At 43.3% G+C, this 230166-nt stretch overlaps 1 protein-coding gene, 1 long non-coding RNA gene and 1 other non-coding gene across 4 annotated transcripts; 1 reads left to right on the forward strand and 2 right to left on the reverse strand.

The window, feature by feature from the left end:
• Window positions 1-2259: 2259 nt before the first annotated feature.
• On the reverse strand, window positions 2260-129572 carry PIK3AP1 (phosphoinositide-3-kinase adaptor protein 1). 2 transcript variants are annotated; one of them, XM_024254222.3, is made up of 17 exons: window positions 129403-129572; window positions 118581-118997; window positions 66149-66285; window positions 62044-62188; window positions 60848-60990; window positions 60587-60719; window positions 58000-58196; window positions 54845-55034; window positions 37568-37663; window positions 35886-36083; window positions 32647-32712; window positions 29533-29738; window positions 25793-25865; window positions 18903-19058; window positions 13155-13225; window positions 11093-11211; window positions 2260-4581 (listed from the first exon to the last, which is right to left on the reverse strand). In XM_024254222.3, the coding sequence occupies exons 1-17, from the start codon at window positions 129413-129415 to the stop codon at window positions 4524-4526; spliced, it is 2418 nt and encodes an 805-aa protein (XP_024109990.1). In that variant the 5' UTR covers window positions 129416-129572; the 3' UTR covers window positions 2260-4523. The 2 variants fall into 2 exon arrangements, with proteins under 2 accessions (XP_024109990.1, XP_054378688.2); XM_054522713.2 differs by lacking the exons at window positions 2260-4581; window positions 11093-11211; window positions 13155-13225; window positions 18903-19058 and adding an exon at window positions 22491-24083 and having other exon boundaries at window positions 129403-129556.
• An 18557-nt stretch (window positions 129573-148129) lies between these two features.
• LOC112135305 (U6 spliceosomal RNA) lies at window positions 148130-148236 on the forward strand. The gene has a single exon (XR_008510907.1). It is a non-coding gene; the product is annotated as a U6 spliceosomal RNA (small nuclear RNA).
• Window positions 148237-151006: 2770 nt separating this feature from the next.
• LOC129048331 (uncharacterized) lies at window positions 151007-159346 on the reverse strand. The gene is made up of 4 exons (XR_008510575.2): window positions 159282-159346; window positions 158213-158330; window positions 152556-152652; window positions 151007-151120 (listed from the first exon to the last, which is right to left on the reverse strand). It is a non-coding gene; the product is annotated as an uncharacterized LOC129048331 (long non-coding RNA).
• Window positions 159347-230166: the final 70820 nt, after the last annotated feature.

The following is a 230166-nucleotide window of genomic DNA, read 5'->3' on the forward strand; positions in this document are numbered from 1 at the left end:
AGTCAAGTTATGTGAGCTCGTCAAGTAAGTAGCACACCAAAATAAAAGACCAGGTTTCCTGGCTTCCAAAACAATCTCTTCCCTATACCATGCTAACTCTTACTGCAGAGACAGCAAAGACATTTTATCCTAAATGGGCTTTGGCGACTAGCCTAAATATTAAATTTGAACTCAATTGAACATGGACACAAACAATGGTCACCAAGTCCCAGAACAGACTGTGTGAGCCCTTTGAGGCATTCATCCAGCGTTGTTTTGGAGAAATCTCTATTTCAATCTATTCCTATACGTTAGTTACTGAAAAACAATAGACAACTGCAAAAACAAGTTGACCTTTTTGTGTTCCTTGAGCCTGGTCACAAAGGGCCCTCGTGACTGGACCTCATGCCAAACAACTAGTTACAAAAAGAGCTAGGGTTCCAGACTGCGCCAAAGCTTCATGAGACCTCTCCTTGTCTGCATGGACGAGTGGCTGACTCTGGAGCCCAGGCTGTTGCTTCCCAGTCTGGTGGTGAATCCTCTATAGTCTGGTGAGTGTAAATACATATATATATCTTTTCCCTTCTCCCTTCCCGTTGCAATTTGCTTATTATATCATTTGCTTATTGTATCATTTGCTTATGTCTGCATTGCCATTTGGGATAAAGCTTGTTTACCCTTAAAGGTATTGTGTGTGTGTCTCCTCCCCACGTGCATTTCCCACACAGAACACCTAAGAACCTATTTTTTATTATTTTTACGAGAAATGAATTCCAAGTTGTGCCTCAGAATTCAGAATATATCTTTCAACCTCCTACTCATCCCCTCACCACCCTGGTGAACACACTGTCTGGCCAGCAGGAATGAATGAAGAAGACTATTTTATGTTCTTAATAACTTGCTTGGAAATGAACAGAGCACAATTTATCAAACCAAAGCAAATATTTATACAGGCAGATCCCTTAAAATTGAGGATTAATGTTTAGGAAGAATTTTTTAGAATTTTCCAAATTAACCACTTGTCTTTCTCAGAAATAAATCTGTTACTAATGCTTCCTCCACCAACCAGCTGCAAAACCACACGCTATTCTTTGAAGGAGGAACACAGAAAACCAGCTTACTTCCTGGGGCATTTGGGAGAGGGATCTAAAAATCCTAGTGATATGGGAATGACTAGAACCTTTTTTTTTGTGTGTAACAACAAAGCTAAAAGGGGGTGTGTAACTTAGCTTGACTTGTAAAAATATTCGTAGAAGTCATCTATATTTTACCACTTTGTGTAACTAAGGCAGAGCATTAGAGATTATTCACATCATTAAATATGTCCAGTTAAATTATTAAATTACAACACCAAGCTCTTGTTCATAGTCTCTCAGTCTTCAGCTGGGCACGGTGGCTCATGCCTGTAATGCCACCACTTTGGGATGCCGAGACGGGCGGATCACTTGAGGTCAGGAGTTTGAGACCAACCTGGCCAACATGGTGAAACCCCATCTCTACTAAAAATTAGCTAGGCGTGGTGGCAGGTGCCTATAATCCCAGCTACTCGGGAGGCTGAGGCGGGAGAATCACTGGAACCCGAGAGGTGGAAATTGCAGTAAGCCAAGATGGCACCACTGCACTCCAGCCTGGGTGACAAGAGCAAAACTCTGTCTCAAAAAAAAAAATAGTCTCTCAGTCTTCATACTTTGTTGCTTAGTTGGATTATCTGCTCCTAGGTTTTAATATAAGATGAAATAAAAGTGCTGGCCTAGGAATTGGAGGCCAATTTACCTTAGGGGCAAAGGCAATGGTGGTGAATATACCCAACAGCTTCACTTTCTATGGAGCCAGCTTGTAAAATCTTGGGCAAGGATGGTGGCAGCAGAGCTGTCTGCCTAAGCATCATGTAGAAAACTTTTTAATGGTTTCTTTGGACCCTAGCTTGCAGTGTCATTTCTGATCCTCATTGTATTGGAAATCCATGGTTTTGTTACATAATGTATTCCTAAAAATGTGTACACATGTGTTGAATATGTGGAAGTTGAATATATTTATGTTATAAATGAGCAGTTCTCTTTCTGGAAAATGAAAATTTTCACCTCATCACTACAGACATTCTTTGATAACACAGTCCCAGTGTTTCATCCAAATTCTTTCATTTTCTTCTTTTACATATAACCAACCATTTTGGATGTTAAAGGAACAACCAGTGAGGGCTTAAGATCTGCCGCTTTTGACTTGGCACTCCTGATCAGTTCCATCCGTGTCTCAAGTGTATCACATTCATGAGACACAGGCTTGTCATCAGCAACTTCAATTTTATGTTTTCTACTTAGTTTTATATGAGAATACAATGCAACAAAATATTCATATATTGCACAAACAGTGATGTGCATACAAAGATGCTAACAACATTGGCTGGTAATAGGCTTTACCATGTTACGATCTAAATGCTTGTTCATCAGAGAATGTACAAAATTCTAAATTTGGCATCCAAAAGGGGGCTTACAGTTATTGAATATTCTTCCCAGCCCTATTTTTAATCAAATTCAAGTTTGCCTATGATGAAGACTGTCTATAAGTAACAGGGCAAGCATACCAACATCAAAATTCTTCTTCTTATCTCACGTGCCCCTATTTCTCCCAAATAAGTGACAAGGAGAGTAAAAGGATCACTGAGGGAACATCTGAAGAATGCTACTAAGTGCCAGGCCCTGTACAAGGTAATTAATTACTACAAACACTCTCGTGATGGACATGGCCAATAGTGTATTTTATGTCAAAAAACAAAAACAAAACCCAAGATTCCAGAAGCTGTTAAGAGTCCTTGTTTCAGTACTCTTCAGTATGAGTCCTTATTTGCAGGACTGAGGAATGAAATTGAGAAAGAACCTTTAATCATTAGAAAAGGACCCAATAAAACTGTACTTAAATGGATCATTAATGTGGATTTTTTACATTCGTGTGGGATAGAGAATAATCCCATGGGAAGCAAACACATTTTGAATATTTTTTAAAGAAATAGTTCTGATTCTAATTTTACTGTATGTTTAGGCATCGTTAAGGACCTCTGATTTGAAGGTAGATTTATGTGCCAGGGACTCCAAATTCATGACATATTTTAAGGCTCCATATTCCATGCAAAAATGGACTTACTGAGCATGGTGGTAATAATAAGTATGTAAAAAATAGATAACTACAGTCGTACTTTGGTATCCATGGGGGATTGGTTCCAGGATCCCCCAATATCAAAATCCACAAATGCTCAAGTCCCATATATAAAATGGCATAGTATTTGCATATAACCTATGCACATCTTCCTGTATGCTTTAAATCATTTCTAGATTTCTTATAATATCTAATACAATGCCTACACATCACTATATTTACATGAATTCAGCATAGTTCTTGACATGCAGCAAATTCAAGTTTTGCTTTTTGAAACTTTGTAGATTTTTTTTCAAATATTTTTGATCCAAGGTTGGTTGAATCCACAGACACAGAACCCATGGATTTGAAAGGCTGACTGTATTTCTATTTGAGGTTTGTTTTTCCTCCTCAGAACCCTCAAGGAAGAAAAAGTCAAAGGTCCTCCTCTCTCTATGACCAGAAATAAAACCTATAAAGGAAATAGAGCACTAAGTGGGGTCCCTGGAATCCCCAGCTTCTGGTTTCCAATGACTTCTAGATGTTCTCTGGAAACATAACTGCGTTGAAACCATACTGAAGTATAAATTCCCAAACTGAAAAGAAAACAAACAAACTTGGTAGTCTCATGCCTGGGAGATATGGAAGATGGAAAATTCTGGAAGACCAATAGGCACTGATGAATTTCTACATCTGGGCATTTCTTGAGGGAGAGAGGGCCTGGCTATTTGGAGATGGAAAATGTGGTGACCTAGAATGAGCAGGCCCAGTCTAGACTAACCTCTTTATTTAACCAACTGAATTCAGTCTTGGTTCCAGACTTCCGTGGAACCTCAGATTTGCCTTCTGTATAAGAGGAGTTTATACTAATCCCTCTCTAGTCTTTTTCAGTTTGTTGTGTGTGACCAGCCCTAGCACTTAAATACCCTGCTGAATATACAGAAAAAGTAGAAGAATTATTTTAAAATTAGGTCACTTATCTTCTTACTTGAATACTACAAGTCTTACACTATAACCTCTTCTAGAAATGAGGCTGAACTAGCAAATACATAAAGACTAATATAAGTGCATTTCAGTAAAATCACTGGTGAAGTACATTTATGATCATTCTTTTTAGCCTTCTGATATGGCAAATTAGAGGTAAGTATTTCGATTAAGTCTTCATCCTTTTGGCAAACAAGTATATGGTTCGATACACTTGGTGATGGTGAATAAAGCCCTTAGTTTTTCACTTCTTCGTGCCTTAATAAAATCTTCGAGGCAAGCCCAAACCAGCAGGGCTGCAGCATTATCAGCAATGAGAATGGATCTTAAGGTCAACAGTCGTGCTGTAAAACTCAACATGAAGACATCATTAACAGGCTGAAGACTGTGAGTCTTAAAGTCCTGAAGTAGGCAGGTTTTAGGAGGTGGAATCAGCGTCCTCTGGGTGGAACAGGTGGAGGAGGATGGAAGGTCTCCCTGGTCGGAGGCCTAAAATGAAAGATAAGGCAGCTCTATTTAAAAACTAATTTGATTAAATAGTTCTTAGGAATGCACAATTTGTTGCAAACTTGGTATACTATGCAAAGGACACAATCCTCAATGAGACAGGACACACATATGAATGTATGAGTGACACGCATGCTAGCTGTGGCTTGCAATCCTGGCGGCACATTAGAAACACCAGTGGAGCTTTTAAAAATACCAATTCAAAGGATCCATCCCAGACCCATTGCATTCTAAGCTCTAGAGGATAGGACTCAAGCCACAAAGCTTTTGAATAGTTTCCCTCCCCAAACAGCTGTCCTCACCAACCCTTTCATTATCTGATGTTTTGCCATCTTGGGGCCTTGCTGACCCTAGAGAGACTGCCCCTCCCAGGATAAGCTAATTCCTAGAAACAGCAAACAAGCTACCTGCCTTCCAGTGCTAAATATACCTTTTGTATGCAAACCAACCAGTCCAGATGCATGCCCCAACCACCTCCTCTATGGGGCTTTCACACTCCACTTTATGGGGCCACCATCCACTTGCCCTTATCACCCAAGGCCAGGTACCAGACAACTAGAGTCAGCCCTTATGCCTCATAGCCAGTGAAATTATTCAAACCAGCCAATTCTAAATCTCACCCAGGCTCACCTGTTTTGTCCCATGGAAACCACAATAAAAGCTCTTGTCCACATTTTCCCCTGCTCCTCTGCCTCCTCAGTGGCCCTCATGCTTCCCCATGTAGCCCCCTATGGGTTGATGTACCCCTGTTTTGGGATCTGTGAGTATAACAAACTATCTTTTCAATGGCAGTTGTCTCCTGAGCTGTTGACTTTGCCATACCTAAATAATAGTAAAACCTAGGTTTTAAAACACCAGCAATTCTAATAGCCACTTGGGAGACACACTGTAGTAGGGAGATCTGTTGAGAGAGGAATTGGAATTTCTAAAGCCTGCTTCTCATGACTGCTTCCTCATGAGATAACTGTTATCCCAACTGTTACCCCAACTCTGCATCTGCCTTCCTAGAAACTTCCCTCCATGTTATTCTGTATGGTTTTTGAACAGTCTTAAATGACATTCCAGGTAGACTAGGGTGAGTCTATTTACAGACAGGTTCAAGGATTACAGATGGCATTTCCACGTGTGTACTGTAAAACCAATATTTAATTCCCTTGGAAGAAAGTCAATAAGTCAAGAAAAAGAGCTTTGTTAGGTGCTATAATTGAACTGTGCCACCCTGGAGTTGCATACTTGAGGATTGATTGAATCAATGAGTAAATATGTACTAAATGTGTCTTGAATGCAAGGTTTGTGTAAGTCAAGGAAATGACAACTGAGTTGGGAAAAGAGGGGCTGCCTCAGGAGCAAGAGAGGGAGGCAGGAGCAGAAAATAAGAATCACAGACAACCTTGGGAGGTCCCGCCCTAGTCCCAGGATTAGATGGCTTTGTATGGTTGTCACTGAGTGAGTGAGCTTTATACCATGAAAACAAAAGGATGGCCTCCTTCTATCTCTTCAGCCTGCCCTGTGAGTTTGGGGTTATAGGAGAAAGCCAAAGGGCATGATACCACTTTTACCTAAGCAAATTTAGCCTGCCCACCTCTCTGCCACCTTTCTTTCACTCTTTCTTTCTTTCAACAAACACTAATTTACTTTATATCCACTCCTGGGTATGGAATATAACAGCAAGTAAAGTGGTCATGGAGTAGGCCCTCAAGATGATGCAAGTGTGTGGATGAGACGGACAATAGGCAAAAATCAGTAAACTCTACGGAGCATTTTGATAGGGGAGGTTCAGAACCTACAGGAACATATAGCATAGACATTTATGCATATATCTCTGTGTGTGCAAGTTCAACACCTCTGCAGTTGTTTTCTCATCTGCCAAACAGAGGTAAAGATCCCTACGTGGGAGTACCATGTGAGGCTTGGAGATGACAGTAGGAAAGTAGGTAGCAGTTTCTGGCTTGGAGTAGGCACACAACAAGTAAAGCTAATAATATGATAATGATGATTAAAGATCTATTTTGAAATCTGTTCCCCAGGTATGCCCCATGAGCCTTACATTTTATCTTCTACCACAAAGACAACCATGATTTCCTCCCGGCCCCTCTTCGTCTTTCTGCTGCCACACTGTGCAGTTGGGGTGGGCCCATGGGCATACCCTCTCTAGGTTTCATTCTGAGGAACAACTCCACCTAAAGATTGGAAGCTACATCTCAAGGAAACTTATTTATAATTTCAGACCTATAATTATAGTGGGTTTTGTTTGTTTTGTTTTTTGTGTTTTTTTGAGACACGGTCTCACTCTGTCATCTAGGCTGGAATGCAATGGCGCAATCACAGCTTACTACAACCTCAACCTCCCAGGCTCAAGCAATTCGCCCACCTCAGCCTCTCAAGTACCTGAGACTACAGGCACACACCACCACACCTGGCTAATTTTTTTTTTTTTTTTTTGGTAGAGATGCGGTTTTGCCAAGTTGCCCAGGCTGGTCTCAAACTCCTGAGCTCAAGGAATCCCTCCTCCCTGCCTCGGCCTCCCAAAGTGCTGGGATTACAGGCATGAGCCACTGTGCCTGGCCAAGAGTGTGAAGTTTCTTTCACTCATCTATAACCCCCCTGCATATTGTGGTAGATGACTTGATGGCTACTTTTTTAAGAGCTCCGGAAGTCCAACCCAAACAGTACCAATCTATCCTTCCATCCATTCACTTAATACAGTGAGTATCTTTTAAGTTCCTAGTATGTGCCAGTTACTCTGCCAGGCACTAGGGATAGAAGGAAAAAAATTAAAAATCAAAAATGGTGTCTCACAGGTTCGCCATTCATTGAGGAGACACATCTACACAAGGGTTGCAACACGGAGTGTATTATCAGAGTACAGAATATAATAGAAGTGCTTGGGAAACCAAAAGAAGATTCACTCTGCATGGGAACATTAGGGAGGGCTTCACAGAGGAGGTGATGTTTGAACTGAGTCCTAAAGGATGTATAGGAATTTTCAAAGCAGAGAGTAGAAGGGAGTAGGAAGACAGCATTCCAGGCAAAAGGAACAGATTGGGCAAAGAAACAGTACAGAGTGGCAGAGCTCACTGGGAATGCTGAAGTGGCAGATCATCGGTGAATACAGGAGAGGGGTAGGACTTGAGCTAGGCAGAGCCAAAGAATGCTGAAATACACAGAATTAAACGTGAAGGCTTTTATGCCAGGCAATGGCATCATCAGCTATTCCTGTTCTAGAAAGGACACTCTGGCTGCAATGTGGAGGAGGGAGTGACTGGAGGAAGGGAGGTAAGTGTGGGCCTTCAAGAATGAACTTAGGCACTGGCAGATGGAAAGGAGGGTGGATCTGACAGCTGAAAGAGCAGCAGAACGGACAGAGCCTGAAGACACTGGATATGAGAGCTGTGAGTGGGGCAGGTATCGAGGATGACTCCCAGGTTTGGGGCTTGGGGAAGGGAGAGAATGGTCCCACTGTCTCAGGCTGGGAACTCATGAGAAGAAGGCAGTTTGGCGTAGAGAATGGTAGGTGGGCTGATGAGTTCAGTTTTGCACAGGCTATGTTTGCGATATTGGTGGGGTCCCTGAGTGAAGATCCCCAGTCAACTGCAGGAAAGAGAAGGCTGAGATGGAGATGGAGACTTGGGGTCTTTGTCTGCTGGTGGCAATTCAAGCTCTGTGATAGCATGTAGAGAGAGCAGAGGCAAGGACCAGAACCGGGATGGAGTGGGATGGAGGCTGTACCACCAGTGCTGTTTGGTTTGGGCCAGGGGTTAGCAGGGAGGTTAGAACACGGGCAGAGAAGAGACGCTGATTCCCAGATCTGACAGTGGAGTCTAGGACACCAAGATCAGCCTTCAATCCTGTCTGTAAGCAGGTCAAACATTGAAGTCATTCTGGAGAGAGTCCCATTTTATTATCTGCTCAAATATCCCCATATTTTATTGTGAAAATTGCATACTCGCACGTCTTTTTCACACCAAAAATGCACCCAAACCCCAAGTTCTATCAATTACAAACTGCTTTGTAAGCATTGTTTCTTTAGCAAAAAATGTTTTCCTCCTTTTCTCTCCCCATCTCTATCACAACATGCTTCCAGACTCCCCAAACAACTCAACCACCATCTCTTTTTACACATTTACATGCTTCCTAGTTTCTATCCTTTAATTTTTGGAACCTGTTTCCCCGGTTGTTTTCTCTTTCTCTTCTGTTAACAAAATCCTACCAAAACCTTGTAGCTAAAGTTTTAAACTTGACAACTCTTTTGTCTTGGTACAATTAGACAACTGCCTCCAAAGTCCTCATCTTCAGGAATAAAAGGCCTTGGATCTTGAACCTCCTCCCCTAATACTTAGACTTTCTTGGAGAGGTATAAAACAATGCCTATGAGATGAAGTCTGGCAGGTTTGCCACACAGAGCAAGTCTCAGCCCAATCTCAAGCCCCAGTTTCTACATCTGCAAAATGGGATAACACTAAATACCTACCTCTTAGGATTGTGGAGAGAATTAAACAGGATAATGCATTTAGTATGTTTAACCGAATATCTGCCATATAGTAAGTCTCAATAAATAACAGCATTTATCACCATCACTGCTCTTGGTAAGCCCTCCAATCACCAACTATGTAATAATTTTCAAGCAACAGAGCACAATGCAAATTCGGGGATGGGACTAGATTACTGCTAAGCTTCCTTCCAGGACTAATATTCTAATCCATGCCTTCCAGTCTACACCAGGAAAGCATGCCCGGTGGGTGTGGCACAGCTTGGGCCTGGGCGATGTTTGAGTAGCAAGTGCCAACACACAAATGTTGCTGGGAGCACATGAGAAAGTGATAAATAGCAAAGGGAGAAATGGAAAGATCCTTAGCACAGAGCCAGCCTCTCTTTCCAGAAAACCATAAGAAAGGCCTCCTTGTTGCACTTTCTCAACAAATTCCACTGATGAGCTTCATCTGAAAGTTTCAAAATGCAAAAATCAAAACAAAACACAACCCTGGTTGAAGAAAAGCTTCCTCCTTCATCATGCCCCATCAACACATGAACATTTTATTTTAAACATCAAAGAGTTAACTCCTAAGACAAGCCTTGGCTTTTATTCCCAAGGGCTCCTTTCTGCATCTGTGGACACACAGCTAGCTGTGACTACTTTTTCCGTTACTCCACAAGACCGAACCATAAAAAGGTTCCTACCAGAGGCCCAAGTATCATATAAACAAAGGCATACATCAAAATCTAGTAAATTAGTCAAATTCTTTAGTCTAATGCTCATCTCCAAATCCCTAGATATTAACTCCTCTCCTGTTTAAAAAAAAGAAATGACTTATATTGCTGAGTTCTTACTATAGGCCAAGAACTCAATGCTTATGATTCTGCAGGAAGTTCTGTTATTATCCCCATTTTATAGACAAGGAAATTGAGGCCGGGCATGGTGGCTCATGTCTGTAATCCCAGCACTTTGGGAGGCTGAGGCGAGCAGATTACCTGAGGTCAGGAGTTCGAGGCCAGCCTGGTCAACATGGCAAAACCCTGTCTCTACTAAAAATACAAAAATTAGCCGGGCGTGGTGGCAGGTACCTGTAATCCCAGCTACTCGGGAGGCTGAGGCAGGAGAATCATTTGAACCCAGGAGGCGGAGGTTGCAGTGAGCCGAGATCACACCACTGCACTCCAGCCTGGGTAACAGAACAAGCATCTATCTCAAAAAAAAAAAAAAAAAAGGAAATTGAAATACATGAAAGTTAAATAGTTCTTGCAAGTTTGCAAATAGCTGCTAGAGACTTGACCCCAGGTAGTGGGGCTCTAGAGTCAGGCTTCCCACCACCATACGATGTAGCCTGTCACCTGCATTTTCATTTCCAATTCCTTCATATTTTCTGTTCCCCAAAAGGCACTGTCCCTACAGTCCAGCCAAGGGAATTAGTTATTGGAGAGTTGAATTCTAGCCAAACAGATAAAAATGATTTTAAAAGTTGGCATTTTTCAATGTATTTCATTTATGAAACATTGCATTTGCTATTTAAAGTATTTGCAACTAAATAATGCATCACTTAAATTAACGAAGGGTCCACACTGAAATGTGTCCAATGGAGCAGGCATTTCAATTAGCTCTGTGCTTATTCTTTTTTTTGAGACAAAGTCTCTCTCTGTCACCCAGGCTAGAGTGCAGTGGCATGATCTCTGCTCACTGCAATCTCTGCCTCCCGGGTTCAAGCAATTCTCCTGCCTAAGCCTCCCAAGTAGCTGGGACTATAGACATGTGCCATCATGCTCGGCTAATTTTTTGTATTTTTAGTAGAGATGGGGTATCACCATGTTAGCCAGGATGGTCTCGATCTCTGGACCCTGTGATCCGCCCGCCTTGGCCTCCCAAAGTGCTGGGATTACAGGCATGAGCCACTGCGCCCAGCTCTGTGCTTATTCTTTAGTCATCTTAGGTGTTTCCAAATCCTATTCTCCCCTAGGATTCAGAGATAAGGGAAAAATTTCGTATCAGTTTTGATGTTACCTCTGTGAGGCAGCTCTCGGAGGCACCCTGGGGGGTCTCTCGAGGGACATGGTGGGTGTCCCATCCACTTGTGGGGGGCCTGGACTGCGACTTCTGGTAACCTCAGGGACTTCATTGTCCTACAGCAAACAAGACGAGAAAGAAAGGCGAAAACTACATTCAGCAACCAGTATAGCTGGACAACCATAACTCAAAAGCCCCTTGGTCCTCCTTAGGCTGGGGCTGAAGGTTGTTCGCAAATTGATAATCAACCCAGCTTTCCATTTCCTCCTGAAGTCACTGAGGGAGACAGTCTGGCCCCAATGATCATTAATTGCCTGAATTCTAATTCTTTGCTACTCAAAGTGTGTTCTGTGGCCGGTCAGCATCAGCATCACATGGAAGCTTATTAGAAATGCCCACCCAAGGACTCTTCTCAGAAGGCTTCAGAGTTGGCAGTGACTCATGTGGCCCCTCCTGCTTGTCCCAGCCACTGGTCCCTGGATCAAGCTAGACACACGTCCCAAATTGGGCCAACTTGGAATGGGGCCTCAACCTAAAGCAGCAACTTACTCCCTGCTCGGAGGCCTAGTGGACTCAGGGGACTGTGGAGAAGCAGAAGGCAGCGGTGTGAGGGGAAAGAAAGCGGATGTGCAAAGAGAAGCAGAGACCAAAGAGCTTTTGGGCCTGGGATACACAGAACAGTGACCCCGGCTCCCTCTGGCAGGTCCTGCAGCTCCTAATCCAGACCCGGAGCATGGCCCCTAACCCTGGATCCCCTGAGACTCACCTGCTCCTTCCCACAGATGCCCCTTTTGGTTTCACTAGTAAGAGTGGATTTCCAGCTGTCTATTTCCTTCCTTCCTTTCTTTCCTTCTTTTCTATTTATTGAGGTGAAGTTAACATAAACTTAACCATTTTAAAGTGGACAATTCAGTGGCATTGAGTGTATTTACAATGTTGTGCAACCTCTATCTAGTCTTAAAACATTTTCATCACCCCAAAAAGAAACCCTGTGTGATGGTGAATACTGACTGTCAACTTGATTGGATTGAAGGATGCAAAGTATCGATCCTGGGTGTGTCTGTGAGGGTGTTGCCAAAGGAGATTAACATTTGAGTCAGTGGGCTGGGGAAGGCAGACCCACCCTTAATCTGCGTGGGCACCATCTAGTCAGCTGCCAGCCAATATAAAGCAGGAAGAAAAATGTGAAAAGGAGAGACTGGCTTCGCCTCCCAGCCTACATCTTTCTCCCATGCTGCATGCTTCATGCCCTCAAACACTGGACTCCAAGTTCTCCAGTTTTGGGGACTCGGACTGGCTTCCTTGCTCCTCAGCTTGCAGGCGGCCTCTTGTGGGACTCTGTGATTGTGTGAGTTAATACTACTTAATACACACACACACACACACACACACACACACACACGTTCTGTCCCTCTAGAGAACCCTAATACACCTGTCCCCATTAAGCAGTTTCTTCCCATTCCTCCTCCCTCCAGCCCCTGGCAACCACACACACACACACACACACACACACACACACACGTTCTGTCCCTCTAGAGAACCCTAATACACCTGTCCCCATTAAGCAGTTTCTTACACACACACACACACACACACACACACACACACACACGTTCTGTCCCTCTAGAGAACCCTAATACACCTGCCCCATTAAGCAGTTTCTTCCCATTCCTCCTCCCTCCAGCCCCTGGCAACCACACACACACACACACACACACACACACGTTCTGTCCCTCTAGAGAACCCTAATACACCTGTCCCCATTAAGCAGTTTCTTACACACACACACACACACACACACACACACACACACACACACACGTTCTGTCCCTCTAGAGAACCCTAATACACCTGTCCCCATTAAGCAGTTTCTTCCCATTCCTCCTCCCTCCAGCCCCTGGCAACCACCAATCTGCAAACTGTCTCTGTGGATTTGCCCACTCTGGCATTTCATATAAATGGAAACCTTTTGTGCCTGGCTCCTTTCACCTGGGTTTCTATCTCTTGCGATGAAATGACCCCTAGGACAAGATAAGTGGGGTGGAGTCCCAGCTCTCACCTCGTTGTCCCCTTCCATCCCGCTGCTCACACTGAGGAGGCTCCGGGTGCTGGAGCGGTTACTCGTGCTACCTAAAGGGTAGAAAGAAAATCAGCCGGATTGAGGATTCCTTCAGGCTAAAATAAAATAGAGAACTCTAGAACTTATTTAGTTTTATTGATATAAATAATACATAAGCTGTAAGTATGCGGTTCTTCAAACTTTGGCCATCTTATACTTTTTGTTTTTTTAGAGACAAGGGTCTTGCTAGAGTGCAGTGGCATGATCACAGCTCACGGTAGCCTCAAACTCCTGGACACAAACGATCCTCCTGCCTTAGCCCCCTAAGCAGCTGGGACTACAGGTGTGTGCCACCACACCTAGCAAATTTTTTTTTGTTTTTTTTTTTGTTTTTTTTTTGTTTTTTGTAGCAACAGGATCTCACTCTGTTGAGCAGGCTGGTCTTCAACTCTTGGGCTCAAGCGATCCTCCTGCCTCAGCCTCTCAAAGTGCCAGGATTACAAGTGTGTGCCACTATGTCCAGCTTTATACCATTTTATTAGAGTTCAGTTTTTCTTTCAGCGTGAAACAAAATTATTCACTTTTTGATGACTAACTTTGGCATTACTGCTACCATTGACTGAGGGCTTTGAAAATGTGATTGCCATTTAACCCCTATGAAAATCCTGTTTGATATTAGTGCTCCAATTTGAAGGACAAGACAGCAAAGGTGTTCTGATTCTCAGCTCTTCAGTGGTATTTCTAAAATCTGCAAACTAACTTTGTTGCTGCAGTTTTTTACTTAGGAATTCTAGCAAACAGGTATGTATCACCCATGCAGACACACCTTGTAATAAGGGGCCAGACCCTTTGACACAAGACAAAATGCAAAGTACACACTCAAAAGTATAATTTTTTTTTCCCCAAGACTGAGTTTTGCTCTGTTACCCAGGCTGGAGTGCAGTGGCACGATCTTGGCTCACTGCAACCTCCGCCTCCCAGATTCAAGGGATTCTCCTGCCTCAGCCTCCCAAGTAGCTGGGACTACAGGCACGTGCCAGCACGCCTGGCTAATTTTTGTATTTTTAGTAGAGACAGCGTTTCATCATGTTGGCCAGGCTGGTCTCAAACTCCTGACCTCATGATCTGCCCACCTCAGCCTCCCAAAGAGCTGGGATTACAGGTGTGAGCCACCATGCCTGGCCCTCAAAAGTATAATTTATGTTCACGGTCAGAATTGTGACTGTGAGTTTAGGCACTTGAGGCTTTTCAGTTGGGAATTTATCACCTGTACCATTAGAATAGTACCATCCAATAGAACTTTCAGGGCATCTTTTACTGTGTGTTACCCAATATGGTAGCAAGTGGGAAACATGGCTAGTGCAACCAAGGAAATGAATTTTACATTTTATTTAGTTGTAATTAACTTAAAAATGTAAATAACTGCGTGTGGCCAATGGCTACCATACTGGACAGCACAGCTTTAGAATAAGCCCCAGCACATGGTGATCTGGCAGAGAAGAAGAAAAAATAAGAGTTAATCAACAAAAACTAGGAGATCTTAACTTTCATTTTCCAATATTCTCAGTAACAACATAGTCAAGATCTTAGGTTTGCTGAATTTCCACTTCAAATAGCTCCTGATCATGTAAGTTTATAGGTAGTCAAAAAATAGTTTTGACTGCATTCTGGTATCAACTTTGACCGAATTAATTTAGATATTAGCTTGAATAGAGCAGGTTAAGATTATAATTTTGAATTCTTTTTTGGGGACAGATTTTTAAATAAAATAATACATCAAAATGTTTCTATAATCCAGGGGATGCAGAAATTGTTTATTAAGGATGCGGTGGCTCATGCCTGTAATCCCTACACTTTGGGAGGCTGAGGCGGGTGGATCACGAGGTCAGCAGTTCAAGACCAGCCTGGCCAAGATGGTGAAACCCCGTATCTACTAAAAATACAAAAATTAGCTAGGCGTGGTCATGGGTGCCTGTAATTCCAGCTACTTGGGAGACTAAGGCAGAGAACTGCCTGAACCTGGGAGGCAGAGATTGCAGTGAGCCGAGATCATGCCACTGCACTTCAGCCTGGGCAACAGAGCGAGACTCCGTCTCAAAAAAAAAAACAAAAACAAAAACAAAAACAAAAAGGAACATGTGATCCTGTCCCTTTCTACTCGTTACCCATACACAACACTGTTCAAGGACCAGGCTGTCTTTTTCTCCCTACTCTTCCCAGCCCACTCCTGTCCATAAGTCTAAAACCTCCTCAGTCTCCAAGGCTCAGGACAAATGCTATCAAAACCTCCCCACATTCCCCCAACTAAAAGTAGCCCCTCGGGCCCACAGGCCCCCATCCCTCTGTGGCTAAGCTTCCCCATGCCATTCCTCATTGTTCATCACATTCCCTTACGATGAGCCATAATCCTTTTGAAGGTTATCTACTAGCAAGAAGTCATAAAGCTGCCACAGGCACCGGCTCCATGACTCCGGAAACTCATACCCATCAGTTCCCACTGTCCCTTCTGCTGGCATTCTTAAATCTTCAACCCCAGTGTTTGGCTCTGAACCTTGGCCCTGGCCCTCCCCTCTCCAGGCTGATGACTTGCTTGCCCAAATCCCCTCTAGGCTACACAGTTGTTAGGAGACTCTGGCCCTAACTCCCATTATCTTCACACTTGCCAGGGGGAAGGGGGGCAGTACCCACCCCTTGGTAGGCTTCTACTGTCAGGGGAGAAGTATCGGACAAGCATCTAACGCCATGCTACTCTTGTATGTTCCCTTCTCCGTTACAAGCCTCCTAAAGACAGGCTCTGGTTCTTTTTCATCTTTGGTTCTCTAGCATACAGTCTAGCTCAGTATACACAGAGCTGTTCTCAGTATTTGGTGGATCAATGAGTGAGAGAAAAAAATGACCATATAAAAGTATAATATGATTCTTAAGAAACTTGGTTACACTTGAAACTAGCATCTGTTTTAAAAAAGAAAGAAAGAAAAAAGAAACTTGGGCCAGACAACCTAGGAGGTCAACAGCCTTTCTGTCATGAAATTTTTGTTCTCTTAAACATAACACTAATATCTGGCGCTTGAATTTTTAGTTATAACCAGATTTAACCTGCAACTGTTTTTCTGTGGTTCCCGAGATGACAGCTGCACCATAATAAAAACAGTGCTTTTTTTAGGGTGTGATTCAGGGGGTTAAGGGGCAGTTGGTGGATAAGCTGGGCCATCCTCACGCTCCTTCCCTGCCATGGGAACTATTTCTATTTGGAAGGCAGTACACCCCCACAGGTGAAAGCACAGGAAGATATAGATGTGAATCCCAGACCCCCTGCTTGCTTGCCAAGAGACTTGGGGCAAGTCGCCTACCCTTTCTGCTCCATTTTCTTATCTAGAAACTCACAGCACCGTTGTATAAAATGAACCCGAAAATATGCTGACATGCTTGGCACAGTGCATGCAAAGAGAAAGCATTTGATTAATGGAAGCAGCTATCTACACCATTATCCATTTCAAGATGGTAGACTAACCACCAGTGACCCCCAGTCAACCCCCTGCCCAGGATCCACACCTTTATATGCTCCTGCCGCACTCTAGCTTAGCCATGTGACCTGCTTTGGCCAATATGGCATTAGCAAGTGTGATGCAAGCCAAAGCTTGATAGGCACTAGCACACTGGAGCTTTTCCTTTTGGCCTATTCCCTCTCCAGATCTTGTTGCCATATAAAAGGCTATGAATTAAAGGCCACGTGTAGAGAGGCCCCGGAGGATGGGAGGTTTCCTTGGATGTTCCAGCCCAAGCAGGGCTTACTGCTGAATGCTGGCTCATGAGTGACCCCAGCCGATGCCACAGAGGAAAGATGAACCACCGTCCCCACTGAGTCCTGTTTAAGTTGTAGGATAAGGCATAAATAAAGGGTTGTTTTAAGCCACTACGTTTTGGCATGCATGGTTTATTGCATGGCAAGAGATAACGGAAACTGTATAACAGGGGCCGGGTGCAGACTACAGCCACAAAGTAGAGTAAAATCCATTGGTCTGTCATTTAGTAATATTTTCTAACCAGATGAGCCAGCCAACCCTGGGCACTAAACCACTGCACAAGGGGAAAAGTACAGTTTATTCTTCCCATCTTCTTCTCACCCCAGGCTATCCCCCAAAAAACATATACACAAAATCTGTTCAATTACTCTGGACCTGAAATTAGTGCATTTCTCTTGTTAAATTTCCAGCTGTCACTCTCCTCCCCCACCCTGGGATGCACTGTTCTCACCCTGAGAGGGTTCTACCACTTCTCCTCTCCTCCTCCACAGGTCTGAGAGACAGAGATAGCCACCTGTCCCTTGCCCCTTCTGCCACCTGTGATCCCTGAGGACATCTCTCCCATTCCTGAACTTGTAAGAATTCTCAAATTGCCCCCAGTGGGCTTTGCATACAAATGATCACCCCCATTATGTAAAAGGAAGTTTTCTCCTCTGTCCAGACTAGACTTCCCAGGCAGTCATGTGATAGGCTGTGGGTCTGTTTTGACAGGTAACAATGGCAGAGACATTCACCTGAAAGAGAAAGGAGCTAGGATCTACTCGCACCTTTGCCATTCACTGGCTATGTAACCTTGGGCAAAATTCTCTCTTTCTGGGTCACAAATACCCCATCTATAAAGGATGAAGGAAAACTAGCTCAGAGGTTCTTGACCTAAGTCCATGGGTGGGCAAAATTGTGTGTGTGTGCACACAGACACATGCATACACCTGTGCATGTGTCTCGGGGACACAGCCAAAGTATGTATCAGATTCTCAAGGGGCTTTGTGATGCAGAAAAGATTAAGAACCCCGGGGTTAGATAACCTTCCTGCTCCAACATGCATTATGGGGTTCTCTGCCCGACATTTAAGGAGATATGAGTCCTGAAATTCAGCTGCTCTCTGGCTCTTTTATTGCTTTCCTAGCTGCTTTGTTAGCACTGAAATATATGAAAGAAGAGAAACTCAATCTATGTGGCTTGTGAAGCCAATGTGTCCGGAGTCAGCTAACACTGCCCTGGATATGGGAACAAAGCCCTCAGCTCCTGCATGGTGCATCAGGCTGTATTGTCTGTGCAATCAGACGACTATTGAAGCTTTCCAGCCAAAAGGAAGGCATTTCCTAATTAGATCCTCAACCTGCCTGTAAAGTTGGAATGTTCAAATTTGAGTTCATTATTTTCTTTTTTCTTCTTTCTTTTTATTTTACTTGAGTCCATTGTTTTCTGATATTTCTGACTCTGTGCCCTTTCCTTTGCTTTATCATAGTTAAGGAAGCAGCAAAGAATGGTGGCTAAGAGCCTTGGTTCTGTATCCAGAATGAGTTCAAATTCCGGCTATTCCACATTAGCTATTTAACCTAGGCCACAGCACTAAGCCTCTTGCTTCCTCCTCAGTAAACAAAGATGACAGTCCCTATTTCATAGAGCTTCAGTGAGAATTAAATTAGATAATCTATAAAGAGGCTTAGAATATAGTAAATGCTCAATAAATGTTACCTATTAGTATTAGGTTTTGATATTTAGAAAAGGGCTAGAGTAATAATTATCATGTAACTGGGCTTCATGGGTTACAAAGCAAACCTCATAGTCAAACAGTAACTCGGCCTCACCTTTTATACCTCTCAAACCCAAACCAGCCCCACTGGAGATCTCCTGGGCTCTTAAGAGGATGTTTCCTAAGGTCCAAGGGTGCCAGCTGGAGCCCACTCGAGAAGACCCCACCCCCGCACCCCCAGCTGCTCACTTGCTGTGCTGGAGGTGCTGTCTGTTTTCCAGTCTCCTCGTCTCAGCTCCGTCCTGGGGGGAATGACACTTTTCCTGGGGCCACTCTCATAGACTCCAAACTCCACTTTTGCAGGCAGGTGCTGTGAGTGCCGAATTGGGACCGTGATCTCCAAGTCTGGAATTGGAGGAAAGAGGGATAAGCTGTCAAGATACCAGACTGTCACCTGCCAAGCTGCTCAGCGGCTTCCCTCCACCTGCCTCTCTCACAGGAGCCTGCAAGGGAAGGGGAAGGGAAAAGACGATGGGAGAGGGAGGGGCCCTGGGTTGGTGGCCCCCTCCCCTTCAGCACTGAAACTACTGAATTCTGTGTGGCTGTCACTGAGAGACTGAAGAGAGGAATAGAATAATGTGAGAAAGGGACAGAGAAGCGCTTCTGCATCAGGGAGCGGAAAGAACAAACCATAAGAGAAAGGTTTGGGCTCTCAGCCCTGCCACTTAGCATCTGTGGAACTCCAGCAAGACAGTTCTCCTGTCTGAATCACTCCCCTCATCTGAGGAGGGGTATGTCCATCCTTGACTGTAATAACAGGCTGCCCTATGCACCAAGCAGAGTTCTGAGAGCTATGGTATTTTTCATTCATTTAACCCCCACAACACCCAAGAAATAAATATTATTATCATCAATGCCAGCAGAAACTAAGGTACAGAGAAGTGACGTAGTATGTCCTGTCAAACAGCTGGTAAGTGGCAGAGCTGGGATTTGAACCCAGGCTCCTGAGTCCAGGCTCTTAACCACTGCTTATACAGCCTCTTGCTCTCTGCATAAAGAATGTATGGTGGGTGGGTGGGTGGGTGTGGGCTGGGTGGCCCACACGCACAGTAATGACCCAGAAAGCTAATGAAAGGAGGTCCTTCAGGCCTATGACAGATTTTGTGACTTGCAAGGCCCATGGGGTAAAGAGAGCTGATGCCTTTGTCGAGCAAAGCACTGACCGGACCTTCTTGCTGGCTTAGCCCTGCCCAGAGGTTGTCTCTGTTCCTCCCTACATTTCCAATGCTGGGTTCTAGGAGCAGAAAACAGCAACTCTGATGGGTAGAAAAAAAGTCTGGGGGCAGCAGCACCAACTTCCTCCTGAAGGCAAGATGTGCTCCTGCCTCAAGACTCCCCCGGCTGCCTAGGACCTTCTCAAGCCCAGGGGCAGGGTTTATACAGCGGTGGCTGTACAAACTTGGGTAGAAGAGGTGTTAGCTTTGGGGATGTGTGCTTTTATCTTCTGGTACCACTTCCTCCTCCACCCCTACCCTTCTAGGGGACAGGCGTGGCAGGAAGTTCAGAGAGTCCGGGGCAGAGGTGGCTCCACCTACCAAAGCCAGAAATCTGGCGGGGTGAATGGATAAACTGGAACAGGATGAAGGAGCAGTGAGAGGACAGGGCACACCAAGTCCCCCAGAACATTCTGCACAGAGAATGATCAGAGTGGATTGTTGGCTTGCATAGGCACGAGCCTTCCTCATCTGGAGACTCCGGCTCCAGGTGTAGTGTATGGTCCAAGTGTCCAACCAGCTTCCTAGGGTTTTGTGTAATCCAGGTCTTTTTCACATGCTGGGGCTCTCTTGGCTACAACCATGCCGTGGAAGCACCCACCCCAGCTTGGAGTTACTTGGACAAAAGATAGCCAGGGGCACTCTCACATGGGTGGCACCCACAGTATCTTAGAGACCAAATGAGTGTCAGTCTTTTTTTTTTCTTCCTGCTCTGACTTAGATTTTTAAAAATCATTGTTTGTTTGAGACGGAATCTCGCTCTGTCGCCAGGCTGGAGTGCAGTGGCGCCGTCTTGGCTCACTTCAACCTCTGCCTCCTGGGTTCAAGTGATTCTCCTGCCTCAGCCTCCCGAGTAGCTGGGACTACAGGCACGCGCCACCACGTCCAGTTCATTTTTGCATTTTTAGTAGAGACAGGGTTTCACCATGTTGGCCAGGATAGTCTCAATCTTTTGACCTCATGATCCACCCACCTCAGCCTCCCAAAGTGCTGGGATTAGGCATGAGCCACTGCACCCAGCCAAAAATCACTTTTTTAAAAGGGAGATTCTGGTCTGCTTAATTAACTTCAAGGAGGCAATTTTTTAACCTCAACTAGTTCTATAAAGAAGGAAAGTAAAATACACAGGAAAAAACAGGGAGTCAAAAGTTCAAAAAATCAGGTAGAACCAGTCCGAATGTTTATAAAATCCTGATATTCTTTGAATAAAGGTACAATGCTAGGAATAGTTATCATGATTATATTGCATAGTGCTTTCCCAAAGTGCATTTATATGCATTATTATATCTCCTTTAAACTTCATGACTTCTCCATTAAGTAGATAAGTCAGGTTATAGCACCCAGTGAGGAAACTGAGGCACAGAGTGGTTAAAGGAATTGGATCATAAAGTGATTCAGTGACAAAGCAGGAATCAGAACCCAAGTTTCCTGGGACCCGGTTAGCTCCTCTACGTCCTGCTCCACAGGACACACCTAGAACACAAATATTGATTATCCTCTCTGTGAGGCCATGGCTCTCACCAGCCCTTCTCTAATTTCCTACGCCATCAATGCTCTGTACCAGCCCAGTAAGAGCAAACAAATCCCTGGGGTTGGAGAAAAATGGGCAAGTTATTAAGAACAGTCTTAATTTTTAATTCTCTTTGGCATTCTAACCCAAATTAAAGATTACTATTTTTTCCCTAAGGCAAACGAAGTTCTCAAATGAATAGTCAGTCATTGTGTTTAGAATGGGTTACATTCTTAGAAAAGATCCTTTAAGCACAAACATTATTCATCAACCCTAATTTTCCTATAATGTTATCGTGTGTCAATAATATGTCATATTTACTCAACCATAAATGATGCCTTCTCTTTGGCAAATGCTGCCCTTCAACCTCAGCATGCAGTACAGGGTCCAACTTCTAATTGCCTGAGGCTGTTTCTCGTAGCAGAATGATGAGTGCCCCTCCCCAAGCAGGCCTCCACCAACGGCTGATGGGGGCTGGTGTATAAATGTCCCAGCTGTCTCGTTGCTCAGGTGGGTGTTCTCCACTGACTCCTCCCTGTCTCACTTCTCCATCCCCTACCACTTTCCCTGGGATCACCTCCCACACCAGCTATTTGCTCTCAAATCCTTATCAGGGGAGAAAAGTTCTAGAAATGCAAGTGGTAATGCTGGCACAACACTGTGAATGTACTTTATGCCACTGAATTGTGTGCGTGTGTATATATATATATATTTTTTTTTTTTTTTTTTTTTTTTTGAGACAGAGTCTCGCGCTGTCACCCAGGCTGGAGTGCAGTGGTGCGATCTTGGCTCACTGCAATCTCCGCCTCCCGGGTTCAAGCGATTCTCCTGCCTCAGCCTCCTGAGTAGCTGGGACTAGAGGCACTTGCCACCACACCCAGCTAATTTTTGTATTTTTGGTAGAGACAAGGTTTTGCCATGTTGGCCAGGCTGCTCTTGAACTCCTGGCCTCAAGTGATCCTCCCACTTCGGCCTCCCAAAGTGCCGGGATTACAGGTGTGAGCCACTGCACCCAGCCTGAATTATGCACTTAAAAATGGTTCAAATGGTAAATTTTATGTTATGTATATTTTATTACAATAAGCACCACAAACAAGGAGGCCCTTGGGGCTGACAGGCAGAACATTCTCCCATATAGATTGCTTGCCGTCCCCGGTCATTCTTGTTTGGTATCAAATTATATACAGTTTAATCTCTCAATAGTTGTGACATTGATTAAAGCCCCTGATATAAGAAGTACAAATACTTAACACCCGTCTCCCCAAAATATCCTTGTCAGAGGGTCTGCTTCTTGGAGAGTGGGGGATGGGGGCTGGAGATGAGCAAACTAAGACATGCTCTTTTGGAAAAATGTAGACATTGACCATTCTAATTTAGACTATAGCTACTGGTGGGTATAAATCACTTGTTCAGAGCCTGAACAGCCTTGGGTGAACCTTGCATAATGTTTCAGAACTTGTGATTCATTCTGGATGGCCCTGCCTGAGAGGACCTCAGCCGGTGTGTGGGCCTCTGTGTAATCATGAGTGTGGACACTTTGAGGAGTAACTCCCATGTGCCAGGCACTGCGCTAGGCACTGGTTATACCCTAACTCATTGAATGCTCCCTAATGGGGTGGGCACTTTCACTTTTACCATTTTGCAAAGGAGGACTGAGGCTCAGGGAGGTGACATATCTCGCCCACAGCTCCCAGCTAGTGAGGGGTGAGCAGTGAGCAGGAATTTGACCCCAACCTCGCTGGCCCCAGAGTCCATCCCTGTACCACTCTACTCCTCTGCATGTGCGTCTGTCCTGCTTCAGCACCTCCAGTGGCACCAGGTGGAGCCCAGATGAGTGGTCAGGATGTGATGAGACCCAGAAGGCTCAGGTCTTGAGCCCGGATGGCTGAGCACATGTGACTCCAACACTAGGTCTCCTGGGCCTTCAAACACTGGGTGTACCGCCAAATCACAGGTTTCTTGATGCTGTCTGTATTTAAAAACCTGAAATGTCTCATTCCATCAAGACTTCTATCTTTGGGCTCATGGACTCTAGTTTTAAAAAGCATCTCAGCTCTTTTATCACTGAGACCCCTATTATCTGACCCTAGGATGTCTGTGCAGATCTCGAAACAGCTTTTCTGCCTTCTCTCCTTTCTCTCCCTCTCAACCAGGAGGACAGACAAGTGTGAACTCAGGTACTGGCAGCATAAATTTAAAATCCAGACACCCAAGCAGAAGACATAGGATGACCTCTCTGACCTTCTGCGATGGTTAAAACCTCTTAACCCCTCTTCTGCCAAAATCATTAACATTCACTAGGTTAGTTCTATCTTCAAAACACTGTGTTAGGCATGGTGGAACAGACCCTAGTAGGGAAAGCCAGACCTGTGTGAATACAAAGATAACTGACTCATTAGCTACCAGATGGTGAAGCTAGTGTGTCATAGGTCTCTGTATTTGGCAGGGTGCCTGGTGCTTGTTAAGTGTGGAATGAATGAGTGGTATCACCAAACAGTTTCCTGAAACCGACCATTCCAACACAGCCTTCTAGAACTCCATCACTGTACTGTTCTGCACACTGGGGACTCCACGGAGCACACAGCAGACCAGTTTTTGTCCATGTGGAGCTTCTAGTGGAAGGCAGATGGGGTGTTGGACCATAACCTTGAGAACAGAAACAAAAGATGATTCCAGTCTGTGATATGTAAAAAGAGAGAACGCCAGGGAACAGAAAGTGAGTCACAGAGGGCTACTCTGGGGAGAATGGCAGAGAAGGCCTCTGATGAGGAGATGCTACACTGAACTCCGAAGGATGAAAAGAGCCTGAAGGTGAAGATGTGGGGAAGGGCAGGGGAATGGCAAGTGCACAGGCCCTGAGGGAGAAATGCTCTTGGCTTGTTAGAGCGATAAATAGGAGTCCAGGGACTGCAGCACAGGGTTTGGGGGAGAATGGAGGATGAGCTCAGGGGTCAGATCACATAGGGCCTTGTAGGCTGTGAGCAGGAATGTGTGATTTTACCCTGAGCGGGACAGGAGCCCCTGGAAGGCTTTGATCAAGGGCATGGCATTATCTGATTTTTAAATTTTCTAAACATCATTGGCTACAATGGGTTAACTATAGAGGGGCAAGAGTGAACATGGGGAGATGACTGAGTGGCTTCTCCCTTAGTCTAGGCAAGAGATGATGTGGCTTGGCTGCAGCAGTGCCATAGGAGATGGTTAGAAATGACCAGATTTAGGATGTGCTTTGGAGGCAGAACATCTGTGGACTGCTGATGGCTTGGATGAAGGAATGAGGTGATAGCAACCAGAGACAGAAAAAGAGAAGTGCCAGATGAATGGAATGGGTGGGAGGTCCCACATATGCTTGAATGAGGAAGGAATACCATGGCCTAGAGTGGTCCAGGAAGGTGTTACTGAGAAGGGGCTGCCAGGGCTGGGTCTTGCAGCCCAGTAGTTTTCATAAAGGTGAGAAGGAAGAGGCATGGCATGAGCAAGGGGCCCATGGCAGGAGAGAATGTCCCCTTTGGAGACCAGGGTGTTACCAGCCCATCTAGGTTCATGGGAGGTCAGGCAGCTGATGGCAGCTGGAGAGAGACTGTGGAAGCTGTGCACAAACAGGGCTAGATTTTAACTTGGTTCTTCATGTAATAGGGCTCCATTCAAGATCTGAGTGCCTCTGAAAGCCTTCTCCTGCATGCTCCTCTTGCTATAAGGCTGGCCTCGGTTAATCACAGAGGCCCACTATGCCAGAGGCTCTCTGTGGGAAGATGCACTGGGGGCAAACGCCAACTTCTTGCTCAAGGGTGGTGATGCCACATGGCTGGCACAGGGGTAGGCTTAAGGGGAGCGGGGGCCCAGTCCATAGTGTGTACCACTGGAATTTGTGGCCCTGCTATTGCACCATGGAAGCCCTGCTACACCTGGGGCATGGGCTTCTGAAGCACTATATGGTGTGGATGCAGATGACGCCATTGCTCACCAGAATCAGAAATACACTGGGTAAATGGGATTTTCTCCTTTCTCTGCTTAAAAAACATACGCCCTCCTAATTGCCAAGGGGAGAGTCAGGTGTCTGCAGAGGAAGTATCACCATCCTATTTGAGTGAAAAGGTGGAAGGATGCAGAGTTGAATCCACTTATTCACTTCTGGGCATGTCTTATGTACCAGGTACCAGATTGTTTACAGAATAAATAAGATATAACCATTGTCCAAAAGGCCTTTACAGTCTAGTGGGGGACCCAGATCTGTAAACAGTGTGACGAGTGCTGGGCAAGTGGTCTGCCCACTCAGGCCACAGCCAAAAGGAGAGTCAAGGACAACAGATGACAGCAATGTCCCACACAATGCAGCACCCTAGGAAGCCACATACCTGTCTGCTTTCCTGATTTTTGCTTCTCTCTCTGTCTTCGGGTGATGCTGTCTCTTAGCCGTTTAAGATTTTCCTGGAAAAAAATTTGGTTTATTTTTTAAGTGTACAACAGGATGATACCCTCTGGACATGAGCGTTTCTTTCAGATTGTAGGCTGTTTGCAGGGTGTATCACATTGCAGTCACATTTACAACATGCAAATGAGGCTCAGCGCATTCACAGTCAGCCCCTAGAGAAATCCAAATACTCACAGAATCTGTGCCTGAAGAGAAGACATCTCTTCCACAAGAAAGTGTCTTTCCTGCCCTCTGGTTCCCAGCTCTGTTCTATATGGCCCCTCTCATGTATGCCTCTTAGCCCAGCTCACAAATACTCCACAGGTATTCCTGTCTCTGAGACTGTGTTCTCACATCACTCCCCTGACCTTCAGGGATGTTGGTTCCTCTCCATGAGTCTGGATCAAGGCCCACTTTCTCCCTGAAGCCTCCCCAGATATGCCAACCATCCAGCACTTCGGCTATGCTGCTCCATCATGTGTGCACACTCTTGTGCCTTGCCTCTTTGAGATACTGTGAGCTCTTCAAGGTCAAGAGACCACGTCTTGTACCTTTCCATAATCCTGCCATCTGGTCCATTGTAGTCATTCAATAAATGTTGAATAGACATGTAAGGGTCAAGATTGTTGCTATTTTAGTCAATTAACAATAACACCGAAGTTAAGTGCCTGAGCATTCTAGGTAAAATGTCCCGACAATCTGGCTGGAGCAGACGGTTCATGTCGGGGAGTCGCAGGAGGCCAAACTGGAAAGGGGGGTTGGTCTGCAGCTGCAGGCTGAAGAGACTGAGCTGTGTCCAGGAGGCAGCAGGGAAATACTGAACATTGTGAGCTTGTCATGGCTTTAAGGTTCTAGTGAACTAGAGAAGAAGGAACAGAGGCCAGCAGACCTTCCTGGAGACTATGGAGTATGCCAGATGCAGGCAACAGAAGCTGACCTGGGGATGTGGCTGGGGGAATGGAGAGACAGGAGCAGATGCAAGAGGACAAATGCCGCAGAGCAGGACCAAGCAGGACACACCGCTGACTGACTGTGTGGAAGCACGGGAGAAGGCCAAAGAGACTCTGAGGTCTGATCTCCCTCTCCAGAAGACAATGTGATGAGCACAGAGAGGCTGCTGGGAAAGGAAAGCGGCCTTGAGGGATGGTTTGTTGTTAGACACACACACAGCTCACATGCTGTGAGCCTGGGGCACCTCAGAGGGACAAAGCCAACTGGTGGCTGGAAACATGGAACTGGAGACACAGACTTCATAGAGAAGGAGCTGAAGGAAAGCTTCAATGTCCACTTGTGAGAGAGTGACATGAAGGAGACAGAGGAGTGGACAGAGAGGCAGAGGAAAAGGAAGATGAGGCCTCCACCCAGGAACGTCTCCACACCACCAGCCCCTGGAGGGGAGATGCTCAGGAAGTGCCCGGAGGCTCTCAGGGAACCAAACAATGTGAACCCCCATGAGCTGGGATTCTGCCGTATTGAATATAAACCCGTTGTCTGCTATGCCCAAGAGTTCTGGGCCAGCTCATGGGAAGGGAAGAGGTCTCTTAGATAGAAACACAGAAAGACATGGCACATGTATACCTCTGTAAAAAACCTGCACGTTGTGCATATGTACCCTAGAACTTAAAGTATAACAACAACAACAATAACAAAAAAACCATACTTGGAAAGGATTTACCTTTCTGCAACAATGGACTGGTACATACAGGATGATGGTAATGATAAGGCACGTAAATTATGTTCCCACTAGAAACCTGCCCTGTCCACCCCTTCTCATTTCCCTTAACCTTATCCTCAAACTACTTTAGCTGAGAAGCTTTCCAGCAGACTGAGTTAGTGGTGGCTTATACCTATTTATATTTGTATTAATTGCTTACAGATTATACCTTATATTAGCAATTACCTTACACTACAAGAAAATGTAAAAAAAAAAAAAAAGAAAAAGAAAGAAAGACAGCTAACATTTATTATGTATTTACTACATACCAGTCATGCTGCTTACAGTGGCTTATATCACCTAGTCCTCCCCTTTCACATGAGGCACAGCAAGGTCAAGGTCATCCAGCCACAAATAGCAGAATAAAGATGTAAATTCAGGCTGCCAGCTCCAGAGCCCTGGCTGTTCTTAACTGTACCACGTGGTTGCACAACTTGGCAAGGAGCAAAAAAACATTGTTTAGCCAGGGCCAGCCTTTTCCCAGCAGGACTGCAGCCTGCTGGGGGCTCCTGACTGAAAAGCACCCATGATTCCTGCATTCAGCTCTCCAGAGTGCCCTCCCACCCTTCAGGCCCCAAAAGGGAGGGAGGCAGCTGGCAGAGCAGGTGCCCCTGTCTTAAGGAGCACTAAAAAGGCGAAGGTATAGTGAAGGGAGCACAGGCTCTGGGGTGAGAAAGGGGAGGTTTGGACCTTGACTGCCTCTTCGCCTCTCTGAGCCTCAGTTTTCTGTAGAACAGGAGGAATAATACTTATTTCTTATGCGTGTATGAGGAGTGAAAGAGATCAGGTCTATTTAACGCTGAGCACGATGCCTAACATAGCACTGTCACAGGTCAACAAATGCTGCCTGATGACACACTTCCCCACTCTTCACCACTAATCCTGTCCCAGAAGACAGGCTCCTATCTCAGCCCTGGAGGGGTGCTGCTTACTCCCGCCTCGATAGCTGGTATGTCAGATAGCGTAAGAACAGAGATTAGAATACACACCACCAGGGTCTATAGCCATACCACCCTGAACGCGCCCAATCCCATCTGATCTCTGAGAGCAAGCAGGGTCGGGCCTGGCTAGTACTTTGAAGGAAGCAGCCTGGGGAGGTGGAAAGAGAAAGCAATAGTTCCAGTCCTGACTCGGCCCCTCACTAGGGAAGATGCCTTGAACGTGTCCCTTAACCTCCTGAGCCCCATTTCCTCCTTTTTAATACAAAGGCATTAGTGGACTAAGAATGAGCCTCCTAAGGTTGAGTTTGAGTTCTTGTTTTGTTTTTAATTATACATCATGTACACTTATGATACAGGTATGGAGTTATATATTCTCATAAAAGCTTCAAACTATACAGGTAGAGCAAGAGTCTCCTCTGACACCCCAGTCCTCCAATCCCAGTCTTCTCCCAAGAGGTGGCCCCTGGAATGGGCCTGAGGTGGCCGTTTCCAGATCTTTGTCCTTGCATTTATATACACATCCATAGAAATACAGAGTTTGTGTGTGGACGTGTCTGAGTTGTTTTAATTTGGGTGGTTTTGTATCTGCAACTTGTTTTGTTCATTTAATCATATCTCTTGGGAGTTTTCCAAGTTCTCTTTGAGTGCTAAAGTGTGATAGTTATGAGGGTATTTGGCAGTAGGAATAGAGAGAGAGATTCTGAAAAGAAAAAAGCTGGAAAGCAGAAGCAGGGAGCCAAATGCAGAGAGACACAGCAGCAGAGTTAGTGTTTGTAGTTGAGTCTTTGTTCCTGATCTCAAGCCTCATGGCACCTGGAAAAGCTACCCAGCTCTCAGCCAGGGAGCCATGTGGTTACAGACTGAGGTGACACTCATACACACTCGCTGGTTCACAGTGAAACTCAAACGTTCGCAGGCACAGCCACAGGTGTCCAGGTACAGCAATACACAAGACAGCCATGGCCCAGCCCTCCGCTACTGTCAAGTGGGGAAATAGACATGAAACAAATTCCATACGAAGCTAGTTACCTGCTGGAAACGAAAGGACTCCGATCGTTTCTTCTGGTTGAGCTGCCACTCTTTGAAGTGGAGCACAGCCTCATCCACATTGACAATGCCCAGCTTCACCTGCTCCTGGAGGGTGATAAGCTGCCGCTGGCCTGGCGTTTTCATCCCCGCAAAAGGGTCATATATACTCGACTGGGGCCTGTCCCTCCATGGTCTGACGGGCGGCCCTGGAAAGGATGGCAAAACTCAGCTTGACACCTCCCCCAGTGGGGACCGCTCACCAGAATTGTAGGGTTAATGAGGCTGGTCACAGGCTCAAGAGGACTCTTCTCAAAAGAACAATTACATGTGGCCAAGAAGGGGGAGATACAACATAAAATCGGGGGAGAAGAATGCAGCTAATAATTCCAAGGCCTATCACACTAAAGTAGACAAGGCTGCAATATTTAAGGGAGGTGTGAAATCTGCTGACTCTCCCAAGTCTTAATTATTATTATTATTTTTAACAGGCTTCATTCATTTCATTTTTCTGGTATGAAAACCCTATGTTGTAGCCACAGCTGGAACCTGAGTCTTCTGCTTAGAGACTCTGGTGTGGGTCTTGAGAGATGGTCAGTGAATTCCTGGTAGGGAAACTTGGTGAATACAGTCTCTTTCCAGAGGTCAGGGATCAAGTTGCTGTCAGTCTTAGAGATGGCATCAAAGGTGGCCCAGGGTAGCAGTGCAGTCCCTGGCCAAGGTGTAGCAGCCATCAGCAGCAGCTTCTTGGGCACAGAGGCCAAGATGATGCTAGTGCCTCTGGGGGCAGGGATGAGGCACACCAGCCCAGAGCCAGTGGCCTGTCACATTGCAAAGGCTGGTGTGGGGCTTGCTGATCTTCTTCCCCCTGTAGCCTCTCTGTGCGGGTCCAATGGAGAGCTTGGCTGGGATGATGGCCCCTTGGATGGCAGTGGCTACCCCCTTGGAGTGCTTAATACCCAGACAACATGGCCATTGTAGTCCTCAAAGGCAACAAACACCTTGAACCTGGTGAAATGGCCAGCATGGGTCAACTTCTGTGCCAACATAATCTTCAGAACCCCATTCTTGAGAGATGACCCCAGGAAAAGGTCAATGATCTCAGACACTTTGATGAGCAGAGAGAAGACAGCTCTCCCAGGACTTGATCTTCATGTCTTTGGCCAGGTGGTCTAACTTAGTGATAGGTGTTGACTGCTTGTTCTCAGCCTTACCTCCATGAGCTCCAGAGCCTTGGCCCCAGCCACAGCCACAACCTTGGCCTGAATGTCACTGCCAAAGCCTCCAGGGAGGCCATCGCAGCCTGCCATTCCAGGACCCCCAGGCCCTCCCACTGCATCAGCATCATCCACCATTTGGTGTTTTCTTGAAGAAGCAGCCAAGCCTTAATTATTGAGACGCCTTTAGACAAGCATTTCTCAACCTTGGCACTATTGACATTTTGGGCCAGGTAATTCCTTACTGTGTGGGTGTGTCCTGTGTATTGCAGGATGTTCAGCAGCATCCCTGGCTTCTACTCATTAAATGCTAGCAGCACCCCCTTCTTTAGTTGTGACAACCAAAAATTTCCCTTATATTGCCAAATGTTCTTTAGGGAGGGGGTACAAAATCACTTCCAATTGAGAACCACTGCTTTAGACTTAAATCCATACCCAGAAGAGAATATACTGGAAGAGTTTAGCCAGGATGCTTCTCTTAGCCCCACTGTCATCCCTCACTGTCTCTAAGCAGCATGGGGCACAGTGATTGTGGACCCATAGGCATGAAATGCCCCAGGAGACTGGAACATCAGTGCAATCCTGACACAGGCCCAATAGCATCAGGTATAAAGTAGGTGTTGGCTTCCAGCTGGCTACCCTTGGGTTGTTCCTGTGCCAACCTCTCTTCCACATTACAAATTCACAGTTCTCTGCTTTGGAGCTTCTGGAGAAATATGAAGCCAACCCTCATCTCTCTACAGGCTGTGACTTCAGTTCTGTGGGGAATGAGCTACTCGCAGCGACCATGGGGCCACTGAGGCAACTTGACGTTTCACTCAATTCATATAACGCTACTTGAATGTAAATTTCTCCAGCAGGACTCCATTTGGGCATTGTGACTCAGGGACATAACATGAAGAAAAAAGAGAAATGGCTTCAACCGGTGAATACTTAGCCTCAAAGACATTTATCTATCATTCTACCCAACCATTCACTTATCTGTCCACACACACCCACACATCCTTCTCCCAGGTCTGCCCTTGTCAAGGCTCTCTTTAATGGTGTTGGGAGACATGGTGGAGGAAAAAACAAAACGCACAAGCCAACCAGTTCCAGTTTCCCACTACCAGAACCCTTGGGGGATGCCTTCAAATGTTTAGATGGTGTCATGGCTACTTTTCAAAAGAATCCTCAATGGGATAATACTGAGTGTTTCTGTTTAGCACAAGGAAATTAATCAAGAAAAAAAGAGCACTTAGCTCCTCAAACTTCCTTTAAAACTGTTTAGAAAAATAAGACTTCCAAGTTGTTCCCCAATGGCAAGCAAAATACCTTTTAAATAAAAGTTGAATCAAAGTATAGTTTAGCTAGTATAGATAAAGTAAGTAAATAGCCCAGAAAGGCTGTATCATTAGGTAAAGACTGAGTGCTGGGCCGCCTACTTTCATCCTGTTGGCATCAACCTCCATTTTTAGATTGTACTTTTATGTGCTTTATGTACCCTTTCCACTAATTAAGGTCCTTTGTATGACCAATTTGTACAGCATCGTAGGGGACCCTGATCTCTTTCCCTCCCCCTTTACCATCAGTACAAGGCTCTCAGACAGTGCCACGCTAAAGTATCCTTGGATCTCTCTAATTAATTAAATAATTTATTTAATTTTTATCTAATTAATTAATTTATTTAATTTTAGAGACAGGGTCTCACTATGTTGCCCAGGTTGGTCTCAAACTCCTGGCCTCGAGTGATTCACCCCCCTCAGCCTCCCAAAGTGCTGGGACTACAGGCGTGAACCATGATGCCTGGCCTAGATCCCTCTATTTTTCAATGTCAAGGAGCTATTGTTACACTTGGAAATCACTGACCTATGAACACTTCAACCACACAAAAGTTCAGTTCATATAACACGTGGCTTACCTTTCCTGATGCTCTCTGAGGAAACGTAGAAATTCCCAGGCCGCTCTTGACTTTTTTCTGCAAAAACTATGAGATAAAGAATATTCTGATTACCGAAAAATTATCAAAATCCAGTACAAAATAATAATAATAATAATGAATCCATACCTAGGACCACTGTATGTGGTTCTGTAAATCAAAATTGTAGAAAGAGGCAATTAATGAGAAGGACTAGGAATTGTCAAGTAATGGCAGACTAAACAGACACAATCTCAAACTAGAAAAACAAAGCTAGCCAGAGGACATGATCAGCATTTACAAGCTCATTGCAGAAAACGGTAATGGGAACAAGCACATGTGCCTGGACCCCTGAGCACCTGAAGCTAGCCACGGAAAATGTGAGCCTTAAAATTAGAGAATAAAAGGAAGTACCATTTAAAATGCCAGCTAGTGCCATAAGACAGAACTCTAAGCAGTAGAATAGTAAAATGTGTGCACAGCTCCAAAGAGATTAAGATGAAGTCACTTATGAGGGACAGATTCATGAAGGTTAGGAGAGAAAACTGGCACATGAGAAATGTGGTAAGATGACATGGTGATTATGGCTCCCTGGGCTCTGAAAGAGGCTGTCTGAATCCAAATACTAGCTCTGTGGCTTGTGAACCATATGATCTTGGACAAGTGGCTTGACTTCTTCCTGTCCCTATGTCTTATCTGTGGAATGAGGATGATAATAGTTCTTTCACTGGATTGTGATGAAGATTAAATGAGTTAATACATGGAAAGTGCTTAGAACAGTGCCTGGCCCATGTAAACACTCAGTGTTAGCTTTTATTATCATTATTCATATCTAAACTTTGAGACTGTTGCCAATAGTCAGCAATACCTTGGCATGCTAGTTAACCCAAGGGATGGCTCTACAATGCCTTACAGTTTATAAAGTACTTCCTTCTGTATTATTTCATCTGACCTTTGCAATAAGGCTATAGCAGAGTATTAGTATGTATTATTAGGACATGTATTAATCTATACGTTTACTATTACAATACCCATTTTATAGATGAGGAAACTAAAGCTAAAAAGGGTGAAATGGCCCAGACATTGTGGCTCATGCCCATAATCCCAGCATTTTGGGAGGCCGAGGCAGGAGGATTGCTTGAGCACAGGAGTTCAAGACCAGCCTGGGCAACACAGCAAGACCCTGTGTCAAAAAAAAAAGAAAGGTGAAATGACTTACCCAATATCCTATGCTGAACAGCTGGAAAATGCAAGAGCTGAGAGATGAACCCAGGTGTTCTGGCCTCCAAGCCATTGCCCCTTTTGTCATCTCCTGCCTCTCTCCTTTCCTTTGCTTCTCCACAGTTTCCTAGCAAGTCCATCAGGGCTCTTGAGGAATCACCTGTGCCCCTGTCCAAACATCTCCCTACAATGAGCCATGCCATCAATACTGTTCCCTACTCCCTCTGCTATTTAGGAATTACCAGCATATATTTGCATGCTTCTTAGATTGAGTTCCCTCAGAAGCAGAACCCAAGACAAGGATTCAGGTGCAAGTTGTCTATTTGAGAGGTGATGGAGGTGAGACGGGGAAGTGGATGGTGCAATGAATGGTTGGCTATCAAGCAAGTTACACTGTGGGCAACCTAGGAATGACTAGAACGCAAGGTAGAATGAGCAACTAAGAATTCTCCCACCGGAGGGGGGCAAGTAAGCTGCGGCACTCATCCATACCTCCTGTCAGGCACTGGTTGAGGGCAGCAACTCCGTGTGTTAATTCCCCAGTGCTTTCAACCTGTCCTATAAGAGGGCAGAGAAGGTGCCAGGTGCCAGAGGAAGCCCTCAGGCTGAAAGACACAGGTGCTGACAGGTAGGGTCCAGCCAATGAGCACAGAAATGCAAAGGGCTAGAGGGACATGGGCAAGAAACCAACAGTGTCTGCTGCTCATGCCAAGGAGATAATACCCAAGGAGACTGCAGGCCACAAGCACTGACAGCACCTGGCAGTACATAATATCTCACAACTGTATTCCTACCCAGTTCAGGGTTGCTGGATTTCGCAAAACAAAAATGTGTCTACTATTTGGGACATACACTAAAAACTCATTTGCCATTTATTTGAAATTCAAAGTCAACTGGGCATCCTGTATTTTATCTGGCAACCCCAACCCAACTACCTAGGGCTCTGGGTGAATGCTACCTTCCCTAGTTTATAATTCCCTTTTGCCACACCTCCAACAACATGATGATACCATTGAAAAATAGAATATAGTTCAGGAGCACAGATCTGGAAATTTTTATTTTTTCTTTTTCAGACAGGATCTTGCTCTGTCACCCAGGCTGGAGTGCAGTGGCTCAGTCTCGGCTCACTGTAACCTACACCTCCCAGGCTCAAGCAATCCTTCCACCTCAGCCTCCTGAGTAGCTGGGACTCAGTGCATGCCACCACACCTGGATAATTTTTTGTATTTTTTGTAGAGATGGAGTTTTGCCATGCTGCTCAGGCCAGTCTCAAACTCCTGGGATCAAGAAGTCTGCCTGCCTCAGCCTCCCAAAGTGCTGGGATTACAGGCATGAGCCACCCCTCCTCCTATTTCTAATACTCTTATAGTACTTGTAACCATATTATTGCAACCAAGTCCAAAAAACAGTGAAACTAACAATGCTATCAGTATCTAACTAATGTCCCAGGGATGATTAAGAAGAAGTCAAAACCTTAATTTTTAATAACATGGGTAGATGGACAGCCTAGCATAGTGGCTAAAAGCCAGGGCTGTGAAATCAGACTCCCTGAGTTCCAATTTTGGCTTTGCTATGCAATGGTTGAGCGACCTCTGTAAAACCTCTATTTCCTTATCTGTAAAATGAGATAATAATGGTCCTTACCTAATAGGTTATTGTAAAGATTAAATGGTGTGTTCCAGATAGAGCATTCTTGATAGATTTCAATAAATGTTAGCAATTCAAATTTCATAATAATATCAAGAAGGGTTTCAGGAGATAAAAATGTATTAGGGTTCTTGTTTACCTGCCTTTGCAACTGTGCGTAAATACTTCCAGGAAGGCCAGCACTGACTCTGGTCATTACTCCTATTCTAGCTCCAGAATCTGTCCCAAGATATGACCCTGTCTCGTAGGGCTGGTTGAAAACCATTTAGAAGGGGATAGTCTCTGAGCAATGGTTCAAAAAGCCAGGTCATCCAGGAAATCCCTGTTGAGAAGCTCCAAAGACCCAACTGGACATCATTCCCTGCCACACTTGCCTTTAAAAATGTATGGTTCGTTGTCAGGCAGCTGGTGAGCACCAGGAGCAGTGGTCTCTGGTCTGGGCACTGGGACAGGGGGCCTGCTGGCCAGGTCCACAGAAAAGGCCTCATCATCATCCACCGTGTGATAAACGTCTTCTTCCTGACCAAGATGGCTCTGATCTCTCTCCAGATTGGTCATTCCCATGCTGTTGCCTAGAAACGCAGAGAAAGGTGACTGAAAGCAGTGGCCAAACAAACTGGGTGATCACCAGTCATAAAGCAGAGTGACTTCTTTCCTCAGTGCTGCCCCCTAGCAAAGGACTTTCCCCAATATCACTTCCTGTATCGTCTGCTCAGAACACCACACAAAGCAACTGAGAAAACACTCATGTCACCTCCATTAACACCCAGCGATGCAGCGAAAGGACATGAGCACAAGGCTTTATCATCTCTGTTTTACTGCTGGGATTCAGTTATTCATCCCATTAGAACTAAGGAAAGTCCTAGGTAGGACTGTCAAAGCCCTAGTTAAGAAAGGTGGGGCGTTCACTGCCAACTGTCCAATAAAAGTGGTACTTCTTATCTAGGGCTTGAAACAGACTGCCCAAGACTCTCCTCTCAGGAAAACTTTTCGTTCTAGAGTTGGGGTCAGCACACATTTTTTTAAAGATCCAAATAGTAAATATTTCAAGTTTTCCAGGCCATAAAGTCTGTTGCAGGTACTCAACTGCTCTTGTGACATGAAAGCAGCCATATATAATACTAAATAAATGGTCGTGTTGTGTTCCAATAAAACTTTATTTACAAGACAGGCAGATGGCCAGGCTGTGGTTTGTCTACCACTGTTTTAGAGTTTTTTCCTTCCTCTTCACTGTGAAAACGACTTTTGTCCCCTTCTGAGTCCCATCCTCTTAGCACTCTGCTTTCTATATCTACTTGATCAACAGACCGCACCATACATTGTAAATGATTGGACAGGGTTGAAGAATTACCCACGCAATTTAACATCCTCCACCTTTGAAACCTTCAATAATAATAACAACAACAATAAATCTTCATTAACTGCTTGTTATGTGCATGGTGGTGCTCTGAGACCTAATGCATAATAACTCATTTAATTATCACAACATTTATCTCATTTTACAATGGAGGAAACTGAGTCCCAGAGGACTTGAGTAACTTGCCTAAGGTTTTCCAGCTAACTGGATGGGAAAATTGAGAATAGATCAGAGTTCATTTTCCTAATCACTATACAACACAGCCTCAACTTAGTATCTTTGTTTATATTCACCTCCTTCACCAGCAAGTAAAGTCTCCTGAGGGCATTGACCATATCTTATTTTCCTTTGTATCTCTAGCCCCAACATCCAGAACAGTGATTTGCACATAGTAAGGACTCAATAAATTTTGGTCAAATAAAAACAACACATGCATTTTAAAAAAGGTCTTACTAGAGGCAACTTGTTTACCCAAACAAGTGGCTTCACTGGTTGGAACTCCTGGCACACCTCTAAAGGGCTGATGGGGGAGCTCAGGGTAGAGGGGTCGGGGAAGGCAGAGTGCCTTTATTCACATCACATGCCATGTATGCAGCAGCCCATTCCTTGAGGGGAGCAACCCTCATAGAGAACCAGACAATGTCTTGCATTTGTTTCTCTTTCGCTCTTTTGGCTTCCCTGCTCATGGCTATGACTTACCTTCTAAAAACTTGCGGATCATAGAGTCCTTAGTGGCCTGAGAGAAACCATCTCCAGGGATTGGGTTAGATGTACTGGCCTGAAGCATTTCAACATCTAGAAGGAAAAGGAGACTAAGAGTTATCTATTGTTCTCCTCCACAGGCAAGGAGATTTTTACAGATGGAACTATGAGGTTTGGCAACTCTCTTAAGAGATTCAAGCATTCATCAATCTATCCATCCCTCCATCCATCCACCTACTCAAGAAGGACACCCAGTAAGTGTGGGGCATAAAAGAGAGCAACGTGCCCAACCCTCAGGCTCCTCCTTGCACCACAGGTCTCAAAGGGTAAAGATATGCTTATTTGCATTTGAAAGAATGGGTTCAATTATGACATACTACATCATCGCATTGTTTATTACAGAAAAAAATGGAAGCAGGAATACATTGTGTTTTATATATACATCTATATATATATATGTATATATATATATATATATATATATATATATATATATATATATGGCAAGGTCCCAGGCTGGAGAGCAGTGGCTATTCACAGGCACAACTACAGCACACTGCAGCCTCGAACTCCTGGCCTCAAGCCATCCTCCCACCTCAGCCTCCCAAGTAGCTAGGATTACAGACATGTACCACCATGCCTGGTTTACAAATTGTGATCTATTCAAACAATGGAACATTATGTAACAATTAAAAAGAATGTACTGAAGCTATTTCTATCAACATAGTTACTTTTCAAAAACATAATGTTGAGTGAAAAAGTTACAGACAGGTATTATGGTATGATATTGTTTATATAAGGTTCTAAGGCCTACAAAAATATAGTACAAATTGTTTATGAATTCATAAATATGCAGTAAACACATAAATATGTTGGGAATGATAAATAATGAATTTCTGGAAGTGGTTTACCTATGGAGAGGGAGAGAGGATAACTGGATTCCGGAGGGGGTTAATAGAGGACTATAACTGGAACCATATTATTTAATTTAAAAAAAAATCTGACATAAAAAAGGAATAGAAAGGAAATACATATTCTTGAAGATTCTGATGAATCTGAAGATTCAGAATCTTCAAAAAATACAATATTTTAGATAATTAATATGCTACCCAAAGGGGGCAAAATTAGATTCTATTTTCGTATTTGCTTATATACGTAAAAAAGAAACTCTGGGCCAGGCATGGTGGCTCACACCTTTAATCCCAACACTTTGGGAGGCCAAGGCAGAAGGATCACTTGAACCTAGGAGTTCGAGTCCAGCCTACGCAACACAGTGAGACCCCATCTCTACAAAAAAAAAAAAAGAGAAAAAATTAGCAAGGTATAGTGGCATCTGCCTATGGTCCCACCCACTTGGGATGCAGAACTGGGAGGATTGCTTGGGCCAAGGAGGTCAAGGCGGCAATGAACTATGATCATGCCACTGCACTCCAGCCTGGGCGATAGAGCAAGACCCTGTCTCAATAACAACAACAACAACAACAAAAAAAAAAAAAAAAAAAGAAGAAGAAGAAAGAAAAAAAGAAAAGAGAAGAAACCCTGGAAGGAGATATAAGAAATTAATATCAGTGGTTTTCTGGGAACTGAGAAGATGGGGATAAGTAATACAGAAAGATATTCCACTGTTCATCTTCTTATATTTTAGCTGTTCAGCCTATTCAAAAAAATAAAGAAATGCAGTATTCTGACATGTTTGTGTTACCTTATTATCCAAAAAACACACAAACAAAAAACAACCTCCTTATTTCTACTTCTTCAGTTTATGTCTCCTGGCATAGTGGATGCATTACATAAATATAATGTACCTTGATGTCCTCCAGCTCAGGGCACTACAATTCCAAATGAGGAAACAGTAAATGAATCCCGCCCGCCCGCTCTTGTCACCACTGAATTGTATAACAGACTAGAAAGTTTAGGGTAATTGTACTAATCCTGAAGCATACCTAGAGATGCATTCATTATTTTAAACATGTTCTGATAAGAACTCACGCCTAATTCATTCTTTAAAAATTCAAGACCAGAAAAATTCTACTTATATGAGACTTTCAGTTTAATTTGCTTAATTGTGTTTCATGGAACATTTTCCTCATGGAGTTAGAAAACTGGAGGCCGGGCACAGGGTGTCACACCTGTAATCCCGGCACTTGGGAAGGCTGAGGCAGGAAGATCGCTTGAGCCCAGGAGTTCAAGACCAGCCTGGACAACACAGTGAGACCCTGTCTGTATTAAAAAAAAAAAAAGAAAAAAAATTGGCTGGGCATGGTGGTGCAGGCCTATATAGTCCCATCTATTCAGGAGGCTGAGGTGGGAGAATTGCTTGAGCCCAAGAGATCTGGCTGCAGTGAGTTAGGATCACGCCACCGCACTGTAGCCTGGGTGACAGAGTGAAACCCTGTCTCAAAAAAAGAAAAGAAAAATGAGAAGGAACACATATTCTACAGGTGTATGCCCTGCTAAGAGCAGGACCCTCCTCTACCTGACCAAGACTCTGTACTGCCTTCCTTCTTCCCAATTCTTACCCCAATCTCCACTCCCACCGGCCTGACCTTGGCCCCAGTTAATTTTTGAAACTTCAGTTTGAAACTCATCATTAACCCAGCAATGAAGCACCAAGGAACTTATCCCAAGGGAAGACATGCTTGGGTCAGACACCCCTAAAGATGAGGGGAGGGAGAAACTCCACAGACCTGTGGTCCAGCTTTATACTGCCCAGTGCTGAACCCTCTAGAAAACCATACCTGTCTCAGGCCCCAGCATCTCCAAGAACCTTCTCCAGGGCATAGCAACCTCAGGACCATTTTAATCACTAATCACCAAATTTCCCAGGCTGATAATATCAGAGTGCAAACCTCACACACACAATCTGTCAACCCGGTTGACAGAGTGGTAAAAGCCTCATGCAATGGTCCAGCTATTTTCACTAACAACATTCAATTTGAGAGAGTTGATTTGCATATCGGAGAGGTAGGTGCGAAACTGAAGGAGCTATAAAGAGAATTTGGGGAAATAAAATGTGGAAGAAAATAGTAGAAGGAAGAGCAGTCCTGGCTGGGCCTGGCATGCTCATATATACAGATGCAGACTTCCACTCTGGGTACTATAACCCCTTTCCTAATGTGCTCATTTGGGGAGGAGTTAAAGAAAGAACTTAAAAAGAGAAAAGAACAAGCCAGGTGCGGTGGCTCACGCCTGTAATTCCAGCAATTTGGGAGGCCAAGGCGGGTGCATCGCTTGAGGTCAGGAGTTTGAGACCAGCCTCATGGCAAAACCCCATCTCTACTAAAATACAAAAATTAGCTGGGCATGGTGGTGCGCACCTGTACTCCCAGCTACTCAGGAGGCTGAGGCAGAAGAACAGCTTGAACCCAGGAGGCGGAGGTTGCAGTGAGCCGGGATTAACACTACTACACTCCAGCCTGGGTGACAGAGCAATACTCTGTCTCAAAAAAAACAAAACAAAACAAAAATAAAATAAAATAAAATAAAACAGAAAAGAATGAGCACCAGCAATGAGACTTTCCACCAACTCTTTCCACGAAGAAGGACATCATTTCTATGCATTCTTGCCAAAAATTCATAACCTCGGCCCAATTATAGAAAACATCAGACAAACTCAAACTGAAGGGCATTCTATAAAATAACTGATCAGTGCTCTTCAAAAGTATCGAGACAAGGAAAGACTGAGGAACTGTTGCAAACTGAAGGAGACTGAGAAGAAATAACCAAATGCTTTATAAGATCCTAGAAAGGAGCCTGGAACAGAAAAAGAGTATGAGTGGCACAACTAGAGAAATTTGAACAAGGTCTATAACTTAGTTAGAAGTATTGTGCCAATGTGATTTCCTGGCTTTGGTAATTGTACTATGGTTATGTAAGATGTTAATACTAAGGGAGCCTGAGTGAAAGGTATGCAAGAACTCTGATGTTTTTGCAACTTTTCTCTCTAAAAGTATTTCAAAATATTTTTTTTTTTTTTACAAAAAGGAGAGGAGGAACCACTATAGCAAAACTAAATAATCATAGCTCCTGGGGATGACCCCATGATCCTCCTTTCTGTCTGCCTACACTATCAAGCTAAGTACCTTCCAATGAAACTGTGGAGCACATGTGTGTGGATGCAGTGATTGAGATGGTGCTAAATGAACCACTTGTGAAAAACAAATATTTTTACTTTATAGTCACACCTTAACTGGTGGTTAAGAGCAAGATTTTGGAAGCAACAATGTAGGTGGCTAAATATCAGCTCTGTGACTTGGTAGAGTTCTTTGGCCTCCTTGAACCTCCCTGAGAGTGTCTCACAGGATGATTAGAAGCGTGGGCATTAGGATTGAAATGCATAGGTTCCAATTGTGTTTTTCCCACTTCTGGCTGTATTGACTACACATCCACCAGTCCAACACCAACCAGTATTTTTAGGTTCAATCGAACATTCACACTCACAAGATGACCCTGGGACATGCTTGGCACCAGTCCACTCAGACAGATATAGGACACAAGCTAGCAGGGCAGGGAAGAGACCTGGTCTTCCTTTGAGCCAGTCCTTGCACCTGAGCAGCAGCTCAGATGCAAAGAGACAAGATCCATAGCAGGCCGCGCTGGTGAAAAACCTCATGTCCTACAAGAGCAATTTCTCTCATAGCAACTCCAGAGGCGGAGCTTCCAAGGTCCCCATGAGAGGTATGCCAGAGTCAATGCCCTCAGGAAAGCCCAAAGAATGGTGTCCCTTTCAAGTATTTCTAGTTCCTGTACAGATCCTCCCAGTTCCAGATGCAATTTACCAATCAGGAGCCATTTTTATTGTAGGCAATGTTGCCTGGAAACATAGTTGACATTTGGCTCTTATCAGGTTACCGGGGTAACAGAGCTAGGAAGTCAACTGAAGGTCAAAATCTTATGCAGAAAGGGAAATGATAGCTATTATATTTTCTCTTTGCCCATAATTATCTTGGGCCAAGTTTTTAAAATCCTCTCAGCTTATCTCTCTTCTTGTCTGTAAAATGGTGATAGTAATAGTACGTATCTCACAGGTTTGTCATGAGTATTAGGAGATTGCCAACTGCTTAGCACAGTATCTAGCACATAGGAAGTGCTAAAGGAATGCTAGCTACTATTATTAATATTACTATTATTTTTATTGTTAAATTCTATACCCAGGCTAATGTCCTAAACAGAGAACAATTCAAAAAAGACGATTCAATTTACACTTCTTTAAACAGGACCTTTATTTGTTTGAACCCAAGTTTTCTGCCTTCAAAGTAATGAATGCTTATAAGTTCATTGTAATATTTGAATTTCCACACATATTCTCAAAGACTTCATTATTATATTTAGCCTAGTAAAAACTATGCCTACTCAATATATTTATATTTGAATATACCTAAAGCACGGGAGGAATCTTCAGACAACAAACATCAATTCTTTACCATAGAGTTATTTATGGAAATCTGATTCACAGACAAGGCTAGCCAGGTGCATTTTCTTTATCATGGCTTCTGGACACTAAGTACTGGCTTGACAGAGCCAGCAGGCTTCTTCCCTTCTTGGTGAAGGGTCTGGCCACTGTGGTCCAGACCAGACTTGGAGCTCCCATGCCCATTTGCCTTACACTTCCCTGACACCTATCACACTCTTTATTAGTGGCCCAAAAGTGAACACCAAGGGGCAATTCCAAAAGCTCTTTCACCCCTGCTGGCACCACTCCATGCCACCAAGACCATAGGGAGAGGCCAACCTTCAGGACAGAGCCTAAAGCCAGAGGATCCGAGGCATGGCTGGAAGAACATGATAGGGGCAAAGGTGCAGGGAGGAGAGACAGGGTGGTCTCCAGACACAGGGGAAGACCCGAAGTCAGGAGTAAAGGCACTGACAAGGGCCAGAGCCAATTGAACAGACTGCATGCAGGGAACAAACTTAAGTCAGAGAAAGGCAGCAGCTGAAACCAGGCAATTAATAGAGACCCAGGTGATGGCCACTGAGCAACCAGTGCAGGTCGGCATCACGATCAGAAGCATGGACTTTGATATCTTGGAGACCTGGGTTCAAGCCCTGGCTCTGACTCTTACTAGCTCTGTGTCCTTGGGCAAGTCACTTGACATCACTAAGTTTCTATATCTCCATCTGTAAAGTGAGGATAAGTAACAGTACCTACCTCATATGATGATCATTCAGGCCAAAGGAGACAATGCTTACAAAATGCTTACTAATAATGCCAGGCACTACATTTTCATGGGTACCATTATTATTATATTGAGGCAACTTAGTTGGTATATTAGTTTTCTATGGCTGCTATGACAAATTACCATTTAAAACAACATAAATTTGTTATCTTATAGTTCTGTGGCTCAGAAGTCTGAAATAGGTCTCACTGGGTCAAAGTCAAGGTTTTGTCAGGGCTGCATTCCTTTCTGGAAGCTATAGAGGAGGATCTGTCTCCTTGTCCTTTCCAGACTCTAGAGGCCACCTGCATTCCTTAGCACTAGGCTGTCTTCTGCCATCTTCAAGCCCAGCAATTTTGGGCAGAAAGCTTAGCTGAACTGAGTCCTCCCCTTGATGCCCTCTCTCTGGTCTGTTTTCTGACGCCCCCTTCCACTTTTAAGGACCTTTTTGATTATATTGGGCTCACCAAAGTGATCCAGGATATTCTCTATATCTTGAAGTCAGCTGATTAGCAACCTTGATTCCATCTGCAATCTTAATTCGCCTTTGCCATGTAATCTAGCATACACACAGATTCAGGGGCATTATTCTGCCTCCCAAGATAGACCTAAGCATCAGGCATGGTCAGCCTGCCATGAATTTCCTTCCCATACTGGGCCAGTGAAGGGAAGAGAGGACAGAAATTAGGGCACACTCAAGTGAGTCCATCATGTTTACACACAAACTGGGTAGCCTTGTTCTGATATAGACATTATTGAGTCTCTAGATGTGCACTGCCTTAAATGAAGTTACCCAAAAATGATTTTTCCATTTATATTATAAAGAAAATGATTTTTAAAAATCTTTAGTTGAACATAAATATCTTTGTAGACCAGGAACAGCAGATGCCATACACGGGCCTCCATGCCCCTATTCCATTTTCATGGCAAACATCACTAACCAATCATAGCATTCTTTCTGTCCTTTTCAACACAGCACCCAGGCACTCAATACTGGCCAACTGGGGCCAGTATTTATTACAGGTGCGCTGACTCATGCCTGTAATCCCAGCACTTTGGGAGGCCAAGACAGGAGGATCACCTGACATCAGGAGTTCAAGACTAGCCTGGCCAACATGGCAAAACCCCATTTCTACTAAAAATACAAAAATTAGCTGGGTGTGGTGGTGGGCGCCTATGGCCCCAGCCACTTGGGAGGCTGAGGCAGGAGAATTGCTTGAACCCAGGAGACAGAGGTTGCAGTGAGCTGAGATTGCACGACGGCACTCCAGCCTGGGCAACAGAGCGAGACTCCATCTCAAAAAAAGAAAAAGAAAAAAAAAAAAAGAAAACTAGGCCGGGCACAGTGGCTCATGCCTGTAATCCCAGCACTTTGGGAGGCCGAGGGGGGTGGATCATGAGGTCAGGAGTTTGAGACCAACCTGGCCAACATGGTAAAACCCCGTCTCTACTAAAAACAAAAAACAAACAAACAAACAAAAATCAGCCAGGCGTGGTGGCGTGCACCTGCAATCTCAGCTAAAGAGAGTATAGGCAGGAAAACTGCTTGAACCCAGGAGGTGGAGCTTGCAGTGAGCCAAGATCGTGCCACTGCACTCTAGTCTGGGTGACAGAGCAAGACTCCATCTCAGAAAAAAATAAATAAATAAATAAAATAATAAAAAAATAAAAAAAATTATAAAAGAAAAAAATACTGGCCAATGGGCCTTGGCATGTGAAATTATTTTTAAAATGCTCTTTTCCATACCTAATTAGGCACTAAGTCCTGGTATTAGCAGATATTATCTTTGTAATAACACTTTTTTAAAAGGTACCTGGTTACCTGGAGTTAATGAGTGATAAAACCCTCTCAGGCTCTAAATATGACAACCCCACATGTACACATAACCCGGGCATACAGTGAACTACACAGAAAACTCTGTTAAGTGAAGGGAGTCTGTTTCTAGACAAAGAGCATTTTGGGAGGGAAATCAGAATAAATCCCTGCATTCCTGGATGCTCAGGGCTTGTACTTCAGATCCTAAGCACTTAAACTTCATGACTTGCAAATTAAAAATAAACCAACATGTACTGAAACCTGCCGGTCTGAGGAGAAAGTGCAAAGTTCTTTCATTTCAGCAAAGAAAAACAACAATAATGACAAGGAGACTCTGGGGCCACAGCCTCCTTCTGGAAAAGCCAGCTATAGAGTCACACTGCACTGTATTTAAGGAGTCAGTCAGAAAGAACCCACTCCTGGAATGCAAGAAGCTTGAACAGATGAGAGAACACCCAGGCAGGCACTTAATTAAAGAATGAATCAAGAGCAATAGTGAATTCTCAAAGACACCCATATGATACTCCTCATGGGACACAGACCACTTAGCTGCAGTGGAAACTCCATCCAGATTATATGCTGTTAATTTAATAGAAAACCAAGTGAGTATATAATACAGTGAAATGTCAACTACTGAAAGACTATTCTTCTAGAAAGGCTTTCAAACCCTGAAAGTAAGCCAAAAGAATTTTTTTCCCCAGCAAGGATCTTTCGTGGTCAAAAAGAGCGCCTTAGAGCAAGGAGCATCATAGCCAAACATTCGAAGAGAACCTGGAACATAATGGGTGAATTTGCCCCCAGGTAGAATGGTTTGACTGACCATGTCAATAAGAAAGTCCAGCTTTTCTGTACCCTAAAGAAGTAATGGGATGGAAGAAAGAGGGAGAGGAAGATGTGGGAGAGATATACAATCACTCACACACACACACACACACACACACACACACACACTCTGTGATAGTTAATTTATTTTATTTTTTGAGACAGGGTCCCACTCTGTCACCCAGGCTTCAGTGCAGTGGTGCAATCACGGCCCACTGCAGCCTTGATTTCCCAGGTGATCCTCCCACCTGAGCCTCCTAACTACAGGCACGCACCACCATGCCTGGCTAATTTAAAAAAAAATTTTTTAGAAGGGGGTTTTCGCCATATTGCCAGGCTGATCTTGAACTACTATACTCAAGCGATCTGCCCACTTTGGCCTCCCAAAGTGCTGAGATTACAGGCATGAGCCACCATGCCTGGCCTGTGATGGTCAATTTTAGGTGCCAAATTGACTGTATTAGGAAATACCTAGAGTGAGGGTGTTTCCAGAAAAGGAGCATGAGAGTAGAAAAGACCCACCCTCAAGGTAGGCAGGCATCATCTAATCAGCTGAGGGCCCTAATAGAGCAAAAACAGACAAAAAGTGAACTGGTCTCTCCCCAGGGGCTGGCATACACTGCCATACACTCTTCTCCTCCTGGTTGGACATCAAACTCCAGGCTCTCCACCCTTTGGACTACAGGACATACACTAGCTGCTCTCCCCTCGGGTTCTCAGGCTTTCAAGCTCAGACTGAGAGTTACACAATCAGCTTCCTGGTTCTGAGGCCTTTGGGCTACGTACTTTGGACTTCTGAGTTGATGCAGGAATGAATTAAGACTTTTGGGGCAACTGGAATGGAATGAATGTATTTTGCATGTGAGAAGGACACAAATTTTGGAGGCTAGGAGCAGAGTGCCATGATTTGAATGTGTGCCCCAAAATTTCATGTGTTGGAAACTTAATCCCTCCATCCTCATGAATGGATTAATGTTGCTATCATGAGAGTGGGTTTGTTATCACAGGAGTAGCTTTGTTGTAATAGCAAGACCTCTCTGGCTCTCCTGCTCTTGCCCTTTTGCCATGTGAATACTTTCCACAATGTTATGATGCACAAGATGCCAGCACCATGCTCTTGGACTTCCCAGCCTCCAGAATTGTGAGCTAAATAAACTTATTTTCTTTACAAATTGCCCAGTCCATGGTGTTCTGTTATAGCAACAGAAAACGGACTAAGACACACACACCCACACACACACACACACACGAGAATAACAGTGTAAAATTAGAGGGCTAATGAGTGATGGCTGGCATTGGCAATGAAGAAGGGGCTGAGGATAAATAGTTTAGGAGAAGCTGCAAACAAGTTCTGTGGTTTATGCAGACAAATGCCTCAATACAGTACCCCTGGCAAACACAAAGACCCTCTGCCATGCAGGAGTGAGTCTATGGGATGCATTTGTGGTGCTGTGCAGTGAGTCACATGAAGTAGCCCACCTGAACACAGTCCCATCTGCATTCTCGAAGCAGTGTCTTTTTCCTTCATAGCACTGTCACAGTTTGTGGTTATATATTCAGTTATGTGGTGTTTTTTTTTTAATATCCAGCTCTCTCACTAGAAGGTAAGCTTTGAAAGGCAAGTTTCATGCCAGCTTGTTTACTGACTCATCATCACCTGGCACAGCGTGATTTAAACACATGAGAGGTTTGATAAATATTTGTTGAATGAAAGAATGAACGAACTAATAAAGGAAAAGCAAATGAACACATGAATATGAAGGCATTTGGGCTTTGTGAAGGAATCTGGGCATTTCCCAAGCTGAGAAAAGAGAAAGGCAATTTAGGCAGAAGGAAGAGTCAAATGCGTGGGAACATGAAAGAAAAGGCAGCTTGTAGTGACCAATGGAGTTACTGCCACCCTGAGATATCCCACACTCGGGGACATGTAATAGATGTCTCAGTACCACCTATCAGGTGGGTGAGGTCTTTGCACTGGAAGACCGACACACTATTCCACCCACAAAGTCGAGAATTACATCTTATTTTCTGGTAGCTCAAATTCAAGAAATCGTTGAACACCTATTGTGTACAGCACTGGGATAGGCACTGTGGATGATACAAAGCTGTAAGACATGCTTCCTATCGAGGCCAGGAGAGGGTAACCAGAGAAGCACGTATATAACTAGAGCCCAAGGGGATGTGTGTGCAGTGTCCCAAGGAAAGCGTGACCTGCAAGCTGTGCAGGTTCAGAGGGGAGCAAGGTTGCTGCTGGCAATGGGGATTTTATCTTTTAAATGTTAAAACATTCAATCCAGTGTGCTTTCACTAAGTCCCTATGTCCCCAACATAGTTCTTGTATTTATGGAGGAGCAAAAAGCAACAGGAAGTCAAGAGGTACACTGAGCTCGTCTCCCTGCTCCCCAGTGAGTTCTGTCCTTGCAGGTAAGAACTCATGCTGTGCACCCAGGCCCACGGGCCTTGAAGTATCTCTTGGCTCTACTCGCCAGAATCTTCCCAAAAGGGATGGCAGGAGGATGACAGAGCCTCAGCAGTCACAGGGAGGCAGGCTCCTGAGAGAAAAGGATGCAGATAGGAAAGACAGTATGTTTCATAAGCAAACCAGTAATGTAGTCATTTTGCATACAAATCATCCTTCAGTTGGTTTCAGACCTACAGGGCTGGGCTGTGAGGTCCTTTACAGTCCCCAAGTGTGCCCCCAGCTCAGACGGAACCCAGCTTGCAGAGAGGGGCTGTAATCAGAGAGCTTAGGTAAAGAAAACACTGCTGGAAATGATCTGTTACAAAGATGCCAGTTACCAAGGAGGTTGCTAAGGGAAGCTGGCAAGTTAGCTAGAGCTAAGTCAGCTCTCCACTACATAAACACTTGAGCTACAGAACCATGAGGTAGGGACCAGGGGTTCAGAAGAAAAGTTCAATGCAGGGGTAACATGAAGCAGAACAGTCCTCTGGGATTGATTAGTGAGTCTGCAGTTTCTAACGGCAAGATGATAATGCCTTTCTCCTTTCGCTCCTTTCACTTTATGGAAGAAAAATGAGGCTCTCAGGTATTGAAGCAAAGCTACAACCCACAAAGCAGATTACCCTGGAAACAGACTGGACAAGGGCCTCCCAGAACTGCCTCCCAAGGCCATTCTACCCAGAGCCTCAGAGAGGTGACCAGTCACTGGGCAAGCTTTCAACACAAAATTAATTACCTAGGTCCAGGGACCACCAGGACTACCATATCATTCCCCAAGGTAAGGGCAGGGGACAAAGAACTAAGTGAGAAAAAGATGAGGAGATAGTGAAAACACCCACGGACGTTTGCCTTGAGTTTTATTTAATGTTTGCATAAGCTTGTCCTTAATAAAGACATTTTATCTCTTACATAATAAGGTGTGAAGGTTGATGCTTTAAATATGTGGGGTCTTTTTTTTTTAATTTTTGAGACAGCGTCCCATTTTGTTACCAGGCTGGAATGCAGTGGCGCAGTCATGGCTCACTGCAGCCTTGAACGCCCAGGCTCAAGTGATTCTCCCACCAGAGCCTCCTGAGTAGCTGGGACCACAGGCATGTGCCACCACGCCCTGCTAATTTTAAAAAAAAAATTTTGTAGAAACGAGATCTTGTTATGCTGCCCAGGCTGGTCTCGAACTCCTGGGTTCAAGCAATCCTCCCACCTCAGCCTCTCTAAATGCTGGGATTACAGGCATGAGCCACCATGCCCGGCTGATCTGTGGGGCCTTGATCAAAAAATTCTTAAGAGAATTGGGAGCAAAGTTGGTTTGATAACAAGACAAGACACGTAGTTACCACCTGGTGGCAGCATATCTAAACTAAAGACTTGTGAGTGTGACGTGTGTTTGTGTGTGTGTGTGTGTGTGCATGTATACACCCACGCAAGCAAGTTCAGGGGAAGAAGAGATTGGAGCAGAATTGTACAATCTCAGGGTCAGAACCCAACACCTCTCTCCAGCCCCATTTCAATTAACACTGGTAGCTTCCCCTATAACCTTCCAACTCAGGTGGTTGTCTTGGATTCTCTTTGGAGAAGCAACCTCATTACCACCCCTTTCCCAAACTCAAGTCAGAAAGATTTGTCCCAACAACAGTTAGGTGATCTCCAAAGCAGTGATCTGAAAGTGGCCTAAAGCCTGCCACCCTAAAGCCCGTTTGTCCTGTGATTGAATCAATGAGTGAGCAAGTGAGTGAATGAACACAGCCTAATTTCCTTAATATGGTTATTTTCAGGCTCTAGGGTTACCACAGTCAATGGTGGGGCACTGATAAACGTGGCAATCTAGACATTTAGAAATAGCTCCTGTATAAGTGTCCATCTCAGGGCTGACAAATGCAGACCCTAGACGGGCAGGCCAGGAGAGCCCTATATTCCAGTGGGACAGCAGACAGATTTGCCTCCTGGGAATTCGAAGACACAGATTCCTGATCCAGTCCTCCCTTGATGGGACTTAAGTAAGTTACTAAATCTTGGAGCCTTAGTTTTCTTTCCTGTGAAATGGAGATCATCCCATTCACTAAACCCTGGGATGGTCAGATGAGATCACAGAGATACAGGCAGTCCATGGACTTTTAAAGGGCTGCCAGATGTTCCAAGTTATTATTCTGCTGGGCGGTGCTGCAAATACGCATTTTAGATTTAGCAGTTTGTCCTTCATCCTACTCCTTTTTTTTTTTTTTTTTTTTTTTTTTGAGATGGAGTCTCACTCTTTCGCCCAGGCCAGAGTGCAGTGGCACTATCTCGGTTCACTGCAAGCTCCGCCTCCTGGGTTCACGCCATTCTCCTGCCTCAGCCTCCCGAGTAGCTGGGACTACAGGCACCTGCCATCACGCCCGGCTAATTTTTTGTGTTTTCAGTAGAGACAGGTTTCACCGTGTTAGCCAGGATGGTCTCCATCTCCTGACCTCGTGATCCACCCGCCTCGGCCTCCCAAAGTGCTGGGATTACAGGTGTGAGCCACCACGCCCGGCCTTTTATCCTACTTCTTTATGAATTAAGCTGCCTTGTCACCTACAGAGCCACTGTTAGTAAAATAAATTATTCCTCCCCAGGTCCAAGTTGCTGCTGCTTCTGAGCCAGGAGGTAAGTGATCATTCTTAAGGTTAAACTCGACAGCCACAGAGACAGAAACACAAACCAAACCATGTCTAGAGTTAGAAAATTCAGAGTTCATATAACTGGGGAAATGAAAAATGTGGGCCGGGCACGGTGCCTCATGCCTGTAATCCCAGCACTTTGGGAGGCCAAAGCAGACGGATTGCTTGAGCTCACAAGTTCAAGACCAGCCTGGGTAACATCACAAAATCCCGTCTATATGAAAAATACAAAAAATTAACTGGGCATGGTGGTTCACACCTGTAGTCCCAGTAACTCAGGAGGCTTAGGTAGGAGGATGGCTTGAGCTGGGGAGGCAGCGGTTACAGGGAGCTGAGGTTGTGCCACTGCACTCCAGCCTGAGTAATAGAGCCAGACCTTGTCTCAAAAAAAGCAGAAAGAAAGAAAGAAAAGAAAAGAAAAGAAAAGAAAAGAGAAAAGAAAAAAAAAGAAAAATTAGTGGGTTTCCTTTTCCCATGCAAAAAGCAGCCAAATTTGACAGCCTGCCTCCCCGCTGGTAGCCTCCTTCCAGCTCCACGGCATCCAGAAGCCCCCTGGCCCGGGTGACTTCACAAGTTGCCAGTTGGCTACAAAACCAGGCTAGCTCCAGAGCACACTGCTGCCTTGGGAAGCCCTGGTAAACCTCACCGATCCTGCTGTGAGGGGCCCAGCAGACCAGGAATAATGGGAGAGACACCTGTGGCATTCCCTGCAGGTTTCCAGTGCTGTGGTGGGAGCATGGCATGTGTTAGAACATCCAGGGGGACAGCAAGTGTAAGGCTCTGTCAACACTAAACTGCCAATAAAGTAGGGCATTCTTTAATTGTCCAGTAGTTTCATAGCAAAGACACAGGGCAGAAAGGATGATGCAGTCTCCAGATTCAAGTGGGTACTGGTGGTTCTCCAAGTGTTCTTTTGTGAGTGAGTCCCTATTCCACAATGGAAAGGACTGGGACTTACCCACTTCCCCGCCTGTATCTCCAACACCCAGAAGAGATCAGTAACTGAAATGTACCAGATGCTCCAGAAATGCTTATTAGGTATATGGATAGGACTATGGGCAAGGCTAGGGGGCACCAGAGGCTGCTTTGTTATCCAATATCTGGAGCTGCAGATAGGGGAGGAAAGGCTATAGAGGCTAGATGGTTTTTCCAAAAGGAACCACGACTAAAATACGTGGTGTTGGATAACAATTTCTGCAGAATATGGTCCTAATGACAGAGAAATCTGGATTCAAATCTGGGCTCTATCACTGATTGGCTGTGACACTTTGGGAATGTTCAGCCCCTCTGTGCCTCTGTTTCCCCATTTGTAAAGTGCAGGTAAGAAAAGCATCCTAGCGGGGTAACTTTCGGACTTCAGGTCCGAAATCAAGGGTGTGGATGGTAGCGATGGTGCTTTCTCTCCCCACATCCATGCCAAGGCACAGCTCATTCTGGAAGAGCTTCCACCAGCACTTCCAAGCCTCCCAGTAGGGTGCTGGAGAGGAGCTTTTACTGCTCTTTCCCCTAAAGGAGCACCCAATCTGAATGGCAAACACCTAACAACTGCTGGACCACATCTTGCAGGTTCTGGGTCAGTGTCAAAGGCCTGCTGGCATCAAAGACTGCCTCTGGCCCTCTGACCAACCTATGCCTTCTCTCCAAGGCATCGTGTTGGTGCCTGCTCTTCCATGAGTTCATGGATGGGAAAGTCAGGCCTGCCTCCCTGTGGGCCCAGGGCCCTACTGTCTTCTTTTCAGGCTGAAGGCTTGTAATACTCAATCTAGCCCATTCCAGAAATTCCCCCATCCATAATGCTGATACCTTGGTGGATACTTCTCTTTCTTGAATCTATTAATGAAAACCAGACAGAAGGAGGGCTAAGTCTCCAGTAGTGTCTCCACGTGCTTAGCATTTGATAGCAAATGATGGTAACACATGAATAAGCTTCTTAGAGGGCCTGCTGTGTGGGTCTCCTGCTTCAACTCCAGTATGTGCGTGGAGATCAGATCCACTGTTACCTAGATCAGCAGTTCTCAAGGGTGGTGGCACTGCCCCCTGGGGGCGTTTGGAAAATCTATGAGGGTATTTTGGGTGGTCACTGAGGAGACGGCATTTAGGAAAAGGGGGAAGGACCCTAGACATCCTGCTATGTGTGGGACAGCCCTGCCCAATGAAGAGATGTTTCATGTCCCTCATGACTTTCAAATATTCCCCTAGACATATATATAAGTTTTAAAAAGTACGTATGATACGTATTTATACTTATGTGTATATTTCTACATATCTGTGTATATGTACAAGTATGTCTGTATTTTTAAATTTAATGTCAGCAGATACAAGCAAAAATATAGACAAATATACCTATCATTTTATTACTAATTATTACCAATGCCATATTGGCTGGGAGTCACAAGTCACTAACTTCTCTCAACTCAGTTATACATTCCTATTGTGTTTTCAGTTTAGGTGTTGGAGGGGAACTTTTACTGCTCATTCACTTTTGCCAAAATGCATTACTTTTGCATTGGAAAAAACAAGATAATAAAAAGTGGGCAAAGTCTGTTAGACAGTTTATAAGAAAAATCATGATCCTGAAGAATGATATTTTGAAAATAAGTTTACTATATATTAATGCAATAAAATCAAATTACCCCTCGCTCCACAAAAAAATCTGCTTATTATTTTCTGAGCCTAGAACCTAAACTGTTTCACATATAAACACATCTTATTTTTGTAAACACTTAATTTTTTAGAAATTCAATTTCTATGAAAATGGAAAGGAAATCATAAAGAGTTGTTCACCATCTAGGAAAATCCAGGTGCCAATGCCAACATTGTTCCCATCATTTGAGCCACCAAGACTGCAAATGTGTCAGTCAATGTTTGAAGCCGTTGACAGCGATTCTGAGTGTGTCTGCATCTAACCATTTTGTCATGACTTCTAGTGCAGGCATGTTTGAGTATGCCCTCTTCTTTAATTTCTCTTTCCTATTTCAATTAGGGAAGTATATTTGATTTCTGAGAATTTTATATGTAGGTAGGTTATACAATACATAAAGCTCATGTCAGAGTAGGAAAATGTTTGTTATAAAAAGGACCCATGGAGACTGAGGGCTGAGAGCCACTGACTTGGCCTCTCAGATCACGAGGCAATGACTTCATCAATTCTGACTTCCAGATATTTGCTTAAACTCTCCCAGCAGTCATAACAGAGGAAGTTTGGAGAAGAATTCTGCTTGTCACAGCACATGACTCCAGCCCTAGCTTTGTGTAAAACAGGACCTTCATCTCTCTGGGGTGAAGTGAGGGTACGTAGGGACTGCCCCACGCCGTCTTCAACCGGAATGAAAAAAGCTGTTTCTCAGCAGAAAGGTGAAAGCAGAACTCGGCTGTGCTACTTACAGAGGTCTTCAGTGGCAGCTGGGACAAAGGCAGCCATGGACTCATAGAGATCCTCGTCACAGCCAGGGTTGAGCGAGCATTTCATAAGCAGGTCTGTGGAAAGGTGGGCCATGGACTCGTACACAGCGTCAGCCTCCTCCCCTTGCATCAGTTCCTCTTTAATGTGACTCTTGAGCATGTCCACCGTTTCCTGAAAGAGAAGATGAGGCCCACGGCGCCCTGAGGCAGCCTGACTTTCTGGGTGGAACTTGGCCCCTGAAGGCACTTGTGGCCAGCAAAGTAAAGGCTCTCATGAGTCAGGATTACAATTGGTTGTGTGTATTTGTATTTTCCCACCTGACTGAAAGCTCCTTGAGGCCAGGCTTCCCACCTTTTTTAGTTTCTTTCATGTTTTTGTTTTAATCTTCATATCTTCCTACAACACTAAGCACAGAGTTAGGCACTCAGGAAATACTCATTAAATGTCCACTGACCAGAGGATACAAATTAAAAATTACTTTCCCATGGCCTGGTGTGGTGGCTCACACCTGTAATCCCAGGACTTCAGGAGGCCAAGGCGAATGGATCACCTGAGGTCAGGAGTTCGAGACCAGCCTGGCCAAAATGGCAAAATCTCATCTCTACTAAAAATACAAAAATTAGCCGGGCATGGTGGAGCACTCTTGGAATCCCAGCTACTCGGGAGGCAAAGGCATGAGAATTGCTTGAATCCAGGAGGTGCAGGTTGCAGTGAGCCAAGATCGCACCAGTGCACTCCAGCCTGGGCAACAGAGCAAGACTCTGTCTAAAAAAAAAAAAAAAGAATACTTTCCCATGAGTACCTTTTAAATGTCAGGTACAGTGCTAGGTGTTTGCCTATACCCTATCTCCTGTAATCCATTCCACTACAGCTTGAGAAAGGTATAATATTCTCTAGTTTACAGACGAGAAAAACAAAGCTCACAAAAATCTAGTATCTTACTCAAGGGCTTGCAATCCTGATTTCTGATCTTTCTTCTACACCCTAGTGGTTCCTCCAAAGGGAAAAAATGACACAAGAAGGTGTGACCTTTATTGACTAGCCACGCAGAAATTCAAATGAGCTGAACAGGAATGCAGCTAAGGTGTTCTTGCCCTGTGTGCAGTCAGAGGTCACTCCGCAGCTTGGCACACTAGCCCCTGTCAGGAACCCTGACAGTTTCCAGGGGTTCCAGCCTCGATTTTATGTCCTATGTGCCCAAAAGGAGAGATGATCTTGGATAAAGTGTCCTGACATCAGAAAGGTTCTCCCCTGCCTCCCACTGCCATCCTGCCTCCATGTGATTGTGAAGCCAGAGAGGTGACTTCCCTGAAACCCCTGCACAACTTTTCCTGGTAAGAAACTTTGCTGTTTCACAATCCTTATTTCAGCATCAACCCACAAAAATCCTCATTTTCACCACCACTACCCTAAGATAGCTAATCTTTTATTGACACTTCGTTAGTTTCCTCACGAGACCCAATAAACCAGATGACCGCTGTGAAATGTTGGAGATTCAAGATCTCACCTTTGGTTTTGATGTGGTGAAAAAAGGAAATGGGACAGTTCTAAGAGGCCATAAGCAACACAAAGGGACAGTCTTTTGGTCACAATGCTGAAGCTGCATCGGTTGAAGGTGACCATAGGGAGAAAGCAAAGATGCTATGACCTAGATTAACTTCAGCACAAAATGAAAGTGCATCTTTAAACATCCCAGTTAAATACAGCAGGATAACAAACCCTGGCTTCAGTATCAAACTAGGTGCAAATCCTGTCTCTGCCCTGAATAGTTTGTGGCCCTAAGCACAATGACCGTGCCTTTCTAAGCCGCTTTCCTCTTTTGTAAAGTAAGGCTTGCAATACTGTCAACTTCAAAGGATTGTGGTGGGGATTCAATGAGATAATACATTTTAAAATCAAATACATTCAATAAATACTAGTTACTACTATGAACACAGTAGGTTATTAATAAAAACTATTGGCATGGAAATGAAATGCTACATTTGGTACATTTGTGACTTTAAGAAAAAACTGAGTAAATACACCCAGACTGAGAGCACCTTTTAGCCTTATTTGTGTCAGTGATGCCCAAAAAAAGGACTCACACCATTTTTTTAAAAACACTCATACACCTGTAAACACTGGGAAGTCCCCTCTGTGCCTCCGTGAATCACTGTCTTGTAGATTTTCCAACACAGAGCAGAGAGTTAAGTTTCTGGGGCGATATCAGGCTCCATCCTGTCTGGAGGTCGAGAGCAAGACTGGGCTATGTTTATTGCTCCCTGTGAGGTCACAGCCCCATGCGAGAGGCTGAGATATTCTCACGTACCCTCTGGGAGTCTGTGAAGAAGGAGGAAAACCACGAGGGACTGGGATCAGGAAGAGCAGCTGCTTCCTAGGCATCAGAGGCAATATTGCGGCATGGAATAAGATGTAGACGTGGGGTGCGATCAGCCTCAAAGAAGGACCCAAAAGTCAATGTTCGAGGAGGAGCTGAGGGCCCCAAACCAGATGATCAGATAAACTGGGCATACCTGCCTGTCTTAACACGGGACCCAGGCAGAGGGTTAGAAAGAGAGAGCGAGGCTGTCAGCAGAAGGTGCGCCTTAGAGTTGCTGCCCTGATGCCTTTCCAGGTGCACAGCTTTATTGTGGTTTCTGCTGAAGAAGAAACCAAGCCCAATACAGTTCACTGGGGCCTGAAGGTGGGTGAGGCAGCATCCCACCATGGTGCCCTGGAGGCAGGTGAGGAGGTGGGGGGAGATGATCAGCCTCTACCTTCAGCAGATTCACTCTATAAAGGTTTCTGTAAATTCTTTGCGGGTGAACCTCAGTGCTTAATAGAAATGATTCCCTTTTACCTTCAAAAGAACTCTATGACTCGAACTATGATTATCTTCCTTCTGCATATTAGGAAACTGAGAGAGGATACGTGACTTACCCAACGTCACAAGGCTAACAAGTGTTGGTACAGGAATTCGGACCCAGGTCCATGTGACTCCAGACCTCATTTCTTAAGCCCACACATACTGCCCACGGCCAGAAGAGGCACATGAGGACATGCTAGAGATAAAATCTGTTCGTATTTTGGGTGAAAGGGCAGCCATACTACCACAGAGTGCATTTCCAATCCTGGGCCCCTCCTGCCTTGACCTTACCACATACTCGTCGATGAACTGCCGTAGGTCCCTGAAGCCGTGTTTCTCAGCGATGGTGTTGGGGTAGTGGCCATGCTTGTTGGCCACGCTGTATGCCTGCAGGGCTCCTGGGCAGGTGAGCAACAAGGCAGTGAGGTTCTTCAGTCCATACTTTGCAGCAAAATGCAACAGGGTGGGCAGCTCTTCATCCCTCTGATCTGAAAATTATCAAGGAAAACTTAATAGACAGATAAAAATAAAGGCACAGGGTGCCCTTGTTCATGGAGATGAAGCTGCCAAGACTAGCATGGCAACAGAAGGCACTCAGCCATTACTTACTGATTGACTGACCTAACATCTAACAGCTTCCTTCAGGACACCACTGAAGATCATGTCCTCAGATGCAGAGGAAATAATTTTTTTTTTTTTGAGATGGAGTCTCACTCTGTCACCCGGGCTGGAGTGCAGTGGCACAATCTTGGCTCACTGCAACCTCTGCCTCCCAGGTTCAAGTGATTCTCTCGCCTCAGCCTCTCAAATAGCTGGGATTACAGGCGTGCATCACGCCTAGCTAATTTTTGTATTTTGAGTAGAGATGGGGTTTCACCATGTTGTCCAGGCTGGTCTCATACTCCTGACCTCAAGTGATCCACCTGCCTCGGCCTCCCAAAGTGCTGGGATTACAGGTATGAGCCACCCCACCCGGCCATAACATTTTAATTAATTAGCAAATCTAATAATGAATACCCTACCATCTTCTCTAACAGGACTGGAGAATCCTGAGAAAAAGTACCAATTCAAAATATGCCGGGTTTGTTTAAAGGCTTAACTAACAGCCACAAAGTACAATAGGAATCATGTTTTGAACTTCTCTGCAAAGTTCAGAGCATGTATTTCTTAAAGCTATTGTTTCGTGCTGATTAAAAGAAAGCTGTTCATCCTCTTAGCCCTTATTCCTAATTTCATGATAAGTACACCAAGTAATCCTGGCTATGTTCCTTAGACTTTCCGCTGCCTTTAGTTCTCAACCAGAAAATACTTCCAGACTATCACAAAAGGACCTGGGAGGATAAGTAAGATAGTATTCAGAATCTTCCTATTCAGGGGAGATTTTGAACATTGGTCTTAATGCACACAAGCCCTGCCAGGACGTCAGTTCACTCTCTAATTGGTGGAAAGCAAAGTACTCCAGAGAGGTGCTAGGTCCCCACGGACCCCTCCACCTACTGACATCTGAATACAGCAAGTTAAACTCAACCAAGAAAATGGACATGTTTGTGTTTGCGGAGCTGGGGATAAATCTCTTTTTTCATAAACGTTTATTTTTAAGCCCAACAACTTTATAGACATATATTTATATACAAATGTATATTTTTTAACATGACAAACCCAGCCTTCTATTCCAAATATGACCTTGGAATGAAGGGTCTGAAAATATTCCCAGGATCTCCAATTGTCAGGCTATGAAATACTTTCTCCTAAGCCCCAAGCTTAATAGAGAATAGTCACATCTACGAAAGTGCTGCAAGAACATTCCATAGTAGGAAAATGGGGAGAGGCAATACGAAAGAGAATCCCCCAGGAGAAGGCCTTGAAAGTCATGCAAACTCATCCTCATGGTTCTCTTAGACTATAGAAGGATGGAACGTAGGCAGAAGGTAACCAGAGACTTGGGTCCCATTTGTGTAGTGCAACCATGGCATGAAGTAACGGTGGTGTCCACAGAAACACTACAATAGGCATCCTGTCCAGAACACCAAGCATCATCCCTGTGCAAGGGGTGTGACTCTCCCAGCTCCCAGCATGTCACATGTGCACAAGAGGCTGCTCCTCCTTCATTAAACAACTACTTGTTTAGAGCCTACAAAGAGCCAGCCACCCAGGAGCAGTTCCAGCCCTCACTGAGCAGACAGCCTAGCAAAGAAGACAGACACAGCTGAGGAGTGCTAGGTCAATGGCACCCAACATGCTGGTGGTCGGGGGTGCCAAAGCAGGTGAATGGAACCTACTGGAGGTTTGGAGAAGGTCTTCTGGGGAAGTGCTACCTAAGCTGCTATAGGGAAGTGAGAGAAGTTAGCCAGGTAAACAGCAACCAAGGCAGGAAGGAAGGACTGTCTTTCCATGAGTCTAAGTGGCAAGAGACAGGTGAAAAAAGCTCATACCTCCTGCAGATCAAAGCATAGAAAAGACAAGGAGTGTGGAGAGAGATGAGGGCTTGTTTACAGGTTAAGCAGTTTGGATTTTATCTAGAAGGCAACTGGGAACCTCCCCTGACAGTACTTAGCTTACCTGCTCCTCATGCTATCCCTATGAGGAATAATCATAACAAGCTCCAGTGGCTTACGCCAAACCAATTTAAAATCACTCATTTCCTACTCCTCTGTAAGCCACCACATGTGTTTTGAGAAGGGGGCAAAGTATTCAGATTTGCAATTTAGAAGAATGAGGCTAACCAGTCAAGAATGAGTCCTTATCACAGGATAGGTTATAGAGAAGGGACCCAGAAGAGTTACAGCAGAAAGTAAACGTGTATGTTGATGGGATGCTGAAACCAGCGTGGGCTGGAATCAGCCCACGTTGGTTTCCTGAGGTTTGACTGTCAACTTACTTGTCATCATATCTTCTTCTTCCAGCTGGTTGATTCCAAAGAGGTGCAGTCCGCTTGCAGGGATATTGTTCTTCAGGGATTCGGTTAGCAGTTTATCAAGGGTCTCTGTGTTGTAGGGCACAATTTTAAAGGCCTGAAAACAAAAGTGAAGATGGTCAGATCTGAAATCCAGCTCTCTTCCATCCCACAGATTCAAGACTGATAAGCCATGAGCAGAAATTACATGCCCAGAAAGCTCAGGTTTCCTCGTAATATCCTTACCTGACACATGAATTCCACAGGATTCGCGGCATTGGACAATAAATTCCCAATTTCTTCCATGTCAGTATAATAGCTGATAATGGTTTCACACACCACTAAGTCCCCAGAATATATCTTCAGAGAAACGTTCCCAGATGAAAGGTCTGAACAGAAGAAAAGACACTATCAAAATTCCCAGGAAAAACAAGCATCCAGGGAAAAGTGGCTGTGGATATACACACTCCATCTGAGTGGTGAGAACACTAATTGGGGGCTGGAAGAAAGATCTTGGAGGTGAGCTGGGGCGGGAGTGACGGAAAGGGTGGAGGTAGCAGGTGAGCAAACCAGCACATGGGCAGGGCTCTGGGCCACAGCAATTTATCCTCATTGGGGTTGCAACTTAATTTTCAAAAAATTTTCATCTTTTTACTCACTACTGTAGGCCCAGTGCCTCAATGAACAGGAAGAAAATTTGGGTTTAAGGCACTTTACACAAAGGCCAGTGGTCACAGAAGGAGGGAAAAACCATGGGAGGTGAAACTGTGTTTCTGCCACATTGGGGCAGCTGAACTGGCTCACTGCAAGTCATGAGCTGCTGTCATGACTACGCGCTCTCCCTGGGGCGGGATGCTATACCACAGGAAGGGGTTTTGAGGGGGCAAGAGAAAATTAAAAATAACACCAACCACAGAGATTCACAAAAGAGGAAATGCGACAATAGAGGCCATGGAAAAATATTTACCCACACTAGTAATCAAAGAAATGCATATGAAAACAATGGACTACTCTTTAAAAAATATCAAAGTAGCCGGGCGCCATGGCTCACGCCTGTAATCTAGCACTTTGGGAGGCCGAGGTGGGTGGATCATGAGGTCAGGAAATTGAGACCATCCTGGCTAACATGGTGAAACTCCGTCTCCATTAAAAATACAAAAAAATTAGTCAGGCGTGGCGGCGGGTGCCTGTAGTCCCAGCTACTTAGGAGGCTGAGGCAGGAGAATGGCGTGAACCTGGGAAGTGGAGCTTGCAGTGAGCTGAGATCACGCCATTGCACTCCAGCCTGGGAGACAGAGCAAGACTCTGTCTCAAAAAAAAAAAAAAAAATCAAAGTAGCAAACATATTTAAGATGATAATACCTGGCATTGGTGGCATTGGTGACAGCATAGCAAACAAGCAATGAAGCCCTATGTCATCACATTCACAGCGGACTACTTACTGGGAGCCTTCACGGAAATGGTGTACTCATTCTCCAGCTTGGCTTCCATCCTTACAGAGGGAGAATCCTCAGGAGAAAACTCTGCTTCCGTCGCCACCCTGTCATCCAACTTACATCTCACAATAACGTAGACAGTGGTTTCTGCCTGAAACGGGAGGCCAGTCATTGTCCCCTCTCCCTCTCAGATCCCCGTAGGGTGTTGGGCCCGAGGTTCTCCCCAGTTCTCTTGCCCTAGCTCTACCTAGTGAGAGTCCTTGGGGACAGGGTGGACTCAGTGGTCCAGTGCTGGGCAGTGAACTGTTTGCTACCAGTCCCAACGAGACAAGTCACAAAAACCAAGAGTAAATATTTACAGCAATTGGATGGAGTCATTTTATGTCTGTTGAAGCTGATAATAATAACAATAATAATAATAATAATAATAATAATAAAACTTAGCCGGGCACGGTGGCTCACGCCTGTAATCTCAACGCTTTGGGAGGCCGAGGTGGGTGGATCACAAGGTAAGGAGTTTGAGACCAGCCTGGCCAACATGGTGAAACCCCGCCTCTACTAAAAATACAAAAATTAGCCAGGAGTGGTGGTGGGTGCCTGTAGTTCCAGTTACTCAAGATGCTGAGGCAGGAGAATCACTTGAACCCAGGAAGCAGAGGTTGCAGTGAGCCAAGATCGCGCCACTGCACTCCAGCCTGGGCAACAGAGGCAAGGCTCTGTCTCAAAAACACACACACACACACACGCACACACACACACACACACAAAACAAAACAAAACAAAAAAAACCTTAAGGCTGATACTTTATACGCTTTTTTTTTTTTTTTTTTTTTGAGACAGAGCTTCACTCTGTCACCCAGGCTGCAGTGCAGTGGTACGACCTCAGCTCACTGCAACTTCCACCTTCCCAGGTTCAAGCAATTCTCATCCCTCAGCCTCCCTAGTAGCTGAGACTACAGACACCTGCCACCACTCCTGGAAAATTTTTCTATGTTTAGTAGAGACAGGGTTTCACCATGTTGGCCAGGCTGGTCTCGAACTCCTGACCTCAGGTGATCTGTCTGCCTTGGCCTCCCAAAGTGCTGGGATTACAGGCGTGAACCACAACACCTGGCCATTTATATGTCTTTTTATTTCATTTTGCATAGCATTTCTGTTGCATTGTTTTTAATGAAATCATTGGTCCATTTCAGAATTGGACATCTTTTTAGAGTCCTTCGCCACAGATAGCTTGAGAAGCTCTGCTCTAGACCAGTCTTGCTACTCAAGGTGGAGCCAAGGGAGCAGCAGCGTGGGCATCCCCCAGAAGCTTGTTAGAAATGCAGAATCTCAGGCCCCTCCTGGCCCCACTGAGCCAGAGTCTGCATCATAACAAAATGCCCAGGTGACAAGCGTGCACCTTGCAGCCTGAGAGAAGCCCTCCTGAGCTCTGCTCTTCATGCAGTCCTGGATTTTACCACTGGGCAAAAAGAACTTCTCGGGGGATTAATTTTCCCAAACCATCGAATAGGTCTTTTAGCTTGCTTTAAGATCTCACACCAAGCCTGCCAAATGGAGTGACTCTGCTGTGCTGGTTACGTGGGGGAATGAACCTCTCAGTCTGAACTGGTGAGGGCAGGCTCTCCAAAAAACATGAGGAAAGGAGAGATTCCTGGCCATAGCAAATCCCCAGATATTCCTCCTAAGACTCTGCTATAAAGTCCTCAGATTAGCCCTTCATGACAAGGACCATGAGAGGGTGTGGCAAGCTTGGACTTTATGACAGGTGATGTGGGGGGTGATCCTGGCTCCCGGGGCTGCTGAGGCTGCACACACATGTGCTGTGGTGGTCATCCCTCCTGCTGCAGGCCCAGCCTTGTCCCACCTACACCTTCTGCCAGGGAGCATAAGAAGCCAATGAGAATGTGTGTCTCCCCTACTGACAGCCAGGACCCAACCCCGGCCTGCCCCTTCCCCTCCCCCCAGGATCCAGAAGCCTGAAATCGGCAACAAGAATCCTGGGATAACAGGCAATCAAGACAGGAGAAGGAATGAGAGCCTGGAAAAATCACAGAGGAGAGTGAAGGAGATCATGCTTTGGTTCCAACCCTCTTTACCCATGGGCACCCAAAGCCTGACCAGAGGGGCATGGGGAAAGCAGGAAGTGGCACGGGAAGATTTAAAATGGAAATGTCCACAAAGGCATGGCCAGTAAGGCAAAGGAGTGAGATAGGCTGCGTATAAAGAACAGGGACTGTGGGGACCTGCCAACTGGGGGATGCATGGCCCATGTACAGGGTTGCTCAGCCCCCGCCAGTCATTTCAAGCCTAGTATGACCAGATTCTGATTCAAAGGAAGCTGGAAACACAGATTTTTATGCCTAACTTTTTAAAATAAAATATAAAAATAAAGATGGGAGTCTCACCATGTTGCCCAGGCTGGTCTCAAACTCCTGAGCTCAAGGGATCCACCCACCTCAGCCTCCCAAAGTCTTGGGATTACAGGTGTGAGCCACTGTGCCCAGCCAATGCCTAACTTTTAAAACACTATGCAGTCTAGACCAGGCATAGTGACACGTCTGTAATCCCAGCATTTTGCGGGGCTGAGGTGAACGGATCACTTGAGGCCAGGAGTTTGAGGCCAACCTGGCCAACATGGTGAAACCTCGTCTTTACTAAAAATACAAAAAAAAATTAGCTGGGCATGGTGGTGTGTGCCTGTAATCCCAGCTACTTGGGAAGCTGAGGCACAAGAATTGCTTGAATTTGGGAGGCAGAGGTTGCAGTGAGCTGAGATCTCACCACTACACTCCAGCCTGGATGACAGAGAGAGACTCTGTCTCAAAAAATAAATAAATAAACACTGTGCAGTCCAAACCAAACATGTCTGATATGGTTTGGCTGTGTCCCCACCCAAATCTCATCTTGAATTGTAACTCCCACAATTCCCAGTGAGAGGAACCTGGTGGGAGGTGATTGAATTATGGGGGGCGGGTCTTTCCCGTGCTGTTCTCATGATAGTGAATGAGTTTCATGAGCTCTGATGGTTTTAAAAAGAGGAGTTCCCCTGCACAAGTTATCTCTCTCTTTGCCTGCTGCCATCCATGTAAGACATGCCTTTGCTCCTCCTTGCCTTCTGCTATGATTGTGAGGCCTCCTTAGCCATGTAGAACAGTAAGTCCAATTAAATCTCCTTCTTTTGTAAATTTCCCAGTCTCAGGTATGTCTTTATCAGCAGTGTGAAAACAGACTAATACAATGTCTATCAGTTAAATCTGGCCCAAAGAAACAGTTGGCAACCCCATGTAGGAAGTGCTTGCCCAATGCCTCATGGCCTCAGCCTGCACAAAACCACCCACAAGGGTGAGGAAGCCAGTGCTGCCCACTGCCAAGGCTCCCACGCCCTCTCGCCTCAAGGAGCCTGCAAAGCCATCTTAGCAAAGAGCTTGTATCCATAAAGGAAGCATTCTGCTGCTCTGAACTATCATAAATGCCACACGTTTTTAATTAGGAAAGGAAAAATAATGAAAAACCATCAGTACTAAGGTAGGATTCAAATGGCAGTGGCTCATCAGTTGGGCCCTCACACTCAAGTCATCTGTAATGTATGCCCCACCCCTGAAAATCTAGTCATATGATGTATGGCATTTATCTGATCCCTTTAAAAAGCAATATTGGCCAGTTGGTTTCAGCCATCAAGCTTCAAGGCACTTCCTTCGGCCATGGCAGTGGCCAGCGATGGAGAAGCAAGCTGTCAGATGCCCAAGATGCATTTCCTTCCTCCCAGCACTAGGCTACCAGGAAGAGACACAGGCCTCTAACTCTAGGGTTAGCGTTAGTGTCTGGAATGCTCCTGTCTGCTGGTCTCCTAGGTGCTCTATGTTATTACTGATCCATAGAACAGAAGTCTTAGACTGATGACACACATCTCCCTGGGCTAGTCTCTCTCTTACTCAGGGGAGCTGGGTGTCTCCAGGGCCCGGGTAACAGGGTACTCAAAAGAAATCCCAAAGGAAGGCTGCAGTTATACTGAGGTGCAATACGAGAACCCACTCTCTTTACTACAACAAATGCATGCATTTGAAAAGCCCAAGTGCTGACATCCAGCTACCAGGCCCCCAGCAGTGCCTACCCCACAGCGAATGCGGTCCGGCTGCACCACCATCAGGTTCCCAGGCGAAGTCACCGTCGGCAGGCTCTGCTGCTTCGAGTAGGAAACAACCTTCTCGTCCTCAGGCTCAGTGTCAGTGACTGAGTCACAGCCAGAATCTACGAATAGAGGACACCGCTGAATGGGAACGGCAGGAAGGAGAACTGGTGGACATGTTCCACCCCATGAGAGCCCCAAATATTGCAAAATAGGAAATGGCTCTGAATGTCAAACTAATACAAGCAGAAGGGACTGACTCAGGAAATCATGAAAGGGGACCTAATGAAGAAAAGCCAACCAGCACGTAGGCCACAAGGCAGGATGACAGCAAGAGGGATGACAATGGTGGAGGGGAAGGCCAGAAAGTCTGAGGCTGCAGGTTTAGTCTTAACCAACGGGTTTCTGGAAGCTTTACCTGCAGACTTCCTGCAGGGATGAAGAGGAGTGAGGAAAGGAAGGAGGCCCTTTCCCCTTAGGTGGGTTCAAGTAGGGACTGTCCACTTAAAGGTCATTCTTGGAACATCAAGTAAAACCTGCACTGTCCAGAAAGCCACTAGGTCTCAGGGTTATGGCTAGCCAATGTATCCCCTCTGGAAGCAAAAGTGAAAAGCAATCATTTTCAACAAACTTTAGATAAATCTAACCAGGCTCCACAGGTAACACCTGTACCATGGAAAGATTGGAGCATGCACAGAGTCAGGGCTGGTGAGCAGGGGTGTGCAAATGTGTGTGGTATTGGCACAGAATGAGATGCTGCTGAGAACCTACCAGAGCTCTAAGGCAGGGGCTCTTAACCAGAATCTGTTAATTGATAGACCTACCTCTGAGGTTGTGTGCAAGACTGTGTGTGTGTGTGTGTGTGCACGTGCATGCACACGTGTACGCATTTGCCTGCACTTTTCTGGAGATAGTTCAAAGCATTCATCAGATCCTCAAAGAGGGCCAGAATACAAAAATGGTTAAGAATGGTTGAGAGGGCTGGGTGTGGTGGCTCATGCCTATAATCCCAGCACTTTGGGAGGCCAAGGAAAGCGGATCACCTGAGGTCAGGAGTTCGAGACTAGCCTGACCAACATGGTTAAACCCCGTCTCTACTAAAAATACAAAATTAGCCAGGTGTGGTGGCACATGCCTGTAATCCCAGCTACTTGGGAGGCTGAGGCAGGAGAATCACTTGAACCTGGGAGGCAGAGGTTGCAGTGAGCCAAGATTGCACCACTGCACTCCAGCCTGGGTAATAAGAGCGAAACTCCGTCTCAAAAAAAAAAAAAAAAAAAGAATGGTTGAGAGGAGAGAGAAGTTTCATCAGTCTATTTTTTGGGTTTGCTCTTATTCATTCCTTAACCACTTATACAACCAGCCAAATGTGTAGGTACGTGAGGGAACCCGAGGATGAATCAGACACTAACCTTGCCTTCAGAGAGTCCATCATCTAAAAGGACAGGAGAGGTGAGAAGCAAGGGTTAGTTTGGCTGATTCCTGCAGCCTGGTTTCCTGGAAGAAAATTGGCCTCTGCAGAGTTTGTGGCAACTGTCCTGGTAGAATGTTAGGGTTACGAAACAGCTGCTGATAGGCACCCTAGAAAGCTGTAACCGCAGGCTTTCACCCTAGACCCCAGGTCATGCTAGGAAGAGGCTGTGCTTCCACAACCATAAAGGCCGAGGTGGGGGCAGGGCTACAGGGCCTCAGTACCACTGTATCCTATTGCTCTAACTATAAGACACTGACCCCTGGCCTGCTCAGGCCAGCAGAGGGGCCGGGGCTTCTTCCCTAGCCATGCAGCTTAAAATCTCAGTAGCCTAGAGTGGAGGTCCCGTCCCAGAGCCTGGCATCTGACTGCTGAATGTCTATGGGCTGCCCTAAAGAGCAACGGGCAATGAGGCAGGTACTCTTGTCACTATTCCTCCTCCGTGATTTTTCCCAAGACATGCTACTCCAGAATGCCTATTTGAATGCTGCCAGGTCTTTGTCCTTGTCTGTACGTCAGGCAGAATCTAGGGTTAAGAGGTAGAGCAAAGGACCCGGAGTGTTCTAAGCAAGGCGATATGGTTTTTAGCTGGGCATCAGAACCATCAGTCTCCTCCAACTCTCCTTCCTAATCCTCTTGGCTCTCCCCTCACTCCCTGCAAAAGCTAACACAGTAAGCTGCCATTTTCTCTGCTGAATATACCCTTCCCCACACCCTTCTCTTCTTGACTGATGACTTCTAAAACAGCCAGGGCCCATCACCCTGGACAGAGCTATACATGCCACCCAAGCAACCCTCACTCAGCACAGGAGCTTGTGACGGAAAAAGCCAAAAAGATCAGGGACAATTCACAGTCTTCTTCTTAAGGATTTCATGAAGTTTCAGTTAATTATTATTAGATTCCTGGACATACCATTTTAAAAAATATTTCTGAGGTTCTTCTGGGATGAGAAAGTAATCCCATGGACTTGAAACATTCAGTTACTTAAAATAGAAAGAAGCTCCTTGGAACTATTTCTTGCTCCAGAATTTTTTAGATACTATCCTGAGTGGCCACAGTGGCTGGAGTGGCTCAAACTCTTGCCAATTACCTATTCTGATATATCACACAGGTATAACCTCTTTGGGATGGACCCACAGTGCAGTCTACCATTGTTTCAACAAAGACAAATCCTTTATTTCTCCCAAAATACTGGCCCACTAGTCTATATTTTAAGAAATTTTAAGAAACACATTGAAGTGAAAAGTCTACGGTAAGAATTCATATTAAAGTGAGAACTCTGTGCTAAGAAAATCTCAATGCAGCCAGGTGTGGTAGCTCATGCCTGTAATCCCAGCACTTTGGGAGGCTGAGGTGGGAGGATCACTTAAGGCCAGGAGTTCAAGACCAGCCTGGACAACATAGTAAAACTCTGTCTCCACAAAAAAAAAAAAAGCAATTTTAATAGAAAAATATAAAGTATTGAAATTGTCTTTAAAGAAGTAAAAAACCTGACTAAATCAATAACCATGAAAAAAAGTAATAACCATGAAAAAACACTCCTCAGTTTTAAAATAATATTTAGAGTAAAAGCCATACAACCTTCTTTGAATTGAATTTAACATTTTATTTGGGACAATGTTCTTCTTTATAATACTAATTATTTCCTACCCTGGAAAACTCCATTTATATAGGTATTACGTCTTCTAGTAAAGTTTTAAAAAATAATAAAGGATAGTCCTATTTTATATTAAAGTTATTAAAAAACAGAATGGACAGAGCAATTGAATACAAGAGATAGTCCAGAATTAAGGCTTCATTCCCATAAAAACTTAATATGGGATTTTAAAAAGCATTAAAAACCAGTACAGATCTGTTCTGCGAAAGACATTGTCAAGAGAATGCAGAGATAAGCCGTCGTGTGGGAGAAAATATTTGCAAAAGACATATCTAATAAAATACTTGTACCCAAAATATACAAAGAACTCTTAAAACTCAACAAACAGAAAATAAAAAGCCTGATTTTAAAAAAGGGCAAAAGACCTGAACAGACACTTCACCAAATAAGACACATGGATGGCAAAGAAGCCATCTGTATATCTTGAAAAGATGGTCCACATCATATGTCATCAGGGAAATGCAAATTAAAACAGCAATGAAATAGCACTACAAATCTATGAGAATGGGCAAAATCGAGAACACTGACACCACCAAATGCTAGTAAGGAAGTGGAGCAACAAGAACTTGCATGCTTTGCCGAGGTTCTTCTCCTTTTCTGGTAGGAATGCATCCTTTGCCGGTAGGAATGCAAAATGGTACAGCCACTTTGGAAGACAGACTTATAAAACTAAACACAAGCTTACAAAACAATTCAACAATCATGCTCCTCAGTATTTACCAAAAAGAATTGAAAACTTACAGTCACACAAAAACCTGCACACAAATGTTTATAGCAGCTTTGTTCAAAACAGCCAAAACTTGGAAGTGACCAAGATGTCCTTCAGTAGGTGAATGGATAAAGTGCGGTACACCCAGACAATACAATACTATTCTGCACCAAAAAGAAACGAGCTGGCAAGCCCTGAAATGCCACGGAGAAAACCTGAATGCATATTACTAAGTGAAAGAAGTCAATCTGAGCCAGGCATGGTGGCTCACCCCTGTAATCCCAGCACTTTGGGAGGCCAAGGTAGTTGGATCACCTGAGGTCAGGAGTTCGAGACCAGCCTGGCCAACATGGTGAAACCCTGTTTCTACTGAAAATACAAAAATTAGCCAACCATGAGGCTGAGAGGCTAATATAAAAATTAGCCTCTCATGAGGCTGAGGCAGGAGAATCACTTGAACCTGAGAGGTGAAGGTTGCAGTGAGCTGAGATTGCGTCACTGCACTTCAGCCTGGGAAACAAGAGCAAAACTCCATCTAAAAAAAAAAAAAAAGCCAATCTGAAAACACACTGTATGATTCCAACTATATGACATCCTGGAAAAGGCAAAACTATGGATCAGTGATTGCCAGTGGTTAGGAGGAAAGAAAGAATGAATAGGCAGAGCACAGAGGCTTTTTAGGGCAATGAAACTACTCTGTATGATAGTATACTGGTGGGTGCATGTTATTAGACATTTGTCCTAACCAATAGAGAATACAACAGTAGGTGAATCCTAATATAAACTCTGGCCTTTGGGTGAGTGATAATGATGCATCATGTAGATTCATCAGTGGTAACAAATGTGCCACTCTGGTGCTGGATGTTGATGGGGGTGGGAGGAGGCTGTGTGTACGTAGGGGCAGAGCAGACATGGAACTTTGCATGCTTTCCACTTAATTTTGCTATGAACCTAAAACCACTCTAAAATATAAAGTCTATTCCAAAATATTAGCCAGGCATGGTGGCATGTGCCTGCAGTCCCAGCTACTTGGGAGGCTGAGGTGGGAGGGTCGCTTGAGTCCAGGAAGTGGAGGTTGCAGATTATGCCACTGCACTCCAGCCTAGGAGACAGAGCGAGACACTGAGAAAAGGCAAGGACAGGACAGGAAAGGGAAAAGGGAAAGGGAAAGGAGAGGGGAAAGTGAGGGGTACTATTTAGATTCTTCCTAATTCTTATAACTCCAAAATAAAATTTAGATGGATTAGAGGTTAAAATGCAAAATAAAAATAAACAAATTTTAAAAATTAAAAAGAAAATACATGTGAACATTTTATCAGTGGTTTGGGAAAATATTTGTTAATCAAACAAACAAAAAAAAATCACAATCTAAATGAGCAAGACTTGATAACATAAATTTAAAACTTTAGTAAACAAACAAAAAACTAAAGTCAAAATGCTGTAGCAGCATCATTCCTAATAGTCAAAAGGTGGAAACAGCACAAATGTCCATCAACTGATGAATGGATAAACAAAATGAGGTATGTCCATATAATGGAACATTACTCAGCAATAAAGAGAAATAAATTTCAAAACAATATGTTGTTTTATATAAATAGAGACACATTTTCTTATTATAATAGATAAATAAGGCTGGGCGCAGTGGCTTACACCTGTAATCCCTGCACTTTGGGAGGCCGAGGCGGGTGGATCACCTGAGGTCAGGAGCTCGAGATCAGCCTGGCCAACATGGTGAAACCCTCTCTCTACTAAAAACACAAAAAATTAGCCAGGCATGGTGGTGGGCGCCTGTATTCTCAGCTACTCAAGAGGCTGAGGCAGGAGAATTGCTTGAACCCAGGAGGCAGAGATTGCAGTGAGCCAAGATTGCGCCACTGCACTCCAGCCTGGGCAACAAGAGGGAAACTCCATCTCAATAAATAAATAAATTAAATAGATAAATAAATAAAAATGAATGACGTACTGACACATGCTACAGCATGCATGAATCTTGAAAACATTATGCTAAGTGAAAGAAGATAGTCATAAAAGACTACAAATTATATGATTCCAAATATATGATATGTCCAGGACAGGTAAATCTATAGAGACAGAAAGTAGATTAGTGGTTGCTTTGGGCTGGGGAGATTGGCAGGATTGTGGGACAATAGCTAAGAGGTATGAAATTTCTTTCTGAGGTGATGAAAATATTCTAAAATTGATTGAAAATATTCTAAAATGGATTATGGTGAATATTGCACAAATCTGTGAATATATCAAAAAAACATTGAATTGTACACTTTAAATGGATAAATTGATGGTATGTGAATTATACCTCAACAAAGAAACCAATGGCAGGCTGGGCGCGGTGGCTCATACCTGTAATCCCAACACTTTGGTAGGTTGAGGCAGGTGGATCACCTGAGGTCAGGAGTTCAAGACCAGCCTGGCCAACATGGTGAAATCCCGTCTCTACTAAAAATGCAAAAATTAGCCGGGCATGGTGGTATGTGCCTGTAATCCCAGCTTCTCAGGAGGCTGAGGCAGGAGAATCACTTGAACCCAGGAGGCAGAAGTTGCAGTGAGCCGAGATCGCACCACTGCACTCCAGCCTGGGCAACAGAGCGAGACACCGTCAAAAAAAAAAACACAAAAAAACCCAACGGCAAATCACAAACAGTTTAAAAATTTGAAGTAAAAATGACAAGGGGCTAATCTTCTTAATATATGAAGACATCACGAAATCTCTTTTAAAATACCCCAAGACCAATAAGAAGATAATTCATAAAAGAAGGAATACAAATTACCTCCCCATTCAAACAAATATCATTCATTCTCACTAGTCATCATGAGAATGCAAATGAAAATACAATGCTGTCTTGCTATTTTACCTTTTCAAATTAGAAAATGCTGTGAAGTACACTCAATAAACTTTAAACTTTAAACAGTGCGGGGTTTAAAGGTGACTGGAGGACAGATACTCCCCAGCTGCTGAGGGAAGTACAAACTGCACAGTCTTTCTGGAAAGCCATGTGTCCACACCCAGAGAAAGAGAAGGCCTTGAAAATGTTCACAGCTTTTGCCACATAATTCTATTTCCAGAAGTCTCTCTTAAGGAGGAAAATAAAAGTCCAAAATAAAGATTCGGAACCAAGAGGCTTTGCATCAGTGAAAAAACTGAAAACAACCTAAAAGACTATTAAAAACATTATTTTCAAAGAGTCCTAAGTGACGTGGGTAAAAGCTTACGGCATGCGAAGCGAAAAAGCAGGATATAAAATTATATCTCAGATGCTGCAGGATTTCAATTACATAAAAAAATGCATTTTAAAAGGTCAGAAGAAAATGTGCGGCTGGATTCTGCATGCTTCTTTCCTCTCTCCCTCCCTCCTTCCTTCTACCATTTTATGTATTTTAGTATTTTCCATAGTGAGAAAGCATTTCTTTGATAATGGGGGTAGGGTAACAGAAAAAGTAGCAACTGAATCTATTAGCTAATCTTTTTTTAAAATAGGCACAAAACCAATGCAATCTATTAGCTAATAATTTTGCCCAAGAGCCCAGCTTGACACAAATGAGATTGATGCTAATAGTGCGGCACTTGGCAGATATTTCCCAGCATTCAGACAGGCCATACAAAATAAACAATTCCTTCCAGTAGGTCTATTCATTTAGTCACCTTAGATAGCCACCAGCAGCTCACTCATTTCAGGAAGTTAGGCAGGATGTCATTCATTCTGCAGGGTTATTCTGGTGGCGCTGATTGACAAGCCACAGTGGCCTCTTCCACAATGCACTACGGAGAAGGCAGAATCCCAACAGGGCCAGGGTCCAAGCACTTCAGCAGATTAAAAGTTTCCTTCAAAGGAAATGCCCACTCAGACACAAGCACTGCTCTTACCCACCTGACAGAGTGGGGTGGTCTCAGACCTTCCCACCTGAACATGTAGATCCCTCTTGGACCACTTCCTGCTTTGAAGATAATACCACCTTTACTGTCCTGAGACTCAAATAATAATGCTTGAGTGAAGGTACTCTGAAAACCCCAAGGATCCTCCCCAGTGTAAAGTATTAAGATGCCAATAGCATCCTCACTGCTTTAAAATTTCACAATATCCTCTCAGCTTTTATGAAGTCTAGAGAAACTCTGGAGAAATGATTGAAAAAGACTTTCTGTGTGCATCTGGTTCTTCAAAGTGTCATCTATAGAGGATCCATGTAATAAATACTCCTTGAATTCTATGGCAGGAAAAGTCTGTCTCTTCAGAGAACTTGAGTGCTTTCTCTTATCAGACAAAAGGAACGAGCGAACATTGGTATATTTCACCTTTGGCCCTTGCTGCCGGGTAGCTCGGTGACAAATTTGGTTCTTAGCCTCTTTCACACTGCTGTCCAGGTCCTTGGTCTTGCCTATTTCTCTCTTTTATATTGTGTTTAATGTTTAAGACTGCTTCAAATACTTTGGAGATCCAGTCAGTATATGAGTTACTGTCTCTCAAACCAGTGTCTGGTCTGCGGAAAGTCCTTAGACACGTTCTTTATGAGAATCGGTGTCTGGGCTCTTCATTTAGATCATAATGCCTTTTAAACGGGATGAAAGAATTTTTCAGATTATATGAATGACCATGCTATAAAGGGGGTGCTGCCACAGGAGTCTGAGCCTGTGTTTGTGTCTGCAATCTCTGCAGCTAGGTCATGCTATGCTAAATGTCAGAGGTTACTGAGGAAAGAAGGGGGCAGGATGATATGGAAATGAGACATTTGTGCCAACTGAACACAAGGAGATTTTCCTGTACACTACTTTATATAGAGAAATGTGGTGGGAGATCCAAGCCCCAAAATAACACAGGGGAGACGCAGCAAGACTCCCCACAGATTGGCGAGTACCACAGCCTCCACACAGTGCACAGGACGCTGCCACAATAAACCAGCATCCTCCATGACAAAATGAACGTGGTCGATTTGCCTTTTATTTATTTTATACCTATATTTGTGTCTTGTTCATTTGTTTTGCTTTCGGAGTTGGGAAAGAACAATAAACATAAAGAATTAAATATGTATGACTATCGAACATACAAATAAAAAAAGAGTTAAACAGGCCGGGCGAGATGGCTCATGCCTGTAATCCCAGCACTTTGGGAGGCCGAGGCAGGTGGATCACGAGGTCAGGAGATCGAGACCATCCTGGCTAACATGGTGAAACCCCATCTCTACTAAAAATACAAAAAATTAGCCAGGCGTGGTGGCGGGCACCTGTAGTCCCAGCTACTCGGGAGGCTGAGGCAGGAGAATGTCGTGAACCCAGGAGGCGGAGCTTGCAGTAAGCAGAGATCGCGCCACTGTACTCCAGCCTGGGCAACAGAGTGAGACTCCATCTCAAAAAAAAAAAAAAAAAAAAAAAAAAGAGTTAAATATGTCTATGCATATTTAAACAACATCAAAATCATTAATTAGTTGACACTAAAGCTTCGTAATATTTATTTCCTTTAAGGGGAATCTATACACTATTTGGGTCTGAAAAAAACTGTATGAATTTTAAATGTAATAAATATATGTATGCATTTGGACCCACAACTAAGCTACATGGAGTAGCTAATGCTAGGTAAGAGCTGGTGACAGTCATTATTATTACTCATAATGATAATGATCAAAGTTCCCATTTGTTAAATATTATGGTGACTGCTCAATAGTCCTAATCTCATTTAATCCTCAGAACAACCCTGTAAAATAGGAATCAATGCTTATTCCCATTTTATAGATGAAAATCCAGTGCCCAGAAGGAATGAAATTACCCAGCCAAGATCAAGCAGCAGCACAGAGCAGAGGTAGGAATCCACTCCCCACCCCCAGGTGCCACTGCCCTGCCTCCCTTCTAGATGTGGCCCAGGGCAGTGGAAGGTGATATCACTTCCTATTCCTGGTCTGGGGTTGTGACTCTGCAGTTCATGAAACACAACCTGGAGCTTTTGCTGTCACTGACGCCTAAAGGTGCTGCCTTGTTCCGAGCAATGCTGCCCTGGTTAGGTATGCTGTGACTTGCCACCATGGCAAAAGGGCACATTCCAAGGATGGGGTTTAAGTCAAGAAATATTTCATGCCAATGGAACCATCCATGGTCTTTCATGCCCTAGTGGCCTCCAACCCAAGGCTGCACTCTCCCATTTTCCAACTGAGCTTTCACACCACAGTGCTCACTGCCTCTTTTCACTATACAATGTCTGGTACTCGGTCGGCGCTCTGGAAGCGGTGTGGAAAAGAATGACATTTGCTGATCTTGGAGAATATTTTTCAGAGGACACAAACTACTCTTGTAAGGCAGTATTAAACGTTGAGAAATGCATAAACAGGCATGGTTCTTAAAAACAACCAGAACTGCCATTTTTTGAGCAGTTACAATATGCTAGGAACTATGCAAAACACAACATAAATTATTTCATTTTATCACAGCAACTAGATCAGTATCATTCTGCATATTTTACAGCCAAAATCTAAGTACACTGTCCAAGTCACCCAGTGTGTGCTGTAAGGCAACCTGACAACAATTTAACCAAACCCATGCTGTCATCCATCTGCCAGGGTTTCCCATACCATGAGCCATGCACCCTGGTGAGACCAGGATGATTCTAGAGTGTACAGCATCAAGTTGGATGATAAAGAATTTTTTCAAGAAAAAAAAAGTGTACAGCAAACATTCCAAAACACTGAACCACACATTAAGAAAACAGTCCCCTTTCAAATCTTTCAGTTCCACTTAAATCAAAAAGAAAGACTTCAACCAGCAAAAGAATGCCTTCAACACCTCTTTACCATGCATTTCTCCTTTTGCACCATAAAGGGAACAGGGCCTTAAGCCCACAGGCGTCTGTAGGAATCTGTATACCACAGAATTTAATACCAATGTATACTTTTTATTATCTATATTTTTATATCTACCTTCTATCTATATCAGGAGATACTGGTTTTTTCATGTAGAGTGGCAAGGTTTCCTTTTAAAATATACTTACTTAGAAAATATGAATTGACTTAAAGAAAATATTAAGTTAATAGCACAACAAAAAATTTTGGAAAGAGTGGTGATGGCTGCGCAACATTGTGAAAGTAATTAATGCCAATGAATTGTATACTTTAAATTGGTTAAAATGACAAATACTCTGTTACCTACATTTTACCACAATTTTTAAAAATTAACCTCATACACCAAAAACTGCTGAGTTGTACACTTAAAACGCGTGAATTGTATGGTACATGAATTTAAGAAAATAGTAGCACTATGGTACAAACATAAGCCAAAAACAAGGTTGGTGGTTCTCAAATGACTGAAGTTTGGGAAACGCTGCACTATGCTATTTTGCTTCCATTTCGTTAAACTAATTATTTTTTAGTTTAAATAAGGTAAAGTCAAGGTGGGAAGGCAGGATGAAGGCCTGTAGCATAAACATGCTGAATTCTTTCTCTAAGTTTTAGATACAAGGAAAAAGAAAGTGAGCAGAGAAGGAAACTAAGGAGATAAGTTCAACTGAGAATTAAGAGCTTGCCACCAATCTACTCAAAAACGGAATTAAACAGAAACGGTCACTGGGGCCAGTCAGGGGAACCTGTGTGTCTCTGTGCTGGGATGAAGTAGGGGGGTATCGTGGTTCATGTTCAAGACTTCCAGTGTGGCTGATGAAAAAAAGACTGAAGAAGATTCAAAGATTTCTTAGAAGGATGCAGACAAGCAACCTAAGTATTGGGGTTCACAGAAGAAAGGGCTGTGTTTCCTCTGCATTTGTATTTTAAGTTGAGGACTCAGATTTAACCACCACACGGGGCCAGGCGCAGTGGCTCACACCTGTAATCCCAGCACTTTGGGAGGCCAAGACAGGCAGATCACTTGAGGTCAGGAGTTTGAGACTAGCCTGGCCAACATGGTGAAACACCATCTCTACTAAAAATATACAAAAATTAGCCAGGCGTGGTGGCACACGCCTGTAATCCCAGCTACTCAGGAGGCTGAGACAGGAGAATTGCTTGAACCCAGGAAGCGGAGGCTGCAGTGAGCTGAGATCGCACCACTGCACTCCAGCCTGGGCGACAGAATGAGACTGCATCTCAAAAATAAAATAAAATAAAATTTAACCACCACACAAATGGGGCAGGAATATAGAGTTACCCAAGGTCTGGAGAAGCTTCCAGAGGCTTTTCCACTCAGGATGAAATTTCTCAGCTGTGATGATGTTCATTCATCCTACCTAAGCCACAGTGATGAAACCATGAAACAGCTATTTTTCAAAGCCCCGAATAAAATGTTCCAAAACCTGAGCTTACTACGAAGTTTCCTAGTCACATAGCAAGTGTCTACACAACACATCTGCCACGTTCTAGCACTGGCCTGGATCCCACAGGAGAATTCCAGAAGTGTGTCCTGTACAGCTGTGTCCCTTAAGGAGCTTCCAATGAATTGGGAAGATGAAGCCCCGCATGAAAAAACAGGGAGGCCGGGCGCGGTGGCTCATACCTGTAATCCAAGCACTTTGGGAGGCCGAGTCAGGAGGATTGCTTGAGCTCAGGAGTTTGAGATCAGCCTGGGCAGCATTATGAGACTCTGTCTCTACCAAAAATACAAAAAATTAGCTGGGCGTGGTGGTGTGTGCCTGTGGTCCCAGCTAATCAGGAGGCGGAGGTTGCAGTGAGCTGAGATCGCACCATTGCACTCCAGCCTGGGTGACAGAGCGAGACCCTGTCTCAACAACAACAAAAAAAAAAACAGAGAGAATTATGTGATACCTTATCACCAGGCACCAACCTGTACGATGAGACTATAAATAGAACTAAATTAAGTTAATGTTTCTAAGTGTTTAGAAAAGTGGGGCCAGGTGAGATGGCTCACGCCTGTAATCCCAGCACTTTGGGAGGCTGAGGCAAGCAGATCATGAGGCCAGGAGTTTGAGACCAGCTTGGCCAATATGGTAAAACCCCGTCTCTACTACAAATACAAAAATTAGCCAGGCATGGTGGCACACGCCTATAGTCTCAGCTACTGGGGAAGCTGAGGCAGGAGAATAACTTGAACCTGGGAGGTGGACGTTGCGCCACTGACTCCAGCCTGGGTGACAAAGCAAGACTCCATCAAAAAAAAAATAAAGAAAGAGAGAGAAAGAGAAAGACGAAAGAAGGAAGGAAGGAAGGAAAGACAGACAGAAAGAAAGAAAGGGAGAAAGGAAGAGAGAAAGGAAGAGAGAGAAAAGTGCTTGCACATGAAAAATTCAGAAGTTGAGAAAAACTTCCTAAGAGATGAAGAAGGCAAGCTCCCCTCGGTCAAATAGCACTGGGATGTTGAACTTACCCTTCTGTAAAAAAGGCATGATATTTTCTATTTAAAGTAATAAAATAATTCATTGTTCATTTCCTTATCCCTTCAACAAACACTCATTATTTATCAACGAATAATAAATATTCAAAGCCTATCCCAGGCTCCCCCAAGAAATGGAAGAGTGAGAAAATTTCTGTCCTCACTGGTACTGGAGAGACCACACAGGAGAGCTGGGAGGACTTTCCTGGCAGAGGAAAAGCATGATTAAAGGCACAAAGGCACGAGAGCAAATGATGTGTCTGGGCCACAGGAAACACCTTCTATATGGGGGAAGGGCTGTGTGAGAGGCGAAGGGAGTTTGGGTGTCTGAGAGGACCCTGATTCCCATGCAGGGTGTATACTGGAGACCTGTCAGCAAAAAGTATTCAGGAGAAAAGGAAATTCTGTAAAATACAGATTGAAAATGCAGTTTATTTTTCTTAAGTTGAAAACTATCTTTGCTTGTTTTTGAAATAATTCCAGACATTCAGGCAGAATATATCAGCTCTTTTGTAAAGTCTGGTCAAAATTGAGAACACGAGTGGCTGACCACCCATCCCACCCCGAGCAAGAGCTGCCTCCAGATGCATAAAATAACACAAACGAGTGGCTAACAAAGTGTTACCAAGTCAACATCCTGCTCTATCTGCTTTCAAGAACAAATAAGATGCTATAATTAACCAATGTCTGAAAAGGTACCACAAGCATGGTTTACAGTATGCTTAGAAAATGATTCTGAAGTAGGCTATAAACATGCCTCCTGTTTACACTGCATTTATCTTGTTTACACTGGCTATTCACTCAGAAATTCAGCATCACAGCTATTGTCATGTCCTTAGAAAGCACAAAAGGAAACCTCAGACCTGGCCTTGTGTCCAGATTCCCAGTGTGTGGATCCAGTGAAGGAGCCTTTGCTCTACTGCAAATATATGTGGGTTCACAGGGTTGGAGGTGAGAGGCTTGCAATGGTGGGACTCAAACCTTAAGTTTCAATAACCCCCACCTTCCCCCACCTTCCTGGCAAACATCAAGACTGCTTTTTCATTTTAGTCATCACCATGGGTCTTTCTTCTTTGCTCACCCACCTTGGTTATTGGGTATTGAATTTCCCGTCCAACTAACCCCCTTCACTTACAAAGCTCCCAACAGAGAGTGACAGGTATACCCAACCCACAAGTCACCAGCTACCCCCAAAGTCACATACAGTCATCAGACTGATGGTAAGAGGGTCAGTGGAATGCCAAATTCTTACCCATCAGATGTCTTACTGACACTAAAGTCAGGGGAGGGAGGAGGTGACAATTATTTAGAGGTGTTAGTGTGAGTTAATTAAAGTGACATCAATCATTGTTCTCATCACCGTCGTCATCATCATCATCATCCTCATGATGCCAAAAAGATAAGGCAGAGTCCTACAGATACTTTCCTGACTCAGACTTTAAATACAGTCATGGCCAGGCACGATGGCTCACGCCTGTAATCTCAGCATTTTGGGAGGCCAAGGCAAGCAGATCACTCGAGGCCAGGAGTTCGAGACCAGCCTGGGCAACATGGCAAAACTCTGTCTCTACAAAAAATACAAAATTTAATCAGGCATGGTGCACGCCTGTAGTCCCAGCTACTTGGGAGGTTGAAGTGGGAGGATCACCTGAGCCCAGGGAGGTCGAAGCTGCAGTGGCCCATGATTGTACCACTGCACTCCAGCCTGGGAAATAAAGTGACACCCTGTCTCAAAAAACAAACAAACAAAAAATACAGTCATGGTGGTCACACTGTCTCTATGGAAACAAAGAGAAAGTTGTAGAAACAAAGAAAGAGGAATGAATCCACTCCTTCCACACTCCCATGCTAGCTTCCAGAGGTGGTTGGAGCTGGTAACTTTTGGAATGCAGGTGGGCTCACCCATCATACGCAACCGTTTTGCCATCCCAGTGTTCTGTGCCAGATGCAGACTCCTAAGGCTGCCTGATTTCACTGCACATCGGTGAATTTGCAGCGCTGGGTAGAGGGTTCTGGGTCAAGGATCTACTGACATCAGCCCAAATCTTTTCCAGCTCGCACAGACAAGGAACAGTATTTCCTTCATTCATCAGGTAATTCACCTGGCCCTCCTCAAGGTACTTAAGGTTCAAGATCAAGGGAGCAGGACAGGAGGACAGATGACCTCAGGCCTCTAAGACTTTTATCCAGCACTCCGCACCCCCTTAAATAAATGAACTATTAGCTCTAAATGAGCTATTCAAAGTGTTCATTTCTTGTTGCTGTTTTTTTAAAGCAAAGGACTATAACTTTTCCCTTCCCCTCCCCAACCCACCCTACCTGCTCTTCAGCTTGAGCAAAAATAGCAAAACAGCTGAGGCTGCCATGACAACCAATGAAAGCACCATGGTGCCCACCCTTGTCCACCGATGATAAAACCTGCCTGCGGCTCTTCCAGTCCTCTCCCAGCTGGGGCTGGGGCCTTCTAACTTTCTTCCAGGTTCAACCTTCAGGAAGCTTTCCCAAATAGAGCTGCTCTATCCTCAACCAAGAAGCCAAGGGTCAGTTGGAGTTGTCTCAGCAGCCAGTGCCTCTGAACTTTTTGATTTGTTCTCCTTTGCTCCTTTCCGTGTCTCCAGGCACATGTGACAGAGATGACTGTCTCCATTTTGCAGATGGAAAAATAGAGGCATGGGCCATGAACTGACTGGCCCTAGTTCATAAGCTTCTGGTTTAATGGTAGAACCACATGCAGAATTCAAAGCTCCCAACTCCAGATCTGGTTAGCAGAAGAACAGAAGGAACAGCCACTCTCAGAAAACATGACCCAAAAGGGGAAAAGATTCTGCTAGGTGAGCTGCTTTCCAGCCACAGACTGACATTCCCTCAACCAGTCTCTGGGATATAAACCTGGGAAGGGTTGGAGGAAAATCTACTTCCCCACCATGGTAAATGGGCTGCACAAAAACCCACCTCTATCCTGGATTCAGCGTCTCGGGCTGCATCTACCATGCACAGGCAACCAGAAGAGCACAGGTAAGCTTCCTTGGCGGGGTTTATCAGGATCCTTAGGGAGCACCATCCAACCTGCATCCCATCTCCACACCTGTGAGAAAGTGCTCCCCTCCAGGCACCCAGGTCTGGAGGCCTGCAGGCCCCTGTTTCCTCGTTCAGGAAACCCCAGTGTTGCTAACGAAGCAGGAGCTACCACAGCCCCCCGAAAGGCTTCCTCTTTCTTCATCTCTTTCCGACACTTATAAATGTGCTTCCTCTCCCTATGTAAATTTCGTTCAAATGGCACAACACAGGCTTGTCATGAGGCCATTAATAACTCACCTTTTCACAGGCTCTTCTTGGTTTCCTGGTTCAGGAATCAATTCTTATCTAGACAGACACTGACGTCTGGCTTTACTGGTGTGAGGACGGACAAATGGGCTTTGTTTGGGGCAGGCCACATAAATGTGATTTATTTTCACTAAGTCAAGAACTGAGAGGCTGAAGGCAACTCTTGACAATAACTAAGCAAAGAAATTGAGAGTAAAATTTCTTCCCTTTTGTCTCTCTCCCACTCAATGGTCAAAGTCCCAGGAAAGGCTGAAATGGTGTTTACTTTCCCCCACTTAGGCTGACCCTTCGCATTCTGACCAGCTGAAAGGATGGAAATGGCTGGTCAGTTTCACTTTCCACTTTCAGGAAGGGTAACTTTCTGTTCTCATCCCTCACCATGAAAGGCTGCGTCTGGCTTTGTGGCTTGGTCAAGGCTGGGTGGAGGTGGGGGTGTGATGTTTCTTGGTGAAGGGCTTAAAGAAATATGAAACAAGATGGCATTCCAAATTCTGCATAAATATAGGCCAAAATCAAAACTCCTTTAACCCAGGAGTTGCTGGCCTTAGTGGTCCAATATTAAAATCAGGGCTATTAAGGCCAAGACTCTAAAGATATTCTACAGTATTTCCTAGCAGCACAAACGCAATTACTAACAGATTCTGGAAAAGCACATTCAGCTAAGCCACGGAAGACCTGGATTCAAGTCCCATCTCTGCCACTTCCTGGGTAATCTTGACATTTCTAAGCTTCAGTTTCCTCTCCTTTAAGATGGGTTTATTTATGCCTGCCTGGTCTGTTGCACAGGCTTATTGGAATTAAGTGATCAACATGCAGAAGCCCTCTGAAAACTGAAAAGTGCAAGACAAAGTTAAATCAATTAGTGTTGTTTATCTGTTGACCAAATTGTTCTTCTAATAGACTGTGATTTCTTTGAGAACAGATTCCCTGACATTCATTCATCTTTGTATCCCCAGGGCTTAGAATATAGTGAGAAATCAATAAATGCTTCTTGCATGAATGGATGAATCGATGAATGAGATAAGACCAACCACCTAAGTTACTAGCAGGGAAAGCAACACCTCAGGGAGGACCACTGTAAGGCTTTGTGCCTGGAGGCTTTTAGTGTGGAATCTGGAGAGAAACAGGAAACTGTCTAACCCTCTAATTTATGATACCAGCCTGAACCAAGCTGCCCTGAAAATTCTGCATGGTACACTGTGTTAGTCCCAGTCTTCCGAAAAACAAAAGCTAAAATGAGATTAAACATACAAGGTGTTTTGTTTTGTTTTGTTTTGTTTTGTTTTGTTTTGTTTTTTGAGACAGAGTCTCACTCTGTCACCCAGGCTGGAATGCAGTTCTGCAATCGCGGTTCACTGCAACCTCCACCTCCTGGGTTCAAGCGATTCTCCTGCCACAGCCTCCTGAGTAGATGGGATTACAGGCATAAGTCACCATGCCCAGCTAATTGTTGTATTTTTAGTAGAGATGGGTTTTCACCATGTTAACCAGGGTGGCCTTGAACCCCTGACCTCAGGTGATCTGCCTGCTTCAGACACCCAAAGTGCTAGAATTACAGGTGTGAGCCACTGCGCCCGGCCATACAAGGATTTTGTCAGGGAAAGTGCCTGGGAAGGAAAATGGGGAGGGAAGGTGGGAAAACCTTGTAGCTGTCTGAGCCCAAATGAATAAGAAGGGGAAGGAAAGTTGGGTGGAAGCGTCCTAGACCACTGAGCAGGCTAAGGAAAGTTGTGCAAATCTGTCAGGGAGTCTTCAAACAGAAGTTGGCCATTGGCAAGTCTTGCGTCTTCCAGAAATGGGCCTAGTATCCCTGCCATGCTCAGTTATTGACTGGGAGCAGCCTGCAGGAAGCAGGGCCTTGGTCAAAAGCTATGATGGATTCAGAGGGTGGCACAGGAGCCCTTGGTCGGTTCTACTCCCAGCAACTGGAGATCTGCCAGGCATATTCTCATGGCCACCACATACATGGCAGTGCTTCAAAGCATGGAGTTTAGGGTCCATGTAAATGGATTGAGTTCCTGCTATTACTGGATGGCTATCTTGGGCAAGTTACTTGATCTCCTAAAGCCTCATTTTCCTTATTTATAAAATAGAGATTATAATTCCTACCTCTCAGGACTGTTATTGTTGAACACTGTGTCTGCCACATAGTAAGTGCTCAATAAAAGGAAGCTGTCATTTCTCTGACTGTTAATATTAATAACAATAATAATAATATATTATTCACAAAGTACTTCTATTAGCAGTTAGGACCTAAAAACAGCCCCCACTGTTGCATACTCGTATTAGAATTATATAAGGCCATCATAGGGACGTGGGACATGGCCTAAAACCATAGTTTGGCAGTATCACAATTCAAACAACCAAACCAGTTTGCCTACAAATGAAAGGTCAGAGGGACTTTACCAGTTTGGCTCTTTCCATGAGGGGCTGCCAGGGTGGGTTGCATTGTGCCAGAACCTACCTACAACCACAACTCCTCTCCTGTCTTCTGCTTGCCGTGGTTCACTGGCAGTGTCCTCAGCCTGTCCCGTGCCAGCTGTGAAACCACATCTGTCTCTGAAAGCAAGCATTGTCAGGAACCTTCACCCCAAGAACAGGATCATCCTCAGGCTCTGAGAGACAAGACTCTGCTATGCTGTATCCATTGTAAGCACCTATCTCAGGACTTTTTGCTTGTCTTTATCTGTGTGACCTTGCTTTTTTTTTTTGACTTTGGCCAACTGATAGTGGTCATTGCTGGCTACTGCTGGCCGGTGGCCTTACATCTTACCAGAGTCACAGAGCGTCCCCTTATTGGGCTGGCTATGACCCGAGGTCATTACAGATTTCATGGCCCCAGCTGAGCCAGCTCGGGCCTCTCCCAGCCTTGCTGATCCTCAGGTCTTAGTGACAGAAATGACCAAGAATCTATAAGAAACTCCAGACACATGGAAGCCAGGCTCTTACCTCTTTCACTGCTGCCTTAGAGGCCTTTTTTCCAACTCCCTTTTCCAAGAAGGTCACCAAAAACACACATGGGGATTTTCTGGGGATTTTTTTTTTTTTTTTTTGGTGGTTTTTTTTTTTTAAGAATGACCTTGAGTTACTCCAACTGAAAGAGTGCAAATTAAACTTAAAAACATTTATTTTGTTTAATAATTAACAGCTTACAAAGCTGGTCAAGCTGTATCTTCCAGAATAATAATCCCCATTCCACAGGGACTTCTTTTCTAGGGAGTTTTAAGTTTCCGTATTGGAGCTGGAATCTAACTGTTGAGCTGCCAGTGTCAACCTGAGATTGGACAGCATAGGGCACAGAGTCAAGGACGGACTAAACCCTCCCAACCAAGCCAAACTAGGCCTTCCCATCTGAGGAAAGAGTGGGTCATGCTGGGGTGGAGGGAAAGCCTCAGGGCAGGAGAACAGGCTGCCCACTTGTCACACAGCCTCCAGCAGGAAGACCGAGCCCATCTCTGAACACAGTTTGTTTTTCTCCACTGGTCCTCCAAGCCAGAGTGAGGAAGGGCTGAGCCCACCTGATGTCAGACATGCCCAGTGTTTGAGAGGGGGAACTGCCATCATCAGGGAGAAACACCGATTCAGCCATCTTCTGCCCCCGTGACACATAAAAGTATGTGCAAACTCAGTGACTAGCCTCATCACACCACCTTCTTTTGCCTCTTGTTTGCATTTATCCTTCCCACCAATCGAAAAACCAATCATGTTTGGTTTCTTTGCAAATCCCAACTCTTTAAGAAATGATACCCTGAAGTAAAACTTGGGCGTTCTCACACTCATACCCCGAGGTCAGCTGTTCAAAAACCCACCATTCACCACTTGGCCTTGGGTGAGCCACTTCCCCTGGCAGAGTCCAGTTGTCTTCCTCTGTATTAAGACAGAGTGGAAAATAACTATGTGATTTCTGAGGGTCTGTCCTGCCCTGATGCTCTTTGAGTCCACTGGCCTTGCTAACTACCTCCTCACTAAGCGCACGCACACAAACACACACACACACACACACACACACACAAAAGGCCTTTGACCTTCTGCAAACATTTATCTCCAACAAACACAGTTTGGTCACATGCAATACAAGACATGAAGTGAGACAACACACTTTCCGGTTTAGAATCACAAGCGTGAGGACAAAACATGGTTTTCACTGTTCATTTACGTACAGTTATAGAAACCACTAGAAACCTAATCAACATTGGGATCAGGATCAAGAAGAATCTGTCCCAGGGGTTCTCATCACCTCAGAGGGAGGTGAGAGTTTTTGCAAAGGTCTTGCCAGAATGATGAATTAGAATGGAGAAATTGTGTAGCTTTTAGAAGCATAGCCAACATTATATTACAACTTTATTTATTTATTTATTTTTAGAGACAAAGTCTTGCTTGCTCTGTTGCCAAAACTGGAGTGTAGTGGTGTGATCATGGCTCACTGCAGCCTTGACCTCCTGGGCTCAAATGATCCTCCTACCTCAGCCTCCCGAGTAGTTAGGACTACAGGCATATGCCACCACACCCAGCTAATTTAAATTTAAAAAAAATTGTAGGCTGGGCACAGTGGTTCATGCCTATAATCCCAGCACTTTGGGAGGCCAAAGTGGGCAGATATCTGAGGTCAGGAGTTCGAGACCAGCCTGGCCAACATGATGAAACCCCATCTCTACTAAAAATACAAAAAAATTAGCTGGGCATGGTGGCATGCACCTGTAGTCCCAGCTACCAGGGAGGCTGAGGCAAGAGAATCACTTGAACCCAGGAGGTGGAGGTTGCAGTGAGTCGAGATCACACCACTGCACTCCAGCCTGGGTGACAGAGTAAGACTCTGTCTCAAAAAAAAATTTTTGTAAAGGCAGGGTTTCTCCATGTTTCCCAGGTTGGTCTCAAACTCCTGGGCTCCATGGATCCTCCCGCCTTGATCTCCCAATGTGCTGGGATTATAGGCTTGAACCACTGCACCTGGCCTATACCATAATTAAAATTTTAAACTATTATTTTAATAAATGCACTATAGAAGGAGGGTGTGAGTCAAAACGGAGCATGGGTTAAAACAGGTAGAAAATTCCTTCCTTGGGATCTTGCAACCTATGACCCACCTCTCCGCCACTCCTCTGAGCCTCTGTGCCCACTGCCTGAACACCTTCCTCTTTTTCACTTTTCCTTTTCATGATATTGTAGTCCTTTGTATGTTGTGTTTTGCCAACCCTGCAGTCACAATATAGTTTATTTCCTCTTCGTTCCGGTTCAACAACCTTCCAAAAGTAGAGACACAGACCCCTGTAGGGGAAGAGGAGAGCAACCCACTAATACCAAGTAGGCAAGGAGCACCTGGAAGGTTCTCATACACAAAAACCTCCCCCACCTCCACATTCAACTAATAAAAGCTTCATCTGAGTTATCACACTGAGGATGATGCAAATGCTCTGGGGAAGGTTCAGCTTCACAGACAGTCACACTTTAGTAAGAATTATTTTTGAATCTTAGATGATCAGAATTTGAAAGAACCTGAAGAATCATTTAGTGCAAATCACACTGAAGGATTTTTTTTTATCATGGTCAACCTCTACTTGAATATTACAGAAACAAGAGCCCCCTTCTTGAGTCTACTCCACTGACGTGCATTTTGAATTATTAATATCTGGGCTGGGTGCAGTGGCTCCTGTCTATAATCCCAGCACTTTGGGAGGCCAAGGTGGATGGATCATTTGAGGTCAGGAGTTTGAGACCAGCCTAGCCAACATGGTGAAACCCTGCCTCTGCTAAAAATACAAAAATTAGCCAGGTGTGGTGGTGAGTGCTTATAGTCCCAGCTACTCAGGAGGCTGAGGCAGGAGAATCTCTTGAACCTGGGAGGCGGAAGTTGCAGTGAGCCAAGATCTCGCTGCTGCACTCCAGCCTGGGCGACAGAGCGAGACTCCGTCTCAAAAAAAAAAAAAAAATTATTAATATCTGTGAAAGCTCATCCTTATCTTTAGTCCAACCTTGCAGAATCTGTTAAGATAGTTCTGCTGCAAGCAAGAGAAATCCCAACTCAAAATGCCTTAAACATTAAGGACATTTATCTCCTGGAATCCAAAGCCCAGCATTCAGGCAGGTTTGGGGTTGGTAAATGTTCAGCCACAGCACCAAGGTCCCAGGTTCTTCCCATTCCTCTATTCTATCATCTTCAGCACAAACTTCATTCTCAAGCTGGTGGCAAGACAGCTGTGGTAGCCACAGGTTCACTTCACAACAAGGTCCAGAGGAAAAGAGAAAAATATTCCCACGAGCATGGAACAGTAACTCTTCCCTTCATTCTAACTGCTCCAACTTAGTTCACATGACCAGTCACCGTTCCCAGGGGAGTGCCATGCAATCCCCAACCTTGTAATCACCCAGGGTGGAAAGAGTGATGGGACTCCCACTATCATGTCCACCCTTCCTGCCTCCCAGCAACCTCCACCTCAAATAGAGATCTCCCTTACCCTGCAACTCAGAACACAGCCTCAGCCCTTTCCAAAAAAATGGCGCATAAATGGTTCCAAGCTTCTTGGTTGTTCTTCTCTGGACATATTCTAGTCAGTCAGTTTCCTCCTAAAAAGGTGGCACCCAGAATGGAACACCATTCTTGGTAGAACATACTGAAATTATTCTAGGACAAAGGAGCCGTTCTCTTATTAAGGTAGCTTAATACTATGGTAGCTTTTAGCGGCCACATCATACTACTGATTTTTTTTTAACTTTTAAGTTCAGGGGTACATGTGCAGGTTTGTTATATAAGTAAACTGATGTCATGAGGGTTTGTTGTACAGATTATTTTGTCATCCAGGTACTAAGCCTAGTATCCAATAGTTATTTTTTCTGATCCTCTCCCTCCTCCCACCCTCCACCCTCAGGAATGCCCTGGTGTCTGTTGCTCCCCTCTATGTATCCATGTGTTCTCATCATTTAGTTCCCAGTTATAAGTGAAAACATGCAGTATTTGGTTTTCTGTTCCTGTGTTAGTTTGCTAAGGATAATGGCCACCAGCTCCATCCATGTTCCTGCAAAGGACATGATCTCATTCTTTTTTATGGCTGCATAATATTCCATAGTGTATATGTACCACATTTTCTTTATCCAGTCTACCATTGGTGGGCATTTAGGTTGATTCTATGTCTTTGGTATTCATACTATTGATTTCTTTTTAACAGGTACTCAACTATAAATTCTGCAATTCACTTTCACATGGTGATGCCATGTTGGATTTCTGCTGTGCTGCACGAGTTCAATTGCATTTATGGACCTAAAAGCAGAACTCAGGATTATCATATTGAACTAGAACAAGATAATGTTGAATAATGCTTCAGTCACTCAGTGTAAAATCTACCCAGTCACCTACGAGTGTTATCCATCAATAAATCTGTATTCATTTGCTAGGGCTGCCATAACAAAACACCACAGACTGTGTGGCTTAAACAATAGAAATTTACTTTCTCACAATTCTAGAGGCCACAAGTCCAAGATCAAGGTGTCAGCAGGGTTGTTTTTTTCTCGGGCCTCCCTGCTTGGTTGCAGATGGCTGGCTTCTCACTCTGTCCTCCATAATCTCTTCCGTGTATGCACACATCTGTGTCCTAATCCCCTCTCCTTCTAAAGACACCAGTCATATTGGATAAGGGCCCATCTATATGACCTCATTTTACCTTAATTACCTTTTTAAAAACCCTATCTCCAAATCCAGTCTGGTTCTGAGGTACGAAGGGTTAGGACTTCCAAATATGAATATAAGGTAGACAGAATTCATCCCATAACAAATGTGATGTCTGACTTCTGTGTATGCCTCAAAGTCAGAGAATAACTGGCCACAAAACCTAAGACCAGGGCTGCTGGCTTTCCTCTGGACACTCCCTCAAGGACGACCATTAATCCAATTATTTTCTCATGTTATGCTGAGATCAGTCTCTTTGGAGAGCAGATTTCAGCTAGGTTTGGGAGAGTGTTGAAGAGAAAGATCATTCTGGAAACTTGGGCCCAAAAGGGGGCTCTAGTAGGGTGTTTCCACAGTCAAGAGTAGGTGACTCTGGATATGAAGGCGCTGAACCGGAGGCTGCTACGCAGAAGATGAGTCATAATGGAGAAGGGTAAAGGAAGAAGAGCTGGAAGGTTATCAGAAGGCAAATCTGGTGACTTCCCAATTTTACTTAGGACATGGGTAGCAGCAACTGCATCTGGAATACTTTAAAAATTATCCTGAGTGCCTGTATCACAGAGTGACTATGCCTGTATGCAATTACCCAGGAGGGCAGTGATGACCACATTTTGCTCAGGGACTTAAAGATCCAGGTTTCTATAGATGTGTTAATGAAAAGTAATTGGTATACTTTCTCACTCTTATAGACTTTAAAAAATATGCATACATAAATATATGTATATATATATATATATAGAGAGAGAGAGAGAGAGAGAGAGAGAGAGATAAACAAGGGAGGGAGGGATGCACTATTAGAGCAACTACACACAAATACCAGAGAATGAAATAGCTAGCACTACAGAGTAAGATTTTGATAAACAAACATCTGTTCATAGATCAGTTACTCCTGATCCTTAAGTGTCCCTTCTTAGATTAAATGGCTTAACTTAAGGGGCAAAGCCTGCTCTCCAGGTCGATTTACAATTCAAATGATTGAAGCTTTAGGGTAACTCGATGTTATTACTCCTCTGCTGATTTTTTTTTCTTTCCTTCTTGCTGATAAGAGCAGGTACTCAAAGGATGGGAATCGTGACTGGAGGGTCATCAAGATGGCTGAGTCCAGCTCCTGCATCTGTTGCTTGAAGCTCCTTTCCCACATGCCAAATGCCTACTTCAAACCAATGACACTGGCACATGGGAGTTCACCTTTGCAAGAGCTGCCTTCTCTCCAAGGATGCTTTCCCTTCTTCTGTTTCCTCAAGGAAGAAGTCAAGGGAAAAGAGAAGCACCTTTCTTCCTTCCCTGCTCTAATTTGTACCGTCTCCCCATGATGAGATAAGCCTGTGCCGACTGATACCTGGGTGTGGAGCGAGCTGCATGTGACCCCGTCATTCTTTTTTCTCTTCACCCCATTAATAAATGCTTTTTAGCCACTTCACCAACTGACCCCAAGCCTCACCTCTGGTCTCTAATCAAAACCTTAACAGGGTTTTCCATAAACTGAAATTTACATTCAATCATCACCATAGCAACCATCACACAGCATTAGATACAACTTTTCCATCTCTGATGTAATCTACTTTTTTTTTTAAAAGAGCTGCTTTCCTCTTCAATTGCAAATCCAAGCTATTCAGAAGAAAACCATTAAAAATCTATTTTGAAAAAACTACATTTAAACAGACTGTGTCAAGGTTCTTAAAACAGGTATTTGAAGTGGTTTCTAGACACTTAGTAACATACACTTATTCCCCCAAATGGCGGCCATCACTGCACAAGTCTCCAGGATTTGGTCCAGTGTTAAGAATCGAACAACGCTTCTGTGAAAACTGTCACAACCAAAACTTAAAAGGTGCCCTGAGATAACAACTGCAAGCCAGGGCATACAATTCTGTTAATTTCTAAAGGATGTCCACATCATGTCTAAAAATAAATAAATAAAACAAGGTTGGACTGTTCAGTGTGTAATTGGCAAATCCCCCAAAATTTCTGGAATTCACCTAGTCATCCAAGAGGAATTATTCAATTGCTAAAGTGGCTTAAGACTGTGAGAATAGGCAACTGTAAGGAGAGTACGCCACAGATAAAGAGATAAATCCTCATTCAAGAAGTCTAAATGTTTCTCACTCTATGAGTACAATGCTGTAAGAGAGGCCTTGAATATTCAGAGATGTTGGAAACGTATTTCAGATTTAGAAAAAGGTAAGAAAAGACACTTTCAGAAAATGTACTGACAAAAAAAATCTACTTATGACACTAATCCCACTAACAAATTAATGAACCCCCACCCATCTCATCACTTCTATATATCTCATTCCATTGCTACTTAGAATCCCAGAAACTGGGCAATTCAGTTGTATTGAAAATTGAGATAATAAAATCAAGTCAATTTTCCATAAACCAAATCATTTTATTCTATGTATTTACAGCCAAACTGTGATGTAGTGATAGTCCATTCATTTAATTCATTCATCAAGCATTTATTGAGCACTAGATGCTACCACGTGCTGAGAGCTGTATTTAATAAAGATAAGTGACACATCATCCAAGACCTCATTACTTTTCTAATTCATAGGATGGCAGATGTTTTATGCTCAAATGTCAGGGAAGTTGTAATCCATTTCCTCTGAATAAACATTCAAGACTGTGTCTATATATAGGAAGTGATGCTGGTCACATGACTGTGCTACTCATTTTAATAACTCCAGTCTGGACACTTGAATTAGACTGATGGCTAATAGTCTACCACTTTTATTATTAAGACCTGGTAGGCCTCACCACAAGGCATTTATTTTGAGATTTCTGAAAACGCCCTGACTTAGTTCCAGTGCCATTCTGCCACTTAGGAGATAGGGCTGAATTCCACCCCAAACAACAAAGAAGCTCCCCTAAATGCTCCTAACAGTAAGGCATTGTGTAGAGCAAAGAGAAGCCATTCTTTTCTATTAAAGACCATTGGCATAGCTAGTTAGGCAATGTGAGCAAGGAGTGGGTTATTTCCAAATAGTTGCCAAAGTATCTTACATGCCCAGAAGTGAGAAGTCTTGCATATTAAGTGTGATAATATATACAAGAAAAACACTAGCTCAGGAATGGGATGCTGGTTTCCTCCCGGGTGCCAACTCTAGTGGAACGGCAGTGGATGGCCATCCCCCTGAACGAGGCTTGTGCTAAGGCCAAGGCCCAGCTCAGTGAGACAAGATGCCTTGATTCACCAACAAAGTCTGATCTGGGAGCAGACAGGCTGTGCTGTACAATGTGTTCCACTGTCCAAGGCAGCCTGGACCATGCTGCAGAGGGAGAGGCAGACCTATGCCACTGAGTTACTGGAGAGAGTTTGCAGAAATAATCAGAAAGAACATCCCAGTGCATTCAAAGACCAATGAACCTGTGCTGGCAATCTTAAGAAAAACTTTGAGGTGCAATTGGCAGAACTTAAGACAGAATGGGTACCTGCCAAATTGTTGGAAAAGATAAGAGCCAACCAAATGTATTCCATATTGAAATTTAAAAAAAACTTCACCAAGAACCATCAGCAATGGAAAACCTAAATAAGATCACAGAAATTAAAGATTGCAGCAGTTGAGGTGGCACTCTCTGATAGATGTTGCCAATTAACAAGACAAGCTGAGGATAAGGATAAAATCCTTTTGTAAGAGTTGAACCAATACATGCATTGCAACCAACACCAGATTCTTGGTTTTTTGTTTGTGTTTGCTTTTTTAAAAGATCGGTAGGAAGATCACAATCTTCCCAACACAGCCTCCTAGAAATGATGCAGATGTGTGGCTTTTGTGGTGGAAGGAAGCAAAGAATGTTTTGGGTATCTTCTGTAAACTTACCGCTGCTTTTGAAAAATATAAATAAATATATCTACAAAAGTCACAAAATTCAGCTTATGAGTTATTTATGTTACGATTTTCTTTTTTAGAGTTCCTTAGATAACCAGTATCAAATCTAAAATGATCCTTGCATGGTTTGGGAGTGGTCATTCCAGTGGTCATCAAATTCAAGATGCACAAACCCATCGCTGGTGTGAACTAGGCAAAGAGAGAGCACCTCCAAATCTCCCCCATCCTGGGACTTCATTGTTCAGGTCCACAAAGCTGGGAGGAGCAGAGGCAGCCAGGCTGTGGTTGGGCAAGAAAGGACACAAACCATCTTCATCTGCCCACAGCCCCTGGAGCCATAGTTGGGCTGGTAGCCAATGCTGATGAAATAGCAGACACGAGCCGTGGGTGAGGAAGGTGGTGGCAAGGAAAGAGGTGAGATGTGTTTCCATTCACTATCTCAGTTACATCTCCCACAGCCCTGCAAGGTGGGCATTTTCACTGCATTTTACCCATAACTGAAATGAAGCCTATGAAAGTCTTGCCCCATAACCCAGAGCTGGTGACTAGAGCTAGGATTAGAGTTCTGGCCTGCCCTGGTCTGAATCTTAGGCTTGCAGCTTTGGCCAACTGAGTTCCTTCATATCCAGGGTCCATGTCCGCATGTCCTTATCCGATGCAGCTGTAGGGAACTAGTTAATTCTGACAACACAGGGCAGAGCATGGAGGCATCTGCAGGGATGACATGTGTGCCCATCCCTGCTGAGTAGTAAGTCCCAGATGCTGAAACTAGCCACCAACAGACTAATGCCCACACACTGGCTGAGCTTCTGAGACCCTGGACAGCAGGGCCTGTCTTTGCTACAGAATCTGTAATCCCTCTGCCACGTCCCATATAGCACCAAGTCCTCACTAAATTCAAAGAGTGGGTGTTTAATAAATACATATTAGTGGGAGGGCAGCAGAAGCACCTGAAGCAAATATGAAAGTGCATTTGACGCTCTATTTAGATCATGAGTGTTCTGAAAGCATTTTTTTCCTTCACAATTCAGGATGTAGGCAGTCAATGCATATTTGTGTCAGATAATGACTGTCACCCTAACCAGACAGTAATTTAATCACTCTGTTCCAAAGCTGCTTCAGCAGAGAACTAACTAAAATATCTGTGCTCCAAGACGTCAACCCAACAGCCAGCCAACTAAACAGCATTTACACTAAGATCTCTGAGAGCTCACACTGTGCTAAGCGCAAGGAAAATCCCACAGAATAATAATACTTGGGCCCTGCTCCTACCGGACTTACACACTCTAGCTTGGGAACCAAACTGGAATTCAGGAGACGATTCGATAAATGAGTGTTACCCGTGGGTGTACCGCAAATGAGCTCCACAGGAGTCCAGAGCAAAGAGAAACCACAGGTAACAGAATTTGAGTTGGATGGGCTTGGGTGGTGGGACAAAGGAGAGAGACAAAAAAGATACAGATTTTCCCCCAGCCTCTTAAGAACGTAACAGCATTCCACAGTATCCACAAGAGCACCCGTAGCTTTTGTGATATTCACCCAGTCAGCCCTCAGCATTGTGCGGCTGCTTGACTAGGACTACTTTATGCCCCTACCATCCTCTATTAAATACCAGAGACAGCACAGTCAGATTCCTGCAGACTGCGTGTGCAGCTGTGCATCATATCTCTTCCACTCAACATCTAGAATGCAAACCCAAACCAACTTGGTTCATTAACATTTGCAGCAAAAATACATAAAATTTCAACATGGATCCCACATGGGCCCGCTCTGCCCTGTGAAGGGCAGAATGGATGGAGGTGGGTGTGCCCAGGCCGTGCCCAGGCCGTGCCTTTGAAAGCCACTGCCTTGAACACTCCTTTTTCCCTCTGCGTTTTAGAAACTGATCTCTTGATCTCTGTTAGATGACTGATTAAGATCTCCTCCTTTCAAGGATGAATTGGAGCCTTCTTTGATTTTGCATCCCTAGCACAGAGCCTGGTCCACGGTGGGTGTTTGATAAATAGTGAATTAAGGAACACATCCATTTGTCCAGGCCCACCCTGTGAGTGCCAATCTCACACTTCCAAATGTCCACTCTGCAGTGATTTTGGGTTATGTCATCATTACCAGATCAGCACTCCTGAGAGTGAATGCCCAACCCTCCTCCAAAATTAGCTGCCCCTGTAGACTATCATTTCTCTCAGTGACTTTATTCTTCCAGTCACCCACGCTCAAAATCTTATCTTCTTGTCCTGCTTTCTCTATTTTTCCCATTGAAATTCCCTTCTAAATCTCGTACACGTATCTCTTGCTTTCTAATCCCAAGGCCACCATCCGTTGAGGCCCTAACCACCTTCATGCCTGCATTAAAGACTTTGTGCACTAACTTCCTCCACAACTCAGGGAAGCATGTAAACACTAGACCCACCCTTCCTTCCCTTCCGGCTCTGTGGAACTCACAACTGCTCTTCCTTCCTCCGCATGAACTGCACATGGAGTCTGCCCATCCCTCTCTGCCATCAGCCCTGTCCCTGCTTTATCCTAAGGCCTGAACTTGGAGTGGCATCTGGGTAGGCAACGGTTGGGAAGCTAGTTAGGGTGACTTATTCACAGAGCTGGTTTGGAGCAAATCTGATGGGGAGGCATGAAGGGGTGGGGGACAGGAAATTTCCCTTGAAGAAGCCTTGGCAGAGTAAGCACACTCTTTCTCTTCAATGTTATGTTTATGTGCCGGGGAGCTATTGCAGATTTAGGGACAAACAACTCACCCATCCGCCCGCAAGCACCTCATGGCATTTTCACTGTTTATTCGACAGGCACTTCAGGGCCTTTTGCTCCTCCCAGCCAATGTCATTCTCCACCCAGGATAAAGATGAGGCCTTGCAAAAACACACCACCTGAGCCCTCTATAGTTCGTAAATAGTGATAGTAAAGGGGGTTGGTGATAAGAATCAAAGGGCGAGGATAAGATGTCACAGGAACTTAGCACTTGCTACTATCTCAATAAAATATGAGCCCATGGAAATGTGCTATGATATATTCCTCAGAAAATGTTTATAACATGGCTTTCATTTCTTTCTAAAATTAATTTTCTAATTAAAACATTAAAATTACATATATTTACCATGTACACCATGATGTTTAAAAATATGCACACATTAGGCCAGGCGCAGTGGCTCACGCCTATAATCCCAGCAGTTTGGTAGCCCGAGGCAGGTGGATCACTTGAGGTCAGGAGTTCAAGACCAGCCTGGCCAACATGGTGAAATCCCATCTCTACTAAAAATACAAACACTAGCTGGTGTTGTGGCACATGCCTGTAGTCCCAGCTACTCAGGAGGCTGAGGCAGGAGAATCACTCAAACCCATGAGGTGGAGGGTGCAGGGAGCTGAGATCGTGCCACTGCACTCCAGGCCTGGGTGATAGAGCAAGACTTTGTCTCAAAAAAAAAAAAAAAAGAAAGAAAGAAAAGAAAATATGCATGCATCGTAAAGTGGCTAGATCTGGCTAATTAACATACGCATTACCCCCACCCCCCATCTTTCACGTAAGTAGGATCTACATGTGCTTATCTCTACATTCAACCGACTAAAGAACAAGAGACAGCCCTTTAGCTGGACCATTTCCATAGTTTCTCCAAATGCCGTTTTGGTCACATTGCTGTCCCAGGCAACAGAAGGCCCTCTGAGATAAAATGGGTAAAGCTCTTACCACATCCTGATGTTGAAGGTTCTTCTTTCACTGACTCAATAAACCTTCATAATCATTTTTCCCCACTATCCCACACTCAGGCCACTTCTCAGCCCAAATGCAAACGCATCCTGTGCTTTCCTCTCCCTGTGCCTTGCCCATAGAGTTCCGTCGTCCTGGGATGTCTTTGCCTTTCATCCTTACCTATGCCTCTTAAAATCCAACCCTCTTGGCTGGGTGCGGTGGCTCACGCCTGTAATCCCAGTACTTTGGGAGGCCGAGGCGGGCGGATCATGAGGCCAGGAGATCAAGACCATCCTGGCTAACATGGTGAAACCCCGTCTCTACTAAAAATACAAAAAAAAATTAGCCGGGCGCGATGGTGGGCGCCTGTAGTCCCAGCTACTCAGGAGGCTGAGGCAGGAGAATGGCGTGAACCCGAGAGCGGAGCTTGCAGTGAGCCAAGATCGCACCACTGCACTCCAGCCTGGGCAACAGAGCTAGACTCTGTCTCAAAAAAAAAAATTCAACACTCTTAAAATCCAATCCTTTCTTTCAGTGTCATCCTCTCCATGAAGTTTTCAACTGTCCACACCATTGAAAGCCCTTTCTTATTTTGCAGATTCTATGTACCTGCCAGTCCCACAGCAGGCAACTTCCATGCTTAGGAACTGAACTCACCCACTGAGTTCTCCGTCTTCCCTCTACCCCACAATCATGCACCATGTCCTGCTCGTCCTGTCTGCTTTTTACCCCTCCAAAGTGTTCCTCCTTCTCCTTACTCACTGCCCCTGCTCAGCGCAGGCCCACAGCACCTCTCGCCTGAAAGAATGCAGCAGCCACCTGCCCAGGCTCCAGCCTCCAGCCCTGCCTGACATGGCCATTCCAGGTGTCAGTGTTCTCTCTTAAATCTAGTAGAATTCTATTCTCTGTTACTACTGTCCAGGAATCCTAATCTGCCCTTCAGGGCATCTTCAGACAACACTGTTCTTATTTCCACATAAAAGTCCTTCACATGTTTGAAGGTAATTATCATGTATCTCCTTGGTATTTTCTTCTTTAGGAAGACAGCAAAGTATAAAGGATGAAACTCTGAGTTCAGTGTTGGAGGCCTGGGGCTTTTGATTCTAACCAGTTGAGTATCCTTGGGCAGGTCATTTGTCAATGCTGAGCCTCTGTGCCTCAGTTCCACCCCACCCCAAGTCTCGCTCTGTCACCCAGACTGGAGAGAAGTGCAGTGGTGCAATCACAGCTCACTGCAGCCTTGACCTCCTGGGTTCAAGTGATCCTCCCACCTCAGCCTCCTGAGTAGCTGGGACTATAGGTGTGCACCACCGTGCCCAGCTAATTTTTTGTTTTTTTTGTACAGATGGGATCTGACTATGTTTCCCTGGCTAGTCTTAGACTCCTGGGCTCACACAATTCACCTTGGCTCCCAAAGTGCTGGAATGGTAGGTGTGAACCACTGCGCCCAGCCCAAAAGTCCAAAATTAAACACTCCCAGTTCTTTCCTCTATTCCTCAGGCCCAGGCATGTTTCCAGATCGCTCATCTTTGTATTGCTTGATAAGAACAGCAATCTCCTTTTGGGAAAATCTTGACCCCTCCACATTCACCAAGTGGTGTGAATGGCAGCTGCCAAGTTTTTAGAAAGCCCACACTCCAGGCTACCAGAGTGGACCAATCATAGTCCTCTAATCTCCTGGCCACAGTTAATCCGCCTAGAGTAAGGCACCTGACCAATTAGATCCTACCCTGAGATTTTTAAATTTTGGGCCAGAGAAAATAAATATTGGTTCCTTTTTAGGGCTGGAGTTGGAAGACGTGAGGTATGGAAGCTCCTAGGGGCTGTAATTCTTCTTCTTGGAGATGACTCATCAGAGAGAATGACGCCAATATTTGGAGACACAGAAATGAGAAGTGGAGAGGTAACCCCACGGAGTTCCAGTCCTTGGCTCCAGGTATCTCTGAGGACCAACTGCACCCCTTCTCTGACCATAGCTTGCTTAATTCCTCTTTTTCCCAGGTTGGAGTTCCCTCTTTCCAAGCAAACAAGCACAAAGCAATACATTAGCCTTTCAAAGCAGGCCTCACATGGAGACAGCTGAGGCTCGTCTGTACCTCCCCCAAACCCTCAAACTAACTCCCCACTCTCCCCACCTCCTGCAAACAGCAACTCCAGATGGGTAAATGGAGTTTGTGTATAATACAAGAAAGGATGTTATATCTTACTATATGGCCACTGTTCCCAAGGGAAACTCAAGATGCATCTTAGAGCAATTGTGCCCCTTGTTGATTCATACTGAGCATGTGGTCACCTCAGAACTTGAGCTCTTTTTCATGTAAACTGTGGAAGCCAATCCTTTCCCTTTGCCATGCTATGATTGTACAGTTGGGTTTTATTTTTATTTTTTTCTTGGATGGGGGAGGTGGTGGGCAAGGCTTGGGACCTAATTGCAATAATTCAACACTTAACTTAGTTAAATGTTATACATTGGACTGGGGCCAGTGTTCCAGCCCATCAAGATTGTTTTAACTCAGGCTTCCATCACTGATAGCAGAATTTCCCAACTGGTCTACCAAATAGAATGAATTACAGATGTGCCAGGATATTCGTTCCTTTCATTCTTTGCTTGGTGAAGTAAAGCTTGGGACACTTAACCCAAGTTAGTGGCTCCTAACTCTTATCATTTTCTGAGTATTCCTATTTCAAGTTTCCATAGTTATGGTAACATTGGGAAGGTAAATGTTTTATAACATAAAATTACTTACTAACAAAAAAATGCTCATTTATGAAATCAGTCCCTACTTAAACATCTCTGCTTGCTTAATCTTGGTGCATGTTTTCATCCATCAAGTCATATTTTTGTTGCTTAGTCTCTCCCAGATTTATGATTTCTCCACAATAAACTATGAATGCAATGTGATTTGGTTTTACAGGGTAATTCTAGATTTTGCAAAAGAGAAATTTTTTGCAGTTGATGAAAGTGATGTTGGAAAACTGTATCACAAGTAAAGCTGCTGACGGTTAGAGAGGTTACCTACTGGACAGAAGAAAACCCATACGGATGCTTTCCAATAATCAAAATCGAATAAGATTACATGGTGGTTAAGAGGAGGCCTTAAGAAAATTGTAAAAGTCAAGTGTGTTGTGAATCATATTTCAATACAGCTGTTTTAAAAACCCAAATGTGAACTAAGAAATGTTATATTATGGCTGGGCGCAGTGGCTCACGCCTGTAATCCCAGCACTTTGGGAGGCCAAGGCGGGTGGATTACAAGGTCAGGAGATAGAGACCATCCTGGCCAACATGGTGAAACCCCATCTCTACCAAAAATATAAAAATTAGCTGGGCATGGTGGTGCATGCCTGTAATCCCAGCTACTTGGGAGGCTGAGGCAGCAGAATCGCTTGAACCAGGGAGTAGGAGATTGTAGTGAGCCAAGATTGCCACTGCACTCCAGCTTACTCTGACAGAGCAAGATTCCGTCTCAAAAAAAAAAAAAAAAAGAAAAGAAAAAAAAGAAAGAAATGTTATAATGTTTTAGCATAAAATTACATCATAAAAATGTACTCAAACCCTCCTGTACAAAACCTAACAACAATTGATTTAGTCCTTGTGGGGTTTTAGAATTAGCCTATAAAAGGGGTATATATAGCTCAGTGGCAGAGCATTTGACTGCAGAATTAGCCTATAGCTGAAATTATAATCAAAATTGTGTTAATATAATAAACTTATTTTCTTAATATTTAGTTTTGTTTTTCAAAATAAAAGTCCCAATCAAGAATTTATTTTTGTATTTACTATGAAATTTTGACCCAGGCTTAATTGTATCCACCTTAAGTGAGCTTTTCCCAGGATCAGTTGTCTTCAGATTATGAGGGCTTCCTAAACCTGCCTTGTTGCCATTCCTGCCATTGTTGCAGCTTTCATCCATTGCTCCTTGCCCTGTCCACTGTAGAAACATAGAAAAGGCCCTGCCCCTCTGCTCTTCCATGTGACAGGCCTTCAAAACTCTAATGATAGTTCTCGTGGCTCCAATAAAACTTCTTTTCTTTACAACAAGTTCACTTCCTTCAACTGTTTCTCATCTGACAGAATTTGAAATTCTCACATTCATTCTATTCAATCATTCAACAATTTATTGAGAGCCTGCCATGTCAAGTACTGTTACAGGCCCCAGGAAGACAGCAGTGAGCAATTCCCCCAACTTCCCACCCCACCCTGCTCTTCTGAGGGAGGCTTCCATTCTGTTAAAGGGACAATAAACAAAATGGGCGAATAAATGAATGGATGGCTGGACAGATGGATGGATGGATGGATAACTGGACGGATAGATGGAAAGATGAATAGTTGGATAGATAGATGAGTGGATGGACGGATGGATGGATGGATGGATAGATGGATGGTTTGTGTGTGCACTCCTCAGTCAGCCTGCCACTGAAATGTTGAATACTTCTCCAGATAAGCTGACAAATGTAGGGTAGAGGAAGAGCTTCTTCTCTGATGCCAATACTTCTGTTCATAAACCTTCACGTAACACTTTCTTGGAAGTGACATTGCTCTGTTGACTCATGTCTTCAACTGAAGCCACGAGATCTTACATATGCTACTCTTAAAATACATATCCCTTTATCCTGTTCTTGTGCATCTGTTGGACTCTGTGCAGAATTTTATATTGATCCTTATTACTTTGCAATAGACACATATTTAGAATGTAAAATCTGCAAACTGCAGGAACATATTAATATATGCACATCAGCATCACTGCTGTCTACAAACTTAAGAAGCAAAATGCTAATTTTAAAATTGAGTGCTTGAATAAAGCTACTCTAAAAGTTTAGATAGTCCTAATTACTACTCTGAAAAAATGACTGCCCTGCCTGAAAGCCCATAGTTAACCTGGGCTCTAGGATACCATTAAATAGCCAAGCATGTAACATTTGCCATAATTACAAGCTGGGCCTTTTCTTCTCTTTTTCAAGATGGTTGCTCAGGACAGTCATTTTTTTCTTTAAAGGATGCTGTAAGGACCTATCAAAGAGGCCCCCATGATATCACAGCTCTGCTTTATGATTCAAAGGGAGCATCCTTCATACCTCTGGATACTCCTGGCATTAAGTAATTAATAGGGTAACTGGCTGTTTAGTGTCCCTCTCCTGCTAGGATGCATAAACTTCACAACAGCAGGGGGTGCATCTGACTTTTTCATCAAGTCTCCCCTGGATCTTGCACAGTGCTGCACCCATGACAGACACTCCATAAACTCAATAAATATTTGATGAATATAAACATAAATTTACAGTCTCATCTATGCCACTAACTAATATTGGGCAAGTCATCTAACCCCTCTGGGTCCTACTTTGTTCATTTTAAACTAAAGGGATTAGTCCAGATGATCCCAAAGTTTCCTTTTCCCTCCCCTCCCCTCCCCTCCCCTTCCCTTCCCTTCTCTCCCTCCCTCCTTTCTTTCTTTCTTTCTTTTTTTTTTTCAGGGTCTCCCTCTGTTGCCTAGGCTGGAGTGCAGTGGGGCTGTCCTAGCTCACTGAAGTCTTGGATTCCTGAGCTCAAGCGATCCTCCCACCTCAGTCTCTCAAGTAGCTGGGACCACAGGTGCACGCCACCACGCCTAGATAATTATTTTACTTTATTTTTGTAGAGATGGAGGTCTTGCTATATTGCCCAGGCTGGTCTCAAACTCCTGGGCTCAAGTGATCCTCCCGCCTCAGCCTCCCAAAGTGCTGCACTGGCCCTTTTCTAATGTTCATATTCCATATTTCCATCTTGTTGACTCAATGGCTTCTTGCCTCTGTTCCCCATCAAAGACTCTAAAGCTAGATTGTTTTGCAGAGTATGGGCAAGTTTTAATCACATGCATACCCTGGACCATGGGAAAGACTAGGGCAAAACACTGTTTAAAGGATTTCTATAACCTACAGGGACTCCTAATTCAAAGTGACTACAAAAAAAAAATAAATATTTAGGCTGCCAAATAACTATACAGTTATTTCAGCATTACATTTTTCCAGAAAAAAATCTATAACACAAAAATACAATCACAGTCAGAGATCTTTTCTGGCAACAAACCCAGGCTTTGAGCAAGGATATTCAGAAAATTTTAGAAAATAAAAGGAAAACCCTGGTTCAGAACAAGTTAACAGGTTGGTTCCGTTTGGAATACTAAATGCCAGATCCTGCAACAGAAATGTTATCCCACATTTCACATGCTCTAAAAGCCGAGTCAATTGCTAGTGCTAATATTATTCTGTCTGCTAGTTATGATGAACGTCCTTCCTATCTTATTGCAAGCTTTAACTACAACTACAGCCTCAGACATTAGCTGTACGTGTAAAAAGAAACTTATTTTAGTCTAATTTAAAAGTAGAGCATTTTCATTTCATCATCAGCCTCCCCCGCTATTTCCTGTGTTATCAGATGTTGGAGAGTAAACCAGCAGTCTGTGAAACTGGCAAGCTGGTAGACAAAATAGGCACATTCAACCAGCATTTTCTTAAATAAGAACCTAAGATGGTCTGACTTCTTAATGGTGATGGAGAAGATGCACATATTCAGAAGTTATAAACCCAGAAGAAAAAGTACCAAGGAATTCCCAAAATGACTAACCCAATTCTAGAGGTTTCCTCCAAAACTCTATAGATTGCCTCACTTTTATGCTCTCCTTTAAAAAAAAAAAGACACAGCCAATTTAATCTCTGCAGAGACAGACCTATACATATCCCAAGGAACTAACACTTCCAATTGTTAACTAGCTCCTAGACTGGCATACTCAATTCTTCTGTGGGACAGGTTGTTGTATCTGGCACATTTTTAAGTATGGACACAGAAAAATACATGTGCTGTGTAGGCTCTTGTTTGAACTTGAAGAGTAATTTTCTGTTTAGAAACACCCTATGTTACCGAAGACAAATTTGCTCCATGGAAATGGTTGACAATCCAAAGGGCATCAAGCCCCTACATAGGATGCTCATGGGAGGGACATCTTTTCTGCAATTGGGACATTCAAAATGGTCCCAAGAGTTAGGAAAATGGGTAATAACTCATGAATATACTCACTCCTCCAGTCATCCATCCAACCACCATTTACTAGGCATCTACCACACATAAAACATTGTCAGTAAGAGACCAGTATTGTTTTTCTAAACATAAACAGTGAAAACTTTAAAAGTCCCCAAGTTTTTCCCCACAGAACAGCAATTTTGATCAATTACTGATTTTGTTCATTTTTCTGTGTCTTAGAAAACCAACTGTCCTATTTCAGTCTAAATTTTACCAAACTGGCTGAAATTGAAAATTTTCTGACCAGAATGAAGACCATATGACAAGCCTATTGTGGTTTCAATAATTTCTCCAATGGGCAGATCAAGAATCATTTAAGGCATTAAATCATCCTCTTTCCTGGGCCATCTCAGACCTACTCTGGGTCATGTGAATGGCTGGTGGAAACCAAATTGAAAAGCTGTGAAAACATCCTGTAATAACAGGGAAATTAACAAACCCATTCTGTAATGCATATTTACCCCCATTTCATCTGCCCCCATTATCTTTCTATGAACCCACATGCATAAATCTTCATGCAGACCATAGTAAACAGTACATGTAAAATGTTAAATACATACATTCCTTCATACCCACACAGATAATGGTATAATGTGATATACTCCTAAGACTCAACTTGAGCTAATGTCCATAAACAGAAAGTTATTATTAATGCATTTAAAGTTTCGTTTAAAATTCTATTGTGAAGGATAATTTGTTAGCTGAAATGAATATACTACCATACCTTGATAGGATTTGGAAAAATATTAGATCGAGACCCAGTAATGAAATGCAAGGTATGTAAAATCACACATAGTTGGAATTAAGAAATTTCATGGTTGTAAATGTCTGAGATGTCAACATATTTTCCCCATAAGCATTTTAAAGAGAACAAAAATAGATCCAGAGTGGCCAAGTGAATTGCCTCAGGTGGCTCAACCAGTTTCTGTAATCTGGAAATACACACCCTTATTCTCTTACTGATTGTCATAAAGATTGTAGTAACCTAAGAACACATCAGCCTAAATTTGACAAGAGTCAAAATATGACTCAGTGATAAGTAGCTGTTCTCTCTTTATAGGCATTAGCCCACCCCGAGTGAGTGACGGTGCGGTCATTACAGCAATAACACAAACCAATACCACGTTGCTTCCACTTATCACATCACCCTAATGAAGCTAAGGAAAAAGGCCACCAAGTCTGTACACGCGAACTTAACTTGAAGTGCACCCTACTTGGATTATCTGAGTGCAAGCCCAACATCTTCCTCTAGATTCTGTCATTTTTCTCTTCAAAATTCCTAACTAAAAGTAAAACAGGCTGGGTGTGGTGGCTCATGCCTGTCATCACAACACTTTGGGAGGACAAGGGGAGGACTGCTTCAGTCCAGGAGTTCGAGACTAGCCTGGGCAACATAGTGAGATCCTATCTCTACAAAATAATTTTTTTTTTTAATTAGCCGGGCATGGTGGTGCACGCCTGTGGTCCCAGCTATTCAAGAGGCTGATATGAGAGGATCGCTTGAGCCTAGAAGGTTGAGGCTTCAGTGAGCTGTGATGGTGCCACTGCACTCTAGCCTGGGCAACAGAGCAAGACCCTGTCTCAAACAAACAACAAAAAGTAACACATGAACACAGAAAAATTAAAACACTGGAGAAATGTCTAAAACAAAAAGTTCAAAATGTCCTCCATCCACCCAAAGGTAACCACTATCAACAGTTTTTTGTGTATCCTTTCAGGAAAAAAAGTAATGCATATACCAACATAAATATATTTCTTTTTAAAACATACCTAAATCACATTATACTATACACATTCTTCTGTATCTTAGTTTTTTTCTTTTTATAAATCCTGGCAGACTTTCCATATCAACACAAACAGAACTGCCTGGTTCTCTCTGAGGTCTGGATGGTATTCCATTGCATAGACGCAACAATAATCTATTTAACTGGGCCCAAGGCCAAACATTATTTTTTGAAGGGCAGACAAGCAGCCTGGTTTGATTCTGTCTTCACAAAGGCTGCCAGGAGCTCCGTTTCATTAGTTCTGATGGTAAGCTGTCATTTCGAGGACAGAAACTCTATTGTTAATCAAAGCTAATTTTGTCTCAACTAACATTGTATTTCTGGAGCTTGGGAACACAGCTAAACAGGTGACAAAATATAGAAGGGAACAAAGAAGCGGGGAGTGGGAAGGAGAAACAAGAAAGAAGAGGTCAGTAGTGAGGGAAAGAAAGAAAAAAATAGGCCGGATGCTGTGGCTCTCACCTGTAATTCCAGCACTTTAAGAGGCCGCGGCAGATGGATCACCTGAGGTCAGGAGTTTGAGACGAGCCTGGCTAACATGGTGAAACCCCATCTCTACTAAAAATAAAATAAAATAAAACAAAATAAAATAAAATAAGCTGGGCACAGTGGTGCATGCCTGTGATTCCAGCTACTTGGGAGGCTGAGGCAAGAGAATTGCTTGAACCTGGGAGGCAGAGGTTGCGGTGAGCAGAGATCATGCCACTGCACTCCAGCCTGGGTGACAGAGAAAGACTCTGTCTCAAAATAAATAAATAAATAAATAAGTAAAATAAATAAAGCAGTGTTATACAACATTCCAGCACCTGGCAGATGCTCATTCAATACCTTTGAAATGACTGAATAAATGAATGAGTGAAGAAACTAGAAGAAGTGTACTTTTAACACTTAAAATATTAAAATATTAGGCCCGGCGTGGTGGCTCACGCCTGTAATCCCAGCACTTTGGGAGGCCGAGGTGGGTGGATCACCTGAGGTCGGGAGTTGGAGACCAGCCTGGCCAACATAGAGAAATCCCATCTCTACTAAAAAAAACCCACAAAATTAGCTGAGCATGGTGGCGCACACCTGTAATCCCAGCTACTTGAGAGGCTAAGACAGGAGAATTGCTCGAACCCAGGAGGTGGAGGTTGCAGTGAGCCGAGATGGTGCCACTGCACTCTAGCCTGGGAAACAAGGGCAAAAACTCTGTCTCAAAAAAAAAAAAAAAAAAAATTAAAATATTAACTGATATATGGCTCCTATTCTCTGAAAAGCAAACATTCTTTTTGAGCTTCACTGTCCAATATGGCAGTCACTGGCTACACATGGCTACTGAACATTCGAAATCTGTGTTGTCTATAAAACACATACTAAATTTCAAATATAAAAGAAAGATGTAAAATATCTCAGTAATTGTTATATTGCTTATATATCAATAAGAGAATATTTTAGATATATTATTACATAAACTATACCATTAAATTAATTTTACTTGTTTCTTTTTACTTTTTTTAAATTACTGCAGCTGCTAAAAAATTTTGAATTTCACATATGGCCCACATTATACATTTTTTGGATAGCACTGGTTTTGAATGTAGATGCCGTCACAGCAGTGACTGTCTTTCCTGCTCTAACTCAGCACCCAACACAGGGCCTTGAGAATATAATAGATGCTCCATAAATAACCATCAGATGAACAGTTGGCTCTGATATCTACATAAGGCAATAACCAGGCCTTGGACTACAAGACAGGAGGCCCTCACCCTGATCCTAGCCCTAATGGAAAAGCAGGTGTGTGACTTTGGGCAAGTCACTGAAACTGCCTGGGCCTTGTTTCTGTCATCTTTAAAACGGAAATAACATTAACATCTGCCTTATAGGGAAGCTACACAGGCCAAATGAAATAATGTCGATAAAACGGTTTTGAAAGAGGGTAACACAGATGTCAGGTCCCTCCTGAATTCTACTATTCTCTTCTAGTAATAGTTGCAGGAGAAGTGAGATGCAAAAAATACTGAAACAACAGGGTAAGAAATTGACCGATCAAATTCCTACATCTGATGTTTCCATTCTGGCATACATTAGAAAATTCAGACAGAGACAGGTGCAAACTTGAAATTCTCACACGAACGGAAATTTCAGCATTCATGACTCCCTTTTCCCCGTGGCTCACCAAACACAGTTGACATAGGAACTCACAGACACTTCTTTGAGGGACCATGAAAGTGTAACGTGAACAGGAGAAGGCCCTCTCTGGGTGGCCGCCAAAGCGGCAGGAGAGGCCGAGTTTACCACCCCACCAAGAGCTCTCGGCTTTGCAGGAAAACTGTAATCCTGGGCGACTCTGAAGGCTCAGGGGAAAATTTCCATGGGCACAAAATCTATTGTAGGCATCAGTCCTCGTTAACTATTCCAGGAGCAGCAGGCAGTGACCCACAGTTAGGAGTGTGAACAGCCCCTGATTCTGCAAGGCAGTTAGGGTATCAGGCAGGGGAAACCCCAAGTGACTCTTGGACAGGCTGTAGCTTTTTGGTGACATTGGAAGGATTTCACCATCCCAGCTGGTTATCTTCTTCCCAAATCAGAAAGATCATTTCAAAAAGGAAGAGAAAAAAGAAAGCATCCTTCAGCAGGGGGTATTTAAGGAGGATCCTGGAGGAGGCAATTGCAGAGTGGCTTAAACCACAGCAGAGAAAGAGCAAACCCAACAGCCCACAGGCACAAGGCACCAGGACAGCAGCACCACAATCGTTGCTTTCAAGAGATCCAAGCCTAGATTTTCCCCTCAGTCCTGCAAGGTGCCCCATAAGCCCCAGAAGTCGTCCATGACTTACCATCTGCAAGGCCACCACACCGAGCAGAGCGCAGCAACTTCCCCTTTGCTCAGAGGGTCTGACTCCCTTCTCTTCTCTCAGGGCTGCTGCTTGTGACGTGCCAAGGCCAAGCTCTGAGCCCCTTGGGACTACTGTGTCATGACCTGCCCATAATAGCCTATAACAGACCACAGGGCCTGAGCTATCGCGGGCTCCTGTGACCCAAAAACCAAAAGACAAGACACCAGGCATGGAGCAAAGCTCAAAGCCGGGCTGCACAGCAGAACCAACTTGAAGGCTTTTTCAAATTCATATTCCCAGGACAAACCTCTAGAGATTCCTATTCAGTAGGTCTGGGGTGCGGCCCAGGTATCCACATTTTAAACATAGTGCAGGGAAATTGCCAATGCTCAGCCTGACTTGGAAATTTATGGCCTGGAGCACTGAGGGAAGCGTCATTTTCTCTGATCCTTTCTCTTCCTTGAGCATTCTTCATTCTTTATCTCAGTGTGGAAGAGGAGGGTGGAGAGGGAAGACTTAGGGGAGAAGCAAGGCCAAGTGTAAGCTTTCTAGGCCCAAAGGCCCTGTGTTCCAAAGTGAGTTCCAGTGCTTAACCCAATCATTTAACCTCTCTGAATCTTAGTTTTCTCATCTGCAAAATGGCGCTGAAACCATCTGTGCACTCGGGGTTGTGGGAGGAATAAATACATGTAAAACACCTGATGCATTACACAGGGTAACTGTCATAAAAACCATTCATCTTCTTATGAATTCTTTCCCTGAGGAGAGGAGGGTACACGTTCTCCATACGACCATCTTTGCAAAGGAAACTACAAATGTAAACAACAGACTGAACCAAGCATAAAGAGAATAAAATAAAATAAATAGCAGTAAGGAAGGCAGTAGATTCAGGTTGCATGGGGGAGGGTGGGGAGATGCTGAGAGCAGGCTTGCAACCCTGTCTCTGGGGGCTCTATAGCAGTATGATCCAGAGGAAATTAACACAGATTCACAAAAATTTAGGCATGAAGCTGTATGAACATTTATTGCAATATTATTTATAAAAGGGGAAAAATTAGAACTTAAAGGGGTTTTTTTCTTCTTTAACATTATGACAAACACAAATTATTTCAGAAAAAAGTTTCTTTTTAAATTTAAGAAAAGTTACCCAATGGAAGATTTTTCAGCTATAAGAAAGAAGAAAATCTTGCCATTTGTGACAATGTGGATGAACCTGGAGGACATTATGCAAAGTGAAATAACCCAGATACAGGAAGGCAAATACAATATGATCTCACTTATATGTGGAATCCAAAAAAGTTGAACTCATAGAAGCAGAGAACACAATGGTGTTTACCAGGGACAGGGGTAAAGAGGGGGACTTGGGGAGATGCTGGTCAGAGTTGAACTTTCAGTTTTAAGATGAATAAACTCAGGCCAGACGTGGTGGCTCACGCCTGTAATCCCAGCAGTTTGGGAGGCCGAGGCGGGAGGATCATGAGGTCAAGACATCGAGACCATCCTGGCCAACATGGTGAAACCCCACCTCTACTAAAAATACAAAAATTAGCTGGGCGTGTTGGCACGTGCCTGTAGTCCCAGCTACTCAGGAGGCTGAGGCAGGAGAATCGCTTGAACCCTGGAGGCGGAGGTTGCAGTGAGCCGAGATCACGCCACTGCACTCCAGCCTGATGACAGAGCGAGACTCTGTCTCAAAAAAATAAATAAATACATAAACTCTGAGAATCTAGTGTACAGCATGGTGATTATAGTTAATAATACCACATTTTTTACTTGAAATTTGCTAAGACTAGACTTTAAGTGTTCTCACCACACACACACACAATGGTAACTATGTGTGCTGATGTATGTGTTAATTAATTTGATTGTGATAATCATTTCACAAAGTATATGTATAAAAAAATCACTTTGTACACCTTGAATATATACAATTTTTTTGAATATATACAATTTTTATTTGTCAAGTGTACCTCAATAAAACTAGAAAACATTAATTAATTAATTAGTTAATTAACTTAGGAAAACATTTTGGAATCCATTTGATTATAGCTGAAAGCATTTTTAAATATTCCTTTATTTTTCTTTTTCTTTGAGACAGGGTCTCGCTCTGTCTCCCAGGCTGGAGTGCAGTGCCGCAGTCACAACTCACTGCAGCCTCAACTTCCAGGGCTCGAGCAATCTTCCCACCTCAGCCTCTCCAGTAGCTGGGATCACAGGCACATGCCACCACGTCCAGCTAATTTTTGTATTTTTTGTAGAGACAGGTTTCCGCCACATTGCCCAGGCTGGTCTTGAACTCCTGGCCTCAAGCAATCTGTTCCCCACAGTCTCCCAAACTGTTAGAATTACAGTTGTGAGCCGCTGCACCCAGCCCTTATTTTTTCTTTTAAACTGTAGTTTAATATTCAGACTAGAACATTAATATCAACAAAGGCAGGCCAGATAGACATATCCCTCTAAATTTTTCCCATGGAAATCAAAGGCAAAATATATGATACTTGTGGGTACCATGAGAGCTTCTGAAACACAATGGGAATGGAGAGGGAGGGGCGAGGCAAGGAGAAAATAATGCATATAAAGAAGCAGACAAGATCTCCACTGTAATACTATTAATAAATAATATTGAGAGAATTCGGTTTAATGCTTCCCTCCACCCTCAACACACACACACACACACACACACACATCACATGAATGAGAACTTTTGCAAAAACACTCAATATCACCCACAGAGTCCTTTCCCACACAGTCTAACAGAATCTATTTTTATATTCCATTGAGATTTGAAGCAAAGAATAGAGCCCCAGTAAAAAGAGGAAATAATTTCTGTGCTGTACCTGGGGTTTTCTCACTTCCTTATTTTAAAATAATCTTCCAACAAGTCCAAAAAGTCAGATCAATAGTCCAGTCTTCTATGCACAGGTATACATCACTGCAGACATTTTGGAACTAAACTGAATCAGTTAAAAAGGTTCTCGGTAAATTGCCATCTTCTTAGAAAACTTATAATGATATATTACAGTGCTGGAGGCTGAAAGAAACCTTCCAAATCATCTGGTCCAACCCCATCATTTTACAGATGAAGAACTTGGAAAATAAACTGGCTGATCCAACACACTGAAGACTCTAATTAAAACGTGCTTAATTTTAAGGTGGCTGACAAATTTGGAGATTGGGGTGGGAAATAAAACCTCCAAAACATATTTTAGTAGTAATTTTGATCAAGGGGCTTATTAAATTAAGAAAGAGTAAAGATTGTGATCTCAGTAGCACCCCATCCCAACATCTAGAAACCTGAAAGATTGAAAACTGCCAGAGTGAACGCACCGAATCCATGAGCAGGGGCAAAGGAAGAGAACGCAGGAGCTCTACCCTGAAGTCTGATGGCCTAAGTACCAAATACTGGCCTAATTTTATACCTAACTGATGGGTGTCCAGGAGCTGCCCTGATGTGATGGTGCCTCCATTTCCGGAGAAGTGGAGATTAGAGAAAATACTTCCCATGCGACAGAGGTACATGACCATTGATCTGACAAAAGAAAGGTGGCTTAGACCCCTTGTTTGTACTCACTGGTACCTGGACCAGCAGCATCAACATCACCTGTGAGCTTGTTAGAAATGCAGAATCTGGCCGGGTGCGGTGGCTCACGCTTGTAATCCCAACGCTTTGTGAGGCTGAGGCAGGCAGCTCACTTGAAGTCAGGAGTTCAAGACCAGCCTGGCCAACACGGTGAAACCCCATCACTAATAAAAATACAAAAATCAGCCAGGCATGGTGGTGCATGCCTGTAATTCCATCTACTTGGGAGGCTGAGGCAGGAGAATTGCTCGAACCCAGGGAGGCAGAGGTAGCAGTGCCGAGATTGCGCCACTGTACTCCAGCCTGGGTGACAGAGCGAGATTCTATCTCAAAAAAAAAAAAAAAAAAAACAGAAAAGAGAAAAAAAAAAGAAATGCGGAATCTTGGCCCCACCCAAGGAGTCAGTATATGCATATTTACAAGATCCCCAGGTCCTTCTGTGCACATTAAAATTTGAGAAGCATTGTTTAGCTAGCACAGCACCAAAAGAAAGTATAATTGACTACCTGTAATCTAAGTTTCAAGAATAAAATAACCTCCTCTACTCTATTACCCACTCCACTCTCTTTGATCTTTAAGCTTTACTTTAAACTTTAAATGGTCTAAAATTTAGCCTAAATTTTAAATGGGCTTAGTGAATATCTCATTAAATAGTCCTTTAATGGTATCTCAAAGTTTAAGATTTAAAATTTAAAAGGTATCTCAAAGTTAAGAAAAATATACATATAGACATGTAAATATTCTGGGACTTTTATCATTTTAAAGGGTTACATAAATTATAAATTGAGGTATTTTTCATGCTATTTACTGCTGGGGTCTGAGTAGGAACATGACCAGTATTTCTTCAGCTGGGAGTCAAAAACCTCAGGTATACCAGGTGAAGGGGGAAAACTGAATTCAGAAGAGAAATGTGTTCCTGGTGAAAAGGGGAACTTTTTGTAAGGGAATGTTATGATCAAAAGGCTGTAAAGGTCACATGGCCCAACCCTGGTCCCAAAGCTAAATCCCTTTACAGCACATCTGCAGTATCTACTCTCTTACTCCTGGAGATGTGGCGCTTACCACTTTCAAAGGCAACCCATTCCACCTTCACACAGCTCTAATAATTAGAAAGTTTTTCCTAAAATGTGTCTCCCTCTAGTTTCAATAGCCCTACAATCAATAACTCCACAATTATTGTCTCTACTATTAATTCATCCCCATTATCAATTTTCCATTGCATTTATTTATTTTATTTTATTTTTTTTTTTTGAGACAGGGCGTCACTCTGTTGATCTCCAGGCTGGAGTGCAGTGGCTCAGTCACAGATCACTGCAGCCTCAACCTCCCAGGCTCAGGTGATTCTCCCACCTCAGCCTCCCAAGTAGCTAGGACAACAGGTGCACGCCACCATGCCCAGCTAATTTTTGTATTTTTTGTAGAGACGGGGTTTTGCCATGTTGTCCAAACTGGTCTCAAACTTTGAAGCAGAAATCCTTCTGCTCCAGCCTCCCAAAGTGCTGGGATTACAGGCATAAGCCACTATGCCCAGCCAATTTTTTTTTTTTTTTTTTTTTTTTTTTGAGACGGAGTCTCGATCTGTCACTCAGGCTGGAGTGCAGTGGTGCAATCTCGGCTCACTGCAAGCTCCGCCTCCTGGGTTCACGCCATTCTCCTGCCTCAGCCTCCCATGTAGCTGGCACTACACGCACCCGCCACCTCGCCTGGCTAATTTTTTGTATTTTTAGTAGAGACGGGGTTTCACCGTATTAGCCAGTATGGTCTCAATCTCCTGACCTCGTGATCCGCCCGCCTCGGCCTCCCAAAGTGCTGGGATTACAGGCGTGAGCCACCGCTCCCGGCTATGCCCAGCCAATTTCTTATTGGGATTTTTTTTTTTTAACAGAGAAAGTCAAAGAAACAAGTTTCACGTATTTATTTCTCATGGGACTGGGCAGCTGGTGGTAGTAACGTATATGAAAATATTAGCTTTTGCTTTTATTTTGAGGTACCTTAGGAAAACCTCATGTATGCAAGAGGAGTATTTTAAAAAAAGATGGGTTATCACAAGTTATAGGGAATGTACCTAAGGACACAATTATCCCAGAAATGTAGCATAGGGAGAGTACTGTCTTTAGACACTGTTCTAGCCCTAAGCCTCCTGGGAGTCAAAGCAGGTATGAAACGGGGCAAGAAGGTCATACTTCAAAAATATTTAAGATTTTCTGGCCTAGGTGAATCGCAGATTTTTAGCCTTGGGAAGTGTCTGAGATCAAGTCTAAATCTGCCACTTACAGAAAAGGAAACTGGAACTCAAAGAGGCAAAAGGACTTGCTCAGTACTAGGCATCTGGTTAGCAGCAGAGCCGGGTAATGCAGTGTCCCTAACCCTGGTCAATGCTCTTTTTCTACACTGCCAGACTCTGAGTATCAGGTTTGTTAAGAAAGCCTGTTCAGCAAAAAAAATCAGGAATATGGCATCAGAGTCAAGGCCAACCAAGGGCCATGGCTATGGAATACCCAAAAAGCAAACCCAAGCCATCCTAGCACCGACAGAGATCTTGAATCCCCAAATTCACAAACATAATACCAGATAAGAAAGTTATATTGAGGCTATAAGCCTTCCTTCCTTCTCTTCTCTTTCTTATAATTCCATTTGTCTCTATATCCATTGATTCTGAACTGCAAAGATATCCCACTAAGCAGCTTATTTTAATCTCTCATTAAAGTAATCTCTTTCTGATGAGAAGTTCCTGCTCTTAGAACAGGAGCACCCTGTAAATGAGTTCATTCTTTCCAAGACACTTGAAGCTAAAGGCTCATAGCATACTGAACTACAGTCTTTGGTAAAAAGTGAAATATTAGAAGAGATCAATTTATCCAGGCATTGAATCACTGGACACATCCAAACAATATTAAAATAATCCTTTTTACTATCTACTTCAAAAAATAACACTACTGTATTTTTTTTTTTTTTTTTTTTTTTTTGAGACGGAGTCTCGCTCTGTCGCCCAGGCTGGAGTGCAGTGGCACAATTTCGGCTCACTGCAACCTCCGCCTCCCAGGCTGAAGTGATTCTTCTGCCTTAGCCTCCCGAGTAGCTGAGATTACCGGCACGCACCACCACGACCAGCTAATTTTTGTATTTTTTTAGTAGAGATGGAGTTTCACCATATTGGCCAGGCTGGTCTCTAACCCCTGACCTCATGATCCGCCCACCTCGGCCTCCCAAAGTGCTGGGATTACAGGTGTGCACCACTGCGCCCAGCCACACTACTGTAATATTTTAAAGAACAATCTATTACAGCATACAGTGTGAGATGCCCAGTCAGTGGCAATATATCCATGGTGGGTTCCAGCAGCTGGCCTGCGAGATCCTAATGGACCGATGCAATGACATAAGATCATCCACAGAAACAACCAGTTGTATCTCAGTTTTTTGTAAGTTTGGACAGATCACAATTCCTTCAAAGTAATGAAAGGCAATCATGCAAAAATGAATTATATGCTTTTTCTATCATTGTCTTTCTAACGTAACGATAAGCAAACCCTAGAAAAAGTACTAATCCAGGTCCCGGCATTTCAGGTGAGACATGTTTTACATTCACACTAGTGATTTATGTTACAAAATGAGAAGGAATCTTACTTTGTTAAAAGACATGGTCATATTTATTGGTTTAGAGTAGCCAATTCCTGGGATAAAAGCATCTAGGAAGTTACGTTACCTTTTTTAAGGCCACTGAAAATTAGTAAATTCTTGATTTCGTTTATCAGATGGCATGGGGTGGGTGAGACAAATTAACGCCCAAGTCACACCAGGGATAACTGAGGCACAGTTAAATCAGGACCATAATTTTCCAGGCTTCTTTGCTGGCGTCAGGTATATAAGAGCTCATGTGGCAAGAGAACAGAATATAAACGCATAGCCCATTCATAGCCCACAGTGAGGCAAAAATAGAAAACAAAAAGAGGCCGGGTGTGGTGGCTCATGCCTATAATCCCAGCACTTTGGGAGGCCGAGGCAGGTGAATCACCTGAGGTCAGGAGTTTGAGACCAGCCTGACCAACATGGTAAAATCCCGTCTCTCCTAAAAATACAAAAATTAGCCGGGTGTGGTGGTGGGCACCTATAATCCCAGCTACTCGGGAGGCTGAGGCAGGAGAATCACTTGAATCCAGGAGGTGGAGGCTGCAGTGAGCTGAGATCACGCCACTGCACTCCAGCCTGGACATCAGAGCAAGGCTCTGTCTCAAAAAAAAAAGCAAAAAGAAAGCAAAAAGAGGAAGAAAAGCTGTGATATGTGTCCATCCCAGAGCATGTCTTCTGTTACTGTTAATCAGAGTGTGTGTCACACTTCCTGGGGCCACTGAAGTCACTAACCCCAGCAGAAAGGATCGGAATTTTCCTACTCTAAAAGGAGAAATGGCAAAATATAGAAGCTAGGCTGGTGGGAAATAGAGAAGAGGGCTATTTCTCTATAAACATGTTATCGGAAAAAAACAATGCCTTGGCCGGGCATGGTGGCTCATGCCTGTAGGCCCAGCACTTTGGGAGGCTGAGGCGGGTGGATCATTTGATATCAGGAGTTCAAGATCAGTCTGACCAACATGATAAAACCCTGTCTCTACTATAAATACAAAAAAATTAGCCAGGCATGGTGGCATACACCTGTAATCCCAGCTACTCAGGAGGCTAAGGCAGGAGAATCATTTGAACCTGGAGGCAGAGGTTGCAGTCCACTGAGATCACACCACTGCACTTCATTCAGCCTGGGTGACAGCGGGAGACTCCATCTCAAAAAAAAAAAAAAAAAAAAAAAAAAAGCCTTTTTCTTAACAAAAATGTGAAGGTTGCGTGATGATAAAATGGAAGTAACATGCAAGCAGGAGAGTGGGCAGTCTTGTTCCTCACACCAACAGCAAACTAAGTCTCTGCCTCCCACCCCCACTACTTTCTAGACTGGAACTCTGTCCTGTGTCTTCCAAGGCATAGAAAATTCTAGAAAGGGCTGGGCGTGGTGGCTCACACCTGTAATCCCAGCACTTTGGGAGGCTGAGGCGGGCGGATCACGAGGTCAGGAGATCAAGACCACGGTGAAACCCCTTCTCTACTAAAAATACAAAAAAAAAAAAAAAATTAGCTGGGTGTGGTGGCGGGCGCCTGTAGTCCCAGCTACTCGGGAGGCTGAGGCAAGAGAATGGCGTGAACCCAGAAGGTGGAGCTTGCAGTGAGCCGAGATTGCACCACTGCACCCCAGCCTGGGTGACAGAGCGAGACTCCGTCTCAAAAAAAAAACACGAAAATTCTAGAAAGAAGGCCTTTGCCCTAGTACAGAAGACAAGGGACAGTGTCCTCTTCCTCTCCTGATAGTCCAGGAGAGCTGTCCTGCCCCTATCCCACCCCAGAAATAGGCTGCTCTAAACCCATAAATATGACCAGGTCTCTTAACATAGTGAGATCCCCGCTCATTTTGGAATATAAACTTAACACCTAGGACCTGGATTAGTAACTTTTCTAGGGCTTGCTTATCTTTAGAAGAAATCCTTACCTTCAGAAATGGCTTTTTTCACAGCTGCCACGTAGGTCTCTGGCTCATCGTCACAGGTGAGCTCCTGCCAGTGGGCCCAATCTGGAAAGAAGTCTAGGAACTCCTCGCTGTCCCGCACGCCGCAGAGCAGCCTGACCACGCGGTGCGGAGGATGGAAGGCTCTCTGCAGCAGGGGCAGCAAGGCGGGCTTGTGGAAGTGCTGCACCAGCTCTGCGGACAGCAGCACCACGACACAGCGAGTGCTGAGGAAAAGGCTTAGGTCCTCTGCCGAGAAGGAGGCCTCGGGGCCCAGCCTGTGAGTCAGTATCTTCTGGCTGCGGACCTGCCGACTAGACAGGAACAGGGTCTGCAGGTACTGGCACCATTCCTCGGCATCCGGGCTATAGACGATGAGGATGTCGCATCCTCTGGGCACCCCTGGGCAAGAATGAGGCACAGAAGCATGTTAGCACACCTCCCCTTCTAGGTGGCTCCCGAGAGCCTGCAAAGGTAGAGCACCCAGACGCTGGGTCTGGCACCCACAGTCTTTCATGGTGTGCCTCCAGCACACCAGCATACCTCACTCACGCATTTCTTTCCCCATTAACAGTCTGTGTTCCAATCATACCAGACTCCTTGTCTTTGCCCAAACATACCACGCTTTTTTATTATTTATTTATTTATTTATTTAGAGACTGAGTCTCGCTCTATCACCCAGGCTGGAGTGCAGTGGCCCAATCTCGGCTCGCTGCAACCTCTGCCTCCCAGGTTCAAGTGATTCTCCTGCCTCAGCCTCCCAAGTAACTGGGATTACAGGTGCCCGCCATCACGCCAAGCTAATTTTTGTATTTTTAGTAGAGATGGGGTTTCACTATGTTGGTCAGGCTAGTCTTGAACTTCTGACCTCAAGTGATCCACCCGTCCCCGCCTCCCAAAGTGCTGGGATCATAGGTGTGAGCCACCAGGCCCGACCCCATACTGTTTTAGATCCTTGCACGAGCTACTGCTTCTGCCTGGCATGCACCTTCCCCCCACACCTGATGCAGTATGAGATCATAACAATAACAACAATAATAATAAATAATAATAATCGCAAGAGTAAACACTTATATAGAGGTGACTATGTTCCAGGCCCTCTTCCAAGCACATTGCCTACTAAACTCATTACATCTTCACAGCAACTTTAGAAGGTAGTTACTATTATTAGCCCATTCTTTAAAAAAATGAGAAACCTGAGGTGTGACAGGTTAAGTAATTTGCACAAGATTCACAGTGGCCAAGTAAGGATTTGAGTTAAATTAGATATTTCATGTAAACTGCTAAGCATAGTGCTTGTCATATAGAAAACCCTCAGGAATTGGTAGCTGGTGTCATTATCCTCACATGAATATAATAATGTGTCATATTAAAGTGCATGGTAGTTGTGAACTAATGCTGTGACCTCCACAATACAATCTGCAAGGTGTCCCTCACCACACCTGGCCCATAACATAGGCTTTCTTCCTCTAACAAAGCACAAATGCCAAAAAGAGAGTCAAAAAGGGCTTTCAGGGATCACTTGGCCCAAACACCTCATTTACAGAAGAAAGAAACACTTCATCTAGGAAGGTTAAGGGACTCGCTCAACTTCATACTCTAGATTACTGGCAGAGCCAGAACTGATGCTCATGTTGTTCCCTGGTTCCCAGTCCAGCCTCCTTCCCAACTCACCTGCACCACCCATCAGGAACTATGTCAAGAATCTTACGAGTAATAAGTCATAACTTCCAATTACCAAAGTTCAAAAAAGCTTGGCTCTTAATGTAACTGTTACCACTGTTTTGGGTCATCATCTCTCCATGAATTCAACAAACTGTTCTGTGTGTGGTTTGGAAGAGGTGAGTATAAAGTGTCCATACAACACAACAGGGAACTCAGAGAAGGAAGCTGGTCACATTTTATGAAGGTTGGGAACCACCTAAGTTGTAGACTAAAACAATTAAACGCTAGGCCTGGGCCGCATTTCATTGATGCTTCCTGTTGAAAACGACAGAGGCAGGACTTAGGCAAGACCTAGAGGCTCTGAAAAGATCATAGGATGAATCCTCTTTCCTGCCCCATCCAATCCACCACTACATTCAAACCAAAAAGCAACATGTACAATGCAAGCCCAACATAGTTCTGATTTCCCCCAGGATGATATTACCAATTTTTTGTTGTTGTTGTTGTTGAGACGGAGTCTCGCTCTGTTGCTCAGGCTGGATGGAGCGCAGTGGCACAATCTCGGTTCACTGCAAGCTCCACCTCCCGGGTTCACGTCATTCTTCTGCCTCAGCCTCCCAAGTAGCTGGGACTACAGGCGCCCGCCATCACGCCCGGCTAATTTTTTTTTTTATTTTTAGTAGAGACAGGGTTTCACCATGTTAGCCAGGATGGTCTCGATCTCCTGACCTTGTGATCCGCCCGCCTCGGCCTCTCAAAGTGCTGGGATTACAGGCGTGAGCCACCGCACCCGGCCATATTACCAAATTTTTAAAAATAGCAAATAAAACGAATGTTTGCAGTTTCATTCTTTTTTGAGCCCCCCTGGTTTTCTGGAGCCCTAATCCAGTGCTAATATAAAGCCCACAGTAGACTTCTCAGCAGGAGCAAGTTAATCAGCCTGAGAGTATTTTTGAAGGGAAGGTGTACAAATCTTTTAAAAAGGCAATCTTAGACAAACAGTATAGAACTGGCGAAAACCAGTCAGCAATTCTGACGGTGCCCTGGACATTTGTGGTTCTGTCACGGTCTGTCCCCTCAATTGTGAACATAATGGTCCTTTTCAGGAATGCCTACCCTGATTCCAAAGCTTACACAGATTAAGGACAAAAAGTTAATGCACCCGTGCTGCAGCCTGCCATAAAAATAAATAAATAAATAAAAATCTTTGCTGCTTGGATCTTTTTTTTTCTGTGTAGAATATTTCTTTATACCTCAATGGAAAAATAATTTCAAGACTATAGAAGGTATAACATTGGCAAAGCTACATAACTATGCAACTGACACTGAAAAGCAGAGTTAAAGTATCAGAACATATTTACCTTCTTTCTGTCCTTCCTTCCTATGTGGCTGGTTTATCTTAAGAGGCAAACATTCTTCTAAGTGTGAAGTGTTATTGCAGATGTGTGTGCATGGGCACGTGCCATCAGGTAGGAAAGGTGCAAGACTTTACATTTCATTATAACATTAAGGATGCAATGTTAGTGATGCTGTGCAAGGAGCCTGGAGCATTTTGTAAAAATGCAAAAGTGAAAAAGGGTAGCCACCACCTTCCTCTGCATACATATGCGTATCATCTCAACAATTTGTGCTGTAGGCAGAAGGAGAATAACATCTCAGGAAGGGATGGTTGTGGTCCCATATACTAGTGATGAAGAAACCATAAGTAGTGTTTTCAATAGGGTTGGCAAGTGATGGCAAAAAAGTGAAGAAGAGGGAAGAAGAAAATTTCCTAAGCACAAGAAGAACCCTTAAGAAGGCAGCTTGGGGCCAGGCCCAGTGGCTCATTACTAATCCCATCACTTTGGGAGGCCAGAGCGGGTGGATTGCTTGAGCTCAGGAGTTTCAGACCAGCTTGGGCAACATGGTGAAACCCCGTCTCTACAAATAATGCAAAAATTAGGCCAGGCGCGGTGGTTTATGTCTGTAATCCCAGCACTTTGGTAGGCCAAGGCGGGCAGATCACGAGGTCAGGAGATCAAAACCATCCTGGCTAACACGGTGAAACCCCGTCTCTATTAAAAATAAAAATAATAATAAAAAAAAAATTAGCCGGTTGTTATGGTAGGTGCCTGTAGTCCCAGCTACTCCGGAGGCTGAGGCAGGAGAACGGCGTGGACCTGGGAGGCGGAGCTTGCAGTGAGCCGAGATCGCGCCAGGGCACTCCAGCCTGGGGGACAGACTGAGACTCCGTCTCAAAAAAAAAAAAAAAAAAGGCAAAAATTAGCCAGGCATGGTGGTGTGCTCCTATAGTCCCAGCTACTCAGGAGACTGAGGCAGGAGGATTGCTTGAGACTGAGAGGCAGCTTGGGTTTGGGGGCACTGATTGACTTAGTAGTAAAGCAACAGCTTTACACTGTTCTAAAGACCACATGGCCATGAGCGATTACTCCAATTTTATAAGAAGAATTTAGTGACCCAAAAGTAAGTGAACATTTTTAAAATGATAAACTCTAGGGCCACTGAGGGAATGGGTACTCATTTCCCCCTGGATCCTGTCTCACCAGTTAACAGCAGATCCTGCTCCTCTGTGAACAGCACATCATAATACTTGCTGTTCATTAAAGACTCCAAGTCAAGGGCTGGCCACGGTGGCTCGCGCCTGTAATCCCAGCACTTTGGGAGGCCGAGGCAAGCGGATCACCTAAGGTCAGGAGTTCGAGACTAGCCTTACCAATATGATGAAACCCTGTCTCTACTAAAAATACAAAAATTAGCCGGGTGTGATGGCATGCGTCTGTAATTCCAGCTATTCGGGAGGCTGAGACAGAAGAATCACTTGAACCCGGGAGGCGGAGGTTGCAGTGAGCCGAGATCGTGCCATTGCACTCCAGCCTGGGTAACAACAGCGAAACTCCGTCTCAAAAAAAAAAAAAAGACTCCAAGTCATCAAGGAAAGTTTAAATTGTGATTCAGCTCTGTTTCCTGAGCACTGATCATGTGTTAGTCACTCTGTTAAGCATCTCATGTACATTCTCTCATTTAATCCTCAGAACAATCCACAAAGTATATGTTATCAAAAAGCCCCATTTTACAGACACAGACATTAAAACTCGTTGAAGATTTACTGGTGCTGCTGCCCAAGCGCACACTGTTAGTCAGTGCCAGAGCAGGGATCTGACTCCAAAGTCCATGCTCTTAATCTCTAAGTTGCACACAATTTAAAAAGTCAAGGAAATACAGAATATAGTTTAGAAAATACAGTCAATAAAATATGTCTAGTGCCATGGGTTTCTCATACCATTCTCCAGTAAAAGGATCCAGAATTCCTTAGTGAAATGATGGATTCTAGGAATGAGTCTAGGATTAAATATTTCCTGGGGCAGGAAATATTCAATATGAGCCTGGAGAATCTTGTAGTGCCAGAAAGTAACTGCTCAAACAAAAATTCAATGACAGGCATATGTCAAAGGAACACGAGTCAACTCAAAGCGCCCAGTGGCAAAAGCTGGAACCATTTGAGCAACAAAATAAATAAAATAATATTGAATTATAACCCAAAGCATAAAAGAAATATACAGGAGTCCATACTGATACGAAATAAATAATTGAATAAATACATTGGGGAAAAAAGACAAATCTCCCATGCATAACAATTCCGAATAATTTATGTAGATAGATAACTCCACCCTCAAGGAGGTAGAGTGTAACTCCTTATACAGAGAACTTAGTGTTTGGCTGTGTCAAGTGAGTTCTTTCCAAGGAGCACAGTGTGGAAAGGGAGAAAAAAAAAAAAAGAGTAAATTTATAATAGAGAAACCCAGTGATCAAGGTCAGCATCGACAGTCACAAATCATGTTGAGAGTGCGTGCCCTGAATACCACGGGCTGAGACTGCCACTTTACCTCTGTGGTCTTCCTCCCTGAAACCCAGCACCCTGGTCTAATTATGGGAAAAAATATCAGACAAATCCTGACTGAGGGCCATTCTACAAAATAACTGACCAGTACTCCTCAAGACTGTCAAAGTCATCAAAAACAAGGAAAATCAGAGAAAATCACAGCCTTGAAGGGCCTCAGGAGACATGACTACTAAATATAACGTAGTACCCGAGATGGGCTCCTGGAACAGAAGAAGGACATTACATAAAAACTAAGGAAATCTGAGGAAAGCCTGAACTTTTAGTTATTAATAATTTATCAATATCAGTTAATTAATTGTCACAAAAACCACACTAATGTAAGATGTCAATAATAGGTGAAACTGGATGTGGTCTATATGAGAACTCTCTGTACTATCTTTGTAGTATTTCTGGAAATCGAAAACTGTACTTAAATAAAATTTTATTTAAAAGTATCATTGAGGCCGGGCGCAGTGGCTCACACCTGTAATCCTAGCACTCTGGGAGGCCAAGGCGGGTGGATCACGAGGTCAGGAGATCGAGACCATCCTGGCTAACATGGTGAAAACTTGTCTCTACTAAAAACACAAAAAATTAGCCGAGAATTGTGGCGGGCACCTGTAGTCCCAGCTACTCAGGAGGCTGAGGCAGGAGAATGGCGTGAACCCAGGAGGCGGAGCTTGCAGTGAGCTGAGATCATACCACTGCACTCCAGCCTGGGCGACAGAGTGAGACTCCGTTTCAAAAAAAAAAAAAAAGTAAAATTGAAATAAAAAGCACTTAAAATTTCCTATATTTAAAAAACAAACAAACAAACAGAACAGCTATTCAAAATGTCTCATTCCTGGCCAGGAACAGTGGCTCATGTCTGTAATCCCAGCACTTTGGGAGGCCAATGCAGGCGGATCACTTGACGCCAGGAGTTCGAGGCCAGCCTGGCCAACATAGTGAAACCCCAACTCTACAAAAAAAATACAAAAATTAGCCAGGCGTGGTGGCATGTGTCTGTAGTCCCAGCTACTCAGGAGGCTGAGGCATGAGAATTGTTTGAACCTGGGAGCAGAGGTTGCAGTGAGCCCAGATCGTACCACTGCCCTCCAGCCTGGATGACAGAGTGAGACCCTGTCTCATTAAATAAATAAATAAATAAATAAATAAATAAATAAATAAATGCACAGTGTCTCATTCCTGGGGTTCTAGTGTTAAATTCAATTCCCTTTGAGCGAAAGTATTTGAGGAGAAATTAATTACTGCCTCAGACTAGTTAACATTACAACCTATTTGGTCACTAACTTGTGGTGTAACTTAGACCAATTACTAAGTCTAGGCAAATTTGCCTTGATGTAAATGAGGACAATGAAATCTATCACCTTCCCGAATATTGCTGTGCTGGGAAACTGAAAGATGGGGAAGTTTTTAAAAAGTCCAAAGTGAAAGTTCCAGTCCCTTTCCGTTGTGCTGGGTAACAACATAGGACTAAATGTTTTGTCACCAAGTCTGCCTTATATGGGGGAAACTCTTTTCTTCAGCAATAATCCTTTTCCTTTAACCTTAAGTAGTTTTTCCACTTATCCCCAATCACGTCTCTCTTTTTTTTGCTTGTTCATTTATTAAGAGAAATGAAACACATGAGCCAACAAGGAGTCCACAAGCCCTAGACAGAAATGAGGAAGGGTCTTTCTTTGTCCTTGTAAAACATAAAGAACAGATTTGGCTACAGAAGGAGAAAGAAATGGATCACAGCAGAGGAAGGGGAGGCTGTAGCAGCAGGGAGTCCATGGGGTAAAAAGCCGGGGCTGAAAGAGAGGTGCCTTTGCAGGATTCTGAGCCCAATGGAGGGCCGAACATGGTGGTTCACACCTGTAATCCCAGCACTTTGGGAGGCTGAGGAGGGCAGATCACTTGAGGTCAGGAGTTCAAGACCAGCGGGAAGGTGAAACCCTGTCTCTACTAAAAATGCAAAAATTAGCTAAGCATGGTGGCGGGCGCCTGTAATCCCAGCTACTCGGGAGGCTGAGGCACGAGAATCGCTTCAACCTGGGAGGCAGAGTTTGCAGTGAGCCAAGATCGTGTCACTGCACTCCAGCCTGGGTGACAGAGTGAGACTCTGTCTCAAAAAAAAAAAAAAAAAAAAACAAAAAAGAACTCACTGGAGAGAAGTGCAGACAGGAAGTGCCAGAAAGCTTCTCAAACCACTCAGCCCAGACCATTTCTTCAGCCTATAGGTGACTCTGGCACCCCATTCATCCATCCTGGAGCCCCATGTTTGAATCTGAACACCATATTTGAAGAGGGATGAGAGATAGGGAAGGTGACCAGGATAAGGAGAGATGTGGTCAATCATATCAGGAGCTTCCCACCCCAGAAGGTGTTCAAATTTAGGTACTGGCAAGAGTATTGAGAGGCCTCAAGGATCACGTGGAAGTTAAGATCACAAAAAGATTAAAAGTCCCTTCAAGCTCTATGGTCCTGTAAGTCCAGGAATAGTAGAAGGAACTAGAGAGAAGACGAGCCTTGGAGAGAGGGGGCAAGAGATGGTATGAGAGCTGATACACAGAGGAGAGAGTACTAGTCTTTCTTCACCCAGCCACAGACTTGGCCACTTGGGAAAGTCACTCATGGATCCTCTCTCTTTCCTCTCGCTCACGTGTAAATACACAAGATGCCATCAGGGGCCTAGAGAATCTTGTGGAACAGGCCGAGTCCATTTCATTTTATCTTCCTACCCAAGGTCCTTTCAAAGACAGGGAGCGTAACTTCCCCTGGATCTCAACAAGCAAACACGTCTTTCAGAAAATAATATAGATTAATGCTTCCCCTTCAGTGGAAGGGAATTTAAGAATTAGGCCATAAAAAGGAACGAAGTATGATATAAGCTACAGTGGGATGAACTTTGAAAATATTATGCTATGCAAAGGAAGCCGGTCACCAAAGACCACATACTATGTGATTCCATTCATATACAAGCCCAGAGTAGAGAAATCTATAGAGGCAAAGTAGATCTTAGGGCTGGGAGAGGAGAGGAGAATAAAAGGTTGATACCTAAAGCATACAAGGTTTCTTTCTGAGGTGATGAAAATGTCCTAAAATTGACTGTGGTGATGGCTACACATATCTGTAAAGATACTAAAAACCACTGAATTGTATGCTTTAAATGGATGAATTGTATGGCATGTGAATTATGTCACAATAAAGCTGCTTTTAAAAGAAAAGAAGAACATACAGAAGGGTGGCTGGATGACTCCAAAGCCCACAGCATCTTCGCAAGTGGCATTGCTCTCACCACTATTACCTTCCCCCGTGGGTCCTTGTACTTCCAAACCTCAGGGAACCCGAGGGACTCCAGAGACCCAACTCTCAATTGCAGCACCTGGAGTGGTGTCTCGCCACAGAAGACGCAGACAGCAAGACAGTTTGACAGCTCTAACCATTACAGACACCTGCAGAAGCTGCTACAGAGCCCATAAATAGCCCCAGGTTTGCCCACCGGACTAGGGTCCCCCTCTGAACTGGAGCTCGCCTTCCTAGCTCCTTCGGCTGTGCCCACTGGAGAGAGGTACACAGGACGCTGGACAAGAGGAAAAGAGAGGCCATTTTCTCAGACTCTTCCACCCAAAGGCCCTCCCAGTTTGCGGTTTCCTGGACTCAGCAGCCCAGGGCCTGTCCCTGAACATGGAAGGAGGAGGCGGCTTCCCTGGTTTATTATCTGGCTTCATCTCCCTCTGCCCCACAGCCCACCTACTCCAGCCACTCTGGCCCACTCCCTTTCCTTTAACGCACCACATACACTCATTGCTTGGAGCACTCTTCCCCAAAGAGTCTCCTCCCTCTCCTCCTGGAAATCTTGGCTCAAATGTCCCTTTCTCCACCCTGGCCACCTCATTTGAAAATTCTAACCCCAATCTCCCTCACCCTTCTTTATTGTTTTCCCATAACACATGTCATACCAGAGGTTTTCCTTATTAAGTGTATATTACCTGCTATTACTAGGCCTCCTTATTCATAATACAGCTTCTTTTAGCCTCCAGAGCCCAGCTGGAGAGCCAGGAGGCTGTGATTAACTACCTTCCCATCCCCTTTAATGAGCCTGTAGTACCAAATCTAATAGAACAATCACCCCTGGCCTTTTCTACCTCTGTTTCCAAAGCACCGTTACCAGATCCTCACAGGATCTGGGGAGAGCTGGCTCTTCATTCCAGTGTTTGCTCACCTCCTGTAAGAACAGTGCCTTCTCCTGGCCACCTAGATTTTTTCAAGGGGCACCTGCAACCTGTTTTCACGTGTTATCCCTACTAAAACATCATAAAGTGGGCTGGGAAAATACAAGTAAATCCATTTGTAAACACTGTAACTCTACCTCCTTTCATCTAATAATTCCTTGTTTACTTATTGCTTTCCTCTATAGGACCATAAACTCCTGGAGAGCAGAGACTAGGTGTTTCCTGCCCACCATGGACAACATATCAGGTGCACAGTATCCATTGGAGTGCAATAGTAAGGACTCATTAATTGTCTCCGTTATCATCATTATGTGGTTGTCCTGGATCTCCGTCAGTGAGCGACTTGCCAAGTGTATACACCCATGAACCAGAAGGCAACCCAAGACCAGCCAGAAAAGACGCTTAGCACCCTTTGATAAGTACATTTACCCAGTGACCGCCAACTCTCCCCATTCCCCAAAGTTCTGCAAAGGACGCAGGAAAAGTAAAGTTCAAGGAATAGTGTTCCTAGATCCCTAGCAAAGTTCTAGACCCAGAATACAAAGCCTGGGAGGGGTGGAGGAACGGGACTTGGGAAGCTGTCCCAAAGGCCCCCGGCTGATCTCTCCGCACCACCTAGGACTGCCTGAGCGCCCCCTGTGGGTCCACGAAGCCCAGGAGACGCGTTTGGCCCGTAGACCGTCCACATCGCCTGCCCTCTGCTCCTCTCAACTCGCCTCTCGCTTCAGAGTCGGAGGGACAGGGGAAGAGACGCTCAGACACTCCTAGGGCCAGAGGTGGAGGGAGCGAAGGAGACTCTGAAGAAGTGGGAGGGGGTCGGGCCAGGCAGGGGCTGAAAAGAATCGCGCAACAGGCTGGGACGGGAAACACGGGAAAGTTGGAGTGGGAAGTTTGCGACAGGGAACAGAGAAAAGAGCAGCAAGAGGGCAAGATTCCCGCACAGAGGACGCAAACAGAAGCGAGCGGGGGAGCGCGCCTCAAGGGGTGCGGGGGACGAGAGAGGGGCCGGGAGGCCGGGGACCCGCGGCGCCTGCCTACTCACCTGAGGCTGCCATGCCGCGGGGCGCCGCTCACATCCCTGGCTCGCTGCGTGCCCGGGGCCGGGGCCGGGGCCGGCGGCGTCCTGGCTCGGGCTGGAGGGGCGCCGGGCTCCGCGCAGGACTGGCCGCCGCTCTGGCGCTTCCTCCCTCAGGGCAGCCCGGCCTCGCCACGAGGGCGTGTCCACAGAGTCCGCCCCGCCTGCGGGACTCGGCCCGCGGCACCTGCACCCGCGGCCGTTGGGGAGGGGAAGTGAGAACCCCATGCCGGCCGCCGGCCAGCTCCCCCCACGGCCCCCTGCTCGGGGGCAGCGAGAAGGCGGGGTCTTCGCGCCACGTGCGCCCCACTCCTCGAGAAACCAGCCCTGATCTGCCACCAAAGGGCAGCCCGAGGTGGAGGGGGTGTGGGGAGGGGGCGGAGGGGGAGAGCGTGGGGCTGCCAGGCCTCTGGGAGACAGGGCGGGGGTGTGTGTGCGTGTGTGAGCACCAGCTGTCCAAGCCACCTCCTCATCCCCTGGGGCTTTGTCCCTAAGCCCCTGCTGCCCCAGCAGGAAAAGGGAGGGGACAGGAAGGGGAAGAGGAGGAGGGCTGGGCACCTGGCCCTGGGTGCTCGGTGTTGCCCTTGAGTGCCCTCCTGGATCTTTCTGCATTTCCTTGGATCTGGTCTCCTGATGGCACATGAACATTAATTATAATTTCACATGATAAATGTCTAATAGAGTTTATCTGCCATTCATTTCCTGTGTTGCTGTCTGCTGGGCGCTGCGTTTAGCACCTTACACACATTATCGCATTGCATCCTCACAGCAACCTTCTGAGGTAGCACCTATCACTGTCTTTACATTGGAGCCAAAGAAACAAGCCAAATACCTTGCTCAGGCTTCCACAGAGAATAAAAGCTCCCGGAGGTTCAGTACCAAGCCAGTCTGCTTCCAGAGCTAGAGCTCTTGCTTAACCCTTGCCTTCGCCTGCCCTCTTCTTGGACTCCTCCCTTTGCCTGCTGCTGAAATTCACCTGAATAGCACATCCCCTTGGAGTTCTCAACAATCCAGGGGCCAGAAGATGGACCCAGAGAGCAGAGATGAGGGAAGGTTAGGGCTGAAGTCCAGGTGGAAATAAATGAAATGGATTGAAGAATGGAAATATTAGGATGAGGCCGTGCATTCATTTTCTACTGTTGCCATAATAAATTACTACAAATTTAGTGGCTTAAAACAACACCAATTTATCATTTTACAGTTCTGTAGCTCAAAAGTGTGACATGAGTCTCCATGGGCTAAAATCAAGGTGGTGGCTGGGCTGGGTTTCTTTCTGCCAAATAGAAGGGAATCAATTTCCTTGGCTCTTTCAGCTTCTAGAAGCCATCCACATTCCTTGGCTCATGGCCTCCTTGTTCTGTCTTCAAAGCCAGATGGCCCTGCTTCTGTCATCATATCCCTTTCTCTGACTCTCTTCTGTCTCCCTTTTCCAGTTTTAAGGATCCTAGCGATTGCATTGGGCCCTCCTAGGTAGGCCAGGAAAATCTCCCTATTTGGAGAACCTTGCCTGAACACTGGTCTTCCTGACTCCACCCTCTTCCTTCTCTCCCCAAAGCCTCTCTCGCTCTTCACAAGTCTCTGGGCCTGGCCAGTTTGTGTTCTTTGTCACAGACATTTCTACTGAGCGTGCATCCGTCTATTCAAGGTCAACTCCCCTAACGTTCCCACTGTTCAAACGCATGTTCCTCCCTTCCAGCTCCGGATGTTAGGCAGAAAAGGCCCTTTCCTTCCTCCTAACCAAGTGCATATGGACAACTTTTAACCTAAAGGATATTTCTAACTTGTTAAACCATTAGAAGTCACCTGCCAGTTGCAGGTAAGGTTTTGGGTGCTAGGTCAGCTATCCAAACTCTGCTCCCACTCCTGGCTAGCAGTGACCACTGGAATTGGAGCGAGAAAAGGACTCAGAGGCCAACAGTCCCTTGGTGAGAAGACATGACTAGTCCCTGACTCTGGCAATTTCACTCAACAAATTTCTTTGTATAACAGGTGGAGCCAGATTGGGGAAAGTAATGTCTGTCTGGTTTTGCACCTCCGTGTGGCGGGTTTTGCAGAATAGGAGTGGCGGGGATAGGAAGGAGAGCAGCTGCCCCTCTGGAAGACCTTGCTCCACCCCATACACTGGCTCTCTCCAAGTTCTGCAGTCGGTCCCTGCAACACTGGGTGGTAGGTGAATTGGCTTGAGGAATAATGGAGAACCCGAACTTGGCTGCTGCCCTACAGTTCTGTTTGGCCTGGCAAAAGGGAGAGGCTGGAGAGGTAAACATGTGTCATCCTAAGGAATGGGGGCCTGAGGGCAGGGCAGCAGAAATCCCTGCTTTTTACATCTTCAAGGTGTTATTTCATAGCCTCTCAGACCTGGGGATCAGAGCCTTTTCCCTGGTTAGCCAAACCTCCCTTACTAGGACAAAATGTGAAGGTGGAGCAGTGTGTCACCATGGATGCTCATGATCCATCCAAAGTGGAGTACCTTCATGGAGGTACTTTCATGGAGTACCTTCCTATGAGGAAGGTACTAAGAGTATACACATTTTACAGATAAGAAGTTAAATAGGCTGGGTACAGTGGCTCATGCTTGTAATCCCAGCACTTTGGGAGGCCGAGGCAAGTGGATCACAAGGTCAGGAGTTCGATGCCAGCCTGGCCAATATGGTGAAATCCCCATCTCTACTAAAAATACAAAAATTAGCTGGGCATGGTGGCGCGCACCTGTAGTCCCAGCTGCTCAGGAGGCTGAAGCAGGCAGGAGAATAGCTTGAACCCAGGAGGCAGAGGTTGCAGTGAGCTGAGATTGCGCCACTGCACTGCACTGCAGCCTGGGCAACAAACAGAGGAAGATTTTGTCTTAAAAAAAAAAAAAAAAAAAAAAGAATTAAATAGCTTTTGCCCAAGGGCACACAGCTAGTAATTTGCAGTGCTGAGTTTTGAACAGGAATAAGGAGTTCGAGAGCACCAGTGCCTGTTTTTGCCTTGTGAACTCCCTGGCTTTATAAAGACTCCTGCCCTTCCTATCTGCCTGAGACAATTTCAACCCAGTTCCAACCCAGTAGGACATAATATCAAAACTCGATGCAGGCAATTTGGGAACATTTGTGGCTTTCAGGAACAAGTATCTTTGCAGATGAAACCTAGAAGCCTACCCCTCCTTCCCTACTCACCAAAATGGCCACTCCCCATGAAGGCGATGCCACTGCCTGTGGGCCCCTGCTTGGGCCATTTTGAGTGGTGGCAGTGCCCATTGCCAGGCCCTGGACCTCAAATTCAGAGAAACGAAATGTTGGGTATCTGCCATGTGGCTCTGATAAGATAATTCACCTGACTCATGGTCACTGGGTTAGTAAGTATCAAAGCTAGATTTTGAATTCAAATCCATTTATTATGCCAGAATTGCCTCCCTTGTCATGTGTTGTGATTTAGAAGCCATGACAGTTGTCTCATGGCCATTGTTCTTAAGGGCAGCTGAGGACGACATCTTAGAGCAGTTGTGCCACCTTGCTGATTCATATTGAGCACGTGGTCACCTCAGAACGCCAGCTCTTTTTCATGTAACTTGTGGAAGCCACGCCTTTCCCTTTGCCACATCACAGTTGTACAGTTGTGTTTGCTTTGCTGGTGGGTGCTTGGGACCCAACTGCAATAATTTAATGCTTAATTAAACATATGGGCCGGGAGCAGTGGCTCACACCTGTAATCCCAGCAGTTTGGGAGGCTGAGGTGGATGGATCACCTGAGGTCAGGAGGTCAAGACCAGCCTGGCCAACATGGTGAAACCCTGTCTCTACTAAAAATACAAAAAGTAGCCGGGTGCAGTGTCGGTCACCTGTAATCCCAGCTACTCGGGAGTCTGAAGCACAAGAATTGCTTGAACCTGGGAGGCAGAGGTTGCAGTGAGCCAAGATCGCGCCACTGCACTCCAGCCTGAGTGACAGAGCGGGATTCCATCTCAAAAAAAAAAAAAAAAAAGAAAAAGAAAAGAAAAACAATGACAACAACAAACATTATATGTTGGATTCGGTCCAGTGTTCCAGCCTGTCAAGATTGTTTCAACTCAGGATTCCATCACTGATGGCAGAATTTAACAACTGGTCTACCAAAAATAACCTTAGCAACAAGGAAAAGGGGTGTCACTGAGATTGCTCATCGCCCACCTAATATTCATTCTCCCCTGGTTTCTTAGGAACAGAATTCCAATTTTATTTGGGGACCACAATGTGCTCCACTAAAAGACTCCATTCCTCAGCCTCTCTTGCAACTTAAGAGGAGGCTGATAAGGTGTAAATGGAAGGGGTGTCCCCGAAAATTCTTTATAAGAGGAGGCTGATAAGGTGTAAATGTAAGGGGTGGCCCTGAAAATTCTTTATAAGAGGAGACTGATAAGGTGTAAATGGCTGGGGTGTCTCCAAAAATTCTTTATAAGAGACTTAACTCTGCTGACAGACATCCTTTTGGCTTATCTCTTTTTCTTTTACTTCCTGCCTGTAATGTGAATGGGATGGCTGGAGATCCAACAGCCCTCTTAGATCATGAAGTGACCATGTAGATGGAACCCATACACTAAAGATGGTAGAGCAGAAAGCTGGGCAGAGCCTGATTCCCTGATGACCATGGAGCTCCCAAACAAGCTCCAGGTTTCACATCTCTGACAACATTTACAGGCGAGGAAAAATAAATACATCTCTGTCTTGATCAAGCCATGATTATTTGGGTATTCTGCTATGTGTAGCCAAACCTCATTCTTCACTGATAAGGGAATGGAAGCTAGCATTTATTGAGCACTGACTATGACCCATGAACTCTCTTATGCTATCTCAGTTAATTCTCACAATAATAACTTCACAAATGAAGAAACTGAGAGTAAGTGAGATTAGATAATGTTTCCTGGATCATTCAACTGGCAGCAGACCTGGAGTTCAAACCCAGATCAGAGCCGGGAGTGGTGGTTCATGCCTGTAATCCCAGCACTTTAGGAGGCTGAGGTGGGCAGATCACCTGAGCTCAGGAGTTCAAGACCAGCCTGGCCAACATGGAGAAACCCCGTATCTACTAAAAATACAAAAATTAGCTGGGCGCAGTGGCGCATGCCTGTAATCCCAGCCACTTGGGAGGCTGAGGCAGGAGAATTGCTTGAACCTGTGAGGAGGAGGTAGCAGTGAGCCAAAATCGCTCAGCCACTGCACTCCAACCTGGGTGACAGAGCAAGACTCTGTCTCAAAAACAACACCACCACCAACAAACCCAGATCAGTCTGAGCCCAGAGTCCATGATCTTCCCACAGTACAAAGACAGTACAATGACATATTGAATGGCTTCCAGAGAGTTGATTTGAAAGTACTCCCTGAGGGCCAGGCACGGTGGCTCACACCTGTAATCCCAGCACTTTGGGAGGCCGAGGCAGGCGGATCACGAGGTCAGGTTAACCATCCTGGCTAACACGGTGAAACCCCATCTCTACTAAAAATACAAAAAATTTGCCAGGCATGGTGGCGGGTGCCTGTAGTCCCAGCTACTTGGGAGGCTGAGGCAGGAGAATGGCATGAACCCGGGAGGCGGAGCTTGCAGTGAGCCAAGATCGCGCCACTGCACTCCAGCCTGGGTGATAGAGTGAGACTCCATCTCAAAAACAAAAAAAAAAGAAAGAAAAAAAAGAAAGTACTCCCTGAGGACATGTGGTGCTGTCAAGTCGGGGCCACCGTGAATCCTAGGCACTTCAAGTCCCGTGCAGATGGTAACTTCATTCATGCGTGAATGCATATCTTGCACATTTCCTACTTCTGCCTTTTGAGGTGCTGAAGCAGAAAGTCTAGGCAGCTGTGACAAAAAATTTTAGGACTTGGCTTCATAGACTCTAGAGTGTTAGAGTTGGAAATCACTCTAATAGGTCATTATTGGACACATGTGGAAACTAAGGCCAAGAGACACAAAGTGACCATTCTAACACCACACTTTGAGTTGGAGGTTGAACCAGGACTAGAACCCTGGTCCCTATTCCTAATCTGGTGCCTTTTTGCTATATCCAGCCACCTACTTTCTCCCTACCAGTACATTCAAAAAGTAACTGTAGAAATTCTTTTCTTGATCTGATGCTTTAACTTTGCAGTTCTTCTCTGTAAATCTACCACTGGCTCCTAGAGGGCTAATCAAACCTTGAAACTCTTACATAAGCCTCGCTTGGGTCATAATATATCTTTTTTTTTTATATATTGCCAATTTACTAATATTTTGTTAAAAATTTTTGCAACTATGTTCCTGGAAGATATTGGTCTGTAATTTTCTTCTTTGTAATGCCTTTTGTCAGTTTTTGGTATCAGGGTTAATCTAGCCTCATAAAAGGAGTGTGGAAGTGTTCCTTCTCTATTTTCTGGTAGACAAAGATCAGTGTTTCCTTAATGTTTGATAGAATTAGCCAATAAAACTCTCTAGGTTTAAATTTTTCTTTGTGAGATTTTGCTAGAAATTTCAATTTCCTCAATAGATATGAGGCTATTTGGATTTTATATTTCATCTTGTGCCAGTATTAGTAAGTTGTCTTTTTCAAGAAATTTGTCCATTTTATCTGTATTTTTAGATTTATTGACATAAAGTTATTTATAATGTTTTCTTATTATCTTCTTAACGTCTGCAAGATTTGTAATGATAGCTCCTCTTTCATTTCTTTTTTTTTAATTTTTAATTCTTACAAGTACATAGTAGGCATATATATTTATGGGGTATATGAAATATTTCCTCTTTCATTTCTGATACTGGGAATTAGTGTTTTCTCTCTCGTGTTTGTGTGTGTGTGTGTGTGTGTATCTCTGTCTGTCTCTATCAACTTGGATAGATGTTTATCAATTTTCTCGATCTTTCCAAACAACTAGTTTTTGGTTTTGTTAATTTTTCTATTGTTTGTTTTCTACTTCATTGATTTCGTTCTCATCTTTGTTATTTCCTTCCTTTTACTTACTTTAGTAAGTTTAAGGTTCACTTTGCTCTTATATAGCAAACGTTGAAATTTTGGCCACCGATTTTATTCCTTCCATCTTTTCTAATGTAAGAATTTAAAGTTATAAATTTCCCCAATTTAGTAGTTTTGCTGTATCTCCCAAATTTTGATATATTGTATTTTCATTGTAGCTTAGTTCAACATATTTTCATGTCCCCTGTGATTTCTTCTTGGAGCCATAGGTTATTTAAAAGTGAGTTAAGCTGAGCACAGTGGCCTGTAATCCCAGGACTTTGTGAGACCTTGTCTCTACAAAAAAAAAAAAAAAAAAAATTAGCCGGGTATGGTGGTGTGTGCCTGTAGTCCCGGCTACCTGAGAGGCTGAGGTGGGAGGATTGCTTGAGCCTAGGAAGTTGAGGCTCCAGTGAGCCGAGATTGTGCCACCATACTCTAGCATGGGTGACAGAGTGAGACCCTGTCTCAAAAATAAAATAAAATAAAAAGTGAGTTAATATTCATACATTTAGACTTTTAAAAATATATATTATTGTTATTGAGTTCTAATTTAATTATGGTCAGAAAGCAGACTGTATGAACCTTTTAAATTTATTGATTTTTTTATTCAAATCTTTGTTAAAAATATAAAAGTAAAAATAAGATTCAAAAACATCTATTGATACTTGTTTGATGGCCCAGCTTATGATCGATCTTGGTGAATGAGCATTTGAAAAGAACATATGTTCTGCAGTTACTGGGTACAGTGTCAATCAAATCAAGATGGTCTGGTAATACTGGATTGTACTTGACATTGTACGTGACACTTGTAGAGAATCTGGATTCCATTATGCCTCTGAAAAGTTTTATTTTTAAGCAGGCAGTTATTTTGGCTTGATTCAGACTGCAAACTCTGTCTTCTTTACTGTGGTGGGCAGCAGCAGAACTCGCTGCCCAGTTTTTTCAGCCTGTAATGGGCTGCTCAGAGCCTTCCCTACAGAAGTCGGCCAGAGGTTTGGGCAGAGTTCATGCACAGGGCCTGGAGCTCTCCTCTATTGCTCACTCCTTTCTGAGATAACACCCTCCTTTTGCAGCTGCTGTGTCTTTTGGTCTCCAACGCAGTTACACAGCATAGGATCTATCTGAATTTTAGCCACGGCCCAGGACATGGAATGGGGCCTGCCCTCTGACAAAAAGCTGGAAACTGAGAACCCCAGTGCTGTTCCTTTCTTCTAAGCATTGGCTCTTCTCCAGTGTTTGTCTACTTTTTTCTTGTTCTCCATTGCCTTTAGGTTCTTGTTTGTGTTTCTTTTGCCCAGTTAATAGTGCTGCCTCTGGGATGACTGGTCCAAGAAACAACTTGTGTATTGTTGGGAGCATCTTGAGCCCAAAAAAGAGGTGGACTCACTGAGCAATGCCTGAGGTGCCACTCTGTAAGGAATGCTAAAACATCATAGGAATAAATCAGATATATGGTGCCAATTAACTCAAGTTTTTTTGTTTTTTTTTTTTTGAGACAAGGTCTTGCTCTGTCGCCTAGGCTGGAGTGCAATGGTGTAATCCCGGCTCAATGCAACCTCTGCCTCCTGAGTTCAAGGGAGTCTCATGCCTCAGCCACTCAAGTAGCTGGGATTACAGTCAAGCACCACCATGCCTGGCTAGTTTTTGTATTTTTAGTAGAGACGGGGTTTCATCATGTTGTTCAGGCTGGTCTCGAACTCCTGACCTCAAGTGATCTGCCCATCTCAGCCTCCCAAAGTGCTAGGATTACAGGGGTGAGCCACTACCCTGGCCTGACTCAAGTTTCTATGTGTGAGTCCATATCTAATACATGAGATGCAAATTGTTTCCTGATTAAGTAAACACAGTCCTCAAGTGGACGCTTAAGAACAAAGAAAGTCCCCATTAACCTGGACACACTTCTAGGTCAATACACATGTATCTAACTCATTCTTTTTTTTTTTTTGAGACGGAGTCTTGCTCTGTCGCCCAGGCTGGAGTGCAATGGCATGATCCCGGCTCACTGCAAGCTCCACCTCCCGGGTTCACACCATTCTCCTGCCTTAGCCTCCCGAGTAGCTGGGACTACAGGCACCCGCCACCACGCCCGGATAATTTTTTGTATTTTTTAGTAGAGACGGGGTTTCACCGTGTTAGCCAGGATGGTCTCGATCTCCTGACCTCGTGATCCACCCACCTCGGCCTCCCAAAGTGCAGGGATTACAGGCGTGAGCCACCGCGCCCAGCCTAACTCATTCTTTTTAAAAGTTGTGTAATACTCCATAGTGTAGGTATACCATAATATATCAATTCCCTACTCAGGGAAGTTCAGTTATTTTCCTTCAGGTTAAGCACATCTTTTTGCCCCTACAAAAGCCATGTTACAGTAAATCTCCTTGAACATATTTCTTCATGTGCTGGTACTATTCTTTTTGTAGGATAGATTACAAAAGTATTGCCAGAGGTGTATGAACCAGAACAACCTCATCTTGAATAGGGGCTGGGTAAAATAAGGCTGAGACCTACTGGGCTGCATTCCCAGACGGCTAAGGCATTCTTACTTACAGTATTAGAAAGGAGGTCAGCACAAGATACAGGTCATAAAGACCTTGCTGATAAAACAGGTTGCAGTAAAGAAGCCAGCCAAAACCCACCAAAACCAAGATGGCAACGAGAGTGACCTTGGTCGTGCTCACTGCTACACTCCCACCAGCACCATGACAACTTACAAATGCTGTGGCAACCTCAGGAAGTGACCCTAGATGGTCTGAAAAGGGGAGGCATGAGTAATCCACCCTTATTTAGCATATCATCAAGAAATAACCATAAAAATGGGCAACCAGCAGCCCTCGGGGCTGCTCTGTGTATGGAGTAGCTATTTTTATTCCTATACTTTCCTAATAAACTTGCTTTCAGTTTACTCTATGGACTTGCCCTGAGTTCTTGCTTCGCGAGATCCAAGAACCCTCTCTGGGGGTCTGGATCGGGACTCCTTTCCTGTAACAGTATTGCTGGATCAACGGATATGTGCACTTCAAAATATATATTATTATAATACTTCCCAGAGAGCCTGAAGAAGCTACTTGGGAGGCTGAGGCAGGAGAATGGTGTGAACCCAGGAGGCGGAGCTTGCAGTGAGCCGAGATCGCGCCACTGCACTCCAGCCTGGGCGACAGAGCGACACTCCGTCTCACAAAAAAAAAAAAAAGAAAGAAATTCTCATTCCACACCCATATCAATAGTCTCACTAATCTTTTCTTATTTTTTGCCAATCTGATGGATTAAAAAAAGTTATGCTCATTATTATCATGCTAATTAGCATTTCCTTGAATACCAGTGGGATTAAGAATCCTCCCCTCCCCTCCCCTCCCCTCCCCTCCCCTCCCCTGCCCTCCCCTCCCCTGCCCTCCCCTGCCCTCCCCTCCCCTCCCCTGCCCTCCCCTCCCCTCCCCTGCCCTCCCCTCCCCTCCCCTGCCCTCCCCTCCCCTCCCCTCCCCTCCCCTGCCCTCCCCTGCCCTCCCCTCCCCTGCCCTCCCCTCCCCTCCCCTGCCCTCCCCTCCCCTCCCCTGCCCTCCCCTTCCCTCCCCTGCCCTCCCCTGCCCTCCCCTGCCCTGCCCTCCCCTGCCCTCCCCTGCCCTCCCCTCCCCTCCCCTCTCCTTTCCTTTCCAATGGAGTCTTGCTCTGTCGCTCAGGTTGGAGTGCGGTGGCTCAATCTCGGCTCACTGCAAGCTCCACCTTCCAGGTTCACGCCATTCTCCTGCCTCAGCCTCCCGAGTAGCTAGGACTACAGGCGCCCACCACCAAGCCCGGTTAATTTTTTTGTCTTTTTGTAGTACAGACGGGCTTTCACCGTGTTAGCCAGGATGGTCTTGATCTCCTGACCTCGTGATCCGCCCGCCTCGGCCTCCCAAAGTGCTGGGATTATAGGCATGAACCACCGCACCCAGCCAAGAATCATTTCATATTGCCTATGATTTGCATTTTTTTCTGGAAGTGCCTGGGGACATGCTTGCCAAATTCTAATTGGATTGATTGTCTTTTTTTTTTTATTGGTTTGTAAGAGCTAAGGTATGTTAGCAACTTTTCTCCTTTGTCATATATATTCTAAGTATTTACTCTAGCCTATCATTTGTCTCCTGACTTTGTTTATGATTTCTTTCACTGTATAAATATGTTAATTTTTCAAAGGTGATGCGTGACTATTATTGTTAGATGTGACTCTTAGGGTTTCTGAGTTTCATCTTCTACTTCAGAAGGTCTTTTTTACTTTACAATTTTATAAACAACTTCTTACATTTGTATCTAATATTTTTATTTTTTACATTTAGGCTTTTAATCCATCTGGAGTTTATTTTTGCATATGAAGTGGGGTAGAAGTGTAACTGTGTTTTCTTCCAGATGGATAGTCAGTTCTGCTAGCACCATATATTAAGTAAACCATCCTTCCCCCTCTGAATGAAATGTCATCTTTATTTATATCAAGCTCCCATTTGAATTTGTTTCTGGATTCCTTATTAGATTCTACTTGTATTGTTTATTTCTGTGCTATATATATATAGTTTTTATTATAATAGCATTGTAGTAAGTTTTATGATGTAATATACAAGGTTGAATTGTGTTTGACTGCTAGCAACAGATATAAATAACAGAGGTTTACACAAGAAGCAATTTTATTTCTTTCATGCAAAAGAAGTCTGATACAGGGTCGGGTGTGGTGGCTTACACTTGTAATCCCAGCACTTTGGGAGGCCCAGGCCGGTGGATCCCCTGAGATCAGGAGTTCTAGACCAGCCAGGTCAACATGGTGAAACTCTGTCTCTACTAAAAATACAAAAAAATTAGCCGGGTGTGGTGGTGCACGCCTATAGTCAGTCCCAGCTACTCAGGAGGCTGAGGCAGGAGAATCACTTGAACCCAGGAGGTGGAGGTTTCAGGCAGCTGAGATCTCGCCACTGCACTCCAGCCTGGGTGACAGCGTAAGACTCAGTCTCAAAACAAGCAAACAAAAATAAGTCTGATATAGGATGCCCAGGATTGGCATGGAAGAACCACGCTTATCAGGAGCCCAGACTTCTTCCATTATATTCTTAGCTGTGGTTTTCACTCTTATGATCTCCTCATGCTCCAAGATGGCTACTGAGGGATCTCCAGCCATAAATCCCTTATTCCAGGTAGGAAGCAAACAGAGTAGGGAAGGCCCAAAAGAGCACAGGCCAACTGTCTGCCTCCTTTTTAAAAGCTTTTTTGAAACTCTCACCTAACAGATTTATTTATACTCCCATCTGAAAGGGAAGCAAGGAAATAAAGTCCTTTAGATGTTAAAAGGTACCTAGTTAGTCTCAGCCACATCTAGTTAGGTAAACCCTCCCCATGCCCATTCTTTTTTTGTTAATTGGTTATTCTCAGACATTTATGTTTTTTAATTAATAGATGTTTTAGAAATATGGAAAAATAGAACAGATAGTACAGTTTCCATATATCCTGCCCGCTTCTCATATAACCCCTCCCACCACACAAACAGTTTTCCCTATTTTTAACATCTTGCATTAGTGTAGTACGTTTATTACAATTAACGAACCAATATTGGTACATTACTATTAACTAAAGTCCATAGTTTACATTAAGATTTACCCTGTATTGTATACTTCCAGGGGTTTTGATATATGCATAGTGTCATGTGCCCACCGTTACAGTATCAAACAGAATCATTCTGCCACATTAAAAGTTCACTGTGCTTCATTTATTCATCCCTTCCTAAACACTCCTGAACTCCTGGCAACCATTAACCATTTTATTGTCTCTACAGTTTGTGATATGGTTTGGCTCTCTATCCCCACTCAAATCTCATCTCAAATTGTAATCCCCATGTGTAGAGGGAGGAACCTGCTGGGAGGTGATTGGATCATGGGGGCGGTTTCCCCCATACTGTTCTCGTGATAATGAGGAAGTTCTCACAAGATCTGATGGTTTTAGAAGTGGCCGTTTCTCCTGCGCACTCTCTCTCTCCTGCAGTCTTATGAAGAAGGTACTTGGTTTCCTTAGGCCTCCTCAGACATGTGGAACTGTGAGTCAATTAAACCTATTTTCTTTATAAATTACCCAGTCTTAGGTAGTTCTTTATAGCAGTGTGAGAACAGACTAATATAGTTTGCCTTTTCCCAAATGTCATACAGTATGCAGCCTTTTCAGACTGGCTTCTTTCACTTAGCAATATGCATTTAAGTTTCCTCCATGTCTTTTCATGGCTTAAGAGCTCACTTCATTTATGATTTAGTAATATTCCATTATATGGATATACTATTAGTTGGTTTATCCATTCACCTATTGAAGGAGAGCTTGATTGTTTCCAGCCTTTCGCAATTGTGATTAAAGGTACTTACGAACACTTGCGTGGAGGGTTGTTGTTCGTTTTTGGTTTTCAGGGATTTTTTCTAGGCAGGATCTAACTCTGTTGCCCAGGCTGGAGTACAATGGTACGATCATAGCTCACTGCAACCTCAAAACCTTGAACTCCTGGGCTCAATCAATCCTCCTACCTCCTGGGTAGCTAGGACTATTAATTTTTAAACTTTTTGTAGAGATAGAGGCTTGCTACGTTGGGCTCAAACAATCCTCCTGCTTGGCCCTCCCAAAGTGCTGGGATCACAGGCATAAGCCACAGCACCTGGCCTGTGGGCAGACTTTTATGTGGACATAATTTCAGCACAATTGGGTAAATACCTAGACGCACAACTGCTGAATTATACAGCAATTTGCAGTCCCCTAATGACATATGGTGTTGAGTAGCTTTTCATATACTTATTTGCCATCTGTATATCTTCTTTTGTGAAGTGCCTATTTAGGTATTTTGTCCATTTTATAATCAGACTGTTTGGGGGTTTTTTACTGTTGAATTTTAAGAGTTCCTTGTATATTTTGGATGCAAGTTCTTTATTTCTCAGGTGCATGTCTTGCAGAAATTTTCTCCCAATCTATGGCTTGTCTCTTTACAGTCTGAACAGTGTCAAACTTTCACAGAGCAGTAGTTTTTTGTTTTAATGAAGCCCAACTTGTCAATTTTCTTGTTTCACGCATTGTGCTTTGGTGTTATATCTAAAAAGTAATAGCCAAACCCAAGTAACCAAGCTTTTCTCTGATGTGAGCTTCTCAAATTTTGATAGGTGTGTGCTTTACATTTAGATCTATAATCCATTTTGAGTTACAGGCATACCTTGTGTTATTGCACTTCACTTTATTGTACTTCTCAGATTTTGTGTTTTTTTACAAATGGAAAGTTTGTGACAACCATGCACTGAGCAAATCTATTGGTACGTTTTTCCAACAGCATGTGATCACTAGTGTCTCTGTGTCACATTTTCATAATTATTGCAATCTTTCAATCTTTGTTTTATTGTGATATCTGTTATGGTGATCTATGATCAGTGATATTAGATGTTACTATTGCAATTGTTTTAGGGCACCGAGAACTGTGCCCATATAAGATAGTAAAATAGTTTGTATCTTTCATGGAATTGGTTAATTTCATCTAAGTTTTCAAATTTGTGGGCATAGAGTTTGTTCATAATATTTCTTTTTTTTTTTTTTTTTTTGAGATGAAGTCTCGCTTCGTTGCTCAGGCTGGAGTGCAGTGGAGTGATCTCAGCTCACTGCAACCTCTGCCTCCTGGGTTCAAACAATTTTCGTGCCTCAGCCTCCCAAGTAGCTGGGATTACAGGCACGCATCGCCGCTGCACCTAGCTACATTTTTGTATTTGTAGTAGAGAGGGGGTTTCACTATGTTGACCACACTGGTCTTGAACTACTGGCCTCAAGTGATCCACCTGCCTCAGCCTCCCACAAGTGCTGGGATCAGGTGTGAGCCACCAGGCTCGGCTGCTTTATTATCCTTTTAATGTCCATGAAATCAGTAGTGATGACTCCTCTTCTATTTTCCTCCTTCCTCCCTCGCTCTTCCTTCCTTCTTTCCTTCCTTCCTTCCTTCTTTCTTTCTCTTTCTCTCTCTCTCTTTCTTTTCAGGGTATCACTTTGTCACCCAGGCTGTAGTACAGTAGTGTCATCTCAACTCTTCACAGTCTCAACCTCCCTGGTTCAAGCAATCTTCCTGCCTCAACCTCCCAAGTCGCAGGAACTACTTACTGTACAACAAGATGGGGACTCCTACAGTGAGCCGAGATTGCACCACTGCACTCCAGCCTGGCAACAGAGAGAGACTCCATCTAGAAAGACAGAAAGAGAGAGAGAAAGAGAGAGCGGAGGGAGGGAAAGAAAGAGAGAGAGAGAGGGGAGGGGAGGGGAAGGAAGGGAAAGGAAGGGGAAGAGGGAGGGAGGGAGGAAGGAAGGAAGGGAGAGAGAGAGAGAAAAGAAAGAAAGAAGGAAGGAAGGAAGGAAAGAGAAAGAAAGAAAGAGAAATAAATAAATTAATTTTTTTTTGAGACAGAGTCTCACTCTTGTTGCCCAGGCTGGAATGCAATGGCGCGATCTTGGCTCACTGCAGCCTCCGCCTCCCGGGTTCAAGCGATTCTCCTGCCTCAGCCTCCCCAGTAGCTGGTATTACAGGCATGTGCCACCACGCCCGGCTAATTTTTGTACTTTTAGTAGAGATGGGGTTTCACCATGTTGGCCAGGCTGGTCTCGAACTCCTGACCTCAGGTGATCTGCCTGCCTCGGCCTCCCAAAGTGTTGGGATTACAGGCGTGAGCCACCGCACCCAGCCAAAATAATATTTTTTAAATTGAGGTAATTCTATCTACAAATGCAGAAAAGACTCCTGTTTTAGCTGCAGACTGCCTTGGTCCAGGGTACCGCAAAGCCTAGTTTAAGAGTCACTGCCAGGTCACACGTCATAGGTCCGTCACACACACTCAGCAGCCCTTCCACCAAGGCAGCCCTGACCTTCTGTTGAGTCTTGCCCCTCGGGCCGTCCTAGGTCTCCAACAGCTGGCCATATGGGTAGGCCCAGATTCTCATGGGGGTCCTCCTACACATGGTAAGTGGGAAAGAAATCAGCTTTCTCTCCTGGGCAGCCCATGGACTTTGCTGGGGGATGAGGGCTCCTCTGTGAACTGTGAGGGAGCTGTTGCCTCCTGAGCCCTTCCCTGGAGGGTCTCCTTCCTCTGGGACTCTCTCGCTTCTGTGTCCCTTCACTAGCAATTGGTCTTGGGTCCTGACAACAGGGATCAGGGCTTGGGGCTATAAGTTTTGTGTGTACATGATGTCTTCCTCATCTGGCATTTTCTACCTTCCGATGTCCTTAAAGTCCACATATGACTTGCCTAATCCAAAGCTCCTTTTCTATTTAGAATTTCTGCAAGCCTTTTCCACCCCTTCTTCTGTGCCGTCCATTAGCTTAGGCACACTTCCCTTTCCCAGGCTGGCCAGCCTTCTGGCAGAAGTCCCTCAACCATCAGCCAATCCGAGTCTGGCAAGGCTCATGATTTAAAATAAATATATAGATAGACATAGATGATGTAGATATAGGCACAGGTCCCTCTATTAGCGCTTGTTTTTCATCATTCTAAGGAATCCTCAACCACACAGAGAGTTGACTAGAAGACCTCACACATGTGCATTGAAATTTCCTCCTGGATATGTCACCTCCCTCAAATTGTTCAAGCTCCCAAGAAACCGTACAGGAAAGGGTCCCGGGTTTCAGGGTTGGAGGACTCAGCAGGGCGTCCCACGGATGTTTCAACACTTCCCCTTCCCCTTCTGGGCCCTGTGCCTGCCCTGAGCTGCAAAGTCGCCCAGAACAGCCACCTCTCTCTGCCTCACTGACTGCAGCTCTGCCCAGCAACATCTCCTTCCTGGCTCATGAGGCAGCTCACTCCCTAAAAACCTCCCCTAAACCCCCTCCGTGTCCCTGCAGGGTCCTTCTTCCCCCATTTCCCCTGACCACACACACTTCTCTCACTTGTCCCCACATTCTATTTATTTTTCAGTTTATTGTGGTTACTGATTTACTTTTTTTTTTTATTTTTTTTATTTTTTTTATTTTTGAGGCAGAGTCTCGCTCTGTCACCCAGGCTGGAGCGCAGTGGTGCGATCTCAGCTCACTGCAACCTCTGCCGCCTGGGTTCAAGCAATTCTCCTGCCTCAGCCTCTCGAGTAGCTGAGACTACAGGCGCCCACCACCACACCCAGCTAATTTTTGTATTTTTAGTAGAGACAGAATTTCATCATGTTGGCCAGGCTGATCTCAAACTCCTGACCTCAGGTGATCCACCCACCTCAGCCTCTCAAAGTGTTGGGATTACAGGCGTGAGCTACCACGCCTGACTCCCTTATTTTTTTTCTTTAGAGAAATAAGGTATTGCTCTGTCGCCCAGGCTGTAGTGCAGTGGTGCAATCACACAGCTCACTGCCACCTCAAAATCTTGGGCTCAAGACGTCTTCCTGCCTCAGCCTCCTGAGTAGCTAGGACTACAGACACACACCAACATGCCAAGCTAACTCAGTTCATTTTTGGTAGAGACCGAGTCTGGCTATGTTGCCCAGACTGGTCTTGAACTCCTGGCCTCAAGCAATCCTCCCACCTCGGCCTCCCAAAATGCTGGGATTACAGGCAGAATGCACCATGTCTGGCCTTGTTTTACTTTTTAATGTAAAACTAATATATATTTATCATGAAAGAGGAGGGGCCGGGCATGGTGGCTCATGCCTGTAATCCCAGCACTTTGGGAGGCTGAGGCGGGTGGATCACAAGGTCAGGAGTTCAAGGCCAGCCTGGCCAATATGGTGAAACCCTGTCTCTACTAAAAATACAAAAAGTATCTGGGCATGGTGGCGCGCACCTGTAGTCCCAGCTACTCCAGAGGCTGAGGTGGGCGAATTGCTTGAACCCGGAAGGCAGAGGTTGCAGTGAGCCAAGATCACGCCACTGCACTCTAGCCTGGGCGACAGAGCAAGACTCCATCTCAAAAAAGAAGAGAGGGGGAGGGAGGGAGAGGGAGAGAGAGAGAGAGGAAAGGGAAGGGAGGGGAGGGGAGAGAAGGGGAGAGGAGGGGAGGGGAGGTAAAGCAAGCCCTAGTTGAGGAATTAACTAGTTCTGGATATGGACTGTGTTGGTGGGACCAGCTTAAAGACGGAAGAAAAAGAATAGAAAAACCCGCTCCATCTCCTTTAGTGTTCCCTGCCTCCCCAGAAAAATATACTTTCTTAAAGGTACAAATGAAAATTGTAAACCCAATGCTGGCTATGATCTTTTTGAGGTCCACTGAGCAACGCAATATTCTCCTTGGGTTAAATTTGTGTTACATTTATCTGAATCGATTGAAATTCAACAAACTATAGGCAAAAAAGTATTTAATACTCAGCGCAGAAAAATTAAAACAGCAAAGTCAAAAGGCAAAAATAAAAATAAGCCGCAGTCTCCTCAGTGAGCAGCAGCACCGTAACAACACAATGCATTCAGGCTTTCCTGATGCTTCTGTATAAACAGGTCGACAGTCTCTCATCTGTAATTCCCCCAGGCAAAAATCCCTGGAACCACAAGGTTGTTTTGTTTTCCAAGTTTGTAGTGAATTTATTTGGCTGCACCACCTGATCTAAACTGATGTGGTGCTATTTATATTCTTTAGTTATCTCACTTAATGTGAATACTCATATGTTTCACTGCAGAAATATTAATGAATTTGGCTGTTGTGAGTTGCTACCTCAAGCACACTAAGGATGTTCTGTAATTATGCACCTTTGTAAAATCTGAAAAAGTTTGAATCACAAAATACGTTGACCCCCAAGGGTCAGAACAGTGGACCTGAATACTTAAAAGAAGCCATGATAGTGCTCACTGCGGCAGCCCATATACTAAAATTGGGACAATACAGAGGAGATTGGCATGGCCCCCATGTAAGGATGACAGGCAAATTCATGAAGCATTCCATATCCAAAAAAAAATTTGTTTTAGGCCGGGCACGGTGGCTCATGCCTGTAATCCCAGCATTTTGGGAGGCCGAGGCGGGCCGATCACTTAAGGTCAGGAGTTTGAGACCCACCTGATCAACATGGTGAAACCCTGTCTCTACTAAAAATACAAAAATTAGCTGGGCGTGGTGGCGGGCCCCTGTAATCCCAGCTACTCGAGAGGCTGAGGCAGGAGAATCTCTTGAACCCGGGAGGTGGAGGTTGCAGTGAGCCAAGATCACACCATCGCACTCCAGCCTGGGCAACAAGAGTGAAACTTCATCTCAAAAATAAAATAAAATACAAAAATTAGCTGGGCGTGGGGTCATGCACCTATCGTCCCAGCTACTTGGGAGGCTGAGGCACGAGAATCACTTGAACCTGGGAGGTGGAGGTTGCAGTGAGCCGAGATTGCACCACTGCACTCCAGCCTGGGTGACAGAGCAAGACTGTCTAAAAATAAATAAATAAAATAAAAATTTTAAGAATTAAAAAAAATAAGTGATGATAAAACAGTGATGCTGTACAGCATCTACATGTTCTAGGTACTGCCAAGTACTTTGCATATATTAATCAAATGCTTGTAACAATTCTATAGGGTAAGTACTGTTACCTTCATCTGCATTTTACATATGAGGAACAGGATTACATTGTACCTACTGTTTCACGCTTGCTTTCTGCACTTAATATGTCTTGAACATATTTCAATTGAGTGAACATTCATCCACAGCATTGTGGCTGCATCATGCCCTGTTGTGTGGCTGTGCTATCATTTCACCTGTCCTCTGGTACTGGACACTTAGGTTGCTTCCATACCCTTTCTTTTTGGTGCATTTCTCTGTGAGACCCTTCAGTACAGGCTTGTGAGTCATCCCTCTCAAACCTTTGATCATGAGAAGACAGCACACCCCAGTGGCTATTGGCTCCTTGAGAGGAAGCTATATCTTCCTACCTCTTGACCATTTCCCTTTTAATATATTTTTTATTTTTTCCTATTCTAACAGAAATGTGCTCGCTCTTTGTATATCGCTGTCTAATCTCCCAGCATTTGAGAGATCCATTTTGCCATTGTTGGGGCAGGATCTGAGATGGCCAGCATCCCTCACTTCAGGCAACACAGCCTCTTTGGTTTCCTACCCTGAAATCCTGTCAGTTCTACTGACCTACTTCCCTCTCTGTGTGACTTGGTTTCAGAAGGTTAGTATGTCGTCGGTGTGAGGTCTGCATCCCTATTGTCTGATGCTACATATTTAGTTGAATGGGTCCTCTTTGATGTCTTTTAATCTTGATTCTTTTCCCAGAGTTGCCATTAAATTGTCCCATGCCACTTGTATTAGTTCCCTGTGGCTGCTGTGACACATTACCACAAATTTCATGGCTTAAAACTACACATTTTTTTTTAAATTTTGAGAAAAGGCTTCACTCTGTCACCCAAGCTGGAATGCAGTGGTGCAGTCTTGGCTTACTGTAACCTCTGTCCCCAGACTCAAAGTGATCCTCCCACCTGAGCCTCCCAAGTAGCTGGGACTACAGGCGCATGCCACCATACCCGGCTAATTTTGGGGGGATTTTTTTTTTTGTAGAAATAGGGTTTCGCCATGTGCCCAGGCTGGTCTGAAACTCCTGGGCTCAAGCAATCCGCCCACCTCAGCCTCCCAAAGTGCTGGGATTATAGACATGAGCCACCAGGCCTGAACCAGATGTTTATTCTTTCACAATTCAGGAGGCCAAAAGTCTGGAATCCAGGTGTCAGCAGGATGGCACTCCCTCTGAAGGCATGGAGGACAATCCTTCATTGCTCCTTCCAGCTTCTAGTAGCTCCAGGAGTTCCTTGGCTTGTGGCTGCATAACTCAGATCTCTGCCTCCCTCCTCATATCACCTCTTTTCCCCCTGTCTCTCTTCTATGTCTCTTATAAGAACACTTGTCATTGGATTTAGGGTCCATCCAGATAATCCAGGATGGCCTGGACGTGGTGGCTCATGGCTGTAATCCCAGCACTTTGGGAGGCCAAGGCAGGCAGATCACCTGAGGTCAGGAGTTCGAGACCAGCCTGGCCAACATGATGAAACCCCATCTCTACTTAAAAAAAAAAAATACAAAAATTAGCCGGATGTGGTGGTGGATGCCTGTAATCCCAGCTACTCAGGAGGCTGAGGCAGAATTGGTTGAACCTGGGAGGCAGAGGTTGCAGTGAGCGGAGATTGCACCACTGCACTCCAGCCTGGACAACAAGAGCAAAATTCCATCTTTAAAAAAAAAAAATAGAAAAATTAGCCAGGTATGGTGGTACATACCTGTAGTCCTAGCTATTCGGGAGGCTGAGGTGGAAGGATTGCTTGAGCCCAGGAGGTCGAGGCTGCAGTGAGCCGTGATCACACCACTGCATTCCAGCCCAGGCAACCAAGTGAGACCCTCTCTCAAACAAACAACAAAAAAAAGGAATTATGTGTGTGCGATGCATGCTTACCAGGGAGTGCTCCTGGAAGCGCTGCCTGTGGAAGGAAGGACAGAGGGAAAAGTCTGGATGCTCGGACAGCCTGGGAGGTAAATGGACCCTTAGAAAGCCCTGGGCCTTTCCATCTCCACTGCTGTCAGTGGACCAGCCTGGGCTGGGCATGTCCTTGGGCATCTTTGAAGGGGATGACAGTAAAGGGCTGTCTGCTCTCCCTGCTCCCAACTGCCCTGGCGTGCTCCTGGCCGACTTGTCTAACTGCTGAAGACCCAGGCTCTGTCGGTGAGTCTGGCTTCACTAGGCTGTGTTACTTTTAAACCAGTTTTATGTGAGTTTTTACTGTCTGGGGAGAGTCACCATTACCTTTTCTTCTTCCCCTTTTGACAGCAGAACTTCTGGTTCCTCTTTGGCCGCAACCTGAGGTAAAAGGTTATGGGAAGGGAAAGGATGAAGCTCTAGACACATTTCTCTGACAAATATCGAAAACAGAAAGCAGATAAGGATTCCCATCCGGTAAAAGACAAGCACAAAGAGTCATTCACACACGTGACAATGGGCCCATTCTAGCCACTTCCCCTTTCAATAATCTTTTAGTATTTTCCTTTGTTCAGTACTTGATGAATCAACCACCAAGGTGAGAATTTGGAGCTGTTGCCCCACGGTCTGAAAGGGTCAGATGCCACTGCCCTGCCCAGGAAATGCCCACAAAAGGGGCTGCCGTAAAACTCAGCATACTCTATGGACAACCCCACCCCTCACCCCCACTTCCTTCTCTCAAACTTAGGCACCCACTCATTCATAGAAAAGCAAAGATTCCATCCTGGACAACATAGCAAGACTCTGTTTCTACAGAAAATAAAAATAAATTAGCTGGAGCCAGGCACAGTGGCTCCCACCTGTAATCCTCGCACTTTAGGAGGCCAATGCGGGCAGATCATTTGAGGTCAGGAGTTCAAGACCAGACTGACCAATATGATGAAAACCCGTCGCTACTAAAAATACAAAAATTAGCTGGGTGTGGTGGCGCACACTTGTAATCTCGGCTACTTAGAAGGCTGAGGCATGACAATCACTTGAACCCGGGAGGCAGAGGTTGCAGTGAGCTGAGATCATACCACTGCACTCCAGCCTAGGTGACAGAGAGAGACTTTGTCTCAAATAAATAAATAAATATAAGCTGGGCATGGTGGCATTCACCTGTGGTCCCAGCTACTTGAGAGGTGGAGGCAGGAAGATGACTTGCACCTGGGAGGTTCAGGCTGCGGTGAACTCTGATCATACCACTGCACTGCAGCCTGGGTGACAGAGCAAGATGCTATCTCAAAAAAAAAAAAAAAAGAAAGAAAGAAAAAAAGAAAGGCAAAGAAAAGAAAACAAAGAAAAAGAAAAGAAAAGATTGGGAGAGGTGGACCAGGCTGTATTCTAGGGATGAAGACCTTTGTGAAAGCAGAAGTTAGGCCTTAATCCACGCTACAGGTAGAGACGCAAAATGGTACAACCATTTTGAAAATTAGTTTGGTAAGTTTCTTATAAAGTTAAATAAACAACACATGAGCCAGCCATTCCACTCCTAGATAAATGAAAACCTGTATTCACACAATGACTTATACATGAATGTTCACAGCAGCCTTATTCATAATAGCTCAGGCTGGAAACAACCCAAATGTTCATCAGATTAGAAAACTGTGATATATTCTTACAACAGGCTGGGTGCAGTGGCTCACGCCTGTAATCCCAACACTTTGGGAGGCCAAGGCGGGCAGATCACTTGAGATCTGGAGTTCAAGACCAGCCTGGCCAACATGGCAAAACCCCGTCTCTACTAAAAATTAGCAGGTTTGGTGCTGTGTACCTGTAATCCCAGCTACTCGGGAGGCTGAGGCATGAGAATTGCTTGAACCTGGGAGGCGGAAGCTGCAGTAAGCCGAGATCATGTCACTGCACTCCACCTGTGTAATAGAGTGAGACTCTGTCTCAATAAATAAATAAAATAAAAATAAAAAATAAAAACATTCTTACAATGGAATACTAACTAATCAGTAATAAAAATGATGCACTATTGATGTACACAAAACATGCATGAGGCCAGGCGCAATGGCTCATGCTTGTACTCCCAGCACTTTGGGAGGCCAAGGAGGGCGAATAGCTTGAGGTCAGGAGTTTGAGACCAGCTTGGCCAACATGGTGAAACCCTGTCTCTACCAAAAATATTAAAAATTAGCTGTGTGGTGGTGTGCTCCTGTAATCCCAGCTACTCAGAAGGCTGAGGCAGGAGAATCACTCGAATCTTGGAAGCGGAGGTTGCAGTGAGCTGAGATAGTGCCACTGCACTCCAGCCTGGACAACAGAGCAACACTCCATCTCAAAAAACAAACAAACAACAACAAAAAGTGGATGTATCTCAAAAACATGTTGAACGAAAGAAGACAGACACAAGAGTACATAGTATATGACTCCATTTATATGAAACTATAAGAAAATCAGTTCAATCAGTGACAGAAAGCAGATCTATAGTTGTCTGGAGCTATATAGTTGTCTGGAGCATGCCTGTAATCCCAGCACTTTGGCAGGCCAAGGCAGGCAGATCACTTGAGGTCAGGAGTTCCAGACCAGCCTGGCCAACATGGCGAAACCTGGTCTGTACTAAAAATACAAAAATTAGCCGGACGTGGTTGCGGGCACCTATAATCCCAGCTACTTGGGAGGCCAAGGCAGAAGAATTGCTTGAACTGGGGAGGCGGAGGTTACAGCGAGCCAAGACTGTACCATTGCACTACAGCCTGGGTGACAGAATGACACTCCATCTCAAAAAAAGAAAAAAAAAAAAAAGAAAAAGAAAAAAAAGAGTATGAGGTAGACCTGGCATGGTGGCTCACACCTGTAATCCCAGCACTTTGAGGGGCTGAGGCGGGAGGATTGTTTGAGCTCAGGGTTCAAGACCAGCCTGGGCAACATGGTGAAACCCTCTCTCTATTAAAAAAAAAAAAGAGAGAGAAGAAGAAGAAGAAAAAAAAAGAGCCTGAGGGAACTAGAGACTAATGGAAACATTCTATGTCTTGGCTATAGTGGTTATTACATGTAATACAAATTTGTGAAAATTAGTCAAAGTATATACTTTAAGTGAATGAATTTCATTTTATGCAAATTATTCCTTAAAAACAATTTAAAAATAGAATACATAGCAAGAATATTAAGAAAAATGTGGAAAGTAAACAAAATCAGGTGTTTTTGATTTTCTAGCTATTTTAACTTACTATAATTTACATTAAAACTGTGCAATAGGCCAGGGGTGGTGGCTCACGCCTAGTAATCCCAGCACTTTGGGAGTCCAAGGCAGGCAGATCACGAGGTCAGGAGATTGAGACCATCCTGGCCAACGTGGTGAAACCCCGTCTCTACTAAAAATACAAAAAATTAGCCAGGCGTGGTGGTGGACGCCTGTAGTCCCAGCTATTCGGGAGGCTGAGGCAGGAGAATGGCCTGAACCTGGGAGGCAGAGCTTGCAGTGAGCTGAGATTGTACCACTGCACTCCAGCCTGGGCAACAGAGCGAGACTCCATCTCAAATTAAAAAAAAAAACTGTGCAATAAACATTAGAAACACTATTAATATAAATCATTCTGTTAATAAAGGAGTATGACCCTAAGATCACCTCAATAGGTGCTAAGAAGGTATTTAATAAAAATTAAAACTCATGTTCTAGAAACAAAAACAATGAAGAGAAACTAATAATAGCTCTGGCCAGGCACAGTGGCTCATGCCTGTGATCCCAGCACTTTGGGAGGCCGAGGTGGGCGGATAACCTGAGGTCAGGAGTTCAAGACCAGCTTGGCCAACGTGGCAAAACCCTATCTCTACTAAAAATACAAAAAAATTAGCCAAGCATGGTGGCACACGCCTGTAGTCCCAGCTACTCGGGAGGCTGAGGCATGAGAATTGCTTGAACCCAGGCAACAGAAGGTTGTAGTGAGCTGAGATCACACCACTGCATTCCATTCTGGGTGATTGAGTGAGACTCTGTCAAAAAAAAAAAAAAAAAAAGAAGAAGAAAGAAAGGAAGAAAGAGAAAGAGAGAAGGAAAGAAGGAAGGAAGGACAGAGAAAGAAAGAGAGAGAAAACTTCTTTAACGTGATAAAGATTATCCATAAGAAACCAAGAGTGTTGGTATCCAAGACAATATTAAAATAAAAATTTTTTTAAATTAAAAAAAAGAAACCAAGACCAAACATCACAGGGAATGGTGAAATAGGCATTTTAATGACAAGTGCCTGCTAACATCTATGACTCAGCATTGTACTGCAATATCATTCTGGAATCACCATTGGGTCTCTACAGGGGAGGTACATACACCCTTAGAGATCTATACATACATACCTTCTAGGAAATGTATTGGAAGAATGTGGAGCATATTTGGTTATCATAATGATCAGGGGGTTGATATTTTACATATAAATTCAAGGATTAAGTCCTTTGCAAGGATTTAATAAAACACCGAAAAAATTCCAAGAATGAAACTAGTGCATAGTGTGAGGGAATATTGTACTTTGCTTTTTCCAAATTGTATCAAAAGCTGTTGAGCATTTGGAAAAATCTTGTTACCTGTAGCACCACGGTAGATATTTGAGTAGCCTAGTATCAGTCTAAATTTGTGTTGTCACATTCCCAGTGGTAATGGACATAGATAGAAGTATCTCTGACAGCTTCATTATGGCTGTTAGTATATTTCCGTCCCTAACATTTACATATTGAAATAATACTATCTTATTATGGAATTCTTTTCCTTAGGTTCTCCTTAAGTCCTTATTACCTTATAGCATAATACTGATGGTTTAGAAATTATGAGATTAAGTGGCTTATATTGCCTACAAATTTCATTTTAGATTATTAAAAGTATTGTTACATATTCTTTGTTATAAATGTGATGGAATTAAGAACCACTGTTCTAGGCCGGGTGCGGTAGCTCACACCTGCAATCCCAGCACTTTGGGAGGCTGAGGCAGGCAAATCACTTGAGGTCAGGAGTTTGAGACCAGCCTGGTCAACATGGTGAAACCCTGTCTCTACTAAAAATACAAAAAATTAGCCAGGTGTGGTGGCATGCGCCTGTAATCCCAGCTACTTGGGAGACCGAGGCAGGAGAATTGCTGGAACCTGGGAAGTTTAGGTTGCAGTGAGCTGGGATTGCCCCACTGTACTCCAGCCTGGGCGACAAGAGCGAGACTCTGTGAAAGGAGAGGAGAGGGGAGGGGATGGGAGGGGAGGGGGAAAGAAACACCATTCTAGTGCTATAAGCAAAGTAACTGAGGTAAAATACAGGAAGGAAAAAATAGAAGCTGTTTGTCAGAGATATAATTGTATTAGAAAATTCAAGAGAGGCAACTAAAAACCATTAGAATTGGTAAGAGAGGTCACTATGGTAGCAATATTGGATAAATGTAAAAGGTATGATTGACAATGATACAAACAGCCACTTGTTTTATTTTTCTTTATAAATATCAACTTTCCTTTGCAAACTTAACACCTAACTCTAACCCTATGCTCGGAAGGGTGGGTGGAGGGTGGTGAGGAAGACTAAGCATTGCCCAGGAATGTCTCTTCTGCTACATGGAATGATTTTGTTCAGTATGGTGGTGATTACCTATAGAGGTGAAGAGGGGATGGTGAAGGGGAAAGCAAGGGCCACAGTCTCCCTGTTACACTCTCTCCTCTGTTCCATGGGTCAAAGCTCTCAGCAGGAGACTAGACCAAAATAATGTATGGTCTGCAGGGTAGGCTGTGCCCCGGGACTATGATCTTTCCTCCACTGGGTTCCTTTCCATTTTCATTAAAGAAGAGAGAAAGAAAGAGAGAGAAGGGAAGGAGGAAAAGAGAAAGTAATTTTTTAAGAAAGTAAAGAAAGAATAGTGAAAACAAGCAGAAAAAGAGGGGTACATATGTGCATGCTGGGAACAAAGAAGGATATGCTCCCAAATATTAAAGTACTTGACTGACTTAGGGAAGGAGATGTTGAGGGGCAGTATAGATGACTCTTACTTTATGCAATCCTGTGTTTAAAAATTTTTACAACATGGTCTAGCAATTCCACTCTTAGGGGTATAGCCAAGGGAAATGGAAACCTATGTTCACACAAAAACTTATACATTAATATTCACAGAAGCATTATTCTTAATAGCCAAAAAGTGAAAACAACCCAAATAGCCATCAACTGATGAATGAATAAATAAAATGTAGTATATCCATATGACAGAATATTATTTGGCAATAAAAAGAAATGAAGCCCAGACACTGTGGCTCACACCTGTAATCCCAACACTTTGGGAGGCCAAAGTGGGAGGATTGCTTGAAGCCGGGAGTTCAAGACCAGCCTGAGCAACATAGCAAGACTTCATTTCTATCTTTTCTTTAAAAAATGAAATACATGCTGAACTGAACATGGATGAACCTTGCAAACATTATGCTAGGTGAAAGAAGCTAGTCACAAAGGACCACAATTTATGAATCCGTTTTTATGAAATGTCCAAAATAGGCGAATCTATGGACAGAAAGTAGAAAGTAGATTCGTGGTTACCCAAGACCAAGGAAATGAAGGCATTGGGGGATGATGGCTAAAGGGTGCAAAGGTTCTTTTTGGGGTAATGAGAATATTCTGGAATTTACTGTGGTGACAGTTACACATACCTGTGAATATACTAAAAGCTATTGAATTATACACTTTAAATGGGTCAGTTGTATGCTATGTGAATCATATCTCAATAATAAAATTGTTAATAAAAACTTTGTGAAGAGCACATATAACTTTTATACTAATAAACAAGTAGTACTTTTATCTGTTAAATGTACATATTATCATATGGATTTGTTAGCGGTTATCTAACAAAAGTGGGAGGGAATACAATGTAGCGATGGCAAAAAAAAAAAAAAAAAGGAAAGGAAAAGAAAAGCAACACACAGCGGTGGACAAAAGGGAGAATCCAGAAATAGACACCACTAAATATAAATTCATTATATGATACTGTAAGCTTTTAAAAACCCTGAGGTGAGGGCATTTTCTTTGAATGGTGTTGGAATAATTGCATAGTAATTTGGGGAAGAAATTAAATCAGATTTCTATCTTAACAACACACTGCAAAAAGAAACTCCAGATGGTTTGAAGTATTCAATATAAAAGTCACATTAAATAAAATTGAAAAGAAATGAGAATTGATTATTTATCAAATCTGTGAAGGATTGGTAAATTTCTCAACTCAGAAAGTATCACTAAAGCCAGACATTCAAATATGCAAAATTTTTCATTTCTACACCTTAACAATTAAGCAAAATTAAGATAAGAAGACATCATATTCAAAAAATAGGCCAGGCGCAGGGGCTAATATCTGTAATCCCAGCACTTTGGGAGGCTGAGGAGGGCTGATCTTTTGAGCTCAGGAGCTCAAGACCAGCCTGGGCAACATGGCAAAATCCAGACTCTACAAAAAAATTTAAAAATTAGCCAGGCATGGTGTCACAGACCTGTGGTCGCAGCTACTTGGGGGCTTTAGGTGGGAGAGTCACTCGAACCCAGGAGGTCGAGGCTCCAGAGAGCCATGATTGCGCCACTGCACTCCAGCCTGGGTGACAAAGTGAGACCCTGTCTCAAAAAAAATGTACATTCATCACAAATATGACAAAGGATTAGTAGGGAAAAAAAGAATTCATAGAAAGGTCTTATTCTAGCTACTAAAAAGAAGAAGAAGAAAAGAACCCAGTGGATAAACGCACAAAAGAACAGACAATTTGCATTAGGAGAATTAATAGTAAACAGAAATATATTAAAAGGCCCATAATTGATAGTAATCAAGAAATGCAAATTACAGCAGCTGCATTCTGAATCCTGGCACTACTGTATTAACCTACATGATGCTTTAGATTCTGAGTCCTTACTTGCTTCAGCAAATATACCTGGTTTCCCTTTCTCTTTCACAGAGCTCAGTTAGTGCCCAAATATAATAACCTCATTATCTATAGGAGGTCAAAATTATCTCCCATTTATTCTTCCTTTCCCCCCACCTTTATGACCCATATTTTTTCTGGAAAAAAAATAGTTATTGAATGGCTGGGCTCAGTGGCTCATGCCTGTAATCCTAGCACTCTGGGAGGCTAAGGCGGACAGAGCACTTGAGCCCAGGAGTTCAAGACCAGGCTGGGCAACATGGTGAAACCCTGTCTTCACATACACAAAAAATACAAAAATTAGTCAGGCATGGTGGCATGTGCCTGTACTCCCAGCTACTCAGGAGGCTGGGGTGGGAGAATCACTTGGGCCCAGGAGGTGGAGGCTGCAGTGAGCCGTGATTGCGCCACTGCATTCCAGCCTGGGCGACAGAGCCAAACACTCAAAAAAAAAAACTGTTGAAAATATATAAAAATACACTGCTTCCAATTCTTTTTTTTTCCACAAGCAAGTTCTAAGTCCATAATGCATGCATATGCGAACTTTTTAACCCACGAGCTACCAGATGTCTCATGATTCCTTGAGACACCTTTTAGCAGACCTATTAAGTGGCTCTGATGAGAGGATGAGAGTGACATCTTCCAGTACCTTTTCAGCTTTCCCTGACTCCCAGCCCATGCCTTGCCCTCTTCCCAAGTCCCTTACCATGACGCCTGCTCACAACACTCCATAAGCCCTTCCTCTTTCCTCTCTGCATCCCTATGACTTGCCTATTATGACACGGGCAGTGTCTCTCTGATACTGACCCTTCAAGCCTCTGTTTTGACTCTTGCCGTATATCCTCAACCCTCCACTTTTTTTTTTTTTTTTTTTTTTTTTTTCAAATGGAGTTTTGCTCTTGTTGCCCAGGCTGGAGTGCAATGGCATGATCTCGACTCACTGCAATCTCCACCTCCCAGGTTCAAGCGATTCTCTTGCCTCAGTCTCCCGAGTAGCTGGGATTACAGGCATGTGCCACCACGCCCAGCTAATTTTGTATTTTTAGTAGAGACAGGGTTTCTTCATGTTGGTCAGGCTGGTCTCGAACTCCCGACCTCAGGTGATCCACCCACCTCAGCCTCCCAAAGTGCTGGGATTACAGGCATGAGCCACCACGCCTGGTGTGCCTTTTTTTTTTTTTTTTTTTTTTAAATAAAGAAAGATATGATTTGTTTTTGTTTGGAAAGTGGTGGTGTTAAGTTAGCCAAAAAGCAAGAATAATTTAATTATAATATTTGATAATACTGTGCTGATACAGTCTCATGCTGCTGATGGACGTAAAAAATGACATAAAGGCCATAAAATTGTGCATTTTTTTTTAGCATTTAAAAGTTGTAAAAATCGCTAAGCGTGGTGGCTCACGCCTGTAACCCCAGTGGGAGGCTGAGGCAGACAGATCACTTGATGTCAGGAGTTCGAGACCAGCCTGACCAACATGGTGAAACTCCATCTCTACTAAAAAAATACAAAAAAAAATTTAGATGAGCATGGTGGCATGTGCTTCTGTAATCCCAGCTACTATGGAGGCCGAGGCATAAGAATTGCTTGAACCCAGAAGGCGGAGGTTGCAGTGAGCCAAGATCGCACCACTGCACTCCATCTAGCCTGGGCGACCAAAAAAAAAAAAAATGTAAAAATGAAAATAAAAATAAAATAATTGTATACTTTATATATTTACGGGGTACAATGTGATGTTTTGATCTGCACTCTTTTTGATTCTATGAACGTGTGTGTGTTGTGTGTACAATAGCAAAAAAAATGACATTCTCCAAATGTATAGCCACAAGGAAAGAGTTAAATAAATTGTGACCTGGTCTCCTTGCAAAGATTGATTGGAATAGGGATGGACACTTGACCCAATAAATCCATCAGCCAACAAGTGACCTATAATTTCTGTAGCTTGGTGAAAATAAGGTAAAGTGAGCCTATTAAAGACTCTGTCTCTCTCTCTCTCTCTTAAATTAAGAAATGCTTATTGCCAATTAAGTATAGGTATTAGAGCTGGAATATCATCTACACCAGTTGTTCTCTAACTTTAATGCTCATGAGAATCACCAGAGGAGCTGGTTAAAACATAGATTGCTGGGACCCACAGAGTTTCTGATTCAGTGGATTCAGGGTAGGGCCCAAGAATTTGCTTTTCTAGTGTGCTCTCAGATGATTCTGATGCTGCTGGCCAGAGTGCCACACTTAGAAAACCACTGATCTAGGCGTTATCAAGAAGCAACTATTTCTGGCCATGAGCAAGTAGCAGCTGTGCCACAAGCAGGAAGCCACCGTGAGAAGCAGAGATGAGCCACAGTTCCTGACTACTTTCCTGTTCCCCTGAACCCAGCTGTTCTTGGGCTCCTGATTTTAGAGTTTCTGTGACCTCTTCGAATCTGTACACTAAACTCCATTAATGAGTCCCTTCCTTGCAACATAAAACGCCAGCCTAGAACACAGTTGAGAGAATATCATACCCTCCCATGGAGATAAAGTTCATTATCCCCAACTCCATTCCAAACCACTGGCTGGGCAACCAAAGTTAACAAGTTGGCATGTGTTTTTCCATACCTTTTCTAAGTTCCATATACACATATATCCAAGGGTTTTACTATTTCTTGTTTTTTTTTTTTGAGATAGAGTCTTGCTCTGTCGCCCAGGCTGGAGTGCAGTACTGCGATCCTGGCTCACTGAAAGCTCTGCCTCCTGGGTTCACACCATTCTCCTGCCTCAGCCTCCCAAGTAGCTGGGACTACAAGCACCTGCCACCACGCCTGGCTAATTTTTTTGTATTTTTAGTAGAGATCGGGTTTCACTGTGTTAGCCAGGATGGCCTCAATCTCCTGACCTCGTGATCTGCCCGTCCCGGCCTCCCAAAGTGCTGGGACTACAGGCGTGAGCCACCGCTCCTGGCCTTACTATTTCTTTTATATGCCAAAAATAGATTGCTTTGTGTTAGGATTCAGATTCTGCTCCTGAAATAGATCAACATATTTGTGACTTAAACAAGATGGAAGTTGACCTCTCTCACACATAACATCCTGAGAAAGGTGACCCAAAACTAGTGAGATGGTTCTAAGCTCTCTGAGGTCATCTTGGATCCAAGATTCTTCCATACTACAGCCTCATCATTCTTCGGGGGTTGCCTTAGCCACATTCTCCAGGGTGGTTTACACCATGTCTGTATTCCAGTCAACAGGAAGGGAAAAGGAAGGGGGCAGGGGAAACATTACTTTTCTTTAAAAACAGAATCTCAGCCAACAAACATGTGAAGAAAAGCTCATCATCACTGGTCATTAGAGAAATGCAAATCAAAACCACAATGAGATACTGTCTCATGCCAGTTAGATTGGTGACTATAAAAAAGTTAGGAAACAACAGATGCTGGCGAGGCTGTGGAGAAATACAAGCGCTTTTACACTGCTGGTGTAAGTGTAAATTAGTTCAACCATTGTGGAAAACAGTGTGGCTATTCCTCAAGGATATAGAACCAGAAATACCATTTGACTCAGCAATCCCATTACTGGTTATATACCCAAAGGATTATAAATCATTCTACTATAAAGACACATGCACACGTATGTTTATCGCAGCACTATTCACAATAGCAAAGAGTTGGAATCAACCCAAATGCCCATCAATGATGGACTGGCTAAAGAAAATATGGCATATATACACCATGGAATACTACACAGCCATAAAAAAGAATTAGTTCACGTCCTTTGCAGAGACATGGATGAAGCTGGAAGCCATCATTCTCAGCAAATTAACACAGGAACAGAAAACCAAACACCACATGTTCTCACTCATAAGTGGGAGTTGAACAATGAGAACACATGGACACAGGGAGGGAAACATCACACACCGGGGCCTGTCAAGAGGATTGGGGACAAGTGGAGGGAGAGCATTAAGACAAATAGCTAATGCATGCGGGGCTTAAAACCTAGATGACAGGTTGATAGGTCCAGCAAACCACCATGGCACATGTATACCTATGTAACAAACCTGCACATTCTGCAAATGTATTCCAGAACTTAAAAAAAAAAAAAACTCCACCACCACCACAGCAACAACAAAAATGAAATCTCAATGGTACACAGATAATTTTTAATCATTTCCCCTTGGCCATAATTTAGAACCATATACACAACTAATTGCCAGGGAGGTTTGGAAACAGAGTCTTTAGCTGATTAGTCATGTGCCTGGTTAAAATTTGGAGGTTCTATTACCAGAGGAAAATAGGGAGAATGACTCTTGGGGGGATATTTAGCAATCTCTGCCACACAGACTATACACAATATTCTTCACTTTGCTTATTTCATGTGTCCCTCTAAGTAAATAGAGAACAAATCTGGTTTAATAGCTGCCTAATATTTCATTGTATAGTTATATCATAATGTATTCAGGCCAGGCATGGTGGCTCACACCTGTAATCCCAGCACTATGGGAGGCCAAGGTGGGTAGATCACTTGAGGCCAGGAGTTAAAGATCAGCCTGGCCAACATGGCAAAACCCCGTCTCTACTAAAAATACAAAAATTAACTGGGTATGGTGGCACATGCCTGTAATTCCAGCTACTCGAGAGGCTGAGGCAGGAGAATTGTTTGAACCCAGGAGGCAGAGGTTGCAGTGAGCAGAGATGGCACCACTGCAGTCCAGCCTGAGTGACAGAGTGAGACTCCATCTCAAGGAAAAAAAAAAAAAAAGGAGTATGGTATTTTCCCAGGAATAAATTAAAAAATAAATGCACATTAAATTTTCAACTTTCAGTTATATTCCACTACTCTAATATAGTAGCTATTTTTAGTTTTTGAAATCTTATCTTCCAGTCTTTATCTGTATAACCCAAAGGTCGGCCTCCTGGTGATCCCAAATTCTCCACCTCTCTAGGGATATTTGTTTTGTTTGATTTTGTTTTCCCCCCTCTCTCTCCCAAGACCCTCTCTTGCATTTCTGACTCATGGTGTTCTTAGAACATTCTCTTGGGCCATCTCTTCTCTTGAAGTCTCTAGCCTCCTGTCCTTTTGCCCACCTTTCTTTCTCTGATCTCACCCTTCATCTCCACCAGCTTCTCCCCATTTCTGCCCACCTCTGCTTGCTCCAGGAAATTAAAAATGTGTCTTTCTTTATTTTGAAGAGCAATGCTGTGTTACTTATCTCACTCTAACCCAGGCCAGATTGCTACAATACTCTAGATTGCTACAAACATGAGGGTCTTTGAAGTATTCAGCACAATTAAGAGAGCTCACTTTCTGAGGATTTCTGCCTCTAGTTTTTCAAAGGAACAACACGTTTTTCTCCCTGCTCCATATGCATAAATCTTACATAATTGTAATCACAGTTTATGTACATACATATTTGTGCTTTACTCTTTTTCATTTGGTGTTGTTTCATAAGTAGTTTTCTCGTTGTGAGTCTTATCTTGTAAAATTGTATAATTCTGGCTGGGCATGGTGCCAGACACCTGTAATCCCAGCTACTTGGGAGGCTGAGGCAGGAGAATCGCTTGAACCTGGGAGGTGGAGGTTGCAGCGAGCCAAGATCATGCCACTGCACTTCAGCCTGGGCAACAAAGTGAGACTCTGTCTCAAAAAAACAAATTGTATAATTCAATCCTGTAAAGGTGACTTAATTCACTTAATCATTTCTCTAGTGTTGAGCATTTAAGATATTTCTACTTTTGTTGGGGAAAATTTGTTGTAAAATATTTTTAAACAACTAAAATCTCTTTCTATCAATTATGTTCTGCTGGGTGCAGTGGCTTATGCCTATAACCCCAGCACTTTGGGAGGCTGAGGCGGGCGGATCATTTGAGGTCAGGAATTGGAGACCAGCCTGGCCAACATGGTAAAGCCCCGTCTCTACTTAAAACACAAAAATTAGCCAGGTGTGGTGGTGGGCACCTGTAATCCCAGCTACTCGGGAGGCTGAGGCAGGAGAATCCCTTGAACCTGGGAGACAGAGGTTGCAGTGAACTGAGATCATGTCACTGCACTCCAGCCTGGGCGACAGAGCAAGACTCTGTCTCAAAAAATTTAAAAAAATACATATTTTCTGAAAATAAACCCCCAAGAATATGCAGAAGGGAGGGAGAGGGGCTACATTTTTATTGCCTTTAATATGTATTGTTAAATTTTACACAGTACAATTCTACCAATTTATAATGCCATTAACAACTAATATTTCTCCATAGCCTCACTTGTGTTGATTTTGTTTTCAAAAAAATGTTTCAAATTTATAGATGCGAAATTACATCTTGTTAATATTTCCATTTTCATGTATTTGATTACTAGTACTATTGAAAAGCTTACCACTTACTTAAATTTGTATTTTCTTTTCTGTATATTGTCTGTGTCCTTGTCTGTTTGTAATTGGCTTCTTGATACTTTTTTTATTTTTTTATTTTTTTATTTTTTTTGAGATGGAGTTTCGCTCTATCGCCCAGGCTGGAGTGCAGTAGCGCGATCTCGGCTCACTGCAAGCCCCGCCTCCCGGGTTTACGCCATTCTCCTGCCTCAGCCTCCTGAGTAGCTGGCGCTACAGGCATCGGCCACCACGCCCGGCTAATTTTGCTTTTTGTATTTTTAGTAGAGACGGGGTTTCACCGTGTTAGCCAGGATGGTCTCCATCTCCTGACCTCATGATCTGCCCACCTCGGCCTCCCAAAGTGCTGGGATTACAGGCGTGAGCCACCACGCCCGGCCAGCTTCTTGATACTCTTAATCATAAATTTAATAAGAGCATTTGCTGATCCTTTATCATATCTGCTGCAGCTATTTCCTCTAATCTCTTCCTTTCCGTATTTATAGATTTTGTATATACTCTTATTTTTTATCATGTCCTAGCAGCTCAACTTTTCCTGTATTATTTATTGGTTTATGCTAGAAGGTAGTAGAAAATAGTTAGAAATGTATGAATTCAAATTCTAACACTCTTATTCCTGCCCTGCCACTCTGGGTGACTGAGCAAATTACATAGCCTCTCTAAGCCTTCTTCCCATCTGTAAGAACCTGATATCACTAATAATGGCACTGAGCACACAATGTCTTACAAGGATTAAATGAGATAATGCAGGCTGGGCGCGGTGGCTCACGCCTGTAATCCCAGCACTTTGGGAGGCCGAGGTGGGCAGATCATGAGGTCAGGAGATCGAGACCATCCTGGCTAACACGGTGAAACCCCGTCTCTACTAAAAATACAAAAAGTTAGCTGGGCATGGTGGTGGGCGCCTGTAATACCAGCTACTCAGGAGGCTGAGGCAGGAGAATGGCGTGAACCTGGGAAGCGGAGGTTGCAGTGAGCCGAGACTGTGCCACTGCACTCCAGCCTGGGCGACAGAGCAAGACTGTCTCAAAAAAAAAAAAGAGATAATGCATAAAGTGCACCTGGTACATAGCAACTGATAAAAGTAGGTACATCATTGTATTATTACTGTCATTCTTTTATTCGTTCAATAATTAGAAAAATGATTGTTTACCATAGCTGTGATAAATGACTGACTTGCTTTTTTACTAGTAGCTTTGTTTTTAATCTCTTTCATCCCTATGCAGCTCTTTTTTTTTTTTTTTTTTGGAGTCTGGCTCTGTCTCCCAGGCTGGAGTGCAGTGGTGTGATCTCGGCTCACTGCAACCTCCGCCTCCCAGGTTCAAGTGATTCTCATGCGCCACCACACCCAGCTAATCTTTGTATTTTCTGTAGAGATGGGGTTTCGCCATGATGGCCAAGCTGGTCTCAAATTCCTGACCTCAGGTGATCCACCCGCCTCAGCCTCCCAAAGTGCTGGGATTACAGGTGTGAGCCACTGGGATTACAGGAGGCAGCCAGCCTCCTATACAGCTCATTTTGATGTATAATGGGTACATCTGAAGCAAGAGAGGGAGATGGAGTCCAAGCACTAGAGCTCACTCATCAGGGATTCTCATGGGGGCAGTTATGAGGGAAATGGGGAACATTCTCATGGGAGGAGAAAGGCTTATAAATTAAGCTGGAGAAGTTCATTAATAAATAGGCTGTCCACATTAACACCTGTCAATAAACAGGATTCGAAATGGCAGGTGAGGAGCTACAGAAGGTACTGCATCTGGAAGCCTGGTGGGCAATGGCTCAGAGTCTGAGGGCCAAAATGAGGAAGTGCGGTATCAGCATGGAGCAAGCCAAGCCCATGGGGGCAGTGAAATGGGCCAATACTTAATCAGTATGCACCACAGTCTCACCATACAGTGAGACCCAGAAACATATTTGTTCTGCTAGAATGCACATTTCTGTCATGGGAATCAGCTCACTGCAGAAGTAAAATTATAGCCATCATCAGGGAAGGAAGAAGCACTCAGCTCAGCTGCTACACTAATTGCATGAGCCCTTTCAGCTATATTTTAGGAAAATTTCAATGAGCACACACACCCAGGGCCCTCTTCCCCAGCTCTCAGCCAGGTTGCACTGCTTCCTGGATCCACCTGACTAGCACTCAGAGCCCACCACCATCTGCACTCTTTCAACACTTGCCAGACCAGCTCTAATTAAAGTGTTGCCAGCATGTTCCCACTCTATCATATTGAACATTTTAAATATCTACTGTGACAGTCTCCAGCCACACTGAGGCAGTCTGGGCAGTCCAAGTTATCTCCTTATGTGCAAACCACTATTTTTATTAGCATTCTGGTTACAGATTTGCACAGATTACGAGTGATCTGCCTCTAACCCTATTTTCCCCATAAGCCCTATTACTCTTACTGCTTGATTTTGCCGAACACAAGGTTCTTCAGGAATGCCTAAGTGTTGGGTGCTCCACTCACTGCCTCGAATCCTCTTGGCCACACCTCGATTCCTGCTATTATTTGGGGACACAATTCTATGCAGGCTTCAACTCACCTCCTGTGGCCCTGCCTCACCCCAAGCATGCGCCGCACATCTTCCCCGACCCCACAAGGTTCTCCGATGCGGTGGCGTGAGGTGCCTGCGGGAGCACTCCGGCACTCGCTGATGTGAAACCTACAAGCGCGAGGGTGTTACAACCTTCAAGATGACCCTCTGTCAATGCTAAATGGGAGTTCGTGGGGGAACACTTACAATTTCTGCCTTTCATCCATTGGGTGGTCAGTTTGAGGCACTATCTGTACAACTCCTCAGAAGTTTCTGTTGGGATAGAAGCCCCCGTACCCACAGCAGTCACCAACGTGACTGGCTTGGCTTTTTCTTCTTCCCTGGTCAGTTTCCTTAGTCTCCACCCCTGCTGCCTGGGATCACCACTGTCCACAGTAAACTACACACACAGTTTCTTGTTCCAGGCTTGTCTTTCCAGGGGAATAAGACAGCATGTGCTGCATTAAAATGGAAACACCTTTACTTACCTTTACATACTGTTAATCAATAGTCACTGGCCAATTCTTCCAAGTGGCCTTTACCATCCCTTCTCTGTAACTTCCTGGGTCCCCGTTTGAGACTCCCCCAAAGGAGTAATGTCACGCACAGCAGGAGGCTGCCAGCAGGGGGCTCCAACCCTACAGCAGCATCTGTTCTGAAGATGCATCAGTTGGACTAGTGTTAAATGCTTTAGATTTCACCCTGGCATTGAGATACAGGTAAAGATAAGTGCCTATTCAAGCCCTATGTTCCTTTTACTGGCAATTCATGTAAACCACACTCCTAATGAATTGAGGACTAATTTTTTTTTTGAAGCAGGATCTCTCTGTTGCCCAGGCTGGAGTGCAGTGGCACAGTCATAGCTCACTGCAGCCTCAACCTTCCAGGCCCAGGTGATCCTCCTGCATCAGCCTCCCAAAGAGCTAAGATTACAGGCAGGCATCACCACGCCCAGCTAATTTTTTTTATTTTTCGAAGAAACAGGGTCTCACTATGTTGCCCAGGCTGGTCTGGAACTCCTGTACTCAAGCAGTCCTCCTGCTTTGGCCTCCCAAAGTGCTGAGATTACAGGCCTGAGCCACTGAGCCCAGCCAGGAACTGTTTTAAAAGGCAAGGTCAGTGGACTAGGTATTTGAACTATACATTCATGGCCGGACGCAGTGGCTCACTCCCGTAACCCTAGCACTTTGGGAGTCTGAGGCGGGCAGATCCCCTGAAGTCAGGAGTTTGAGACCAGCCTGGTCAACATGGTGAAACTCCGTCTCTACTAAAAATACAAAAATTAGCCAAGTGTGGTGGCGCGTGCTTATACTCCCAGCTACCTGGGAGGGTAAGGCAGGAGAATCACTAGAACCCGGGAGGTGGAGGCTGCAGTGGGACAAGATCGCACCACTGCACTCCAGTCTGGGTGACAGAGCAAGACTCCATCTCAAAAAAATAAATAAAATAAAATAAAATGAACTATACATTCATTATGCATGACTCAAAAAGGTTGGGTAAATATGAAAAGTAATAAGAGACCTAGCAAGGAAATAAAGAATTATGAGGCCAAAGGCCGGGCGCCATGGCTCACGCCTATAATCCCAGCACTTTCGGAGGCCGAGACGGGCAGATCACGAGGTCAGAAGATTGAGACCATCCTGGCTAACACAGTGAAACCCTGTCTCTACTAAAAATACAAAAAATTAGCCGGGCATGGTGGCCGGCGCTTGTAGTCTCAGCTACTCGGGAAGCTGAGGCAAGAGAATGGCGTGCACCCGGGAGGCGGAGCTTGCAGTGAGCCGAGATGGCGCCACTGCACTCCAGCCTGGCGGACAGAGAGAGACTCCCGTCTCAAAAAAAAAAAAAAAAGGCCGGGCGCGGTGGCTCACACCTGTAATCCCAGCACTTTGGGAGGCCGAGGCAGGCAGATCACGAGGTCAGGAGATTGAGGCCATCCTGGCAAACACTGTGAAACCCCGTCTGTACTAAAAAATACAAAAAATTAGCCAGGCGTGGTGGTGGGTGCCTGTAGTCCCAGCTACTTGGGAGGCTGAGGCAGGAGAATGGTGTGAACCCGGGAGGCAGAGCTTGCAGTAAGCAGAGATCAGGCCACTGCACTCCAGTCTGGGCGACAGAGCGAGACTCCGTCTCAAAAAAAAAAAAAAAAAAAAAACACTATAGTGGTTCCTCAAAAATTTAAACAAAATTACCATATGATCCAGCAATTCTACTTCTGGATATACATACTAAAGAATTAAGAGCAAAGATTTGAACAGATATTTATACACCCATGTTCATAGCAGCATTATTCACAATAGCCGAAAGGTGAAAACAACTCAAATGTTCATCAACTGATGGATGAACAAACAAAATGTGTGATATACACACAGATATATATACAGTGTGATATACATATTCAAATGTTCATCAACTGATGAATGGATAAACAAAATGCGTGATATACATACAATGGAACATGAGTCAGCCTTTAAAAGGAAGGACATTCTGACACATGCTACAACATGGATGAACCATGGATGAGATATGCTAGGTGAAGTAAGCCAGATGCAAAAGGACAAACATTGCATGATTCTACTTATGTGAGGTAACTAGAGTGATAAAATTCACAGAGACAGGAAGTGTAACAATGGTTACCAGGGACTGGAGTTGGGGGAAGAGAATCAGGAGTTATTGTTTAATGCAGCAGTCCCCAATCTTTTTGGCACCAGGGACTGGTTTCGTGGAAGACAATTTTTCCATGGACAGGTGTGGGAGGGGAAGATGGTCTTGGGATGATTCAAGGGCCTTACATTTACTGTGCACTTTATTTCTGTTATGATTACATTGTAATACATAATGAAATCATTATACAACTCACCATAATGTAGAATCCTTGGGAGCCCTGAGCTTGTTTCCCTGCAACTAGGCAGTCCCATCTGGAGGTGATGGGAGCCAGTGACAGATCATCAGGCATTAGATTCTCATCAACAGTGGGCAACCTAGATCCCTCCTATGTGCAGTTCACAGTAGAATTCATGCTTCTATGAGAATTTAATGCCACTGCTGATCTGACAGGAGGCGGAGCTCACGTGGTAATGCAAATTACGGGGAGCGGCTGTAAATACAGATGAAGCTTTGCTCCCTCACTCATCACTCACCTCCTGCTGTGTGGCACGGTTCCTAACAGGCCATGGACCGATACAGGTCTGTGTACCCTGGTTTAATGGGTACCAGGTTTCAGTTTGGGAAAATGAAATGTTCTGCAGATAGATGGATGTGATGGTTGCACAACAATGTGAATATATTTATGCTACAGAACTATACACTTTTAAAAGTTTTAAAATGTTTTATATGAAACTGATATGTTTTCAGAAAAAAATACATTTCATATTATGTGTAATTTACTACATTACATGAGTATAATAATAAAAACCTAAAACTCAACAGATGGTTGGGAGGCCGAGGCGGGTGGATCACTTGAGGCCAGGAGTTAGAGACCAGCCTGGCCAACATGGTGAAACCCCATCTCTACTAAAACTATAAAAATTAGCCAGGTGTGGTAGTGCGTACCTGTAATCTCAGCTACTTGGGAGGCTGAGGCAGTAGAACTGCTTGAACCCAGGGGACGGAGGTTGCAGTCTGCAGAGATCACACCACTGCCCTCTAGCCTGGGCAGCAAAGTGAGACTCAGTCTCGGAAAACAAAAAACAAAAAAAAAAAACCTCAACAGATGGGTTTATACTTTATTAGCTACAGTCAAATCAATCAGTGAATGGAGCAGGGGTCAGAAGAAAATTCCCAGAACACAGCACAGAGGAACAGAAGTTACCCCAAAGAATAATATAGAATTTATGCTCTAGTCTCTGGCATTGGTTTTATGAGTCCTATTTTGGGGTTTCCCCTTTTATAGTAGAAGTTAGGCTTAATATGAGCTACCTTACATGCTCACTCAAAGGAAAAAGAATGCCAGCTTTGACATAAGCATGCATGTGCATTGTTTCATTTAATTTAATTAATTTCATTTCATTTCATTTCATTTATTTAATGATTCTAAGAGAGAGGAACCACGAATCCATTTTTGGGATGGATACTGAAGTCAAGTAGCTTACCCAAGTCCACACACGAAAAAGCCAAGATTCAACACAGGCTAATACAACTCCAAGCCTGTGTTCTTTCTAATACATCAGCCTGTGCCTCAAATGTTTATTCATTCATTCATTTAATAAATAATTACTGTAAAAAATTAATTAAAAAATAATTATTGTGTATCTATTACAAGTTAAGACTAGGGGCCAGGCAAGGTAGCTCACACCTGTAATCCCAGCACTTTGGGAGGCTAAGGCAGGCAGATTGCTTGAGCTCAGGAGTTCAAGACCACCCTGGCCAACATGGCGAAACCCTGTCTCTACTAAAAATACAAGAAAATAATAATAATAATAAGCTGGGCATGGTAGCAGGCGCCTGTAATCCCAGCTACTCGGGAGGCTGAGGAAGGAGAATCACTTGAACCCGGGAGGCAAAGGTCACAGTGAGCCAAGATCACACCACTGCACTCCAACCCAGGTGACAGAGAGAGACTCCGTCTCAAAAAAAAAAAAGAGAAAACAATAAAAAAAAAATCTTTTTCAATGGCTCCTCTTCTTCCCCAACTTATTGACACTGGTTTGGGATTAATATGTTTCAATTTCTTTTTTTTTTTTTCATGCCCTCCAGGCTGGAGTGCAGTGGCACATTCATGGCTTACTGCCACCTCGACCTCCTGGGGCTCAGGTGATCCTCCCACCTCAGTCTCCTAAGTAGCTGAGACTACAGGTTCATACCACCATGCCCAGCTAATTTTTATATTTATTGTAGAGACGAGGTTTCACCATGTTGGTCTCAAACTCCTGGGTTCATTGATCTATCTACCTTGGCTTCCCCAGCATGCTGGGATTACAGGTGTGAGCCACTGCACCCAGCCAATAAGTTTCTGTTTTGTTGTTGTTTGAGATAGAGTTTCACTCTGTTGCCCCAACTGGAGTGCAGTGGCCCAATCTTATCTCCTTGCAACCTCAGCCTCCAGGGTTCAAGTGATCGCCCACCTCAGCCTCCCAAGTAGCACTTTGGGAGGTCAAGGCAGGCGTATCACCTGAAGTCAGAAGTTAGAGATCAGTCTGGCCAACATGGTGAAACCCCATCTCTACTAAAAATACAAAAAAATTAGCTGGATATGGTGGTGGGTGCCTATAATCCCAGCTACTCGGGAGGCTGAGGCAAGAGAATCATTTGAACCCAGGAGGCAACCCAGTTGCAGTGAGCCAAGATTGTGCCACTGTACTCCAGCCTGGGCAACAGAGCAAGAGTCCCTCTCAAAAAAAAAAAAAAAGAAAGAAAGAAAGAAAGAGTGTACTCATTGTGGGGCTAGCCAAGCTGAAGGATGAGAGATAATTCTCAAATCCACCTCATCAAGAATTTGGAGGGTAGGGTTTTTCATGGATAGCTCAGTGGGCAGGGGGTTAGAGAATGAGGAGTGCTGATTGATTGGGTCAGCGATGAAATCATAGGGGATGAAGCTGTCTTCTTGTGTTGAGTCAGTTCCTGGGTTGGGGTCACAAGACCAACCAAGCTAGTATCTTGGTATGGGTTACTGGTCTAAGTGGAGCCAGCTGGTCCATCAGAATGTAAGGTCTGAAAAATACCTCAAACACCAATCTGATGTTTTGCAATAGTGCTGTTGTCTATAGGAGCAATTGGGGAGGCTACAAACCTTGTGAACTCCAGCTACATGACTCCTGAACCATAATTCTAACCTTGTTAGTTTTACAAAGGAGGTTTCAATCCCTGAGCAAGGAGTGCATTAATTTTGGGAAGCACTTGTTATCATCTTTGTTTTAAAGTTAAAGTATAAGCTAAATCCCTCCCATAGTCAGTTTGGCCTACCCCCAAGAATGAACAAGGACAGTTTGTGACGTTAGAAGCAAGATGGAGTCAGTGTTGCATTTCTCTCACTATCTTAATTTGTGCAAAGGCAGTTTCAATCTCACTGTATGCAAAAAAAAAAAAAAAAAAAAGCTTTTTGTGTAATAAAGTAAGAGATGAAGAGAAGTGGTTCCCATGAAAACTGTTATTTTTGCCACACAAGCGTAAACTGAAAAGGTTTCTGCAGTTTGTAAGCCAGCACTGCTTAAATAGACTGTTTCCTGGTTGGGTGCATTGGCTCATGCCTATAATCCAGCACTTTGGGAGGCCAAAGCAAGTGGATCACTTGAGGTCAGGAGTTTGAGACCAGCCTGGCCAACATGGTGAAACCCCGTCTCTACTAAAAAAAAAAAAAAATTACAAAAATTAGCCAGGTGTGGTGGCACACGCCTATAGTCCCAGCTACTTGGGAGGCTGAGGCAGGAATTGCTTGAACCCAGGAGGCAGAGGTTGCAACGAGCCAAGATCACACCACTGCACTCCAACCTGGGCAACAGAGTGAGACTCCATCTCAAAAAAATAAAATAAAATACTGTTTCCCAAGTTTTGCAGCAATAAAAAATGAAATTAAGAAGCATGCTTAATATAAACATTATGTATACAAACAGATTTACATAAGTTTGTTTGGACTTGCTTCATAACAATTGGATACAAGAAATATCACATTTCTTTTTCTAAATCAAATTAAACTTAATTCACTCCCTACAAGGATTGATAGTAATTCACCTTCCATCATTTTGGGAGGCTTCTATACTCCCCAAGAACTCAATAACCCAATTTATAGGCACCACTACAGATATTTTCTAATGTACCCTAGCTCCTGAAACTGCGTTTGCAAAAATTATGACAGTAAGAGAAATCTGCCATAGTTGACTCCATCTCGCTTCTGACCTCCAAGCTGCCCTTGGTCATTCCTGCACATAGGTCAAGCTAACTTTGGGAGGAATTTAGTTTATAGTTTTACCTTAAAACAAAGATGATAATAGCCTTTCCCAAAACTAAACCTCCTTTATAAAACTAATAAAAGACCACAAGGTTGGGATTATGAGAGGGGCCTGAATTCTGATAAGATAGGCATAGTTTCTATAATCCCTTACCACTCAGGGGTCATGTGGCCAGAGATCACAAGATTTGCAACTTCCCCAATTGCTCCTATAGATACCATCACTATTGTAGAACCTAAGATTGGATTTTTGAGATATCTTTCAGACAACCCCACCCTGACTTGTAACTAATGACTCAACTGATCCTGTGACTCAATGGATGTGGAGCATTTTCCACATCCTTGTGATTTCACCCCCCAACCAATCAGCAGCACCCATTCTCTAGTCCCCTGCCCACCAAATTTGCCATAAAAACCCTAACCTCTGAGCCTTCAGGGATACTGGTTTGAGTGATAACTCCAACTCTCCCATGTGGGCAGGCCTCACTTCTATCAAACTCATTCTCTACTGCAATGCTATGGTCTTGGTGAATTGATTTGGTCTGTGCAACAGGCAGGAAGAATCCACTGGGCGATTACATTCCTAGTCCAACTACCATGGTCTATTCAAGAATAGGTGACCTCCCTTGCTGATGTCCATTCCCTTCCAGCTAAGCTTCAAAGCTGGAGTGCCCCAGGCAGCCACATGGTCACAATATCAGTTATCTATTATTGCATAACAACCCACCCCAGCCGAAAGTTTGGTGCTACCATCTGGCTTACTCTGTTGGGTAAATGAACAAATGATGCCCCAGGTAATAGCAAACAGGTGAAAAGGGCACTATTGAACTTGAAAATTGGTGCTTAGCTTTAATTCACATGTAGATTGTCTTATTTGTCTTAACACAATGGCCGCTTCTACTACAAGCTCATTGTGCAAATTTGCAAAACATAAACCACAGTCTCTCAATGAAAATTCCTTCCTCAGTATAAGGAAGGTGACTCTGGAGGCTTTTTTTTTAATTCTTCAAGTTCCTAAGAATTGGATATTATTAGGTAAATTACCTATTTGATTGTCTAAATGGCACTCCACTATACTAAAACTCAAAGTAACTCCCCAAATGCCTTCATAATCTAATGGCAAAATTCAATGTCAAGTGTGTCCAAAAACTCATAACCCACTCAACAGATAGAATTCAAATGTGGCTGGGTGTGGTGGACTCATGCCTGTAATTCCAGAACTTTGGGAGGCCAAGGCGGGTGGATCACTTGAGGTCAGGAGTTCGAGACCAGCCTGACCAACATGGTGAAACTCCATCTCTACTAAAATAAAATACAAAATTAGCCAGGTATGGTGGTGCATGCCTGTAATCCCAGTTACTTGTGAGGCTGAGGCAGAAGAATTGCTTGAACCCAGAAGGCAGAGGTTGCAGTGAGCCGAGATTGTGCCATTGCACTACACCCCAGGCAACAAGAGCAAAACTCCACCTCAAAAAAAAATAAAATAAAATAGGCCAGGTGCGGTGGTTCACGCCTAGTAATCCCAGCACTTTGGGAGGCCGAAGTGGGCAGATCACGAGGTCAGGAGATCGAGACCATCCTGGCTAACACGGTGAAACCCGTCTCTACTAAAAATACAAAAAATTAGCCAGACGTGGTGGCAGGCGCCTGTAGTGCCAGCTACTCGGGAGGCTGAGGCAGGAGAATGGCGTGAACCTGGGAGGCAGAACTTGCAGTGAGCTGAGATTTCGCCACTGCACTCCAGCCTGGACAACAGAGCGAGACTCCGTCTCAAAATAAAAATAAATAGAAAATAAAAAATAAAAAGAATTCAAATGCAATTTGATCTTCTTACAAAATAGAAAATGTTTCTGGAAGTGTTTCTAGAAAGGGCCATTCATTAAATGTTAAAAGCTATCTAATTTGCCACTAGCTAGTTCATTGGCAGTAAAAATATGAGTTAACAGTAATATATTACAGCAGTGGTTCTCAAATTTTAGCCTGCATCAGAAGCACCTGGACGGATCATTAAAACACAGAATGTTGTTGCCTCCCCGCTCCCCACCTGCTAGGGGTTTTACCTTAGCTCTGGGTTGGGGGTCTGAGAATTTGTGGTTTTTGTTTATTTGTTCATTTGTTTGTTTGTTTTGCTTTAATTATTTAAAAATTTTACTTTTTAAAAATTTTTACAAGTCCACAACATCATGAGAATTTGCATCGTGAACAAGTGCCAGGTGATGCTTAAACTGCTAGGGAATCACACACTGAGAAACACTGTATTACAAGGAAGGGAAAAGCTCTTAGGCTAACTATGAAACGGACATAAATTCTGTTTTATCCAGGGACAAAAGAGGCTCAAAATTTAGCTTTGGCCTGGAACACAGGCTAGTGGGGCTAGTGGTTGTCAAGGGTGCTGGGGACGTGTGTGGAAGGAGTGGAGGCTACATTCTAAAAGAAGAGGATGCTGATGCCATATTTAAATATGAGAAACTAAGTTGCTGGAACCACCAGTTTATCAATGTGGTACATGCCACAGGCATTGAAATCTAACTCCAATCTAGTGCCTACGCCCTGTTTTCTCTACCACTACCATCCTTAAAAAATGAAAAAGAAATTATGTTCACTTTAGCCTAACCTCTCAAAGCCCCAGGTGTGAATAGTTTATCTGATGATGTAGCTTATAAAATTTTACATGTGATTTGCCATTATCAGGATGTAAAGCACTTTCACATTTATTACCTTCTTTGATCAAAACAATCCTATGTGGTAGACCCTGTTATTCTTATTATACAGATAAGAAAATTTAATCCACAAAGGATAAATGACTGGCTCAACATTAGAGCTAATAATTATCAATGCCAGTGCTCAAGTCCAGGCTTTTGAAGATCAAGTACTAAAAGGTTAAGCTGTCCAAAGATGTAGATTTTCAGAAATGTAGAAGCCAAAAAGAAAATTTGTTACCCTTATTATTGCTGTTTCTCAAACATGTTAGGAGTAATAACATTTAAATACATGTAACACTGTTTTCACGAGGAGATAGCATAAAAAATAGATACCATCACAACAAAGATGAGAAAAAAATAGAAAGCAGCTGGGTGCAGTGGCTTATGCCTGTAATCCCAGCACTTTGGGAGGCCAAGGCGGGTGGATCACCTGAGTTCAGGAGTTCAAGACCAACCTGGCCAACATGGCGAAACCCCTAAAAATACAAAAATACAAAAATTAGCTGGGCGTGGTGGCACGCATCTGTAGTCCCAGCTACTTGGGAGGCTGAGGCAGGAAAATTGCTTGAATCCGGGAGGCAGAGGTTGCAGTGAGCCGAGATTGTGCCCCTGAGCTCCAGCCTGGGTGACAGAGCGAGATTCCATCTCAGAAAAACATAATAAGAAGAAGAAATAGAAAGCACGTTCTCCCATTTTCAAAATAGCATTATTTAAAGGATATAACTTGTGGCTGAGTGCAGTGACTCATGTCTGTAATCCCAGCACCTTGGGAGGCCGAGGCAGGTGGATCACTTGAGGCCAGGAGTTCGAGACCAGCCTGGCCAACATGGCAAAACCCTGTCTCTATTAAGAATACACAAATTAGCCAGTTGTGGTGGTGTGTGCCTGTAGTCCCAGCTACTTGGGAGGTTGAGGCAGGAGAATGCTTGGACCCAGGAGGTGGAGGTTGCAGTGAGCCAAGATTGTGCCACTGCACTCCAGCCTGGGCGACAGAGTGAGACCCCATCTTAAAAAATAAAAAATAAATAATAAAGGGTACAACTTGATAAATGTTATAGAGACACGCCAGTGATCATCACCACAGTCAAGATAATGAACGTATTCATCAGCCCTCAAGGTTGCTTTGTGTTCCTCTGGACCCCCACACAAACCTACCCCGTCTCCAGACAACCACTGAGCTGTTTTCTGTCACTATGCATTAGTTTGCATTTCATTTTTTTTTTTAAGACAGGGCCTCACTTTGTTGCCCAGGCTGAGGTGCAGTGGCATGATCACAGCTCACTGCAGTTTCAACCTCTCAGGTTCAATCAGTCCTCCCACCTCAGCCTCCTGAGAAGCTGGAACCACAGACATGTATTGCCGTGCCTGGCTAGTTTTTTAATTTTTAGTGAGATGGAGTCTCTCTATGTTGTCCAGGCTGATCTCAAACTCTTTGGCTCAAGAGGTCCTCCTGCCTCAGCCTCCCAAAGTGCTGGGATTATGGGCCTGAGCCACCATGTCCAGCTCCTACAGTTTTATGTAAATGATATCACACAGTATGTACACTTGCTTGTCTGGCTTATTTCTCTTAGCATAATTATTTTGAAATTCATCCATGTTATAGTATGGGTTTTTTAACTTTAATTTTTATTTATTTACTTATTTTAGATGGAGTCTCACCCTGTCACCCAGGCTAAAGTGCAGTGGCGCGATCTCAGCTCGCTGCAACCTCCGCCCCCCAGGTTCAAGTGATTCTCCTGTCTCAGCCTCCCAAGTAGCTGGGACTTCAGGTGCACGCCATCATGCCTGGCTAATTTTTGTATTTTTAGTAGAGACGAGGTTTCACCATATTGGTCAGGCTGGTCTCGGACTCCCAACCTCAGGTGATCCACCCACTTCAGCCTCCCAAAGTTCAGGGATTACAGGCAGGAGCCACTGTGCCTGGCCTATACCATGGATTCATAGTTCATTCCTTTTTGTTGCTGAGTGGTATTCTGTTGCATGGATATGCCACAGTTTCTTCTTCTTCTTTTTTTTTTTTCCTTCAGCCCCAGAGAGTTAGCTACAGTTTCTTTATCTGTTCACCTATTGATAGACATTTGACTTGTTTCTAAATCTTGGCTATTTTAAATAAAGCTGTATCAATAATCATGTACAAGTCTTTGTATAGATATGCTGTATGCTTTCATTCTCTTGGGGAAAATTCTTAGGAGTGAATTTATATGGATCATATGAGAGGTTTATTTTAACTTTTAAAGAAACTACAAATCTGATTTTCAAAGTACTTGTACATTTTTACATTCCTACCAACAACAGAACAGAGTTCTAGCTGTTCCACATCCTGATCAACACTTGGTCTCATCAAGCTTTTGAATTTTGGCCATTCTAATGGGATTGTAGTGGTATGGCATTGGATTTAAATTTGTATTTCCTGATGGAATACTACTTAGCCATAAAAAGGAATGAATTAATGGCATTCACAGCAACCTGGTTGGGACTAGAGACTATTATTCTAAGTGAAGTAACTCAGGAATGGAAAACCAAACATGGTATGTTCCCATTCATAAGTGGGAGCTAAGCTATGAGGATGCAAAGACATAAGAATAACACAATGGACTTAGGGGACTCAGGAGAGAAGGGTGGGAAGGGGTGAGGGATAAAAGACTACAAATTGGGTGCAGTGTATACTGCTTAGGTGATGGGTGCACCAAAATCTCACAAATCACTGCTAAAGAACTAACTCATGTAACCAAACACCACCAATCCCCGCAAAACCTATGGAAACAAAAAATTTTTTCAGCCGGGCATGGTGGCTCACGCCTGTAATCCCAGCACTTTGGGAGGCCAAGGCAGGCAGATCACCTGAGGTCAGGTGTTCAAGATCAGCCTGGCCAACATGGCAAAACCCTGGCTCTACTAAAAATACAAAAAAAAAATTAGTTGGGCATGGTGGTGTGTGTCTGTAATCCCAGCTACTAGGGAGGCTGAGACACAAGAATCGCTTGAACATGGGAGGCAGAGGTTGCAGTGAGCCGAGATGGAGCCACGGCACTCTGGCCTGGGTGACAGAGAGAGACTCTGTCTCAAAAAACAAAAAAACAAACAAGTGGCTGGGCGTGGTGGCTCATGCCTATAATCCCAGCACTTTGAGAGGCCGAGGCGGCCAGAACACCTGAGGCGGGAGTTCGTGACCAGCCTGACCAACATGGAGAAACCCCGTCCCTACTAAAAAAAATACAAAATTAGCCAGGCGTGGTAGTGCATGCCTGTAATCCCAGCTACTTGGGAGGCTGAGGCAGGAGAATCGCTTGAACCTGGGAGGCGGAAGCTGGGGTGAGCCAAGATTGCACCATTGCACTCCAGCCTGGGCAACAAGAGTGAAACTTCATCTCAAAAAAAAAAAAAAAAAAACAAGCAAAAATAACCCCAAACAAGCAAACAAACAAAAAAAGAAAACAAATGACTCAAATTTTTTAAAAGATAAAAGACACTTTAACAGAGAAGATACACAGATGGCAAAATAAACACATGAAAGGATAGGCAACATCATTAGTCATTAGGGAAATAAAAATTTATTTATTTATATCATATATTAATAAAATGTATTAAAACAGTAAGATGCATAGCAATTATTGACATTTATACATCTAATAACAAACCTTCAAAATATCCTCTGTGCTCTATCCATGCCTCTCTACCCTAATGGTTGCTCAAAATAAGAAAACTATCAATGTAATTCATCAGATTAATATAATAAAAGGGAAACACCACATGATCAACTCAACTGATGTAGAAAAGGCTTTGACAAAATCCAATACTCTTTCATAAAAAAAAAAAAAAACTTCCCAGAAAACTAGGAATGTAGGGAAAATTCCTCAACATGATAAAATACCTAAACATGATAAAAACACATCCAATATTATACTCAAGTGTGAAAGACTGAAAGCTTTCCCTCTAAAATCAGGAACAAGACGAGGGTGCTACTTTTACCAGTTTTAAATTATTATTATTATTATTATTATTATTATTATTATTATTATTATTATTTGAGATGGAGTCTCAGCGTTGTCGTCCAGGCTGGAGTGCAGTGGCATGATCTCAGCTCACTGCAGCCTTCACCTCCTGGGTTCAACTGATTCTCCTGCTTCAGCCTCCTGAGTAGCTGGGACTACAGGTGCCCGTCACCATACCCGGCTAATGTTTGTATTTTTAGTAGAGCCTGGGTTTCACCATATTGGCCAGGCTGGTCTCGAACTCCTGACCTCAGGTGATCCACTCGCTTCAGCCTCCCAAAGTGCTGTGATTACAGGTGTGAGCAACCACACCTGGCACCCTAGGGGTTTATTTTCAGAAAAATAATTTGAAGGAAAGAGAATTTTATTTATTTTAGAATATTTTATAACCGTTTTTCCCTATACCAAAAAAAAAGTTAAAGGAATGTCTCAAATGTTTAACAGTAGAGAAATGATTAAGCCAATTATGCCATCTCTACATGACGGAATTATACAGTTTTTAAAGATAAGACTCATGATGAGAAAACTCATGCAACATCAAATAAAAAAGAGAGTATAACAAATTTATATGTATATATATTTGGTAAAATAACATCAAATCAAAGTAGAACACAAATTTGTGTGTACGTAAACTGTGAATACAGGCCAGGTGCAGTGGCTCACTCCTGTAATCCCAGCACTTTGGGAGGCCGAGGCAGGCCGATCACGAAGTCAGGAGTTTGAAACCAGTCTGGCCAACATACTGAAACGCTGTCTCTACTAAAAATACAAAAAATTAGCCAGGCGTGGTGGTAGGTGCCTGTAATTCCAGCTTCTCGGGAGGCAGAGGCAGGAGAATTGCTTGAACCCGGGAGGCAGAGGTTGCAGTGAGGCAAGATCGCGCCATTGCACTCCAGCCTGGGCGACAAGAGCGAAACTCCGTCTCAAAAAAAAAAAAAAAAAAAAGACTATGTGAGAGTTACGCATATGGAATAGGGAGAAAGAGGTGTTCCTTTGAAAAGCTGGAGGCAGAAATCATCAGAAAGTGCACTCTCTTTGCTGGGCCAAATACTTCATAGACTCTCATGGTTGTAGCAATCTAGAGTTTAGAGCGGGCCCGGGTTAGAGTAAGATAAGTAATACAGCATTTCTCTTCAAAATAAAGAAAAATGGCTGAGTGCAGTGGCTCATGCCTGTAATCCCAGCACTTTGGGAGGTTGAGGAGAGCGGATCACAAGGTCAGGAGATCGAGACCATCCTGGGCAACATGGTGAAACCCCATCTCTACTAAAAATACAAAAATTAGCTGGGTGTGGTAGTGCGTGCCTGTAATCCCAGCTACTTGGGAGGCTGAGGCAGGAGAATCGCTTGAATCCGGGAGACAGAGGTTGCAGTGAGCTGAGATTGTGCCACTGCATTCCAGCCTGGCAACAGAGCGAGCTCCATCTCAAAAAAAAAAAAAAAAAAAAAAGAAAAGAAAAGAAAAGAAAGAAAGATGAATTTTAGTAACTGAGCACAGTGACTCACGCTTGTAATCCCAATACTTTAGAAGTTCAAGGCAGGAGGATTGCTTGAGCCCAGGAGTTCAAGACCAACCTGGGCAACACAGTGAGACCTGGTCTCTACAAAAGAGAAAGACAAATTTTTAATTTCCTGGAACAAGCTAAAGTGGGCAGGAGTGGGAAGAAGCTGGTGGAGATGAACAGTCAGATCAGAGAGAGAAAATGAGAAAGAGTGGACACCGGAGACTTCATATTGTAAAGATGGCAGTGCCCCTCAAATTGATCTGCAGATCCAGTGCAATCCTTATCCATGTCCCAGGTGACGTCTTTGCAGTATAAGCTGATGCTAAAATTATATGAGATATCACAGAACCTCTTTTTTTTTTTTCAGTCTTGAAACAATAATAACAAGTTGGGAGGACTCATACTCCAGAGGCTGAGGTGGGGGAATCGCCTGAGCCCAGAAAGTCGAGGCTACAGTGAGCCATGATCATACCACTGCACTCCAGCCTGGGCAACAGAGTGAGACCCTGTCTCAAAAAAGAAGTCTCCCTCGTGACATACAGTTTACCTATATTACAAACTTGCACATGTAACCCCTGAAACTAAAATATAAGTTAAAAAAAACTTTGAAGAAAATATGTGTACATTTTTATGACTTTGGATTAGATGATGATTTCTTAGATATGATACCAAAAGCACAAGCAATCAAAGAAAAAAATAGGTAAATTGGGCATCATCAAAATTAGAAACATTTGTGCTTCAAAGGAAACCATCATGAAAGCAAAAAAAACCCACAAAAAATATTTGTAAATTATATAGTTGATAGGAGTCTAGTGTCCAGCATATATAAAGAAGTTTTACAACTCAATAACAGTAAGACAAATAATTCAATTTTTTTTTTTTTTTTTTTGAGATGGAGTCTCGCTCTGTTGCCTAGGCTGGAGTGCAGTGGCACGATCTTGGCTCACTGCAAGTTCCAACTCCCGGGTTCACACCATTCTCCTGCCTCAGCCTCCCAAGTAGCTGGGACTACAGGCAGCCGCTACCATGCCCGGCTAATTTTTTTGTATTTTTAGTAGAGACAGGGTTTCACCATGTTAGCCAGGATGGTCTCGATTTCCTGACCTCGTGATCCACCCGCCTTGGCCTCCCAAAGTGCTGGGATTACAGGTGTGAGCCACTGCGCCCAGCCCAATATTCCAATTTTTAAATGGGCAAAGGATCTGAATATACATTTCTCCAAAGAAAATATACAAATGGCCAATAAAAAAATGAAAATCTCAACTCCTTTGGCGGTCAGAAAAATGCAAATCAAACCCATATTGAGATACCAGTTCACACTTCCTAGGATGGCTATAATAAAAATAGATAATAAGTGTTGGTGAGAGTGTGGAGAAATTGGAAACTTCATGCACAGGTGGTAGGTAAGCAAAATGGTGCAGCCACTTTAGAAAATAGTTTGGCCAGGCGTGGTGGTTCACGCCTGTAACCCTAGCACTTTGCAAGGCCGAGGCAGGTGGATCGCTTGAGGCCAGGAGTTCAAGACCAGGTTGGGCAACATGGTGAAACCCTATCCCTACCAAAAAAAAAAAAAAAAAAAGACCAGGCATGGTGGCATGCACCTGTAGTGCCAGTAGTTCCAGGTACTCGGGAGGCTGAGGTGGGAGGATTGCTTGATCAAGAGAGGTGGAGATTGCTGTGAATTGAAATCACACCACTGCACTCCTGCCTAGATGACAGATCAAGACCCTATCCTAGAAAAAAAGAAAAGAAAAGAAAATAGTCTGGCCATTCCTCAAAAGGTTAAACATAGAGGTGCCGCATGATTCAGGAGTTCCGTTCCTTATGCATATATCCGAGAGAATTGAGAACATATTATATGTTCACACAAAAACTTGAACATGAGTGTTAATAGCTTCATTATTTATAATGGCCATAAAGTGGAAACTACCCAAATGTCCATCCAATGCTATACTTTCTGCCTTATAATTGGGATATTTATACCACACAGGTGGGCACACTCAAAGGGCCATAGAGTAAATATTTTAGGCTTTGTGGGACAAGAGGCGAAATTGAAGCAATTATATAGTCAGTTATAGAAAAAAATTTACCACTAAAAAATGTAAAAACCACTTTCAGTTCATGAGCACTGCAAACACACAACAGACGGCGGGGTATGGTGGCTCATGACTGTATTCTCAGTAATTTGGGAGGCCAAAGCAGAAGAATCACTTGAACCCAGGAGTTTGAGATCAGACTCTACAAAAAAATACAAGAAAAAATTGTACTTGGGAAGCTGAGGTGGGAGGATCACTTGAGCAGGGGAGATGGAGGCTACAGTGAGCCATATTCATGCTACTGCATTCCAGTCTGGGCAACAGAGTGAGACTCTATCTCAAAAAACAAACAAACAAGCAAACAAACCAGGGAACAGCCATGATTTGGTTTCAAGCTACAGTTCACTGACCCCTAGTTGAAACTATTTATATTGAAGGTGATTAGTGATACGGTTAAGTTTAAATCTGTTATCTTGCTATTTGCATTTCTTTTTTCCTCATCTGTCTTTTATTTTCACTTTTTTCCTTTGCCTCTTTTTTGCATTAAATAAATATTTGTTATGATTCCAAGTTATTTTATTTGCGTATTTGCTATATTTTTTTATTTTAGAAGTTGCTTTAGGTTTTATAGTATATATCTTTTACCTATCACAGTTTTTCTTAAAATGAGATATGTTTTCATGTATAGTATAAGAGCCTTATAAAGCATACTTCTGGCCTAGCGCAGTGGCTCACACCTGTAATATCAGCACATTAGGAGGGTGAGGCGGGAGGATCCCTTGAGGTCAGGAGTTTGAGACCAGTCTGGCCCACATGGTGAAACCTCGTCTCTACCAAAAATTACAAAAATTAGCTGTGCATGGTGGCACACATTTGTAATCCCTGCTACTCGGGAGGCTGAGGCAGGAGAATCACTTGAGCCTGGGAGGCGGAGCTTGCAGTGAGCCGAGATTGTGCCACTGCACTCTAGCCTGGGCAACAGAGTAAGACCCTGTCTCAAAACAAAAACAAAAACAAAAAACCATATACCTATTTATTATTATTATTATTTTTTTCGAGACAGAGATCTCGGCTCACTGTAAACTCCGCCTCCCAGGTTCAAGCAATTCCCCTGCTTTAGCCTCCCAAGTAGCTGGGATTACAAGAATGTGCCACCACACCCAGCTAATTTTGTATTTTTAGTAGAGACGGGGTTTCTCCACGTTGGTCAGGCTGGTCTTGAACTCCCGACCTCAGGTGATCCACCTGCCTTGGCCTCCCAAAGTGCTGGGATTACAGGTGTGAGCCACTGCACCTGGCCTATATATATTATTTTTAAAAAACTGTAAAGGTCTTGGCACAGGGCCAGGCCCAAAGGGATCATACATGAGATTTCTCTACCCTAAAAGAGGACTTGATAGTTAAAGTTGGGTGGTTCTATGTGTAAATTACGTTGGTAACAAAATTATCATGTATGATAAACGTTTTTACATATTTATTAATTTACTTCATCTTCAAATGTTTCCAAATTTTGCTTTTTATGGAGCATTAATGCTGCTGTCATTGAAAGGGCCTGGCATTCTTTTATTAGTGTGAAAGCAACTGGAAACATTTAAAAAAGAAAGGTAAAAGAGCACCATCTAAGAAAGGCAGAGAAGGCCGGGCGCAGTGGCTCATGCCTGTAATCCCAGCACTTTGGGAGGCCGAGGCAGGCAGATCAGGTGGTCAGGAGTTCAAGACCAGCCTTGCCAATATGGTCTGAGGCAGAAGGATCACTTGAGCTCAGGAGTTGGGAGGCTGCAGTGAGCTATGACTACACCATTGCACTTCAGCCTGGGCAACACAGTGACACCCTGTCTCTAAGGAAAAAAAAAAAAAAAAAAAATATATATATATATATATACATATATATATATGTATATATATATATATTTTCCTCTGATTAAAAAAGGCAAAGCACCCAGCTCAGCATATATGGTGAAACCCCATCTCTACTGAAAATACAAAAATTAGCCAGGCGTGGTGATACACGCCTGTAGTCCCAGCTACTCGGGAGGCTGAGGCAAGAAAATGGCTTGAACCCGGGAGGCACAGGTTGCAGTGAGCCGAGATCACGCCAGCCTGGGCAACAGAGCAAGATTTCATCTCAAAAAAAAAAAAGAAAGAAAGGCAGAAAAATTATTTTCTAAACTTAGTGTATCGTCCACACTGTCAAGCAGCTAAAGAGACCATTCTTTACAAGAAATCTGCCGAGGCTAAAAAGCAGGAATTAAGGAAATTTGCATTTTTAATTGAGTTTTTATTGCAAAATTAATATATGTTAATGATAAACAGTTAAATAGCACAGGAGAGAAAAAGTCACAGCCCAATCTTTCCTCTCAGAGATAACCATGATTAGCAGTTACTTTTTTATCCTTTCAGAAATCAATGACACACTCAAATAAACACACTCCAAAATGGTATAGAAAACATAGTTTTTCGCAAGTTGCTTTATTTTTATCATTTATTTATTTATTTGAGATGGAGTCTCGCTCTGTCATCCAGACTGGAGTGCAGAGGTGTGATCTCGGCTCACTGCAGCCTCCGCCTCCCAGGTTCAAGTGATCCTCTCTCCAAGTAGCTGGGATTACAAGCGTACACCACCACGCCTGGCCAATTTTTGTATTTTTTAGTAGAGACAGGGTTTCACCATGTTGGCCAGGCTGGTCTCAAACTCCTGAACCCAGTGATCCAACCGCCTCAGCCTCCCAAAGTGCTGGGATTACAAGCATGAGCCATCATGCCCTGCCGCAAGGTGCTTTTTAAAATTTAGTGTATCTTGTTTATCTTCTCTATCATAGCCTAGTGGGCAATCTCAATTAACAGCTGATTAGAATGCCATTCTATGGAGACACCCTCATAGGGAAATCCAAATAGGAACAACAGTCCCCTATTTGTGGACATTCAGGATTTTGCCATTACCAACAATACTGTAGTATATACCTCTTACGTATACGTATGAATGGTGTGTGTGAACATGCACATATATATCCATTTGTCAATATGCATACAATATATGCAGATATATATGCAAACATGTATATTCATGTATGTACATCATATTTACAAATATATTTATTTCAGCTTTGATTTTAATAATCTGTAATTAAATAGTGAATTGTTAGGAGCAAGAGTTCTGAAGACAGAATCCTTGGGTTCAAATATTGGCTCTATCACTCTGCCTTGTGTGACCTTGGGCAAACTACTTTGTGCCTTGGTTTTCTCTTCTGCAAAATGAAGATGTTAACAGTACCTGCCTCTAGGACTGCTGACAGATTCAAGTAAGATAATCAAAGTAAAGCACTTAGCACAGCACCTCATACGTAGCAGAGGTCTAATAAATAGAAATTATTATTCCTATCAAATTTTTTTTCACAGATACCCTCTCAAAAGTATAAAGCTATATGATAAATCCTTAGAATTAAAATGTTGGATGAAACGGTATATGCATTTAAAAGTTACAATAATATCAAATTACTCTCCAAAATATCGTGCTAATTTACACTTCTACTTACAAGGTATGGGATTGCCTATTTCTCTATATCCTCATGGCAATACTTCACATTATCAAACTTTTTAATACTTGTCAATCTTATTGATGGAAAAGTGGAATTCACTATGAATGAGACTAACCATCTTTTCAGGTATGTAAAGGTCAATATTTCTCAGTATGATTTACCTGTTCATGGGCTTTGCCCATTTTGTTGTTAGGGTATTTATCTTTAAATTATTTAATTTTTAATTTTATTTTTTTTTTGGGACAGGTTCTCACTCTGTCACCCCAGCTGGAGTGCAGTGATGCAATTATGGCTTACTGCAGCCTTGATCTCTCAGGCTCAACCGATCCTCCCACCTCAGTCCCCCTGAGTAACTGGGACAGCGGGCATGCTCTACTATGCCCAGCTAATTTTTGTATTGTGTGTAGAGATGGGGTTTCACCATATTGCCCAGGCTGTTATTGAACCCCTGGGCTCAAGCAATCAGCCCACCTTGGCTTCCCAAAGTGCTAGGAGTACAGGCATAAGCCACCACACCCATCCTAAATTATTGATTTTTAAGAACTCTTTCCATATTAAGGAAAGTAGCTCTTACAAATATTCAGGCAGGATGCAGTGGCTCACACCTATAATACCAGCACTTTGAGAGGTTGAGATGGGAGGAATGCTTGAGGCCAGGAGTTTGAGACGAGCCTGGGCAACATAGTGAGAACCCATCTCTTTAAATATATATATATACACATATTTTATTTTGCTGTGCATCTTTTGACTTCAATAGTATTCTTTCCAATAGAAACATTTTTTGTGAGTCAAATTTTCCAGTTATTTAAATTGTGGCCTCTGGATTTAATATATTCCTTCAAAATGACTTCCAACTCCTGGATAATAAAAACACTGCAGCCATTATTTTTGGACTCAATTTTTAATAGTTCAATCTTTTTAACAAGTAAAACTTTGATTCATAAAAAACATGTTAGTAAAGAATAAGGAAGAAAACTGATTTTATATTCTCCATAATTGAATTTGTCTTATCATTATTTACTGAATTATCAATCTTTTCCTTGCTTCTTCAAAATGTCACATCTATCATATAATAATTCCCTTTATGTATTTGATGACTTTGTATATTGTATGTGTCCTTTCTGATTCTTCAGGCCCTTCACTTACACTGCTATTTTTTTTTTTTTTTAGACAGAGTCTCGCTCTATAGCCCAGGCTGGAGTACAGCGGCACAATCTCGGCTCACTGCAACCTCTGCCTCCCAGAACATGCACCACCATGCCCAGTTAATTCTTTTTTTCTCGAGATGGAGTCTTGCCCTGTTGTCCATGCTGGAGTGCAGTAGCATGATCTCAGCTCACTGCAATCTCTACCTCCTGGGTTCAAGCTATTCTCCTTCCTCAGCCTCCTGAGTAGCTGGGACTCCAGGCACAAGCCACTAGGCCTGGCTAATTTTTGTATTTTTAATAGAGATGGGCTTTCACCATGTTGGCCAGGCTGGTCTTGAACTCCTGACCTCAGGTGATCCACCCCCCCCACGGGCTTCCCAAAGTGCAGAGATTATAGGCATGAGCCACTCTGCCCAGCCATTACACTGCTATTTTTTAATGAAGTTTTTCCAGGTATTAAAATCATAGAATTCTAGCATGAGTAGGTTGTTCAAAATCATCTAGTGCAGTCTCCAGTCAAATTTAGACATTTATTTCACTTCATACACGACAGATGGTCACCTAGCCCCAGCTTGGATATTTCTAGCAATGGAAAACTCAAACTCCATATGACAGATGCTTCAGTTTTTGATCACTTCTAGTGATTAGAAACTTACATCATATTGTGCTAAAATTAGCCCTCCTGAAATTCCTGTCCACAGCTTCTACTTCTACTCTGACAGCATACAAGACTATCAAATCTACCAACCTGTTGATGTATGAGGTCATTGTCCTCCCTTTGGCCTTCTTGATGGAAAAACATGTTTTTTGTTTGTTTGTTTGTTTTTTAGACAGGATCTTGCTCTGTCACCCAGGCTGGAGTGCAGTGGCGTGATCTCGGCTCACTGCAAACTCTGCCTCCCGAGTTCAAGTGATTCTCCTGCCTCAGCCTCCCGAGTAGCTGAGATTACAGACACCTGCCACCACTCCTGAAAAATTTTATTATTATTTTTCAGTAGAGACCAGGTTTCACCATGTCAGCCAGACTGGTCTCAAACTCCTGGCCTCAAGTGATCCACCTCCCTTGGCCTTCCAAAGTGGAAAAACATGGGTATTGATCCTTCTACCTCCCCTCCCATAGGCTAAACAATTTGTCTACTTTTTGAATAATTAACCAGTTAGTAATGTGATTTCTTTCTTGACACTGTATTTCAAAAAATACATGTCTGTAAAATAAAAATTCATAATCTTCACTTCCTACCTTTCAACCTCCTTCCAATTCCCTCTCATTGAAGAAACTAATGATAACCTTATGAGGCATAAATTTTAATTTTTTTCTATCCATATACAGAAATATGAGGTTGTTTGTTTGTTTGTTTTGACGGAATCTTGATCTGTCGCCCAGGCTAGAGTGCAGTGGCACAATCTCGGCTCACTGCAACCTCCACCTCCCGGGTTCAAGCAATTCTCCTGCCTCAGCCTCCTGAGTAGCTGGGATTATAGGCTCTCACCACCTCGCCCGGCTAATTTTTGTATTTTTAGTAGAGATGGGGTTTCACCATGTTGGCCAGGCTGGTCTTGAACTACTGACCTCAGGGTGATCCACCCACCTCAGCCTCCCAAAGTGTTGGGAGAAAAGCTGAGTGTTGGGAGAGAAGCTGAGGCAGGGCTTGCATGTCTGCTAGACTTGCAGGCTCCTTGCTTCTAGCACTCCCATTATCTCAAGCAGCCGTATGTTTCTCATTCACTTGATACACTGTTTCCTTTCAACTCCGGCATTCTCACCACCTGTTTCTTTGTTTGAGCACCAATAAATAGCGTGGGCTCCCAGAGCTGGAGGCCTTTGCAGCCTCCACACTCGCCATGGGCACTTGGTCCCACTTTCTCTCTCAAACTACCTTTTTCTCATTCCTTTGACTTCATCGGACTTTGTCGCCCCCATGACCTGGTGTTGGGTCTGATCACCCCCACACAAAGTGCTGGGATTACAGGCATGAGCCACCAGACCCAGCCAGTGCTGAACATTTTTCTAAGTCAATGTATATAGAAATCTATAGCATTCTTTTTTTGAGACGGAGCCTCGCTCTGTCGCCCAGGCTGGAGTGCAGTGGCGCGATCTCGGCTCACTGCAAGCTCCGCCTCCCGGATTCACACCATTCTCCTGCCTCAGCCTCCCGAATAGCTGGGACCACAGGCACCCGCCACCATGCCTGGCTAATTTTTTGTATTTTTAGTAGAGACGGGGTTTCACCGAGTTAGACCAGGATGGTCTTGATCTCCTGACCTTGTGATCCGCCCGCCTCCCAAAGTGCTGGGATTACAGGCGTGAGCCACAGCGCCCGGCCTGCATTCTTTTAAATAACTTCAAAATATTTTTTACTATGGGTTTGCCATAATTTATTAAAACATTCCCTATACACATTAATGGTGATTCCAGATTTTTTGGCTATTATAAAAGAAATGATGTAATGCACATCCTTACATATAAATTGTTATATACCAGTGCTTTTATTTCTATAAAGCACATTTCTAGAAGTGGGATTACTGGATCAAAGGGTATGTTCATATTAAATAAGTCATTTGGCTTCAAAGTCCTGGGATTATATGTGTGAGCCACAGCACCTGGCACAGTCTTTGTTAAAAGAGGTTAAGCAAAACAAATGTTCTCTTTTATTTTCTGCTATTTTAATAGTTTTATTTTTTTGTATTGGTACTTTCAATCTCTGTGGGGTTTACTATTTATAGTGTGAGTCATATGAGGCAAAGTTCTAACTTTGTTTTCTTCTAGATAGAGAGCCACCTGAGTAGTGCCTCAGCCTCCCGAGTAGCTGGTGTTACAGGCATGCACCACCATGCCCTGCTAGTTTTTTGTATTTATTTTTAGTAGAGATGGGTTTCACTGTGTTGGCCAGGCTGGTCTTGAACTACTGTCCTCAAGCGATTCACCTGCCTCAGCCTCCCAAAGTGTTGGAATTACAGGCATGAGCCACAGCGCTCAGCGAAAATACACTTTTTTAAAAACAAAGCCAAAAGATAAATTATAGACTGGAAGATAATATTTGCAAGATGTAACAAAGTGTAAATATTATTAAAATATAAATAACTGGGCCGGGCACAGTGGCTCACGCCTGTAATTCCAGCACTTTGGGAGGCCGAGGCGGGCAGATCATATGTATATGATCTATCTATCTATCTATATATGATCTATAGATATATGCTTCAAATTAATAAGAAATGTATAAACAAGCTCATAAAATGGGCAAAGGATAGGGATAAAAATACACAGAAAGAAATATAAGCAGGCCAGGTGTGGTGCCTCATGCCTGTAATCCCAGCACTTTGGGAGTCCAAGGCAGGTAGATCACTTGAGCCCAGGAGTTTGAGGTCAGCCTGGGCAACATGGCAAAACCCCATCTCTACTAAAAACACAAAAATTGCCAGGCGCGGTGGTGGCTCACGCCTGTAATCCCAGCAGTTTGAGAGGCCGAGGCAGGTGGATTGCCTGAAGTCAGGAGTTCAAGACCAGCCTGGCCAACGTGGTGAAACCCCGTCTCTACTAAAAATACAAAAATTACCCAGGCGTGGTAACGTGTGCCTGTAATCCCAGCTACTTGGGAGGCTGAAGCAGGAGAATCACTTGAACCCGGGAGGTGGAGGTTGCAGTGAGCAGAGTTCGCACCATTGCATTACAGCCTGGGCAACACAGTGACAGAACAAGACTCTGTCTCAAAAAAAAAAAAAGCAAGTGGAAGCATGTTCACAGTGTCGGTGATAGAAGCGATGTTTTCCAAATATTCTGTAACGTGGTTTTCACAATTTGGAAAAGAAAAACGTAACATTCTCGTATTGGTTTTGTTGTTGTTGTTGTTGTTGTTGTTGTTTTGAGACAGTCTTGCTCTGTCGCCCAGGCTGGAGTGCAGTGGAATGATCTCCACTCACTGCAAACTCCACCTCCCTGGTTCAAGCGATTCTCCTGCCTCAGCCTCCCGAGTAGCTGGGATTACAGGCGCCTGCCTCCAAGCCTGGCTAATTTTTGTATTTTCAGTAGAGACAGGGTTTCACCATGTTGGCCAGGCTGGTCTCAAACTCCTGACCTCAGGCCATCTGCCCACCTCGGCCTCCGAAAGTGCTGGGATTACAGGCGAGAGCCACTGTGCCCAGCCTCTCATATTGTTTTCTAAGCATGTTGCATGTTCTAGAACCTCATTTTGCAGTCTGAATGCAATTTATACTTCTGCCAAATAAATCTTACATTTATTTGGCAGAATTCTTCTACAACCTGAACTAAGAACAAAATTCTCATTTCATAATACTTTCATTTTATTATCTTCTTTACTTGCAACTAGAAAAAGAGGAAGTATGAGGGGTAGCTTTAGAGGGGGATTTTGATCCATATAAAGAAGCAGTCCAGAAAGGGAACCTCAAGTTCACCTGGCTGCCCTTATTGTACAGAAGAGGAAACTGTAAGCTAAGAGAGGCAAGACCTCAGAAACCAGAGAGTATGTAAATGTGTAGCATCTGCTGCTAAACTTTGTCGTAGCTCACCCAAGGGAATGTTTTACCCTGTTGTGGTCCAGCCCCTTCTCTGCAGTCACACACTTTCCAGAAGGTCCCTCTGGTGCAGGCTCACCACTAGGTGGCACTGTGCACTACCGGGCTAGTTCTGGTAAAATACCCCTCTCCCTCCCTCCCTCCCTGCCCCCCTGCCTCCCTGCCTCCCTGCCTCCCTGCCTCCCTCCGTCCCTCCTTCCCTCCTTCCCTCCTTCCTTCCCTCCTTCTTTCCCTCCCTCCCTCCTTCCTTCCCCTCTTCTTCTTCCTTCCTTCCTCCCTTCCTTTCTCTCTCTCTCTCTGTTTCTCTCTCCCTTTCTTCCCTTCTTTCTTTCTTTTTTTTTTGAGTTTCCCTCTTGCCACCCAGGCTGGAGTGCAATAGCGCGATCTTGGTTCACTGTAACCTTCACCTCCCAGGTTCAAGCAATTCTCCTGCCTCAGCCTTCTGAGTAGCTGGAATTACAGGTGCCCACCACCATGCCCAGCTAATTTTTGTATTTTTAGTAGAGACGGGGTTTCACCATGTTGGCCAGGCTGGTCTCGAACTCCTGACCTCAGGTGATCTGCCCACTTCTGCCTCCCAAAGTGCTGGGATTACAGGCGTGAGCCACCGTGCCTGGCCTCTCTTTCCTTTCCCTTCCCTCCCCTCCCCTCCCTTCCCCTCCCCTTCCCTCCCCTCCCCTCCTTTGCCTTCCTTTCTTTTTCTTTCTTTCTCTTCTTTCTTTCTCTCTTTCTTTCTTTTCTCTTTTCCTCTTTATTTTCTTTTTAATTTTAATTTAATTTAATTTGCAGAGATGGAGACTCCCTGTGTTGCCCAGGCTGGTTTCAAGCTCCTGGGCTCAAGTGATCCTCCCACCTCAGCCTCCCAAAGTGCTAGTATAACAGCCATGAGCCACCGTGCCTAGCCGGAGTTTCAGTTTCTATGGACAGGTGTTTTCGGGCTTGCTAAATCATAATTCTCCAAAATTCCTAAGATCAGCCAATTTTAAGAGCAGTAATTTTTTTTTTTTTAACAATCTTGCTCTGTCACCCAGCTTGGAGTGCAGTAGTGTGATCTCAGCTCACTGCAACCTCCACCTCCCGGGTTCAAGCAATTCTCATGCCTCAGCCTCCCAAGTAGCTGGGATTACAGCCACGCACCACCACCCCCAGCTAATTTTTGTATTTTTAGTAGAGATGGGTCTCACCATATTGGCCAGGCTGGTCTCAAATTCAAGCTATCCGCCCATCTTGGCCTCCAAAAGTGCTGGGATTACAGGAGTGAGCCACAATGCCCAGTTTGAGAGTAAATATTTTTGAGGAGAAAAAATAATGTTCTTAAAGAAATCACAGTCTAGGTCTAACATGAAAATATAGGTGAGGAGTTTTTAAATGAATTGTAACATATAGTAGAGCTGATATTTGGTAAAGATAGATTTTGGTTTGCTTGGAGTAGGGGGGTAAAGAGCTGGACATAAATAATTTGCCAGTGTTTTGTCAGTAGTTCTCAGAGGAAAGAATACACAGTACTGATTTGAGATGGCCAGTCCCAAATTTAGTAGGAATATATTTTAGAGTAGAAGAGAACAATTCCTCTGGTTACCATACTAGAGTTTAAAAGAATAACTTCTAAAAGAACATCCAACTCCTTTTGTGCTCATTCCACCTTGACCCCTGTGATTTTGTCTCCTGTAATCATATCCACTAGAATAATTAAGTCCTGAGCACATACATGTTCCTATCATAGATACTAACAAATGGACCCCAGATCCGTTGGTCAAAAGAGTCCACCACCCTTATTAGATGCTCATCCTGCACTTATGATGTCTTACAAAGAGGTTCAGTCAACCACACATAAACCTGTCTTGGAAGAGAAACTACAACAGTGAGCTTCTGGGAACCCAGGGCACCTGAGGTGTAGGTGGTTCTGTATGGGAGAATTGCTTTCTCACCTATTAGGCTCAAGATTCACATCAGGTAGCCAGCCTTTCCTGGAAGGAGGCAGTTCCTATCAGACCCTGAGGATGTCTTGGGAAAGTTGGCCAGGAAAGGGAAACAAAGTAAAGATAAGGATTCAGGAAATCATAGGAAAATATGTATTTCTTAAGTAATGATGGTTATATTTAGCTTTGTCTAAACTTTAACCTATCATCAGACTCATGGCACTGTAAAATAATTTTTGTGTGTATTTAGGATGTATTTGTATTACTTGCATAGTGAAGTTTTCCTTTTTTTTTCAAAACATCCTGACTTTACCTCAGCAAGATTAGAAGATAGAGTTTCTCTGACCCTTTATCTTTTTCTTCCTTCCTTTCTTTCTTTCTTTCCTTCTTTTCTTTCTTTCCTTCTTTCTTTTCTTTCTCTTTCTCTTTCTTTCTCTTTCCCTTTCTTTCTCTTTCCCTTTCTTTCTCTTTCTCTCTCCTTCCTTCCATCCTCCCTCCCTTTCTTTCTTTCTTTCTTTCCTTCCTTCCTTCCTTTTTTCTTTTTTTCTTTCTTTCTTTCTTTCTTTCCTCTCCTTCCTTCCTTCCTTCTTTCTTTCTTTCTCTTTCTTTCTTTCTTTCTTTCTTTTCTTTCTTTTTCTCTCTCTCTCTCTCTCTCTTTTCTTCCTTGACAGGGTTTCACTCTGTCACCCAGGCTGGAGTGCAGTGGCATGATCAGCTCACTATAGCTTCAATCTTCCCAACCCAAGCGATCCTCCTACCTCAGCCTCCTGAGTAGCCAGGACCACAGGTGTGTACTACCATGCTGGCTAGGATTTTATTGTTTAAAATTTTGTATTTTGTAGAGACGAGGTCTCTCTCTGTTGCCCAGGCTGGTCTTAAATTTGTGGGCTCAAGCATTCCTCCCACCTCAGCTTCCTGAAGTGCTGGGATTACAGGTGTGAGCCACCATGCCTGACCTAGAATGTTAAAAATAATACTTTTCAGCCCTTTACAATTTGGAAGGATGGTCTCTGACACTTTCTTATTTCAGGCTGTTTTATGCTATTGTCTACCCCATCTAAGAGATAAGGAGTCCAGTCCAAGATTAATAACTGATGGTGTAGCCTCCAATGTCCAACCTTGCAAATGGTTAGTAAGATCTTTTTTCAGATCTTTACACTTCAGAACAAGGATGAATCGATGGCGCTGCGAGCAGTAATAACCTGAGAAGCAACTGGTTTTCTATGTCTAAGGTTATCCAAGATTTCCTTAATCCGCAGAATTTGGGGCTAAGCCTGTTGATTTTGCTAAACTTTTAAGGTGCTTTTTAATACCTTATTTTACAAGTTGGATGTGACACTTTGGACTGTCTCAACTCTTGCAAATCCTTGCCATTCAAAAATCTTTTTCCTATAATGCAAAACTGTAGTAAATTTCACTTACCTTCTTGGGCTAGTTGCCTAACTGCACAAAGATTGAATTTTATATGTAAAAAGGAAATCCTAACAATATATGCCTTCATAGTTTGTCAAGAGCATCAAATGGCCGGGTGCGGTGGCTCACGCCTGTAATCACAGCACTTTGGGAGGCCGAGGCAAGTGGATCACAAGGTCAGGAGTTCAAGACTAGCCTGGCAAAGATGGCGAAACCCCATCTCTATTAAAAATACAAAAAATTAGCCGGGTGTGGTGGCAGATGCCTGTAATCTCAGCTACTCGGGAGGCTGAGGCAGAGAATTGCTTGAACCTGGGAGGTGGAGGTTGCAGTGACCCAAGATCACGCCACTGCACTCCAGCCTGGGAGACAGAGCAAGACTTCATCTAAAAAAAAAAAAAAAAAAGAGCATCAAATGAAAATCTATATGGGGCCAGGTGCGGTGGTTTACACCCGTAATCCCAGCACTTTGGGAGGCAGAGGCAGGCAGATCACTTGAATCCAGGAGCTCAAGACCAGCCTGAGCAACATGGGGAGATCCCATCTCTACAAAAATACAAAAATTAGTTGGTCATGCATCTGTAGTCCCAGCTACTTGGGAGGCTGTGTTGGGAGGATGGCTTGAGCCTGGGAGGTGGAGGTTGCAGTGAGCTGAGATAGCACCATTGCACACCAGCCTGGGAAACACAGCCAGACCCTGTCCCCGCCACGCCCCCACCAAAAAAAGAGAATCTGTACATGAAAATCCTCTGTGAAATATAAAAAACTACACTAAGACTAGTTGGGTGTCCACACACATGCTTTTGTGTATGCACACTTGGCAAAAGTGGTGAGATTTCAGATGATCTTTGGTAGAGTGGGTAGGAATTAAATTAGCAGAGAGGAGAAGAGATGAATCACTCTATGGGAAAAATGACATGACACAATAAAGAACAGTTCATCTAAACCAAATCAAATTCAAGGAGAAACATGAGATGAATTCCCTTCAGAAGAACGATGCCCACTATTTCTTAATTATAATTATGTACTGTTTTGAAAATTATTTCTATTGCAATAAGATATGAAATAGAAATAAAAGGAACAAACAGTAAAAATGAAGAAACAGATATTTTAGATGATATAGTTTCAGTACTAAAAACTAAAAAGAATTGGTTAAAAGTATTGAAATTAATGTAGGTTTAGTAAAATAGCTAGAAACAAATTAATTTGCAAAGAAGCAATAGCATTCCTGCAACTCATTGGAAAAGATAGTGAAATTTTGCCTACCTGTGATTCTGAATGCAGTTACTTTTCACTTCTCAGTCAAGTGCCTTGTCTAAACCAATTCTGCTCTTTCCCACCACCATCCCCTTGAGCCTACATTGACACTACCCTGAGGAGAATCTCATGTATTGTATGCACATATATATATATATATATATATATTTTTTTTTTTTTTTTTTTTGAGTCCGAGTCTCACTCTGTCTCGCTCATGCTGGAGTGCAGTGGCACAATCTTGGCTCACTGCAGCCTCTGCCCCCTGGGTTCAAGTGATTCTCCTGCCTCAGCCTCCCGAGTAACTGGGACTACAGACGTGTGCCATCATACCTAGCTAATTTAGTATTTTTAGTAGAGGTAGGGTTTCACCATGTTGGTCAGGCTGATCTTGAACTCCTGACCTCAAGCAATCCACCCACCTCGGCCTCCCAAAGTGCTGCTGGGATTACAGGCATGAGTCACCATGGCCAGCCTATATATTTATTTTTAGAGAATAAAATTTATCTTCAACCTTCTGTGTTAGCACTTTGGGTGGACAAGGATTGTCTGAGAAGAGAGCTAAAGGCCCTCCATAAAATTTTTTGGTTTTGTTTCTGTTTTTCTCCCTTTCAGTGTCTCCTAGGTCTTGCTTTCCTTCCAACCCTCCAATAACTGTTAAGAAATATAATAACTAGCAGACTTTTGTGATAAGCCTGCAATAAATGCCAGTGTCTGTCTGCACATGGAAGTAAGTGGCTAATTCTCTCTCTCTTCTCCACCCACTTGTTACTTAGGCACAGACTCTGGCAGGGTTAGCAGAGTTCTAGAACCACAGTCTCTCTCAGCCAGTATATCTGCCTTGCCCACCAAGACCTGGGGAGGATTTTATGGCCATAGCCTGACTGCCCGCAGCTTCTGTTGTCAGAGAGGTTGGCACCCTCAGGTCCTTGGTCTAGAGAGTGTCCTGTCTCTGGCCCCAAGGGGACTTTGGCCCTAAACTTAATTTGAAGTTGAGGAATGTTGGAGGGGCCGGGCTGTGACTGGGAGGGCTGGTGATGGGAACAGAATGTAATTGAGGAGGATGCAAAGTGCCCCTCCCTTTTACTGTTACTAGGAGTCTCCCTACAGGGCCAAACTCGGAACCAGCAAAGGCACATGGTGGGCATGGAGGGGTCTCAGCAGGGGTTTGGTGAGTGGGTGAATTTGATTCCTCTACTCTCTTGTTCCGCTTCAGCTTAACCCTGTTTTTTCCTGTTGAGCAGAGTGCCTGGCCCCGACTGAGCCTTGATCACCTGGTATGAATTGATGTCTTGCTCCATATTAAATGCTGTGCTAGATGCTTTATTGTCAGGTCATCATTTAATCTTCCCATCAAGCTATTGAAATAGAACTATTATAATTCACATTTTTCTGATGAAGAAACAAAAAATTAAAGAGGTTAAATCTCTTGCCCAAACTACCTAGTCAGTGGCAGAATCAGAGAATCAAACTTTGGTATAATTTTTTTTTTTTTTTTTTTTTTGTGAGACATAGTCTCGCTCTGTCAGCCAGGCTGGAGTACAGTGGCATGATCTCCACTTACTGCAACTTCCACCTCCTGGGTTCAAGCAATTCTCGTGCCTCTGCCTCCCAAGTAGCTGGGATTACAGGCATGTGTCATGATGCCCAGCCAATTTTTGTATTTTTAATAGAGATGGGGTTTCACCATATTGGCAAGGCTAGCCTCGAACTCCTGACCTCAGTGATGTACCTGCCTCAGCCTCCCAAAGTACTGGGATTACAGGCATGAGCCACTGCACCCAGCCAAACTTTGGTCTAATGGGCTTTTAAAAAAATAAGCATTTTAGCCAGCCATGTTGGCTCATGCCTGTAATTCCAGCACTTTGGGAGGCCGAGGCAGCTGGATCACTTGAGGTCAGGAGTTCGAAACCAGCCTGGCCAACATGGTGAAACCCTCATCTCTACTAAAAATACAAAAATTAGCTGGGCGTGGTGGTGCGTGCCTGTAGTCCCTGCTACTCAGGAGTCTGAGGCAGGAGAATCGCTCCGGGAGGCAGAGGTTGCAGTGAGCTGAGATCACACCACTGCACTCCAACCTGGGTAACAGAGTGAGACTCTGTCTCAAAAAATAAATAAATAATTAAAAATAAACATTTTAACTGTACAATAGCTTTAGATTTACCAAAAAAAGTTACAAATATGGCACAGGGAGTTCTGTATACCCCATAGCTAGTTTTCCCCCCACTTTTTTTTGAGACACAGTCTTGCTCTGTCACCCAGTGCAGTGGTGTGATCTCGGCTCACTGAAACCTCCACCTCCTGGGTTCAAGTGATTCTCCTGCCTCAGCCTCCAGAGTAGCTGGGATTACAGGCACGTGCCACCGCACCCGGCTAATTTTTGTATTTTTAGTAGAGATGGGGTTTCACCATGTTGGCCAGGCAGGTCTGGAACTTCTCCTGACCTCAAGTGATCCACCCGCCTCAGCCTCCCAAAGTGCTGGGATTAAAGGTGTGAGCCACCACGACCAGCCCCCTATTGTTAACATCTGACATTATCACAGTACATTGTCAAAACTAGGAAACCAACCTTGGCACATTGGTATTAACTAAACTCCAGACTATAAGCCAGTAGTTTTAACTAGTATTAACTAAATTCCAAATTTCACTAGAGTTTTTTTCCCCTAATACCCCTTTTCTGTTTCAGCATCCAATCCAGGATATTACATTGAATTTAGGGGCGAATGTGCTTTTAACCATGATCTAAACCTGCTTAGATGGCTGTTTCCAGCTCCATCCCTGTGCTCCCTTCTAAGAATTTCCATTCAACATAGGGAAGGAGAAGGAATCAAGATCCTAAGAAGATCAGCTCTAAAAGCCACCTCTTCACTTCTCATAAGCATTTCTTGGAAGTACAATCTCCAGAACTAGAATCTAACAAGATGCTCTGTTACTTTAAAGAAAAAGAGTGTTTGTTGTTGTTGTTGTTGTTGTTTTGTTTTGTTTTGTTTGAGACAGAGTCTTGCTCTGTCACCCAGGCTGGAGTGCAGTGGCCTGATCTCAGCTCACTGCAACCTCCACCTCCTGGATTCAAGTGATTCTCCTGCCTCAGCCTCCTGAGTAGCTGGGGCTACAGATGCATGCCACTATGCCTGGCTAAATATTTTTGTATTTTTGGTAGGGACCATGTATTTTGGCCACCATGTTGGCCAGGCTGGTCTCAAACTCCTGACCTCAGGAGATCTGTCGGCCTCGGCCTCCCAAAGTTCTAGGATTACAGGCATGAGCCACCACACTCGGCCAAAAGAGTGGTTCTATGGTCAAATAAATTCAAGAAATGCTAGGTGCCAAATCCCTCCTTGAAGAAACAAAGTGCCCATCAACAAGACAAAATTCCTCAGGAGTCCTGCAACAAATAAGCCACGTTATTTGGTTCAATAGACAATTATCTCAAGTCTCAGTCATTTGTGTACTGCCGTCACGGCTTTTGCCATATCAGCAACCTGAACTGTTACTGACTTGATCTTCTTTCTTTAAATCTATTCACCTTTTAAAAGGTACATTCTAAAAGAGCATTTTATATCACTACTATAAGTGGAAAAATGAGGATCATTTGCCAAAATTAGTTAGAATGAGTAAAAATATTAATTTGATCCCAGAACCTGCTCAGGTCATCCCACCTAACACCAGTGAGTGTTCCATATGACCGTTTGGGAAACACTGGTTAACAGAACACCCTTTTCCGTAACACCTGTTAACATCCTGGGGATACTTTGGGAATGCTGGTCCAGTTGGTTTTCCTCTGAGGCCCAGACGATCAGGAAACATGCCTAGGGCCGCACGGGTAAGGTCCAAACTAAAGCTGAAGTCCCCTTCCCACCTCTCTAGTGCTCTTCCCACAACCTTACTCAGGTTCTAGGGTTCAGACATCTCCTGGGCAAGGCCAAAAGGGATTCCATGAGGGCCAAGGTCTGTAATACAGAAGGTTCAGATTTCATGTGATCAGGTTTTGATCTCATGTTTGAGATTTTTTTTTTTTTTCTTGAGACAGAGTCTTGCTCTGTCGCCCAGGCTGGAGTGCAGTGGCGCGATCTCGGCTCACCGCAAGCTCCGCCTCCCAGGTTCACGCCATTCTCCTGCCTCAGCCTCCCGAGTAGCTGGGACTACAGGCGCCTGCCACCACGCACGGCTAAGTTTTTTGTATTTTTAGTAGAGATGGTGTTGCACCGTGTTAGCCAGGATGGTCTCAATCTCCTGACCTCGTGATCCGCCCACCTCGGCCTTCCAAAGTGCTGGGATTACAAGCATGAGCCACTGTGCCTGGCCTCATGTTTGAGATTTTAAAGAGATCACCACACCCAGCTTAGAAGGTTCCCCATCCTTCTCTACTCCCGGGGAGAACTTGGGTCTGATTCTTGGTCAAAGTAAACAGGCAGAAAGGATTTCTGATCTCAGCTATCATTGCTGCCTACACCCTGGCAACTCCCATCCACAGACCATTGCACTTTGGACAGTTCTTCCTAAAGTCATGTTATTTTAAAATTTAATTGTGTTTGAGCACAAAGGTGTTGGCAATAGGGGTGCCCATAGTTAATTAGTAACAGAGAGCAGTAGATAAAACAGATACTTCCAGCTTGGCTGGACACTAGTCAGCCTTCTGCTCTCCCTAAAGAGGGCCCTGAAACATGAGTACTCAGTGCACTTGTGTCTTGGCTGACTTTTCATCCCAAGAAGCTAGACCCCAGTGTCACTCTTCCCTTCTCCATTCAGCCAATCGCTTGATGCCTTGAGTGGATCTGACAATGTAATGCTCACTACTCCTACCCCAGCTGGTATCAAACATTCAGGCCAGATGTGAGCTCCACTGGGCTTGGTAATAGCTCCTACAGTCATTCACTCCTTTCTTCATTCAAAATGTTGAATGAGCTGGGTGCAGTGGTTCACACCTGTAATCCCAGCACTTTGGGAGGTCAAGGCAGACAGATTACTTGAGCCCAGGAGTTTGAGACTAGCCTGGGCAACATGGGGAAACCCCGTCTCTATTTTAAAAAAGGCCAGGCACAGTGGTTCGTGCCTGTAATCCCAGCACTTTGGGAGGCTGAGGCAGAAGGATCACTTGAGCTCAGAAGTTCAAGACCAGTCTGGGCAATGTGGCAAGACCCTGTCTCTTAAAAAGAATTGGCTGAGCACGGTGGCTCATGCCTGTAATCTCAGCACTTTGGGAGACCGAGGCGGGCGGACTACGAGGTCAGGAGATCGAGACCATCCTGGCTAACACGGTGAAACCCCGTCTTTACTAAAAATATAAAAAATTAGCCGGGCGTGGTACTGGGCATCTGTAGTCCTAGCTACTCAGGAGGCTGAGTCAGGAGAATGGCGTGAACCCGGGAGGTGGAGGTTGCAGTGAGCCGAGATCGCACTACTGCACTCCAGCCTGGGCGACAGAGTGAGACTCCGTCTCAAAAAAAAAAAAAAAAGAATTATAAAAATAAAATATCAGGGCCAGGTGTGGTGGCTCACGCCTGTAATCCCAACACTTTGGGAGGCTGAGGTGGGCGGATCACCTGAGGTTGGGAGTTCGAGACCAGCCTGACCAACATCTCTACTATACTGACAACCCCATCCCTACTATACATACAAAATTAGCCAAGTGTGGTGGCGCATGCCTGTAATCCCAGGTACTCAGGAGGCTGAGGCAGGAGAATCCCTTGAACCTGGGAGGCAGAGGTTGTGGTGAGCCAAGATCACACCATTGCACTCCAGCCTGGGCAACGAGTGAAACTTGGTCTCAAAACTAATTAAAAATGAAAAAATAAAATAAAATAAAATATTGGGCCAGCATGGTGGCTCATGCCTGTAATCCCAGCACTTTGGGAAGCCAAAGTGGGTGGATCACCTGAGGTCAGGAGTTTGAGACCAGCCTGGCCAACAAGGTGAAACCCAATCTCTACTAAAAATACAAAAATTAGCTGGGCGTGGTGGTGTGTACCCAGCTCCTAGATTACTTGAGAGCTGGTCATCCCAGCTCCTCAGGAGGCTGAGGCAGGAGAATTGCTTGAACCCAGAAGGCAGAGGTTGCAGTGAGCTGAGATTGTGCCACTGCACTCTAACCTGGGAGACAAAGTGAGATTCTGTCTAAAAAAAAAAAAAAAAGTCTGTAATAAGCTAGCCTTCACTATGTAAACCAAAAATAAAATTCCAAGTTCCCCCAACCATTTGAATGGACCCCTTCTCCTGGCCAAGGAGATTCCAAAGTTAACCTGAAAAACTGGTTCAGGTCATGATCGGAAGGGAGGGTCGGACATGCTTCATTATACCCTCCTCCCTTTTGGAATTCAGGAAAAGCCAACCAGCATTGACATTAACACAGACCTTAAGTCTGATAAGAAACATTTACAATCTATTCTCTCTGAAGCCTGCTACCCGGAGGCTTCATCTGCATGATTAAACCTTGGTGTCCACAACCCTTTAATGTAATCCAGACATTCATGTCTATTGATAATAACTCTTTCAACCAATAGCCAATCAGAAAATTTTAAAATCTACCTATGACTGGCCGGGCGCGGTGGCTCATGCCTGTAATCCCAGCACTTTGGGAGGCCGAGGCGGGCCGATCATGAGGTCAGGAGATCAAGACCATCCTGGCTAACATGGTGAAACCTCGTCTCTACTAAAAATACAAAAAAGTAGCCAAGCATGGTGGCGGGCGGCTGTAGTCCCAGCTACTTGGGAAGCTGAGGCAGGAGAACGGCATGAACCCGGGAGGCTGAGCTTGCAGTGAGCCGAGGTCTCAGCCTCCCAGGTAGCTGGGATTACAGGCATGTGCCATCACACCAGCTAATTTTTGTATGTATGTGTGTGTATATATATATATATATATTTTTTTCTTTTTTTTGGTAGAGACAGGTTTTCACTATGTTGGCCAGGCTGGTCTCAAACTCCTGACCTCAAGTTATCCACCCTCCTAAAGTGCTGGGATTATAGACGTGAACCAGCACGCCCAGCCTTTTTTTTTTTTTTAATCAGGCAGGCTCTGAAGCCAGTGTAGGCTCAGAGAGACACTCTACTTTTTTCTATTCAGAACTATAATTTGGTATTCCTACACTCTCCCAGCGACTCTAAGTTATCTCTCTTCTTGCAACCCACCAGTAGCTGTTTTCTGCCAGAATTTGTGGATGTTTTCTTGTGCATGTACCACTTAGTATTCAGCCAAAGACTAAGGGAATCCCTTTGTATTTCTTGAGCTCCTTTTCTGTGTACATCTCTACTTTCTTCTATTCTGCTCAAAAATTACAGCCACTACCACTATTTGGAACTCTGATCTTTGCTTCTTCAGCTCAGCAACATATTTGTATTCTAATTAGGCTTCACCTCTCTGCACCCTGGTTTGGAAAGTGCGCTGGGCAGAAAGCTGTGTTGAATACGGAGCACATTTCATGTATTTCCATTTTCTCAAAGATCACAGGAAGCACTATCTGTTGTTCAATGCCTAGAAACAGTCGCTTCATATATTTGCCAATTTTGTTGTTTCTGATGAAAGAGTAAGCCTGTTACTTCATCATGACCACATCTAGAAAGCCTTGGCATTTTTTTTCTTCTTTGCTTCGTTTTTTTAAAATTAAAATTAATTATTCTTTCTTCTTTCTTTTTCCAAATCCTTCGCAATGGGCATTCATTTTATAACAATCTGATAATCTCTGAATTTTAACTGCTAACTTTGGGAGGAATTTAGTTTAGAGTTTAATTTGAAAACAAGGATCATAATAGTCCTTCCCTAAAACTAATCCCTTCCTTGCTCAGGGGCCAAAAACCACCTTTGTCAGACTAATGAAAGGCCACAAGAATAGGATTATGGTAAGGGTCTGAACTCTTCTAAGATGTAGACATAGTTTCTTTCTTTCTTTCTTTCTTTCTTTCTTTCTTTCTTTCTTCCTTCCTTCCTTCCGTCCTTTCTTTCTTTTTCTTTCTTTCTTCCTTTCCTTCTTTCTCTCTCTTTCTTTCCTTCCTTCCTTCCTTCCTTTCTTCCTTCCTTCCTTCCTTCCTTCTCTCTCTCTCTCTTTCTTTCTTCCTTTTAGATGTAGACACAGTTTCTATAATCCCTTACTGCTCAGGGGTCATGTGGCCAGAGGTCACAAGAGTTGTCACTTTCCCAATTGCTCCTATAGATAACATCACTCTAGATGTTATCTATAGTGTAGAACCCAAGATTGGTCTTTTTTGAGATGTTTCTCATATTGACCTCACCCAGACTCCTGAGCCGTGACTCAGCTGGTCCTGTAGTCCCACCCAGAGGCAGACTCAGCTCATCTCATGAGGATTGTTTCCACACACCTATGTTTTCATCCCCAACCAAGCTGCAGCACCCATTCCCTAGCCCCCTGCCCACCACATTGTCCACAAAATCCCTAAGCTCTGAGCCTTCAGGGAGGTTGATCAGGGTGATAACTCCAGTTCTCCTTCATGGGCTGGCCTTGGGTCAACTGAATTCTTTCTCCACTGCAATGCCATGGTCTCAGTGGCAGGCCTCAGTGATTTTGTCTGTGCAGCAGGCAGGAGGAACCTGTCGGGTGATTACATCACTTTCTTTCCTCACTATCACTTTCTGAATCTTGGGTTTTCATTCTGAGACCGTTTTTCTTCTTCCTGAAGTCATTTTTTAGACATTCTTTTGGTGAAGGTCAGCTGTGGCAGATTCTCTCAGATGTTATTAGCCTCAAAATAGCTTTATTTTTCCCTCATTCCTGAAATATAATTCTTCTAGGTACATAATTCAAAGTGGACAATGATTTCTCTAATTCCAGGTTGACAATTAATGATTTTTTTAGCACATTGAAGATATTATTGATACATATATTTTCTACCTTTGTTGTTTTGAAATCTGTAGTCTAGTTGTCATTCATCTATAGGAAATTTTTTTAAAAGATGCTTTTGAAGGCTGGGCGCAGTGGCTCACGCCTATAATCCCAGCACTTTGAGAGGCCGAGGCGGCTGGATCACGAGGTCAGGAGATGGAGACCACAGTGAAACCCCGTCTCTACTAAAAATACAAAAAACATTAGCTGGGCGTGGTGGCGGGCGCCTGTAGTCCCAGCTACTCAGGAGGCTGAGGCAGGAGAATGGTGTGAACCTGGGAGGCGGAGCTTGCAGTGAGCCGAGATCGTGCCACTGCACTCCAGCCTTGGTGACAGAGCAAGACTCCATCTTAAAAAAAAAAAGATGCTTTTAAAATACGTTTACCTTTGTGTTCTGGGGTTTTACTGTGAGGTATCTAGGTCTAGAGTCCTTTTTAAACTTTTTTTTTTTTTTTTTTTTTTTTTTTGAGACAGGGTCTCATTTTGTCACCCAGGTGGAGTGCAGTGGCAAAAATCTCAGCTCACTGCAGCCTCAACCTGCCAAGCCAACTCAGCCTCCCAAGTAGCTGGGAGTACAGATGTGTGCCACCACATATGGCTAATTTTTGTATTTTTTGTATAGATGGAGTTTTGCTGTGTTGCCCAGGCTGGTCTCAAACTCCTGGACTCAAGTGCTATGACTGCCTTGGCCTCCCAAAGTGGTAGGATTATAGGCGTGGGCCACCATGCCCAGACTAGAGTCCTTTTTATTTATCAAGCTTGCTATAAATCATGTTTTGGGCATTCATAAATTTATGTCTTTCATCAGAATTGAAAAATAATCATTAATCCTTTAATTATTCCTTTTTCTAAAATTCTCACTAATCTCCCAGAAATTCATAAATTAGATTTATTCTATTTTGCATATCTGTTAATCCCACTTTTATAATTTCCATCTTCTTGTTTTCTCTATTACATTCTAGGTAATTTATTCAGATTCAACTTCCATGATATAATTCTCCTTTCATCCATGTGTAATCTGCTGTTTCAGCCATGGCTTTATGAGGTTTTAAAATGTCAACAATTATATTTTTCATTTTCACATACACTGTTTATTTCTATTTTAAAAATTCCAATTATTTATGATCGTCTTTGTTGCTTGTTTTGTAATTCCATTTAAAAATTCGTAGTATTTCATATAAACCTATTTTATAATTTGAATATTATAATTCGCATATTTGAAGACCATGGAGGTCTAAATCTGTTGTTTGTTGTTCTAACTTAATCACACTGATTTTTTCTTATGTTTGCTGATCTCTGATTCTTATTGTAAGAACAGAGGTATTTATCTTACTCTTTGGGGATCCTGAAGGCTTATATTGGGGATTTTTTGATGCTTTTACTAAAAGCCAACAGGAACTACCCTTCTGGAACTACTTTAGTTTTTTCCAATATTTTTCCTTATTTAGGAATCTCACGTTCAAGAAACCTATCTGGAACTAGCCCAAAGTTTGTCTCCGAACAATTGTAAACACGCATATGTCTACATTTACCCTTAGGGCAGAATACCAAACTCCAAGCCTCTTCATATTCATGCTCCCGTGGTGGTTTGAGCCTTTTTTTTTTTTTTTTTTTGGGCCATTTGAAGATTTTACTTATTTACTGAAATAAATGTATTTAAATAAATTGAATAAATAAAATGTATTTAAAAACCTTTTCCAGAATCTCCTTGTTTTAGAGTAGCAGTGTGCTTTCTAGTATGTAGCCTGTCATACTGACAGAAGTCAAAGTCCTAGGAAGGCCTCTTTTTAACTTTTTTTGGAAAATGATTTATGCATACTTTAGAATCGTAAAGAAGGTAAAATATACATTTGAAAAGTGATTCAGATATATATATTTCAAGAACAGTGAAATCACAGTAAACAAGATGAAGAAAGGTAAACTAAATGTATATCTTAGTAAAAAAATCAGATATACATTTGAAAAAGAAATGATATCACAGTATTACCAATAGAAAGAGGACTAAAATGGAAACAGATAAGAGTTAGCCTCAGAAGGAGTATTGATACAGAGGATCTAGATACTTTTTTATTCTGGGTATAACCAGAGGCTGAGAATCCAGAGTTGGCCCCAGAGCAGAAGCTCCCAGTACAGAAAACGGTGAAATCAGCAGAGATTTTGGTATACATGTGGAACAGTAGGGAGACAAATTGAATATTTCAGATGTCAAATGGAGGCACGTAGTCTCCCCTGGAAGCCGCGTGCCAAATTTTGAAGATGCTTGGGGTAGGAGACTGAATACCCAATCTGAAAACCTCTTAAGAGCAGAACTTAACTTTCCAAAAACCTTCAAGAAAGGTAACAAACTCCTTTTTCTCAATTTTAAAAGCCCTAGAGGGCCATTCCCAAGGAAAGAGAACAAATCAGAGATAGGCTGAGTCTAATCCACTTCTACCATACCCAGGCCCCCATCCTAATCCCACCCATGCTCAGTATGAGATGATCAGCCCCCTCCTCTATCAGTCCGACAGATTAAAGGGTGAATTCTCTATGATGGGCTATAACACCATCTGGCACATATATGGTACTTTATATACAATACTGGCATACAGTCAACATTGCCTGCACATGCGAAGACCAAGGCTTTAAAGAAAATTCTCAAATCCACAATTATAATCAGAGTTTTCAATACACTTCTCCGAAGAATTAAGTAGACAGAAAATAAGCAAGGACAGAGCTGACCTGAACAATACTCTCAACTTATTTGACTCTAGCCAACAACAGCAGAATACACATTCTTTTTTTTTTTTAAGACACAGTCTCGCCCTGTCACCCAGGCTGGAGTTGCATTGGCGCAATCTTGGCTCACTGCAACCTCCGCCTCCCAGGTTCAAGTGATTCTCCTGCCTCAGCTTCCAGAGTAGCTGGGATTACATGCACATGACACCAAGCCCAGCTAATTTTTGTATTTTTAGTAGAGACAGGGTTTCACCATGTTGGCCAGGCTGGTCTCATACTGCTGACCTCAAGTGATCTGCCCACCTTGGCCTCCTGTAATGCTGGGATTACAGGCATGAGCCACTGCACCCAGCCAGAATACACATTCTTCTCAAAAACATGTGAAATATTTATCGCGACTGACCATATTCTGGACCATAAAACAATCTTAATAAATTTGAAAGGATTAAAATCATATGGTATGTTCTCTGACTATAATGGGATTAAATTAGAAATCAGTAACAGAAAGATCTATAGAAAAACTATAATATTTTGGAAGCAAGGTAATATACTTCTAAATAGCCCATGGGTCAAAGAACAAAATCAAAAGAGAAATTAGATGGTATTTTGAACTTTTTAAAAAGTGATGCATAAGTAGCTGTGCATATTTCAACCAAAGTGAAAACATATCAAAATGTAAAAGTAATTTTAAGTTTACTTTTTAAAATTTTAATCATTTTCTTTTTAGAAATTTTGGTTCATGGCTGGGCGTGGTGTCTCACGCCTGTAATCCCAGCACTTTGGGAGGCCGAGGCAGGCAGATCACAAGGTCAGGGGTTCGAGACCAGCCTGGCCAACATAGTGAAATCCCATCTCTACTAAAAATACAAAAATTAACAGGGCATGTTGGCACACACCTGTAGTCCCAGCTACTCGGCAGGCTGAGGCAGGAGAATCACTTGAACCTGGGAGGCGGAGGTTGTGGTGAGCCGAGATCGTGCCACTGCACTCTAGCCTGGGTAAAAAAGCCAGACTCCGTCTCAAAAAAAAGGAAATTCTGGTTCATGTTCTCTCATGAAAAAGAATTATTCTGAGTGAAAAAAACAGACAAAGATGAGTACATACTATATTATTTCATTTACATAAAACTCTAAGAAATGCAGTAGTGACATAATAGATTATAGATATAATGCATCATAGATAATAGATAACAGATAATACATATAGTGACAGATACAGATCAATAGTTTTAAGGGGAGGATGTCAAGAAAAGACTAAAAAGGGAAACTCCGGCCGGGCGCGGAGGCTCTCGCCTGTAATCCCAGCACTTTGGGAGGCCGAGGTGGGCGAATCATGAGGTCAGGAGATGGAGACCATCCTGGCTAACACGGTGAAACCCCGTCTCTACTAAAAATACAAAAAAATTAGCCGAGCGTGGTGGCGGGTGCCTATAGTCCCAGCTACTTGGGAGGCTGAGGCAGGAGAATGGCGTGAACCCGGGAGGCGGAGCTTGCAGTGAGACGAGATCGCGCCACTGCACTCCAGCCTGGGCGACAGAGCGAGACTCCGTCTCAAAAAATAAAAATAAAAATAAAAATAAAAAATAAAAAGGAAAACTCCGCTTGGGTGCGGACTGGACTTAGTGACTGCATCCAAAGAAGATAGTATAGAAAGAAAATAAGTTTATATTGGAGAAACCTGGCAGATATCATCTTAATGAAGTGATCAAGGTTTGCATCAACCCGTGATCTCTCGTATTGACATCATGTACCAGCTGACATGATCCACAGAGAAGGACACCTCACCTCTTGTGATATTCTTCCTCAAGTCCCATAACCCTGCTGTAATCATTAGAACACGACAGCGAAACCCAAACTGAGGGGCATTCTACAAAATACCTGACCAGAACTCTTCAAAGTTTCAAGGTCATGAAGAGCAAGGAAAGCCTGCCACAGGCTGGAGGAGACCAAGAAGACATGGTGACTAAATGCAATGTTGCTTTTTTTTTTTTTTTTTTTGAGACAGGGTCTTGCTCTGTCACCCAGGCTGGAGCGCACTGCAACCTTGAATTCCTGAGCTCAAGTGAACTTTCCACTTCAGCCTTCTGAGTAGCAGAGACTACAGGTGTGCACCACCATGCCTAACTAATTTTTTTGATTTTTGGTAGAAACTAATTTTTTGATTTTGCCCACGCTGGTGTCAAATTCTTGAGCTCAATCGATCCTCCCGCTTCAACCTCCCAAAGTGGTGGGATTACAGGCGTATTAGACCCCGGAACAGAAAAAGGACAATAGTGGAAAAACTGCTAAAATCTAATTAAAGTGTATAGTTTAGTAAATAGTATTGTTTCAATGTTAATTTCTTAGTTTTGACAAATGTACAATGGTTATGTTAACATTAAGGGAAGTTGGGTGGAGGGTATTATCTGCAATTTTTCTGTTGCATCTAAAATCATTCCAAAACAAAAACTTTATTTAACAATTTTATTTATGGATGGGCCAGCATTAAACAAGTATAAAATGAGTTTCCAAAAGACCACTAAGAATATCATCACAAATCAAATACTTAGGAATAAATCTAATGAAAGATGTGTGAAACCTGTACATTGGAAACTACAGACTATAACAGGGTCAAATTTTAAGACCTAAATATCAGAACGAGGGCTGGGCACAGTGGCTCACGCCTGTAATCCCAGTGCTTTAGGAGGCCAAGATAGGTGGATCATCTGAGGTCAGGAGTTTGAGACCAGCCCGCCCAACATGGTGAAACCCCATCTCAACTAAAAAACAAAAATTAGGCTGGGTGCAGTGGCTCACGTCTGTAATCCCAGCACTTTGGTAGGCCGAGGCGGGCGGATCACCTGAGGCAAGGAGTTCGAGACCGGCCTGGCCAACATGGCAAAACACCATCTCTACTAAAAATACAAAATTAGCCAGGCATGATGGCACATGCCTGTAATCCCACGTACTTGGGAGGCTGAGGCAGGAGAATTGCTTGAATCCAGAAGGCGGAGGTTGCAGGGAGCAGAGATTATGCCATTGCACTCCAGCCTGGGCAACAGAGAAAGACTCTGTCTCAAAGAAAGAAAAAGAGAATATCTCTTTCACCTTGGAGCAGGCAAAACATTTAAAAACAAGACAAAAGCACTAATTATAAAAGAAAAAAAATTGGAGTATCTTAAAATTAAGAATTTATGCTCCAAAAGAGAATATATCACAAGAATGAAAAGCCAATGCACAGATGAGAGAAGATATTCAAAATATAATATGCATATTCTACAGAAGACTCATATCCAAAATATATAAACTATATGTAAACAACAACTTTATAAATAAGGAATATACTGTAGTGCCCCCTCGTTCACAGGGGATACATTCCAAGACTTCCAGGGGATGCCTGAAACAACAGATAGTACTGAATCTCATGTATACTGCACTGTGCTTTTTCTGATACATACATTTGATAAACTTTAATTTATAGATTAGGCACAGTAAGAGGTTAATAAAAATGTCTACTAATAAAATAGAGCAATTATAACAATATACTATAATAAAAGTTAGTGAACATCGTCTGTCTCTCAAAATACAAGAGTCCCCCTTATCATGCTTTCACTCTCCTCAGTTCCAGTTATCTTTAGTATAGTACAAGAAGATATATTGAGAGAGAGACCACATTCACATAACTTTTATTACAGTATATTGTTATAATTGTTCTATTTACTTATTCTTTACTGTTGTTAATCTCCCGCTGTGCCAAATTTATAAATTAAACCTTCTTAGGTATGTATGTATATATATATATATATATGTGTGTGTAGGAAATAGTATATACAAGTTGAGCATCCCTAATTTAAAAATCCAAAATCCAAAATGTTCCAAAATCTGAAACTTCTTGAGTGCTGACATGACACTCAAAGGCAACACTCATTGGAGCATTTTGGGTTTCAGATTTTGAACTTTCAAATTAAGGATACTCAACCAGTATGTATTCTGCAGTTATTCCAAAATTTGAAAAAAATCCAAAATCTGAAACACTTCTGGTCCCAAACGTTTCAGATAAGGGATACTTCACCTGTATGGGACTTGGTACCATCAGTGGTTTCAGACATCCACTCGGTGTCTTGGAATGTATTCCCCATAGATAAGGAGGGAACTACCGTCTAATGAAATAGAAAGACAACCCAATAGGAAAATGGACAAAAAATGAACAGGTGGCTTTCCAAAAAAAACCCCAAATGGCCAATAAATATGTGAAAAGGTGTTAAACTTCACTAGTTACCTCCAGAATGGCTAAAGTGAAAAAACAAAAAAAGCCAAATGTTGGAACTTCCAGAACACTCCTACACTGATAGTGAGTGTATAAATTGGTACACCTATTTTTGGAAAACTGTTTCACACTATCTACCAAAGCTGAACATATGCATACTCTATGAGCCAGCAATTCCACTCCTAGGTATATACGCAACAGAAATGCACACATATGTTCACTAAAAGGTATATACCAGAATATTTGTTGGAGCATTATTTGTATGTCAAATACTAGAAACTATTACCTAAAATCCCATTAACAGTCAAGTACTAAAATGTAGTGCATTTATACAATGAATAGCACTCATCAATGAAAATGAACAGACCACAAACCCATGTAGCAATTTCACAAGCCCAATATTGAACAAAGGAAAGCCAGAAAAGAGTACATACTGGGCTAGGCACAGCGGCTTATTCCTATAATCCCAGCTCTTTGGGAGGCTGAGGCAGGAGGATCACTTGAGCCTAGGAGTTTAAGAGCAGCCTAGGCAACATAGTGAGACCTCATTACTACAAAAAAATTTAAAAATTAGCTGGGCATGGTGGCGCATATCAGATACTTGGGAGGCTGAGGTGGGAGGATTGCTTGAGCCCAGGAGTTCGAGGTTGCAGTGGGCTATGATTGCACCACTGCACTCCAGCATGTGCAACCAAGCAAGACCTCAACTCAAAAAAAGAAGAGTACATATTGTATGACAACAGTTTTTAAAGAATAAGAACAAGTAAAACTAATATATTCGGTTAGAAGTCAGGATAGCAGTTTCCCTTGTGGGAAAGAGTGTATAGTGACTTGACCTAGAATGTTGGTTCCATTTGCAAAAATTCATTTATGCTGAGGTCACAGACGATCTACATTCACAACAACACTTGCTCACCTTATGTATTCATTGAAGGTTAGCAGAATGGCTCAGGTCATCAGACTCACTCAGGGACCCAAACTGACAGAGTAGTGTCACCTTGAATGTTTCTGGCTGCCATCCACAGAGAAAAGAGTGCCCAGGAGGGTGCTGTGTCAACACTCAAATGACCCAGCCTGGGAGTCATATGTATCACTCCTTGTTTTTGTTTTTTGAGACAGAGTCTTGCTTTGCAGCCTAGGCTGGAGTGCAAATGTGTGTCTATCACTTCTGCTCACAATTAATTCATTGACTACAACATGCATGTGGTTCCACCCAAACAGTAGGGCCAGGAAGTGAAATGCTACCATATCTAGAAGTGGAGAGAACCAGAAAAACGTGGTAAACAACATACTTTGCTATGTTAACTATTAATATTCTTCTTGAACACACACACACACACACACACACACACACACACACACACATATATACATTTTTTTTTTTTTTTTTTTGAGACACAGTTTCACTCTGTTGCCCAGGCTGGAATGCAGTGGCGAGATCTCAGCTCACCGCATTCTCCGCCTCCCAGGTTCAAGGCATTCTTGTGCCTCAGCCACCGGAGTAGCTGGGATTACAGGCGCCTGCCACCACGCCCGGCTAATTTTTTGTGTGTTTTTAGTAGAGACGGGGTTTTGTCATGTTGGCCAGGCTGGTTTTGAATTCCTGACCTCAAGTGATCCGCCCACCTCAGCCTCCCAAAGTGCTGGGATTACAGGTGTGAGCCACTGCACCCAGCCCTTGAACATACTTTCTACTGGCTGTAAGGTAATCAGTCAAAGGATGTTTCATCTACATAACCAATTCCCTTTGATGAATATTAATTTGGTTCTATTTTTTCCACTGTTATTAATAATCAAATGTTAAAATTTTGTTCTTTTGTCCACTGCTTTATATATGAATCTTTACATGGGTTCGAATTTCTGCCATTATGAATACCATGGGAAGATCCTGCTTTGGATGCTTTTCTCTGCTTTGATGATACAACATTTGCTAACTGGACCCATGAGATTTCTTTCGTAATTCCTTTGTTCCAAAACTTGGCCGGGTGTGCTGGTTCACGCCTGTAATCCTAGCACTTCGGAAGGCTGAGGTAGGTAGATTGCTTGAGCCCAGGAGTTCCAGACCAGCCTGGGCAACATGGCAAAATCTTGTCTCTACAAAAAATAAAAAATTAGTTGGGCATGGTGGCATGCGCCTGTAGTCCCAGCTGCTCAGGAGGTGGAAGGACCATCTGAACCCAGGGAGATCAAGGCTGCAGTGAGCTATAATCATGCCACTGCACTCCAGCCTGGGCAACAGAGTGAGACCCCCCCCACCATCTAAAAAAAAAAAAAAAAAAAGAAACTTATTTTGCTAGGTCTTGTTGCTGTTTATTGTTGTTTTGGGGTTTCTATTAATGCTCCTTTTGGAGCTATTGGTTTAGATGGCTTTAGCCGGTGGGGAGGCATATATTTCCTATATACATTATCTTCTTCTCAGAAAACTCCTAATGCTTTACAGTTTGAATGTATTATACCACCAAATGGAAAACAAATATCAGTTTCATCACATTGAAATGTGTAGGTTCATACAGAGTTGAGTCTACCTATTTCACTTAAGATACCATGGCTAGTATTTTGTACATTGTGGTATTTTATTAAGATCTACCAATATCGGCTGGGCACGGTGGCTCACACTTGTAATCTCAGTACTTTGGGAAGCCAAGGTGGGTGGATTGCTTGAGGTCAGGAGGTCGAGACAAGCCTGGTCAACATGGCAAAACCCCATTTCTACTAAAAATACAAAAATTAGCCGGGCGTGGTGGCATGCGCCTGTAATCCCAGCTACTCAGGAGACTGAGGCAGGAGAATCACTTGAACCTGGGAGGGAAATGTTGCAGTGAGCCAAGATAGCGCCACTGCACTCCTGCCTGAGTGACAGAGTGAGACTCTGTCTTAAAAAAAAAAAAAATCTACAAATATAAAATTGTTTAAGGCTTTTGGGCATGTGACATTGATGAATCCTAATAACTTAGATAACTCAGGCTCTAAGGAAACTTGAGAATACCTTGTCCAACCTTCTCCTTTTATAGAATTAGAAAATAGAACTGAGAATTAGTCCAACCTTCTTTTATAGAAGAAGAAAATGAGTGCCAACGAAATTCAGTGATTTGTAAAAAGTCGTAAAGCAAATTGATTACCAAAGAAGATGTTCAACATATTTCAAAGGCATAATGATGACTATATTATGGTCCTCAACTTTCTGAAAGGGTGATAGATCAGAGAACTGACCAATAGAGTTTGCCAGAATTAATAGCATCAGACAACGTGAAAGAGCATTTGTGTAGCAACATCATTATCTATTTGGAATACCTAGATCTTATTGACTTCATTAACACTGAATCCAGAAAAGCATCTGTTGAGAAGAAGCTGACTAAGAGAATAAAGGTTTTCAGAAAGATGTACAGAGTAATTTTTAAGAAAAATTGCAAAGGGGAATTTTTAATGCTAAGGTGCCATCAACTGTAAAGCAACTTGTAGAGTTTATTTTCTTTTTTTAAAACTGAATATGTGAAAAAGAGATGTCATTTGTCAGTTTACTGTACTTACTTTATTATTTCTGAACATGAAATGTAACCCCATTCTGTGAATAGGAGCTGTTCTTTGTTTTACATTGTATCAGTTTATCATTAGTTTCAAGTTTTCTGCAGTGTGTACTTTCAAATTTTTTACCTCTACATTTCAATTCATGTTGGAAGAACTGTTATTGGATCAAGAAGACAATGCTTGAAAAGAAAATTATGTATCTGTGTTACAGGCAAAAGAATAGTCATAAAGCATATGTAATCATATAAGACATTCAACATAACAGTTTTAGTGACAAGTGACAGTGTTTGAACTTTTGAAAAGGCATTTAAATGAGAAATCACAAATAAAATAACTATTCCAAAAAAAGTCCAAAATATTTCAAAAAAAATTTTTGAAAAGCATGTGGATTAACCAAATTATTAAAGATATTCTAATGTTTTATCATCTTTCAAGAGTAGCTGTGTTACTCAACCCATGAGCTTTTATACTCTGAAGAAACAAAAATTCCAATTTAATGATGTAGAACTTCAAAGACTTAGAGGACAAGCATTTGGTTTTCTGTTTCGTTCTGTTTTGAGACAGTCTTGCTTTGTCATCCAGGCTGGAATGCAGTAGCATGATCAGGGCTCACTGCAACCTCCACCTCTTGGGCTCAAGTGATTCTCCCACCTCAGCCTCTAGAGTAGCTATGACCACAGGCATGCACAACCACGCCCAGCTAATTTTTAAAAATTATTTGTAGAGATGAGATTCTGCTACATTGCCCAGGCTGCTCTTGAACTCCTGGCCCCAAGTGATCCTCCCGCCTTGGCCTTCGAAAGTGTTGGGATTACAGGCATGAGCCACCATGCCATGCCCAAGGATTAGTTAAATGCCAGTAATTTGTATAGACTAAGTAAAAGGGAAGTTTAACATCTATCTTTCAATTACTTACAGAGCCAAGGTAGCATTGACCTTGATTTGTGAGGCACTACAGTGAAATAAATTAAAACCAAATTATTGGAATCTCTTGAGTTTAAATTCTTCCACCTACCTGTGGAATGACTTTGAATAAGGTATTTTATATCTGTATGCTTTATTTTCCCTGTTGTTAGCTCAGGACTTTGCATAGAGTCCTTGCTCAATAAATAGTAGTTCCCATCATTGTTCAAAAAATTCATGTAAGTTACTCTGATTCTTTTCCTAAACTAGTACTTAAGACGTCTGTATTGTCTTTTTGCAGTAATAACTGCTGAATTATCTGCAACACGTATATATATACACTTATATACTTTTTTTTTTTTTTTGAGACAGAGTTTTGCTCTTTTCACCCAGGCTGGAGTGCCATAGCGCAATCTCGGCTCACTGCAACCTCCGCCTCCTGGGCTCAAACGATTCTCCTGTCTCTGCCTCCTAAGTAGCTGGGATTACAGGTGCCCACCACCATGCCTGGCTAAATTTTTTTGTATTTTTAGTAGAGATGGGGTTTCTCCATGTTGGCCAGGCTGGTCTCGAACTCCTGACCTCAGGTAATCTGCCCACCCAGGCATTAGCCACCATGACCAGCCTGCATTTTATATGTGTAGACATATAATTATATATATACGTAAATATATTGTTCTGTATAATATATAATATAAATTTTATATATAAATTAATTTTATATATAATTTATAAAAAATATATATAAATTATATATAATATTAATTTTTATATATTTACATAAATTATAAATTATATATTATTTATATAAATTATATAAAATTATATATAATATTAATTTATACATAATTTATGTATATAATAATTTATATATTATATATTATATATTATATATAATTATATTTATATAATTTATAATTATATAATTTGTAAATTATAATTAAAATTATATATAATTTATAAATTATAATTAAAATTATATATAATATATATTATATAAATATATATGATATATAAATTATATATAAATTATTAAATTTATATAATATATATTTATAAATAATATATTTATATATCATATATATTTATATTTATATTTATATTTATATTATGATATATAATATAGTATATATTTATATCATATATAATATAGTATATATTTATAGTATATAGTATATGTTATACTATATAGTATATAGTATATGATGTTATACTATATAGTATATAGTATATGATGTTATACTATATAGTATATAGTATATGATGTTATACTATATAGTATATAGTATATGATGTTATACTATATAGTATATAGTATATGATGTTATACTATATAGTATATAGTATATGATGTTATACTATATAGTATATAGTATATGATGTTATACTATATAGTATATAGTATATGATGTTATACTATATAGTATATAGTATATGATGTTATACTATATAGTATATAGTATATGATGTTATACTATATAGTATATAGTATATGATGTTATACTATATAGTATATAGTATATGATGTTATACTATATAGTATATAGTATATGTTGTTATACTATATAGTATATAGTATATGTTGTTATACTATATAGTATATAGTATATGTTGTTATACTATATAGTATATAGTATATGTTGTTATACTATATAGTATATAGTATATGTTGTTATACTATATAGTATATAGTATATGTTGTTATACTATATAGTATATAGTATATGTTGTTATACTATATAGTATATAGTATATGTTGTTATACTATATAGTATATAGTATATGTTGTTATACTATATAGTATATAGTATTTGTTATACTATATAGTATATAGTATATGTTGTTATACTATATAGTATATGTTGCTATACTATATAGTATATGTTGCTATACTATATACTATATAGTATATGTTCTACACTATATAGTATATAGTATATGTTCTACACTATATAGTATATAGTATATGTTCTACACTATATAGTATATAGTATATGTTATACCATATAGTATATAGTATATAGTATATGTTATACCATATAGTATATAGTATATAGTATATGTTACACCATATAGTATATAGTATATAGTATATGTTACACCATATAGTATATAGTATATAGTATATGTTACACCATATAGTATATAGTATATGTTACACCATATAGTATATAGTATATGTTACACCATATAGTATATAGTATATGTTACACCATATAGTATATAGTATATGTTACACCATATAGTATATAGTATATGTTACACCATATAGTATATAGTATATGTTACACCATATAGTATATAGTATATGTTACACCATATAGTATATAGTATATGTTACACCATATAGTATATAGTATATGTTACACCATATAGTATATAGTATATGTTACACCATATAGTATATAGTATATGTTACACCATATAGTATATAGTATATGTTATACTATATAGTATATAGTATAGTAAATATATAGTATATATTTTTATCCTATATATAGTGTATAAATATATACTATATAATATAGATTTATATGCTATATAGATTTATATATAATATATTATATACTATATATTAATATATAGTATATATTTATATGCTATATATTATATATAATATATTTATATACTATATAGATTTATATATAATTTATATACTATATAGATTTATATATATTATATATACTATATATACTATATAATATATATACTATATATAATTTATATACTATATTATATATACTATATATAATTTATATACTATATTATATATACTATATATAATTTATATACTATATAGATTTATATATAATATGTATTTATATACTATATAGATTTATATATAATATATATTTGTATACTATATAGATTTATATATAATATGTATTTATATACTATATAGATTTATATATAATATATATTTGTATACTATATAGATTTATATATAATATGTATTTATATACTATATAGATTTATATATAATATATATTTGTATACTGTATATTTATATATGTATATACATATATATTATATATAATATACATATTTATATATAAATATATATATTTTTTGAGACAGGGTCTTGCTCTGTCACCCAGATTCAAGTGCAGTGGCACAATCTTGGCTCACTGGAGCCTCAACTTCGGGGGCTAAAGCAATCTTCCCACCTCAGCCTCTCAAATAGTTGGGACTACAGGCACGTGCCACCATGCCCAGCTAATTTTTGTATTTTTTGATGAGACAGGGTCTCCCTATGTTGCCCAGGCTGGTCTCGAGCTCCTGGCCTCAAGCGATTCTCCTGCCTGGGCCTCTCAAAGTGCTGGGATTACAGGCGTGCCCTGCCAAAGAACATTATTAAGAACCACCCACAAAGGTGAAACTGCTTTTTATGATAAGCTGGGTGCAGTAATCCTAAAGGCTAGAGCTGATGAAATAAGCAGATGTGGGCCAGGCACGGTGGCTCATGCCTGTTATCCTAGCACTTTGGGAGGCCAATGCAGGTGGATCAATTGAGGTCAGGAGTTCAAGACCAGCCTGATCAATGTGGCAAAACCCCCATCTCTACTAAAAATACAAAAAAAAAAAGAAAAAAAAATTAGCCAAGTGTGGTGGCACTTGCCTGTAATCGCAGCTACTCTGGAAGCTGAGTCAGGAGAATTGCTTGAACCCAGGAGGCAGAGGCTGCAGTGAACCAAGATAGCACCACTGCACTTCAGCCTAGGCAACAGAGTGAGACTCCGTCTTCCAAGAAAAAAAAATACTAAACTTTGAGTACTTCATTTGGTTTTAGACACTTTCATTTTCTCTAACTCGGATGCATGTTATGCCTTTTCAGCCATAAAAATTGTAACAGAAATTTTCCATATGTTAGAGGCTTGTGAACCAGAGCAACTCCATCTTGAATAGGAGCTGGATAAAATGAGGCTGAGACCTACTGGGCTGCATTCCCAGACGGTTAGCATTCTAACTTACAGGATGAGATAGGAGGTCAGCACAAGATGCAGGTCATAAAGACCTTGCTAACAAAACAGGTTGCAGTAAAGCTGGCCAAAACCAACCAAAACCAAGATGATGACGAGAGTGACTTCTGGTCGTCCTCACTGCTATACTCCCACCAGCGCCATGACAGTTTACAAATGCCATGGCAATGTCAGGAAGTTATCCTATATGGTCTAAAAAGGGTAGGCATCAATAATCTGCCCCTTGTTTAGCATATCATCAATATATAACCATAAAAATGGGTGACCTTGCTGGGCGTGGTGGCTCACGCCTGTAATCCCAGCACTTTGGGAGGCCAAGGCAGGCAGATCACAAGGTCAGGAGTTTGAGACCAGCCTGGCCAATGTGGTGAAACCGTGTCTCTACTAAAAATACAAAAATTAGCCGGATGTGGTGGTGTGTGCCTGTAGTCCCAGCTGCTCGGGAGGCTGAGGCAGGAGAATCGCTTGAATGTGGGAGGTGGAGGTTGCAGTGAGCCGAGATGGCACCACTGCACTCCAGCCTGGGTGACAGAGCAAGACTCCGTCTCAAAAAAATAAATAAATAAAAAAATGGGCAAACAGCAGCCCTCAAGGCTGCTCTGTCAATGGAGTAGCCATTCTTCTCTTCCTTTACTTTCTTAATAAACTTGCTTTCGCTTTACTCTGCAGACTCACACTGAATTCTTCTTGCTGGAGATCCAAGAACCCTCTCTTTCTTGTAACACATAGAAACAGCTTTCCATTGCCACCTAGGTATAAATAACTGCTTTCTGGTTATTCTATTAAAAATTATTTCTTACAGTCACCTAACATAGACAATAGTAATTATTTTTTCTATTTGTTTCCTGAAAACTAGAAGAAAACATCACGAGTTCAGGCAAAAATAGATCAGCATTAAAATATGATTTTGAGGGTTTATAAAAAAGAGTCGCTCCTTTAAAAATCAAAAATGATGCTGAAGATACTTAATTCCTACATCCTCTCAAACCGACTTTTTTTTTTTTCTTTTTGAGACAGGGTCTCTTTTGCCCAGGCTAGAGTGCAGTGGTGTGATGGTGGTTCATGGCAGCCTGGACCATCCGAGTTCAAGCGATATACCCACCTCTCAGCCTCTTGAGTAGCTGGGACCACAGGCTTGCACCACCACAGCTAGCTATTTTATTTTATTATTTATTTATTTATTTAGAGACAGAGTTTTACTCTTGTCGCCCAGGCTGGAGTGCAATGGTGCAATCTTGGCTCACTGCAAACTCCGCCTCCCGGGTTCAAGCAATTCTCTTGACTCAGCCTCTTGAGTAGCTGGGATTACAGGTGCCTGCACCACGCCCGGCTAATTTTTGTGTTTTTACTAAAGACGAGTTTTCACCATGTTGGCCAGGCTGGTCTGGAATTCCTGACCTCAGGTGATCCGTCCGTCTTGGCCTCCCAAAATGCTGGGATTATAGGCGTGAGCCACCACGCCCAGCCAACTATTTTATTTTTTGTAGATACAGGGTCTCCCCGTGTTGCCCAGGCTGGTGTCTCAAACTTCTAGGCTCAAATGATCCTTCCACCTTGGCCTTCCAAAATGATGGGATTACAGGCGTGGACCACCACACCCAGCCTTGCTTATTTATATGTTAACTAATCGATTAATTCTATTGTCATTTGGGAAAAGATCTCATAAATTTAAAATCCTACTTACATCATTCTGAGTGCAGCTTTATTCTTAAAATGTCTATCCAGGAGGCTGGGTGCGGTGGCTCACACCTGTATTCCCAGCGCTTTGGGAGGCCAAGGCCGGCAGATCAACTGAGCTCAGGCGTATGAGATCAGCCTGGCCAGCTTGGCGAAACCCCTTCTTTACTAAAAATACAAAATTAGCTAGGCAAGGTGATGCATGCCTGTAATCTCAGCTACTCAGGAGGCAGAGGCAGGAGAACCACTTGAACACGAGTGGTGGAAGTGGCTGTGAGCCAAGATCGCACCACTGCATTCAAGCCTGGGCAACAGAGAGACTCCCTCTCAAAAAAAAAAAAAAAAAAAAAAGGGCGGGGCACGGTAGCTCATGCTTGTAATTCCAGCACTTTGGGAGGCCAAGGTGGGCGGATCACGAGGTCAGGAGTTTGAGACAAGCCTGGACAACATAGTGAAACCCTGTCTCTACTAACAAAATACAAAAATTAGCCGGGTGTGGTGGCACTCACCTGTAGTCCCAGCTACTCTGGAGGCTGAGGCAGGAGAATCGCTTGAATCCAGGAGGCAGAGGTTGCAGTGAGCCGAGATGGTGCCATGGCACTCTAGCCTGGGTGACAGAGCAAGACTCTGTCTCAAAAAAAAAAAAAAAAGTAAAAAAATTGTATTGTTCCTGGGTGTGTCCGTGAGGGTGTTGCCAAAGGAGATTAACATTTCAGTCACTGGACTGGGAAAGGCAGACCTATCCTTAATCTGGGTGGGCACCATTTAATCAGCTGCCAGCACAGCCAGAATAAAAACTCGGGAGGCTGAGGCAGGAGAATTGCTTGAACCCGGGAGGGGGAGGTTGCAGTGAGCCAAGATCGTGCCACTGCACTCCAGCCTGGGTGACAGAGTGACACTCTGTCTCAAAAAAATAAATAAAATAAAATTTAAAAACATAGTGCTTTCTCCCTGCATCTTCACATGGTGGAAGGGTTGAAAGCCTCCTTCAAGCCTCTTTTTTTTTTTTTTTTTTTTTTTTGAGACACAGTCTCATTCTGTCGCCCATGCTGGAGTGCAGTGGCACAATCTCTGCTCACTACAACCTCTGACTCCCAGGTTCAAGTGATTCTCCCGCCTCAGCCTCCCGAGTAGCTGGGACTACAGGTGTGCACCACCACACCTGGATAATTTTTGTATTTTTAGTAGAGATGGGGTTTCACCATGTTGGCCAGGCTGGTCTTGAACCTGGCCTCAAGTGATCTGCCCAACTCAGCCTCCCAAGTGCTAGGATTACAGGCCTGAACCACCACACCCGGCCATCAAGCCTCTTATAGAAGAACACTACTCTCATTTATGAGAGCAGAGTCCTCATTACCTAATTATCTCCTAAACACCTGTCTGTGATCGTTAATATTAGGTATCAACTTGATTGGGTTGAGGGATGCCTAGATGGCTGGTAAAGTCTTATTTCCGGGTGTGTCTGTGAGGGTGTTGCCAGAGGAGATTGATATTTGAGTCAGTAGACTGGGAGAGAAGATCCACTCTCAATGTCGGTGGTCACCATCCAGTTGGCTGCCAGCATGGCAAAAACAAAGCAGGCAGAAGAAGTTGGGATGCCTTTGCTTGCTGGGTCTTTTGCTTCCTTCTTTTTCCTCCCGTGCTGGATGTTTCCTTCTGCTTCTCCTGCCCTTGGATTTCAGATTCCAGGTTCTTTGGCCTTTGGACTCTGGGACTTACACCAGTGTTTTGCCAGGGGTTGTCAAGCCGTTGGCAACAGACTGAAGGCTGCACTGTCAGCTTTCTTGGTTTTGAAGCTTTGGACTCAGACTGAGCCACTGCTGGCTTCTTTCTTTCCCAGCTTGCGGATGGCCTGTCCTGGGACTCCGCCTTGTGATTGTGTGAGCCAATTCTCCCTAATAAACTCCCTTTCATATATACATATATCCTATTAGTTCTGTCTCTCTGGAGAACCCTGACCAATACGAGGCCCTATCTCTTAATACCACCACAATGGGGATTAGGTTGCAACACAAATTTTGAGGATACACAAACATTCAGACATAGCTTGCATACATATATATTTAATATTTTTATTTTCTAAATTATTTATTTATTTGTAGAGACAGGGTTCCGCTGTGTTACCCCTGCTGGTCTCAAACTCCTGGGCTCAAGCAATCCTCTCACCTCGGCCTTCCAAGGTGTTGGGATTACAGGTGTGAGGCACCATGCCCAGGTATATATTAATATTTTTAACCCAACCATGTTAAAGTATACGTGCAATTTTGTAGCTTTCTTTTGTCACTTAAAAATGTATCAAGTCCAACAGAGCTTAAAGGTAAAAAGAAAGTGTATTGTAGATCTTACTGTATATCTATGTATAGAGTATATTTTATTCTCTTTCAAAAAATAAAATAAATAGAGATGAAGTCTTGCTATGTTGCCCAGGCTGGTCTGGAACTCCTGACCCCAAGTTATCTTCCCACCTCAGCCTCCCAAAGTATTGGAATTACAGGTGTGAGCCACTGCGCCAGGCCCTATTTCATTTTTTCTTAACTAGCTACAGGGCATTCCATTGAATGAGCAGACATTGTGACTTGTTTTATTTTTTCAACAATGAAAACTTCCTTGTACATATATCTTTATATACGTGTTGAAAATATTTTTATAGATTAAATTCCTAGAAGTAAAAATGCTGGGGAAAAAGGTATGCATATTTTATAATTAGATAAAATATCAAGATTTTGGCTGGACGCGGTGGCTCTCACCTGTAATCCCAGCACTTTGGGAGGCGAAGGAGGGTGGATCACCTGAGGTCAGGAGTTCAAGACCAGACTGACCAACACAGTGAAACCCTGTCTCTAATAAAATACAAAAAAATTAGCTGGGCATGGTGGTGCATGCCTGTAATCCCAGCTACTTGGGAGGCTGAGGCAGGAGAATTGCTTGAACCCAGGAGGCGGAAGTTGCAGTGATCCAAGATCATACCAGTGCACTCCAGCCTGGGCGACAGAACAAGACTCCATCTCAAAAAAAAAAAAAAAAAAAATTCAAGATTTTTACCATAAGACCCAATCACGTCAAAAGGTGATATGATCTACAGAGACAGCACCTGTGGAGCGGGCTTTAGGGAGGGTTTTAGTATCTTTGTGGGGGAGGGAGGGTCTATCTGATATAAATAATTCATAAATTGGTTTTTAAATAAATCAATGAAATAATATTATCAATATTCACTGGCCTTATGTGCCAGCCAGGTAAATGATTTACATGGATTATATCAGTTAATCCTCACAACAACTCTTTGATGTAGGTAGTATTATTAGCCCCTTTTTACTGATGAGCAAACTGAGGTTTAGAGAGGTTAGGATTCAAACCCAAGGAGTGAAAGAAAAGCTAGTTGTTCATCTGTGGTCTAAGATAGGCATATAATGGAAGAACGAGCAGATGGAAGAGAAAGACAAGACATAACATCTAGATACAGAATAGGCCAGAGTCCTCAAACTTTTGTTATCCACAGAGACCCTTTTCTAGTGATGGCTTTAGCTGCTGAGAAAAATCATGCCAGACTGAACACATTTGTCTTTAAATAGCTTACATTCTACGTTGGGAGAACAAAGTATTAAAATTTGATGAGCAGGACAATTTGCCCAAAAGCTCAGGACCACCACAGATGATGTCTCACATGTCAGTGAGATTTTATTTATTTATTTATTTTATTTAGAGAGGTGATTTTATTTATTTATTTATTTATTTATTTATTTATTTATTTATTTAGACAGGGTCTCACTCTGTTGTCCAGGCTGGAGTGCAGTGTCGCTATCTCGGCTCACTGCAATCTCCGCCTCCTGGGTTCAAGTGATTCTCCCGCCTCAATCTCCCGAGTAGCTGGCAGTACAGGCGCCTGCCACGACACCAGGCTAATTTTGTACTTTTAGTAGAGACAGGGTTTCACCTTGTTGGCTAGGCTGGTCTCAAACTCCTGGCCTCAAGTGATCCACCCGCCTCTGCCTCCCAAATTGCTGGAATTACAGGCGTGAGCCACTGTGCCCAGCCTTATTTTATTTTTGAGACAGGGGTCACCCAGGCTGGAGTGTAGTGGCAGGATCATAGCTCACTGCAGCCTTCATCTCTCAGGCTCAAGCAATCCCTCCCCTTCAGCTTCCTGAGTAGCTAGGACAACAGATGCATGCCACTAAGCCCTGCTAATTGTTTTTTATTTTTTGTACAGATGGGAATCTCACTTTGTTCCCCAGGCCGGTCTCGAACTCCTGGACTCAAGAGATCCTCCCTCTTCAGCTTTCCAAAGTGTTGGGATTACAGGCATGAGCCACCACACCCAGCAGTAATTTTCAAATAAATTGTGCATATAGTAAATTTTATCTGAGGAGTGAAGTAAAGGTTAGTTGTGTCCATCTCCAGATCAACTTGACCCCTTCAAAGCTACTTCTCATTCCTACAAAGGACAGCAGGATTCATGTAAAAGAGTATCCCTGTATTTGCTATGCAATTGATGATCTAGATATGGAGTGCTTTGCTTTGCCTGATTGTCTTCTCTTTCTTTGTAGGTTTCTGTAGGTTTCCTACCAAAATGTATGACTGAGTCTAGTCATGAGAAAACAGTGGACAGTGGCTGGGCGTGGTGGCTCACGCCTATAATCCCAGCACTTTGGGAGGCCGAGGTGGGCGGATCACCTGACGTCAGGAGTTCAAGACCAGCCTGACCAACATGAAGAAACCCCGTCTCTACTAAAAATAAAAAAAAAAATTAGCCAGGCGTGATGGTGCATGCCTGTAATCCCAGCTACTCGGGAGGCTGAGGCGGGAGAATTGCTCGAACCTGGGCAGCGGAGGTTGTGGTGAGCCGAGATCGCACCATTGCACTCCAGCCTGGGCAACAAGAGCAAAACTCCGTCTCAAAAAAAGAAAAAGAAAACAGTGGACAGTGGACATACACATCTGATATTTAGGGATGACGTGTAGCCAGTGTGTAGATTTCCATCTGATTATTCATATAAAGACTCAGGAGGCTGGGCACAGTGGCTCACGGCAGTAATCCCAGCACTTTGGGAGGCCTAGGCGGGCAGATTACTTGAGGTCAGGAGTTTGAGACCATCCTGGCCAACATGGTGAAACCCTGTCTCTACTAAAAATACAAAAAAAAACATTATCCAGGCCTGGTGGTGCACGCCTGTAGTCCCACCTACTAGCGAGGCTGAGGCACGAGAATCACTTGAACCTGGGAGGCGGAGGTTGCAGTGAGCTGAGATTGCACCACTGCACTCCAGCCTGGGCAGAAAAAAAAAAAAAAAAGACTCAGAATAACAACAATAAAACCATATAGTAGGTACATGCAGAGAGAGTGAAATAAAATATGGTAAAATATTAAAATTTGGGGAATCTGAGTGAGGGGGACATGAGAATTCTTGTAACTTTTCGGTCACTTGAAATTATTTCAAAATTAATATGGAACATATTCATATTCATAATAAACATAAAACACACGTCTACACAAAAACTTGTACACGAATGTTCATAGCTGCATATCCATAATAGCCAAAAAGTGAAAACAATGAAAATATACATCAACTGAAATACATAAACAAAATTTTGTATCTAAATGATGAAATATTTAACAATAAAAAATAAAAAAATAGATATAGGCCAGGCTCAGTGGTTCATGCCTGTAATCCCAGCACTTTGGGAGGCCAAGGCTGATGGATCACTTGAGGTCAGGAGTGCAAGACCAGTCTGGCCAACATGATGAAACCTTGTGTCTACTAAAAATACAAAAATTAGCTGGGTGTGGTGGTGCACACCTGTAATCACAGCTATTAGGGAGGCTGAGACAGGAGAATCACTTGAACCGGGAGGCAG

This window comes from Pongo abelii, chromosome 8 (genome assembly GCF_028885655.2).
Source record: "Pongo abelii isolate AG06213 chromosome 8, NHGRI_mPonAbe1-v2.0_pri, whole genome shotgun sequence".
Classification (NCBI taxonomy): Eukaryota; Metazoa; Chordata; class Mammalia; order Primates; family Hominidae; genus Pongo; species Pongo abelii.

What these genes read in the sequence shown, in the direction of transcription:
- PIK3AP1 (XM_024254222.3), bottom strand. An exon ending in CTGTGGAATTCATGTGTCAG is followed by an intron (nt 60,720 to 60,847) that starts GTAAGGATATTA and finishes TTTTGTTTTCAG; the next exon opens with GCCTTTAAAATTGTGCCCTA. An exon ending in CTCAGAGAGCATCAGGAAAG is followed by an intron (nt 29,739 to 32,646) that starts GTAAGCCACGTG and finishes CATCCTTTCCAG; the next exon opens with GGCCGCCCGTCAGACCATGG.